The sequence below is a fragment of the Phyllobates terribilis genome, unplaced genomic scaffold (assembly GCF_046119375.1).
Source record: "Phyllobates terribilis strain yellow unplaced genomic scaffold, ASM4611937v1 Scaffold_7__3_contigs__length_470593459, whole genome shotgun sequence".
Taxonomy (NCBI): domain Eukaryota; kingdom Metazoa; phylum Chordata; class Amphibia; order Anura; family Dendrobatidae; genus Phyllobates; species Phyllobates terribilis.
This window is the reverse complement of record NW_027362767.1, coordinates 8,695,185-8,983,542: the sequence shown is the minus strand read 5'-3', so window position 1 is coordinate 8,983,542 and position 288,358 is coordinate 8,695,185. Positions and strand designations below refer to the sequence as shown.

Sequence of the window (288,358 nt, the reverse complement as noted above, 5' to 3'; positions counted from 1 at the left end):
GTGATCACTGTATTATCTCTACACTATATACTATGTACAGGGATCCTGGGCATAATGTCACTGGTGATCACTGTATTACCTGTACACAATATACAGAGCTCCTGTGTATGTCACTGGTGATCCCTGTATTACCTGTACACTGACACTATATACAGAGCTCCTGTGTATAATGGCACTGGTGATCACTGTATTACCTGTACACGGACCCTATATACAGAGCTCCTGAGTATAATATCACTGGTGATCCCTGTATTACCTGTACACTATACACTATATACAGAGCTCCTGTGTATAATGTCACTGGTGATCCCTGTATTACCTGTACACTATATACAGAGCTCCTGTGTATAATGTCACTGGTGATCACTGTATTACCTGTACACTATATACACAGCTCCTGTGTATAAGGTCACTGGTGATCCCTGTATTACCTGTACACTATACACTATATACAGAGTTCCTGTGTATAATGTCACTGGTGATCACTGTATTACCTGTATACTGACACTATATACAAAGCTCCTATGTATAATGTCACTGGTGATCCCTGTATTACCTGTACACTATACACTATATACAGAGCTCCTGTGTATGTCACTGGTGATCCCTGTATTACCTGTACACTGACACTATACACAGAGCTCCTGTGTATAATGTCACTGGTGATCACTTTATTACCTGAACACTGACACTATATACAGAGCTCCTGTGTATAATGTCACTGATGATCACTGTATGACCTCTACACTGACACTATATACAGAGCTCCTGTGTATAATGTCACTGGTGATCACTGTATTACCTGTACACTGACATTATATACAGAGCTCCTGTGTATAATGTCAGTGGTGATCACTGTATTACCTGTACACTGACACTATATACAGAGCTCCTGTATATAATGTCACTGGTGATCACTGTATTACCTCTACACTATATACAGAGCTCCTGTGTATAATGTCACTGGTGATCCCTGTATTACCTGTACACTATACACTATATACAGAGCTCCTGTGTATAATGTCGCTGGTGATCACTGTATTACCTCTACACTATATACAGAGCTCCTGTGTATAATGTCACTGGTGATCACTGTATTACCTGTACACTATATACAGGGCTCCTGTGTATAATGTTACTGGTGATCCCTGTATTACCTGTACACTGACACTATATACTGTATACCATGTACAGAGCTCCCGTGTATAATAGCACTTATGGTAATATTAGTATTAGTGTTAGTGTTTTGCGCGGGGGCCAGGTTCTGGGAGGAGAGGGCGGGAGTCGGGCTCCCCTTTCTCTCACCTTATCGTCTTCGCGGTAGTGTAAGGAGGCGCAGTGATGGCGCACACACAGCACAGTCAGCAGAAAGTATAGCAGTGCAAACACGCTGTGCAGCCACAGGAAGCGGTCCCTGAAGGACAGAGAGACGAGCAGTCAGTGGCCGCAGGGTCAGGACCCCCAACCTCCATATATCCAGCACTCACTGTGTGGGGACATTGACGATTGTTGTTCGTCCAAACTGGGCAGGACTGTCGCCTGCAGGAGGAGAGACACCCGGTTATAGTGATGGGATCACACAGGACGAGCATGAGACCAGGAACGGGTAACTCACCCAACAAATTCCCGGAGAAGTTCACTGGTAAGATGATGGAGACGGAGAGAACACAGACGAGGAGCAGCAGTACCAACAGGTGGCGCTGATAGGACAGATACAAGATGGCGTCCAGCCCACATTTGCTCTGGATTTCCTCATCCCTGCAATGATGAGAACAGGTGACCTACCACCCCCATCATCCTCCTCGCTGCGTCACTCGCTACCAACTCCATCATCCTCCTTGCTATGTCACCCCCATTATCCTCCTTGCTGCTTCACCCCCTACCACCCCCATCATCCTCCTCGCTACATCACCCTCTGCTGCACCCATCATCCTCCTCGCTACATCACCCTCTACCGCGCTCATCATCCTCCTCGCTACATCACCCCTACCACCCCCATCATCCTCCTCGCTACATCACTAATACCGCGCCCATCATCCTCCTCGCTACATCACCCTCCTCGCTACATCATCCCCTACCACCCCCATCATCCTCCTCACTACATCACCCCCTATCAACCCCCATCAACCTCCTCACTACATCAACCCCTACCACCCCCATCATCCTCCTCGCTACATCACCCCCTACTACCCCCATCATCCTCCTCACTACATCACCCCCTATCAACCCCCATCAACCTCCTCACTACATCAACCCCTACCACCCCCATCATCCTCCTCACTACATCACCCCCTACCACCCGCATCATCCTCTTCGCTACATCACCCCCTACCACCCCATCATCCTTTTCGCTACATCACCCCCTACTACCCCCATCAACCTCCTCACTACATCAACCCCTACCACCCCTATCATCCTCCTCGCTACATCACCCACTACCACCCCATCATCCTCCTCGCTACATCACCCGCTACCACCCCCATCATCCTCCTCGCTACATCACCCACTACCACCCCCATCATCCTCCTCGCTACTTCACCCCCTACTACCCCCATCATCCTCCTCACTACATCACCCCCTACCACCCGCATCATCCTTTTCGCTACATCACCCCCTACTACCCCCATCAACCTCCTCACTACATCAACCCCTACCACCCCTATCATCCTCCTCGCTACATCACCCACTACCACCCCATCATCCTCCTCGCTACATCACCCGCTACCACCCCCATCATCCTCCTCGCTACATCACCCACTACCACCCCCATCATCCTCCTCGCTACTTCACCCCCTACTACCCCCATTATCCTCCTCGCTACATCACCCCTTACTACCCCCATCATCCTCCTCGCTACATCACCCCCTACTACCCCCATCATCCTCCTCGCTACAACACCCCCTACTACCCCCATCATCCTCCTCGCTACATCACCCCCTACCAACCCCCATCAACCTCCTCACTACATCAACCCCCTACCACCCCCATCATCCTCCTCACTACATCACCCCCTACCAACCCCCATCAACCTCCTCACTACATCAACCCCTACCACCCCCATCATCCTCCTCGCTACATCACCCCCTACCACCCGCATCATCCTCCTCGGTTCATCACCCCCTACCACCCGCATCATCCTCTTCGCTACATCACCCCCTACTACCCCCATCATCCTCCTCGCTACATCACCCCCTACCACCCGCATCATCCTCCTCGGTTCATCACCCCCTACCACCCGCATCATCCTCTTCGCTACATCACCCCCTACTACCCCCATCATCCTCCTCGCTACAACACCCCCTACTACCCCCATCATCCTCCTCGCTACATCACCCCCTACCAACCCCCATCAACCTCCTCACTACATCAACCCCCTACCACCCCCATCATCCTCCTCACTACATCACCCCCTACCAACCCCCATCAACCTCCTCACTACATCAACCCCCTACCACCCCCATCATCCTCCTCACTACATCACCCCCTACCAACCCCCATCAACCTCCTCACTACATCAACCCCTACCACCCCCATCATCCTCCTCGCTACATCACCCCCTACCACCCGCATCATCCTCCTCGGTTCATCACCCCCTACCACCCGCATCATCCTCTTCGCTACATCACCCCCTACTACCCCCATCATCCTCCTCGCTACATCACCCCCTACCACCCGCATCATCCTCCTCGGTTCATCACCCCCTACCACCCGCATCATCCTCTTCGCTACATCACCCCCTACTACCCCCATCATCCTCCTCGCTACAACACCCCCTACTACCCCCATCATCCTCCTCGCTACATCACCCCCTACCACCCCCATCAACCTCCTCACTACATCAACCCCCTACCACCCCCATCATCCTCCTCACTACATCACCCCCTACCAACCCCCATCAACCTCCTCACTACATCAACCCCTACCACCCCCATCATCCTCCTCGCTACATCACCCCCTACCACCCGCATCATCCTCCTCGGTTCATCACCCCCTACCACCCGCATCATCCTCTTCGCTACATCACCCCCTACTACCCCCATCATCCTCCTCGCTACATCACCCCCTACCAACCCCATCAACCTCCTCACTACATCAACCCCTACCAACCCCATCATCCTCCTCACTACATCACCCACTACCACCCCATCATCCTCCTCGCTACATCACCCGCCACCACCCCCATTATCCTCCTCGCTACATCACCCCCTACTACCCCCATCATTCTCCTCGCTACATCACCCCCTACTACCCCCATCAACCTCCTCACTACATCAACCCCTACCACCCCCATCATCCTCCTCGTTACATCACCCACTACCACCCCATCATCCTCCTCGCTACATCACCCGCCACCACCCCCATTATCCTCCTCGCTACATCACCCCCTACTACCCCCATCATTCTCCTCGCTACATCACCCCCTACTACCCCCATCATCCTCCTCGCTACATCACCCCCTACTACCCCCATCATCCTCCTCGCTACATCACCCCCTACTACCCCCATCATCCTCCTCGCTACATCACCCCCTGCCAGCCCCTGATCCGGCGGCTCCTCTACCACATTACTCAAAAACATCCTGAACATTTCATTGGTCCAAACAACACTCATCACATCCCACTGTGCCCCCAATGTATGACCCATCACAGTGCCCCCGGAAACAGTCTGCTGCCCGCTAGACCAATATTACACCACCACCCCAATAACTACTCCACCCCCTCCCCAACAATCACCGCTCCTAGAGAAAGCGCCAAATATGAAAACCCGAAGCTCACAGACATCAGACATCACCGAGCTAAGACCCGTCCATGCACCGGAATCCCCACCCCGGACCCCAAATGAAAAAAAGCCCTTACTTCATCTGATAAATGGAAGTCAGCCAGGAACAGAAGCCCTGAAAGAGAGGAGAGGCGGCAATGAGCCCCAATCAGCCCACACCGATAATGTACAGGAATCACATCATACAGGAATCACCCCACACCGATAATGTACAGGAATCACATCATACAGGAATCCCCCCACACCGATAATGTACAGGAATCACATCATACAGGAATCACCCCACACCGATAATGTACAGGAATCACATCATACAGGAATCACCCCACACCGATAATGTACAGGAATCACATCATACAGGAATCCCCCCACACCGATAATGTACAGGAATCACATCATACAGGAATCAACCCACACCGATAATGTACAGGAATCACATCATACAGGAATCCCCCCACACCGATAATGTACAGGAATCACATCATACAGGAATCAACCCACACCGATAATGTACAGGAATCACATCATACAGGAATCCCCCCACACCGATAATGTACGGGAATCACATCATACAGGAATCAACCCACACCGATAATGTACAGGAATCACATCATACAGGAATCCCCCCACACCGATAATGTACGGGAATCACATCATACAGGAATCACCCCACACACCGATAATGTACAGGAATCACATCATATAGGAATCCCGACACACCGATAATGTACGGGAATCACATCATACAGGAATCCCCCCACACCGATAATGTACGGGAATCACATCATACAGGAATCACCACACACACCGATAATGTACAGGAATCACATCATATAGGAATCCCGACACACCGATAATGTACAGGAATCACATCATACAGGAATCAACCCACACCGATAATGTACGGGAATCACATCATACAGGAATCAACCCACACCGATAATGTACGGGAATCACATCATACAGGAATCAACCCACACCGATAATGTACAGGAATCACATCATACAGGAATCCCGCCACACCGATAATGTATGGGAATCACATCATACAGGAATCACCCCACACACCGATAATGTACAGGAAGCACATCACACCGATAATGTACGAGAAACACCCCACACCGATAATGTACAGGAAGCACATCATATATGAATCACCCCACACCGATAATGTACGGGAATCACATCATATAGGAATCACCCCATACCGATAATGTACGGGAATCACATCATACAGGAATTATCCCACAACGATAATGTATAGGAATCACATCATACAGGAATCACCCCACACCGATAATGTAGAGGAATCACCCCACACCGATAATGTACAGGAATCACATCACCATACAGGAATCATCCTACACCGATAATGTACAGGAATCACATCATACAGGAATCACCCCACACCGATAATGTAAAGGAATCACATCATACAGGAATCACCTCACACCGATAATGTACAGGAATCACATCACCATACAGGAATCATCCCACACCGATAATGTACAGGAATCACATCATACAGGAATCTCTCCACACAGATAATGTACAGGAATCACATCATACAGGAATCTTTCCACGCCGATAATGTACGGGAATCACATCATACAGGAATCTTTCCACGCCGATAATGTACGGGAATCACATCATACAGGAATCCCCCCACACCGATAATGTACGGGAATCACATCATACAGGAATCCCCCCACACCGATAATGTACAGGAATCACATCATACAGGAATCCCCCCACATCGATAATGTACAGGAAGCACATCATACAGGAATCTTTCCACTCCGATAATGTACAGGAAGCACATCATACAGGAATCACCCTACACCGATAATGTACGGGAATCACATCATACAGGAATCACCCCACACCGATAATGTACAGGAAGCACATCATACAGGAATCACCCCACACCGATAATGTACGGGAATCACATCATACAGGAATCATCCCAAACCGATAATGTACGGGAATCACATCATACAGGAATCACCACACACCGATAATGTACGGGAATCACATCATACAGGAATCACCACACACCGATAATGTACAGGAATCACATCATACAGGAATCCCCCCATAACGATAATGTACGGGAATCACATCATACAGGAATCATCCCACACCGATAATGTACGGGAATCACATCATACAGGAATCCCCCCACACCGATAATACACAGGAATCACATCATACAGGAATCACCCCACACCGATAATGTACAGGAATCACATCATATAGGAATCATCCCACACCGATAATGTACAGGAATCACATCATATAGGAATACCCCACACAGATAATATACAGGAATCACATCATATAGGAATCCCCCCACACCGCTAAGGTACCGATAATGTACAGGAAGCACATCACACCGATAATGTACGAGAAACACCCCACACCGATAATGTACAGGAAGCATATCATATATGAATCATCCCACACCGATAATGTATGGGAATCACCCCACACTGATAATGTACAGGAATCACATCATATAGGAATCACCCCACACTGATAATGTACAGGAATCACATCATACAGGAATCTTTCCACGCCGATAATGTACAGGAATCACATCACCATACAGGAATCATCCTACACCGATAATGTACAGGAATCACATCACCATACAGGAATCATCCTACACCGATAATGTACAGGAATCACATCATACAGGAATCACCCCACACCGATAATGTACAGGAATCACATCATACAGGAATCTTTCCACACCGATAATGTACGGGAATCACATCATACAGGAATCCCCCCACACCGATAATGTACGGGAATCACATCATACAGGAATCACCACACACCGATAATGTACGGGAATCACATCATGCAGGAATCCCCCCACACCGATAATGTACGGGAATCACATCATACAGGAATCACCCCACACCGATAATGTACAGGAATCACATCATACAGGAATCTCTCCACACAGATAATGTACAGAAATCACATCATACAGGAATCACCCCACACCGATAATGTAAAGGAATCACATCATAAAGGAATCACCTCACACCGATAATGTACAGGAATCACATCACCATACAGGAATCACCCCACACCGATAATGTACAGGAATCACATCATACAGGAATCTCTCCACACAGATAATGTACAGAAATCACATCATACAGGAATCACCACACACCGATAATGTACGGGAATCACATCATACAGGAATCAGCCCACACCGATAATGTACAGGAATCACATCATACAGGAATCAACCCACACCGATAATGTACGGGAATCACATCATACAGGAATCATCCCACACCGATAATGTACGGGAATCACATCATACAGGAATCACCCCACACAGATAATGAATGGGAATAACATCATACAGGAATCACCCCACACCGATAATACACAGGAATCACATCATACAGGAATCACCCTACACCGATAATGTACAGGAATCACATCATATAGGAATACCCCCACACCTCTAAGGTACCGATAATGTACAGGAAGCACATCACACCGATAATGTACAGGAAGCACATCATACAGGAATCACCCCACACCGATAATGTACAGGAATCACATCATACAGGAATCAACCCACACCGATAATGTACGGGAATCACATCATACAGGAATCAACCCACACCGATAATGTACGGGAATCACATCATACAGGAATCAACCCACACCGATAATGTACGGGAATCACATCATACAGGAATCACCCCACACCGATAATGTACGGGAATCACATCATACAGGAATCACCCCACACAGATAATGAATGGGAATAACATCATACAGGAATCACCCCACACCGATAATACACAGGAATCACATCATACAGGAATCACCCTACACCAATAATGTACAGGAATCACATCATATAGGAATACCCCCACACCTCTAAGGTACCGATAATGTACAGGAAGCACATCACACCGATAATGTACAGGAAGCACATCATACAGGAATCACCCCACACCGATAATGTACAGGAATCACATCATATAGGAATCACCCCACACTGATAATGTATGGGAATCACATCATACAGGAATCACCCCACACCGATAATGTACAGGAAGCACATCATACAGGAATCACCCCACACCGATAATGTACAGGAATCACATCATATAGGAATCACCCCACACCGATAATGTACAGGAATCACATCATATAGGAATCACCCCACACCGATAATGTACAGGAATCACATCATATAGGAATCACCCCACACCGATAACATACAGGAATCACATCATATAGGAATCACCCCACACCGATAATGTATGGGAATCACATCATACAGGAATCACCCCACACCGATAATGTACAGGAAGCACATCATACAGGAATCACCCCACACCGATAATGTATGGGAATCACATCATACAGGAATCACCCCACACCGATAATGTACAGGAATCATCCTACACCGATAATGTACAGGAATCACCCCACACCGATAATGTGCAGGAAGCACGTCATACAGGAATCACCCCACACCGATAATGTATGGGAATCACATCATATAGGAATCACATCATACAGGAATCATCCCACACCGATAATGTACAGGAAGCACACCATACAGGAATCACCCCACACCGATAATGTATGGCAATCACATCATATAGGAATCACACCATACAGGAATCACCCCACACCGATAATGTATGGGAATCACATCATACAGGAATCACCCCACACCGATAATGTATGGGAAACACATCACACAGGAACCATCCCACAAAGATAATGTACAGGAATCACATCATACAGGAATCATGCCACACCGATAATGTACAAGAATCACATCAAACAGGAATCACCCCACACCGATAATGTACAAGAATCACATCAAACAGGAATCATCCCACACCGATAATGTACAGGAATCACATCATATAGGAATCACCCCACACTGATAATGTACGGGAATCACATCATATAGGAATCACCCCACACCGATAATGTATGGGAATCACATCATACAGGAATCACCCCACACCGATAATGTACGGGAATCACATCATATAGGAATCACCCCATACCGATAATGTACGGGAATCACATCATATAGGAATCACCCCACACCGATAATGTACGGGAATCACATCATATAGGAATCACCCCACACCGATAATGTACGGGAATCACATCATACAGGAATCACCCCACACCGATAATGTATGGGAATCACATCATATAGGAATCACCCCACACCGATAATGTATGGGAATCACATCATACAGGAATCACCCCACACCGATAATGTACGGGAATCACATCATATAGGAATCACCCCATACCGATAATGTACGGGAATCACATCATATAGGAATCACCCCACACCGATAATGTACAGGAATCACATCATATAGGAATCACCCCACACTGATAATGTACGGGAATCACATCATATAGGAATCACCCCACACCGATAATGTACGGGAATCACATCATATAGGAATCACCCCACACCGATAATGTACGGGAATCACATCATATAGGAATCACCCCACACCGATAATGTACGGGAATCACATCATATAGGAATCACCCCACACCGATAATGTACGGGAATCACATCATATAGGAATCACCCCACACCGATAATGTACGGGAATCACATCATATAGGAATCACCCCACACCGATAATGTACGGGAATCACATCATACAGGAATCACCCCACACCGATAATGTAGAGGAATCACCCCACTCCGATAATGTACAGGAATCACATCATACAGGAATCACCCCACACCGATAATGTACAGGAATCACATCACCATACAGGAATCATGCCACACCGATAATGTACAGGAATCACATCATATAGGAATCACCCCATACCGATAATGTAGAGGAATCACCCCACTCCGATAATGTACAGGAATCACATCACCATACAGGAATCATCCCACACCGATAATGTACAGGAATCACATCATACAGGAATCACCCCACACCGATAATGTACAGGAATCACATCAAACAGGAATCACCCCACACCGATAATGTACAGGAATCACATCACCATACAGGAATCATCCCACACCGATAATGTACAGGAATCACATCATACAGGAATCTTCCCATATCGATAATGTACAGGAATCACATCATACAGGAATCTCTCCACGCCGATAATGTACAGGCATCACATCATACAGGAATCACCCTACACCGATAATGTACAGGAATCACATCATACAGGAATCATCCTACACCGATAATGTACAGGAATCACATCATACAGGAATCATCCCACACCGATAATGTACAGGAATCACATCATACAGGAATCTTTCCCCGCCGATAATGTACAGGAAGCACATCACACCGATAATGTACGAGAAACACCCCACACCGATAATGTATGGGAATCACATCATATAGGAATCACATCATACAGGAATCCCCCCATACCGATAATGTACGGGAATCACATCATACAGGAATCACCCCACACCGATAATGTATGGGAATAACATCATACAGGAATCACCCCACACCGATAATGTATGGGAATCACATCATATAGGAATCACATCATACAGGAATCCCCCCATACCGATAATGTACAGGAATCACATCATACAGGAATCCCCCCATACCGATAATGTACGGCAATCACATCATACAGGACATCCCACACCGATAATGTACGAGAAACACCCCACACCGATAATGTACAGGAAGCACATCATACAAGAATCACCCTACACAGATAATGTACAGGAATCATATCATACCGATAATGTACGGGAATTACATCATACAGGAATCACCCCACACCAATAATGTACAGGAATCACATCATACAGGAATCATCCCACACCGATAATGTACAGGAATCACATCATACAGGAATCATCCCACACCGATAATGTACAGGAATCACATCATACAGGAATCAACCCACACCGATAATGTATGGGAATCATATCATACAGGAATCACCCCACACAGGTAATGTACAGGACTCACAACATACAGGAATCACCCCACACAGGTAATGTACAGGACTCACAACATACAGGAATCACCCCACACCGATAATGTACAGGAATCACATCACATAATAATCACCCCACACCAATAATGTAGGGGAATCACGTCAAACTGGAATCACCTCACAAGGATAATTTGTGAGAATCACATAATAAATGAATCACCCCACAGTGATAAATTATGGGATTCACACCATACTGGAATCACCCCACATAGATAATGGGCGGAAATTACATCATACAGGAGTTACACTGCAAACAAGAAAAGAGACATGCTAAATAGCAGTGATCACCATAAAAAAATTCCAAATGTTATTTTGTAAATGCACAAAATGCTACATACAGATTGAAATCACTTACAAGCCAAATCTGCCCACCGTGGGTAGATGCCCAACCTATAACTCCATCCCACTAGAATTCTAATAGTCACAAACAAAATAAATTATGCCACACGGTTTCTAACGATCAGCACCACAAAGGACGGTCGATGAACCACTGCTTGTCCAAAATAAGACTGTGTGCAGACTGACTACTATTGATCGTGAACAGATGACAATGCTACATAATGAGAAGTCCACAGTGCAAAGGAAATATTAAATACACCAAAATATCAGAAAAACAAAAAAAGGGTCCTGAACCTAAGGCAGTGGTTGCAGCCTCAATAGATGTGAAAGCCCATAAAAACCTCTATGCGTTCGAACGTAGCACCTGCGTGCACTAATACATACATGAGTGCATTTGAGGAGCAATTTCTGTACATTAATGCCCTTTTCCAGCAACACACCACCGGCTACTACAGATATATCGATGATATTTCCAGCATTTGGCAGGGTAGTGTGGACTCACTCAACAAGTTTCACAACTATCTCAATTCCATTAGATCAGAGCTACAATTCACTTTGAATTTTGACAGTAAACAAATCTCATTCCTAGATACTACGGTAATGAAAACCCCGGACAGGACACTTTCCACTGACATCTTCTCTAAACCCACCGCCCGTAATAGCCTATTACATGACTCTAACTGTCATCCCAGGTCTACTAAAAACAGTCTCCAAACGGTCTCTCGAATTGTCACAGACACGGACCTTTTACACACTCGCCTGTCTGAGATGTCACTCAAGTTCAAGGAAAGAAACTATCCCACCAGACTACTAGAACAGGAAGAAGAGAGAATACAGACACCTCCTCCCCCTCTACCTATCAACAGAACGGAGAGAATTCCATAGTACATGTACACCGTCCTTTAATGCCTAAAATACATACCATTATCTAGAGACATTGGCCCCTCCTCGCCAGGGCATATCCCAATATTAAGTCCTTTTCAGCTCCAGCCCTCATGTGCTCCAGAAGAGCCCCAAGAATCAGGGACAGACTAGTAAAAGCGGACATCGGAGGTCCACTACCAACCACAACTCAGCGCTTCCTTGGCCCACGCAAATATGGCACATTTCCATGTTTGAGCTGAGCAGCTTGCTCCAACATAATCAAGTCTGACCGCACCACACACGCGAGAACGGGGAAACGTACCCTATCAGAGACTACTACACATGTGACTAACTTTGGGGTTATATGTTATCAAATGCCCCTGCGGACTGTTGTATGTAGGGAAACAACACAACACGTTAGAGATCGTATCGCCAGCCACAAATCTACCATCCGGTGCAGCAAAACATGGCTACCCTTACCCGACCACTTCACCCAAGCCAGACACTCCGTTACCCAGTTCCGGTTCCAATCAGTGAACAGGTGCACAGACCAAGGAGCGGTGGCAACCATATCCAACTGCTAAAACACAGACAGGCCTTTTGGATTCATACTTTGCAAACCCTAGCCCCGAAAGACCTGAACAGAGAAACTGATTGGTTAACCTAAATTTATCTTTGACCTGCACCCAACCACCAGGTGAGCTATTCAGTCTATTTTATTACCCCTTCCATAGTATGGATCTCCCCCAGCCACTTTAATACGTGTTCCTCTTGGCTCGATTTGTTTTACCTCCCCACCCATAGATAACTAGTTATGCCGTCCACCAGCTCCATTCTAACAGGTAGCCTAATGTTATTCTTTACAGCTCCTCTCCTGTCCCCATACCCTTCGCACATTCCTACACATTAGTTATGTTACCCTTCAGCTCCTCTCCTCTATAGGGCCAAATTCAGGACCCTACAGCCGCTCCCCTTCCACAAGTTCCCTCCACACTTCTCTTCCTATTCTCCCATATACAGGGCCTAGTACGATACCCCACAGACACTCTCCACTTGCAGGTTCCTCTCATGCTTATCTCCTTATCCTTCGGTCCAATCTCACATATAATCAGCCTTATTCTCACCTATAATCAGCCTTATTGTCTCGTGTCACCTTAAGGCCGCAAACGATTATCTGCAGCTTTTATTAATCTACATGCTTAACAATACCGCAGATACCCTGTTCCCTAAAGTTTCCATGGTTTACCATATCCCACACTTATAATCCACCTCCATACATTATATTTAACTTGCTCCCGCAGCGGCCTATTAGCGCTATATATCATATCATCCCGCACTGTCTGACTGGCGCAAGGTGATTGCGCATGTGCACTAAATTGGGAAGCGTCCCAGCTTCCATAGTTACAGCCACACTCATACAAGCGCCCATCTAACCCCGGCTACGATGACGCACTTCCGGTCCGGTGGTACAAGCCGGGTTCATAAACCATGTGCCCACACGTGGACAAGAGTAACAGGGCACGGGATCACCCTGACGCCATGATCTTAAGGCACCTGGCCAGCCCTGCTCCCCCTCTTACTGCCTCCAGCAGTAATCCCCCCCTTCCCACATGGATTCCAGACGTTACCGCATATTCCCATTGTCTCCTCCACAGCAACCTTCAGCTCCCCTGATCTACACTTAAGACCAGGTAGCTTGTAAGGTGTTAGTGGCACGCTCAGCTCTCAGGCCATGCATCCACATGAACCTCTCACCTTTACCTTGCAGTCCTTTACCTTGCAGTCCTTTACCTTGCAGTCCTTTACCTTGCAGCCCTTTACCTTGCAGCCCTTTACCTTGCAGCCCTTTACCTTGCAGCCCTTTACCTTGCAGCCCTTTACCTTGCAGCCCTTTACCTTGCAGCCCTTTACCTTGCAGTCCTTTACACAATGTCTCACCTTTGGACAAGATTCCATTGAATCCTTCTTTCTACGCTACAAACAAGTAAGATTTAGCTCTCATTTTCACAGTTGTGCCTGTTATACTTTCTCGTATCCTTACACTTAGTTGTTTGACTAGCTCATTGTGACATTAGACCACCCTCCTGGTGGTAGTCCATCGTATATTTCATAGCATTATATATATATATATATATATATATATATATATATATTGTAAATAATTTGTTGTATATAATTATGTTTTTTTGTTGTATTCTGATTTGTATTTATACCATTATACAGCACACTATCTAATGTATATACTATTACTGTCGTTTTATGGATCACTTGTTATTACATATTTTGGGACTTTATTCTTCCATTATTCTATTGTACCATGAATTCTCTCACAAGCTCATATGTCGTCTTTTCCTTACACTGACCCTTTGAAAAAGACCCACAAGGGGCGAAACGTTGTGTTTAAATCTGGTCAAATTCAAGCACAGTATTGTTTTTTGCATCTTTGAATTTTGCTTGTCACAGAGAATAAACTGTTCATCACCCAGTCCCAGAGTGTGCGGTGAATCTCTATTTTATTGATCGGTGGGTACCATACCCCATTCCACCAGCACCTCGCCCACTGATTGTGTGCACGCCAATCCTTATATATACCGGCCCACAAAAACAGCGCTAATACAAAAATGTAGCCAATACAGTCACCTGTGTCACAATGTCCCTATGGAGCCAGCTGTGCGATAGCAGCTGAGCAGCCGGTCCATGCACATAACACCTGCACCAGTGGTGTGCAGATATGAAAAAATATAAGGGAAAGCGGGGGATGGAGCGGTCGGGCATCAATAGCCCTACGCGTGTCGCCACCAAGTGGCTTCTTCAGGGGCCTGTGTAAAAGGTTTATTTATTAGCGCTGTTTTTATGGGCCTTCACATGTATTGAGGCTGCAACCACTGCCTTAGGTTCAGGACCCTTTTTTTGTTTTTCTGATATTTTGGTGTATTTAATATTTCCTTTGCACTGTGGACTTCTCATTATGTAGCATTGTCATCTGTTCACGATCAATAGTAGTCAGTCTGCACACAGTCTTATTTTGGACAAGCAGTGGTTCATCGACCGTCCTTTGTGGTGCTGATCGTTAGAAACCGTGTGGCATAATTTATTTTGTTTGTGACTATTAGAATTCTAGTGGGATGGAGTTATAGGTTGGGCATCTACCCACGGTGGGCAGATTTGGCTTGTAAGTGATTTCAATCTGTATGTAGCATTTTGTGCATTTACAAAATAACATTTGGATTTTCTATGGTGATCACTGCTAGTTAGCATGTCTCTTTTCTTGTTTGCAATTCAGTCCCTTTTGACATGCTGGAGGTAGATCCCATGTTCTTGATGGTGCCCTCCCCATGTTTGTTGTGTTTATCATACAGGAATTACCCCACATCAATAATATACAGGAATCACATCATGCAGGAATCCCCCCACACAGATAACATACAGGAATCCCCCCACACAGATAACATACACGAATCACATCATATAGGAATCCCCCCACACAGATAACATACAGGAATCCCCCCACACCGATAATGTACAGGAATTACCCCACATCAATAATATACAGGAATCACATCATGCAGGAATCACCCCACACAGATAGTGTACGGGAATCACATCATACAGGAATTTCCCCCACACCGATAACATACAGGAATCACATCATCCAGGAATTTCCCCCACACCGATAACATACAGGAATCACATCATACAGGAATTTCCCCCACACCGATAACATACAGGAATCACATCATCCAGGAATCCCCCCACATAGATAATGTACAGGAATCACATCATACAGGAATCTCCACACCAATAATGTACAGGAATCACATCATACAGGAATCACCTATATCTATAATATACAGGAATCACTTCATACAGGAATTCCCCCACATCAATAATGTACAGGAATCACCTCACACACCGATAATATACAGGAATCACATCATACAGGAATCACCCCACACTGATAATATTCAGGAATCACATCATACAGGAATCACCCCACACCGATAATGTACAGGAATCACCCCACACTGATAATATACAGGAATCACATCATATAGGAATCCCCCCACCCCGATAACATACAGGAATCACATCACACAGATAATGTACAGGAATCACATCATACAGGAATCTCTCCACACCAATAATGTACAGGAATCACATCATACAGGAATCACCCCACACACCGATATTATACAGGAATCACATCATACAGGAATCACCCCACACACCGATATTATACAGGAATCACATCATACAGGAATCACCCCACACACCGATATTATACAGGAATCACATCATATAGGAATCCCTCCATACCAATAATGTACAGGAATCACCCCACACCGATAATATACAGGAATCACATCATACAGGAATTCCCCCACACTAATAATGTACAGGAATCACCCCACACCGATAATATACAGGAATCACTTCATACAGGAATTCCCCCACACCAATAATGTACAGGAATTCCCCCACACCAATAATGTACAGGAATCACCCCACACCGATAATATACAGGAATCACTTCATACAGGAATTCCCCCACATCAATAATGTACAGGAATCACCTCACACACCGATAATATACAGGAATCACATCATATAGGAATCCCTCCACATCGATATTATACAGGAATCACATCATATAGGAATCACCCCACACTGATCAAGTACATGAATCACCCCACACCGATGATATACAGGAATCACCCCACACCGATAATATACAGGAATCACCCCACACTGATAATGTACATGAATCACATCATACAGGAATCACCCCACACTGATAATATGCGGCTATTCTATGTGTAGATTTGCACTTTGCTGTTAGGTAACCAATTTAGGGGAGTCTGATCCCGTTCTCTCACCAAATCTTTACTGTTCAGGTCTGAAGGGCTCGTCTCACAGGGTGACTTCTCCTTGTCACTCGGCTCTCCATAGAAAAGAGAGGTCAGGCTGAAAAATGGAGACAGACAAAATAAGGAGGCATTAAGTCACAGAACCGCCACCAGCAAGTCCCCTCTCTGAGCCGCCACTACCACGGATCTGCTCCAAGTCTACACCATCACCACCATGCCCCCACTCCGTGCCGCCAGTTTCACAACCACCATGGCCCTGCTCCAGACCACCACCACGCCTATGCTTCGAGCCACCACTATCATGGCCCTGCTCTAAGCAGTGATTAGTACAGCCTGCTCCCAGCCACCACCACCACAGCTCTGCTGAGAGCCACCACCATGGCTCTGCCGTGAGCCACCACCACGGCTCTGCTGAGAGCCACCACCACAGCTCTGCTGAGAGCCACCACCACAGCTCTGCTGAGAGCCACCACCATGGCTCTGCCGTGAGCCACCACCACGGCTCTGCTGAGAGCCACCACCACAGCTCTGGGCAGTCATCACAATAGAAGCTGAGATAAAGTGCATGCATCCTCATGATAACCCTGGTGCCACGTGTGAGGCGTCCATCCTCAGCACTGATGTGTTATCATTGCTCTCCACTGAATACAGACGAGGGGCCGGAGTCTACGTGGCGCGCTCATGAGGAGGTGCGGACTCACACGTGGTACATGCAGGAAGAGCCCCACCACCAGCCCTGACTATAGTGACCATTACTCATATGTTGTCCATCTGCGTCGCATGGCCGGGCTGCGGAGAAAGTGCAGAGGTGAGTGAGTGCACAACATGGGGAGGTCAGTCACCGAACGGCGCACACCACCATCTCACCTGTCATTGTCTATGAGCAGCGCTAGTCGTCCGTAGTCCCACGCCGCCTTCCTCAGACACGAGAAGACGAGAAGCAGCAGCTGGAATCAGAGATGAGAACGATCAGCTTCTCCCAGTGTCCGGCCCCAGGGCCATGTGCCCTCACATATAGCCCCGGACCAGCCTTACCAGCCACACCAGGAAGTTGATAGCCAGGACGGTTGGAACACCCCCGAATGGCAGTCCTTGCAGGACCGAACTATGTGAACGGGCGCTGTAACATTGATCGGTCACATTAGCCTGGGGGTCCTCAGGCATGAGGGGCTCCATGGAGGAGGAGGACTCCAGCACGATGTCCAGATCATAACCTGAAGAGACAAGAAATGATCAGGCCGGCTCTCTGGACTCAAGACGATGATAGAACGCGGGGTCATGATAGCCCCCCACAGCCAATGGTGCACAGTGGGCACGGACTGACACTTCCTCCTGCGATGACGAGGGTGGATGTTGGTTTGTAGAGACGTTTTGGTGGAAGTGAAGTACATGGGACAGGGATGAAGGCCGAACTCCAATGTCACTGATGTGTGGGGCGTCTCCACCAACCTCCAACCTTACTGATGTGGGGGGTGTCTCCACCGGCCTCCAACCTTACTGATGTGGGGGGTCTCCACCGACCTCCAACATTACTGATGTAGAGGGGGGGGGGGGGTGTCTTCACCGACCTTCAACCTTACTGATGTGGGGGAGGGGGTCTCCACCGACCTCCAAACTTACTGATGTGGGGGGGTCTCCACCGACCTCCAACATTACTGATGTGAGGGAGGGTCTCCGCAAATCTCCAACCTTACTGATGTGGTGGGGTCTCCAAGGCTCCCCAACCTTACTGATGTGGGGGGGTCTCCAACGCCCTCCAACCTTACTGATGTAGGGGTGTCTCCACCGACCTCTAACCTTACTGATGTGGGGGGGGGGGTCTCCACCGACCTCCAACCTTACTGATGTAGGGGTGTCTCCACCGACCTCCAACCTTACTGATGTAGGGGTGTCTCCACCAACCTCTAACCTTGCTGATGTGGGGGGGGGGGGGGTTTCCACCGACCTCCAACCTTACTGAAGTGGGGGGGGGGGGGGGAGGGTCTCCACCGACCTCTAACCTTACTGAATGACTGGCTTCCTACATCCCTGCTGATGAGGAGTTGGTTGGTACCTGGTTGGGATCTGCTGGGGATCTCTTGACCTTTGACCTCCAACTGCAAAAATCTGCTTAAGAAGAATGAACATTTACTCTCCAACCCCCATTAATCCTCCCATTCATCATCCTTGCTTTTACTTGCTATGTGGCCCCTACACCATGTGGCCCCTCTGTGGCCCGGCGCACACCCTGTGGCCCCTGTGTGACCGGCACACACCCTGTGGCCCCTGTGTGACCGGCACACACCCTGTGGCCCCTGTGTGACCGGCACACACCCTGTGGCCCCTGTGTGACCGGCACACACCCTGTGGCCCCTCTGTTCCCATCGCACACCCTGTGGCCCCTCTGTTCCCATCGCACACCCTGTGGCCCCTCTGTTCCCATCGCACACCCTGTGGCCCCTCTGTTCCCATCGCACACCCTGTGGCCCCTCTGTTCCCATCGCACACCCTGTGGCTCCTGCTCTTACACCCTGTGGCCCCTCTGTAACAGTCACACACCCTGTGGCCCCTCTGTAATAGTCAAACACCCTGTGGCCCCTCTGTAACAGTCACACACCCTGTGGCTCCTGCTCTTACACCTTGTGGCCCTTCAGTTCCCGGTGCACACCCTGTGGCTCCTGCTCTTACACCCTGTGGCCCCTCTGTTCCCGGTGCACACCCTGTGGCCCCTCTGCTCCCGCTCTCACGTGCTGTGGCCCCTCTGCTCCCGCTCTCACGTGCTGTGGCCCCTCTGCTCCTGCACCCTGTGGCCCCTCTGCTCCCGCTCTCACACCCTGTGGCCCCTCTGGTCCTGCTCTCACACGCTGTGGCCCCTCTGGTCCCGCTCTCACACCCTGTGGCCCCTCTGGTCCCGCTCTTACACCCTGTGGCCCCTCTGCTCCTGCTCTCACACCCTGTGGCCCCTCTGCTCCTGCTCTCACACCCTGTGGCCCCTCTGCTCCTGCTCTCACACCCTGTGGCCACTCTGCTCCCGCTCTCACACCCTGTGGCCCCTCTGCTCCCGCTCTTACACGCTGTGGCCCCTCTGCTCCCGCTCTCATACGCTGTGGCCCCTCTGCTCCTGCTCTCACACCCTGTGGCCCCTCTGCTCCTGCTCTCACACCCTGTGGCCCCTCTGCTCCCGCTCTCACACCCTGTGGCCCCTCTGCTCCCGCTCTCACACCCTGTGGCCCCTCTGCTCCCGCTCTCATACGCTGTGGCCCCTCTGCTCCCGCTCTCACACCCTGTGGCCCCTCTGCTCCCGCTCTCACACGCTGTGGCCCCTCTGCTCCCGCTCTCACACGCTGTGGCCCCTCTGCTCCCGCTCTCACACGCTGTGGCCCCTCTGCTCCCGCTCTCATACGCTGTGGCCCCTCTGCTCCCGCTCTCACACCCTGTGGCCCCTCTGCTCCAGCTCTCACACGCTGTGGCCCCTCTGCTCCTGCTCTCACACGCTGTGGCCTCTCTGCTCCCGCTCTCACACGCTGTGGCCCCTCTGCTCCCGCTCTCACACGCTGTGGCCCCTCTGCTCCCGCTCTCACACCCTGTGGCCCCTCTGCTCCCGCTCTCACACCCTGTGGCCCCTCTGCTCCTGCTCTCACACCCTGTGGCCCCTCTGCTCCCGCTCTCACACCCTGTGGCCCCTCTGCTCCCGCTCTCATACGCTGTGGCCCCTCTGCTCCCGCTCTCACACGCTGTGGCCCCTCTGCTCCCGCTCTCACACGCTGTGGCCCCTCTGCTCCCGCTCTCACACGCTGTGGCCCCTCTGCTCCCGCTCTCACACCCTGTGGCCCCTCTGCTCCAGCTCTCACACGCTGTGGCCCCTCTGCTCCCGCTCTCACACGCTGTGGCCCCTCTGCTCCCGCTCTCACACCCTGTGGCCCCTCTGCTCCCGCTCTCACACCCTGTGGCCCCTCTGCTCCCGCTCTCATACGCTGTGGCCCCTCTGCTCCCGCTCTCACACCCTGTGGCCCCTCTGCTCCCGCTCTCACACCCTGTGGCCCCTCTGCTCCCGCTCTCATACGCTGTGGCCCCTCTGCTCCCGCTCTCACACCCTGTGGCCCCTCTGCTCCCGCTCTCACACGCTGTGGCCCCTCTGCTCCCGCTCTCACACCCTGTGGCCCCTCTGCTCCCGCTCTCACACGCTGTGGCCCCTCTGCTCCCGCTCTCACACGCTGTGGCCCCTCTGCTCCCGCTCTCACACGCTGTGGCCCCTCTGCTCCCGCTCTCACACGCTGTGGCCCCTCTGCTCCTGCTCTCACACCCTGTGGCCCCTCTGCTCCCGCTCTCACACCCTGTGGCCCCTCTGCTCCCGCTCTCACACGCTGTGGCCCCTCTGCTCCCGCTCTCACACCCTGTGGCCCCTCTGCTCCCGCTCTCACACCCTGTGGCCCCTCTGCTCCCGCTCTTACACGCTGTGGCCCCTCTGCTCCCGCTCTCACACGCTGTGGCCCCTCTGCTCCCGCTCTCACACCCTGTGGCCCCTCTGCTCCCGCTCTCACACGCTGTGGGGCCCCGGTTCTTGCAGTCCGCCGGGCTAGGGCGCTCGTACTCCAGACATTACGGCAGGTGCAGCCGCTACGATGTATCACAGGCGGAACAAGACACAAAGCATCCGCCCGAAAAACAAACATCTGCCGCCCGCTCCGGAGAGGACGCCCCCTCACCTGCACACCCGCAGCATCCGACGGCGACCCCCAGCGATCCCGGCGCCGCCTCCTGACATCAGCAACGGGCTGCGGAGCGGGAGGGGCTCCATGGCCTCCCGGCTGTCACCTATATACGGGGGCTCCATGGCCTCCCGGCTGTCACCTATATACGGGGGCTCCATGGCCTCCCGGCTGTCACCTATATACGGGGGCTCCATGGCCTCCCGGCTGTCACCTATATACGGGGGCTCCATGGCCTCCCGGCTGTCACCTATATACGGGGGCTCCATGGCCTCCCGGCTGTCACCTATATACGGGGGCTCCATGGCCTCCCGGCTGTCACCTATATACGGGGGCTCCATGGCCTCCCGGCTGTCACCTATATACGGGGGCTCCATGGCCTCCCGGCTGTCACCTATATACCGTGGCTCCATGGCCTCCCGGCTGTCACCTATATACCGTGGCTCCATGGCTTCCCGGCTGTCACCTATATACGAGGGCTCCATGGCCTCCCGGCTGTCACCTATATACGGGGGGCTCAATGGCCTCCCGGCTGTCACCTATATACGGGGGCTCAATGGCCTCCCGGCTGTCACCTATATACGGGAGCTCCATGGCCTCCCGGCTGTCACCTATATACGGGAGCTCCATGGCCTCCCGGCTGTCACCTATATACGGGGGCTCAATGGCCTCCCGGCTGTCACCTATATACGGGAGCTCCATGGCCTCCCGGCTGTCACCTATATACGGGGGCTCCATGGCCTCCCGGCTGTCACCTATATACGGGGGCTCCATGGCCTCCCGGCTGTCAACCATATACAGGGGCTCCTTGTCCTCCCGGCTGTCACTTATATACAGGGGCTCCATGGCCTCCCGGCAGTCACCTATATACAGGGGCTCCATGTCCTCCTGGCTGTCACTTATATACAGGGGCTCCGTGTCCTCCCGGCTGTCACTTATATACAGGGGCTCCATGGCCTCCCGGCTGTCACCTATATACAGGGGCTCCGTGTCCTCCCGGCTGTCACTTATATACAGGGGCTCCATGGCCTCCCGGCAGTCACCTATATACAGGGGCTCCATGTCCTCCTGGCTGTCACTTATATACAGGGGCTCCGTGTCCTCCCGGCTGTCACTTATATACAGGGGCTCCATGGCCTCCCGGCAGTCACCTATATACAGGGGCTCCGTGTCCTCCCGGCTGTCACTTATATACAGGGGCTCCGTGTCCTCCCGGCTGTCACTTATATACAGGGGCTCCATGGCCTCCCGGCAGTCACCTATATACAGGGGCTCCGTGTCCTCCTGGCTGTCACTTATATACAGGGGCTCCATGGCCTCCCGGCTGTCACCTATATACAGGGGCTCCGTGTCCTCCCGGCTGTCACTTATATACAGGGGCTCCATGGCCTCCCGGCAGTCACCTATATACAGGGGCTCCATGTCCTCCTGGCTGTCACTTATATACAGGGGCTCCGTGTCCTCCCGGCTGTCACTTATATACAGGGGCTCCATGGCCTCCCGGCAGTCACCTATATACAGGGGCTCCGTGTCCTCCTGGCTGTCACTTATATACAGGGGCTCCGTGTCCTCCCGGCTGTCACTTATATACAGGGGCTCCATGGCCTCCCGGCAGTCACCTATATACAGGGGCTCCGTGTCCTCCTGGCTGTCACTTATATACAGGGGCTCCATGGCATCCTTGCTGTCATCTATATACGGGGGCTTCATGTACTCCCGACTTTCACCTATATACGGGGGCTCCTCTGCCTCCGACTGTAACTTATATACAGGGGCTCTGTGTCCTGGCTGTCACCTATATACAGAGTGTGAAGTTGCCACCAATATGTGAAGACCCGGGATCTCCCGTGTGCGTAACACTACTCAGAGAACCACAGGGTGAGGGTAAAACTGGCAATACTTTAATGAACCACAAATAGACAATAAACACATAGAACAGTCCCAGCAACTACCCAAGATGGTGTCAGTTAGAGTCCTCACCCTTCCGCTGGACCACCGGAAATAGAGTAGCTGTGATTTCGGGGTTTCCAGGGCCAACTACCCCCACCAGTGACACCCCACTTTTGCGGGCCCCCAAAGAGAGAAGGTAACAACAAGCTTAGGAAACTAGCCGTGACCAGTGAGGTCTGGGGCCAGGTGACCTGATTGTCCCAACTTGGATTCTTCAAGATGTCTCTGAGGGTTCAGCAATGGTCAATAGAGCCAATCTGTATTCCTCCAGCTGGGGCCAAAATCCCCTAAGCTGACATGCTGTAGAATAACCCGGAATTGAGGCAGAGACCCCTTTTTATATAATTCGCAGGTCACGGTGCAGAGATGAAGGTGGAAGGAGCTCATGACTCATTGTTTGAGCATTTAATCAACTTGTATAGTATTATCACAGTATTGCTCCATGTCTCTATCTTGCAAGATTTGCAGTCAATAAGTTGCAGTACATCTCAACTCAAGTGTCAACATTCAGGATTATTCAAACAATAGTCTGTGTTAATCAACCAAAGAAGAATACCAATGCAAAAGTCAACATGAAGATAAAAGCATATAGCTCCTGGCTTACTAAATTTGTCTGGCATAATTAAGAAGAAAAGCTGTGTAGTAACACAGGGGCTCAGTGGACTCCGAGCTGTCACTTATACTCAGGGGCTCAGTGGACTCCCAGCTGTCACTTATACTCAGAGGCTCAGTGGTCTCCCAGCTGTCACTTATACTCAGGGGCTCAGTGGTCTCCCAGCTGTCACTTATACTCAGAGGCTCAGTGGTCTCCCAGCTGTCACTTATACTCAGGGGCTCAGTGGTCTCCCAGCTGTCACTTATACTCAGGGGCTCAGTGGTCTCCCAGCTGTCACTTATACTCAGGGGCTCAGTGGTCTCCCAGCTGTCACTTATACTCAGGGGCTCAGTGGTCTCCCAGCTGTCACTTATACTCAGAGGCTCAGTGGTCTCCCAGCTGTCACTTATACTCAGAGGCTCAGTGGTCTCCCAGCTGTCACTTATACTCAGGGGCTCAGTGGTCTCCCAGCTGTCACTTATACTCAGGGGCTCAGTGGTCTCCCAGCTGTCACTTATACTCAGAGGCTCAGTGGTCTCCCAGCTGTCACTTATACTCAGGGGCTCAGTGGTCTCCCAGCTGTCACTTATACTCAGAGGCTCAGTGGTCTCCCAGCTGTCACTTATACTCAGAGGCTCAGTGGTCTCCCAGCTGTCACTTATACTCAGGGGCTCAGTGGTCTCCCAGCTGTCACTTATACTCAGGGGCTCAGTGGTCTCCCAGCTGTCACTTATACTCAGAGGCTCAGTGGTCTCCCAGCTGTCACTTATACTCAGGGGCTCAGAGGTCTCCCAGCTGTCACTTATACTCAGAGGCTCAGTGGTCTCCCAGCTGTCACTTATACTCAGGGGCTCAGAGGTCTCCCAGCTGTCACTTATACTCAGAGGCTCAGTGGTCTCCCAGCTGTCACTTATACTCAGGGGCTCAGAGGTCTCCCAGCTGTCACTTATACTCAGAGGCTCAGTGGTCTCCCAGCTGTCACTTATACTCAGAGGCTCAGTGGTCTCCCAGCTGTCACTTATACTCAGGGCTCAGTGGTCTCCCAGCTGTCACTTATACTCAGGGGCTCAGTGGTCTCCCAGCTGTCACTTATACTCAGAGGCTCAGTGGTCTCCCAGCTGTCACTTATACTCAGAGGCTCAGTGGACTCCCAGCTGTCACTTATACTCAGGGGCTCAGTGGTCTCCCAGCTGTCACTTATACTCAGAGGCTCAGTGGTCTCCCAGCTGTCACTTATACTCAGGGGCTCAGTGGTCTCCCAGCTGTCACTTATACTCAGGGCTCAGTGGTCTCCCAGCTGTCACTTATACTCAGGGGCTCAGTGGTCTCCCAGCTGTCACTTATACTCAGAGGCTCAGTGGTCTCCCAGCTGTCACTTATACTCAGGGGCTCAGTGGTCTCCCAGCTGTCACTTATACTCAGGGCTCAGTGGTCTCCCAGCTGTCACTTATACTCAGGGGCTCAGTGGTCTCCCAGCTGTCACTTATACTCAGAGGCTCAGTGGTCTCCCAGCTGTCACTTATACTCAGGGGCTCAGTGGTCTCCCAGCTGTCACTTATACTCAGAGGCTCAGTGGTCTCCCAGCTGTCACTTATACTCAGGGGCTCAGTGGTCTCCCAGCTGTCACTTATACTCAGAGGCTCAGTGGTCTCCCAGCTGTCACTTATACTCAGGGGCTCAGTGGTCTCCCAGCTGTCACTTATACTCAGAGGCTCAGTGGTCTCCCAGCTGTCACTTATACTGAGGGGCTCAGTGGTCTCCCAGCTGTCACTTATACTCAGAAGCTCAGTGGTCTCCCAGCTGTCACTTATACTCAGGGGCTCAGTGGTCTCCCAGCTGTCACTTATACTCAGGGGCTCAGTGGTCTCCCAGCTGTCACTTATACTCAGAAGCTCAGTGGTCTCCCAGCTGTCACTTATACTCAGAGGCTCAGTGGTCTCCCAGCTGTCACTTATACTCAGGGGCTCAGTGGTCTCCCAGCTGTCACTTATACTCAGAGGCTCAGTGGTCTCCCAGCTGTCACTTATACTCAGGGGCTCAGTGGTCTCCCAGCTGTCACTTATACTCAGAGGCTCAGTGGTCTCCCAGCTGTCACTTATACTCAGGGGCTCAGTGGTCTCCCAGCTGTCACTTATACTCAGAGGCTCAGTGGTCTCCCAGCTGTCACTTATACTCAGGGGCTCAGTGGTCTCCCAGCTGTCACTTATACTCAGAGGCTCAGTGGTCTCCCAGCTGTCACTTATACTCAGGGGCTCAGTGGTCTCCCAGCTGTCACTTATACTCAGAGGCTCAGTGGTCTCCCAGCTGTCACTTATACTCAGAGGCTCAGTGGTCTCCCAGCTGTCACTTATACTCAGGGGCTCAGTGGTCTCCCAGCTGTCACTTATACTCAGGGGCTCAGTGGTCTCCCAGCTGTCACTTATACTCAGAGGCTCAGTGGTCTCCCAGCTGTCACTTATACTCAGGGGCTCAGTGGTCTCCCAGCTGTCACTTATACTCAGAGGCTCAGTGGTCTCCCAGCTGTCACTTATACTCAGGGGCTCAGTGGTCTCCCAGCTGTCACTTATACTCAGGGGCTCAGTGGTCTCCCAGCTGTCACTTATACTCAGAGGCTCAGTGGTCTCCCAGCTGTCACTTATACTCAGGGGCTCAGTGGTCTCCCAGCTGTCACTTATACTCAGAGGCTCAGTGGTCTCCCAGCTGTCACCTATATTCAGAGGCTCAGTGGTCTCCCAGCTGTCACCTATATTCAGAGGCTCAGTGGTCTCCCAGCTGTCACTTATACTCAGGGGCTCAGTGGTCTCCCAGCTGTCACTTATACTCAGAGGCTCAGTGGTCTCCCAGCTGTCACTTATACTCAGAGGCTCAGTGGTCTCCCAGCTGTCACTTATACTCAGAGGCTCAGTGGTCTCCCAGCTGTCACTTATACTCAGAGGCTCAGTGGTCTCCCAGCTGTCACTTATACTCAGGGGCTCAGTGGTCTCCCAGCTGTCACTTATACTCAGAGGCTCAGTGGTCTCCCAGCTGTCACTTATACTCAGAGGCTCAGTGGTCTCCCAGCTGTCAATTATACTCAGAGGCTCAGTGGTCTCCCAGCTGTCACTTATACTCAGAGGCTCAGTGGTCTCCCAGCTGTCACCTATATTCAGGGGCTCAGTGGTCTCCCAGCTGTCAATTATACTCAGAGGCTCAGTGGTCTCCCAGCTGTCACTTATACTCAGGGGCTCAGTGGCCTCCCAGCTGTCACTTATACTCAGAGGCTCAGTGGTCTCCCAGCTGTCACTTATACTCAGGGGCTCAGTGGCCTCCCAGCTGTCACTTATACTCAGAGGCTCAGTGGTCTCCCAGCTGTTACTTATACTCAGGGGCTCAGTGGTCTCCCAGCTGTCACTTATACTCAGAGGCTCAGTGGTCTCCCAGCTGTCACTTATACTCAGAGGCTCAGTGGTCTCCCAGCTGTCACTTATACTCAGGGGCTCAGTGGTCTCCCAGCTGTCACTTATACTCAGGGGCTCAGTGGTCTCCCAGCTGTCACTTATACTCAGAGGCTCAGTGGTCTCCCAGCTGTCACTTACACTCAGGGGCTCAGTGGTCTCCCAGCTGTCACTTATACTCAGAGGCTCAGTGGTCTCCCAGCTGTCACTTATACTCAGGGGCTCAGTGGTCTCCCAGCTGTCACTTATACTCAGGGGCTCAGTGGTCTCCCAGCTGTCACTTATATTCAGAGGCTCAGTGGCCTCCCAGCTGTCACTTATACTCAGGGGCTCAGTGGTCTCCCAGCTGTCACTTATACTCAGAAGCTCAGTGGTCTCCCAGCTGTCACTTATACTCAGAAGCTCAGTGGTCTCCCAGCTGTCACTTATACTCAGAGGCTCAGTGGTCTCCCAGCTGTCACTTATACTCAGGGGCTCAGTGGTCTCCCAGCTGTCACTTATACTCAGAGGCTCAGTGGTCTCCCAGCTGTCACTTATACTCAGGGGCTCAGTGGTCTCCCAGCTGTCACTTATACTCAGGGGCTCAGTGGTCTCCCAGCTGTCACTTATACTCAGGGGCTCAGTGGTCTCCCAGCTGTCACTTATACTCAGAAGCTCAGTGGTCTCCCAGCTGTCACTTATACTCAGAAGCTCAGTGGTCTCCCAGCTGTCACTTATACTCAGAGGCTAAGTGGTCTCCCAGCTGTCACTTATACTCAGAAGCTCAGTGGTCTCCCAGCTGTCACTTATACTCAGGGGCTCAGTGGTCTCCCAGCTGTCACTTATACTCAGGGGCTCAGTGGTCTCCCAGCTGTCACTTATACTCAGAGGCTCAGTGGTCTCCCAGCTGTCACTTATACTCAGGGGCTCAGTGGTCTCCCAGCTGTCACTTATACTCAGGGGCTCAGTGGTCTCCCAGCTGTCACTTATACTCAGAAGCTCAGTGGTCTCCCAGCTGTCACTTATACTCAGGGGCTCAGTGGTCTCCCAGCTGTCACTTATACTCAGAAGCTCAGTGGTCTCCCAGCTGTCACTTATACTCAGAAGCTCAGTGGTCTCCCAGCTGTCACTTATACTCAGAAGCTCAGTGGTCTCCCAGCTGTAACTTATACTCAGAAGCTCAGTGGTCTCCCAGCTGTCACTTATACTCAGAAGCTCAGTGGTCTCCCAGCTGTCACTTATACTCAGAAGCTCAGTGGTCTCCCAGCTGTCACTTATACTCAGGGGCTCAATGGTCTCCCAGCTGTCACTTATACTCAGGGGCTCAGTGGTCTCCCAGCTGTCACTTATACTCAGAAGCTCAGTGGTCTCCCAGCTGTCACTTATACTCAGGGGCTCAGTGGTCTCCCAGCTGTCACCTATATTCAGAGGCTCAGTGGTCTCCCAGCTGTCACTTATACTCAGGGGCTCAGTGGTCTCCCAGCTGTCACTTATACTCAGGGGCTCAGTGGTCTCCCAGCTGTCACTTATATTCAGAGGCTCAGTGGCCTCCCAGCTGTCACTTATACTCAGGGGCTCAGTGGTCTCCCAGCTGTCACTTATACTCAGAAGCTCAGTGGTCTCCCAGCTGTCACTTATACTCAGAAGCTCAGTGGTCTCCCAGCTGTCACTTATACTCAGAGGCTCAGTGGCCTCCCAGCTGTCACTTATACTCAGGGGCTCAGTGGTCTCCCAGCTGTCACTTATACTCAGGGGCTCAGTGGTCTCCCAGCTGTCACTTATACTCAGAGGCTCAGTGGTCTCCCAGCTGTCACTTATACTCAGAGGCTCAGTGGTCTCCCAGCTGTCACTTATACTCAGAGGCTCAGTGGTCTCCCAGCTGTCACTTATACTCAGGGGCTCAGTGGTCTCCCAGCTGTCACTTATACTCAGGGGCTCAGTGGTCTCCCAGCTGTCACTTATATTCAGAGGCTCAGTGGCCTCCCAGCTGTCACTTATACTCAGGGGCTCAGTGGTCTCCCAGCTGTCACTTATACTCAGGGGCTCAGTGGTCTCCCAGCTGTCACTTATATTCAGAGGCTCAGTGGCCTCCCAGCTGTCACTTATACTCAGGGGCTCAGTGGTCTCCCAGCTGTCACTTATACTCAGAAGCTCAGTGGTCTCCCAGCTGTCACTTATACTCAGAAGCTCAGTGGTCTCCCAGCTGTCACTTATACTCAGAGGCTCAGTGGCCTCCCAGCTGTCACTTATACTCAGGGGCTCAGTGGTCTCCCAGCTGTCACTTATACTCAGAGGCTCAGTGGTCTCCCAGCTGTCACTTATACTCAGAGGCTCAGTGGTCTCCCAGCTGTCACTTATACTCAGGGGCTCAGTGGTCTCCCAGCTGTCACTTATACTCAGAGGCTCAGTGGTCTCCCAGCTGTCACTTATACTCAGGGGCTCAGTGGTCTCCCAGCTGTCACTTATACTCAGGGGCTCAGTGGTCTCCCAGCTGTCACTTATACTCAGGGGCTCAGTGGTCTCCCAGCTGTCACTTATACTCAGGGGCTCAGTGGTCTCCCAGCTCTCACTTATACTCAGAGGCTCAGTGGTCTCCCAGCTGTCACTTATACTCAGGGGCTCAGTGGTCTCCCAGCTGTCACTTATACTCAGAGGCTCAGTGGTCTCCCAGCTGTCACTTATACTCAGGGGCTCAGTGGTCTCCCAGCTGTCACTTATACTCAGAGGCTCAGTGGTCTCCCAGCTGTCACTTATACTCAGGGGCTCAGTGGTCTCCCAGCTGTCACTTATACTCAGGGGCTCAGTGGTCTCCCAGCTGTCACTTATACTCAGAGGCTCAGTGGTCTCCCAGCTGTCACTTATACTCAGAGGCTCAGTGGTCTCCCAGCTGTCACCTATATTCAGGGGCTCAGTGGTCTCCCAGCTGTCAATTATACTCAGAGGCTCAGTGGTCTCCCAGCTGTCACTTATACTCAGGGGCTCAGTGGCCTCCCAGCTGTCACTTATACTCAGAGGCTCAGTGGTCTCCCAGCTGTCACTTATACTCAGAGGCTCAGTGGTCTCCCAGCTGTCACTTATACTCAGAAGCTCAGTGGTCTCCCAGCTGTCACTTATACTCAGGGGCTTAGTGGTTTCCCAGCTGTCACTTATACTCAGAGGCTCAGTGGTCTCCCAGCTGTCACTTATACTCAGAAGCTCAGTGGTCTCCCAGCTGTCACTTATACTCAGAAGCTCAGTGGTCTCCCAGCTGTCACTTATACTCAGGGGCTCAGTGGTCTCCCAGCTGCCACTTATACTCAGGGGCTCAGTGGTCTCCCAGCTGTCACTTATACTCAGAAGCTCAGTGGTCTCCCAGCTGTCACTTATACTCAGGGGCTCAGTGGTCTCCCAGCTGTCACCTGCATTCAGAGGCTCAGTGGTCTCCCAGCTGTCACCTATATTCAGAGGCTCAGTGGACTCCCAGCTGTCACCTATATTCAGAGGATCAGTGGTCTCCCAGCTGTCTCTTATACTCAGAGGCTCAGTGGACTCCCAGCTGTCACTTATATTCAGAGACTCAGTGGTCTCCCAGCTGTCACTTATACTCAGGGGCTCAGTGGTCTCCCAGCTGTCACTTATACTCAGGGGCTCAGTGGTCTCCCAGCTGTCGCCTATATTCAGAGGCTCAGTGGTCTCCCAGCTGTCACCTATATTCAGAGACTCAGTGGTCTCTCAGCTGTCACTTATACTCAGAGGCTCAGTGGTCTCCCAGCTGTCACCTATATTCAGAGGCTCAGTGGTCTCCCAGCTGTCACCTGTATTCAGGGGCTCAGTGGTCTCCCAGCTGTCACTTATACTCAGGGGCTCAGTGGTCTCCCAGCTGTCACCTGTATTCAGAGGCTCAGTGGTCTCCCAGCTGTCACTTATACTCAGGGGCTCAGTGGTCTCCCAGCTGTCACCTATATTCAGACACTCAGTGGTCTCCCAGCTGTCACTTATACTCAGGGGCTCAGTGGTCTCCCAGCTGTCACCTGCATTCAGAGGCTCAGTGGACTCCCTGCTGTCACCTATATTCAGAGGCTCAGTGGACTCCCAGCTGTCACCTATATTCAGAGGCTCAGTGGTCTCCCAGCTGTCTCTTATACTCAGAGGCTCAGTGGACTCCCAGCTGTCACTTATACTCAGAGGCTCAGTGGTCTCCCAGCTGTCACTTATACTCAGGGGCTCAGTGGTCTCCCAGCTGTCACTTATACTCAGAGGCTCAGTGGTCTCCCAGCTGTCACTTATACTCAGGGGCTCAGTGGTCTCCCAGCTGTCACTTATACTCAGAGGCTCAGTGGTCTCACAGCTGTCACTTATACTCAGGGGCTCAGTGGTCTCCCAGCTGTCACTTATACTCAGGGGCTCAGTGGTCTCCCAGCTGTCACTTATACTCAGGGGCTCAGTGGTCTCCCAGCTGTCACTTATACTCAGGGGCTCAGTGGTCTCCCAGCTCTCACTTATACTCAGAGGCTCAGTGGTCTCCCAGCTGTCACTTATACTCAGGGGCTCAGTGGTCTCCCAGCTGTCACTTATACTCAGAGGCTCAGTGGTCTCCCAGCTGTCACTTATACCCAGGGGCTCAGTGGTCTCCCAGCTGTCACTTATACTCAGAGGCTCAGTGGTCTCCCAGCTGTCACTTATACTCAGGGGCTCAGTGGTCTCCCAGCTGTCACTTATACTCAGGGGCTCAGTGGTCTCCCAGCTGTCACTTATACTCAGAGGCTCAGTGGTCTCCCAGCTGTCACTTATACTCAGAGGCTCAGTGGTCTCCCAGCTGTCACCTATATTCAGGGGCTCAGTGGTCTCCCAGCTGTCAATTATACTCAGAGGCTCAGTGGTCTCCCAGCTGTCACTTATACTCAGGGGCTCAGTGGTCTCCCAGCTGTCACTTATACTCAGAGGCTCAGTGGTCTCCCAGCTGTCACTTATACTCAGAGGCTCAGTGGTCTCCCAGCTGTCACTTATACTCAGAGGCTCAGTGGTCTCCCAGCTGTCACTTATACTCAGAAGCTCAGTGGTCTCCCAGCTGTCACTTATACTCAGGGGCTTAGTGGTTTCCCAGCTGTCACTTATACTCAGAGGCTCAGTGGTCTCCCAGCTGTCACTTATACTCAGAGGCTCAGTGGTCTCCCAGCTGTCACTTATACTCAGAAGCTCAGTGGTCTCCCAGCTGTCACTTATACTCAGAAGCTCAGTGGTCTCCCAGCTGTCACTTATACTCAGGGGCTCAGTGGTCTCCCAGCTGCCACTTATACTCAGGGGCTCAGTGGTCTCCCAGCTGTCACTTATACTCAGAAGCTCAGTGGTCTCCCAGCTGTCACTTATACTCAGAAGCTCAGTGGTCTCCCAGCTGTCACTTATACTCAGGGGCTCAGTGGTCTCCCAGCTGTCACCTGCATTCAGAGGCTCAGTGGTCTCCCAGCTGTCACCTATATTCAGAGGCTCAGTGGTCTCCCAGCTGTCACTTATACTCAGAGGCTCAGTGGTCTCCCAGCTGTCACTTATACTCAGGGGCTCAGTGGTCTCCCAGCTGTCACTTATACTCAGAGGCTCAGTGGTCTCCCAGCTGTCACTTATACTCAGAGGCTCAGTGGTCTCCCAGCTGTCTCTTATACTCAGAGGCTCAGTGGACTCCCAGCTGTCACCTATATTCAGAGACTCAGTGGTCTCCCAGCTGTCACTTATACTCAGGGGCTCAGTGGTCTCCCAGCTGTCACTTATACTCAGGGGCTCAGTGGTCTCCCAGCTGTCGCCTATATTCAGAGGCTCAGTGGTCTCCCAGCTGTCACCTATATTCAGAGACTCAGTGGTCTCTCAGCTGTCACTTATACTCAGAGGCTCAGTGGTCTCCCAGCTGTCACCTATATTCAGAGGCTCAGTGGTCTCCCAGCTGTCACCTGTATTCAGGGGCTCAGTGGTCTCCCAGCTGTCACTTATACTCAGGGGCTCAGTGGTCTCCCAGCTGTCACCTGTATTCAGAGGCTCAGTGGTCTCCCAGCTGTCACTTATACTCAGGGGCTCAGTGGTCTCCCAGCTGTCACCTATATTCAGACACTCAGTGGTCTCCCAGCTGTCACTTATACTCAGGGGCTCAGTGGTCTCCCAGCTGTCACCTGCATTCAGAGGCTCAGTGGACTCCCTGCTGTCACCTATATTCAGAGGCTCAGTGGACTCCCAGCTGTCACCTATATTCAGAGGATCAGTGGTCTCCCAGCTGTCTCTTATACTCAGAGGCTCAGTGGACTCCCAGCTGTCACCTATATTCAGAGGCTCAGTGGTCTCCCAGCTGTCACTTATACTCAGGGGCTCAGTGGTCTCCCAGCTGTCACTTATACTCAGGGGCTCAGTGGTCTCCCAGCTGTCACCTATATTCAGAGGCTCAGTGGTCTCCCAGCTGTCACTTATACTCAGGGGCTCAGTGGTCTCCCAGCTGTCGCCTATATTCAGAGGCTCAGTGGTCTCCCAGCTGTCACCTATATTCAGAGACTCAGTGGTCTCTCAGCTGTCACTTATACTCAGAGGCTCAGTGGTCTCCCAGCTGTCACCTATATTCAGAGACTCAGTGGTCTCCCAGCTGTCACCTATATTCAGGGGCTCAGTGGTCTCCCAGCTGTCACTTATACTCAGGGGCTCAGTGGTCTCCCAGCTGTCACCTATATTCAGAGACTCAGTGGTCTCCCAGCTGTCTCTTATACTCAGAGGCTCAGTGGTCTCCCAGCAGTCACCTATAGTGAGAGGTTCAGTGGTCTCCCAGCTGTCACCTATATTCAGTGGCTCAGTGGTCTCCCAGCTGTCACCTATATTCAGAGGCTCAGTGGTCTCCCAGCTGTCACCTATATTCAGAGGATCATCCGGACGGTGCAGCACTGGGGCCGAGGAGAAGGCTTGCTTTAAGGAAAGGAAGGCCTCCTCAGCTTCGGGCGGCCATACCTTGGGATTTGCTCCTTTACGGGTGAGCGCAGGGATAGGGGCAGTCCGGGAAGAGAAGTGCGGGATGAAGAGACGGTAGTAGTTGGCGAAGCCCAGGAATCGCTGAATCGCCTTCAACCCCTCCGGACGGGGCCACTTTAAGACGGCAGAGAGCTTCTCGGGGTCCATTCGTAGACCTGTCTGGGAGATAATATAGCCCAGGAACGGAAGGGAAGTCTGCTCGAAGGGGCATTTTTCAAATTTGGCATAGAGGTGATTCCGCCTGAGCCTAAGCAGGACCTGACGAACATCCCTCCGGTGTGTGGGAAGGTCCGGAGAGAAGACCAAGATGTCGTCCAGGTATACCACCACGCAGGAATATAGAAGGTCACGGAAGATGTCATTGACTAATTCTTGGAAGACGGTGGGAGCATTGCAGAGACCGAAGGGCATCACACGGTATTCATAGTGATGGTCCCGGGTATTGAATGCCGTCTTCCACTCGTCTCCTTGACGGATCCAGACCAGGTTATACGCTCCACGTAGATCCAGCTTGGAAAAAATCCTGGCGCCCTTAAAGCGGTCAAACAACTCGGAGATGAGCGGCAGTGGGGTATTTGTTTTTGACCGTGATTTGATTGAGTCCTCTATAGTCAATACAGGGGCGTAGCGAGCCATCCTTCTTCTTGACGAAGAAGAATCCGGCTCCAGCCGGGGAGGTAGATTTCCGGATGAATCCCCTAGCCAGATTTTCCTCAATGTACTCCGAAATGGCCCGGGTTTCGGCCGACGACAACGGGTAAATACGCCCACGGGGTGGAGTGGCTCCGGGTACCAGGTCGATCGGGCAATCATATGGCCTATGAGGTGGCAGTGTCTCCCAGCTGTCACCTATATTCAGGGGCTCAGTGGTCTCCCAGCTGTCACCTATATTCAGGGGCTCAGTGGTCTCCCAGCTCTCACCTGTAGTCAGAAGCTCAGTGGTCTCCCAGCTGTCACCTATATTCAGAGGCTCAGTGGTCTCCCAGCTGTCACCTATATTCAGAGGCTCAGTGGTCTCCCAGCTGTCACCTATATTCAGAGGCTCAGTGGTCTCCCAGCTGGCACCTATATTCAGAGGCTCAGTGGACTCCCAGCTGTCACCTATATTCAGAGACTCAGTGGTCTCCCAGCTGTCACCTATAGTGAGAGGTTCAGTTGTCTCCCAGCTGTCACCTATATTCAGAGGCTCAGTGGTCTCCCAGCTGTCACCTATATTCAGAGACTCAGTGGTCTCCCAGCTGTCACCTATATTCAGAGACTCAGTGGTCTCCCAGCTGTCACCTATATTCAGAGACTCAGTGGTCTCCCAGCTGTCACCTATATTCAGAGACTCAGTGGTCTCCCAGCTGTCACCTATATTCAGAGACTCAGTGGTCTCCCAGCTGTCACCTATATTCAGAGGCTCAGTGGTCTCCCAGCTGGCACCTATATTCAGAGGCTCAGTGGTCTCCCAGCTGGCACCTATATTCAGAGGCTCAGTGGTCTCCCAGCTGTCACCTATATTCAGAGGCTCAGTGGACTCCCAGCTGTCACCTATATTCAGAGACTCAGTGGTCTCCCAGCTGTCACCTATAGTGAGAGGTTCAGTTGTCTCCCAGCTGTCACCTATATTCAGAGGCTCAGTGGTCTCCCAGCTGTCACCTATATTCAGAGACTCAGTGGACTCCCAGCTGTCACCTATATTCAGAGACTCAGTGGTCTCCCAGCTGTCACCTATAGTGAGAGGTTCAGTTGTCTCCCAGCTGTCACCTATATTCAGAGGCTCAGTGGTCTCCCAGCTGTCACCTATATTCAGAGACTCAGTGGTCTCCCAGCTGTCACCTATATTCAGAGACTCAGTGGACTCCCAGCTGTCACCTATATTCAGAGACTCAGTGGTCTCCCAGCTGTCACCTATATTCAGAGACTCAGTGGTCTCCCAGCTGTCACCTATATTCAGAGACTCAGTGGTCTCCCAGCTGTCACCTATAGTGAGAGGTTCAGTTGTCTCCCAGCTGTCACCTATATTCAGAGGCTCAGTGGTCTCCCAGCTGTCACCTATATTCAGAGGATCAGAGGTCTCCCAGCTGTCACCTATATTCAGAGGCTCAGTGGTCTCCCAGCTGTCACTTATACTCAGAGGCTCAGTGGTCTCCCAGCTGTCACCTATATTCAGAGGCTCAGTGGTCTCCCAGCTGTCACCTATATTCAGAGGATCAGTGGTCTCCCAGCTGTCACCTATATTCAGAGACTCAGTGGTCTCCCAGCTGTCACCTATATTCAGGGGCTCAGTGGTCTCCCAGCTGTCACCTATATTCAGAGACTCAGTGGTCTCCCAGCTGTCACCTATATTCAGAGGCTCAGTGGTCTCCCAGCTGTCACCTATATTCAGAGGCTCAGTGGTCTCCCAGCTGTCACCTATATTCAGAGGCTCAGTGGTCTCCCAGCTGTCACCTATATTCAGAGGCTCAGTGGTCTCCCAGCTGTCACCTACAATCAGAGGCTCAGTGGTCTCCCAGCTGTCACCTATATTCAGAGGCTCAGTGGTCTCCCAGCTGTCACCTATATTCAGAGGCTCAGTGGTCTCCCAGCTGTCACCTACAATCAGAGGCTCAGTGGTCTCCCAGCTGTCACCTATATTCAGAGGCTCAGTGGTCTCCCAGCTGTCACCTATATTCAGAGGCTCAGTGGTCTCCCAGCTGTCACCTATATTCAGGGGCTCAGTAGTCTCCCAGCTGTCACCTATATTCAGAGGCTCAGTCGTCTCCCAGCTGTCACTTATATTCAGAGGCTCAGTGGTCTCCCAGCTGTCACCTATATTCAGAGGCTCAGTGGTCTCCCAGCTGTCACCTATATTCAGGGGCTCAGTGGTCTCCCAGCTGTCACCTATATTCAGAGGCTCAGTGGTCTCCCAGCTGTCACCTATATTCAGAGACTCAGTGGTCTCCCAGCTGTCACCTATATTCAGGGGCTCAGTGGTCTCCCAGCTGTCACCTATATTCAGAGGCTCAGTGGTCTCCCTGCTGTCACCTATATTCAGAGGCTCAGTGGTCTCCCAGCTGTCACCTATATTCAGAGACTCAGTGGTCTCCCAGCTGTCACCTATATTCAGAGGCTCAGTGGTCTCCCTGCTGTCACCTATATTCAGAGACTCAGTGGTCTCCCAGCTGTCACCTATATTCAGGGGCTCAGTGGTCTCCCAGCTGTCACCTATATTCAGAGACTCAGTGGTCTCCCAGCTGTCACCTATATTCAGAGGCTCAGTGGTCTCCCAGCTGTCACCTATATTCAGAGGCTCAGTGGTCTCCCAGCTGTCACCTATATTCAGAGGCTCAGTGGTCTCCCAGCTGTCACCTATATTCAGAGGATCAGTGGTCTCCCAGCTGTCACCTATATTCAGAGGCTCAGTGGTCTCCCAGCTGTCACCTACAATCAGAGGCTCAGTGGTCTCCCAGCTGTCACCTTTATTCAGGGGCTCAGTAGTCTCCCAGCTGTCACCTATATTCAGAGGCTCAGTGGTCTCCCAGCTGTCACTTATATGCAGAGGATCAGAGGTCTCCCTGCTGTCACCTATATTCAGAGGCTCAGTGGTCTCCCAGCTGTCACCTACAATCAGAGGCTCAGTGGTCTCCCAGCTGTCACCTATATTCAGAGGCTCAGTGGTCTCCCAGCTGTCACCTATATTCAGAGGCTCAGTGGTCTCCCAGCTGTCACCTATATGCAGAGGATCAGAGGTCTCCCAGCTGTCACCTATATTCAGAGGCTCAGTGGTCTCCCAGCTGTCACCTATATTCAGAGGCTCAGTGGTCTCCCAGCTGTCACCTATATTCAGAGGCTCAGTGGTCTCCCAGCTGTCCCCTATATACTGGCGCTAAGTGTACTACCAGCTGTCACCTTCAGCAATTCTTGAAAATTTGTGAACACTTAAAAGATTTCAATATTTCTGCATCAATTTGGGCTAAAACTACATCAGATTTTCACAAGTCACAACAGTAGAGAAAGACGAGGCAAAAATATTAGACGGTAACATTTTTAAATAAGGAAAATGATCCAATATCACGTCCGTGAGTGGTAAAAGTATGTGACTGGGACTCGGCTGCTGCGGAACTTCTCCTTTATTCCTCTGAAGAAAGACTTCTGGCTTTGGGGCGTTTTCTTGCTGCAGGACCCTCTACACTTGAGATTTGACTCATGGACAGACATCCCGATATTTTACTTTAGAATTTGCTGGTATAATTCAGAATTCATTGTTCCATCAGTGACGGCAGCCGTCCTGCCCTGATGATAGCCATCACCTATACACAGGGACTCAAAGCAGTCCGGACTGTCACCTATATGCAGTGATTGCAAAATATATACAGGGGCTCAGTTTACAGGCAGCTGTCAACTATATATCGGGGTTCAGAATACTTCAGTTACCACCAAATATATAAAGGGGCTCAGAGTACATGTCTCTATACAAGGGCTCACATTATGGAGCTCTGTACTGTAAGAGCGGTCACACTATAGAGCTCTGTACTGTAAGAGCCGTCACACTATACAGCTCTGTACTGTAAGAGCGGTCACACTATAGAGCTCTGTACTGTAAGAGCGGTCACACTATAGAGCTCTGTACTGTAAGAGCGGTCACACTATACAGCTCTGTACTGTAAGAGTGGTCACACTATAGAGCTCTGTACTGTAAGAGCCGTCACACTATAGAGCTCTGTACTGTAACAGCGGTCACACTATAGAGCTCTGTACTGTAAGAGCGGTCACACTATAGAGCTCTGTACTGTAAGAGCGGTCACACTATAGAGCTCTGTACTGTAAGAGCGGTCACACTATAGAGCTCTGTACTGTAAGAGCCGTCACACTATAGAGCTCTGTACTGTAAGAGCCGTCACACTATACAGCTCTGTACTGTAAGAGCGGTCACACTATAGAGCTCTGTACTGTAAGAGCGGTCACACTATAGAGCTCTGTACTGTAAGAGCGGTCACACTATGGAGCTCTGTACTGTAAGAGCGGTCACACTATAGAGCTCTGTACTGTAAGAGCGGTCACATTATATAGCTCTGTACTGTAAGAGCGGTCACACTATGGAGCTCTGTACTGTAAGAGCGGTCACACTATAGAGCCCTGTACTGTAAGAGCGGTCACACTATAGAGCTCTGTACTGTAAGAGCGGTCACACTGTGGAGCTCTGTACTGTAAGAGCGGTCACACTATAGAGCTCTGTACTGTAAGAGCAGTCACACTATAGAGCTCTGTACTGTAACAGCGGTCACACTATAGAGCTCTGTACTGTAAGAACGCTCACACTATGGAGCTCTGTACTGTAAGAGCGTTCACACTATAGAGCTCTGTACTGTAAGAGCGGTCATACTATAGAGCTCTGTACTGTAAGAGCAGTCACACTATAGAGCTCTGTACTGTAAGAGCGGTCACACTGTGGAGCTCTGTACTATAAGAGCGGTCACACTATAGAGCTCTGTACTGTAAGAGCGGTCACACTATAGAGCTCTGTACTGTAAGAGCGGTCACACTATAGAGCTCTGTACTGTAAGAGCGGTCACACTATGGAGCTCTGTACTGTAAGAGCGGTCACACTATAGAGCTCTGTACTGTAAGAGCGGTCACACTATGGAGCTCTGTACTGTAAGAGCGGTCACACTATAGAGCTCTGTACTGTAAGAGAGGTCACACTATAGAGCTCTGTACTGTAAGAGCGGTCACACTATAGAGCTCTGTACTGTAAGAGCGGTCACACTATAGAGCTCTGTACTGTAAGAGCGGTCACACTATAGAGCTCTGTACTGTAAGATCGGTCACACTATATAGGTCTGTACTGTAAGAGCGGTCACACTATAGAGGTCTGTACTGTAAGAGCGGTCACACTATAGAGCTCTGTACTGTAAGAGCGGTCACACTGTGGAGCTCTGTACTGTAAGAGCGGTCACACTATAGAGCTCTGTACTGTAAGAGCGGTCACACTATAGAGCTCTGTACTGTAAGAGCGGTCACACTGTGGAGCTCTGTACTGTAAGAGCGGTCACACTATAGTGCTCTGTACTGTACAAGCGGTCACACTATAGAGCTCTGTACTGTACGAGCGGTCACACTATAGAGCTCTGTACTGTACGAGCGGTCACACTATAGAGCTGTGTACTGTAAGAGCGGTCACACTATAGAGCTCGGTACTGTAAGAGCGGTCACACTATGGAGGTCTGTACTGTAAGAGCGGTCACACTGTGGAGCTCTGTACTGTAAGAGCGGTCACACTATAGAGCTGTGTACTGTAAGAGCGGTCACACTATAGAGCTCTGTACTGTAAGAGCGGTCACACTATAGAGCTCTGTACTGTAAGAGCGGTCACACTATGGAGCTCTGTACTGTAAGAGCGGTCACACTATGGAGCTCTGTACTGTAAGAGCGGTCACACTATAGAGCTCTATACTGTAAGAGCGGTCACACTATAGAGCTCTATACTGTAAGAGCGGTCACACTATAGAGCTCTGTACTGTAAGAGCGGTCACACAATAGAGCTCTGTACTGTAAGAGCGTTCACACTATAGAGATCTGTACTGTAAGAGCGTTCACACTATAGAGATCTGTACTGTAAGAGCGGTCACACTATAGAGCTCTGTACTGTAACAGCTGTCACACTATCGAGCTCTATACTGTAAGAGCGGTCACACTATAGAGCTCTGTACTGTAAGAGCGGTCACACTATAGAGCTCTGTACTGTAAGAGCAGTCACACTATGGAGCTCTGTACTGTAAGAGCGGTCACACTATGGAGCTCTGTACTGTAAGAGCGGTCACACTATAGAGCTCTGTACTGTAAGAGCGGTCACACTATAGAGCTCTATACTGTAAGAGCGGTCACACTGTAGAGCTCTGTACTGTAAGAACGGTCACACTATAGAGCTCTGTACTGTAAGAGCGGTCACACTATAGAGCTCTGTACTGTAAGAGCGGTCACACTATAGAGCTCTGTACTGTAAGAGCGGTCACACTATGGAGCTCTGTACTGTAAGAGCGGTCACACTATAGAGCTCTGTACTGTAAGAGCGGTCACACTATAGAGCTCTGTACTGTAAGAGCGGTAACACTATAGAGCTCTATACTGTAAGAGCGGTCACACTATAGAGCTCTGTACTGTAAGAGCGGTCACACTATGGAGCTCTGTACTGTAAGAGCCGTCACACTATAGAGCTCTGTACTGTAAGAGCGTTCACACTATAGAGCTCTGTACTGTAAGAGTGGTCACACTATAGAGCTCTGTACTGTAAGAGCGGTCACACTATAGAGCTCTGTACTGTAAGAGAGGTCACACTATAGAGCTCTGTACTGTAAGAGCGGTCACACTATAGAGCTCTGTACTGTAAGAGCGGTCACACTATGGAGCTCTGTACTGTAACAGCGTTCACACTATAGAGCTCTGTACTGTATGAGCGGTCACACTATGGAGCACTGTACTGTAAGAGCGGTCACACTATAGAGCTGTGTACTGTAAGAGCGGTCACACTATAGAGCTGTGTACTGTAAGAGCGGGCACACTATAGAGCTCTGTACTGTAAGAGCGGTCACACTATAGAGCTCTGTACTGTAAGAGCGGTCACACTATAGAGCTCTGTACTGTAAGATCGGTCACACTATATAGGTCTGTACTGTAAGAGCGGTCACACTATAGAGGTCTGTACTGTAAGAGCGGTCACACTATAGAGCTCTGTACTGTAAGAGCGGTCACACTGTGGAGCTCTGTACTGTAAGAGCGGTCACACTATAGAGCTCTGTACTGTAAGAGCGGTCACACTATAGAGCTCTGTACTGTAAGAGCGGTCACACTGTGGAGCTCTGTACTGTAAGAGCGGTCACACTATAGAGCTCTGTACTGTAAGAGCGGTCACACTGTGGAGCTCTGTACTGTAAGAGCGGTCACACTATAGTGCTCTGTACTGTACAAGCGGTCACACTATAGAGCTCTGTACTGTACGAGCGGTCACACTATAGAGCTCTGTACTGTACGAGCGGTCACACTATAGAGCTCTGTACTGTACGAGCGGTCACACTATAGAGCTGTGTACTGTAAGAGCGGTCACACTATAGAGCTCGGTACTGTAAGAGCGGTCACACTATGGAGGTCTGTACTGTAAGAGCGGTCACACTGTGGAGCTCTGTACTGTAAGAGCGGTCACACTATAGAGCTGTGTACTGTAAGAGCGGTCACACTATAGAGCTCTGTACTGTAAGAGCAGTCACACTATAGAGCTGTGTACTGTAAGAGCGGTCACACTATAGAGCTCTGTACTGTAAGAGCGGTCACACTATGGAGCTCTGTACTGTAAGAGCGGTCACACTATGGAGCTCTGTACTGTAAGAGCGGTCACACTATAGAGCTCTATACTGTAAGAGCGGTCACACTATAGAGCTCTATACTGTAAGAGCGGTCACACTATAGAGCTCTGTACTGTAAGAGCGGTCACACAATAGAGCTCTGTACTGTAAGAGCGTTCACACTATAGAGATCTGTACTGTAAGAGCGGTCACACTATAGAGATCTGTACTGTAAGAGCGGTCACACTATAGAGCTCTGTACTGTAACAGCTGTCACACTATCGAGCTCTATACTGTAAGAGCGGTCACACTATAGAGCTCTGTACTGTAAGAGCGGTCACACTATAGAGCTCTGTACTGTAAGAGCAGTCACACTATGGAGCTCTGTACTGTAAGAGCGGTCACACTATGGAGCTCTGTACTGTAAGAGCGGTCACACTATAGAGCTCTGTACTGTAAGAGCGGTCACACTATAGAGCTCTATACTGTAAGAGCGGTCACACTGTAGAGCTCTGTACTGTAAGAACGGTCACACTATAGAGCTCTGTACTGTAAGAGCGGTCACACTATAGAGCTCTGTACTGTAAGAGCGGTCACACTATAGAGCTCTGTACTGTAAGAGCGGTCACACTATGGAGCTCTGTACTGTAAGAGCGGTCACACTATAGAGCTCTGTACTGTAAGAGCGGTCACACTATAGAGCTCTGTACTGTAAGAGCGGTAACACTATAGAGCTCTATACTGTAAGAGCGGTCACACTATAGAGCTCTGTACTGTAAGAGCGGTCACACTATAGAGCTCTGTACTGTAAGAGCGGTCACACTATAGAGCTCTGTACTGTAAGAGCGGGCACACTATAGAGCTCTGTACTGTAAGAGCGGTCACACTATACAGCTCTGTACTGTAAGAGCGGTCACACTATAGAGCTCAGTACTGTAAGAGCGGTCACACTATAGAGATCTGTACTGTAAGAGCGGTCACACTATAGAGCTCTGTACTGTAAGAGCGGTCACACTATAGAGCTCTGTATTTTAAGAGCGGTCACACTATAGAGCTCTGTACTGTAAGAGCGGTCACACTATAGAGATCTGTACTGTAAGAGCAGTCACACTATAGAGCTCTATACTGTAAGAGCAGTCACACTATAGAGCTCTGTACTGTAAGAGCGGTCACACTATAGAGCTCTGTACTGTAAGAGCGGTCACACTATACAGCTCTGTACTGTAAGAGTGGTCACACTATAGAGCCCTGTACTGTAAGAGCGGTCACACTATACAGCTCTGTACTGTAAGAGTGGTCACACTATAGAGCCCTGTACTGTAAGAGCGGTTACACTATAGAGCTCTGTATTTTAAGAGCGGTCACAGTGCGGATTTTCTACTGTAAGAGCGGTAAGGTAGTGTTTTCGGTCAGAGAGATTTGTCATGGTTTATTGAAAGGATTTTAATGGTATTTCTTGAAGAGATACGTTGCAGTGTAGATTGATTTGCTGTGGATTTTACGTTTGCAGTGCAGGTAAATGTTACACTGCAGTTTGTTTTCCTGCAGTGCGTGGATGTATTTTTTTGGGATATTTGCAGGGACGCTCTGTGCACGCCCCAAGTTCTCATAGACCACGTTTCTTTGAGGGTGTGTCGGTGAATTTCCCAATGTCACCTATAGCTCGGGGCAGCCACCATAGAAGCTGTCAGTGCACTTCGCCCATTCAGGATGCATCTATACAGAGGGTACAGTCAGTATCGTCACACACCCTCCATATACTCACCAAAAGGAGACATTAAAGTACTCTGACCCATTCAATCAATATCTGCTCAGTCTGGTTGGTCCACATATTTCTCATCTTACGCTGGTTACAGCAGCCAGTTTCTGCTCACGACATGCGCTGATGGTCGATAGAAGAGGTCCTCCTTCTATATGGGCCGATGGCAGCCATCCATACAGTCCGCAGACATTGCGCCTAATGGCCACATTGCTCGCGTGTTGGCAGACAGGCAGCTTATTTATGTCGGCCAGTGATCAATGATATTAACCCCCGCTCTGCCAATTATTGCTCCACATAACAGTGGAGGGGAGGTCAGCACAGGTTTTGGGACATTGACATTTTTGAGAAGAGGTTTCCCACCACCCCGCGCCCATTGTACCAGTGCCAGGCACTGGTAGAAGGCTGAGCCCACCTAATGCGGACTGGTCAATGGGCACGGCTGCTGTGTACTCCTGATCTGTAACATTGATAAGGGATCATCTCCATCAGGAAGGAGTGCACTGAGGGGCCGTCGTGCACCCCCTGAATGCAGCAGTCGCTCATGTAGACAACTGCGCCAGAAGAAGCAGCGGAGGGAAGGGGAGATGGAAGGGGAGATGGAAGGGGAGATGGAAGGGGAGATGGAAGGGGAGATGGAAGGGGAGATGGAAGGGGAGATGGAAGGGGAGATGGAAGGGGAGATGGAAGGGGAGATGGAAGGGAGATGAAAGAGAGATGAAAGGGAGATGAAAGGGAGATGAAAGGGAGATGGAAGGGGGATGGAAGGGGGATGGAAGGGGAGATGGAAGGGGAGATGGAAGGGGAGATGGAAGGGGAGATGGAAGGGGAGATGGAAGGGGAGATGGAAGGGGAGATGGAAGGGAAATGGAAGGGAAATGGAAGGGAAATGGAAGGGAGATGGAAGGGAGATGGAAGGGAGATGGAAGGGAGATGGAAGGGGAGATGAAAGGGAGATGAAGGGGAGATGGAAGGGGAGATGAAAGGGAGATGAAAGAGAGATGAAAGAGAGATGAAAGGGAGATGGAAGGGGGATGGAAGGGAGATGAAAGGGAGATGGAAGGGAGATGGAAGGGAGATGGAAGGGAGATGAAAGGGAGATGAAAGGGAGATGAAAGGGAGATGAAAGGGAGATGGAAGGGAGATGGAAGGGAGATGGAAGGGAGATGGAAGGGAAATGGAAGGGAAATGGAAGGGAAATGGAAGGGAGATGGAAGGGAGATGGAAGGGAGATGGAAGGGAGATGGAAGGGAGATGGAAGGGAGATGGAAGGGAAATGGAAGGGAGATGGAAGGGAGATGGAAGGGAGATGGAAGGGAGATGGAAGGGAAATGAAAGGGAGATGGAAGGGAGATGAAAGGGAGATGAAAGGGAGATGAAAGGGAGATGAAAGGGAGATGAAAGGGGGATGGAAGGGGGATGGAAGGGGGATGGAAGGGGGATGGAAGGGAGATGGAAGGGAGATGGAAGGGAGATGGAAGGGGGATGGAAGGGGGATGGAAAGGAGATGAAAGGGAGATGAAAGGGAAATGGAAGGGAGATGGAGGGGGGATGGAGGGGGGGTGAAGGGGGGGATGAAGGAGAGATGAAGGGATGGAAGGGGAGATGGAGGGGGGGTGGAGGGGAGATGGAGGGGGGGTGGAGGGGAGATGAAGGAGAGATGAAGAGGGGATGGAGGGGAGATGAAGGGGAGATGGAGGGGAGATGAAGGGGGGATGGACAGGGATGAAGGAGAGAAGAAGGAGAGATGGAGGGGAGATGGAAGGGAGATGGAGGGGAGATGGAAGGGGATGAAGGGGTGATGAAGGAGAGATGAAGGGGGGATGAAGGAGAGATGGAGGGGGGCTGAAGGAGAGATGGAGGGGGGCTGAAGGAGAGATGGAGGGGGGATGAAGGAGACATAAAGGAGAGATGAAGGATGGATGAAGGGGGGGATGAAGAGGGGATGAAGGGGAAATGAGGGTGGGATGGAAGGGAGATGGAGGGGAGATGAGGGTGGGATGGAAGGGAGATGGAGGGGAGATGAGGGTGGGATGGAAGGGAGATGGAGGGGAGATGAAGGTTAATCCTCAGCATCATCTGTGCACGGCAGCAGCGGCGGCACAGAGAGGTGCACCGTGCTGGCTGCGGAGAGGAGGGGCAGCTCTCCGGCTACAGGGGAGGAGTGTGGTCGCCGACTAGGATGTTACACAAGATGCCACCTCAGGATGAGAGGGGACCAGCATCGCAGACAGGCAGCAATCTCCAGCCCGGCCCAAGGTCAGTGGGACACAGACCTGTCTGCACACCTGGGGCCACATCATGGATCTGACATGACACGACGCTGCTCCTGACACTGCTAGTGCTGCAGAGACATCCAGAGAGACATCCAGAGAGACAGCCCAGTATGGAAGAAGTAAATGTGCGATACCGTAGGGACACAGCATGTAACACCGACTATAATACCGTGTGTAAGGGGAATACAGAGTATAACGTATGACGGGTGAGTGGAGGGCAGGGTGTAACGTATGACGGGTGAGTGGAGGGCAGGGTGTAACGTATGACGGGTGAGTGGAGGGCAGGGTATAACGTATGACGGGTGAATGGAGGGCAGGGTGTAACGTATGACGGGTGAATGGAGGGCAGGGTGTAACGTATGACGGGTGGGAGGAGGGCAGGGTGTAACGTATGACGGGTGAGTGGAGGGCAGGGTGTAACGTATGACGGGTGAATGGAGGGCAGGGTGTAACGTATGACGGGTGAATGGAGGGCAGGGTATAACGTATGACGGGTGAGTGGAGGGCAGGGTGTAACGTATGACGGGTGAGTGGAGGGCAGGGTGTAACGTATGACGGGTGAATGGAGGGCAGGGTGTAACGTATGACGGGTGAATGGAGGGCAGGGTATAACGTATGACGGGTGATTGGAGGGCAGGGTATAACGTATGACGGGTGAATGGAGGGCAGGGTGTAACGTATGACGGGTGAATGGAGGGCAGGGTGTAACGTATGACGGGTGAATGGAGGGCAGGGTGTAACGTATGACGGGTGAGTGGAGGGCAGGGTATAACGTATGACGGGTGAGTGGAGGGCAGGGTATAACGTATGACGGGTGAGTGGAGGGCAGGGTATAACGTATGACGGGTGAGTGGAGGGCAGGGTGTAACGTATGACGGGTGAGTGGAGGGCAGGGTATAACGTATGACGGGTGAGTGGAGGGCAGGGTATAACGTATGACGGGTGAGTGGAGGGCAGGGTGTAACGTATGACGGGTGAGTGGAGGGCAGGGTGTAACGTATGACGGGTGAGTGGAGGGCAGGGTGTAACGTATGACGGGTGAGTGGAGGGCAGGGTGTAACGTATGACGGGTGAGTGGAGGGCAGGGTATAATGTATGACGGGTGAATGGAGGGCAGGGTGTAACGTATGACGGGTGAGTGGAGGGCAGGGTGTAACGTATGACGGGTGAGTGGAGGGCAGGGTATAATGTATGACGGGTGAGTGGAGGGCAGGGTATAATGTATGACGGGTGAATGGAGGGCAGGGTGTAACGTATGACGGGTGAGTGGAGGGCAGGGTGTAACGTATGACGGGTGAGTGGAGGGCAGGGTGTAACGTATGACGGGTGAGTGGAGGGCAGGGTGTAACGTATGACGGGTGAGTGGAGGGCAGGGTGTAACGTATGACGGGTGAGTGGAGGGCAGGGTATAATGTATGACGGGTGAATGGAGGGCAGGGTGTAACGTATGACGGGTGAGTGGAGGGCAGGGTGTAACGTATGACGGGTGAGTGGAGGGCAGGGTATAATGTATGACGGGTGAGTGGAGGGCAGGGTATAATGTATGACGGGTGAATGGAGGGCAGGGTGTAACGTATGACGGGTGAGTGGAGGGCAGGGTGTAACGTATGACGGGTGAGTGGAGGGCAGGATATAACGTATGACGGGTGAGTGGAGGGCAGGGTGTAACGTATGACGGGTGAGTGGAGGGCAGGGTATAATGTATGACGGGTGAATGGAGGGCAGGGTGTAACGTATGACGGGTGAGTGGAGGGCAGGGTGTAACGTATGACGGGTGAGTGGAGGGCAGGGTATAATGTATGACGGGTGAGTGGAGGGCAGGGTATAATGTATGACGGGTGAGTGGAGGGCAGGGTGTAACATATAACGGGTGAGTGGAGGGCAGGGTCTAACATATAACGGGTGAGTGGAAGGCAGGGTATAATGTATGATCGGTGAGTGGAGGACATGGTCTAACATATAACGGGTGAGTGGAGCGCAGGGTATAATGTATGACGGGTGAGTGGAGGGCAGGGTGTAAAGTATGACGGGTGAGTGGAGGGCAGGCTGTACATATAACGGGTGAGTGGAGGGCAGGGTGTAATGTATGACGGGTGAGTGGAGGGAAGGGTATAATGTATGACGGGTGAGTGGAGGGAAGGGTATAACGTATGATGGGTGAGTGGAGGGCAGGGTATAATGTATGACGGGTGAGTGGAGGGCAGGGTGTAATGTATGACGGGTGAGTGGAGGGCAGGGTGTAATGTATGATGGGTGAGTGGAGGGCAGGGTCTAACATATAACGGGTGAGTGGAGGGCAGGGTATAATGTATGACGGGTGAGTGGAGGGCAGGGTGTAATGTATGACAGGTGAGTGGAGGGCAGGGTATAACGTATGACTAGTGAGTGGAGGGCAGGGTATAATGTATGACGGGTGAGTGGAGGACAGTGTGTAATGTATGACGGGTGAGTGGAGGGCAGGATATAACGTATGACGGGTGAGTGGAGGGCAGAGCATAACGTATGACGGGTGAGTGGAGGGCAGGGTGTAATGCGTGACGGGTGAGTGGAGGGCAGGGTATAACGTATGAAGGGTGAATGGAGGGCAGGGTATAACGTATGACGGGTGAGTGGAGGGCAGGGTGTAATGTATGACGGGTGAGTGGAGGGCAGGGTATAACGTATGAAGGGTGAATGGAGGGCAGGGTATAACGTATGACGGGTGAGTGGAGGGCAGGGTGTAATGCGTGACGGGTGAGTGGAGGGCAGGGTATAACGTATGAAGGGTGAATGGAGGGCAGGGTATAACGTATGACGGGTGAGTGGAGGGCAGGGTGTAATGTATGACGGGTGAGTGGAGGGCAGGGTATAACGTATGAAGGGTGAATGGAGGGCAGGGTGTAACGTATGACGGGTGAGTGGAGGGCGGGGTATAACGTATGAAGGGTGAATGGAGGGCAGGGTATAACGTATGACGGGTGAGTGGAGGGCAGGGTGTAATGTATGACGGGTGAGTGGAGGGCAGGGTATAACGTATGAAGGGTGAATGGAGGGCAGGGTATAACGTATGACGGGTGAGTGGAGGGCAGGGTGTAATGCGTGACGGGTGAGTGGAGGGCAGGGTATAACGTATGAAGGGTGAATGGAGGGCAGGGTATAACGTATGACGGGTGAGTGGAGGGCAGGGTGTAATGTATGACGGGTGAGTGGAGGGAAGGGTGTAATGTATGACGGGTGAGTGGAGGGCAGGGTGTAATGTATGACGGATGCGTGGAGGGCAGGGTATAACGTATGACGGATGGGTGGAGGGCAGGGTGTAACGTATGACGGGTGGGAGGAGGGCAGGGTGTAACGTATGACGGGTGAGTGGAGGGCAGGGTGTAATGTATGACGGATGAGTGGAGGGCAGGGTATAAGGTATGACGGGTGGGTGGAGGGCAGGGTGTAACGTATGACGGGTGAGTGGAGGGCAGGGTGTAATGTATGACGGATGAGTGGAGGGCAGGGTATAAGGTATGACGGGTGGGAGGAGGGCAGGGTGTAACGTATGATGGGTGAGTGGAGGGCAGGGTATAACGTATGACGGGTGAGTGAAGGGCAGGGTATAACGTATGACGGGTGAGTGGAGGGCAGGGTATAACGTATGACGGATGAGTGGAGGGCAGGGTGTAATGTATGACGGGAGAGTGGAGGGAAGGGTGTAATGTATGAAGGGTTAGTGGAGGGCAGGGTGTAATCTATGACGGATGAGTGGAGGGCAGGGTATAATGTATGACGGGTGAGTGGAGGGCAGGGTGTAATGTATGACGGGTGAGTGGAGGGCAGGGTATAACATATGACGGGTGGGTGGAGGGCAGGGTGTAATGTATGACGGATGCGTGGAGGGCAGGGTATAACGTATGACGGGTGAGTGGAGGGCAAGGAATAACGTATGACGGGTGAGTGGAGGGCAGGGTGTAACGTATGACGGGTGGGAGGAGGGCAGGGTGTAACGTATGACGGGTGGGAGGAGGGCAGGGTGTAACGTATGACGGGTGAGTGGAGGGCAGGGTGTAACGTATGACGGATGAGTGGAGGGCAGGGTGTAATGTATGACGGGAGAGTGGAGGGAAGGGTATAATGTATGACGGGTGGGAGGAGGGCAGGGTGTAATCTATGACGGATGAGTGGAGGGCAGGGTGTAATGTATGACGGGTGAGTGGAGGGCAGGGTGTAATGTATGACGGATGCGTGGAGGGCAGGGTGTAATGTATGACGGGTGAGTGGAGGGCAGGGTGTAACGTATGACGGGTGAGTGGAGGGCAGGGTGTAACGTATGATGGGTGGGAGGAGGGCAGGGTGTAACGTATGACGGGTGGGAGGAGGGCAGGGTGTAACGTATGACGGGTGAGTGGAGGGCAGGGTGTAATGTATGACGGATGAGTGGAGGGCAGGGTATAACGTATGACGGGTGAGTGGAGGGCAGGGTATAACGTATGACGGATGAGTGGAGGGCAGGGTGTAATGTATGACGGGTGAGTGGAGGGAAGGGTGTAATGTATGACGGGTGAGTGGAGGGCAGGGTATAACGTATGACGGGTGGGAGGAGGGCAGGGTGTAATCTATGACGGGTGGGAGGAGGGCAGGGTGTAACGTATGACGGGTGAGTGGAGGGCAGGGTGTAACGTATGACGGATGCGTGGAGGGCAGGGTATAACGTATGACGGATGGGTGGAGGGCAGGGTGTAACGTATGACGGGTGGGAGGAGGGCAGGGTGTAACGTATGACGGGTGAGTGAAGGGCAGGGTGTAATGTATGACGAATGAGTGGAGGGCAGGGTATAACGTATGACGGGTGAGTGGAGGGCAGGGTATAACGTATGACGGATGAGTGGAGGGCAGGGTGTAATGTATGACGGGTGAGTGGAGGGAAGGGTGTAATGTATGACGGGTGAGTGGAGGGCAGGGTATAACGTATGACGGATGGGTGGAGGGCAGGGTGTAATCTATGACGGGTGGGAGGAGGGCAGGGTGTAACGTATGACGGGTGAGTGGAGGGCAGGGTGTAATGTATGACGGATGCGTGGAGGGCAGGGTATAACGTATGACGGATGGGTGGAGGGCAGGGTGTAACGTATGACGGGTGGGAGGAGGGCAGGGTGTAACGTATGACGGGTGGGAGGAGGGCAGGGTGTAACGTATGACGGGTGAGTGGAGGGCAGGGTGTAACGTATGACGGATGAATGGAGGGCAGGGTATAACGTATGACGGGTGGGAGGAGGGCAGGGTGTAACGTATGACGGGTGAGTGGAGGGCAGGGTGTAACGTATGACGGGTGAGTGGAGGGCAGAGTGTAATGTATGACGGATGAGTGGAGGGCAGGGTATAACGTATGACGGGTGGGTGGAGGGCAGGGTATAACGTATGACGGGTGGGAGGAGGGCAGGGTGTAACGTATGACGGGTGGGAGGAGGGCAGGGTGTAACGTATGACGGGTGGGAGGAGGGCAGGGTGTAACGTATGACGGGTGAGTGGAGGGCAGGGTGTAACGTATGACGGATGAATGGAGGGCAGGGTGTAACGTATGACGGGTGGGAGGAGGGCAGGGTGTAACGTATGACGGGTGAGTGGAGGGCAGGGTATAACGTATGACGGGTGAGTGGAGGGCAGGGTATAACGTATGACGGGTGAGTGGAGGGCAGGGTATAACGTATGACGGGTGAGTGGAGGGCAGGGTATAACGTATGACGGGTGGGTGGAGGGCAGGGTGTAACGTATGACGGGTGAGTGGAGGGCAGGGTGTAATGTATGACGGATGCGTGGAGGGCAGGGTATAACGTATGACGGATGGGTGGAGGGCAGGGTGTAACGTATGACGGGTGGGAGGAGGGCAGGGTGTAACGTATGACGGGTGGGAGGAGGGCAGGGTGTAACGTATGACGGGTGAGTGGAGGGCAGGGTGTAACGTATGACGGATGAATGGAGGGCAGGGTATAACGTATGACGGGTGGGAGGAGGGCAGGGTGTAACGTATGACGGGTGAGTGGAGGGCAGGGTATAACGTATGACGGGTGAGTGGAGGGCAGAGTGTAATGTATGACGGATGAGTGGAGGGCAGGGTATAACGTATGACGGGTGGGTGGAGGGCAGGGTATAACGTATGACGGGTGGGAGGAGGGCAGGGTGTAACGTATGACGGGTGGGAGGAGGGCAGGGTGTAACGTATGACGGGTGGGAGGAGGGCAGGGTGTAACGTATGACGGGTGAGTGGAGGGCAGGGTGTAACGTATGACGGATGAATGGAGGGCAGGGTGTAACGTATGACGGGTGGGAGGAGGGCAGGGTGTAACGTATGACGGGTGAGTGGAGGGCAGGGTATAACGTATGACGGGTGAGTGGAGGGCAGGGTATAACGTATGACGGGTGAGTGGAGGGCAGGGTATAACGTATGACGGGTGAGTGGAGGGCAGGGTATAACGTATGACGGATGAGTGGAGGGCAGGGTATAACGTATGACGGGTGGGTGGAGGGCAGGGTGTAATGTATGACGGATGAGTGGAGGGCAGGGTATAACGTATGACGGATGAGTGGAGGGCAGGGTGTAACGTATGACGGGTGGGAGGAGGGCAGGGTGTAATGTATGACGGATGAGTGGAGGGCAGGGTATAACGTATGACGGGTGGGAGGAGGGCAGGGTGTAACGTATGACGGGTGGGAGGAGGGCAGGGTGTAACGTATGACGGGTGAGTGGAGGGCGGGGTATAACGTATGACGGGTGGGAGGAGGGCAGGGTGTAACGTATGACGGGTGAGTGGAGGGCAGGGTATAACGTATGACGGGTGGGAGGAGGGCAGGGTGTAACGTATGACGGGTGGGAGGAGGGCAGGGTGTAACGTATGACGGGTGAGTGGAGGGCAGGGTATAACGTATGACGGATGAGTGGAGGGCAGGGTATAATGTATGACGGGTGGGTGGAGGGCAGGGTGTAACGTATGACGGGTGAGTGGAGGGTAGCGTATAATGCATGACGGGTGAGTGGAGGGCAGGGTATAACGTATGACGGGTGAGTGGAGGGCAGGGTATAACGTATGAGGGGTGAGTGGAGGGCAAGGAATAACGTATGACGGGTGAGTGGAGGGCAGGGTATAACGTATGACGGGTGAGTGGAGGGCAGGGTATAACGTATGACGGGTGAGTGGAGGGCAGGGTATAACGTATGACGGGTGAGTGGAGGGCAGGGTATAACGTATGAGGGGTGAGTGGAGGGCAAGGAATAACGTATGACGGGTGAGTGGAGGGCAGGGTATAACGTATGAGGGGTGAGTGGAGGGCAAGGAATAACGTATGACGGGTGAGTGGAGGGCAGGGTGTAACGTATGACGGGTGGGTGGAGGGCAGGGTATAACGTATGACGTATGAGTGGAGGGCAGCGTATAATGCATGACGGGTGAGTGGAGGGCAGGGTATAACGTGTGACGGGTGGGTGGAGGGCAGGGTGTAACGTATGACGGGTGAGTGGAGGGCAGCGTATAATGCATGACGGGTGAGTGGAGGGCAGGGTATAACGTATGACGGGTGAGTGGAGGGTAGGGTGTAACGTATGAGGGGTGAGTGGAGGGCAAGGAATAACGTATGACAGGTGGGTGGAGGGCAGGGTGTAATGTATGATGGGTGGGTGGAGGGCAGGGTATGATGGGTGAGTGGAGGGCAGGGTGTAATGTATGACGGGTGATTGGAGGGCAGGGTATGACGGGTGAGTGGAGGGCAGGGTATGACGGGTGAGTGGAGGGCAGGGTGTAACGGGTGAGTGGAGAGCAGGGTATGACAGGTGAGTGGAGGGCAGTCCTGTACACACAGTACCGCGCCAGTATAGACCATTCCCCCAGCTGCCTTTACCCATGAAGTGCGGACAGGTGAGACTGAAGGGTCTGATTAGCTGTTGCTCTGGGCTTTGGTCTGGGGAGCGGTTAGTCACCGGCCCCGTGGGCCTCTTAATGCAGCACGGTGTCCGCAGACGCTCTGTGACAAGTCTGCTCGTGTCTGAAGACGGATAAAACATCATGATTTCTGACAATAAGAGGAGCCATGAAGGGAAGTCCCTCTGGGCTACCCTAAAGCTTCAGCTGCCAAGAGATTAGAGAAAGGGCTGCTGAAGGGTGATAACGACTCCCGGGACTTGTCGCCTTCACACTGGCTCCTGCGGAGAGTACCAGCTTTACTAATGATGGTTCTTGTTCTGTTTCTGTTCAGGATCAGCCATGCTCCTCTTCTGGCAGCAACTTTGGAGCTAAATCTTGCGACACTCCAGCTACACTTGTACATATTCTCCGCCATGTCAAAACTGCCCCGAGGACTAGGATGGTTCTCCTGCAGCTTCTGAACCTTATGGCACCCTGCTACTTTCTCTGCCTTCTTGCGGTGACTTTTAGCCTCCAGCTGTTCTTCTTTCTGCCTGGGATGTACGAGGGGCACTCGCTGACTCTTTCCGGTTTTCTTCACAGTTTCTTCTTTGTCTTTTTTCTGGTTAATGTCATAGGGAACTACTTCCTCGTCATTTGGAACAGCCCTGCATCTGGTGGGATGAGCGCTGATGCAGAGATGTCCGATAAGTTATTTTGCCGTATTTGTTCTAGGATGATCTGGGAGCAGGAACATCATTGCTTCTTCACTGGGACGTGCATCGGACGCAGCAACCTGCGCAGCTTTGTGTTATTCTGCCTGCACGCTTCCTGCAGCTGCTTCCATGCCATGGTTGCCGGACTGGGATACATTTCTCACAACTTCTCCCTGTCCTTCTCCAATCCTCTGACTTTCCTTAGGCTCCTGCCGCTCTCTGTCACGCGTTTCTTCTCAGGTCAGACCCTTTCCTTGTTGACTTGGGTCCAAGTATGGGCTCATTACTTACCCCTTTTACTTTCATGTGGTACCAATAGGGCAGGGTCTGCAAGCACGGGACGAGGGGTGTCTATTTTTCAATGTCTCATGCAGATTAGTTTCAGTGTTTAGCACACCGAGGTGGTGTCATGTGAGCATCAAAGATAAATGGATGCAGAAAGTGTTACCTGCAGTAATATATACAGTGGGGAAAATAAGTATTAGATCCACTGCCGATTTTGCAAGTTTTCCCACCTACACAGAATGGAGAGGTCTGTAATTTTTAACGTAGGTCACTTCACCTGTGAGAGACATAATCTCAAAAAAACTAGAAAATCACCTCATATGATTTTTACATAATTAAAGTTTATTGCATGAAAATAAGTATTTGATACAATAGAAACAAAAATGTAATACTTGGTCCAGAAACCTTTGTTACAATTCCAGAGGTCAGACGTTTCCTGTAGATCTTGACCCGGTTTGCACACACTGCAGCAGGGATTTTGGCCCCCTCCTCCATACAGATCTTCTCCAGATCTTTCAGGATTCGGGGCTGTCACTGGGTAACATTGAGTTTCAGCTCCATCCAAAGGTTTTCTATTGGGTTCAGGTCTGGAGACTGGCTAGGCCACTCCAGGACCTTGAAATGCTTCTTACGGAGCCACTCCTTAGTTGTCCTCACTGTGTGTTTTGGGTCATTTTCATGCTGGAAGACCCAGCCATGACCCATCTTCAATGCTCTTACTGAGGGAAGGAGGTTGTTGGCCAAAATCTCGCGATACATGACCCCATCCATCTTCCCTTCTATACGGTGCAGTCATCCTGTCCCCCTTTGCACAAAAGCACCCCCTAAATATGTTTCCCCCCACCATGCTTCATGGTTGGGACGGTGTTCTTAGAGTTGTACTCATGCTTTTTCTTCCTCTAAACACAGCGAGTGGAGTCGATACCAAAAAGTTCCATTTTGGTCTCATCTGACCACATGACCTTCCCCATGCCTCCTCTGGATCATCCAGATAGTTATTGGCAAACTTCAAACGGGCTTGGACATATGCTGGCGTGATCAGGGGAACCTGTGTGCCCTGCAGGATTTTAATCCATGACAGCATGGTGTGTTACTAACGGTAATGTTTGAGACTGTGGTCCCAGGTCTCTTCAGGTCATTGACCAGGTCCTCCTGTGTAGTTCTGGGCTGATTTCTGACCTTTCTCAGAATCATCCTTACCCCACGTGGCAAGATTTTGCTTTGAGCCCCAGACCGAAGAAGATTGACGTCATCTTGTATTTCTCCTATTTTTCTAATAATTGTGCCAACTGTTGTTGCCTTCTCACCAAGCTGCTTGCCTATTGTCCTGTAGCGCATCTCAGCCTTGTGTAAGTCTACAATTTTGTCCCTGATGTCCTTAGCCAGCTCTTTGGTCTTGGCCATGGTGGAGAGGTTGGAGTGTGATTGAGTGTGTGGACAGGTGTCTTTTATACAGGTAACGAGTTCAAACAGGTGCAATTAATACAGGTAATGAGCGCAGGGTAGGAGGGCTTCTTAAAGAAAAACTAATAGGGTTGTGAGAGCCAGAATTCTTGCTGGTTGTTAGGTGATCAAATACTTATTTCATGCAATAAAATGCAATTGAATTATGTAAAAATCATACAATGGGATTTTCTGATTTTTAGATTCTGTCTCTCACAGGTGAAGTGACCTATGATAAAAATTACAGATCTCTCCATTCTTTGTAGGTGGGAAAACTTGCAAAATCGGCAGTGGATCTAATACTTATTTTCCCCGCTGTAGATGTTGCCATGTCTGTGAGGAGGCAGCTTCTCTCCTGACAAGGAGTATGGGACCATACGACACAGATTCCAGTAGTTCTTTCCTATCCTATGCTGGCACGAGTTTGCAGTCAGACATGGCCGCTCTCAGCATTGTAAGTTTACGTAGATGCTCAAGGCTTGGACAGCCATACGTCCTACCATCTATTTAAATCCCATTCTTTATTATACGTTTGTGGGAATTGTGAAGGGAAATTCAGCCAAAATCCATGATCAGCCAGCATCTGTCCAGCATACAAGTCTCTGCAAATGTGCTGATGCTGCGGCTGCAAAGTGCGACACAGGGGCAGATGGTGAAAATATATCAGCATTTATCCACTTGATATAGATTGTGCAGCGTCCAGGCAGAGGTGAAGGGATAATAGGGGCTTCACAGCCCTTTCCATCATGTTACATGAGTAGGATACACGTAGCACACATCTCACACTGTAAGAGGTTAAGTTTTCTGGGCTCCGGTGACATTGATCAATGCTGCCCCAGTTTTGTGCCTTCTTATGACAATGACACATGGGGACCCTGCCAAAAGCCTGGCGCTATTTATAGACAGGGTGGGTGCGGATGGACCTGGCAATGAGAGCTGCCGTCTGTCATGTCTATCCCATATACCGCATGCTAAGCCCGAAGCTGTTTTTCTAGACATTATTTTGGCCCAACATCAGCAGCCTGATGGGGTTATTTCGTGACAACCTTCTCTGACTCGGTCCTTCCTCTCCACAGGTTCTCTTCTCAGTTCGGAGATGTTGGCCGTCTTGATGCTTTACCTCTGGTTCGGGGTCGGTTTAGCCTGTGGTGCCTTCTGTTGGCACCATCTGTTACTGATCTCCAAAAGACCAGGCTGTCACCAAATTCCCTCCGAAGACAGCAGCCCCATCACCTGGATGGACAACATCACAAGCGTCTTTGGGAAGCGGTGGCTCATGGCAATTCTTTTTCCTAGCACGAAGCAAAAATGAAGACAGGAAAAGTGGTGTGACCTATTAAAATGTCACCGTGGATTTGGTGGGACATGGAGTGCGGAGACATCATAGCCGTGTCCTTACAGTGGGGGACATTTTGCTTCAGTGGCCTCATGTAGTAGTTTATAGCAACTGCTGGATGCTCTCAGTGATTTGCACACACAGATAAACTTTGCTAATTTATTATCCTTCATAATGTTACAAGGAATACCAACGACTAGAACATCCAGATAAATAGAAGCTTTGCATCCTCAGCTACTGTGAGGCCTGTACCAATAACCACAGCGTCCTCCGTCACCCCAGATCGTGCCATGCATTCTTCCATATTAGCAGATAGTTCTGCACGTTTATTGGCCACTCATGACCCCACTAATCTAGACCATTAGATATATGGAAAACAAGAACTAATCAATCACAGACATGAGTAGCTTCTGGAGAAAGCTTTATGAAAATCACCAGACACTAGCAATAGCACAGGGCAACTCAGCTCTGATCGTAGCAGGGTATGCTTAGAATTAATCCAATGGACCCCAGTAGATAAACATCCCCTTAGGCTTGTGTGGATGGCAGGAACTAATAAGGCTGATGAAGTACTGTTTTGCCTGACTGCTGTGCTTCGTCATCTGCTATTCTTTCCTATGGGTTTCTGAAGTGTTCAAGTTCCTGACATCTGTGTGTAGAAAAATAGGCATAACCTGAGGTTGTCATATTTTGGTCCAAGTAAATAAGTAATTACCAGGACATTGATTTGCTCACCACCATGAGAAGAGAATCAATTTCACCCGTTGTTCTACGTCCCGGGAGCCGAGTTCATTCCTAGTTTTATGTTCCTGGTCCACTCGTCGTCCTAGGTCCCTGGAGCCGGGTCCACTCGTCGTCGTAGGTCCCTGGAGCCGGGTCCACTCGCCGTCCTACGTCCCGGGTCCACTCACCGTCCTACTTCCAGGGAGCCGGGTCCACCCGTCGATCTACGTCCCGGGAGCCGGATCCACCCGTCAATCTACGTCCCGGGAGCCGGATCCACCCGTCAATCTACGTCCCGGGAGCCGGGTCCACCCGTCGATCTATGTCCCGAAAGCCAGGTCCCGGGAGCTGGTCCACCTGTCGATCTACGTCCCGGGAGCCGGATTCACTAGTCGTTCTACGTCTAGGGAGAGGGTCCACTCGCCGTCCTAAGTCCCAGGAGCCGGGTCCACTCGCCGTCCTACGTCCCGGGAGCCGGATCCACTCGCCGTTCTACGTCTAGGGAGCGGGTCCACTCGCCGTCCTACGTCCCGGGAGCCGGGTCCACTCGCCGTTCTACGTCCCGGGAGCCGGGTCCACTCGCCGTCCTACGTCCCAGGAGCCGGGTCCACTCGCCGTCCTACGTCCCGGGAGCCGGGTCCACTCGCCGTCCTACGTCCCGGGAGCCGGGTCCACTTGCCGTCCTACGTCCCGGGAGCCGGGTCCACTCGCCGTCCTACGTCCCGGGAGCCGGGTCCACCTGTCGATCTACGTCACGGGAGCCGGATCCCTTCGCCGTTCTGCGTCTAGGGAGTGGGTCCACTCGCCGTCCTAAGTCCCGCGAGCCAGGTCCACTTGCCATCCTACGTCCCGGGAGCCGGGTTCACCCGTCGATCTACGTCCCGGGAGCCGGATCCACTCGCCGTTCTACGTCTAGGGAGCGGGTCCACTCGCCGTCCAAAGTCCTGGGAGCCGGGTCCACTCGTCGTACTACGTCCCGGGAGCCGGGTCCACACGTCGATCTACGTCCTGGGAGCCGGATCCCCTCGCCATTCTACGTCTAGGGAGTGGGTCCACTCGCCGTCCTAAGTCCAGGGAGCCAGGTCCACTTGCCATCCTACGTCCCGGGAGCCGGGTTCACCCGTCGATCTACGTCCCGGGAGCCGGATCCACTCGCCGTTCTACGTCTAGGGAGCGGGTCCACTCGCCGTCCTAAGTCCCGGGAGCTGGGTCCACCCGTCGATCTACGTCCCGGGAGCCGGGTCCACACGTCGATCTACGTCCTGGGAGCCGGGTCCACCCGTCGATCTACGTCCCGGGAGTCGGATCCACTTGCTGTTCTACGTCCCGGGAGCCGGATCCACTCGCCGTCCTAAGTCCCGGGAGCCGGGTCCTCGCCGTCCTTCGTCCCGGGAGCCAGGTCCACTCGCCGTCCTACGTCCCGGGAGCCGGGTCCACTCGCCGTCCTACGTCCCGGGAGCCGTGTCCACCCGCCGTCCTACGTCCCGGGAGCCGTGTCCACTCGCCGTCCTACGTCCCAGGAGTCGGGTCCACTTGCCGTCCTACGTCCCGGGAGCCGGGTCCACTCGCTGTCCTACGTCCCGGGTCCACTCGTCGTTCTACGTCCCGGTATACGGGTCCGCTCGTCGTTCTACGTCCTGGGAGACGGGTCGCCTCTTTATTCTACATCCCAGGAGCCAAAGTCACCTTGTTATTCTACGAACCGGGAGTGGGTTGACGCATTATTATACGTACCGTGAGCCGTCTTGACTCGTTATTATACCTTACGAGAACTTTGTTCGCGGCTTTATCTTTTGCTATACTGCACTAAATCAACTAAATCATGGAGAACATGTGGATGTGTGGGTTCCCTCACTCGAAGCAGAGTCTACTTTCTGTGCTCTCTCAGGTTATTTCGTCCTGATTTCTTGTCTGAACTTTGGTTTTGTGGAAAGAACTTGATTCCCCTGCTGATTTGTTCCGAGATCCAGGATCACTAATGATTTGAGTACCGGACTAAAAGTTCGGAGTGCCGGGAGAGAGAACTTTTTCCAGACCCAAAATTTTGGGTTTCCATTGTTTTCAATAGGCTTTTGGTTCTGGTTCAAGTTTGGGTACAGTTCTGGTACCCGAATCAAACTTTGGACTAAAGTTTGTGTCGGGTACCAGAAACTGAACTTCCACGGGTCCGCTCATCCCTACTAATGATGACTAAACTTAAACCCTCCAAGGTCTGGTGCTGGTGCACAGCCTCGAATGGGCCTAAGACTTGATCCATATGGAAGACCAGGGCTATGGTGTTTTAGGAATGAGTGATGGTCGCTGATCAGTGCACAGACTCCTAAAATATCCTTAGATTAAAAATCCATCATATAAAGCACCGTTCTTCTGCCTTGAGATTGTTTTAGCTAGTGCTCTGTGCATTAATTCTTCTGTCAGTTTACGCAGTCTTAACCACAGATCGGTTTAATACTGATCCAGCATTGTATTACTGTCACTAGATTATTTCCTCCTAGGATGAAATCTCATTTATTCTAGAATCCATAGTGTTAAATCAGTGATGGCATTTTCAGATGCACTATTATCAGGAGTCCTTACAGATGAGAAACCATGGTACCAGAAGGTTAGGTACAGACAGTATGTCCATGTCCACTCTTTTACTCCAAGGTTCAGTACAGTGCAAAAATCTTAAGCAGGTGTGATAAAAATGCTGCTTAGAAAAAGCTTTCAAAAATAGAAGTGTTAATAATTTAATTTTATCATCAGTATCTGGTGACCGCCTATCGACCCAATAATCAGTATCTGGTGACCGCCTGTCGACTCAATCATCAGACTCTGGTGACCGCTCGTCACCTCCATCATGTAAGTGACGAAAAGTGATGGAGGCAACAAGCGGTCATCAGACACGGACGACGGGCGGTCACCAGACACTGACGACGGATGGTCACCAGACACTGACGAGGAAGGCGATGGGCGGTCACCAGACACTGGCGACGGGCGGTCACCATATACTGACAATGGATGGTCACCAAATACTGATGGAGGCGACGGGCAGTCACCAGATACTGATGATGGAGGCGACAGGTGGTCACCAGATACTGATGATGGAGGCGACAGGAGGTTACTGGCCACTGATGATGGAGGCGACGGGCGGTCACGAGATACTGATGATGGAGGCGACGGGTGGTCACCAGATACTGATGATGGAGGCGACAGGAGGTTACTGGCCACTGATGATGGAGGCGACGGGCGGTCACCAGATACTGATGATGGAGGCGACGGGTGGTCACCAGTTACTGATGATGGAGACGACGAGCGGTCACCAGATACTGATGATGGAGGTGACAGGAGGTTACTGGCCACTGATGATGGAGGCGACGGGTGGTCACCAGTTACTGATGATGGAGGTGACGGGCAGTCACAAGATACTGATGATGGAGGTGACGGACAGTCACCAGATACTGATGATGGAGGCGACGAGCGGTCACCAGATACTGATGATGGAGGCGACGGTCACCAGATACTGATGATGGAGGCGACGGACGGTCAACAGATACTGATGATGGAGGCGAAGGGCGGTCACCAGATAATGATGATGGAGGCGACGGGCGGTCACCAGATACTGATGATGGAGGCGATGGGCGGTCACCAGATACTGATGATGGAGGAGACGGGCGGTCACCAGATACTGATGATGGAGGCGACAGGTGGTCACCAGATAGATTTACACTTCTCTTTTCTTCATTCACTTTGTATTAAGCTTCTTACTCTCCCACATTTATTTACACATCTGCCTAGAACTTTTGCACAATGCTGTGGACTGCTTTGGTCTTTCCATTAATACCCATAGCTGTTAGTGACGAGTCCTCACATGCAATTAGTCCAGAAAGTCAATAACGCTCAGTGTTATAAGATGCAATAAACACCATATATAAAGATCGTGTGAACTGTGTTGTGATACGGCCGCTGCCTCACAGGATCACTGATTCCTGTAGGACCATCATCGTCTCCGCAGTTCAAGCAGTGGCTGCAACTAATGAGGAGTCTAGTAACCAGCCTAATTCTGAGGTTAGGAACGGGGCATCATTACCTGCAGTTACATTACAGGCGGCTTTTACACATACAGGCTTGCTTTAGATCGATCCCTTAAACGTTTTCTCATGAGGAAAGATTGTAGCAGAGCAGCCCAGTATAAACGCAGTGCCCGTCACACTGAGATCTCATGGGAAGAAGAGCGGCAGACACAACAGGAGGGTCGGAAGCTACAAGATACTTATTAAGAGGGAAGAAGAGCGGCAGACACACCAGGAGGGTCGGAAGCTACAAGATACTTATTAAGAGGGAAGAAGAGCGGCAGAAACACCAGGAGGGTCGGAAGCTACAAGATACTTATTAAGAGGGAAGAAGAGCGGCAGACACACCAGGAGGGTCGGAAGCTACAAGATACCTATTAAGAGGGAAGAAGAGCGGCAGACACAACACGAGGGTCGGAAGCTACAAGATACTTATTAAGAGGGAAGAAGAGCGGCAGACACACCAGGAGGGTCGGAAGCTACAAGATACTTATTAAGAGGGAAGAAGAGCGGCAGACACACCAGGAGGGTCGGAAGCTACAAGATACTTATTAAGAGGGAAGAAGAGCGGCAGACACACCAGGAGGGTCGGAAGCTACAAGATACCTATTAAGAGGGAAGAAGAGCGGCAGACACAACACGAGGGTCGGAAGCTACAAGATACTTATTAAGAGGGAAGAAGAGCGGCAGACACAACACGAGGGTCGGAAGCTACAAGATACTTATTAAGAGGGAAGAAGAGCGGCAGACACACCAGGAGGGTCGGAAGCTACAAGATACTTATTAAGAGGGAAGAAGAGCGGCAGACACACCAGGAGGGTCGGAAGCTACAAGATACCTATTAAGAGGGAAGAAGAGCGGCAGACACAACACGAGGGTCGGAAGCTACAAGATACTTATTAAGAGGGAAGAAGAGCGGCAGACACAACACGAGGGTCGGAAGCTACAAGATACCTATTAAGAGGGAAGAAGAGCGGCAGACACAACACGAGGGTCGGAAGCTACAAGATACTTATTAAGAGGGAAGAAGAGCGGCAGACACACCAGGAGGGTCGGAAGCTACAAGATACTTATTAAGAGGGAAGAAGAGCGGCAGAAACACCAGGAGGGTCGGAAGCTACAAGATACTTATTAAGAGGGAAGAAGAGCGGCAGACGCACCAGGAGGGTCGGAAGCTACAAGATACCTATTAAGAGGGAAGAAGAGCGGCAGACACAACACGAGGGTCGGAAGCTACAAGATACTTATTAAGAGGGAAGAAGAGCGGCAGACACACCAGGAGGGTCGGAAGCTACAAGATACTTATTAAGAGGGAAGAAGAGCGGCAGACACACCAGGAGGGTCGGAAGCTACAAGATACTTATTAAGAGGGAAGAAGAGCGGCAGACACACCAGGAGGGTCGGAAGCTACAAGATACTTATTAAGAGGGAAGAAGAGCGGCAGACACACCAGGAAGGTCGGAAGCTACAAGATACCTATTAAGAGGGAAGAAGAGCGGCAGACACAACACGAGGGTGGGAAGCTACAAGATACTTATTAAGAGGGAAGAAGAGCGGCAGACACAACACGAGGGTCGGAAGCTACAAGATACTTATTAAGAGGGAAGAAGAGCGGCAGCCACACCAGGAGGGTCGGAAGCTACAAGATACTTATTAAGAGGGAAGAAGAGCGGCAGACACAACAGGAGGGTCGGAAGCTACAAGATACTTATTAAGACTAGGAGGACTCGGGGCAGATCTGAGTACTGGACAAAGGGGAAGCGCAGCACACCCATCATCTTCAGATCATATGCAGTCAGTGGAGCACAGTAAGCTTCACCAGCCGTCAAACAACACTTCAGTTTTCTCACAGGGGCCGATTTTCCATTGCCACACAATGAATATCTTGTGGCGGCTGGACTGGAGGCAGCATATGTGCGGCAGCAACATAGAGCCCACCGATATGAAGGTGCAGTAAACCTATTGTGACAGCTCACCTTTCCTCCCGGTCACCAGTGACTGAGAACGTTGTCCCTGAGGGTCTCGCTCTAGTCCTGGCACAGGCGGCCCGCACCTTCATCTTGGAATAGGCTGAATAATTGATGCAGCGCTCCGGCTGTGGGATTGGGCGGCTGTTATCTGTCTCATTCGATTAGTGCAGAACTGTCACACAGAATTATCTTGTAGATCATGACATTTAACTGGAGCAAAGCTCGGCTGCGGCAGTGACTCAGCTCCCTGCGGCTCCCGTCATTTCCACTGGTGGCCGGAGCTGGCAGCAGTGTGATTTTCCCAGCTCGACCTCCCTGGCTCCTGTGCGCGGAGAGTGGACACTCGGTGGCCCATACCGTCAGCGAGAAGCACAGGATCCATCATGTCACCATCTATGAGATGTGATGGCCTGTAGGAAGGATGCGTTTCAGATGCTTACTCAGCGAGCCCATGAGGCCTATCTGGATGACTAGTTAGTAATCTCTCCCTCAGGAAGTGCCAGCGAACATGTTCTCGTCTTTTCATACTCTGCCCCTTTACTTTCACAGTGAACCTCCAGAGATCCGAAACACCAGACGCCCCATGAGCGCGTCAGCTCCCTGCACGAACCTCCAGGAAGAGAAAAGGGGAGTGTAAAGCAGCGAATACGAGACCATGGTCTACCAGCGATGGCGGCGGCGGGGTGCACTGCGAGTTCAGGCTTATGCCCCTATAATGCTGGCCATATTGTGTGTGATTACAGTTACATTCACCATCTATCAGGACACGATGCAAAGGATCACACTTCACACGTCCAGGTTTTATTATTTTAGTAATCTGCAGCGGACAATCACCAGTTATTCCACCGAACCTCAATCCCTCTGTTGTGATCAGGGCTGTGGAGTCGGAGTCGGAGCCCATTTTGGTGGAGTCGGTATAAAATGGACTCCTAAAATATATAATAAATTGGGTACAGTAGTTCAATGCAGTTTGTGGGGAATATTTTTTCATAAGAATTTTGGAAAGTTATGAAATGTCCTATAAATGTCTGTCCTATTCCTGATCTCAGAGTCTGGACTTTTAGCTGAGATGAGTCTGTGCTACAGTAAATTTATCACTTACACATCAGCCGTGTATGAGGGAGTCGGAGTCGTGGAGATTGAGGAGTCGGAGGTTTGGCTTACTGACTCCACAGTCCTGACGTCCTCCACAGCCCCAACTCCAGAGCCCCGACGTCCTCCACAGCCCCGACGTCCTCCACAGCCCCGACGTCTTCCACAGCCCCGACGTCTTCCACAGCCCCGACGTCTTCCACAGCCCCGACGACCTCCACAGCCCCAACTCCAGAGCCCCGACGTCCTCCACAGCCCCGACGTCTTCCACAGCCCCGACGACCTCCACAGCCCTGGTTGTGATCTTCTCATTGACGTCCCCTCAGTCCCTGCAAATTTCCTAGAAAAGTACTGCTGGCTCATCAAACACCACTATGAACTTGGGTACTGCCATCTGAGCAGATTGTCTGCAGTGGTTTCTATGCAAGAACCCATAAATCATAGATATCGCCTGGTCTGGGAGGCCAACAGTCGGTACCAGGGTGTGCAGCACAAGTGCCATGTGGTTACCTACTGCCCGTACGCCACCTGGCCCCATCACCCACATGCCGCCTCGCAGGGCACTCAGTACATCAAAAAACATAACATTGCAGTATCCTGGTTATACACTGTGTTCCAAATTATTATGCAAATAATATTTTCTCAGATTTTCCCAAATTACCTATATGAATTGCAGTCATTGTAATTTTCCAGTCAAATAACTATTCGAGTACAATTGAAAGGTTTTTGTACAATCTGCCTATGATAACAGGATATTTTTAACCACTTCGCGCCAGAGCTTGTTTTTGCCTTCGTGACCGGGCCAATTTTTTCAATTCTGACCACTGTCACTTTATGAGGTAATTACTCTGGAACGCTTCAACGGATCCCCCTGATTCTGAGATTGTTTTTTCGTGACATATTGTACTTCATGATAGTGGTAAAATTTCTTTGATATCACTTGCGTTTGATTGTGAAAAAATCGGAAATTTGGCGAAAATTTTGAAAATTTTGCAATTTTCAAACTTTGAATTTTCATGCCCTTTAATCAGAGAGATATGTCACACAAAATAGTTAATAAATAACATTTCCCACATGTCTACTTCACATCAGCACAAATTTGTAACGAAAATTTTTTTTGTTAGGAAGCTATAAGGGTTAAAAGTTGACCAGCGATTTCTCATTTTTACAACAAAATTTACAAAAACATTTTTTTTAGGGACCACATCTTATTTGAAGTGACTTTGAGGAGCCTTTATGACAGAAAATACCCAAAAGTGACACCATTCTAAAAACGGCACCCCTCAAGGTGCTCAAAACCACATTCAAGAAGTTTATTAACCCTTCAGGTGCTTCACAGGAATTTTTGGAATGTGGAAGAAAACAATGAACATTTAACTTTTTTTCACAAAACTGCTACTTTAACCTCAAATTTTTAATTTTCACAAGGGCAGCCAGAAAAAATGGACCCCAAAATGTGTTGTGTAATTTCTCCTGAGCACGCTGATACCCCATATGTGGTGCAAAGCCACTGTTTGGGTGCACGGCATGGCTTGGAAGGTAAGGAGCGTCATTTGACTTTTGGAATGGAAATTTGACTGGAATGGATAGCGGACGCCATGTTGCATTTGGAGAGCCCCTGAGGTGTCTAAACAGAGGAAACCCCCAACAAGTGACCCCATTTTGGAAACTAGACCCCTCAAGGAACTTATCTAGATGTGTGGTGAGCACCTTGAACCCCCAGGGGCTTCACAGAATTTTATAATGTTGAAGTGTGAAAATAAAAAAACACATTTTTAACACAAAACTGCTACTTTAGCCTCAAATTTTTAATTTTCACAAGGGCAGCCAGAAAAAATGGACCCCAAAATGTGTTGTGCAATTTCTCCTGAGCACGCTGATACCCCATATGTGGTGCAAAGCCACTGTTTGGGCGCACAACATGGCTTGGAAGGTAAGGAGCGCCATTTGACTTTTGGAAAGGAAATTTGACTGGAATGGATAGCGGACGCCATGTTGCATTTGGAGAGCCCCTGAGGTGCCTAAACAGAGGAAACCCACAACAAGTGACCGAATTTTACAATCTACTCCTCTGTATAAATTAATCTAGTGGTGGGAAAATAAGTAGATAGGTAAATGGTCACTAAACCCATAGATGAATTTCCACAGAGGTGTCATTTCTATAATGGGGTCACTTCAGGGGGGATTATGCTGTTCTGGCACTTTTCAGAGTACCAGAGCTAAAGAATCCCCCCTGAAGTGACCCCATTTTGGAAATGAAACCCCTCTGGGAATTCATCTATGGGTTTAGTGACCATTTTAACTCAATGGATGATTTCCAGAAACAAGCACGCAATGGAAGGTTTAGATTCTGGAGAACCCCCCCCTGGAAATTAAGTGAGCTCTACTCGAATGTGTCATTCACTAAATGAACCAAATGTTTGAATGACAAATTGGGATACATTATTACAGTTTAAAAACGTGGTTCTGTGTGGAAGATTTTAAAGCAGTCAGTGACGTATAAGGCTGGCAATGATGGGCATTGTGGGCAATAGTAGTGGGTATCACGCCTCATTCCTCTCTTAGTACATACACGACATCTTTTCTGGGGGTTCCTTCTTGTTTCCGTTGCTGGAATAAGTGCAATAAAATGTCGCTCAGTGAGTCTTTTCACATCCTCAGATTCTAATGGATGAGCGGGGCTAACACTTTGAAAGACAAGATTTTCAATTACCTTTTCTTGATAATCAAGAAAAGGATCTGAATTTCCTGCTTTTTTGTACAACACAAAAGAATTGTATGTGGCCACCTGAAACAAATAGATAACCAACTTTTTATACCAGGTATAGGACTTTCTTGATACCTGGTATGGCTGTAGAACCTGGTCTGCAAGGTCCACACCCCCCATGTGTTTGTTGTAATCAATGACTGACACAGGTTTTTGCTTCGGAGTGGTGGATCTAAGTTCTACAATGGCCCTTGTGGCATCTGTGTGGATCGAGCTGAGGACAAAAATATCCCTCTTATCCCTATATTTCAGGGCAAGCAGCTCTCCGTTGCGTACAGCCCCTGACTGCCCCTTTTGAAACTTTTGGTTGACCAATGGTTGTGGAAACCCCTGACGGTTTTTACGGATGGTCCCACAAGCCCCGATGTTGTGTTCAACCAGACTTTTAAATAGGGGTATGCTGGTGTAATAATTGTCCACATATAGATTGTAGCCTTTTTGAAAAAATGGACTTATCAGCTCCCAAACAATTTTTGCAGATGTCCCCAGATAAGTAGGGCATCCTGGTGGGTTTAGTTGGCTATCTTTCCCCTCATATATGCGAAAAGCGGATGTGTATCCGGTTGAACTTTCGCACATTTTATAGAGCTTTATTCCAAACCTTGCCCTTTTAGATGGGATAAATTGCTTGAGGTGCCGTCTTCCTTTGAATTTTACAAGGCACTCGTCTATAGAAATATTTTGTGTTGGGGTGTAGAGGCTTAAGAATTTTTCTGACAAATTTTCAATGATGGGTCTAATTTTATATAACCTGTCATGTTCTGGGGCATTTCTGGGCAGGCATTGACTATTGTCGTTAAAATGCCAAAACCGCATGAGCATTTCATAACGGGTCCTTGGCAGAATGACTGAAAACATAGGGGTGGCTTGAACAGGGTGGTTGGACCAGTAGGATCGAATGCTCGGTTTTTTAACAAGCCCCATGGCAAATGTAAGTCCTAAAAATTTTTTTATTTCCGGGACATTAGTTGGTGTCCATAAATTTGCCCCTGCATAGTAAGATCGGGGATTCTGGCTTATGAATTGGGACGCGTAAAAATTTGTTTGCACGACAATATGCTCTAGCAAGCTGTCTGTAAAAAACAAATTAAAAAAATGAATTGGTCCAAAATCTTCCACCTCCACATTTATACCAGGAGTGGCGTTGAAATCAGGGCTGAATGGAGCAGCCGAATCCGAAGCCTCCCATCTGGGAAATGCTAGATCATGTGGCAAAGCCCCTTGTACACTGGCGTGCGCCAATTCACTAGCAGCAGGGACAGCGCTTGTACTGGGCAGTGGTCCCTGATTTGGAGACGTTTCTCCAGTAGCGCTATTTGCCCCTATTGTTGTACTGGTCATTGGGCTTGAGGATGGACCAGAATCACTGCTCATTTCTGAGCTCTCAGTGTCACCACTACTAAAGCCCTCAAAATCCACATCGCCATCTGAGATTGCACTGTCATCAGTGTCAGAACACAGCAGGGCATACACCTCCTCTGCGGTATAAGTCTGACGGGCCATTTTATTTTTAGATTTTTTGACTGGACTGAACGGACCGGACTGAAAGGACGGGACCGGACTGGACTGACCGGACTGATCTGACAGGACTGACTGACTGATGTGACAGGACTGACTGACTGATCTGACAGGACTGACTGACTGATCTGACAGGACTGACTTACTGACAGATCTGACAGGACTGACTGACTGATCTGACAGATCTGACAGGACTGACTGACTGACAGATCTGACAGGACTGACTGACTGACAGGACTGACTGACTGACCTGACAGGACTGACTGACTGACCTGACAGGACTGACTGACTGACAGATCTGACAGGACTGACAGATCTGACTGGACTGATCTGACAGGACTGACTGATCTGACAGACTCACTAACCCTAACTCTTACTTTCTTTTTTATTTTTTTACTTTCACAGTGGCAAGGCTGACAGCTCTTGTCACACTGTTTCTCCTCTGCTCTCTCACTGAGATCGGAGGAGAAACTGCATTTATCAGGCAGATCGCCCGGGAAAGTTTGTTGCTAAAACAAACTTCCCTGGTGATCTCTCTGATTGGCTGGTGTGACGCTGACATCATCGAGACCTGAGCCAATCAGGTCTCGATGATGTCAGAGGTCACAGCACCGGGATCCCCGCCGCTGACAGGTATGTGGGGGGTCCCGATCGCCGACTGTCCCTATCTTTTAAATGCCGCGATCGCTATGGATCGCGGCATCTAGAAGATAGGAACAGGTTAACATCATGGGGACCTGATCCAATCAGGTCCCCATGATGCCACAGGTCAGAGCTATCGCTCTGAACCGGTACCGCAGCGCTAGCAGGATCCTGGGGGTCCTGAGCGCTGCGGGACCACCCACCGTTTTTAAACGTCGGCGCTGCACAGAGCCCAGGCAGTGCCGACGTTTATGTACAGTGGGCGGTCCTGAACCGGTTAAAGAAATAAAACACTCAAACTGCACTCAAAATGCATGTTCCAAATTATTATGCACAGCAGAGTTTTCAACCTTTTCATTTTAATAAAGAACAAAAAAATGGTCATTTTTGAAATTCTAAGCATTAGCAGGTTATTACACACTGAAATCACACAGTTTTCAACTCAAAACTTTATTCTAGGTGATGTTACATTTGCACATAGGACCGCTTGTTCGAAAGGAGCTTCTGAACTCTCTCGTCCATTGAATTTGTCAGGTTTTGGATGGTTTCTGCTTCAATTGTTTTGCATGAGGACAGAATACCCTCCCAGAGCTGTTGTTAGATGTGAACTGCCTCCCGCCATCATAGACACTCCTTTTGATGATGCTCCAGAGGTTCTCAATGGGGTTGAGGTCAGGGGAGCATGGGGGCCACACCATAAGTTTGTCCCCTTTTATGCCCATAGCAGCCAGAGATGCAGATGTGTTATGTGCAGCATGAGACGGGGCATTATCATGCATGAAAATGATCTTGCTGCGGAATACACGGTTCTTCTTCTTGAACCGTGGAAGGAAGTGCTGTTTGAGAAACTCAACATACATTATGGAGTTCATCTTTACCCCTTCAGGGATCCTAAAAGGGCCGACAATCTCTCTCCCCATGATTCCAGCCCAAAACATTACTCCACCTCCTCCTTGTTAGCGCCGTAGCCGTGTTTGCATGGGGTGTCCATCAACCAGCCATCCTCCACTCCATCCATCTGGACCATCGAGATCATTTTCATGCATGATAATGCCCCGTCTCATGCTGCACATAACACATCTGCATCTCTGGCTGCTATGGGCATAAAAGGGGACAAACTTATGGTGTGGCCCCCATGCTCCTCTGACCTCAACCCCATTGAGAACCTCTGGAGCATCATCAAAAGGAGTGTCTATGATGGCGGGAGGCAGTTCACATCTAAGCAACAGCTCTGGGAGGGTATTCTGTCCTCATGCAAAACAATTGAAGCAGAAACCATCCAAAACCTGACAAATTCAATGGACGAGAGAGTTCAGAAGCTCCTTTCGAACAAGCGGTCCTATGTGCAAATGTAACATCACCTAGAATAAAATTTTGAGTTGAAAACTGTTTGATTTCAGTGTGTAATAACCTGCTAATGCTTATAATTTCACAAATCACCATTTTTTTGTTCTTTATTAAAATGAAAAGGTTGAAAACTCTGCTGTGCATAATAATTTTGTGGTTGAGGGCGATTGTTCATTAGCATTCTGCACCTGTGTTACCTCCTTCTAACAAAAGGGGGCCGGCCGTGTCCTGGTGTGCATTTTTTCTTGAAACCTTGGCTGGTGAGTACCATTGCCTTTTGCTATTTTCTAAAAATTCTGTCTATTGTTCTGGCTATGCTGTCTTTTTTTGCATAATAATTTGGAACATGCATTTTGAGTGCAGTTTGAGTGTTTTATTTTTTTAAAAATATCCTGTTATCATCGGCAGTTTGTACAAAAACCTTTCAATTGTACTCGAATAGTTATTTGACTGAAAAATTACAATGACTGCAATTCATATAGGTAATTTGGGAAAATCTGAGAAAATATTATTTGCATAATAATTTGGAACACAGTGTAATGCCGACATGAAGCTTTTCCCTCTGTGACCAAAATGGTGGAAGGACGCCTGTGGATTTCACATACAACTCTAGAATGAATTACTGCAAACAGGTTGCACACGGGGTGTACGGCCTGTATTTAACTTCTGTAGGTTGCACGCGGGGTGTACGGCCTGTATTTAGCTCCCGCAGGTTGCACGCGGGGTGTACGGTCTGTATTTAGCTCCAGCAGGTTGCACGCGGGGTGTACGGCCTGTATTTAGCTTCCGCAGGTTGCATGCGGGGTGAACGACCAGTATTTAGCTCCCGCAGGTTGCACGCGGGGTGTACGGCCTGTATTTAACTTCCGTAGGTTGCACGCGGGGTGTACGGCCTGTATTTAACTTCCGTAGGTTGCACGTGGGGTGTACGGTCTGTATTTAGCTTCCGCAGGTTGCACGCGGGGTGTACGGTCTGTATTTAGCTCCAGCAGGTTGCACGCGGGGTGTACGGCCTGTATTTAGCTTCCGCAGGTTGCATGCGGGGTGAACGACCAGTATTTAGCTCCCGCAGGTTGCACGCGGGGTGTACGACCAGTATTTAGCTCCCGCAGGTTGCACGCGGGGTGCACGGCCTGTATTTAACTTCTGTAGGTTGCACGCGGGGTGTACGGCCTGTATTTAACTTCCGTAGGTTGCACGTGGGGTGTACGGTCTGTATTTAGCTCCAGCAGGTTGCACGCGGGGTGTACGGTCTGTATTTAACTTCCGTAGGTTGCACGTGGGGTGTACGGCCTGTATTTAGCTTCCGCAGGTTGCACGCGGGGTGTACGACCAGTATTTAGCTTACGTAGGTTGCACGCGGGGTGTACGGCCTGTATTTAGCTCCCGCAGGTTGCACGCGGGGTGTACGGCCTGTATTTAGCTCCCGCAGGTTGCACGCGGGGTGTACGGCCTGTATTTAGCTTCCGCAGGTTGCACGCGGGGTGAACGACCAGTATTTAGCTCCCGCAGGTTGCACGCGGGGTGTACGACCAGTATTTAGCTCCCGCAGGTTGCACGCGGGGTGCACGGCCTGTATTTAGCTCCGGCAGGTTGCATGCGGGGTGTACGGCCTGTATTTAGCTCTCGCAGGTTGCACGCGGGGTGTACAGCCTGTATTTAGCTCCCACAGGTTGCACGCGGGGTGTACGGCCTGTATTTAGCTTCCGCAGGTTGCACGCGGGGTGTACGGCCTGTATTTAGCTTCCGCAGGTTGCAAACGGGGTGTACAACCAGTATTTAGCTCACGCAGGTTGCACGCGGGGTGTACGGCCAGAATTTAGCTCCCGCAGGTTGCACGCGGGGTGTACGGCCTGTATTTAGCTCCCGCAGGTTGCACGCGGGGTGTACGGCCTGTATTTAGCTCCCGCAGGTTGCACGCGGGGTGTACGGCCTGTATTTAGCTCCCGCAGGTTGCACGCGGGGTGTACGGCCTGCATTTAGCTCCCGTAGGTAGCACGCGGGGTGTACGGCCTGTATTTAGCTCCCGCAGGTTGCACGCGGGGTGTACGGCCTGTATTTAGCTTCCGTAGGTTGCACGGGGGTGTACGGCCTGTATTTAGCTCCCACACTCCGGGTGCAGCACAGGGTCACCCACTTGGATTCACTTTGTGATAACCTATAGCTCAAAGAGGAAGAGGTCTCATTCATACAGTGACAATGAGGCAACATACAACTAAATATGGGGTCTCTGAAAAACAAGCGCTGTCCCTCCATATCCATTACAGACAGGAGGCCTCCTACCGTGCTTGGCCCCGGTATCCATCCTGCAAACCTTAGTAAACAGGAGGGGCCACAGATGACTGTTCACAATGCACTACAATGATATAAAGGAGCCGTCTATGGCTACTCTGAAGTCACATCTGACAAGCGCTGCTAATGGTGAGGAAACCACGAAGAACAACAAAAATGGAGGTAGAGGATGGCTACATCAGCACCCAGCACACTGAAAGTAAGGGAGAGTATGACACCGGGTGACTGCACATCCCCAGGGTGAGGTTGTACAGTTAGGGTGTTACTGAGTGTAACCAGTTCTACAGTGTACACATGCACTTCAGCTGCCGCCTCTTCTGCCCTTGCACACGACACAGAAGAGTAAACTCTGCGGGTGGTCTGGATAAAGCTCATATATGAGTTGTTTCTATAGAGAATGTGCTTTCTTATGTTGCTACAGATGACCCGGGTGGCTGCTTGCTGTGCGGCCGCGTGCTGTGCCGCTGGGCGGCCGCTTGCTGTGCCGCTGGGAGGCTGCTTGCTGTGCCGCTGAGAGGCTGCTTGCTGTGCGGCTGGGTGGCTGCTTGCTGTGCGGCTGCTTGCTGTGCCGTTGTGCGGCTCTCTCTTCAGGCCTTCCTGTCATCTCAGCAGTAGCAGGGAGGCCTTACAGACCAGCGTGGCCTTACAGACCAGCGTGGCCTTACAGACCAGCGTGGCCTTACAGACCAGCGTGGCCTTACAGACCAGCGTGGTCTTACAGACCAGCGTGGTCTTATAGACCAGCGTGGCCTTACAGACCAGTGTATACTCTAGGAGACGCCCAAGAAGCTGATGTTAGTAAGAGATGAAGCCTCACATATCAATCTCTCCGACCATCACGTGCCTTCCCGCCAGCGAGTCGTGTAACATCTGCCAGTCGTCGGGGTCATTGCTGCAGACGGCCTTGGAGTAGATGCCCACCTGCGCCTGCAGTCTCTCCAGCTGCACCTGCGTGGCCTGGTTGAGTCGGGCCAGTTCTTTCGTTTTCAGGGCAATGCTCAACAGTCCGGAGCGGCGTAAAACATCCAGTGTGTTGTGAAATCGTTGGCTTTTGTTCTGTTGCTGGTGGGCAGGCGGCGTCCCCCCTTCACTACATGAGATACTGTGTGAGGACGCAGTACGGGGGTCTCCTCTGTCTGTGCTCACAGCATCATCGGTGTCTATTGGTGGGGTGGTCGGATCCAGCTCACAACACGACACTTCCTCTCTCAGCTCTACAGACTTCTGTACATGGATCTCGGGGACAGAGGACGATGCTTCTCCTTTAGCTGTGAAATGCTGTAATCCTGAGGCCAGCCTCTTGGCCTGGCGGTGGTGGGACGGATCAGCCGCCCTCTTGTTGGTGTTTGGACAGGTTACATTGGAGGAAAGCTGACATGGATGTGGGGCGATCTTGGTGTAAGAGTTCAGGATCGGCAGGTACTTAGTGGACTTTTTACAGGTAGGCTGAGGCTTGGCAGAAGGTATTGATGGAGGGAAAACCAGGATCTGTGAAGAAGTTGGGAGCAACTGAAAGGACGGATGGACGGACCAGGACTGCATATGAGGGTCAGGTCTGGATCCCTGGAAGAAAAAAATAAATAAATGAAACGCACCATCCTTCTGTACAATTGACACAAAAGCCGCTGCTGCCAGTGGGGTGTGTAAGACGATGAAGAGCGAGGCAACCGGTGGAGGCGACAAGAGGGCAGCGACCGGAGGAGGCGACAAGAGGGCAGCGACTGGAGGAGGCGACCGGAGGAGGCGACAAGAGGGCTGCGACCGGAGGAGGCGACAAGAGGGCTGCGACCGGAGGAGGCGACAAGAGGGCAGCGACCGGAGGAGGCGACAAGAGGGCAGCGACCGGAGGAGGCGACAAGAGGGCTGCGACCGGAGGAGGCGACAAGAGGGCTGCGACCGGAGGAGGCGACAAGAGGGCTGCGACCGGAGGAGGCGACAAGAGGGCTGCGACCGGAGGAGGCGACAAGAGGGCAGCGACCGGAGGAGGCGACAAGAGGGCAGCGACCGGAGGAGGCGACAAGAGGGCAGCGACCGGAGGAGGCGACAAGAGGGCAGCGACCGGAGGAGGCGACAAGAGGGCAGCGACCGGAGGAGGCGACAAGAGGGCTGCGACCGGAGGAGGCGACAAGAGGGCAGCGACCGGAGGAGGCGACAAGAGGGCAGCGACCGGAGGAGGCGACAAGAGGGCTGCGACCGGAGGAGGCGACAAGAGGGCAGCGACCGGAGGAGGCGACAAGAGGGCTGCGACCGGAGGAGGCGACAAGAGGGCTGCGACCGGAGGAGGCGACAAGAGGGCTGCGACCGGAGGAGGCGACAAGAGGGCAGCGACCGGAGGAGGCGACAAGAGGGCTGCGACCGGAGGAGGCGACAAGAGGGCTGCGACCGGAGGAGGCGACAAGAGGGCTGCGACCGGAGGAGGCGACAAGAGGGCTGCGACCGGAGGAGGCGACAAGAGGGCAGCGACCGGAGGAGGCGACAAGAGGGCAGCGACCGGAGGAGGCGACAAGAGGGCTGCGACCGGAGGAGGCGACAAGAGGGCTGCGACCGGAGGAGGCGACAAGAGGGCTGCGACCGGAGGAGGCGACAAGAGGGCAGCGACCGGAGGAGGCGACAAGAGGGCAGCGACCGGAGGAGGCGACAAGAGGGCTGCGACCGGAGGAGGCGACAAGAGGGCTGCGACCGGAGGAGGTGACAAGAGGGCAGCGACCGGAGGAGGCGACAAGAGGGCTGCGACCGGAGGAGGCGACAAGAGGGCAGCGACCGGAGGAGGCGACAAGAGGGCAGCGACCGGAGGAGGCGACAAGAGGGCTGCGACCGGAGGAGGCGACAAGAGGGCAGCGACCGGAGGAGGCGACAAGAGGGCTGCGACCGGAGGAGGCGACAAGAGGGCTGCGACCGGAGGAGGCGACAAGAGGGCTGCGACCGGAGGAGGCGACAAGAGGGCTGCGAACGGAGGAGGCGACAAGAGGGCTGCGACCGGAGGAGGCGACAAGAGGGCTGCGACCGGAGGAGGCGACAAGAGGGCAGCGACAGGAGGAGGCGACAAGAGGGCTGCGACCGGAGGAGGAAGGAGGCGATAGAGGCCTGTAAATGGAGGAGGAGGGTGATGACAGAGGAATCTGAATCAAAAGGACAACGGGGGAGTCTGGCTTACTATGCTCTCTTGGGGTTGATGCACATGGATATTAATTGTGTAAAAGGTGATAATAAATCAGCAGTAACATCCACATTTAACCTATCCTACCTGATCAACTAGCAAATTCTCCAGGACCAGCAGAGGGGGATGATGGGACAGAGGACACGTCGGGCTCCAGTGGGATGATGGTACACATTCCTCTGTGTCTGTCGGCTCCACGGAGCTCAGGCATTCAGATGTAAGATCTACAGAAAGCAAAACGTGTCAGACACAAGACACAGCAACAACCTGGCACAGACACAGCGGACAATGGGCTGTGACGTGGCACCGCTGCGCTCCTTCACAATGTGTCACCTTGGCACAATATGGCCACAATAACAAGGTGAGCGCTGTAAACGAGCAGGCAGAAGCCCAGCCGCCGATAATGGAGAAAGGGCATTGTACACATGATAGCCCCCAATAATGAAGAAACAGGACCCTCGTCACCTCTTATTTTTATACTGTGTGTCACCACAAGGTCAAGTATTCGCTGTATTGGGACAATGTGACAATGTCCAAGACCTGTGAGGATTTCAGCCAGGCTTCAGCAGCAACGGTCAGCTGTGGGAGATCAGGGGCTATGCCTTGTGGGAAGCGGCACCCATCTTGCTTTGCCCATCCTGTTATTTCCATCCTTTTCATTATCCTTCCCTTCCCCATCTTGTTATTTCCCCCTCACTATTTCCTTATTCATCCCAGTCCCCATACTTCCTCCCCCAAGTCACCGGCTGTCCCCCCCCCCCCCGTCGTTCCCCCCTCTTGCCCGTCCCTGGTCATTTCCCCTCCACCCGTTCCTGTCGGCCCCCCCCCTCCCCATTCCTGTCCCCCCCTCCCCGTTCCTGTCGTCCCCCTCCCCGTTCCTGTCGTCCCCCTCCTCCTGCCCGTTCCTGTCGTCCCCCCTCTTGCCCATTCCTGTCGCCCCACCCTACCCATTTCTGTCGTCACCCCCCTCCTGCCCGTTCCTGTCACCCCTCCCCCCTCCTGTCTGTTCCTATCGTCTCCCCCTGCCCATTTTTGTCGTTCCCCCCTCCTCCCCGTTCCTGTCGCCCCCTCCTCCCCGTTCCTGTCGCCCCCCCTCCTCCCGATTCCTGTCGTCCCCCCACCTCCCCGTTCCTGTCGTCCCCCTCCTCCTGCCCGTTCCTGTCGTCCCCCTCCTCCTACCCGTTCCTATCGCCCCACCCTAACCATTTCTGTCGTCACCCTCCTCCTGCCCATTCCTGCCCCCCCTCCTGCCCGTTCCTGTCGTCTCCCTCCTCCTACCCGTTCCTGTCGTCCCCCTTCTCCTGCCGCCCCCCCTCCCCATTCCTGTCGACCCCCTCCTCCCCGTTCCTGTCGCCCCCCCTCCTCCCCGTTCCTGTCGCCCTCCCTCCTTCCCGGTACTGTCGCCCCCTCCTCCCCATTCATGTCGCCCCCCTCCTCCTGCCCGTTCCTGCCGCCCCTCCTCCCTCCTGCCCGCTCCTGTCGTCCCCTCCTCCTGCCCGTTCCTGTCGTCCCCCCTCCTGCCCGTTTCTGTCATCACCCCCCTTCTGCCCATTACTGTCGCACCTCCCCCCTCCTGCCCGTTCCTATCGTCCCCCTCTCCCTGCCAGTTCCTGTCATCCCCCTCTTCCTGCCCGTTCCTGCCGCCCCCACTCCCCGTTCCTGTCGCCCCCCCCTCCTCCCCGTTCCTGTCGCCCCCCTCCTCCCCATTCATGTCGCCCCCCCTCCTCCTGCCCGTGTTCCTGCCGCTCCTCCTTCCTCCTGCCCGTTCCTGTCGTCCCCTCCTCCCGCCCGTTCCTGTCACCCCCCTCCTCCTGCCCGTTCCTGTCGCCCCCCTCCTCCCACCCGTTCCTGTAGACCCCATCCTCCCCATTGCTGTCGTCCCCCTCCTCCCGCCCGTTCCTGTCGCCCCCCCATTGCTGTCGTCCCCCTCCTGCACGTTCCTGTCGTCCCCTTCCTCCTGCCCGTTCCTGTCGTCCCCCTCCTCCTGCCCGTTCCTGTCGTCCCTCTTCTCCTGCCGCCCCCCCCTCCTCCTGCACGTTCCTGTCGCTCCTGCCCGTTCCTGTTGTCCCCCTCCTCCTGCACGTTCCTGTCAATCCTGCCCATTCCTGTCGTCACCCTCCTCCTGCCGTTCCTGTCGCCCGCCCTCCTCCCCGTTCCTGTCGCCCCCATCCTCCACGTTCCTGTCGTCCCCCTCCTCCAGCCCGTTCCTGTCGTCTCCCTCCTCCTGCCAGTTCCTGTCGTCCCCCTCCTCCTGCCCGTTCCTGTTGCCCCTCTCCTCCCCGTTCCTGTCGTCCCCCCTCCTCTCCGTTCCTGTCGTCCCTCTCCTCCCCATTCCTGTCGTCCCCCTCCTCCTGCCCGTTCCTGTCGTCCCCGTCCTCCTGCCGCCCCCCCTCCCCCTGCACGCTCCTGTCGCTCCTGTTGTCCCCCTCCTCCTGCACGTTCCTGTCGCGCCTGCCCATTCCTGTCGTCCCCCTCCTCCTGCCCGTTCCTGTCGTCCCCGTCCTCCTGCCGCCCCCCCTCCCCGTTCCTGTCGCCCCCCCTCCTCCTGCACGCTCCTGTCGCTCCTGCCCGTTCCTGTCGTCACCCTCCTCCTGCCCGTTCCTGTCGTCCCCCTCCTCCTGCCCGTTCCTGTCGTCCCCCTCCTCCTGCCTGTTTCTGTCGTCACCCCCCTCCTGCCCATTCCTGTCGCCCCTCCCCCCTCCTGCCCGTTCCTATCGCCCCCCCCCCGCCCGTTCCTGTCGCACTCCCCCTTCCTGTTTCTGTTGTCCCCCACTCCTCGTTCATGTCGCCCCCCGGCCTGTTTCTGTCGTCCCCCCCTCGTGACGTTCCTGTCGTCCCCCTCCTCCTGCCCCTTCCTGTCGCCCCTCCCTCCTCCTGCCCGTTCCTATTGTCCCCTCCTCCTGACCGTTCCTGTCACGTCCCCCTCCTCCTGCCCGTTCCTATCGTCCCCTCCTCCCGCCAGTTCCTGTGGCCCCCCTCCTCCTGCCCGTTCCTATCGTCCCCCTCCCTCCTGCCTTTTCCTGTCGTCCCAAGCCCATACCCATAGCTCACCCCCATCTTTCTTCTCCCTCCCAAGTAGAATGCTGTCTTTATATTAGAAGGATGCAGGAATGTGTGTATACCGTTATTATAATGTTATCTGTTGTGTTGCTTATAATCCTGCCCCAAGTCGTAGTACATTGTAAGTACAGTGGGGAAAATAAGTATTTGAAAAACTTGCAAAATCGACAGTTTCCCCACCTACACAGAATGGAGAGATCTGTCATTTTTATCGTAGGTCACTTCACCTGTGAGAGACAGAATGTAAAAATCAGAAAATCCCATTGTATGATTGTTACATAATTAATTTGCATTTTATTGCATGAAATAAGTATTTGATGCAATAGAAAAACAGAAGTTAATATTTGGTGCAGAAACCTTTGTTACAATTCCAGAGGTCAGACGTTTCCTGTAGTTCTTGACCCGGTTTGCACACACTGCAGCAGGGATTTTGGCCCCCTCCTCCATACAGATCTTCTCCAGATCTTTCAGGTTTCGGGGCTGTCGCTGGGCAACATTGAGTTTCAGCTCTCTCCAAAGATTTTCTATTGGGTTCATGTCTGGAGACTGGCTAGGCCACTCCAGGACCTTGAGATGCTTCTTATGGAGCCACTCCTTAGTGGCCCTGGCTGTGTGTTTCAGGTCATTTTGATGCTGGAAGACCCAGCCACGACCCATCTTCAATGCTCTTACTGAGGGAAGGAGGTTGTGGGCCAACATCTCGCAGTATATGACCCCATCCATCCTCCCTTCTATACGGTGCGGTCGTCCTGTCCCCTTTGCAGAAAAGTATCCCCTAAGTATGATGTTTCCCTCACCATGCTTCATGGTTGGGATGGAGTTCTTTGGGTTGTTCTCATCCTTCTTCTTCCTCCAAACACGGCGAGTGGAGTTAAAATCAAAAAGTTCTATTTTGGTTTCATCTGACCACATGACCTTCTCCCATGCCTCCATCATCCAGATGGTCATTGGTGAACTTCAAACGGGTCTGGACATGTGCTGGCGTGATCAGGGGAACCTTGCGTGCCCTGCAGGATTTTGATCCATGACGGAATAGTGTGTTACTAACGGTAATGTGTGACACTGTGGTCCCAGCTCTCTTCAGGTCATTGACCAGGTCCTCCCGTGTAATCATGGGCTGATTACTGACCTTTCTCAGAACCATCCTTACCCCACGAGGCGAGATTTTGCATGGAGCTCCAAACCGAGGAAGATTGACGTCATCTTGTGTTTCCTCCATTTTCTAATAATTGTGCCAACAGTTGTTGCTTTCTCACCCAGCTGTTTGTCTATTGTCCTGTAGTCCATCCCAGCCTTGTGCTGGGATGGTACAATTTTGTCCCTGGTGTCCTTAGACAGCTCTTTGGTCTTGGCCATGGTGGAGAGGTTGGAGTGTGATTGAGTGTGTGGTCAGGTGTCTTTTATACAGGTAATGAGTTCAAACAGGTGCAATTAATACAGGTAATGAGTGCAGAGTCGGAGGCTTCTTAAAGAAAAACTAACAGGTCTGTAAGAGGCAGAATTCTTGCAGGTTGGTCGGTGATCAAATACGTATTTCATGCAATTAAATGCAATTTAATTATGTAAAAATCATAGAATGGGATTTTCTGATTTTTTTTTAGATTGTGTCTCTCACCGGTGAAGTGACCTACGATAAAAATTACAGATCTCTCCATTCTGTGTAGGTGGGAAAATTTGCAAAATCGGCAGTGTATCAAATACTTATTACCCCCACTGTGTTTATATAATGACTGTAAAACTATTCTTATTAATTACATTTTTTATTAAAATATTTATTTTAGAAAAGTATCACAAGATTATTTAGCAAATTTATATAAAAAAAAAAAAGCAGAGATCCGAGAGATGGATCCCCCCAATAGGGCAAGACGTGGATGGTGTCACATAGTAAACTACGGGTGACAAACGCTCACAGGTGGGAGAGTCACATTTTCCTGCAACTGTCCTAAAAGTAAATCTCTGTGAATTACCTGAATTTCTGGATGAATCACTGATAAAATGTAATCTGATCTTACTGAAGTGACAGTATACAAGGTAACGCACCCAATAATGGGAGGCAGCTGTCCAGTTCAGGTATTGAGAGTATTGCGGAAAAAGACAAACTGCAGGGAGAAAAAGTAAGTGAACCTTTATGTTAAGGATTTGAACACTTTTGGTGATGGAAGGAGACCACAGGAAGACACTTTTGTACAAAAAAAACCCCAAAACTGAACATCTGTGAGTACAGACCATGCGTAAAGCCCAGTCCGACACATGAAGAGGACAACTGCTGACTGAGTGCAGATGCATTGAGTACAGTCGTCAATCAGACCAGAAAGCAGTAATATCCGCTGCCCGGAGGCGCGGGGAACAAACACTACGTGACTTAGTCATCTGCGTGTGGCACCTGAGTAACCCGAGTCCTTATCCGATTCTGGAGCTGCAGGAACGGCGTTTCTGGGCCGACCCCCTGGCGCTGTCCTACGGCACGGTCTTGGCTTCTCTTGACTGTCTGAACCTGGATCCAGCCTTTCCATATTAGAAAACTGAAACTAGAGTTAAAACGAGAATTGTGATGAGGAGTCTACAGATCTCAAGAATTAAGGCAGGGGTGGCAAACTCAAACACACAGAGGGACAAAATTAAAAACTTGGACAATTTTGTGGGCCAACCAGTATACAGTATAATGGTCTCACACAGTCCTCCATACAGAGTCATGGGCCCCACACAGTCATCCATACAGTATAATGGGCTCCATACAGTATAATGGGCCCCACACAGTCCTCCATACAGTATAATGGGCCCCACACAGTCATCCATAGAGTATAATGGGCCCCACACAGTCCTCCATGGAGTATAATGGGCCCCACACAGTCCTCCATGGAGTATAATGGGCCCCACACAGTCCTCCATACAGTATAATGGCCCCACATAGTCCTCCATGCAGTATAATGGGCCCCATACAGTCCTCCATACAGTATAATGGGCCCAACTGTTATGTTCTGCTACCAGAGCTAAGGAAAGAGAGGAGATCTGTCCCTACAATAGAACTCAGCTTGATCCCTACGATGTAACAGGGAACCTGATCCTGCGATCAGACCTGCTAAAGTCCTCAGCTAGTCTGTACGGAGACCTATAGATGTGGGGAAGGAATCCCTACAAGTACTAGGGACTGGGAGCAAAATGGACACCTCCTAACAGAAATAGTAGCAGACAGAGGAGCAAACAAAATATATAGAACACAGAGGTCCGAAGACCAAGCAAACTAACAGAGTTAGATACTGAGCACAGGCTAGCTAAAGAGTAGTAATACAATGAAGTCCAGCAAAGCCAGAAGGGCGGAGCAGGACTAAATAGGCCAACAAGGTCATGTGACCAGCAATAGAAAAAACCTAAGAGCAAGGTTCTAACAGTACCCCCCCTTCTAAGAGGATCCTCCGGATCCCCTAGGACCAGGCTTATCAGGAAATCTCCTGTGAAACGCTCTGATAAGTCTGGACGCGGAAACATCATCCGACCTCAGCCATGAGTTATCCTCGGGTCCGAAACCTTTCCAGGCCACGAGATACTGCAAACTACCTCTATACCGTCTAGAATTAAGGATGCGAGACATTTCATATTCCCCGTCCTCCACCACCGGAGGAACAGAGGCAGAGGCGTCACAATCCAACATAACAGCTTTTTTCAACAGAGAGACATGAAACACCGGATTAATTCTCCAGGAGGTAGGAACCTCCAACCTAACAGCAGATTGGTTGACAACCTGAAGCACCTTAAAGGGCCCTACAAACTTGGGACCCAATTTCTTAGAAGGAATCCTCAACCGCAGATTCCTAGAGGACAACCAAACCATGTCACCAACAGCGAACAAAACCTCCTGTCGTTTCCTATCAAAGTAGTCTTTAGATTTTCTGTTAGCTTCCTGAAGATTACCACGCACATCCGTCCAAACTCTCTCCAAATCGCCGGAAAAATTCTCCTCCTCAGGCACGGCAGATACCAACTTGGAGAACGACCCAAACGACGGATGTCTCCCAGAACAACAAAAAAAAGGCGAACAACCAGCAGAAGAAGATGTATGATTGTTCAGAGCAAATTCAGCAAGTGGCAGAAACTCAGACCACCCCTCTTGATTGTCTGCCACAAAACAACGTAAGAACTGCTCAACATCCTGGTTTTTCCTTTCTGTCTGGCCATTAGATTCAGGATGATATCCGGATGAGAACGACAAATGAACTCCCAACCTGTCACAAAAGGCGCGCCAAAAGCGAGCCACGAACTGAGGTCCCCTATCAGAAACAATGTCAGTAGGAACGCCATGAAGTCTGACAATTTCCTTGACAAAGGCCTTAGCGAGAGTCTTAGCGCAGGGCAGTTTGACGAAGGGAACCAAGTGACACATCTTGCTAAAACGGTCCACGACCACCCAGATGACAGTAAAACCCTCAGAGGGGGGAAGGTCAGTTATAAAGTCCATAGCCAAATGTGTCCAAGGAGCACTGGGAACCTCCAGAGGGCAAAGTAACCCCGCAGCAGGAGTATGTGAGGACTTAGATCTAGCACATATAGTACATTGACGCACCCACTTAATGACTTCCTTCTGCCATCCAGGCCACCAAAAACTGCGACCCACCAGTCTCTTGGTCTCAGAGATTCCGGGATGACCTGCCAACCGAGATTCGTGACACTCAACAAACAAATCTCTCCTAAAGGTCCCAGGCACAAACAACCTCCCATGGGGAGTGTTAGATGGGGCATTCTCCTGAGCTTTAAGAATCTCATCTTCCAAAACGGAGTCCAAAGCAGCTATCACAACACCTTCTTGTAAAATGTTCTCCTCTTTCTCAGCACCGACTATGGGAGAAAAACTGCGAGACAAGGCATCCGCCTTAACATTCTTAGTACCTGGGATGTAAGTAACAGAAAAATTAAACCGCGAGAAAAACAGTGCCCACCTAGCCTGACGGGCATTCAGGCGCTTGGCAGCATCAAGATATATCAGATTTTTAGGATCCGTAAAAACCTGAACGGGAAATTCCGCACCTTCCAAGAGGTGGCGCCAGTGTTCAAATGCGAGTTTAATAGCCAATAATTCCCGATTACCAATATCGTAATTCAGTTCAGTCTCCGAAAATTTTTTTGAAAAAAAGGCACAGGGATGTACTCCATCCCCGTTATCCTGAGACAATACTGCGCCAACCCCCACAGAGGAAGCATCAACCTCAACCAAAAACGGCTTAGTCACATCAGGCTGCATAAGGATGGGAGCAGAGGTGAACCTCTCCTTGAGATACACAAAAGCTTCAATGGCCTCAGTAGTCCACTGAACCGCATCAGCACCTTTCCTGGTGAGATCAGTCAGAGGTTTGACAATAATAGAAAAATTTTTAATGAATTTTCTATAATAATTGGCGAAACCCAAAAACCTCTGTATCGATTTCAAACCAATAGGCCTAGGCCATTCCTGCACAGCCTGAACCTTCACAGGGTCCATCTCAAAACCTTTGCTGGAGATAATGTAGCCCAAAAAACTAATTCTCTGTACAGCGAACTCACATTTCTCCAGCTTAGCAAAAAGCGAATTGTCCATTAATAACTGTAATACCTCACGTACGCTCCGCCAATGAGACTCCAGATCCGGCGAATAAATCAAAATGTCATCCAAATACACAACCACATTTTTGCCGATCAAAGGTCTAAGGATGTCATTAATCAGATTCTGAAAAAATGCAGGAGCATTAGTAAGACCAAAAGGCATCACCAGATTCTCAAAATGACCCACAGGAGTGTTAAAAGCAGTCTTCCATTCATCACCCTCCTTCATGCGCAACAGATTGTATGCCCCCCGAAGGTCAATTTTAGAGAACCACTTGGCCCCCACTAACTGGTTAAACAGATCAGGAATCAATGGCAGTGGGTAAGGATTGCGTACAGTAATTTTGTTAATCTCACGAAAATCCAGACAAGGACGTAAACCGCCGTCCTTTTTTTTTTACAAAAAAAAATCCAACCGCCACAGGAGACTTAGAGGGCCTAATGTGACCGGCGGCCAAACTTGTCTGTATGTATTCCTCCAAAGCCTTTCTCTCAGGAATAGTAAGGTTAAATAAACGACTTTTAGGAAGAGTCGATCCAGGGACAAATTCAATAGTACAATCATAGTCTCTATGGGGAGGCAAAACCTGCGATTCCTTCTCAGAAAAAACTCTCCAAAAATCCTGAATAGGAACAGGCAATTCCCCCCTATCCACAGCAGCAATACGCCCGTTACAACACTTGTCATAACATTTATGGCTCCAGGATTTAATTTCACTGGTAGACCAATCCAGTACAGGATTGTGAAATTTTAACCAGGGCAATCCCAACACCACCGGAGAAGGCAAGTTATTCAAAACTACCAAATCCAATTTCTCATGGTGAACACCATTAATAGTGAGAGGAAATTCACAGACCTTGAGAGTAATATTCTTCAAAGGGGAACCATCCACAGAAACCACAGCAATGGGGGATGATAAAGGTTCGGGTTTTAAATTGAGTCTTCCCAAGAATCCCCCATCAATTACATTCAGAGTAGACCCACAATCGACAAACACCCGAAATTCCATTAATTTTTCCTGAGCAATCGTGGAAGCAGCTAAAAATACACCCTTGGAATTTAAACAGGCAATACGGGCATGACTGACCATTTTTTTTTCTTTCTTCATACGAAGCTCACAGCTTTTAATGAAATGACCAGAATTTCCGCAATAGAAACACAAACCTTCAGAAAATCTGCGGTCCTTTTCTTGAGAGCGAGGTGCCATCGCTCCAATCTCCATCGGCTCTCCACTGTCAGTACACACATTCTCATGACCAGAAACTGACATAGCAGAGGATTTGCTCTCATTAACCCTTGCACGCAGTCCCCTATCCACCCGTATAGCTAATTGCATAGCCTGTTGCAAATCTTCAGGTGTGGGATAAGCAATTAGCAGGTCTTTAACCCTTTCACTAAGCCCAGCAAGAAACAGACTCTTCAGAGCAGAATCGTTCCACCCTATTTGAGTAGACCACCGACGGAAATGAGTACAATATTTTTCCACATTACCTGATCCCTGTCTCAAACGTCTCAACTCAGTCTCAGCAGATGAGACACGGTCAGGATCATCATATAATAGCCCCAAAGCAGAAAAAAAACTATCCACTGATCTAAAGCATGTATCACTAGGTTGCAAAGAAAAGGCCCACTCCTGAGGCTCTTTGCGCAAAAGTGACATTATGAACCCTATGCGCTGGGATTCATCCCCAGAGGACCTGGGTCTCAAACGAAAATACAATAAGCAAGCATTTTTAAATGAAAAAAATTCTTGGTGTTCACCAAAAAATAAATCAGGCAAACGTACCTTAGGCTCCAAGAAATGTGCTCCAGGACAGTTACTCACGTGCTGATGGAGCTCGGCCACCTCCAGAGAGAGTTCCTGCAGGCGTTTAGCCAAATCCAGAACCGACACCATGATGGAACAGAAAAATCTTTCCTTAGAGAATTTGCAGGCTGGACTTACTGTTATGTTCTGCTACCAGAGCTAAGGAAAGAGAGGAGATCTGTCCCTACAATAGAACTCAGCTTGATCCCTACGATGTAACAGGGAACCTGATCCTGCGATCAGACCTGCTAAAGTCCTCAGCTAGTCTGTACGGAGACCTATAGATGTGGGGAAGGAATCCCTACAAGTACTAGGGACTGGGAGCAAAATGGACACCTCCTAACAGAAATAGTAGCAGACAGACGAACAAACAAAATATATAGAACACAGAGGTCCGAAGACCAAGCAAACTAACAGAGTTAGATACTGAGCACAGGCTAGCTAAAGAGTAGTAATACAATGAAGTCCAGCAAAGCCAGAAGGGCGGAGCAGGACTAAATAGGCCAACAAGGTCATGTGACCAGCAATAGAAAAAACCTAAGAGCAAGGTTCTAACACAACACAGTCCTCCATACAGTATAATGGGCCCCACACAGTCCTCCATACAGTATAATGGGCCCCACACAGTCCTCCATACAGTATAATGGGCCCCACACAGTCCTCCATACAGTATAATGGGCCCCACACAGTCCTCCATGGAGTATAATGGGCCCCACACAGTCCTCCATGGAGTATAATGGGCCCCACACAGTCCTCCATGGAGTATAATGGGCCCCACACAGTCCTCCATGGAGTATAATGGGCCCCACACAGTCCTCCATGGAGTATAATGGGCCCCACACAGTCCTCCATGGAGTATAATGGGCCCCACACAGTCCTCCATGCAGTATAATGGGCCCCACACAGTCCTCCATGCAGTATAATGGCCCCACATAGTCCTCCATGCAGTATAATGGGCCCCATACAGTCCTCCATACAGTATAATGGGCCCCATACAGTCCTTCATACAGTATAATGGGCCCCACACAGTCCTCCATACAGTATAATGGGCCCCACACAGTCCTCCATACAGTATAATGGGCCCCACACAGTCCTCCATACAGTATAATGGGCCCCACACAGTCCTCCATACAGTATAATGGGCCCCACACAGTCCTCCATACAGTATAATGGGCCCCACACAGCCCTCCATACAGTATAATGGGCCCCACACAGCCCTCCATACAGTATAATGGGCCCCACACAGTCCTCCATACAGTATAATGAGCCCCACACAGTCCTCCATACAGTATAATGGGCCCCACACAGTCCTCCATACAGTATAATGGGCCCCACACAGTCCTCCATACAGTATAATGGGCCCCACATAGTCCTCCATACAGTATAATGGGCCAACATAGTCCTCCATACAGTATAATGGGCCAACATAGTCCTCCATACAGAATAATGGGCCCCACATAGTCCTCCATACAGAATAATGGGCCCCACATAGTGCTCCATACAGAATAATGGGCCCCACACAGTGCTCCATACAGAATAATGGGCCCCACATAGTCCTCCATACAGAATAATGGCCCCACATAGTCCTCCATACAGAATAATGGCCCCACATAGTCCTCCATACAGTATAATGGGCCCCACATAGTCCTCCATACAGTATAATGGGCCCCACATAGTCCTCCATACAGTATAATGGGCTCCATACAGTATAATGGGCCCCACACAGTCCTCCATACAGTATAATGGGCCCCACACAGTCATCCATAGAGTATAATGGGCCCCACACAGTCCTCCATGGAGTATAATGGGCCCCACACAGTCCTCCATGGAGTATAATGGGCCCCACACAGTCCTCCATACAGTATAATGGCCCCACATAGTCCTCCATGCAGTATAATGGGCCCCATACAGTCCTCCATACAGTATAATGGGCCCAACTGTTATGTTCTGCTACCAGAGCTAAGGAAAGAGAGGAGATCTGTCCCTACAATAGAACTCAGCTTGATCCCTACGATGTAACAGGGAACCTGATCCTGCGATCAGACCTGCTAAAGTCCTCAGCTAGTCTGTACGGAGACCTATAGATGTGGGGAAGGAATCCCTACAAGTACTAGGGACTGGGAGCAAAATGGACACCTCCTAACAGAAATAGTAGCAGACAGACGAACAAACAAAATATATAGAACACAGAGGTCCGAAGACCAAGCAAACTAACAGAGTTAGATACTGAGCACAGGCTAGCTAAAGAGTAGTAATACAATGAAGTCCAGCAAAGCCAGAAGGGCGGAGCAGGACTAAATAGGCCAACAAGGTCATGTGACCAGCAATAGAAAAAACCTAAGAGCAAGGTTCTAACAGTACCCCCCCTTCTAAGAGGATCCTCCGGATCCCCTAGGACCAGGCTTATCAGGAAATCTCCTGTGAAACGCTCTGATAAGTCTGGACGCGGAAACATCATCCGACCTCACCCATGAGTTATCCTCGGGTCCGAAACCTTTCCAGGCCACGAGATACTGCAAACTACCTCTATACCGTCTAGAATTAAGGATGCGAGACATTTCATATTCCCCGTCCTCCACCACCGGAGGAACAGAGGCAGAGGCGTCACAATCCGACATAACAGCTTTTTTCAACAGAGAGACATGAAACACCGGATTAATTCTCCAGGAGGTAGGAACCTCCAACCTAACAGCAGATTGGTTGACAACCTGAAGCACCTTAAAGGGCCCTACAAACTTGGGACCCAATTTCTTAGAAGGAATCCTCAACCGCAGATTCCTAGAGGACAACCAAACCATGTCACCAACAGCGAACAAAACCTCCTGTCGTTTCCTATCAAAGTAGTCTTTAGATTTTCTGTTAGCTTCCTGAAGATTACCACGCACATCCGTCCAAACTCTCTCCAAATCGCCGGAAAAATTCTCCTCCTCAGGCACGGCAGATACCAACTTGGAGAACGACCCAAACGACGGATGTCTCCCAGAACAACAAAAAAAAGGCGAACAACCAGCAGAAGAAGATGTATGATTGTTCAGAGCAAATTCAGCAAGTGGCAGAAACTCAGACCACCCCTCTTGATTGTCTGCCACAAAACAACGTAAGAACTGCTCAACATCCTGGTTTTTCCTTTCTGTCTGGCCATTAGATTCAGGATGATATCCGGATGAGAACGACAAATGAACTCCCAACCTGTCACAAAAGGCGCGCCAAAAGCGAGCCACGAACTGAGGTCCCCTATCAGAAACAATGTCAGTAGGAACGCCATGAAGTCTGACAATTTCCTTGACAAAGGCCTTAGCGAGAGTCTTAGCGCAGGGCAGTTTGACGAAGGGAACCAAGTGACACATCTTGCTAAAACGGTCCACGACCACCCAGATGACAGTAAAACCCTCAGAGGGGGGAAGGTCAGTTATAAAGTCCATAGCCAAATGTGTCCAAGGAGCACTGGGAACCTCCAGAGGGCAAAGTAACCCCGCAGCAGGAGTATGTGAGGACTTAGATCTAGCACATATAGTACATTGACGCACCCACTTAATGACTTCCTTCTGCCATCCAGGCCACCAAAAACTGCGACCCACCAGTCTCTTGGTCTCAGAGATTCCGGGATGACCTGCCAACCGAGATTCGTGACACTCAACAAACAAATCTCTCCTAAAGGTCCCAGGCACAAACAACCTCCCATGGGGAGTGTTAGATGGGGCATTCTCCTGAGCTTTAAGAATCTCATCTTCCAAAACGGAGTCCAAAGCAGCTATCACAACACCTTCTTGTAAAATGTTCTCCTCTTTCTCAGCACCGACTATGGGAGAAAAACTGCGAGACAAGGCATCCGCCTTAACATTCTTAGTACCTGGGATGTAAGTAACAGAAAAATTAAACCGCGAGAAAAACAGTGCCCACCTAGCCTGACGGGCATTCAGGCGCTTGGCAGCATCAAGATATATCAGATTTTTAGGATCCGTAAAAACCTGAACGGGAAATTCAGCACCTTCCAAGAGGTGGCGCCAGTGTTCAAATGCGAGTTTAATAGCCAATAATTCCCGATTACCAATATCGTAATTCAGTTCAGTCTCCGAAAATTTTTTTGAAAAAAAGGCACAGGGATGTACTCCATCCCCGTTATCCTGAGACAATACTGCGCCAACCCCCACAGAGGAAGCATCAACCTCAACCAAAAACGGCTTAGTCACATCAGGCTGCATAAGGATGGGAGCAGAGGTGAACCTCTCCTTGAGATACACAAAAGCTTCAATGGCCTCAGTAGTCCACTGAACCGCATCAGCACCTTTCCTGGTGAGATCAGTCAGAGGTTTGACAATAATAGAAAAATTTTTAATGAATTTTCTATAATAATTGGCGAAACCCAAAAACCTCTGTATCGATTTCAAACCAATAGGCCTAGGCCATTCCTGCACAGCCTGAACCTTCACAGGGTCCATCTCAAAACCTTTGCTGGAGATAATGTAGCCCAAAAAACTAATTCTCTGTACAGCGAACTCACATTTCTCCAGCTTAGCAAAAAGCGAATTGTCCATTAATAACTGTAATACCTCACGCACGCTCCGCCAATGAGACTCCAGATCCGGCGAATAAATCAAAATGTCATCCAAATACACAACCACATTTTTGCCGATCAAAGGTCTAAGGATGTCATTAATCAGATTCTGAAAAAATGCAGGAGCATTAGTAAGACCAAAAGGCATCACCAGATTCTCAAAATGACCCACAGGAGTGTTAAAAGCAGTCTTCTATTCATCACCCTCCTTCATGCGCAACAGATTGTATGCCCCCCGAAGGTCAATTTTAGAGAACCACTTGGCCCCCACAAACTGGTTAAACAGATCAGGAATCAATGGCAGTGGGTAAGGATTGCGTACAGTAATTTTGTTAATCTCACGAAAATCCAGACAAGGACGTAAACCGCCGTCCTTTTTTTTTTACAAAAAAAAATCCAACCGCCACAGGAGACTTAGAGGGCCTAATGTGACCGGCGGCCAAACTTGTCTGCATGTATTCCTCCAAAGCCTTTCTCTCAGGAATAGTAAGGTTAAATAAACGACTTTTAGGAAGAGTCGATCCAGGGACAAATTCAATAGTACAATCATAGTCTCTATGGGGAGGCAAAACCTGCGATTCCTTCTCAGAAAAAACTCTCCAAAAATCCTGAATAGGAACAGGCAATTCCCCCCTATCCACAGCAGCAATACGCCCGTTACAACACTTGTCATAACATTTATGGCTCCAGGATTTAATTTCACTGGTAGACCAATCCAGTACAGGATTGTGAAATTTTAACCAGGGCAATCCCAACACCACCGGAGAAGGCAAGTTATTCAAAACTACCAAATCCAATTTCTCATGGTGAACACCATTAATAGTGAGAGGAAATTCACAGACCTTGAGAGTAATATTCTTCAAAGGGGAACCATCCACAGAAACCACAGCAATGGGGGATGATAAAGGTTCGGGTTTTAAATTGAGTCTTCCCAAGAATCCCCCATCAATTACATTCAGAGTAGACCCACAATCGACAAACACCCGAAATTCCATTAATTTTTCCTGAGCAATCGTGGAAGCAGCTAAAAATACACCCTTGGAATTTAAACAGGCAATACGGGCATGACTGACCATTTTTTTTTCTTTCTTCATACGAAGCTCACAGCTTTTAATGAAATGACCAGAATTTCCGCAATAGAAACACAAACCTTCAGAAAATCTGCGGTCCTTTTCTTGAGAGCGAGGTGCCATCGCTCCAATCTCCATCGGCTCTCCACTGTCAGTACACACATTCTCATGACCAGAAACTGACATAGCAGAGGATTTGCTCTCATTAACCCTTGCACGCAGTCCCCTATCCACCCGTATAGCTAATTGCATAGCCTGTTGCAAACCTTCAGGTGTGGGATAAGCAATTAGCAGGTCTTTAACCCTTTCACTAAGCCCAGCAAGAAACAGACTCTTCAGAGCAGAATCGTTCCACCCTATTTGAGTAGACCACCGACGGAAATGAGTACAATATTTTTCCACATTACCTGATCCCTGTCTCAAACGTCTCAACTCAGTCTCAGCAGATGAGACACGGTCAGGATCATCATATAATAGCCCCAAAGCAGAAAAAAAACTATCCACTGATCTAAAGCATGTATCACTAGGTTGCAAAGAAAAGGCCCACTCCTGAGGCTCTTTGCGCAAAAGTGACATTATGAACCCTATGCGCTGGGATTCATCCCCAGAGGACCTGGGTCTCAAACGAAAATACAATAAGCAAGCATTTTTAAATGAAAAAAATTCCTGGTGTTCACCAAAAAATAAATCAGGCAAACGTACCTTAGGCTCCAAGAAATGTGCTCCAGGACAGTTACTCACGTGCTGATGGAGCTCGGCCACCTCCAGAGAGAGTTCCTGCAGGCGTTTAGCCAAATCCAGAACCGACACCATGATGGAACAGAAAAATCTTTCCTTAGAGAATTTGCAGGCTGGACTTACTGTTATGTTCTGCTACCAGAGCTAAGGAAAGAGAGGAGATCTGTCCCTACAATAGAACTCAGCTTGATCCCTACGATGTAACAGGGAACCTGATCCTGCGATCAGACCTGCTAAAGTCCTCAGCTAGTCTGTACGGAGACCTATAGATGTGGGGAAGGAATCCCTACAAGTACTAGGGACTGGGAGCAAAATGGACACCTCCTAACAGAAATAGTAGCAGACAGACGAACAAACAAAATATATAGAACACAGAGGTCCGAAGACCAAGCAAACTAACAGAGTTAGATACTGAGCACAGGCTAGCTAAAGAGTAGTAATACAATGAAGTCCAGCAAAGCCAGAAGGGCGGAGCAGGACTAAATAGGCCAACAAGGTCATGTGACCAGCAATAGAAAAAACCTAAGAGCAAGGTTCTAACACAACACAGTCCTCCATACAGTATAATGGGCCCCACACAGTCCTCCATACAGTATAATGGGCCCCACACAGTCCTCCATACAGTATAATGGGCCCCACACAGTCCTCCATACAGTATAATGGGCCCCACACAGTCCTCCATACAGTATAATGGGCCCCACACAGTCCTCCATGGAGTATAATGGGCCCCACACAGTCCTCCATGGAGTATAATGGGCCCCACACAGTCCTCCATGGAGTATAATGGGCCCCACACAGTCCTCCATGGAGTATAATGGGCCCCACACAGTCCTCCATGGAGTATAATGGGCCCCACACAGTCCTCCATGGAGTATAATGGGCCCCACACAGTCCTCCATGCAGTATAATGGGCCCCACACAGTCCTCCATGCAGTATAATGGCCCCACATAGTCCTCCATGCAGTATAATGGGCCCCATACAGTCCTCCATACAGTATAATGGGCCCCATACAGTCCTTCATACAGTATAATGGGCCCCACACAGTCCTCCATACAGTATAATGGGCCCCACACAGTCCTCCATACAGTATAATGGGCCCCACACAGTCCTCCATACAGTATAATGGGCCCCACACAGTCCTCCATACAGTATAATGGGCCCCACACAGTCCTCCATACAGTATAATGGGCCCCACACAGCCCTCCATACAGTATAATGGGCCCCACACAGCCCTCCATACAGTATAATGGGCCCCACACAGTCCTCCATACAGTATAATGAGCCCCAGACAGTCCTCCATACAGTATAATGGGCCCCACACAGTCCTCCATACAGTATAATGGGCCCCACACAGTCCTCCATACAGTATAATGGGCCCCACATAGTCCTCCATACAGTATAATGGGCCAACATAGTCCTCCATACAGTATAATGGGCCAACATAGTCCTCCATACAGAATAATGGGCCCCACATAGTCCTCCATACAGAATAATGGGCCCCACATAGTGCTCCATACAGAATAATGGGCCCCACACAGTGCTCCATACAGAATAATGGGCCCCACATAGTCCTCCATACAGAATAATGGCCCCACATAGTCCTCCATACAGAATAATGGCCCCACATAGTCCTCCATACAGTATAATGGGCCCCACATAGTCCTCCATACAGTATAATGGGCCCCACATAGTCCTCCATACAGTATAATGGGCTCCATACAGTATAATGGGCCCCACACAGTCCTCCATACAGTATAATGGGCCCCACACAGTCATCCATAGAGTATAATGGGCCCCACACAGTCCTCCATGGAGTATAATGGGCCCCACACAGTCCTCCATGGAGTATAATGGGCCCCACACAGTCCTCCATACAGTATAATGGCCCCACATAGTCCTCCATGCAGTATAATGGGCCCCATACAGTCCTCCATACAGTATAATGGGCCCAACTGTTATGTTCTGCTACCAGAGCTAAGGAAAGAGAGGAGATCTGTCCCTACAATAGAACTCAGCTTGATCCCTACGATGTAACAGGGAACCTGATCCTGCGATCAGACCTGCTAAAGTCCTCAGCTAGTCTGTACGGAGACCTATAGATGTGGGGAAGGAATCCCTACAAGCACTAGGGACTGGGAGCAAAATGGACACCTCCTAACAGAAATAGTAGCAGACAGACGAACAAACAAAATATATAGAACACAGAGGTCCGAAGACCAAGCAAACTAACAGAGTTAGATACTGAGCACAGGCTAGCTAAAGAGTAGTAATACAATGAAGTCCAGCAAAGCCAGAAGGGCGGAGCAGGACTAAATAGGCCAACAAGGTCATGTGACCAGCAATAGAAAAAACCTAAGAGCAAGGTTCTTACAGTACCCCCCCTTCTAAGAGGATCCTCCGGATCCCCTAGGACCAGGCTTATCAGGAAATCTCCTGTGAAACGCTCTGATAAGTCTGGACGCGGAAACATCATCCGACCTCACCCATGAGTTATCCTCGGGTCCGAAACCTTTCCAGGCCACGAGATACTGCAAACTACCTCTATACCGTCTAGAATTAAGGATGCGAGACATTTCATATTCCCCGTCCTCCACCACCGGAGGAACAGAGGCAGAGGCGTCACAATCCGACATAACAGCTTTTTTCAACAGAGAGACATGAAACACCGGATTAATTCTCCAGGAGGTAGGAACCTCCAACCTAACAGCAGATTGGTTGACAACCTGAAGCACCTTAAAGGGCCCTACAAACTTGGGACCCAATTTCTTAGAAGGAATCCTCAACCGCAGATTCCTAGAGGACAACCAAACCATGTCACCAACAGCGAACAAAACCTCCTGTCGTTTCCTATCAAAGTAGTCTTTAGATTTTCTGTTAGCTTCCTGAAGATTACCACGCACATCCGTCCAAACTCTCTCCAAATCGCCGGAAAAATTCTCCTCCTCAGGCACGGCAGATACCAACTTGGAGAACGACCCAAACGACGGATGTCTCCCAGAACAACAAAAAAAAGGCGAACAACCAGCAGAAGAAGATGTATGATTGTTCAGAGCAAATTCAGCAAGTGGCAGAAACTCAGACCACCCCTCTTGATTGTCTGCCACAAAACAACGTAAGAACTGCTCAACATCCTGGTTTTTCCTTTCTGTCTGGCCATTAGATTCAGGATGATATCCGGATGAGAACGACAAATGAACTCCCAACCTGTCACAAAAGGCGCGCCAAAAGCGAGCCACGAACTGAGGTCCCCTATCAGAAACAATGTCAGTAGGAACGCCATGAAGTCTGACAATTTCCTTGACAAAGGCCTTAGCGAGAGTCTTAGCGCAGGGCAGTTTGACGAAGGGAACCAAGTGACACATCTTGCTAAAACGGTCCACGACCACCCAGATGACAGTAAAACCCTCAGAGGGGGGAAGGTCAGTTATAAAGTCCATAGCCAAATGTGTCCAAGGAGCACTGGGAACCTCCAGAGGGCAAAGTAACCCCGCAGCAGGAGTATGTGAGGACTTAGATCTAGCACATATAGTACATTGACGCACCCACTTAATGACTTCCTTCTGCCATCCAGGCCACCAAAAACTGCGACCCACCAGTCTCTTGGTCTCAGAGATTCCGGGATGACCTGCCAACCGAGATTCGTGACACTCAACAAACAAATCTCTCCTAAAGGTCCCAGGCACAAACAACCTCCCATGGGGAGTGTTAGATGGGGCATTCTCCTGAGCTTTAAGAATCTCATCTTCCAAAACGGAGTCCAAAGCAGCTATCACAACACCTTCTTGTAAAATGTTCTCCTCTTTCTCAGCACCGACTATGGGAGAAAAACTGCGAGACAAGGCATCCGCCTTAACATTCTTAGTACCTGGGATGTAAGTAACAGAAAAATTAAACCGCGAGAAAAACAGTGCCCACCTAGCCTGACGGGCATTCAGGCGCTTGGCAGCATCAAGATATATCAGATTTTTAGGATCCGTAAAAACCTGAACGGGAAATTCAGCACCTTCCAAGAGGTGGCGCCAGTGTTCAAATGCGAGTTTAATAGCCAATAATTCCCGATTACCAATATCGTAATTCAGTTCAGTCTCCGAAAATTTTTTTGAAAAAAAGGCACAGGGATGTACTCCATCCCCGTTATCCTGAGACAATACTGCGCCAACCCCCACAGAGGAAGCATCAACCTCAACCAAAAACGGCTTAGTCACATCAGGCTGCATAAGGATGGGAGCAGAGGTGAACCTCTCCTTGAGATACACAAAAGCTTCAATGGCCTCAGTAGTCCACTGAACCGCATCAGCACCTTTCCTGGTGAGATCAGTCAGAGGTTTGACAATAATAGAAAAATTTTTAATGAATTTTCTATAATAATTGGCGAAACCCAAAAACCTCTGTATCGATTTCAAACCAATAGGCCTAGGCCATTCCTGCACAGCCTGAACCTTCACAGGGTCCATCTCAAAACCTTTGCTGGAGATAATGTAGCCCAAAAAACTAATTCTCTGTACAGCGAACTCACATTTCTCCAGCTTAGCAAAAAGCGAATTGTCCATTAATAACTGTAATACCTCACGTACGCTCCGCCAATGAGACTCCAGATCCGGCGAATAAATCAAAATGTCATCCAAATACACAACCACATTTTTGCCGATCAAAGGTCTAAGGATGTCATTAATCAGATTCTGAAAAAATGCAGGAGCATTAGTAAGACCAAAAGGCATCACCAGATTCTCAAAATGGCCCACAGGAGTGTTAAAAGCAGTCTTCCATTCATCACCCTCCTTCATGCGCAACAGATTGTATGCCCCCCGAAGGTCAATTTTAGAGAACCACTTGGCCCCCACTAACTGGTTAAACAGATCAGGAATCAATGGCAGTGGGTAAGGATTGCGTACAGTAATTTTGTTAATCTCACGAAAATCCAGACAAGGACGTAAACCGCCGTCCTTTTTTTTTTACAAAAAAAAATCCAACCGCCACAGGAGACTTAGAGGGCCTAATGTGACCGGCGGCCAAACTTGTCTGTATGTATTCCTCCAAAGCCTTCCTCTCAGGAATAGTAAGGTTAAATAAACGACTTTTAGGAAGAGTCGATCCAGGGACAAATTCAATAGTACAATCATATTCTCTATGGGGAGGCAAAACCTGCGATTCCTTCTCAGAAAAAACTCTCCAAAAATCCTGAATAGGAACAGGCAATTCCCCCCTATCCACAGCAGCAATACGCCCGTTACAACACTTGTCATAACATTTATGGCTCCAGGATTTAATTTCACTGGTAGACCAATCCAGTACAGGATTGTGAAATTTTAACCAGGGCAATCCCAACACCACCGGAGAAGGCAAGTTATTCAAAACTACCAAATCCAATTTCTCATGGTGAACACCATTAATAGTGAGAGGAAATTCACAGACCTTGAGAGTAATATTCTTCAAAGGGGAACCATCCACAGAAACCACAGCAATGGGGGATGATAAAGGTTCGGGTTTTAAATTGAGTCTTCCCAAGAATCCCCCATCAATTACATTCAGAGTAGACCCACAATCGACAAACACCCGAAATTCCATTAATTTTTCCTGAGCAATCGTGGAAGCAGCTAAAAATACACCCTTGGAATTTAAACAGGCAATACGGGCATGACTGACCATTTTTTTTTCTTTCTTCATACGAAGCTCACAGCTTTTAATGAAATGACCAGAATTTCCGCAATAGAAACACAAACCTTCAGAAAATCTGCGGTCCTTTTCTTGAGAGCGAGGTGCCATCGCTCCAATCTCCATCGGCTCTCCACTGTCAGTACACACATTCTCATGACCAGAAACTGACATAGCAGAGGATTTGCTCTCATTAACCCTTGCACGCAGTCCCCTATCCACCCGTATAGCTAATTGCATAGCCTGTTGCAAATCTTCAGGTGTGGGATAAGCAATTAGCAGGTCTTTAACCCTTTCACTAAGCCCAGCAAGAAACAGACTCTTCAGAGCAGAATCGTTCCACCCTATTTGAGTAGACCACCGACGGAAATGAGTACAATATTTTTCCACATTACCTGATCCCTGTCTCAAACGTCTCAACTCAGTCTCAGCAGATGAGACACGGTCAGGATCATCATATAATAGCCCCAAAGCAGAAAAAAAACTATCCACTGATCTAAAGCATGTATCACTAGGTTGCAAAGAAAAGGCCCACTCCTGAGGCTCTTTGCGCAAAAGTGACATTATGAACCCTATGCGCTGGGATTCATCCCCAGAGGACCTGGGTCTCAAACGAAAATACAATAAGCAAGCATTTTTAAATGAAAAAAATTCTTGGTGTTCACCAAAAAATAAATCAGGCAAACGTACCTTAGGCTCCAAGAAATGTGCTCCAGGACAGTTACTCACGTGCTGATGGAGCTCGGCCACCTCCAGAGAGAGTTCCTGCAGGCGTTTAGCCAAATCCAGAACCGACACCATGATGGAACAGAAAAATCTTTCCTTAGAGAATTTGCAGGCTGGACTTACTGTTATGTTCTGCTACCAGAGCTAAGGAAAGAGAGGAGATCTGTCCCTACAATAGAACTCAGCTTGATCCCTACGATGTAACAGGGAACCTGATCCTGCGATCAGACCTGCTAAAGTCCTCAGCTAGTCTGTACGGAGACCTATAGATGTGGGGAAGGAATCCCTACAAGTACTAGGGACTGGGAGCAAAATGGACACCTCCTAACAGAAATAGTAGCAGACAGACGAACAAACAAAATATATAGAACACAGAGGTCCGAAGACCAAGCAAACTAACAGAGTTAGATACTGAGCACAGGCTAGCTAAAGAGTAGTAATACAATGAAGTCCAGCAAAGCCAGAAGGGCGGAGCAGGACTAAATAGGCCAACAAGGTCATGTGACCAGCAATAGAAAAAACCTAAGAGCAAGGTTCTAACACAACACAGTCCTCCATACAGTATAATGGGCCCCACACAGTCCTCCATACAGTATAATGGGCCCCACACAGTCCTCCATACAGTATAATGGGCCCCACACAGTCCTCCATACAGTATAATGGGCCCCACACAGTCCTCCATGGAGTATAATGGGCCCCACACAGTCCTCCATGGAGTATAATGGGCCCCACACAGTCCTCCATGGAGTATAATGGGCCCCACACAGTCCTCCATGGAGTATAATGGGCCCCACACAGTCCTCCATGGAGTATAATGGGCCCCACACAGTCCTCCATGGAGTATAATGGGCCCCACACAGTCCTCCATGCAGTATAATGGGCCCCACACAGTCCTCCATGCAGTATAATGGCCCCACATAGTCCTCCATGCAGTATAATGGGCCCCATACAGTCCTCCATACAGTATAATGGGCCCCATACAGTCCTTCATACAGTATAATGGGCCCCACACAGTCCTCCATACAGTATAATGGGCCCCACACAGTCCTCCATACAGTATAATGGGCCCCACACAGTCCTCCATACAGTATAATGGGCCCCACACAGTCCTCCATACAGTATAATGGGCCCCACACAGTCCTCCATACAGTATAATGGGCCCCACACAGCCCTCCATACAGTATAATGGGCCCCACACAGCCCTCCATACAGTATAATGGGCCCCACACAGTCCTCCATACAGTATAATGAGCCCCACACAGTCCTCCATACAGTATAATGGGCCCCACACAGTCCTCCATACAGTATAATGGGCCCCACACAGTCCTCCATACAGTATAATGGGCCCCACATAGTCCTCCATACAGTATAATGGGCCAACATAGTCCTCCATACAGTATAATGGGCCAACATAGTCCTCCATACAGAATAATGGGCCCCACATAGTCCTCCATACAGAATAATGGGCCCCACATAGTGCTCCATACAGAATAATGGGCCCCACACAGTGCTCCATACAGAATAATGGGCCCCACATAGTCCTCCATACAGAATAATGGCCCCACATAGTCCTCCATACAGAATAATGGCCCCACATAGTCCTCCATACAGTATAATGGGCCCCACATAGTCCTCCATACAGTATAATGGGCCCCACATAGTCCTCCATACAGTATAATGGGCCCCACATAGTCCTCCATACAGTATAATGGGCCCCACATAGTCCTCCATACAGTATAATGGGCCCCACATAGTCCTCCATACAGTATAATGGGCCCCACATAGTCCTCCATACAGTATAATGGGCCCACATAGGGGTGGTGGTTCTGGTGTCGTGGGCCAAATAAAACCACTCCGTGGGCCAAAGTTTGAATTAAGGGCTCCAAAAAAGCGAGTAAAGGACATATAATATGCTAATAAACTATACAAGAAAAATATGTGACCCCCCAAAACCACAAGCTTTTCTGTCTTTCACCTACAGTTGTGCTCAAAAGTTTACATACCCCGGCAGAACTTTTCCTTGCTTGGCCTTGTTTCAGAGAATATGAATGATAACAAAAGTACTTTTTCTCCACTCATGGTTATTGGTTGGGTGAAGCCATTTATTGTCAAACTACTGTGTTTTCACATTTTAAGGCTATGTGCCCACGATGCAGAAATGAAGCAGAAAATTTCTGCAGCATTTCAGCATCTCCCTGGCAGAAAAAAAACATGCAGATTGTGCATGCGTTTTTCCTGCAGAATACATGCGGATTCACATGCGTTTCCGCATGCAGATTGACAAGAGCTTTCCAGGCGATAGCATCACTTGGAAAGTGCTTGACAACTAGGTCACACTATATAAATCCATGCAAACGGCATATATAGTGTGACTGTAAAAATAAAAAAATAAAGCTATACTCACCCCCGAGGCCCCGGCGTGGCTGCAGCGCTCGTTCCTGGCTGGTTCCTGGCTGCCGGCATATCGCGAGACAGAGCGGTGAAGGGCCTGCGGTCACATGACTGTGACGTCACCGAAGGTCCATCAGCGCTGCCGGCATGCAGAGAGGGCCTTCGGAAAGGTGAGTATAAACTTTATTTTTTATTTTATTCTTTTTTTACAGGTACAATGGTACCCAGGTCTGGATGAGAGTCTTCTCTCCTCCAGAACTGGGTACCATCCGCACATAGAGACGCATAGAAGTCGCTTGTACAAATGTACAGATGCGGATTCTATGCGTCTCAATGCAAGTCAATGGCGGGAGTTCCATTGCGCTTCCGCAAAATTAATGAACATGCTGCGGATTTTTGTACGCAGCATAAACGCTGCGGAAAAATCCGCAGCATGTGCATAGAACATGCGGAATCCCCTTGGGGACCATGGGGTGCGGATTACCTAGCGTTTCACAAGCGTTTATGCTGCGGAAATTCCGCAGCATAAACGCTTGAAAAACGCTACGTGGGCACGCAGCCTAAGTCTTAATGACAACCAAAAATATCCAAATGACCCTGATCAAAAGTTCACTTACCCCAGTTCTTAATACCGTGTATTGCCCCCTCTACCATCAATGACAGCTTGAAGTCTTTTGTGGTAGTTGTGGATGAGGGTCTTTGTTTTCTCAGATGGTAAAGCTGCCCATTCTTCTTGGCAAAAAGCCTCCAGCTCCTGTAAATTCCTGGGCTGTCTAGCATGAACTGCGCGCTTGAGATCTCCCCAGAGTGGCTCAATGATATTGAGGTCAGGAGACTGAGATGGCCACTCCAGAACATTCACTTTGTTCTGCTGTAGCCAATGACAGGTCGACTTGGCCTTGTGTTTTGGATCGTTGTCATGTTGGAACGTCCAAGTACGTCCCATGCGCATCTTCCGGGCTGATGAGTGCAAATTTGCCTCCAGTATTTGCTGATAACGTGCTGCATTCATCTTTCCTTCAACTTTTACCAATTTTCCTGTGTCTTTGTAGCTCACACATCTCCAAAACTTCAGCGATCTACCTCCGTGCTTTACTGTAGGAATGGTGTTCCTTTCATCATAGGCCTTGTTGACCTATCACCAAATGTAACGTTTATGGTTGTGGACAAAAAGTTAAATTTTGGTCTCATCACTCCACATTACCTTGTACCAGAAGTTTTGAGGCTTGTCTCTGTGCTGTTTGGCGTATTGTAGGGTAGATACTTTGTGGCATTATTGGCTTTCTTCTGGCGACTCGACCATGCAGCCCATTTTTCTTCAAGTGCCTCCTTATTGTGCATCTTGAAGCAGCTACACCGCTAGTTTTCAGAGAGTCCTGAATTTTAGCTGATGTTATTTGTGGGTTTTTCTTTGCATCCCAAACAATTTTCCTTGCAGTTGTAGCCAAAATTTTTGTTGGTCTACCTGACCGTGGTTTGGTTTTTACAGAGTCCCTGATTTTGCATTTGTTAATCACAGTTTGAACGCTGCTGACTGGCATTATCAATTCCTTGGATATCTTTTTGTATTCCTTTCCTGTGTTACACAGTTCAACTACCCTTTCCTGTAGATCCATTGACAATTCTTTTGCTTTCCTCATGACTCACAATCCAGAAACGTCAGTGGCTGGATGAAAGATACAAGAGTCTGTCTGGATCCCAGACACTCACTCAGCTTTTATGCACACACACTGATTACAAGCAAAAAGGTCTCAGGTGAGGATGTTACCTTTAGTAGCCATTCAAACCCATTTGTGTCAAATTCTGTGCATGTTATCAGGACAAAATCACCAGGGTATGTGAACTTTTGATCAGGGTCATTTGGATGTTTTTGGTTGTCATTAAGATTTAAAAAGAGAAAACACAGTAGTTTGACAATAAATGGCTTCACCCAACCAATAACCATGAGGAGAGGAAAAGTTTTATGTTATCATTCATATTCTCTGAAACAAGGCCAAGGAAGGAAAAATTCTGCCGGGGTATGTAAACTTTTGAGCACAACTGTATAGATGTAATATCCCCATATTATACCGCAGTCACATGTATAGATGTAATATCCCCATATTATACCGCAGTCACATCTATAGCTGTAATATCCCCATATTATACCGCAGTCACATCTATAGATGTAATATCCCCATATTATACCGCAGTCAAATCTATAGCTGTAATATCCCCATATTATACCGCAGCCACATCTATAGATGTAATATCCCCATATTATACCGCAGTCACATCTATAGCTGTAATATCCCCATATTATACCGCAGTCACATCTATAGCTGTAATATCTCCATATTATACCGCAGTTACATCTATAGATGTAATATCCCCATATTATACCGCAGTCAAATCTATAGCTGTAATATCCCCATATTATACCGCAGCCACATCTATAGATGTAATATCCCCATATTATACCGCAGTCACATCTATAGCTGTAATATCTCCATATTATACCGCAGCCACATTTATAGATGTAATATCTCCATATTATACCGCAGTCACATCTATAGATGGAATATCCCCATATTATACCGCAGTCACATCTATAGATGTAATATCCCCATATTATACCGCAGTCACATCTATAGATATAATATCCCCATATTATACCGCAGTCACATCTATAGCTGTAATATCTCCATATTATACCGCAGTTACATCTATAGATGTAATATCCCCATATTATACCGCAGTCACATCTATAGCTGTAATATCCCCATATTATACCGCAGTCAATTCTATAGCTGTAATATCCCCATATTATACCGCAGTCACATCTATAGCTGTAATATCCCCATATTATACCGCAGGTGACATCTATAGATGTAATATCCCCATATTATACCGCAGTCACATCTATAGATGTAATATCCCCATATTATACCGCAGCCGCATCTATAGATGTAATATCCCCATATTATACCGCAGTCACATCTATAGCTGTAATATCTCCATATTATACCGCAGTCACATCTATAGCTGTAATATCCCCATATTATACCGCAGTCACATCTATAGATGTAATATCCCCATATTATACCGCAGTCACATCTATAGATGTAATATCCCCATATTATACCGCAGTCACATCTATAGATGTAATATCCCCATATTATACCGCAGTCACATCTATAGATGTAATATCCCCATATTATACCGCAGTCACATCTATAGATGTAATATCCCCATATTATACCGCAGTCACATCTATAGATGTAATATCCCCATATTATACCGCAGTCACATCTATAGATGTAATATCCCCATATTATACCACAGTCACATCTATAGATGTAATATCCCCATATTATACCACAGTCACATCTATAGATGTAATATCCCCATATTATACCGCAGTCACATCTATAGATGTAATATCCCCATATTATACCGCAGTCACATCTATAGATGTAATATCCCCATATTAAACCGCAGTCACATCTATAGATGTAATATCCCCATATTATACCGAAGTCACATCTATAGATGTAATATCCCCATATTATACCGAAGTCACATATATAGATGTAATATCTCCATATTATACCGCAGTCACATCTATAGATGTAATATCCCCATATTATACCGCAGTCACATCTATAGGTGTAATATCTCCATATTATACCACAGTCACATCTATAGATGTAATATCCCCATATTATACCGCAGTCACATCTATAGATGTAATATCCCCATATTATACCACAGTCACATCTATAGATGTAATATCCCCATATTATACCGCAGTCACATCTATAGATGTAATATCCCCATATTATACCGCAGTCACATCTATAGATGTAATATCCCCATATTATACCGAAGTCACATCTATAGATGTAATATCTCCATATTATACCACAGTCACATCTATAGATGTAATATCCCCATATTATACCGCAGTCACATCTATAGGTGTAATATCTCCATATTATACCACAGTCACATCTATAGATGTAATATCCCCATATTATACCGCAGTCACATCTATAGATGTAATATCCCCATATTATACCGAAGTCACATCTATAGATGTAATATCCCCATATTATACCGAAGTCACATCTATAGATGTAATATCCCCATATTATACCGCAGTCACATCTATAGATGTAATATCCCCATATTATACCGCAGTCACATCTATAGATGTAATATCTCCACATTATACCGCAGTCACATCTATAGATGTAATATCCCCATATTATACCGCAGTCACATCTATAGATGTAATATCTCCATATTATACCGCAGTCACATCTATAGATGTAATATCCCCATATTATACCGAAGTCACATCTATAGATGTAATATCCCCATATTATACCGCAGTCACATCTATAGATGTAATATCCCCATATTATACCGCAGTCACATCTATAGATGTAATATCCCCATATTATACCGAAGTCACATCTATAGATGTAATATCTCCATATTATACCGCAGTCACCTCTATAGATGTAATATCTCCATATTATACCGCAGTCACCTCTATAGATGTAATATCCCCATATTATACCGCAGTCACCTCTATAGATGTAATATCCCCATATTATACCTCAGTCACATCTATAGCTGTAATATCCCCATATTATACCGCAGTCACATCTATAGATGGAATATCCCCATATTATACCGCAGTCACATCTATAGATGGAATATCCCCATATTATACCGCAGTCACATCTATAGATGGAATATCCCCATATTATACCGCAGTCACATCTATAGATGGAATATCCCCATATTATACCGCAGTCACATCTATAGATGGAATATCCCCATATTATACCGCAGTCACATCTATAGCTGTAATGTCCCCATATTATACCGCAGTCACATCTATAGCTGGAATGTCCCCATATTATACCGCAGTCACATCTATAGCTGTAATATCCCCATATTATACCGCAGTCACATCTATAGCTGGAATGTCCCCATATTATACCGCAGTCACATCTATAGCTGGAATGTCCCCATATTATACCGCAGTCACATCTATAGATGTAATATCCCCATATTATACCGCAGTCACATCTATAGATGTAATATCCCCATATTATACCGCAGTCACATCTATAGATGTAATATCCCCATATTATACCGCAGTCACATCTATAGCTGTAATATCCCCATATTATACCGCAGCCACATCTATAGATGTAATATCCCCATATTATACCGCAGTCACATCTATAGATGTAATATCCCCATATTATACCGCAGTCACATCTATAGCTGTAATATCCCCATATTACACGGCAGGTGACATCTATAGATGTAATATCTCCATATTACACGGCAGGTGACATCTATAGATGTAATATCTCCATATTATACAGCAGGTGACATCTATAGATGTAATATCTCCATATTACACCGCAGTCACATCTATAGCTGTAATATCTCCATATTACACCGCAGTCACATCTATAGCTGTAATATCCCCATATTACACCACAGGTGACATCTATAGCTGTAATATCCCCATATTACACTGCAGGTGACATCTATAGATGTAATATCTCCATATTACACTGCAGGTGACATCTATAGATGTAATATCTCCATATTATACAGCAGGTGACATCTATAGATGTAATATCTCCATATTATACAGCAGGTGACATCTATAGATGTAATATCTCCATATTATACCGTAGTCACATCTATAGATGTAATATCCCCATATTATACCGAAGTCACATCTATAGATGTAATATCTCCATATTATACCACAGTCACATCTATAGATGTAATATCCCCATATTATACCGCAGTCACATCTATAGGTGTAATATCTCCATATTATACCACAGTCACATCTATAGATGTAATATCCCCATATTATACCGCAGTCACATCTATAGATGTAATATCCCCATATTATACCGAAGTCACATCTATAGATGTAATATCCCCATATTATACCGAAGTCACATCTATAGATGTAATATCCCCATATTATACCGCAGTCACATCTATAGATGTAATATCCCCATATTATACCGCAGTCACATCTATAGATGTAATATCTCCATATTATACCGCAGTCACATCTATAGATGTAATATCCCCATATTATACCGCAGTCACATCTATAGATGTAATATCTCCATATTATACCGCAGTCACATCTATAGATGTAATATCCCCATATTATACCGAAGTCACATCTATAGATGTAATATCCCCATATTATACCGAAGTCACATCTATAGATGTAATATCCCCATATTATACCGCAGTCACATCTATAGATGTAATATCCCCATATTATACCGAAGTCACATCTATAGATGTAATATCTCCATATTATACCGCAGTCACCTCTATAGATGTAATATCTCCATATTATACCGCAGTCACCTCTATAGATGTAATATCCCCATATTATACCGCAGTCACCTCTATAGATGTAATATCCCCATATTATACCTCAGTCACATCTATAGCTGTAATATCCCCATATTATACCGCAGTCACATCTATAGATGGAATATCCCCATATTATACCGCAGTCACATCTATAGATGGAATATCCCCATATTATACCGCAGTCACATCTATAGATGGAATATCCCCATATTATACCGCAGTCACATCTATAGATGGAATATCCCCATATTATACCGCAGTCACATCTATAGATGGAATATCCCCATATTATACCGCAGTCACATCTATAGCTGTAATGTCCCCATATTATACCGCAGTCACATCTATAGCTGGAATGTCCCCATATTATACCGCAGTCACATCTATAGCTGTAATATCCCCATATTATACCGCAGTCACATCTATAGCTGGAATGTCCCCATATTATACCGCAGTCACATCTATAGCTGGAATGTCCCCATATTATACCGCAGTCACATCTATAGCTGTAATATCCCCATATTATACCGCAGTCACATCTATAGCTGGAATGTCCCCATATTATACCGCAGTCACATCTATAGCTGGAATGTCCCCATATTATACCGCAGTCACATCTATAGATGTAATATCCCCATATTATACCGCAGTCACATCTATAGATGTAATATCCCCATATTATACCGCAGTCACATCTATAGATGTAATATCCCCATATTATACCGCAGTCACATCTATAGCTGTAATATCCCCATATTATACCGCAGCCACATCTATAGATGTAATATCCCCATATTATACCGCAGTCACATCTATAGATGTAATATCCCCATATTATACCGCAGTCACATCTATAGCTGTAATATCCCCATATTACACGGCAGGTGACATCTATAGATGTAATATCTCCATATTACACGGCAGGTGACATCTATAGATGTAATATCTCCATATTATACAGCAGGTGACATCTATAGATGTAATATCTCCATATTACACCGCAGTCACATCTATAGCTGTAATATCTCCATATTACACCGCAGTCACATCTATAGCTGTAATATCCCCATATTACACTGCAGGTGACATCTATAGCTGTAATATCCCCATATTACACTGCAGGTGACATCTATAGATGTAATATCTCCATATTACACTGCAGGTGACATCTATAGATGTAATATCTCCATATTATACAGCAGGTGACATCTATAGATGTAATATCTCCATATTATACAGCAGGTGACATCTATAGATGTAATATCTCCATATTATACCGTAGTCACATCTATAGATGTAATATCCCCATATTATACCGCAGTCACATCTATAGCTGTAATATCCCCATATTATACCGCAGTCAATTCTATAGCTGTAATATCCCCATATTATACCGCAGTCACATCTATAGCTGTAATATCCCCATATTATACCGCAGGTGACATCTATAGATGTAATATCCCCATATTATACCGCAGTCACATCTATAGATGTAATATCCCCATATTATACCGCAGCCGCATCTATAGATGTAATATCCCCATATTATACCGCAGTCACATCTATAGCTGTAATATCTCCATATTATACCGCAGTCACATCTATAGCTGTAATATCCCCATATTATACCGCAGCCACATCTATAGCTGTAATATCCCCATGTTATACCGCAGTCACATCTATAGCTGTAATATCCCCATATTATACCGCAGTCACATCTATAGATGTAATATCCCCATATTATACCGCAGTCACATCTATAGATGTAATATCCCCATATTATACCGCAGTCACATCTATAGATGTAATATCCCCATATTATACCGCAGTCACATCTATAGATGTAATATCCCCATATTATACCGCAGTCACATCTATAGATGTAATATCCCCATATTATACCGCAGTCACATCTATAGATGTAATATCCCCATATTATACCGCAGTCACATCTATAGATGTAATATCTCCATATTATACCGCAGTCACATCTATAGATGTAATATCTCCATATTATACCGCAGTCACATGTATACACTGTGTTCCAAATTATTATGCAAATAATATTTTCTCAGATTTTCCCAAATTCCCTATATGAATTGCAGTCATTGTAATTTTCCAGTCAAATAACTATTCGAGTACAATTGAAAGGTTTTTGTATAATCTGCCTATGATAACAGGATATTTAAAAAAAAAAAAACTCAAACTGCACTCAAAATGCATGTTCCAAATTATTATGCACAGCAGAGTTTTCAACCTTTTCATTTTAATAAAGAACAAAAAAATGGTGATTTGTGAAATTATAAGCATTAGCAGGTTATTACACACTGAAATCAAACAGTTTTCAACTCAAAACTTTATTCTAGGTGATGTTACATTTGCACATAGGACCGCTTGTTCGAAAGGAGCTTCTGAACTCTCTCGTCCATTGAATTTGTCAGGTTTTGGATGGTTTCTGCTTCAATTGTTTTGCATGAGGACAGAATACCCTCCCAGAGCTGTTGTTAGATGTGAACTGCCTCCCGCCATCATAGACACTCCTTTTGATGATGCTCCAGAGGTTCTCAATGGGGTTGAGGTCAGGGGAGCATGGGGGCCACACCATAAGTTTGTCCCCTTTTATGCCCATAGCAGCCAGAGATGCAGATGTGTTATGTGCAGCATGAGACGGGGCATTATCATGCATGAAAATGATCTTGCTGCGGAATACACGGTTCTTCTTCTTGAACCATGGAAGGAAGTGCTGTTTGAGAAACTCAACATACATTATGGAGTTCATCTTTACCCCTTCAGGGATCCTAAAAGGGCCGACAATCTCTCTCCCCATGATTCCAGCCCAAAACATTACTCCACCTCCTCCTTGTTAGCGCCGTAGCCGTGTTTGCATGGGGTGTCCATCAACCAGCCATCCTCCACTCCATCCATCTGGACCATCGAGATCATTTTCATGCATGATAATGCCCCGTCTCATGCTGCACATAACACATCTGCATCTCTGGCTGCTATGGGCATAAAAGGGGACAAACTTATGGTGTGGCCCCCATGCTCCTCTGACCTCAACCCCATTGAGAACCTCTGGAGCATCATCAAAAGGAGTGTCTATGATGGCGGGAGGCAGTTCACATCTAAGCAACAGCTCTGGGAGGGTATTCTGTCCTCATGCAAAACAATTGAAGCAGAAACCATCCAAAACCTGACAAATTCAATGGACGAGAGAGTTCAGAAGCTCCTTTCGAACAAGCGGTCCTATGTGCAAATGTAACATCACCTAGAATAAAGTTTTGAGTTGAAAACTGTTTGATTTCAGTGTGTAATAACCTGCTAATGCTTATAATTTCACAAATCACCATTTTTTTGTTCTTTATTAAAATGAAAAGGTTGAAAACTCTGCTGTGCATAATAATTTGGAACATGCATTTTGAGTGCAGTTTGAGTTTTTTTTTTTTTTTTTTTTAAATATCCTGTTATCATAGGCAGATTATACAAAAACCTTTCAATTGTACTCGAATAGTTATTTGACTGGAAAATTACAATGACTGCAATTCATATAGGGAATTTGGGAAAATCTGAGAAAATATTATTTGCATAATAATTTGGAACACAGTGTAGATGTAATATCCCCATATTATACCGCAGTCACATCTATAGATGTAATATCCCCATATTATACCGCAGTCACATCTATAGATGGAATATCCCCATATTATACCGCAGTCACATCTATAGATGGAATATCCCCATATTATACCGCAGTCACATCTATAGCTGGAATGTCCCCATATTATACCGCAGTCACATCTATAGCTGTAATATCCCCATATTATACCGCAGTCACATCTATAGCTGGAATGTCCCCATATTATACCGCAGTCACATCTATAGCTGAAATGTCCCCATATTATACCGCAGTCACCTCTATAGATGTAATATCCCCATATTATATAGCAGTCACATCTATAGATGGAATATCCCCATATTATACAGCAGTCGCATCTATAGATGGAATATCCCCATATTATACCGCAGTCACATCTATAGCTGTAATATCCCCATATTATACCGCAGTCACATCTATAGCTGTAATATCCCCATATTATTCCGCAGTCACATCTATAGCTGTAATATCCCCATATTATACCGCAGTCACATCTATTGCTGTAATGTCCCCATATTATACCGCAGTCACATCTATAGCTGTAATATCCCCATATTATACCGCAGTCACATCTATAGCTGTAATATCCCCATATTATACCGCAGTCACATCTATAGCTGTAATATCCCCATATTATACCGCAGTCACCTCTATAGCTGTAATATCCCCATATTATACCGCAGTCACCTCTATAGCTGTAATATCCCCATATTATAGAGCAGTCACATCTATAGATGGAATATCCCCATATTATACCGCAGTCACCTCTATAGATGTAATATCCCCATATTATACCGCAGTCACATCTATTGATGTAATATCCCCATATTATACCGAAGTCACATCTATAGCTGTAATATCTCCATATTATACCGCAGTCACATCTATAGCTGTAATATCCCCATATTATACCGCAGTCACCTCTATAGCTGTAATATCCCCATATTATACCGCAGTCACCTCTATAGATGTAATATCCCCATATTATACCGCAGTCACATCTATAGATGTAATATCCCCATATTATACCGAAGTCACATCTATAGCTGTAATATCTCCATATTATACCGCAGTCACATCTATAGATGTAATATCTCCATATTATACCGCAGTCACATCTATAGATGTAATATCTCCATATTATACCGCAGTCACATCTATAGATGTAATATTCCCATATTATACCGCAGCCACATCTATAGATGTAATATCTCCATATTATACCGCAGTCACATCTATAGATGGAATATCTCCATATTATACCGAAGTCACATCTATAGATGGAATATCTCCATATTATACCGCAGTCACATCTATAGATGTAATATCTCCATATTATACCGCAGTCACATCTATAGATGTAATATCTCCATATTATACCGCAGTCACATCTATAGATGTAATATCTCCATATTATACCGCAGTCATATCTATAGATGTAATATCCCCATATTATACCGCAGCCACATCTATAGATGTAATATCCCCATATTATACCGCAGTCACATCTATAGATGTAATATCCCCATATTATACCGCAGCCACATCTATAGATGTAATATCCCCATATTATACCGCAGTCACATCTATAGATGTAATATCCCCATATTATATCGCAGCCACATCTATAGATGTAATATCCCCATATTATACCGCAGTCACATCTATAGATGTAATATCCCCATAATATACCGCAGGTGACATCTATAGATGTAATATCTCCATATTATACCGCAGTCACATCTATAGATGTAATATCCCCATATTATACCGAAGTCACATCTATAGCTGTAATATCTCCATATTATACCGCAGTCACATCTATAGCTGTAATATCCCCATATTATACCGCAGTCACATATATAGATGTAATATCCCCATATTATACCGCAGGTGACATCTATAGCTGTAATATCTCCATATTATACCGCAGTCACATCTATAGATGTAATATCCCCATATTATACCGAAGTCACATCTATAGCTGTAATATCTCCATATTATACCGCAGTCACATCTATAGATGTAATATCCCCATATTATACCGCAGTCACATCTATAGATGTAATATCCCCATATTATACCGCAGTCACATCTATAGCTGTAATATCTCCATATTATACCGCAGTCACATCTATAGATGTAATATCCCCATATTATACCGAAGTCACCTCTATAGATGGAATATCCCCATATTATATAGCAGTCACCTCTATAGATGTAATATCCCCATATTATACCGCAGTCACATCTATAGATGTAATATCCCCATATTATACCGCAGTCACATCTATAGATGTAATATCCCCATATTATACCGCAGTCACATCTATAGATGTAATATCCCTATATTATACCGAAGTCACATCTATAGATGTAATATCCCCATATTATACCGCAGTCACATCTATAGATGTAATATCCCCATATTATACCGCAGTCACATCTATAGCTGTAATATCTCCATATTATACCGCAGTCACCTCTATAGATGTAATATCCCCATATTATACCGCAGTCACCTCTATAGATGTAATATCCCCATATTATACCGCAGTCACCTCTATAGATGGAATATCCCCATATTATACCGCAGTCACATCTATAGATGTAATATCCCCATATTATACCGCAGTCACATCTATAGATGTAATATCCCCATATTACACCGCAGTCACATCTATAGATGTAATATCCCCATATTATACCGCAGTCACATCTATAGATGTAATATCCCCATATTACACCGCAGTCACATCTATAGATGTAATATCCCCATATTATACCGCAGTCACATCTATAGATGGAATATCCCCATATTATACCGCAGTCACATCTATAGATGTAATATCCCCATATTACACCGCAGTCACATCTATAGATGTAATATCCCCATATTATACCGCAGTCACATCTATAGATGTAATATCCCCATATTATACCGCAGTCACATCTATAGATGGAATATCCCCATATTATACCGCAGTCACCTCTATAGATGGAATATCCCCATATTATACCGCAGTCACCTCTATAGATGGAATATCCCCATATTATACCGCAGTCACCTCTATAGATGGAATATCCCCATATTATACCGCAGTCACCTCTATAGCTGTAATATCCCCATATTATAGAGCAGTCACATCTATAGATGGAATATCCCCATATTATACCGCAGTCACCTCTATAGATGTAATATCCCCATATTATACCGCAGTCACATCTATAGATGTAATATCCCCATATTATACCGAAGTCACATCTATAGCTGTAATATCTCCATATTATACCGCAGTCACATCTATAGCTGTAATATCCCCATATTATACCGCAGTCACCTCTATAGCTGTAATATATCCATATTATACCGCAGTCACCTCTATAGATGTAATATCCCCATATTATACCGCAGTCACATCTATAGATGTAATATCCCCATATTATACCGAAGTCACATCTATAGCTGTAATATCTCCATATTATACCGCAGTCACATCTATAGATGTAATATCTCCATATTATACCGCAGTCACATCTATAGATGTAATATCTCCATATTATACCGCAGTCACATCTATAGATGTAATATTCCCATATTATACCGCAGCCACATCTATAGATGTAATATCTCCATATTATACCGCAGTCACATCTATAGATGGAATATCTCCATATTATACCGAAGTCACATCTATAGATGGAATATCTCCATATTATACCGCAGTCACATCTATAGATGTAATATCTCCATATTATACCGCAGTCACATCTATAGATGTAATATCTCCATATTATACCGCAGTCACATCTATAGATGTAATATCTCCATATTATACCGCAGTCACATCTATAGATGTAATATCCCCATATTATACCGCAGCCACATCTATAGATGTAATATCCCCATATTATACCGCAGTCACATCTATAGATGTAATATCCCCATATTATACCGCAGCCACATTTATAGATGTAATATCCCCATATTATACCGCAGTCACATCTATAGATGTAATATCCCCATATTATATCGCAGCCACATCTATAGATGTAATATCCCCATATTATACCGCAGTCACATCTATAGATGTAATATCCCCATAATATACCGCAGGTGACATCTATAGATGTAATATCTCCATATTATACCGCAGTCACATCTATAGCTGTAATATCCCCATATTATACCGCAGTCACATCTATAGATGTAATATCCCCATATTATACCGAAGTCACATCTATAGCTGTAATATCTCCATATTATACCGCAGTCACATCTATAGCTGTAATATCCCCATATTATACCGCAGTCACATATATAGATGTAATATCCCCATATTATACCGCAGGTGACATCTATAGCTGTAATATCTCCATATTATACCGCAGTCACATCTATAGATGTAATATCCCCATATTATACCGAAGTCACATCTATAGCTGTAATATCTCCATATTACACTGCAGGTGACATCTATAGATGTAATATCTCCATATTACACTGCAGGTGACATCTATAGATGTAATATCTCCATATTATACAGCAGGTGACATCTATAGATGTAATATCTCCATATTATACAGCAGGTGACATCTATAGATGTAATATCTCCATATTATACCGTAGTCACATCTATAGATGTAATATCCCCATATTATACCGAAGTCACATCTATAGATGTAATATCTCCATATTATACCACAGTCACATCTATAGATGTAATATCCCCATATTATACCGCAGTCACATCTATAGGTGTAATATCTCCATATTATACCACAGTCACATCTATAGATGTAATATCCCCATATTATACCGCAGTCACATCTATAGATGTAATATCCCCATATTATACCGAAGTCACATCTATAGATGTAATATCCCCATATTATACCGAAGTCACATCTATAGATGTAATATCCCCATATTATACCGCAGTCACATCTATAGATGTAATATCCCCATATTATACCGCAGTCACATCTATAGATGTAATATCTCCATATTATACCGCAGTCACATCTATAGATGTAATATCCCCATATTATACCGCAGTCACATCTATAGATGTAATATCTCCATATTATACCGCAGTCACATCTATAGATGTAATATCCCCATATTATACCGAAGTCACATCTATAGATGTAATATCCCCATATTATACCGAAGTCACATCTATAGATGTAATATCCCCATATTATACCGCAGTCACATCTATAGATGTAATATCCCCATATTATACCGAAGTCACATCTATAGATGTAATATCTCCATATTATACCGCAGTCACCTCTATAGATGTAATATCTCCATATTATACCGCAGTCACCTCTATAGATGTAATATCCCCATATTATACCGCAGTCACCTCTATAGATGTAATATCCCCATATTATACCTCAGTCACATCTATAGCTGTAATATCCCCATATTATACCGCAGTCACATCTATAGATGGAATATCCCCATATTATACCGCAGTCACATCTATAGATGGAATATCCCCATATTATACCGCAGTCACATCTATAGATGGAATATCCCCATATTATACCGCAGTCACATCTATAGATGGAATATCCCCATATTATACCGCAGTCACATCTATAGATGGAATATCCCCATATTATACCGCAGTCACATCTATAGCTGTAATGTCCCCATATTATACCGCAGTCACATCTATAGCTGGAATGTCCCCATATTATACCGCAGTCACATCTATAGCTGGAATGTCCCCATATTATACCGCAGTCACATCTATAGCTGGAATGTCCCCATATTATACCGCAGTCACATCTATAGCTGTAATATCCCCATATTATACCGCAGTCACATCTATAGCTGGAATGTCCCCATATTATACCGCAGTCACATCTATAGCTGGAATGTCCCCATATTATACCGCAGTCACATCTATAGATGTAATATCCCCATATTATACCGCAGTCACATCTATAGATGTAATATCCCCATATTATACCGCAGTCACATCTATAGATGTAATATCCCCATATTATACCGCAGTCACATCTATAGCTGTAATATCCCCATATTATACCGCAGCCACATCTATAGATGTAATATCCCCATATTATACCGCAGTCACATCTATAGATGTAATATCCCCATATTATACCGCAGTCACATCTATAGCTGTAATATCCCCATATTACACGGCAGGTGACATCTATAGATGTAATATCTCCATATTACACGGCAGGTGACATCTATAGATGTAATATCTCCATATTATACAGCAGGTGACATCTATAGATGTAATATCTCCATATTACACCGCAGTCACATCTATAGCTGTAATATCTCCATATTACACCGCAGTCACATCTATAGCTGTAATATCCCCATATTACACCACAGGTGACATCTATAGCTGTAATATCCCCATATTACACTGCAGGTGACATCTATAGATGTAATATCTCCATATTACACTGCAGGTGACATCTATAGATGTAATATCTCCATATTATACAGCAGGTGACATCTATAGATGTAATATCTCCATATTATACCGTAGTCACATCTATAGATGTAATATCCCCATATTATACCGCAGTCACATCTATAGCTGTAATATCCCCATATTATACCGCAGTCAATTCTATAGCTGTAATATCCCCATATTATACCGCAGTCACATCTATAGCTGTAATATCCCCATATTATACCGCAGGTGACATCTATAGATGTAATATCCCCATATTATACCGCAGTCACATCTATAGATGTAATATCCCCATATTATACCGCAGCCGCATCTATAGATGTAATATCCCCATATTATACCGCAGTCACATCTATAGCTGTAATATCTCCATATTATACCGCAGTCACATCTATAGCTGTAATATCCCCATATTATACCGCAGCCACATCTATAGCTGTAATATCCCCATGTTATACCGCAGTCACATCTATAGCTGTAATATCCCCATATTATACCGCAGTCACATCTATAGATGTAATATCCCCATATTATACCGCAGTCACATCTATAGATGTAATATCCCCATATTATACCGCAGTCACATCTATAGATGTAATATCCCCATATTATACCGCAGTCACATCTATAGATGTAATATCCCCATATTATACCGCAGTCACATCTATAGATGTAATATCCCCATATTATACCGCAGTCACATCTATAGATGTAATATCCCCATATTATACCGCAGTCACATCTATAGATGTAATATCTCCATATTATACCGCAGTCACATCTATAGATGTAATATCCCCATATTATACCGCAGTCACATCTATAGATGTAATATCTCCATATTATACCGCAGTCACATCTATAGATGTAATATCCCCATATTATACCGAAGTCACATCTATAGATGTAATATCCCCATATTATACCGAAGTCACATCTATAGATGTAATATCCCCATATTATACCGCAGTCACATCTATAGATGTAATATCCCCATATTATACCGAAGTCACATCTATAGATGTAATATCTCCATATTATACCGCAGTCACCTCTATAGATGTAATATCTCCATATTATACCGCAGTCACCTCTATAGATGTAATATCCCCATATTATACCGCAGTCACCTCTATAGATGTAATATCCCCATATTATACCTCAGTCACATCTATAGCTGTAATATCCCCATATTATACCGCAGTCACATCTATAGATGGAATATCCCCATATTATACCGCAGTCACATCTATAGATGGAATATCCCCATATTATACCGCAGTCACATCTATAGATGGAATATCCCCATATTATACCGCAGTCACATCTATAGATGGAATATCCCCATATTATACCGCAGTCACATCTATAGATGGAATATCCCCATATTATACCGCAGTCACATCTATAGCTGTAATGTCCCCATATTATACCGCAGTCACATCTATAGCTGGAATGTCCCCATATTATACCGCAGTCACATCTATAGCTGGAATGTCCCCATATTATACCGCAGTCACATCTATAGCTGGAATGTCCCCATATTATACCGCAGTCACATCTATAGCTGTAATATCCCCATATTATACCGCAGTCACATCTATAGCTGGAATGTCCCCATATTATACCGCAGTCACATCTATAGCTGGAATGTCCCCATATTATACCGCAGTCACATCTATAGATGTAATATCCCCATATTATACCGCAGTCACATCTATAGATGTAATATCCCCATATTATACCGCAGTCACATCTATAGATGTAATATCCCCATATTATACCGCAGTCACATCTATAGCTGTAATATCCCCATATTATACCGCAGCCACATCTATAGATGTAATATCCCCATATTATACCGCAGTCACATCTATAGATGTAATATCCCCATATTATACCGCAGTCACATCTATAGCTGTAATATCCCCATATTACACGGCAGGTGACATCTATAGATGTAATATCTCCATATTACACGGCAGGTGACATCTATAGATGTAATATCTCCATATTATACAGCAGGTGACATCTATAGATGTAATATCTCCATATTACACCGCAGTCACATCTATAGCTGTAATATCTCCATATTACACCGCAGTCACATCTATAGCTGTAATATCCCCATATTACACCACAGGTGACATCTATAGCTGTAATATCCCCATATTACACTGCAGGTGACATCTATAGATGTAATATCTCCATATTACACTGCAGGTGACATCTATAGATGTAATATCTCCATATTATACAGCAGGTGACATCTATAGATGTAATATCTCCATATTATACCGTAGTCACATCTATAGATGTAATATCCCCATATTATACCGCAGTCACATCTATAGCTGTAATATCCCCATATTATACCGCAGTCAATTCTATAGCTGTAATATCCCCATATTATACCGCAGTCACATCTATAGCTGTAATATCCCCATATTATACCGCAGGTGACATCTATAGATGTAATATCCCCATATTATACCGCAGTCACATCTATAGATGTAATATCCCCATATTATACCGCAGCCGCATCTATAGATGTAATATCCCCATATTATACCGCAGTCACATCTATAGCTGTAATATCTCCATATTATACCGCAGTCACATCTATAGCTGTAATATCCCCATATTATACCGCAGCCACATCTATAGCTGTAATATCCCCATGTTATACCGCAGTCACATCTATAGCTGTAATATCCCCATATTATACCGCAGTCACATCTATAGATGTAATATCCCCATATTATACCGCAGTCACATCTATAGATGTAATATCCCCATATTATACCGCAGTCACATCTATAGATGTAATATCCCCATATTATACCGCAGTCACATCTATAGATGTAATATCCCCATATTATACCGCAGTCACATCTATAGATGTAATATCCCCATATTATACCGCAGTCACATCTATAGATGTAATATCCCCATATTATACCGCAGTCACATCTATAGATGTAATATCTCCATATTATACCGCAGTCACATCTATAGATGTAATATCTCCATATTATACCGCAGTCACATGTATACACTGTGTTCCAAATTATTATGCAAATAATATTTTCTCAGATTTTCCCAAATTCCCTATATGAATTGCAGTCATTGTAATTTTCCAGTCAAATAACTATTCGAGTACAATTGAAAGGTTTTTGTATAATCTGCCTATGATAACAGGAGATTTAAAAAAAAAAAAAAAAAAAACTCAAACTGCACTCAAAATGCATGTTCCAAATTATTATGCACAGCAGAGTTTTCAACCTTTTCATTTTAATAAAGAACAAAAAAATGGTGATTTGTGAAATTATAAGCATTAGCAGGTTATTACACACTGAAATCAAACAGTTTTCAACTCAAAACTTTATTCTAGGTGATGTTACATTTGCACATAGGACCGCTTGTTCGAAAGGAGCTTCTGAACTCTCTCGTCCATTGAATTTGTCAGGTTTTGGATGGTTTCTGCTTCAATTGTTTTGCATGAGGACAGAATACCCTCCCAGAGCTGTTGTTAGATGTGAACTGCCTCCCGCCATCATAGACACTCCTTTTGATGATGCTCCAGAGGTTCTCAATGGGGTTGAGGTCAGGGGAGCATGGGGGCCACACCATAAGTTTGTCCCCTTTTATGCCCATAGCAGCCAGAGATGCAGATGTGTTATGTGCAGCATGAGACGGGGCATTATCATGCATGAAAATGATCTTGCTGCGGAATACACGGTTCTTCTTCTTGAACCATGGAAGGAAGTGCTGTTTGAGAAACTCAACATACATTATGGAGTTCATCTTTACCCCTTCAGGGATCCTAAAAGGGCCGACAATCTCTCTCCCCATGATTCCAGCCCAAAACATTACTCCACCTCCTCCTTGTTAGCGCCGTAGCCGTGTTTGCATGGGGTGTCCATCAACCAGCCATCCTCCACTCCATCCATCTGGACCATCGAGATCATTTTCATGCATGATAATGCCCCGTCTCATGCTGCACATAACACATCTGCATCTCTGGCTGCTATGGGCATAAAAGGGGACAAACTTATGGTGTGGCCCCCATGCTCCTCTGACCTCAACCCCATTGAGAACCTCTGGAGCATCATCAAAAGGAGTGTCTATGATGGCGGGAGGCAGTTCACATCTAAGCAACAGCTCTGGGAGGGTATTCTGTCCTCATGCAAAACAATTGAAGCAGAAACCATCCAAAACCTGACAAATTCAATGGACGAGAGAGTTCAGAAGCTCCTTTCGAACAAGCGGTCCTATGTGCAAATGTAACATCACCTAGAATAAAGTTTTGAGTTGAAAACTGTTTGATTTCAGTGTGTAATAACCTGCTAATGCTTATAATTTCACAAATCACCATTTTTTTGTTCTTTATTAAAATGAAAAGGTTGAAAACTCTGCTGTGCATAATAATTTGGAACATGCATTTTGAGTGCAGTTTGAGTTTTTTTTTTTTTTTTTTTTTAAATATCCTGTTATCATAGGCAGATTATACAAAAACCTTTCAATTGTACTCGAATAGTTATTTGACTGGAAAATTACAATGACTGCAATTCATATAGGGAATTTGGGAAAATCTGAGAAAATATTATTTGCATAATAATTTGGAACACAGTGTAGATGTAATATCCCCATATTATACCGCAGTCACATCTATAGATGTAATATCCCCATATTATACCGCAGTCACATCTATAGATGGAATATCCCCATATTATACCGCAGTCACATCTATAGCTGGAATGTCCCCATATTATACCGCAGTCACATCTATAGCTGTAATATCCCCATATTATACCGCAGTCACATCTATAGCTGGAATGTCCCCATATTATACCGCAGTCACATCTATAGCTGAAATGTCCCCATATTATACCGCAGTCACCTCTATAGATGTAATATCCCCATATTATATAGCAGTCACATCTATAGATGGAATATCCCCATATTATACAGCAGTCGCATCTATAGATGGAATATCCCCATATTATACCGCAGTCACATCTATAGCTGTAATATCCCCATATTATACCGCAGTCACATCTATAGCTGTAATATCCCCATATTATTCCGCAGTCACATCTATAGCTGTAATATCCCCATATTATACCGCAGTCACATCTATTGCTGTAATGTCCCCATATTATACCGCAGTCACATCTATAGCTGTAATATCCCCATATTATACCGCAGTCACATCTATAGCTGTAATATCCCCATATTATACCGCAGTCACATCTATAGCTGTAATATCCCCATATTATACCGCAGTCACATCTATAGCTGTAATATCCCCATATTATACCGCAGTCACCTCTATAGCTGTAATATCCCCATATTATACCGCAGTCACCTCTATAGCTGTAATATCCCCATATTATAGAGCAGTCACATCTATAGATGGAATATCCCCATATTATACCGCAGTCACCTCTATAGATGTAATATCCCCATATTATACCGCAGTCACATCTATAGATGTAATATCCCCATATTATACCGAAGTCACATCTATAGCTGTAATATCTCCATATTATACCGCAGTCACATCTATAGCTGTAATATCCCCATATTATACCGCAGTCACCTCTATAGCTGTAATATCCCCATATTATACCGCAGTCACCTCTATAGATGTAATATCCCCATATTATACCGCAGTCACATCTATAGATGTAATATCCCCATATTATACCGAAGTCACATCTATAGCTGTAATATCTCCATATTATACCGCAGTCACATCTATAGATGTAATATCTCCATATTATACCGCAGTCACATCTATAGATGTAATATCTCCATATTATACCGCAGTCACATCTATAGATGTAATATTCCCATATTATACCGCAGCCACATCTATAGATGTAATATCTCCATATTATACCGCAGTCACATCTATAGATGGAATATCTCCATATTATACCGAAGTCACATCTATAGATGGAATATCTCCATATTATACCGCAGTCACATCTATAGATGTAATATCTCCATATTATACCGCAGTCACATCTATAGATGTAATATCTCCATATTATACCGCAGTCACATCTATAGATGTAATATCTCCATATTATACCGCAGTCATATCTATAGATGTAATATCCCCATATTATACCGCAGCCACATCTATAGATGTAATATCCCCATATTATACCGCAGTCACATCTATAGATGTAATATCCCCATATTATACCGCAGCCACATCTATAGATGTAATATCCCCATATTATACCGCAGTCACATCTATAGATGTAATATCCCCATATTATATCGCAGCCACATCTATAGATGTAATATCCCCATATTATACCGCAGTCACATCTATAGATGTAATATCCCCATAATATACCGCAGGTGACATCTATAGATGTAATATCTCCATATTATACCGCAGTCACATCTATAGATGTAATATCCCCATATTATACCGAAGTCACATCTATAGCTGTAATATCTCCATATTATACCGCAGTCACATCTATAGCTGTAATATCCCCATATTATACCGCAGTCACATATATAGATGTAATATCCCCATATTATACCGCAGGTGACATCTATAGCTGTAATATCTCCATATTATACCGCAGTCACATCTATAGATGTAATATCCCCATATTATACCGAAGTCACATCTATAGCTGTAATATCTCCATATTATACCGCAGTCACATCTATAGATGTAATATCCCCATATTATACCGCAGTCACATCTATAGATGTAATATCCCCATATTATACCGCAGTCACATCTATAGCTGTAATATCTCCATATTATACCGCAGTCACATCTATAGATGTAATATCCCCATATTATACCGAAGTCACCTCTATAGATGGAATATCCCCATATTATATAGCAGTCACCTCTATAGATGTAATATCCCCATATTATACCGCAGTCACATCTATAGATGTAATATCCCCATATTATACCGCAGTCACATCTATAGATGTAATATCCCCATATTATACCGCAGTCACATCTATAGATGTAATATCCCTATATTATACCGAAGTCACATCTATAGATGTAATATCCCCATATTATACCGCAGTCACATCTATAGATGTAATATCCCCATATTATACCGCAGTCACATCTATAGCTGTAATATCTCCATATTATACCGCAGTCACCTCTATAGATGTAATATCCCCATATTATACCGCAGTCACCTCTATAGATGTAATATCCCCATATTATACCGCAGTCACCTCTATAGATGGAATATCCCCATATTATACCGCAGTCACATCTATAGATGTAATATCCCCATATTATACCGCAGTCACATCTATAGATGTAATATCCCCATATTACACCGCAGTCACATCTATAGATGTAATATCCCCATATTATACCGCAGTCACATCTATAGATGTAATATTCCCATATTACACCGCAGTCACATCTATAGATGTAATATCCCCATATTATACCGCAGTCACATCTATAGATGGAATATCCCCATATTATACCGCAGTCACATCTATAGATGTAATATCCCCATATTACACCGCAGTCACATCTATAGATGTAATATCCCCATATTATACCGCAGTCACATCTATAGATGTAATATCCCCATATTATACCGCAGTCACATCTATAGATGGAATATCCCCATATTATACCGCAGTCACCTCTATAGATGGAATATCCCCATATTATACCGCAGTCACCTCTATAGATGGAATATCCCCATATTATACCGCAGTCACCTCTATAGATGGAATATCCCCATATTATACCGCAGTCACCTCTATAGCTGTAATATCCCCATATTATAGAGCAGTCACATCTATAGATGGAATATCCCCATATTATACCGCAGTCACCTCTATAGATGTAATATCCCCATATTATACCGCAGTCACATCTATAGATGTAATATCCCCATATTATACCGAAGTCACATCTATAGCTGTAATATCTCCATATTATACCGCAGTCACATCTATAGCTGTAATATCCCCATATTATACCGCAGTCACCTCTATAGCTGTAATATATCCATATTATACCGCAGTCACCTCTATAGATGTAATATCCCCATATTATACCGCAGTCACATCTATAGATGTAATATCCCCATATTATACCGAAGTCACATCTATAGCTGTAATATCTCCATATTATACCGCAGTCACATCTATAGATGTAATATCTCCATATTATACCGCAGTCACATCTATAGATGTAATATCTCCATATTATACCGCAGTCACATCTATAGATGTAATATTCCCATATTATACCGCAGCCACATCTATAGATGTAATATCTCCATATTATACCGCAGTCACATCTATAGATGGAATATCTCCATATTATACCGAAGTCACATCTATAGATGGAATATCTCCATATTATACCGCAGTCACATCTATAGATGTAATATCTCCATATTATACCGCAGTCACATCTATAGATGTAATATCTCCATATTATACCGCAGTCACATCTATAGATGTAATATCTCCATATTATACCGCAGTCACATCTATAGATGTAATATCCCCATATTATACCGCAGCCACATCTATAGATGTAATATCCCCATATTATACCGCAGTCACATCTATAGATGTAATATCCCCATATTATACCGCAGCCACATTTATAGATGTAATATCCCCATATTATACCGCAGTCACATCTATAGATGTAATATCCCCATATTATATCGCAGCCACATCTATAGATGTAATATCCCCATATTATACCGCAGTCACATCTATAGATGTAATATCCCCATAATATACCGCAGGTGACATCTATAGATGTAATATCTCCATATTATACCGCAGTCACATCTATAGATGTAATATCCCCATATTATACCGAAGTCACATCTATAGCTGTAATATCTCCATATTATACCGCAGTCACATCTATAGCTGTAATATCCCCATATTATACCGCAGTCACATATATAGATGTAATATCCCCATATTATACCGCAGGTGACATCTATAGCTGTAATATCTCCATATTATACCGCAGTCACATCTATAGATGTAATATCCCCATATTATACCGAAGTCACATCTATAGCTGTAATATCTCCATATTACACTGCAGGTGACATCTATAGATGTAATATCTCCATATTACACTGCAGGTGACATCTATAGATGTAATATCTCCATATTATACAGCAGGTGACATCTATAGATGTAATATCTCCATATTATACAGCAGGTGACATCTATAGATGTAATATCTCCATATTATACCGTAGTCACATCTATAGATGTAATATCCCCATATTATACCGAAGTCACATCTATAGATGTAATATCTCCATATTATACCACAGTCACATCTATAGATGTAATATCCCCATATTATACCGCAGTCACATCTATAGGTGTAATATCTCCATATTATACCACAGTCACATCTATAGGTGTAATATCTCCATATTATACCACAGTCACATCTATAGATGTAATATCCCCATATTATACCGCAGTCACATCTATAGATGTAATATCCCCATATTATACCGAAGTCACATCTATAGATGTAATATCCCCATATTATACCGAAGTCACATCTATAGATGTAATATCCCCATATTATACCGCAGTCACATCTATAGATGTAATATCCCCATATTATACCGCAGTCACATCTATAGATGTAATATCTCCATATTATACCGCAGTCACATCTATAGATGTAATATCCCCATATTATACCGCAGTCACATCTATAGATGTAATATCTCCATATTATACCGCAGTCACATCTATAGATGTAATATCCCCATATTATACCGAAGTCACATCTATAGATGTAATATCCCCATATTATACCGAAGTCACATCTATAGATGTAATATCCCCATATTATACCGCAGTCACATCTATAGATGTAATATCCCCATATTATACCGAAGTCACATCTATAGATGTAATATCTCCATATTATACCGCAGTCACCTCTATAGATGTAATATCTCCATATTATACCGCAGTCACCTCTATAGATGTAATATCCCCATATTATACCGCAGTCACCTCTATAGATGTAATATCCCCATATTATACCTCAGTCACATCTATAGCTGTAATATCCCCATATTATACCGCAGTCACATCTATAGATGGAATATCCCCATATTATACCGCAGTCACATCTATAGATGGAATATCCCCATATTATACCGCAGTCACATCTATAGATGGAATATCCCCATATTATACCGCAGTCACATCTATAGATGGAATATCCCCATATTATACCGCAGTCACATCTATAGATGGAATATCCCCATATTATACCGCAGTCACATCTATAGCTGTAATGTCCCCATATTATACCGCAGTCACATCTATAGCTGGAATGTCCCCATATTATACCGCAGTCACATCTATAGCTGGAATGTCCCCATATTATACCGCAGTCACATCTATAGCTGGAATGTCCCCATATTATACCGCAGTCACATCTATAGCTGTAATATCCCCATATTATACCGCAGTCACATCTATAGCTGGAATGTCCCCATATTATACCGCAGTCACATCTATAGCTGGAATGTCCCCATATTATACCGCAGTCACATCTATAGATGTAATATCCCCATATTATACCGCAGTCACATCTATAGATGTAATATCCCCATATTATACCGCAGTCACATCTATAGATGTAATATCCCCATATTATACCGCAGTCACATCTATAGCTGTAATATCCCCATATTATACCGCAGCCACATCTATAGATGTAATATCCCCATATTATACCGCAGTCACATCTATAGATGTAATATCCCCATATTATACCGCAGTCACATCTATAGCTGTAATATCCCCATATTACACGGCAGGTGACATCTATAGATGTAATATCTCCATATTACACGGCAGGTGACATCTATAGATGTAATATCTCCATATTATACAGCAGGTGACATCTATAGATGTAATATCTCCATATTACACCGCAGTCACATCTATAGCTGTAATATCTCCATATTACACCGCAGTCACATCTATAGCTGTAATATCCCCATATTACACCACAGGTGACATCTATAGCTGTAATATCCCCATATTACACTGCAGGTGACATCTATAGATGTAATATCTCCATATTACACTGCAGGTGACATCTATAGATGTAATATCTCCATATTATACAGCAGGTGACATCTATAGATGTAATATCTCCATATTATACCGTAGTCACATCTATAGATGTAATATCCCCATATTATACCGCAGTCACATCTATAGCTGTAATATCCCCATATTATACCGCAGTCAATTCTATAGCTGTAATATCCCCATATTATACCGCAGTCACATCTATAGCTGTAATATCCCCATATTATACCGCAGGTGACATCTATAGATGTAATATCCCCATATTATACCGCAGTCACATCTATAGATGTAATATCCCCATATTATACCGCAGCCGCATCTATAGATGTAATATCCCCATATTATACCGCAGTCACATCTATAGCTGTAATATCTCCATATTATACCGCAGTCACATCTATAGCTGTAATATCCCCATATTATACCGCAGCCACATCTATAGCTGTAATATCCCCATGTTATACCGCAGTCACATCTATAGCTGTAATATCCCCATATTATACCGCAGTCACATCTATAGATGTAATATCCCCATATTATACCGCAGTCACATCTATAGATGTAATATCCCCATATTATACCGCAGTCACATCTATAGATGTAATATCCCCATATTATACCGCAGTCACATCTATAGATGTAATATCCCCATATTATACCGCAGTCACATCTATAGATGTAATATCCCCATATTATACCGCAGTCACATCTATAGATGTAATATCCCCATATTATACCGCAGTCACATCTATAGATGTAATATCTCCATATTATACCGCAGTCACATCTATAGATGTAATATCCCCATATTATACCGCAGTCACATGTATACACTGTGTTCCAAATTATTATGCAAATAATATTTTCTCAGATTTTCCCAAATTCCCTATATGAATTGCAGTCATTGTAATTTTCCAGTCAAATAACTATTCGAGTACAATTGAAAGGTTTTTGTATAATCTGCCTATGATAACAGGAGATTTAAAAAAAAAAAAAAAAAAAACTCAAACTGCACTCAAAATGCATGTTCCAAATTATTATGCACAGCAGAGTTTTCAACCTTTTCATTTTAATAAAGAACAAAAAAATGGTGATTTGTGAAATTATAAGCATTAGCAGGTTATTACACACTGAAATCAAACAGTTTTCAACTCAAAACTTTATTCTAGGTGATGTTACATTTGCACATAGGACCGCTTGTTCGAAAGGAGCTTCTGAACTCTCTCGTCCATTGAATTTGTCAGGTTTTGGATGGTTTCTGCTTCAATTGTTTTGCATGAGGACAGAATACCCTCCCAGAGCTGTTGTTAGATGTGAACTGCCTCCCGCCATCATAGACACTCCTTTTGATGATGCTCCAGAGGTTCTCAATGGGGTTGAGGTCAGGGGAGCATGGGGGCCACACCATAAGTTTGTCCCCTTTTATGCCCATAGCAGCCAGAGATGCAGATGTGTTATGTGCAGCATGAGACGGGGCATTATCATGCATGAAAATGATCTTGCTGCGGAATACACGGTTCTTCTTCTTGAACCATGGAAGGAAGTGCTGTTTGAGAAACTCAACATACATTATGGAGTTCATCTTTACCCCTTCAGGGATCCTAAAAGGGCCGACAATCTCTCTCCCCATGATTCCAGCCCAAAACATTACTCCACCTCCTCCTTGTTAGCGCCGTAGCCGTGTTTGCATGGGGTGTCCATCAACCAGCCATCCTCCACTCCATCCATCTGGACCATCGAGATCATTTTCATGCATGATAATGCCCCGTCTCATGCTGCACATAACACATCTGCATCTCTGGCTGCTATGGGCATAAAAGGGGACAAACTTATGGTGTGGCCCCCATGCTCCTCTGACCTCAACCCCATTGAGAACCTCTGGAGCATCATCAAAAGGAGTGTCTATGATGGCGGGAGGCAGTTCACATCTAACAACAGCTCTGGGAGGGTATTCTGTCCTCATGCAAAACAATTGAAGCAGAAACCATCCAAAACCTGACAAATTCAATGGACGAGAGAGTTCAGAAGCTCCTTTCGAACAAGCGGTCCTATGTGCAAATGTAACATCACCTAGAATAAAGTTTTGAGTTGAAAACTGTTTGATTTCAGTGTGTAATAACCTGCTAATGCTTATAATTTCACAAATCACCATTTTTTTGTTCTTTATTAAAATGAAAAGGTTGAAAACTCTGCTGTGCATAATAATTTGGAACATGCATTTTGAGTGCAGTTTGAGTTTTTTTTTTTTTTTTTTTTTAAATATCCTGTTATCATAGGCAGATTATACAAAAACCTTTCAATTGTACTCGAATAGTTATTTGACTGGAAAATTACAATGACTGCAATTCATATAGGGAATTTGGGAAAATCTGAGAAAATATTATTTGCATAATAATTTGGAACACAGTGTAGATGTAATATCCCCATATTATACCGCAGTCACATCTATAGATGTAATATCCCCATATTATACCGCAGTCACATCTATAGATGGAATATCCCCATATTATACCGCAGTCACATCTATAGCTGGAATGTCCCCATATTATACCGCAGTCACATCTATAGCTGTAATATCCCCATATTATACCGCAGTCACATCTATAGCTGGAATGTCCCCATATTATACCGCAGTCACATCTATAGCTGAAATGTCCCCATATTATACCGCAGTCACCTCTATAGATGTAATATCCCCATATTATATAGCAGTCACATCTATAGATGGAATATCCCCATATTATACAGCAGTCGCATCTATAGATGGAATATCCCCATATTATACCGCAGTCACATCTATAGCTGTAATATCCCCATATTATACCGCAGTCACATCTATAGCTGTAATATCCCCATATTATTCCGCAGTCACATCTATAGCTGTAATATCCCCATATTATACCGCAGTCACATCTATTGCTGTAATGTCCCCATATTATACCGCAGTCACATCTATAGCTGTAATATCCCCATATTATACCGCAGTCACATCTATAGCTGTAATATCCCCATATTATACCGCAGTCACATCTATAGCTGTAATATCCCCATATTATACCGCAGTCACCTCTATAGCTGTAATATCCCCATATTATACCGCAGTCACCTCTATAGCTGTAATATCCCCATATTATAGAGCAGTCACCTCTATAGATGGAATATCCCCATATTATACCGCAGTCACCTCTATAGATGTAATATCCCCATATTATACCGCAGTCACATCTATAGATGTAATATCCCCATATTATACCGAAGTCACATCTATAGCTGTAATATCTCCATATTATACCGCAGTCACATCTATAGCTGTAATATCCCCATATTATACCGCAGTCACCTCTATAGCTGTAATATCCCCATATTATACCGCAGTCACCTCTATAGATGTAATATCCCCATATTATACCGCAGTCACATCTATAGATGTAATATCCCCATATTATACCGAAGTCACATCTATAGCTGTAATATCTCCATATTATACCGCAGTCACATCTATAGATGTAATATCTCCATATTATACCGCAGTCACATCTATAGATGTAATATCTCCATATTATACCGCAGTCACATCTATAGATGTAATATTCCCATATTATACCGCAGCCACATCTATAGATGTAATATCTCCATATTATACCGCAGTCACATCTATAGATGGAATATCTCCATATTATACCGAAGTCACATCTATAGATGGAATATCTCCATATTATACCGCAGTCACATCTATAGATGTAATATCTCCATATTATACCGCAGTCACATCTATAGATGTAATATCTCCATATTATACCGCAGTCACATCTATAGATGTAATATCTCCATATTATACCGCAGTCATATCTATAAATGTAATATCCCCATATTATACCGCAGCCACATCTATAGATGTAATATCCCCATATTATACCGCAGTCACATCTATAGATGTAATATCCCCATATTATACCGCAGCCACATCTATAGATGTAATATCCCCATATTATACCGCAGTCACATCTATAGATGTAATATCCCCATATTATATCGCAGCCACATCTATAGATGTAATATCCCCATATTATACCGCAGTCACATCTATAGATGTAATATCCCCATAATATACCGCAGGTGACATCTATAGATGTAATATCTCCATATTATACCGCAGTCACATCTATAGATGTAATATCCCCATATTATACCGAAGTCACATCTATAGCTGTAATATCTCCATATTATACCGCAGTCACATCTATAGCTGTAATATCCCCATATTATACCGCAGTCACATATATAGATGTAATATCCCCATATTATACCGCAGGTGACATCTATAGCTGTAATATCTCCATATTATACCGCAGTCACATCTATAGATGTAATATCCCCATATTATACCGAAGTCACATCTATAGCTGTAATATCTCCATATTATACCGCAGTCACATCTATAGATGTAATATCCCCATATTATACCGCAGTCACATCTATAGATGTAATATCCCCATATTATACCGCAGTCACATCTATAGCTGTAATATCTCCATATTATACCGCAGTCACATCTATAGCTGTAATATCCCCATATTATACCGCAGTCACCTCTATAGCTGTAATATCCCCATATTATACCGCAGTCACCTCTATAGATGTAATATCCCCATATTATACCGCAGTCACATCTATAGATGTAATATCCCCATATTATACCGAAGTCACATCTATAGCTGTAATATCTCCATATTATACCGCAGTCACATCTATAGATGTAATATCTCCATATTATACCGCAGTCACATCTATAGATGTAATATCTCCATATTATACCGCAGTCACATCTATAGATGTAATATTCCCATATTATACCGCAGCCACATCTATAGATGTAATATCTCCATATTATACCGCAGTCACATCTATAGATGGAATATCTCCATATTATACCGAAGTCACATCTATAGATGGAATATCTCCATATTATACCGCAGTCACATCTATAGATGTAATATCTCCATATTATACCGCAGTCACATCTATAGATGTAATATCTCCATATTATACCGCAGTCACATCTATAGATGTAATATCTCCATATTATACCGCAGTCATATCTATAGATGTAATATCCCCATATTATACCGCAGCCACATCTATAGATGTAATATCCCCATATTATACCGCAGTCACATCTATAGATGTAATATCCCCATATTATACCGCAGCCACATCTATAGATGTAATATCCCCATATTATACCGCAGTCACATCTATAGATGTAATATCCCCATATTATATCGCAGCCACATCTATAGATGTAATATCCCCATATTATACCGCAGTCACATCTATAGATGTAATATCCCCATAATATACCGCAGGTGACATCTATAGATGTAATATCTCCATATTATACCGCAGTCACATCTATAGATGTAATATCCCCATATTATACCGAAGTCACATCTATAGCTGTAATATCTCCATATTATACCGCAGTCACATCTATAGCTGTAATATCCCCATATTATACCGCAGTCACATATATAGATGTAATATCCCCATATTATACCGCAGGTGACATCTATAGCTGTAATATCTCCATATTATACCGCAGTCACATCTATAGATGTAATATCCCCATATTATACCGAAGTCACATCTATAGCTGTAATATCTCCATATTATACCGCAGTCACATCTATAGATGTAATATCCCCATATTATACCGCAGTCACATCTATAGATGTAATATCCCCATATTATACCGCAGTCACATCTATAGCTGTAATATCTCCATATTATACCGCAGTCACATCTATAGATGTAATATCCCCATATTATACCGAAGTCACCTCTATAGATGGAATATCCCCATATTATATAGCAGTCACCTCTATAGATGTAATATCCCCATATTATACCGCAGTCACATCTATAGATGTAATATCCCCATATTATACCGCAGTCACATCTATAGATGTAATATCCCCATATTATACCGCAGTCACATCTATAGATGTAATATCCCTATATTATACCGAAGTCACATCTATAGATGTAATATCCCCATATTATACCGCAGTCACATCTATAGATGTAATATCCCCATATTATACCGCAGTCACATCTATAGCTGTAATATCTCCATATTATACCGCAGTCACCTCTATAGATGTAATATCCCCATATTATACCGCAGTCACCTCTATAGATGTAATATCCCCATATTATACCGCAGTCACCTCTATAGATGGAATATCCCCATATTATACCGCAGTCACATCTATAGATGTAATATCCCCATATTATACCGCAGTCACATCTATAGATGTAATATCCCCATATTACACCGCAGTCACATCTATAGATGTAATATCCCCATATTATACCGCAGTCACATCTATAGATGTAATATCCCCATATTACACCGCAGTCACATCTATAGATGTAATATCCCCATATTATACCGCAGTCACATCTATAGATGGAATATCCCCATATTATACCGCAGTCACATCTATAGATGTAATATCCCCATATTACACCGCAGTCACATCTATAGATGTAATATCCCCATATTATACCGCAGTCACATCTATAGATGTAATATCCCCATATTATACCGCAGTCACATCTATAGATGGAATATCCCCATATTATACCGCAGTCACCTCTATAGATGGAATATCCCCATATTATACCGCAGTCACCTCTATAGATGGAATATCCCCATATTATACCGCAGTCACCTCTATAGATGGAATATCCCCATATTATACCGCAGTCACCTCTATAGCTGTAATATCCCCATATTATAGAGCAGTCACATCTATAGATGGAATATCCCCATATTATACCGCAGTCACCTCTATAGATGTAATATCCCCATATTATACCGCAGTCACATCTATAGATGTAATATCCCCATATTATACCGAAGTCACATCTATAGCTGTAATATCTCCATATTATACCGCAGTCACATCTATAGCTGTAATATCCCCATATTATACCGCAGTCACCTCTATAGCTGTAATATCCCCATATTATACCGCAGTCACCTCTATAGATGTAATATCCCCATATTATACCGCAGTCACATCTATAGATGTAATATCCCCATATTATACCGAAGTCACATCTATAGCTGTAATATCTCCATATTATACCGCAGTCACATCTATAGATGTAATATCTCCATATTATACCGCAGTCACATCTATAGATGTAATATCTCCATATTATACCGCAGTCACATCTATAGATGTAATATTCCCATATTATACCGCAGCCACATCTATAGATGTAATATCTCCATATTATACCGCAGTCACATCTATAGATGGAATATCTCCATATTATACCGCAGTCACATCTATAGATGTAATATCTCCATATTATACCGCAGTCACATCTATAGATGTAATATCCCCATATTATACCGCAGCCACATCTATAGATGTAATATCCCCATATTATACCGCAGTCACATCTATAGATGTAATATCCCCATATTATACCGCAGCCACATTTATAGATGTAATATCCCCATATTATACCGCAGTCACATCTATAGATGTAATATCCCCATATTATATCGCAGCCACATCTATAGATGTAATATCCCCATATTATACCGCAGTCACATCTATAGATGTAATATCCCCATAATATACCGCAGGTGACATCTATAGATGTAATATCTCCATATTATACCGCAGTCACATCTATAGATGTAATATCCCCATATTATACCGAAGTCACATCTATAGCTGTAATATCTCCATATTATACCGCAGTCACATCTATAGCTGTAATATCCCCATATTATACCGCAGTCACATATATAGATGTAATATCCCCATATTATACCGCAGGTGACATCTATAGCTGTAATATCTCCATATTATACCGCAGTCACATCTATAGATGTAATATCCCCATATTATACCGAAGTCACATCTATAGCTGTAATATCTCCATATTATACCGCAGTCACATCTATAGATGTAATATCCCCATATTATACCGCAGTCACATCTATAGATGTAATATCCCCATATTATACCGCAGTCACATCTATAGCTGTAATATCTCCATATTATACCGCAGTCACATCTATAGATGTAATATCCCCATATTATACCGAAGTCACCTCTATAGATGGAATATCCCCATATTATATAGCAGTCACCTCTATAGATGTAATATCCCCATATTATACCGCAGTCACATCTATAGATGTAATATCCCCATATTATACCGCAGTCACATCTATAGATGTAATATCCCCATATTATACCGCAGTCACATCTATAGATGTAATATCCCTATATTATACCGAAGTCACATCTATAGATGTAATATCCCCATATTATACCGCAGTCACATCTATAGATGTAATATCCCCATATTATACCGCAGTCACATCTATAGCTGTAATATCTCCATATTATACCGCAGTCACCTCTATAGATGTAATATCCCCATATTATACCGCAGTCACCTCTATAGATGTAATATCCCCATATTATACCGCAGTCACCTCTATAGATGGAATATCCCCATATTATACCGCAGTCACATCTATAGATGGAATATCCCCATATTATACCGCAGTCACATCTATAGATGTAATATCCCCATATTACACCGCAGTCACATCTATAGATGTAATATCCCCATATTATACCGCAGTCACATCTATAGATGTAATATCCCCATATTATACCGCAGTCACATCTATAGATGGAATATCCCCATATTATACCGCAGTCACATCTATAGATGGAATATCCCCATATTATACCGCAGTCACCTCTATAGATGGAATATCCCCATATTATACCGCAGTCACCTCTATAGATGGAATATCCCCATATTATACCGCAGTCACATCTATAGATGTAATATCTCCATATTATACCGCAGTCACATCTATAGATGGAATATCCCCATATTATACCGCAGTCACATCTATAGATGTAATATCCCTATATTATACCGCAGTCACATCTATAGATGTAATATCCCCATATTATACCGCAGTCACCTCTATAGATGGAATATCCCCATATTATACCGCAGTCACATCTATAGATGTAATATCCCCATATTATACCGCAGTCACATCTATAGATGTAATATCCCCATATTATACCGCAGTCACATCTATAGCTGTAATATCCCCATATTATACCGCAGTCACATCTATAGATGTAATATCCCCATATTATACCGCAGTCACCTCTATAGATGGAATATCCCCATATTATACCGCAGTCACCTCTATAGATGTAATATCTCCAAATTATACCGCAGTCACCTCTATAGATGGAATATCCCCATATTATACCGCAGTCACATCTATAGATGTTATATCCCCATATTATACCGCAGTCACATCTATAGATGGAATATCCCCATATTATACCGCAGTCACATCTATAGATGTAATATCCCCATATTATACCGCAGGTGACATCTATAGATGTAATATCCCCATATTATACCGCAGTCACATCTATAGATGTAATATCCCCATATTATACCGCAGTCACATCTATAGATGTAATATCTCCATATTATACCGCAGTCACCTCTATAGATGTAATATCCCCATATTATACCGCAGTCACATCTATAGATGTAATATCCCCATATTATACCGAAGTCACATCTATAGATGTAATATCCCCATATTATACCGAAGTCACATCTATAGATGTAATATCTCCATATTATACCGCAGTCACATCTATAGATGTAATATCTCCATATTATACCGCAGTCACCTCTATAGATGTAATATCCCCATATTATACCGCAGTCACATCTATAGATGTAATATCTCCATATTATACCGCAGTCACCTCTATAGATGTAATATCCCCATATTATACCGCAGTCACATCTATAGATGTAATATCCCCATATTATACCGAAGTCACATCTATAGATGTAATATCCCCATATTATACCGCAGTCACATATATAGATGTAATATCTCCATATTATACCGCAGTCACATCTATAGATGTAATATCTCCATATTATACCGCAGTCACCTCTATAGATGTAATATCTCCATATTATACCGCAGTCACATCTATAGCTGTAATATCCCCATATTATACCGCAGTCACATCTATAGATGTAATATCCCCATATTATACCGCAGTCACATCTATAGCTGTAATATCTCCATATTATACCGCAGTCACCTCTATAGATGTAATATCCCCATATTAAACCGCAGTCACCTCTATAGATGGAATATCCCCATATTATACCGCAGTCACATCTATAGATGTAATATCCCCATATTATACCGCAGTCACATCTATAGATGTAATATCCCCATATTATACCGCAGTCACATCTATAGCTGTAATATCTCCATATTATACCGCAGTCACCTCTATAGATGTAATATCCCCATATTATACCGCAGTCACCTCTATAGATGTAATATCCCCATATTATACCGCAGTCACCTCTATAGATGGAATATCCCCATATTATACCGCAGTCACATCTATAGATGGAATATCCCCATATTATACCGCAGTCACATCTATAGATGTAATATCCCCATATTACACCGCAGTCACATCTATAGATGTAATATCCCCATATTATACCGCAGTCACATCTATAGATGTAATATCCCCATATTATACCGCAGTCACATCTATAGATGGAATATCCCCATATTATACCGCAGTCACATCTATAGATGGAATATCCCCATATTATACCGCAGTCACCTCTATAGATGGAATATCCCCATATTATACCGCAGTCACCTCTATAGATGGAATATCCCCATATTATACCGCAGTCACATCTATAGATGTAATATCTCCATATTATACCGCAGTCACATCTATAGATGGAATATCCCCATATTATACCGCAGTCACATCTATAGATGTAATATCCCTATATTATACCGCAGTCACATCTATAGATGTAATATCCCCATATTATACCGCAGTCACCTCTATAGATGGAATATCCCCATATTATACCGCAGTCACATCTATAGATGTAATATCCCCATATTATACCGCAGTCACATCTATAGATGTAATATCCCCATATTATACCGCAGTCACATCTATAGCTGTAATATCCCCATATTATACCGCAGTCACATCTATAGATGTAATATCCCCATATTATACCGCAGTCACCTCTATAGATGGAATATCCCCATATTATACCGCAGTCACCTCTATAGATGTAATATCTCCAAATTATACCGCAGTCACCTCTATAGATGGAATATCCCCATATTATACCGCAGTCACATCTATAGATGTTATATCCCCATATTATACCGCAGTCACATCTATAGATGGAATATCCCCATATTATACCGCAGTCACATCTATAGATGTAATATCCCCATATTATACCGCAGGTGACATCTATAGATGTAATATCCCCATATTATACCGCAGTCACATCTATAGATGTAATATCCCCATATTATACCGCAGTCACATCTATAGATGTAATATCTCCATATTATACCGCAGTCACCTCTATAGATGTAATATCCCCATATTATACCGCAGTCACATCTATAGATGTAATATCCCCATATTATACCGAAGTCACATCTATAGATGTAATATCCCCATATTATACCGAAGTCACATCTATAGATGTAATATCTCCATATTATACCGCAGTCACATCTATAGATGTAATATCTCCATATTATACCGCAGTCACCTCTATAGATGTAATATCCCCATATTATACCGCAGTCACATCTATAGATGTAATATCTCCATATTATACCGCAGTCACCTCTATAGATGTAATATCCCCATATTATACCGCAGTCACATCTATAGATGTAATATCCCCATATTATACCGAAGTCACATCTATAGATGTAATATCCCCATATTATACCGCAGTCACATATATAGATGTAATATCTCCATATTATACCGCAGTCACATCTATAGATGTAATATCTCCATATTATACCGCAGTCACCTCTATAGATGTAATATCTCCATATTATACCGCAGTCACATCTATAGCTGTAATATCCCCATATTATACCGCAGTCACATCTATAGATGTAATATCCCCATATTATACCGCAGTCACATCTATAGCTGTAATATCTCCATATTATACCGCAGTCACCTCTATAGATGTAATATCCCCATATTAAACCGCAGTCACCTCTATAGATGGAATATCCCCATATTATACCGCAGTCACATCTATAGATGGAATATCCCCATATTATACCGCAGTCACATCTATAGCTGTAATATCCCCATATTATACCGCAGTCACCTCTATAGATGTAATATCCCCATATTAAACCGCAGTCACCTCTATAGATGGAATATCCCCATATTATACCGCAGCTCATCCCTCCCGTTGCTCCTCCTGGCACCTCAGGCTACAGGGAGTCTCCGCCTTCTCACCCGCGGGTCACACCGGGGACCTGCCTCCAGCTGCTCCCGTCCAGGCTCCGGTGCTCCTCAGGCCTCACTGCCGACTCTCGGTCACTATGACAACGCTGTGGTGACGGCTGACGCCGTGCTGACGTCACGGATGTCACCTGACCGCCATGTGTGACTGACAGGAGCCCTGTGCGTCCGCTGCTTCTGCGTCTCTGGGGCTGAGGAGGCCGAGTCTCCGCCTCGTGCAGCAGCTTACTGTAATCATGGCTGCTCCTGTCAGAGCGACACACACGACATGGACGACACTTCCCGCCAACTCCTAGCCGGTTTATGTGAGGTAGTAGAGAGGGCTCCAGAACCCGAGACCTGGTTGAGAGAGCCCCAGAGGTGGGAGAGAGAGCCCCAGAGGTGGGAGAGATAGGGAGAGAGACCCCCAGAGGTGGGAGAGATAGGGAGAGAGACCCCCAGAGGTGGGAGAGATAGGGAGAGAGACCCCTAGAAGTGGGAGAGATGTGGAGAGACCCCCAGAGGTGGGAGAGAGACCCCTGGAAGTGAGAGAGATGGGGGAGAGAGACCACCAGAAGTGGGTGAGATGGGGAGAGAGACCACCAGAAGTGGGAGCGATGAGGAGAGAGACCCCTGGAAGTGAGAGAGATAGGGAGAGAGATCCCCAGAGGTGAGAGAGATAGGGAGAGAGACCCCTAGAAGTGGGAGAGAGACCCCTGAAAGTGAGAGAGATGTGGAGAGACCCCCCAGAGGTAGGAGAGAGACCCCCAGAGGTGGGAGAGATAGGGAGAGAGACCCCTGGAAGTGAGAGAGATGGGGAGAGAGACCACCAGAAGTGGGAGAGATGTGGAGAGAGACCCCTGAAAGTGAGAGAGATGTGGAGAGAGACCCCTGGACGTGAGAGAGATGGGGAGAGAGACCCCCAGAGGTGGGAGAGATAGGGAGAGAGACCCCTGGAAGTGAGAGAGATGGGGAGAGAGACCACCAGAAGTGGGAGATATAGGGAGAGAGACCCCTGAAAGTGAGAGAGATGTGGAGAGACCCCCAGAGGTGGGAGAGAGACCCCTGAAAGTGAGAGAGATGTGGAGAGACCCCCAGAGGTGGGAGAGAGACCCCCAGAGGTGGGAGAGATAGGGAGAGAGACCCCCTGGAAGTGAGAGAGATGGGGAGAGAGACCCCCTGGAAGTGAGAGAGATGGGGAGAGAGACCCCTGGAAGTGAGAGAGATGGGGAGAGAGACCACCAGAAGTGGGAGAGAGACCACCAGAAGTGGGAGCGATGGGGAGAGAGACCCCTGGAAGTGAGAGAGATAGGGACAGAGACCCCCAGAAGTGGGAGAGAGATCCCAAGGTATTGTGGCCATCCGTGGGGTCCTGCTCATGATCAGACCTGTTGGACGGTGCCGCGTATCTTAGGCTTTCTGGGGGCATTGGCGTCTGTGGTGCTCTCTGCTACGTTATCCCGTGATGAAGGTGGGGCGCTCCTGGGTGCACACTGTATATGCTGATTTCTGGGGTCTCATCCAAATATGACATGTGACTTCCCAGCCCTCCACCACTGATGGTGATGGCTGGGAAGGGTCCAAGCTGCTTGGTCCGTTCCCATGGTCCACTACATTGTATGATGCCCCCATCGATTTACCCTTTTTAACTAAGCATTTTGTAAATACCTTCTGCTGCCATATGTGCCTGTGAGTGGCGCTATCGCTGCTCGCTCAGTCCGCATCACGTGACCCCGACTGCCGCCGCCTCTGACATCCGCTGATGTCACGTCAACTTCCGGATTTCCAGTATTCCCCTAGGTGTGAGCCAGTTGCATCCCCCCGATCCCCCCGTCACAGCCCAGTATCCAGCGCGCACTTTGCCTCTCTCCTCTGCTTTCATTGACTGCAGCCAGAGTCACATGATGCGGACTGAGCGAGCAGCAATAGCGCCACTCACAGGCACATATGGGAACAAGAGGTATTTACAAAAATACTTAGTTAAAAGGTGTAAATCGATGGGGGCAGTATACAATGTAGTGGACCTCCTCTTTAACGAAAGCGCTGCTCCAAAATTCGTCTCTAAATAATAATGTTATATAGTGCCGACATATTCAGCAGCGCTGTACAATAAGCAGGGACATGTACAGACAATAAAGACATCACAGGGTAACACACAATTCACTAGTTACAGGTGGAGCGAGGGTCCGGCTCGCAATCTGCAGTCTATAAAGAAATAGGGGGAACACAAGAAAACGAGCTCATCGTGTACAGTCCGGCCAGTATTACAATAATGGTTTTCAAATAAAGCTGGGGTAGTGTGTTTCAAACAACTGGCGCAGCATGAGAGAAGTGTTGGAAACTTTACAATTAAGCGTCTGTGTGAGGTTCGGATTATGAAGGATGTTAGTCTTCGATCAGTTGCAAAAAGGAGTGCACGCATAGGGTAGTAGATAGATGAGATGTAGGGCGGTGCAGCACTTTGGAGAGGACGGGTAGGTGGTAGACAAATGAGGAGATGTAGTGCCGTGCAGCACTGTGGGGAGGATAGGTAGGGTGGTAGACAGAGATGAGGAGATGTAGAATGGTGCAGCACTGTGGAGAGGACGGGTAGGTGGTAGACAGATGAGGAGATGTAGTGCGGTGCAGCACTGTGGAGATGGCGAGTAGGGTAGGAGATAGATGAGGAAATGTAGGGCGGTGCTGCACTGGGGAGAGGATGGGTAGGTGGTAGAGATGAGGAGATGTAGGGTGGTGCAGCACTGTGGAGAGGACGGGTATGTGGTAGACAGAGATGAGGAGGAGATGTAGTGCGGTGCAGCACTGTGGAGAGGACGAGTAGGGTAGTAGACAGATGAGGAAATGTAGGGCGGTGCAGCACTGTGGAGAGGACGAGTAGGTGGTAGACAGAGATGAGGAGATGTAGGGCGGTGCAGCACTGTGGAGAGGATAGGTAGGGTGGTAGACAGAGATGAGGAGGAGATGTAGGGCGGTGCAGCACTGTGGAGAGGATAGGTAGGGAGGTAGACAGAGATGAGGAGGAGATGTAGGGTGGTGCAGCACTGTGGAGAGGACAGATAGGTGGTAGACTGAGATGAGGAGGAGATGTAAGGCGGTGCTGTACTGTGAGAGTACCGGTAGGGTGATAGAGATGAGGAGGAGATGTAGGGTGGTGCAGCACTGTGGAGACGACGAGAAGGGTGGTAGACAGATGAGGAGAAGTAGTGCGGTGCAGCACTATGGAGAGGATGGGTAGGTAGTAGATAGATGAGGAGGAGATGTAGGGTGGTGCAGAACTGTGGAGAGGACGAGTAGGGTAGTAGACAGATGAGATGTAGGGCGGTGCAGCACTGTGGAGAGGACGGGTAGGTGGTAGACAGATGAGGAGATGTAGGGTGGTGCAGCACTGTGGAAAGGATAGGTAGGGTGGTAGACAGAGATGAGGAGAAGATGTAGGGCGGTGCAGCACTGTGGAGAGGACGGATAGGTGGTAGACAGAGATGAGGAGGAGATGTAAGGTGGTGCAGTACTGTGAGAGTACCGGTAGGGTGATAGAGATGAGGAGGAGATGTAGGGCGGTGCAGCACTGTGGAGAGGATGGGTAGGTGGTAGACAGTGATGAGGAGATGTAAGGTGGTGCAGTACTGTGAGAGTACCGGTAGGGTGAGAGATGAGGAGATGTAGGGTTGTGCAGCACTGTGGAGAGGACGGATAGGTGGTAGACAGAGATGAGGAGGAGATGTAAGGCGGTGCAGTACTGTGAGAGTACCGGTAGGGTGATAGAGATGAGGAGATGTAGGGCGGTGCAGCATTGTGGAGACGAAGAGTAGGGTGGTAGACATTTGATGATATGTAGGGTGGTGCAGCACTGAGGAGAGGACGGGTAGGGTGGTAGACAGATGAGGAGGAGATGTAGGGTAGTGCAGCACTGTGGAGAGGACGAGTAGGGTAGTAGACAGATGAGATGTAGGGTGGGGCAGCACTGTGGAAAGGATAGGTAGGGTGGTAGACAGAGATGAGGAGGAGATGTAAGGCGGTGCAGTACTGTGAGAGTACCGGTAGGGTGATAGAGATGAGGAGGAGATGTAGGGCGGTGCAGCACTGTGGAGACGAAGAGTATGGTGGTAGACAGATGAGGATATGTAGGGTGGTGCAGCACTGTGGAGAGGATGGGTAGGGTGATAGAGATGAGGAGGAGATGTAGGGCGGTGCAGCACTGTGGAGACGACGAGTAGGATGGTAGACAGATGAGGAGATGTAGTGAGGTGCAGCACTGTGGAGAGGATGGGTAGGTGGTAGACAGATTGGGAGGAGATGTAGGGTGGTGCAGCACTGTGGAGAGGACGAGTAGGGTAGTAGACAGATGAGGAGATGTAGGGAGGTGCAGCACTGTGGAGAGGATGGGTAGGTGGTAGAGATTAGGAGGAGATGTAGGGTGGTGCAGCACTGTGGAGAGGATAGGTAGGGAGGTAGATCAGGAGAAGATGTAGGGCGGTGCAGCACTGTGGAGAGGACAGATAGGTGGTAGACAGATGAGGAGGAGATGTAGGGCGGTGCAGCACTGTGAGAGTAACGGTAGGGTGATAGAGATGAGGAGGAGATGTAGGGCCGTGCGGCACTGTGGAGAAGACGAGTAGGGTAGTAGACAGATGAGATATAGGGCGGTGCAGCACTGTGGAGAGGACGTGTAGGGTGGTAGACAGAGATAAGGTGGAGATGTAGGACAGTGTGTGGAGAGGATGGAAGGTGGAAGGGTGGTAGATGACACATGAGGAGGAGATGTAGGGGATGCAGAACTGTGGACAGCTTTGTGGGTGAGAGTGATACGTTTATAATGTATTCTGTGGTGGATGGTAACCAGTGCAGTGACTGGCACAAGGTGGGGGCATCAGTGTACCGTGGCTTGCAAAAGTATTCACCCCCTTGACATTTTTCATGTTTTGCTACCTCACAACCTGAAGTTTCACTGTTTTTTTGAGGGTTTGCATCAGTTCATGTAGAGAACATGCCGACAACTGTGAACATTTGGTTTTCTTTTTTTTGTGAAGAAAACAACAAATAAGACAAAGTATCTGAAAACTTCAGTGTGCATAACTATTCACCCCCCTAAAGTCAGTACTTTGTAGAGCTTCTTTTTGCTGCAATTACAGCAGCAAGTCGCTATGGATAAGTCTCTATGAGCTTTCCACATCTGGCCACTGGGATTTTTGCTGATTCCTCAAGGCAAAACTGCTCCATCCAGTTAGATGTTTCCTCGGGTGAACAGCTATCGTCAAGTCTGACCACAGATTCTCCATTGGATTAAGGTCTGGGCTGTGACTCGACCACTCCAGAATATTTACACATTTCCCCTTACACCACTCAAATGTTGCTTTGGGTCATTGTCTTGTTGGAAGCTGAACCTCCGTCCCAGTCTCAAATCATTGACAGACTGAAACAGGTTTTGCTCAAGAATATCCATGTATTTCGCACCATACATCTTACCCTTGACTCGGACCATTTTCCCTGTCACTGGTCCCGAAAAACCTCAAAGTATGATGCTGCTGCCACCACCATGTTTCACTGCGGGGATGTTGTTCTTGGGGTGTTGAATTGTATTGGTTTCGCGACAGACATAATGTTTACCTTGGTGGCCAAAAAGTTAAATTTTGGTCTAATCTGACCACAGCACCTTCCTCCATACATTTGGGGAGTCTCCCACATGTCTTTTGGCAAACTCAAAATGCGCCTTACAATTTTTTTGTGTAAGTAAAGGCTTTTTTTTCTGCCCACTCTTCCATAAAGGCCTCCTCTATGGAGGGTACAGCTCATTGTGGTCGTATGGACAGATACTCCAGTCTCTGCTTGGGAACTACGCAGCTCCTTCAGGGTTACCTTTGGTCTCTGTGCTGACTCTCTGATTAATACCCTCCTTGCCCGGGCTGAGAGTTTTTGTGGGCGTCCTCTCTTGGAATGTTTGTTGTGGTACCATGCTCTTTCCATTTGACGATAATGGATTTGATGGTGCTCCGGGGGATCCTCAGAGAATGGGAGATTTATTTATAACTCAACCCTGACTTGTTCTTCCCAACAACTTTGTCCCTGACTTATTTGGAGATCCCCTGGTCTTCATGGTGTTGTTTGGAGATCCCCTTGGTCTTCATGGTGTTGTTTGGAGATTCCCTTGGTCTTTATGGTGTTGTTTGGAGATCCCCTTGGTCTTCATGGTGTTGTTTGGAGATCCCCATGGTCTTCATGGTGTTGTTTGGAGATCCCCGTGGTCTTCATGGTGTTGTTTGGAGATCCCCTTGGTCTTCATGGTGTTGTTTGGAGATCTCCTTGGTCTTCATGTTGTTGTTTGGTTAGTGGTGTCTCTTGTTAATGATGTTGCTGCCTCTGTGGCCTTTCAGAAGAGGTAAAGTGTATATACTGACAGACACTTGACTTTAGATTGCACAATGGTGACGTCCTGTCACTAAGCATGGGACTTATGAAGGGAATTGCTTGCACCAGAAATTTTTAGGGGCTTCATAGCAAAATGGTTTTTTTAGTTATTTTATCCCATAAATTAAATTTATGTTTATATTTTTCTCACTTCACCAACTTAGACTATTTAGTGCTGATGCATCACACACAAATAATATTTACACACAGGTTGTAATATAACTAAATGGGGAAAAAGCCAAGAGGGTGAATACTTTTGCAAGCCACTGTAGCTTCTGGACAGAAATACGATCCTGGCTGCCGCATTTAAGTGTGCTATATACCTTGGTTTCCATGTGATAGTTCCCCAGGTGCGGGGGATTCACTCGTCTTCCCCTGATCTAGGCCTGGTGTATACAATTCTGCACTGTGATACAGCGGTGTGTGACACTCCGGACCACCTTTCCCGTATGCCAGCTAGTCTAGCTGATCATGGGGCACTGATATTACATCGGGGGTGCGATGCTGCTGGATGTTGGACACCCTGGATGCGATGCGGCTGGATGTTGGACACCCTGGGTGTGATGCGGCTGGATGTTGTGCATCCTGAGTGCGATGCGGCTGGATGTTGTACACCGGGGGTGCGATGCGGCTGGATGTTGTGCATCCTGAGTGCGATGCGGCTGGATGTTGTACACCGGGGGTGCGATGCGGCTGGATGTTGTGCATCCTGGGTGCGATGCAGCTGGATGTTGTACACCGGGGGTGCGATGCGGCTGGATGTTGTGCATCCTGAGTGCGATGCGGCTGGATGTTGGACACCCTGGGTACAATGCGTCTGGATGTTGGACACCCTGGGTGCGATGCGGCTGGATGTTGCACACCCTGGGTGCGATGCGGCTGGATGTTGGACACCCTGGGTGCGATGCGGCTGGATGTCGGACACCATGGGTGCGATGCGGCTGGATGTTGGACACCCTGGGTGCGATGCGGCTGGATGTTGTACACCGGGGGTGCGATGCGGCTGGATGTTGGACACCCTGGGTGCGATGCGGCTGGATGTTGGGCATCCTGAGTGCGATGCGGCTGGATGTTGTACACCGGGGGTGCGATGCGGCTGGATGTTGGACACCCTGGGTGCGATGCGGCTGGATGTTGGGCATCCTGAGTGCGATGCGGCTGGATGTTGTACACCATGGTGCGATGCGGCTGGATGTTGTGCATCCTGAGTGCGATGCGGCTGGATGTTGTACACCGGGGGTGGCGATGCGGCTGGATGTTGTGCATCCTGAGTGCGATGCGGCTGGATGTTGGACACCCTGGGTGCGATGCGGCTGGATGTTGGACTCCTTGGGTGCGATGCGGCTGGATGTTGGACTCCCTGGGTGCGATGCGGCTGGATGTCGGACACCCTGGGTGCGATGCGGCTGGATGTCGGACACCCTGGGTGCGATGCGGCTGGATGTCGGACACCCTGGGTGCGATGCGGCTGGATGTCGGACACCCTGGGTGCGATGCGGCTGGATGTCGGACACCCTGGGTGCGATGCGGCTGGATGTCGGACACCCTGGGTGCGATGCGGCTGGATGTCGGACACCCTGGGTGCGATGCGGCTGGATGTCGGACACCCTGGGTGCGATGCGGCTGGATGTCGGACACCCTGGGTGCGATGCGGCTGGATGTCGGACAACCTGGGTGCGATGCGGCTGGATGTCGGACACCCTGGGTGCGATGCGGCTGGATGTCGGACACCCTGGGTGCGATGCGGCTGGATGTCGGACACCCTGGGTGCGATGCGGCTGGATGTCGTACACCCTGGGTGCGATGCGGCTGGATGTCGGACACCCTGGGTGCGATACGGCTGGATGTCGGACACCCTGGGTGCGATGCGGCTGGATGTCGGACACCCTGGGTGCGATGCGGCTGGATGTCGGACACCCTGGGTGCGATGCGGCTGGATGTTGGACACCCTGGGTGCGATGCGGCTGGATGTTGGACACCCTGGGTGTGATGCGGCTGGATGTTGTACACCCTGAGTGCGATGCAGCTGGATGTCGGACACCCTGGGTGCGATGCGGCTGGATGTGAAGCCTGATCTCAGTGATCCGGAGGTGGCCGATACCTCTCTCCATGTAGTGTGTGCTCATGGTGCTACCCTAGGACATGACGACAGTGTGGTGATGCTGGGCTCGGCTGTCCTCACCCTTGGTCATCACTGTACAGTCCCCGTGTGCCGTCTGCGGCTGGTGATGTTTGTTAGGTCACTATATTGCTGTGTGTGTCGTGTACTAATCTGCCTGACGAGCATTGTTTGCCCCCTCTCTGTAGTCCAGCAGACCCTCTCACCTGGAACGTGGAGGAATGGATAATCTCGTAGACATTTCCCCTGGCAAGCTCCAGACAGCTCCATGTAGAGGCGCCGTGTGCACCCGTCAGGTCAGTGACAGCGGAGGCCAAGGCCACACAGAGGGGAAGGATACAGCCGTCACTATAAAATTTAATATTGTCTTTCCATTGAGTTTTAAAATGCCGCCACCCCGTCCACAGGCCACGTCTGGTATTGCAGACAATTCCCAGTAATCTAATTGGAGCGCAGAAGCAGTAGGAGACGCAGCCAGGTTTTTCTATTCCTGGACTATTTCTTTAAGAAGGTCCACCCTGCTGTGAATTTCAGTGTGGATTTGAGGTGGGCTTTGTGTCACTTTCTGAATGTTTCTTGCGTGGCCCTCGTCCATTGAATTATTGTGACTTTAGTATGTGCACCGCAGGCCAATTTCCATGTCCACTGTTCATGGCGCGAATGGATGAGATAAGTGTCCTTCCCCAGGAGCCGCAGCATGTCTGCCTGGTGTGGACGCCATAAGGAGCTATGAATTCATAAATGCTGTATAGGGAAAATATATATTCTTGTATCGTGTTAGCCAGTAGATAGAAAAATATTTAGATTTGAGAGTCCTCAGTGGTTGATACCTTTTAATGGCTAACTGAAAAGATGGTAACAAATTGCAAGCTTTCGAGACTACGCAGGTCTGCTAATACTAGCCTGATGAAGAGACCTGCATAGTCTCGAAAGCTTGCAATTTGTTACCATCTTTTCAGTTAGCCATTAAAAGGTATCAACCACTGAGGACTCTCAAATCTAAATATTTTTAAATGCTGTATGAAGTGAAGTGGAAGAGTAAATTCTACTCATCCACCACAGGGGGGAGCCAGTGACACGCTCACAATCGGGGAGACATTGTAGTTTCCAGCTAATGTCACCTGTGTCATTGAACAGATCTGGGCAGAGAGGCCTCCGGGCTTCACAACCTAATGTGGCAATAGGAGACAGCCGGCGGCTAGTGTCCAGGGCCGAGCTGATCTCAGGTTCTTGTGTCTGAGAGCAGAACGATCTGTCACTCAGTATGCAGTTATATATTAGGGGAAGGACTGTAGGGGTGCATCGGACACCTACATAGACTGCAGAGGCCAGCCGTCCGTCTGCGGCCTGGAAATGAGCGATTCATGCCGAGGTTATGCGGCCAGCTTCCACTTGTTTGTACCTTACCTAGAACCTGCTGACGGTCCTGCATTAATTCTGCCTATTGGGGGAGTGTTCGCCCGGCTCCAGCCCAGAGCGCCTCAGTCACGATCACACAGCATAACGGTGCACGAATAATGAGCCCCTGGCCGTCTACATAGGGAAACTGTCAGATATCTCGCAGGACAGTCAGACAGTTAGAAGCAAGAGTGGATTAAGGGTAGCCAAGGCCCCGGGCAGTTTAAGGTGCATGGGCCCCTAGCACCCGATGTATCACATGACATGCCACATGATATTTTTGGGAGGTCGTGTGACAGGTCACATGATGAACTCACAGGTGCTCTGGTGCACATCTGTAGACGCCAATTTTTTTCCTTTATGTTCAGCGCTAAACATAACAATAGAGGATACCATGTAATAAGGGATGGGGCTATACATAACAAGAGGGGATGCTATGTAATAAGGACGGGGCTATACATATCAAGAGGGGATGCTATGTAATAAGGGACGGAGCTATACATAACAAGAGGGGATGCTATGTAATAAAGGACGGAGCTATACATAACAAGAGGGGATGCTATGTAATAAGGGACGGGGCTATACATAACAAGAGGGGATGCTATGTAATAAGGGACGGGGCTATACATATCAAGAGGGGATGCTATGTAATAAGGGACGGAGCTATACATAACAAGAGGGGATGCTATGTAATAAGGGACGGAGATATACATAACAAGAGGGGATGCTATGTAATAAGGGACGGGGCTATACATAACAAGAGGGGATGCTATGTAATAAGGGACGGAGCTATACATAACAAGAGGGGATGCTATGTAATAAGTGACGGAGCTATACTTAACAAGAGGGGATGCTATGTAATAAGGGACGGAGCTATACATAACAAGAGGGGATGCTATGTAATAAGGGACGTGGCTATACATAACAAGAGGGTATGCTATGTAATAAGGGACGGGGCTATACATAACAAGAGGGGATGCTATGTAATAAGGGACGGGGCTATACATAACAAGAGGGGATGCTATGTAATAAGGGACGGAGCTATACATAACAAGAGGGGATGCTATGTAATAAGGACGGGGCTATACATAACAAGAGGGGATGCTGTGTAATAAGGGACGGGGCTATACATAACAAGAGGGGATGCTGTGTAATAAGGGACGGGGCTATACATAACAAGAGGGGATGCTATGTAATAAGGGACGGGGCTATACATAACAAGAGGGGATGCTGTGTAATAAGGGACGGGGCTATACATAACAAGAGGGGATGCTATGTAATAAGGGACGGGGCTATACATAAGAGGGGATGCTATGTAATAAGGACGGGGCTATACATAACAAGAGGGGATGCTATGTAATAAGGACGGGGCTATACATAGCAAGAGGGGATGCTATGTAATAAGGACGTGGTTATACATAACAAGAGGGGATGCTATGTAATAAGGGACGGGGCTATACATAACAAGAGGGGATGCTATGTAATAAGGGACGGAGATATACATAACAACTTTTCAGGTTTCTCATCCATCTTCCCTCCCCAATTCATTATCACATACTGTGCAGTGCTCTCATCCATCTTCCCACCCCAAATCATTATTATTATTATTATTATTTATTATAGCGCCATTTATTCCATGACTCTTTACATGTGAAAAAGGGGTATACATACAAGAACAATTACAATGATCTTTAACAAAACGTGATGATGACTGGTACAGGAGGAGCGAGGACGCTCAGTCTATATTATCACATACTGTGCAGTGCTCTCACCCATCTTCCCACCCCAATTCATTATCACATACTGTGCAGCGCTCTCACCCATCTTCCCTCCCCAATTCATTATCACATACTGTGCAGAGCTCTCACCCATCTTCCCACCCCAATTCATTATCACATATTGTGCAGAGGTCTCACCCATCTTCCCACCCCAATTCATTATCACATACTGTGCAGAGCTCTCACCCATCTTCCCACCCCAATTCATTATCACATACTGTGCAGAGCTCTCACCCATCTTCCCACCCCAATTCATTATCACATACTGTGCAGAGCTCTCACCCATCTTCCCACCCCAATTCATTATCACATATTGTGCAGAGCTCTCACCCATCTTCCCACCCCAATTCACTATCACATACTGTGCAGAGCTCTCACCCATCTTCCCACCCCAATTCATTATCACATACTGTGCAGAGCTCTCACCCATCTTCCCTCCCCAATTCATTATCACATACTGTGCAGAGCTCTCACCCATCTTCCCGCCCCAATTCATTATCACATATTGTGCAGAGCTCTCACCCATCTTCCCGCCCCAATTCATTATCACATACTGTGCAGAGCTCTCACCCATCTTCCCACCCCAATTCATTATCACATACTGTGCAGAGCTCTCACCCATCTTCACACCCCAATTCATTATCACATACTGTGCAGAGCTCTCACCCATCTTCCCTCCCCAATTCATTATCACATACTGTGCAGAGCTCTCACCCATCTTCCCGCCCCAATTCATTATCACATACTGTGCAGAGCTCTCACCCATCTTCCCGCCTCAATTCATTATCACATATTGTGCAGAGCTCTCACCCATCTTCCCGCCTCAATTCATTATCACATACTGTGCAGAGCTCTCACCCATCTTCCCACCCCAATTCATTATCACATACTGTGCAGAGCTCTCACCCATCTTCCCGCCCCAATTCATTATCACATATTGTGCAGAGCTCTCACCCATCTTCCCGCCCCAATTCATTATCACATACTGTGCAGAGCTCTCACCCATCTTCCCTCCCCAATTCATTATCACATATTGTGCAGAGCTCTCACCCATCTTCCCTCCCCAATTCATTATCACATATTGTGCAGAGCTCTCACCCATCTTCCCGCCCCAATTCATTATCACATATTGTGCAGAGCTCTCACCCATCTTCCCGCCCCAATTCATTATCACATACTGTGCAGAGCTCTCACCCATCTTCCCACCCCAATTCATTATCACATACTGTGCAGAGCTCTCACCCATCTTCACACCGCAATTCATTATCACATACTGTGCAGAGCTCTCACCCATCTTCACACCGCAATTCATTATCACATACTGTGCAGAGCTCTCACCCATCTTCCCACCCCAATTCATTATACCATACTGTGCAGAGCTCTCACCCATCTTCCCACCCCAATTCATTATCACATACTGTGCAGAGCTCTCACCCATCTTCCCTCCCCAATTCATTATCACATACTGTGCAGAGCTCTCACCCATCTTCCCTCCCCAATTCATTATCACATACTGTGCAGAGCTCTCACCCATCTTCCCTCCCCAATTCATTATCACATACTGTGCAGAGCTCTCACCCATCTTCCCTCCCCAATTCATTATCACATACTGTGCAGAGCTCTCACCCATCTTCCCTCCCCAATTCATTATCACATACTGTGCAGAGCTCTCACCCATCTTCCCTCCCCAATTCATTTTCACATACTGTGCAGAGCTCTCTCCCATCTTCCCACCCCAATTCATTATCACATACTGTGCAGAGCTCTCACCCATCTTCCCACCCCAATTCATTATCACATACTGTGCAGAGCTCTCACCCATCTTCACACCCCAATTCATTATCACATACTGTGCAGAGCTCTCACCCATCTTCCCTCCCCAATTCATTATCACATACTGTGCAGAGCTCTCACCCATCTTCACACCCCAATTCATTATCACATACTGTGCAGAGCTCTCACCCATCTTCCCACCCCAATTCATTATCACATACTGTGCAGCGCTCTCACCCATCTTCACACCCCAATTCATTATCACATACTGTGCAGAGCTCTCACCCATCTTCACACCCCAATTCATTGTCACATACTGTGCAGAGCTCTCACCCATCTTCACACCCCAATTCATTATCACATACTGTGCAGAGCTCTCACCCATCTTCCCTCCCCAATTCATTATCACATACTGTGCAGAGCTCTCACCCATCTTCCCACCCCAATTCATTATCACATACTGTGCAGAGCTCTCACCCATCTTCCCTCCCCAATTCATTATAACATACTGTGCAGAGCTCTCACCCATCTTCCCTCCCCAATTCATTATCACATACTGTGCAGAGCTCTCACCCATCTTCACACCCCAATTCATTATCACATACTGTGCAGAGCTCTCACCCATCTTCACACCCCAATTCATTATCACATACTGTGCAGAGCTCTCACCCATCTTCACACCCCAATTCATTATCACATACTGTGCAGAGCTCTCACCCATCTTCACACCCCAATTCATTATCACATATTGTGCAGAGCTCTCACCCATCTTCCCGCCCCAATTCATTATCACATACTGTGCAGAGCTCTCACCCATCTTCCCACCCCAATTCATTATACCATACTGTGCAGAGCTCTCACCCATCTTCACACCGCAATTCATTATCACATACTGTGCAGAGCTCTCACCCATCTTCACACCGCAATTCATTATCACATACTGTGCAGAGCTCTCACCCATCCTCCCTCCCCAATTCATTATCACATACTGTGCAGAGCTCTCACCCATCTTCCCACCCCAATTCATTATCACATACTGTGCAGAGCTCTCACCCATCTTCCCACCCCAATTCATTATCACATACTGTGCAGAGCTCTCACCCATCTTCCCTCCCCAATTCATTATCACATACTGTGCAGAGCTCTCACCCATCTTCCCTCCCCAATTCATTATCACATACTGTGCAGAGCTCTCACCCATCTTCCCTCCCCAATTCATTATCACATACTGTGCAGAGCTCTCACCCATCTTCCCACCCCAATTCATTATCACATACTGTGCAGCGCTCTCACCCATCTTCACACCCCAATTCATTATCACATACTGTGCAGAGCTCTCACCCATCTTCACACCCCAATTCATTATCACATACTGTGCAGAGCTCTCACCCATCTTCCCTCCCCAATTCATTATCACATACTGTGCAGAGCTCTCACCCATCTTCCCTCCCCAATTCATTATCACATACTGTGCAGAGCTCTCACCCATCTTCCCACCCCAATTCATTATCACATACTGTGCAGAGCTCTCACCCATCTTCCCTCCCCAATTCATTATAACATACTGTGCAGAGCTCTCACCCATCTTCCCTCCCCAATTCATTATCACATACTGTGCAGAGCTCTCACCCATCTTCACACCCCAATTCATTATCACATACTGTGCAGAGCTCTCACCCATCTTCACACCCCAATTCATTATCACATACTGTGCAGAGCTCTCACCCATCTTCACACCCCAATTCATTATCACATACTGTGCAGAGCTCTCACCCATCTTCACACCCCAATTCATTATCACATACTGTGCAGAGCTCTCACCCATCTTCCCAGCCCAATTCATTATCACATACTGTGCAGAGCTCTCACCCATCTTCACACCCCAATTCATTATGACATACTGTGCAGAGCTCTCACCCATCTTCACACCGCAATTCATTATCACATACTGTGCAGAGCTCTCACCCATCTTCCCTCCCCAATTCATTATCACATACTGTGCAGAGCTCTCACCCATCTTCACACCCCAATTCATTATCACATACTGTGCAGAGCTCTCACCCATCTTCACACCCCAATTCATTATCACATACTGTGCAGAGCTCTCACCCATCTTCCCTCCCCAATTCATTATCACATACTGTGCAGAGCTCTCACCCATCTTCACACCCCAATTCATTATCACATACTGTGCAGAGCTCTCACCCATCTTCACACCCCAATTCATTATCACATACTGTGCAGAGCTCTCACCCATCTTCCCAGCCCAATTCATTATCACATACTGTGCAGAGCTCTCACCCATCTTCACACCCCAATTCATTATCACATACTGTGCAGAGCTCTCACCCATCTTCACACCCCAATTCATTATCACATACTGTGCAGAGCTCTCACCCATCTTCCCAGCCCAATTCATTATCACATACTGTGCAGAGCTCTCACCCATCTTCACACCCCAATTCATTATCACATACTGTGCAGTGCTCTCACCCATCTTCACACCCCAATTCATTATCACATACTGTGCAGAGCTCTCACCCATCTTCCCTCCCCAATTCATTATCACATACTGTGCAGTGCTCTCACCCATCTTCCCTCCCCAATTCATTATCACATACTGTGCAGAGCTCTCACCCATCTTCACACCCCAATTCATTATCACATACTGTGCAGAGCTCTCACCCATCTTCACACCCCAATTCATTATCACATATTGTGCAGAGCTCTCACCCATCTTCCCATCCCAATTCATTATCACATACTGTGCAGTGCTCTCACCCATCTTCCCTCCCCAATTCATTATCACATACTGTGCAGAGCTCTCACCCATCTTCCCTCCCCAATTCATTATCACATATTGTGCAGAGCTCTCACCCATCTTCCCATCCCAATTCATTATCACATACTGTGCAGAGCTCTCACCCATCTTCACACCCCAATTCATTATCACATACTGTGCAGAGCTCTCACCCATCTTCCCTCCCCAATTCATTATCACATACTGTGCAGTGCTCTCACCCATCTTCCCTCCCCAATTCATTATCACATATTGTGCAGAGCTCTCACCCATCTTCCCACCCCAATTCACTATCACATACTGTGCAGAGCTCTCACCCATCTTCCCACCCCAATTCACTATCACATACTGTGCAGAGCTCTCACCCATCTTCCCGCCCCAATTCATTATCACATACTGTGCAGAGCTCTCACCCATCTTCCCTCCCCAATTCATTATCACATACTGTGCAGCGCTCTCACCCATCTTCCCACCCCAATTCATTATCACATACTGTGCAGAGCTCTCACCCATCTTCCCTCCCCAATTCATTATCACATATTGTGCAGCGCTCTCACCCATCTTCCCACCCCAATTCATTATACCATACTGTGCAGAGCTCTCACCCATCTTCCCGCCCCAATTCATTATCACATATTGTGCAGAGCTCTCACCCATCTTCCCTCCCCAATTCATTATCACATACTGTGCAGAGCTCTCACCCATCTTCCCTCCCAAATTCATTATCACATATTGTGCAGCGCTCTCACCCATCTTCCCACCCCAATTCATTATACCATACTGTGCAGAGCTCTCACCCATCTTCCCGCCCCAATTCATTATCACATATTGTGCAGAGCTCTCACCCATCTTCCCTCCCCAATTCATTATCACATACTGTGCAGAGCTCTCATCCATCTTCCCTCCCAAATTCATTATCACATACTGTGCAGAGCTCTCACCCATCTTCCCGCCCCAATTCATTATCACATATTGTGCAGAGCTCTCACCCATCTTCCCTCCCCAATTCATTATCACATACTGTGCAGAGCTCTCACCCATCTTCCCGCCCCAATTCATTATCACATACTGTGCAGAGCTCTCACCCATCTTCCCACCCCAATTCATTATCACATACTGTGCAGAGCTCTCACCCATCTTCCCAGCCCAATTCATTATCACATACTGTGCAGAGCTCTCACCCATCTTCCCACCCCAATTCACTATCACATACTGTGCAGAGCTCTCACCCATCTTCCCTCCCCAATTCATTATCACATACTGTGCAGAGCTCTCACCCATCTTCCCTCCCCAATTCATTATCACATATTGTGCAGCGCTCTCACCCATCTTCCCACCCCAATTCATTATACCATACTGTGCAGAGCTCTCACCCATCTTCCCGCCCCAATTCATTATCACATATTGTGCAGAGCTCTCACCCATCTTCCCTCCCCAATTCATTATCACATACTGTGCAGTGCTCTCACCCATCCTCCCTCCCCAATTCATTATCACATACTGTGCAGAGCTCTCACCCATCTTCCCTCCCAAATTCATTATCACATACTGTGCAGAGCTCTCACCCATCATCCCTCCCCAATTCATTATACCATACTGTGCAGAGCTCTCACCCATCTTCCCTCCCCAATTCATTATCACATATTGTGCAGCGCTCTCACCCATCTTCCCACCCCAATTCATTATACCATACTGTGCAGAGCTCTCACCCATCTTCCCGCCCCAATTCATTATCACATATTGTGCAGAGCTCTCACCCATCTTCCCTCCCCAATTCATTATCACATACTGTGCAGTGCTCTCACCCATCTTCCCTCCCAAATTCATTATCACATACTGTGCAGAGCTCTCACCCATCTTCCCGCCCCAATTCATTATCACATACTGTGCAGAGCTCTCACCCATCTTCCCGCCCCAATTCATTATCACATATTGTGCAGAGCTCTCACCCATCTTCCCTCCCCAATTCATTATCACATACTGTGCAGAGCTCTCACCCATCTTCCCGCCCCAATTCATTATCACATACTGTGCAGAGCTCTCACCCATCTTCCCACCCCAATTCATTATCACATACTGTGCAGAGCTCTCACCCATCTTCCCAGCCCAATTCATTATCACATACTGTGCAGAGCTCTCACCCATCTTCCCACCCCAATTCACTATCACATACTGTGCAGAGCTCTCACCCATCTTCCCTCCCCAATTCATTATCACATACTGTGCAGAGCTCTCACCCATCTTCCCTCCCCAATTCATTATCACATATTGTGCAGCGCTCTCACCCATCTTCCCACCCCAATTCATTATACCATACTGTGCAGAGCTCTCACCCATCTTCCCGCCCCAATTCATTATCACATATTGTGCAGAGCTCTCACCCATCTTCCCTCCCCAATTCATTATCACATACTGTGCAGTGCTCTCACCCATCCTCCCTCCCCAATTCATTATCACATACTGTGCAGAGCTCTCACCCATCTTCCCTCCCAAATTCATTATCACATACTGTGCAGAGCTCTCACCCATCTTCCCTCCCCAATTCATTATACCATACTGTGCAGAGCTCTCACCCATCTTCCCTCCCCAATTCATTATCACATATTGTGCAGCGCTCTCACCCATCTTCCCACCCCAATTCATTATACCATACTGTGCAGAGCTCTCACCCATCTTCCCGCCCCAATTCATTATCACATATTGTGCAGAGCTCTCACCCATCTTCCCTCCCCAATTCATTATCACATACTGTGCAGTGCTCTCACCCATCCTCCCTCCCCAATTCATTATCACATACTGTGCAGTGCTCTCACCCATCTTCCCTCCCAAATTCATTATCACATACTGTGCAGAGCTCTCACCCATCTTCCCTCCCAAATTCATTATCACATACTGTGCAGAGCTCTCACCCATCTTCCCGCCCCAATTCATTATCACATATTGTGCAGAGCTCTCACCCATCTTCCCTCCCCAATTCATTATCACATACTGTGCAGAGCTCTCACCCATCTTCCCGCCCCAATTCATTATCACATACTGTGCAGAGCTCTCACCCATCTTCCCTCCCCAATTCATTATCACATACTGTGCAGAGCTCTCACCCATCTTCCCACCCCAATTCATTATCACATACTGTGCAGAGCTCTCACCCATCTTCCCAGCCCAATTCATTATCACATACTGTGCAGAGCTCTCACCCATCTTCCCACCCCAATTCACTATCACATACTGTGTAGAGTTCTCACCCATCTTCCCTCCCCAATTCATTATCACATACTGTGCAGAGCTCTCACCCATCTTCCCTCCCCAATTCATTATCACATACTGTGCAGAGCTCTCACCCATCTTCCCTCCCCAATTCATTATCACATACTGTGCAGAGCTCTCACCCATCTTCCCTCCCCAATTCACTATCACATACTGTGCAGAGCTCTCACCCATCTTCCCTCCCCAATTCATTATCACATACTGTGCAGAGCTCTCACCCATCTTCCCTCCCCAATTCATTATCACATACTGTGCAGAGCTCTCACCCATCTTCCCTCCCCAATTCATTATCACATACTGTGCAGAGCTCTCACCCATCTTCCCACCCCAATTCACTATCACATACTGTGCAGAGCTCTCACCCATCTTCCCTCCCCAATTCATTATCACATACTGTGCAGAGCTCTCACCCATCCTCCCACCCCAATTCATTATCACATACTGTGCAGAGCTCTCACCCATCTTCCCACCCCAATTCACTATCACATACTGTGCAGAGCTCTCACCCATCTTCCCTCCCCAATTCACTATCACATACTGTGCAGAGCTCTCACCCATCTTCCCTCCCCAATTCATTATCACATATTGTGCAGAGCTCTCACCCATCCTCCCTCCCCAATTCATTATCACATACTGTGCAGAGCTCTCACCCATCTTCCCGCCCCGATTCATTATCACATACTGTGCAGAGCTCTCACCCATCTTCCCTCCCCAATTCACTATCACATACTGTGCAGAGCTCTCACCCATCTTCCCTCCCCAATTCATTATCACATATTGTGCAGAGCTCTCACCCATCTTCCCTCCCCAATTCATTATCACATACTGTGCAGAGCTCTCACCCATCTTCCCTCCCCAATTCATTATCACATATTGTGCAGACCTCTCACCCATCTTCCCTCCCCAATTCATTATCACATATTGTGCAGAGCTCTCACCCATCTTCCCAGCCCAATTCATTATCACATATTGTGCAGAGCTCTCACCCATCTTCCCTCCCCAATTCATTATCACATATTGTGCACAGCTCTCACCCATCTTCCCTCCCCAATTCACTATCACATACTGTGCAGAGCTCTCACCCATCTTCCCTCCCCAATTCATTATCACATATTGTGCAGAGCTCTCACCCATCTTCCCACCCCAATTCATTATCACATACTGTGCAGAGCTCTCACCCATCTTCCCACCCCAATTCATTATACCATACTGTGCAGAGCTCTCACCCATCTTCCCTCCCCAATTCATTATCACATACTGTGCAGAGCTCTCACCCATCTTCCCTCCCCAATTCACTATCACATACTGTGCAGAGCTCTCACCCATCTTCCCTCCCCAATTCACTATCACATACTGTGCAGAGCTCTCACCCATCTTCCCACCCCAATTCATTATCACATACTGTGCAGAGCTCTCACCCATCTTCCCTCCCCAATTCATTATCACATACTGTGCAGAGCTCTCACCCATCTTCCCACCCCAATTCATTATCACATACTGTGCAGCGCTCTCACCCATCTTCCCACCCCAATTCATTATACCATACTGTGCAGAGCTCTCACCCATCTTCCCTCCCCAATTCATTATCACATACTGTGCAGAGCTCTCACCCATCTTCCCACCCCAATTCATTATCACATACTGTGCAGCGCTCTCACCTATCTTCCCTCCCCAATTCATTATCATATACTGTGCAGAGCTCTCACCCATCCTCCCTCCCCAATTCATTATCACATATTGTGCAGAGCTCTCACCCATCTTCCCTCCCCAATTCATTATCATATACTGAGCAGAGCTCTCACCCATCCTCCCTCCCCAATTCATTATCACATATTGTGCAGAGCTCTCACCCATCTTCCCTCCCCAATTCATTATCACATACTGTGCAGAGCTCTCACCCATCCTCCCTCCCCAATTCATTATCACATACTGTGCAGAGCTCTCACCCATCCTCCCTCCCCAATTCATTATCACATACTGTGCAGAGCTCTCACCCATCTTCCCACCCCAATTCATTATCACATACTGTGCAGAGCTCTCACCCATCCTCCCTCCCCAATTCATTATCACATACTGTGCAGAGCTCTCACCCATCTTCCCTCCCCAATTCATTATCACATACTGTGCAGAGCTCTCACCCATCTTCCCTCCCCAATTCATTATCACATACTGTGCAGAGCTCTCACCCATCTTCCCTCCCCAATTCATTATCACATACTGTGCAGAGCTCTCACCCATCTTCCCTCCCCAATTCATTATCACATACTGTGCAGAGCTCTCACCCATCTTCCCTCCCCAATTCATTATCACATATTGTGCAGAGCTCTCACCCATCTTCCCACCCCAATTCATTATACCATACTGTGCAGAGCTCTCACCCATCTTCCCACCCCAATTCATTATCACATATTGTGCAGAGCTCTCACCCATCTTCCCTCCCCAATTCATTATCACATACTGTGCAGAGCTCTCACCCATCTTCCCACCCCAATTCATTATCACATACTGTGCAGAGCTCTCACCCATCTTCCCACCCCAATTCATTATACCATACTGTGCAGAGCTCTCCCCCATCTTCCCACCCCAATTCATTATCACATATTGTGCAGAGCTCTCACCCATCTTCCCTCCCCAATTCATTATCACATACTGTGCAGAGCTCTCAACCATCTTCCCTCCCCAATTCATTATCACATACTGTGCAGAGCTCTCACCCATCTTCCCTCCCCAATTCATTATCACATACTGTGCAGAGCTCTCACCCATCTTCCCACCCCAATTCATTATCACATACTGTGCAGAGCTCTCACCCATCTTCCCACCCAATTCATTATCACATACTGTGCAGAGCTCTCACCCATCTTCCCACCCCAATTCATTATACCATACTGTGCAGAGCTCTCACCCATCTTCCCTCCCCAATTCATTATACCATACTGTGCAGAGCTCTCACCCATCTTCCCTCCCCAATTCATTATACCATACTGTGCAGAGCTCTCACCCATCTTCCCTCCCCAATTCATTATCACATACTGTGCAGAGCTCTCAACCATCTTCCCTCCCCAATTCACTATCACATACTGTGCAGAGCTCTCACCCATCTTCCCTCCCCAATTCATTATCACATACTGTGCAGAGCTCTCACCCATCCTCCCACCCCAATTCATTATCACATACTGTGCAGAGCTCTCACCCATCTTCCCACCCCAATTCACTATCACATACTGTGCAGAGCTCTCACCCATCTTCCCTCCCCAATTCACTATCACATACTGTGCAGAGCTCTCACCCATCTTCCCTCCCCAATTCATTATCACATATTGTGCAGAGCTCTCACCCATCCTCCCTCCCCAATTCATTATCACATACTGTGCAGAGCTCTCACCCATCTTCCCGCCCCGATTCATTATCACATACTGTGCAGAGCTCTCACCCATCTTCCCTCCCCAATTCACTATCACATACTGTGCAGAGCTCTCACCCATCTTCCCTCCCCAATTCATTATCACATATTGTGCAGAGCTCTCACCCATCTTCCCTCCCCAATTCATTATCACATACTGTGCAGAGCTCTCACCCATCTTCCCTCCCCAATTCATTATCACATATTGTGCAGACCTCTCACCCATCTTCCCTCCCCAATTCATTATCACATATTGTGCAGAGCTCTCACCCATCTTCCCAGCCCAATTCATTATCACATATTGTGCAGAGCTCTCACCCATCTTCCCTCCCCAATTCATTATCACATATTGTGCACAGCTCTCACCCATCTTCCCTCCCCAATTCACTATCACATACTGTGCAGAGCTCTCACCCATCTTCCCTCCCCAATTCATTATCACATATTGTGCAGAGCTCTCACCCATCTTCCCACCCCAATTCATTATCACATACTGTGCAGAGCTCTCACCCATCTTCCCACCCCAATTCATTATACCATACTGTGCAGAGCTCTCACCCATCTTCCCTCCCCAATTCATTATCACATACTGTGCAGAGCTCTCACCCATCTTCCCTCCCCAATTCACTATCACATACTGTGCAGAGCTCTCACCCATCTTCCCTCCCCAATTCACTATCACATACTGTGCAGAGCTCTCACCCATCTTCCCACCCCAATTCATTATCACATACTGTGCAGAGCTCTCACCCATCTTCCCTCCCCAATTCATTATCACATACTGTGCAGAGCTCTCACCCATCTTCCCTCCCCAATTCATTATCATATACTGTGCAGAGCTCTCACCCATCCTCCCTCCCCAATTCATTATCACATATTGTGCAGAGCTCTCACCCATCTTCCCTCCCCAATTCATTATCATATACTGAGCAGAGCTCTCACCCATCCTCCCTCCCCAATTCATTATCACATATTGTGCAGAGCTCTCACCCATCTTCCCTCCCCAATTCATTATCACATACTGTGCAGAGCTCTCACCCATCCTCCCTCCCCAATTCATTATCACATACTGTGCAGAGCTCTCACCCATCCTCCCTCCCCAATTCATTATCACATACTGTGCAGAGCTCTCACCCATCTTCCCACCCCAATTCATTATCACATACTGTGCAGAGCTCTCACCCATCCTCCCTCCCCAATTCATTATCACATACTGTGCAGAGCTCTCACCCATCTTCCCTCCCCAATTCATTATCACATACTGTGCAGAGCTCTCACCCATCTTCCCTCCCCAATTCATTATCACATACTGTGCAGAGCTCTCACCCATCTTCCCTCCCCAATTCATTATCACATACTGTGCAGAGCTCTCACCCATCTTCCCTCCCCAATTCATTATCACATACTGTGCAGAGCTCTCACCCATCTTCCCTCCCCAATTCATTATCACATATTGTGCAGAGCTCTCACCCATCTTCCCACCCCAATTCATTATACCATACTGTGCAGAGCTCTCACCCATCTTCCCACCCCAATTCATTATCACATATTGTGCAGAGCTCTCACCCATCTTCCCTCCCCAATTCATTATCACATACTGTGCAGAGCTCTCACCCATCTTCCCACCCCAATTCATTATCACATACTGTGCAGAGCTCTCACCCATCTTCCCACCCCAATTCATTATACCATACTGTGCAGAGCTCTCCCCCATCTTCCCACCCCAATTCATTATCACATATTGTGCAGAGCTCTCACCCATCTTCCCTCCCCAATTCATTATCACATACTGTGCAGAGCTCTCAACCATCTTCCCTCCCCAATTCATTATCACATACTGTGCAGAGCTCTCACCCATCTTCCCTCCCCAATTCATTATCACATACTGTGCAGAGCTCTCACCCATCTTCCCACCCCAATTCATTATCACATACTGTGCAGAGCTCTCACCCATCTTCCCACCCAATTCATTATCACATACTGTGCAGAGCTCTCACCCATCTTCCCACCCCAATTCATTATACCATACTGTGCAGAGCTCTCACCCATCTTCCCTCCCCAATTCATTATACCATACTGTGCAGAGCTCTCACCCATCTTCCCTCCCCAATTCATTATACCATACTGTGCAGAGCTCTCACCCATCTTCCCTCCCCAATTCATTATCACATACTGTGCAGAGCTCTCACCCATCTTCCCTCCCCAATTCATTATCACATACTGTGCAGAGCTCTCACCCATCTTCCCACCCCAATTCATTATCACATACTGTGCAGAGCTCTCACCCATCTTCCCACCCCAATTCATTATCACATACTGTGCAGAGCTCTCACCCATCTTCCCTCCCCAATTCATTATCACATATTGTGCAGAACTCTCACCCATCTTCCCACCCCAATTCATTATCACATACTGTGCAGAGCTCTCACCCATCTTCCCACCCCAATTCATTATCACATACTGTGCAGAGCTCTCACCCATCTTCCCACCCCAATTCATTATACCATACTGTGCAGAGCTCTCACCCATCTTCCCTCCCCAATTCATTATCACATACTGTGCAGAGCTCTCGCCCATCTTTCCTCCCCAATTCATTATCACATACTGTGCAGAGCTCTCACCCATCTTCCCTCCCCAATTCATTATCACATACTGTGCAGAGCTCTCACCCATCTTCCCTCCCCAATTCATTATCACATACTGTGCAGAGCTCTCACCCATCTTCCCACCCCAATTCATTATCACATACTGTGCAGAGCTCTCACCCATCTTCCCACTCCAATTCATTATCACATACTGTGCAGAGCTCTCACCCATCTTCACACCCCAATTCATTATCACATACTGTGCAGTGCTCTCACCCATCTTCCCTCCCCAATTCATTATCACATACTGTGCAGTGCTCTCACCCATCTTCCCTCCCCAATTCATTATCACATATTGTGCAGAGCTCTCACCCATCTTCACACCCCAATTCATTATCACATACTGTGCAGAGCTCTCACCCATCTTCCCTCCCCAATTCATTATCACATACTGTGCAGAGCTCTCACCCATCTTCCCTCCCCAATTCATTATCACATACTGTGCAGAGCTCTCACCCATCTTCCCACCCCAATTCATTATCACATACTGTGCAGAGCTCTCAACCATTCTCCCTCCCCAATTCATTATCACATACTGTGCAGAGCTCTCACCCATCTTCCCACCCCAATTCATTATCACATACTGTGCAGAGCTCTCACCCATCTTCCCACCCCAATTCATTATCACATACTGTGCAGAGCTCTCACCCATCTTCCCTCCCCAATTCATTATCACATATTGTGCAGAGCTCTCACCCATCTTCCCGCCCCAATTCATTATCACATACTGTGCAGAGCTCTCACCCATCTTCCCGCCCCAATTCATTATACCATACTGTGCAGAGCTCTCACCCATCTTCACATCCCAATTCATTATCACATACTGTGCAGAGCTCTCACCCATCTTCCCTCCCCAATTCATTATCACATACTGTGCAGAGCTCTCACCCATCTTCCCTCCCCAATTCGTTATACCATACTGTGCAGTGCTCTCACCCATCTTCCACCCCAATTCATTATCACATACTGTGCAGAGCTCTCACCCATCTTCCCACCCCAATTCATTATCACATACTGTGCAGAGCTCTCACCCATCTTCCCACCCCAATTCATTATCACATACTGTGCAGAGCTCTCACCCATCTTCCCACCCCAATTCATTATCGCATACTGTGCAGAGCTCTCACCCATCTTCCCGCCCCAATTCATTATCGCATACTGTGCAGAGCTCTCACCCATCTTCCCGCCCCAATTCATTATCGCATACTGTGCAGAGCTCTCACCCATCTTCTCTCCCCAATTCATTATCACATACTGTGCAGAGCTCTCACCCATCTTCCCTCCTCAATTCATTATCACATACTGTGCAGAGCTCTCACCCATCTTCCCACCCCAATTCATTATCACATACTGTGCAGAGCTCTCACCCATCTTCCCTCCCCAACTCATTATCACATACTGTGCAGAGCTCTCACCCATCTTCACACCCCAATTCATTATCACATACTGTGCAGAGCTCTCACCCATCTTCCCTCCCCAATTCATTATCACATACTGTGCAGAGCTCTCACCCATCTTCCCTCCCCAATTCATTATCACATACTGTGCAGAGCTCTCACCCATCTTCCCACCCCAATTCATTATCACATACTGTGCAGAGCTCTCAGCCATCTTCACACCCCAATTCATTATCACATACTGTGCAGAGCTCTCACCCATCTTCCCTCCCCAATTCATTATCACATACTGTGCAGAGCTCTCACCCATCTTCCCTCCCCAATTCATTATCACATACTGTGCAGAGCTCTCACCCATCTTCCCTCCCCAATTCATTATCACATACTGTGCAGAGCTCTCACCCATCTTCCCTCCCCAACTCATTATCACATACTGTGCAGAGCTCTCAGCCATCTTCACACCCCAATTCATTATCACATACTGTGCAGAGCTCTCACCCATCTTCCCTCCCCAATTCATTATCACATACTGTGCAGAGCTCTCACCCATCTTCCCTCCCCAATTCATTATCACATACTGTGCAGAGCTCTCACCCATCTTCCCACCCCAATTCATTATCACATACTGTGCAGAGCTCTCAGCCATCTTCACACCCCAATTCATTATCACATACTGTGCAGAGCTCTCACCCATCTTCCCACCCCAATTCATTATCACATACTGTGCAGTGCTCTCACCCATCTTCCCACCCCAATTCATTATCACATACTGTGCAGAGCTCTCACCCATCTTCCCACCCCAATTCATTATCACATACTGTGCAGCGCTCTCACCCATCTTCCCATCCCAATTCATTATCACATACTGTGCAGTGCTCTCACCCATCTTCCCTCCCCAATTCATTATCACATACTGTGCAGAGCTCTTACCCATCTTCCCACCCCAATTCATTATCACATACTGTGCAGAGCTCTCACCCATCTTCCCACCCCAATTCATTATCACATACTGTGCAGAGCTCTCACCCATCTTCCCACCCCAATTCACTATCACATACTGTGCAGAGCTCTCACCCATCTTCCCTCCCCAATTCATTATCACATACTGTGCAGAGCTCTCACCCATCTTCCCTCCCCAATTCATTATCACATACTGTGCAGAGCTCTCACCCATCTTCCCTCCCCAATTCATTATCACATACTGTGCAGAGCTCTCACCCATCTTCCCAGCCCAATTCATTATCACATACTGTGCAGAGCTCTCACCCATCTTCACACCCCAATTCATTATCACATACTGTGCAGAGCTCTCACCCATCTTCCCTCCCCAATTCATTATCACATACTGTGCAGTGCTCTCACCCATCTTCCCTCCCCAATTCATTATCACATATTGTGCAGAGCTCTCACCCATCTTCCCACCCCAATTCACTATCATATATTGTGCAGAGCTCTCACCCATCTTCCCACCCCAATTCACTATCACATACTGTGCAGAGCTCTCACCCATCTTCCCGCCCCAATTCATTATCACATACTGTGCAGAGCTCTCACCCATCTTCCCTCCCCAATTCATTATCACATACTGTGCAGCGCTCTCACCCATCTTCCCACCCCAATTCATTATACCATACTGTGCAGAGCTCTCACCCATCTTCCCGCCCCAATTCATTATACCATACTGTGCAGAGCTCTCACCCATCTTCCCTCCCCAATTCATTATCACATACTGTGCAGAGCTCTCACCCATCTTCCCTCCCAAATTCATTATCACATATTGTGCAGCGCTCTCACCCATCTTCCCACCCCAATTCATTATACCATACTGTGCAGAGCTCTCACCCATCTTCCCGCCCCAATTCATTATCACATATTGTGCAGAGCTCTCACCCATCTTCCCTCCCCAATTCATTATCACATACTGTGCAGTGCTCTCACCCATCCTCCCTCCCCAATTCATTATCACATACTGTGCAGAGCTCTCACCCATCTTCCCTCCCAAATTCATTATCACATACTGTGCAGAGCTCTCACCCATCTTCCCGCCCCAATTCATTATCACATACTGTGCAGAGCTCTCACCCATCTTCCCTCCCCAATTCATTATACCATACTGTGCAGAGCTCTCACCCATCTTCCCAGCCCAATTCATTATCACATATTGTGCAGAGCTCTCACCCATCTTCCCTCCCCAATTCATTATCACATACTGTGCAGAGCTCTCACCCATCTTCCCGCCCCAATTCATTATCACATACTGTGCAGAGCTCTCACCCATCTTCCCACCCCAATTCATTATCACATACTGTGCAGAGCTCTCACCCATCTTCCCAGCCCAATTCATTATCACATACTGTGCAGAGCTCTCACCCATCTTCCCACCCCAATTCACTATCACATACTGTGCAGAGCTCTCACCCATCTTCCCTCCCCAATTCATTATCACATACTGTGCAGAGCTCTCACCCATCTTCCCTCCCCAATTCATTATCACATATTGTGCAGCGCTCTCACCCATCTTCCCACCCCAATTCATTATACCATACTGTGCAGAGCTCTCACCCATCTTCCCGCCCCAATTCATTATCACATATTGTGCAGAGCTCTCCCCCATCTTCCCTCCCCAATTCATTATCACATACTGTGCAGAGCTCTCACCCATCTTCCCTCCCCAATTCATTATCACATACTGTGCAGTGCTCTCACCCATCCTCCCTCCCCAATTCATTATCACATACTGTGCAGAGCTCTCACCCATCTTCCCTCCCAAATTCATTATCACATACTGTGCAGAGCTCTCACCCATCTTCCCTCCCCAATTCATTATACCATACTGTGCAGAGCTCTCACCCATCTTCCCTCCCCAATTCATTATCACATATTGTGCAGCGCTCTCACCCATCTTCCCACCCCAATTCATTATACCATACTGTGCAGAGCTCTCACCCATCTTCCCGCCCCAATTCATTATCACATACTGTGCAGAACTCTCACCCATCTTCCCTCGCCAATTCATTATCACATACTGTGCAGAGCTCTCACCCATCCTCCCTCCCCAATTCATTATCACATACTGTGCAGAGCTCTCACCCATCTTCCCACCCCAATTCATTATCACATACTGTGCAGAGCTCTCACCCATCCTCCCTCCCCAATTCATTATCACATACTGTGCAGAGCTCTCACCCATCTTCCCTCCCCAATTCATTATCACATACTGTGCAGAGCTCTCACCCATCTTCCCTCCCCAATTCATTATCACATACTGTGCAGAGCTCTCACCCATCTTCCCTCCCCAATTCATTATCACATACTGTGCAGAGCTCTCACCCATCTTCCCTCCCCAATTCATTATCACATACTGTGCAGAGCTCTCACCCATCTTCCCTCCCCAATTCATTAAAACATATTGTGCAGAGCTCTCACCCATCTTCCCACCCCAATTCATTATACCATACTGTGCAGAGCTCTCACCCATCTTCCCACCCCAATTCATTATCACATATTGTGCAGAGCTCTCACCCATCTTCCCTCCCCAATTCATTATCACATACTGTGCAGAGCTCTCACCCATCTTCCCACCCCAATTCATTATCACATACTGTGCAGAGCTCTCACCCATCTTCCCACCCCAATTCATTATACCATACTGTGCAGAGCTCTCCCCCATCTTCCCACCCCAATTCATTATCACATATTGTGCAGAGCTCTCACCCATCTTCCCTCCCCAATTCATTATCACATACTGTGCAGAGCTCTCAACCATCTTCCCTCCCCAATTCATTATCACATACTGTGCAGAGCTCTCAACCATCTTCCCTCCCCAATTCACTATCACATACTGTGCAGAGCTCTCACCCATCTTCCCACCCCAATTCATTATCACATATTGTGCAGAGCTCTCACCCATCTTCCCACCCCAATTCATTATACCATACTGTGCAGAGCTCTCACCCATCTTCCCACCCCAATTCATTATACCATACTGTGCAGAGCTCTCACCCATCTTCCCTCCCCAATTCATTATCACATACTGTGCAGAGCTCTCACCCATCTTCCCTCCCCAATTCATTATCACATACTGTGCAGAGCTCTCACCCATCTTCCCACCCCAATTCATTATACCATACTGTGCAGAGCTCTCACCCATCTTCCCTCCCCAATTCATTATCACATACTGTGCAGAGCTCTCACCCATCTTCCCACCCCAATTCATTATCACATACTGTGCAGAGCTCTCACCCATCTTCCCACCCAATTCATTATCACATACTGTGCAGAGCTCTCACCCATCTTCCCACCCCAATTCATTATACCATACTGTGCAGAGCTCTCACCCATCTTGCCTCCCCAATTCATTATACCATACTGTGCAGAGCTCTCACCCATCTTCCCTCCCCAATTCATTATACCATACTGTGCAGAGCTCTCACCCATCTTCCCTCCCCAATTCATTATCACATACTGTGCAGAGCTCTCACCCATCTTCCCTCCCCAATTCATTATCACATACTGTGCAGAGCTCTCACCCATCTTCCCACCCCAATTCATTATCACATACTGTGCAGAGCTCTCACCCATCTTCCCACCCCAATTCATTATCACATACTGTGCAGAGCTCTCACCCATCTTCCCTCCCCAATTCATTATCACATATTGTGCAGAACTCTCACCCATCTTCCCACCCCAATTCATTATCACATACTGTGCAGAGCTCTCACCCATCTTCCCACCCCAATTCATTATCACATACTGTGCAGAGCTCTCACCCATCTTCCCACCCCAATTCATTATACCATACTGTGCAGAGCTCTCACCCATCTTCCCTCCCCAATTCATTATCACATACTGTGCAGAGCTCTCGCCCATCTTTCCTCCCCAATTCATTATCACATACTGTGCAGAGCTCTCACCCATCTTCCCTCCCCAATTCATTATCACATACTGTGCAGAGCTCTCACCCATCTTCCCTCCCCAATTCATTATCACATACTGTGCAGAGCTCTCACCCATCTTCCCACCCCAATTCATTATCACATACTGTGCAGAGCTCTCACCCATCTTCCCACTCCAATTCATTATCACATACTGTGCAGAGCTCTCACCCATCTTCACACCCCAATTCATTATCACATACTGTGCAGTGCTCTCACCCATCTTCCCTCCCCAATTCATTATCACATACTGTGCAGTGCTCTCACCCATCTTCCCTCCCCAATTCATTATCACATATTGTGCAGAGCTCTCACCCATCTTCACACCCCAATTCATTATCACATACTGTGCAGAGCTCTCACCCATCTTCCCTCCCCAATTCATTATCACATACTGTGCAGAGCTCTCACCCATCTTCCCTCCCCAATTCATTATCACATACTGTGCAGAGCTCTCACCCATCTTCCCACCCCAATTCATTATCACATACTGTGCAGAGCTCTCAACCATCCTCCCTCCCCAATTCATTATCACATACTGTGCAGAGCTCTCACCCATCTTCCCACCCCAATTCACTATCACATACTGTGCAGAGCTCTCACCCATCTTCCCTCCCCAATTCATTATCACATACTGTGCAGAGCTCTCACCCATCTTCCCTCCCCAATTCATTATCACATACTGTGCAGAGCTCTCACCCATCTTCCCTCCCCAATTCATTATCACATACTGTGCAGAGCTCTCACCCATCTTCCCAGCCCAATTCATTATCACATACTGTGCAGAGCTCTCACCCATCTTCACACCCCAATTCATTATCACATACTGTGCAGAGCTCTCACCCATCTTCCCTCCCCAATTCATTATCACATACTGTGCAGTGCTCTCACCCATCTTCCCTCCCCAATTCATTATCACATATTGTGCAGAGCTCTCACCCATCTTCCCACCCCAATTCACTATCATATATTGTGCAGAGCTCTCACCCATCTTCCCACCCCAATTCACTATCACATACTGTGCAGAGCTCTCACCCATCTTCCCGCCCCAATTCATTATCACATACTGTGCAGAGCTCTCACCCATCTTCCCTCCCCAATTCATTATCACATACTGTGCAGCGCTCTCACCCATCTTCCCACCCCAATTCATTATACCATACTGTGCAGAGCTCTCACCCATCTTCCCGCCCCAATTCATTATACCATACTGTGCAGAGCTCTCACCCATCTTCCCTCCCCAATTCATTATCACATACTGTGCAGAGCTCTCACCCATCTTCCCTCCCAAATTCATTATCACATATTGTGCAGCGCTCTCACCCATCTTCCCACCCCAATTCATTATACCATACTGTGCAGAGCTCTCACCCATCTTCCCGCCCCAATTCATTATCACATATTGTGCAGAGCTCTCACCCATCTTCCCTCCCCAATTCATTATCACATACTGTGCAGTGCTCTCACCCATCCTCCCTCCCCAATTCATTATCACATACTGTGCAGAGCTCTCACCCATCTTCCCTCCCAAATTCATTATCACATACTGTGCAGAGCTCTCACCCATCTTCCCGCCCCAATTCATTATCACATACTGTGCAGAGCTCTCACCCATCTTCCCTCCCCAATTCATTATACCATACTGTGCAGAGCTCTCACCCATCTTCCCAGCCCAATTCATTATCACATATTGTGCAGAGCTCTCACCCATCTTCCCTCCCCAATTCATTATCACATACTGTGCAGAGCTCTCACCCATCTTCCCGCCCCAATTCATTATCACATACTGTGCAGAGCTCTCACCCATCTTCCCACCCCAATTCATTATCACATACTGTGCAGAGCTCTCACCCATCTTCCCAGCCCAATTCATTATCACATACTGTGCAGAGCTCTCACCCATCTTCCCACCCCAATTCACTATCACATACTGTGCAGAGCTCTCACCCATCTTCCCTCCCCAATTCATTATCACATACTGTGCAGAGCTCTCACCCATCTTCCCTCCCCAATTCATTATCACATATTGTGCAGCGCTCTCACCCATCTTCCCACCCCAATTCATTATACCATACTGTGCAGAGCTCTCACCCATCTTCCCGCCCCAATTCATTATCACATATTGTGCAGAGCTCTCACCCATCTTCCCTCCCCAATTCATTATCACATACTGTGCAGTGCTCTCACCCATCCTCCCTCCCCAATTCATTATCACATACTGTGCAGAGCTCTCACCCATCTTCCCTCCCAAATTCATTATCACATACTGTGCAGAGCTCTCACCCATCTTCCCTCCCCAATTCATTATACCATACTGTGCAGAGCTCTCACCCATCTTCCCTCCCCAATTCATTATCACATATTGTGCAGCGCTCTCACCCATCTTCCCACCCCAATTCATTATACCATACTGTGCAGAGCTCTCACCCATCTTCCCGCCCCAATTCATTATCACATACTGTGCAGAACTCTCACCCATCTTCCCTCGCCAATTCATTATCACATACTGTGCAGAGCTCTCACCCATCCTCCCTCCCCAATTCATTATCACATACTGTGCAGAGCTCTCACCCATCTTCCCACCCCAATTCATTATCACATACTGTGCAGAGCTCTCACCCATCCTCCCTCCCCAATTCATTATCACATACTGTGCAGAGCTCTCACCCATCTTCCCTCCCCAATTCATTATCACATACTGTGCAGAGCTCTCACCCATCTTCCCTCCCCAATTCATTATCACATACTGTGCAGAGCTCTCACCCATCTTCCCTCCCCAATTCATTATCACATACTGTGCAGAGCTCTCACCCATCTTCCCTCCCCAATTCATTATCACATACTGTGCAGAGCTCTCACCCATCTTCCCTCCCCAATTCATTAAAACATATTGTGCAGAGCTCTCACCCATCTTCCCACCCCAATTCATTATACCATACTGTGCAGAGCTCTCACCCATCTTCCCACCCCAATTCATTATCACATATTGTGCAGAGCTCTCACCCATCTTCCCTCCCCAATTCATTATCACATACTGTGCAGAGCTCTCACCCATCTTCCCACCCCAATTCATTATCACATACTGTGCAGAGCTCTCACCCATCTTCCCACCCCAATTCATTATACCATACTGTGCAGAGCTCTCCCCCATCTTCCCACCCCAATTCATTATCACATATTGTGCAGAGCTCTCACCCATCTTCCCTCCCCAATTCATTATCACATACTGTGCAGAGCTCTCAACCATCTTCCCTCCCCAATTCATTATCACATACTGTGCAGAGCTCTCAACCATCTTCCCTCCCCAATTCACTATCACATACTGTGCAGAGCTCTCACCCATCTTCCCACCCCAATTCATTATCACATATTGTGCAGAGCTCTCACCCATCTTCCCACCCCAATTCATTATACCATACTGTGCAGAGCTCTCACCCATCTTCCCACCCCAATTCATTATACCATACTGTGCAGAGCTCTCACCCATCTTCCCTCCCCAATTCATTATCACATACTGTGCAGAGCTCTCACCCATCTTCCCTCCCCAATTCATTATCACATACTGTGCAGAGCTCTCACCCATCTTCCCACCCCAATTCATTATACCATACTGTGCAGAGCTCTCACCCATCTTCCCTCCCCAATTCATTATCACATACTGTGCAGAGCTCTCACCCATCTTCCCACCCCAATTCATTATCACATACTGTGCAGAGCTCTCACCCATCTTCCCACCCAATTCATTATCACATACTGTGCAGAGCTCTCACCCATCTTCCCACCCCAATTCATTATACCATACTGTGCAGAGCTCTCACCCATCTTGCCTCCCCAATTCATTATACCATACTGTGCAGAGCTCTCACCCATCTTCCCTCCCCAATTCATTATACCATACTGTGCAGAGCTCTCACCCATCTTCCCTCCCCAATTCATTATCACATACTGTGCAGAGCTCTCACCCATCTTCCCTCCCCAATTCATTATCACATACTGTGCAGAGCTCTCACCCATCTTCCCACCCCAATTCATTATCACATACTGTGCAGAGCTCTCACCCATCTTCCCACCCCAATTCATTATCACATACTGTGCAGAGCTCTCACCCATCTTCCCTCCCCAATTCATTATCACATATTGTGCAGAACTCTCACCCATCTTCCCACCCCAATTCATTATCACATACTGTGCAGAGCTCTCACCCATCTTCCCACCCCAATTCATTATCACATACTGTGCAGAGCTCTCACCCATCTTCCCACCCCAATTCATTATACCATACTGTGCAGAGCTCTCACCCATCTTCCCTCCCCAATTCATTATCACATACTGTGCAGAGCTCTCGCCCATCTTTCCTCCCCAATTCATTATCACATACTGTGCAGAGCTCTCACCCATCTTCCCTCCCCAATTCATTATCACATACTGTGCAGAGCTCTCACCCATCTTCCCTCCCCAATTCATTATCACATACTGTGCAGAGCTCTCACCCATCTTCCCACCCCAATTCATTATCACATACTGTGCAGAGCTCTCACCCATCTTCCCACTCCAATTCATTATCACATACTGTGCAGAGCTCTCACCCATCTTCACACCCCAATTCATTATCACATACTGTGCAGTGCTCTCACCCATCTTCCCTCCCCAATTCATTATCACATACTGTGCAGTGCTCTCACCCATCTTCCCTCCCCAATTCATTATCACATATTGTGCAGAGCTCTCACCCATCTTCACACCCCAATTCATTATCACATACTGTGCAGAGCTCTCACCCATCTTCCCTCCCCAATTCATTATCACATACTGTGCAGAGCTCTCACCCATCTTCCCTCCCCAATTCATTATCACATACTGTGCAGAGCTCTCACCCATCTTCCCACCCCAATTCATTATCACATACTGTGCAGAGCTCTCAACCATCCTCCCTCCCCAATTCATTATCACATACTGTGCAGAGCTCTCACCCATCTTCCCACCCCAATTCATTATCACATACTGTGCAGAGCTCTCACCCATCTTCCCACCCCAATTCATTATCACATACTGTGCAGAGCTCTCACCCATCTTCCCTCCCCAATTCATTATCACATATTGTGCAGAGCTCTCACCCATCTTCCCGCCCCAATTCATTATCACATACTGTGCAGAGCTCTCACCCATCTTCCCTCCCCAATTCATTATCACATACTGTGCAGAGCTCTCACCCATCTTCCCTCCCCAATTCGTTATACCATACTGTGCAGTGCTCTCACCCATCTTCCACCCCAATTCATTATCACATACTGTGCAGAGCTCTCACCCATCTTCCCACCCCAATTCATTATCACATACTGTGCAGAGCTCTCACCCATCTTCCCACCCCAATTCATTATCACATACTGTGCAGAGCTCTCACCCATCTTCCCACCCCAATTCATTATCGCATACTGTGCAGAGCTCTCACCCATCTTCCCGCCCCAATTCATTATCGCATACTGTGCAGAGCTCTCACCCATCTTCCCGCCCCAATTCATTATCGCATACTGTGCAGAGCTCTCACCCATCTTCTCTCCCCAATTCATTATCACATACTGTGCAGAGCTCTCACCCATCTTCCCTCCTCAATTCATTATCACATACTGTGCAGAGCTCTCACCCATCTTCCCACCCCAATTCATTATCACATACTGTGCAGAGCTCTCACCCATCTTCCCTCCCCAACTCATTATCACATACTGTGCAGAGCTCTCACCCATCTTCACACCCCAATTCATTATCACATACTGTGCAGAGCTCTCACCCATCTTCCCTCCCCAATTCATTATCACATACTGTGCAGAGCTCTCACCCATCTTCCCTCCCCAATTCATTATCACATACTGTGCAGAGCTCTCACCCATCTTCCCACCCCAATTCATTATCACATACTGTGCAGAGCTCTCAGCCATCTTCACACCCCAATTCATTATCACATACTGTGCAGAGCTCTCACCCATCTTCCCTCCCCAATTCATTATCACATACTGTGCAGAGCTCTCACCCATCTTCCCACCCCAATTCATTATCACATACTGTGCAGAGCTCTCACCCATCTTCCCTCCCCAATTCATTATCACATACTGTGCAGAGCTCTCACCCATCTTCCCTCCCCAATTCATTATCACATACTGTGCAGAGCTCTCACCCATCTTCCCTCCCCAATTCATTATCACATACTGTGCAGAGCTCTCACCCATCTTCCCTCCCCAACTCATTATCACATACTGTGCAGAGCTCTCAGCCATCTTCACACCCCAATTCATTATCACATACTGTGCAGAGCTCTCACCCATCTTCCCTCCCCAATTCATTATCACATACTGTGCAGAGCTCTCACCCATCTTCCCTCCCCAATTCATTATCACATACTGTGCAGAGCTCTCACCCATCTTCCCAGCCCAATTCATTATCACATACTGTGTAGAGCTCTCACCCATCTTCACACCCCAATTCATTATCACATACTGTGCAGAGCTCTCAGCCATCTTCACACCCCAATTCATTATCACATACTGTGCAGAGCTCTCACCCATCTTCCCACCCCAATTCATTATCACATACTGTGCAGTGCTCTCACCCATCTTCCCACCCCAATTCATTATCACATACTGTGCAGAGCTCTCACCCATCTTCCCACCCCAATTCATTATCACATACTGTGCAGCGCTCTCACCCATCTTCCCATCCCAATTCATTATCACATACTGTGCAGTGCTCTCACCCATCTTCCCTCCCCAATTCATTATCACATACTGTGCAGAGCTCTTACCCATCTTCCCACCCCAATTCATTATCACATACTGTGCAGAGCTCTCACCCATCTTCCCACCCCAATTCATTATCACATACTGTGCAGAGCTCTCACCCATCTTCCCACCCCAATTCATTATCACATACTGTGCAGAGCTCTCACCCATCTTCCCACCCAATTCATTATCACATACTGTGCAGAGCTCTCACCCATCCTCCCACCCCAATTCATTATCACATACTGTGCAGAGCTCTCACCCATCTTCCCTCCCCAATTCATTATCGCATACTGTGCAGAGCTCTCACCCATCTTCCCACCCCAATTCATTATCACATACTGTGCAGAGCTCTCACCCATCTTCCCACCCAATTCATTATCACATACTGTGCAGAGCTCTCACCCATCTTCCCACCCCAATTCATTATCAGATACTGTGCAGAGCTCTCACCCATCTTCCCACCCCAATTCATTATCACATACTGTGCAGTGCTCTCACCCATCTTCCCACCCCAATTCATTATCACATACTGTGCAGAGCTCTCACCCATCTTCCCACCCAATTCATTATCACATACTGTGCAGAGCTCTCACCCATCTTCCCACCCCAATTCATTATCACATACTGTGCAGAGCTCTCACCCATCTTCCCACCCCAATTCATTATCACATACTGTGCAGAGCTCTCACCCATCCTCCCACCCAATTCATTATCACATACTGTGCAGAGCTCTCACCCATCCTCCCACCCAATTCATTATCACATACTGTGCAGAGCTCTCACCCATCTTCCCACCCAATTCATTATCACATACTGTGCAGAGCTCTCACCCATCTTCCCACCCCAATTCATTATCACATACTGTGCAGAGCTCTCACCCATCTTCCCACCCAATTCATTATCACATACTGTGCAGAGCTCTCACCCATCTTCCCACCCAATTCATTATCACATACTGTGCAGAGCTCTCACCCATCTTCCCACCCCAATTCATTATCACATACTGTGCAGAGCTCTCACCCATCTTCCCACCCAATTCATTATCACATACTGTGCAGAGCTCTCACCCATCTTCCCACCCCAATTCATTATCACATACTGTGCAGCGCTCTCACCCATCTTCGCATCCCAATTCATTATCACATACTGTGCAGTGCTCTCACCCATCTTCCCTCCCCAATTCATTATCACATACTGTGCAGAGCTCTTACCCATCTTCCCACCCCAATTCATTATCACATACTGTGCAGTGCTCTCACCCATCTTCCCTCCCCAATTCATTATCACATACTGTGCAGAGCTCTTACCCATCTTCCCTCCCCAATTCATTATCACATACTGTGCAGAGCTCTCACCCATCTTCCCGCCCCAATTCATTATCACATATTGTGCAGAGCTCTCACCCATCTTCCCACCCCAATTCATTATCGCATACTGTGCAGAGCTCTCACCCATCTTCCCTCCCCAATTCATTATCACATACTGTGCAGAGCTCTCACCCATCTTCCCTCCCCAATTCATTATCACATACTGTGCAGAGCTCTCACCCATCTTCCCTCCCCAATTCATTATCACATACTGTGCAGAGCTCTCACCCATCTTCCCTCCCCAATTCATTATCACATACTGTGCAGCGCTCTCACCCATCTTCCCACCCCAATTCATTATACCATACTGTGCAGAGCTCTCACCCATCTTCCCACCCCAATTCATTATAACATATTGTGCAGAGCTCTCACCCATCTTCCCACCCCAATTCATTATCACATACTGTGCAGAGCTCTCACCCATCTTCCCTCCCCAATTCATTATCACATACTGTGCAGAGCTCTCACCCATCTTCCCACCCCAATTCATTATCACATACTGTGCAGAGCTCTCACCCATTTTCCCACCCCAATTCATTATACCATACTGTGCAGAGCTCTCACCCATCTTTCCTCCCCAATTCATTATCACATACTGTGCAGAGGTCTCACCCATCTTCCCTCCCCAATTCATTATCACATACTGTGCAGAGCTCTCACCCATCTTCCCACCCCAATTCATTATCACATACTGTGCAGAGCTCTCACCCATCCTCCCACCCCAATTCACTATCACATACTGTGTAGAGCTCTCACCCATCTTCCCACCCCAATTCATTATCACATACTGTGCAGAGCTCTCACCCATCTTCCCACCCCAATTCATTACACCATACTGTGCAGAGCTCTCACCCATCTTCCCTCCCCAATTCATTATCACATACTGTGCAGAGCTCTCACCCATCCTCCCACCCCAATTCACTATCACATACTGTGCAGAGCTCTCACCCATCTTCCCTCCCCAATTCATTATCACATACTGTGCAGAGCTCTCACCCATCTTCCCACCCCAATTCATTATACCGTACTGTGCAGAGCTCTCACCCATCTTCCCTCCCCAATTCATTATCACATACTGTGCAGAGGTCTCACCCATCCTCCCTCCCCAATTCACTATCACATACTGTGCAGAGCTCTCACCCATCCTCCCACCCCAATTCACTATCACATACTGTGCAGAGCTCTCACCCATCCTCCCACCCCAATTCACTATCACATACTGTGCAGAGCTCTCACCCATCCTCCCACCCCAATTCACTATCACATACTGTGCAGAGCTCTCACCCATCCTCCCACCCCAATTCACTATCACATACTGTGCAGAGCTCTCACCCATCTTCCCACCCCAATTCACTATCACATACTGTGCAGAGCTCTCACCCATCTTCCCACCCCAATTCATTATACCATACTGTGCAGAGCTCTCACCCATCTTCCCTCCCCAATTCATTATCACATACTGTGCAGAGGTCTCACCCATCTTCCCTCCCCAATTCATTATCACATACTGTGCAGCGCTCTCACCCATCTTCCCATCCCAATTCATTATCACATACTGTGCAGTGCTCTCACCCATCTTCCCTCCCCAATTCATTATCACATACTGTGCAGAGCTCTTACCCATCTTCCCACCCCAATTCATTATCACATACTGTGCAGAGCTCTCACCCATCTTCCCACCCCAATTCATTATCACATACTGTGCAGAGCTCTCACCCATCTTCACACCCCAATTCATTATCACATACTGTGCAGAGCTCTCACCCATCTTCCCACCCAATTCATTATCACATACTGTGCAGAGCTCTCACCCATCTTCCCACCCAATTCATTATCACATACTGTGCAGAGCTCTCACCCATCCTCCCACCCCAATTCATTATCACATACTGTGCAGAGCTCTCACCCATCTTCCCTCCCCAATTCATTATCGCATACTGTGCAGATCTCTCACCCATCTTCCCACCCCAATTCATTATCGCATACTGTGCAGAGCTCTCACCCATCTTCCCACCCCAATTCATTATCACATACCTGTGCAGAGCTCTCACCCATCTTCCCGCCCCAATTCATTATCACATACTGTGCAGAGCTCTCACCCATCTTCCCTCCCCAATTCATTATCACATACTGTGCAGAGCTCTCACCCATCTTCCCTCCCCAATTCATTATCACATACTGTGCAGAGCTCTCACCCATCTTCCCTCCCCAATTCATTATCACATACTGTGCAGAGCTCTCACCCATCTTCCCACCCCAATTCATTATCACATACTGTGCAGAGCTCTCAGCCATCTTCACACCCCAATTCATTATCACATACTGTGCAGAGCTCTCACCCATCTTCCCACCCCAATTCATTATCACATACTGTGCAGAGCTCTCAGCCATCTTCCCACCCCAATTCATTATCACATACTGTGCAGAGCTCTCACCCATCTTCCCACCCCAATTCATTATCACATACTGTGCAGAGCTCTCACCCATCTTCCCTGCCCAATTCATTATCACATACTGTGCAGAGCTCTCACCCATCTTCCCGCCCCAATTCATTATCACATACTGTGCAGAGCTCTCACCCATCTTCCCACCCCAATTCATTATCACATACTGTGCAGAGCTCTCACCCATCTTCCCACCCCAATTCATTATCACATACTGTGCAGAGCTCTCACCCATCTTCCCACCCCAATTCATTATCACATACTGTGCAGAGCTCTCACCCATCTTCCCACCCCAATTCATTATCACATACTGTGCAGAGCTCTCACCCATCTTCCCACCCCAATTCATTATCACATACTGTGCAGAGCTCTCACCCTCCTTCCCACCCCAATTCATTATCACATACTGTGCAGAGCTCTCACCCATCTTCCCTCCCCAATTCATTATCACATACTGTGCAGAGCTCTCACCCATCTTCCCACCCCAATTCATTATCACATACTGTGCAGAGCTCTCACCCATCTTCCCACCCCAATTCATTATCACATACTGTGCAGAGCTCTCACCCATCTTCACACCCCAATTCATTATCGCATACTGTGCAGATCTCTCACCCATCTTCCCACCCCAATTCATTATCGCATACTGTGCAGAGCTCTCACCCATCTTCCCACCCCAATTCATTATCACATACCTGTGCAGAGCTCTCACCCATCTTCCCGCCCCAATTCATTATCACATACTGTGCAGAGCTCTCACCCATCTTCCCTCCCCAATTCATTATCACATACTGTGCAGAGCTCTCACCCATCTTCCCTCCCCAATTCATTATCACATACTGTGCAGAGCTCTCACCCATCTTCCCTGCCCAATTCATTATCACATACTGTGCAGAGCTCTCACCCATCTTCCCACCCCAATTCATTATCACATACTGTGCAGAGCTCTCAGCCATCTTCCCACCCCAATTCATTATCACATACTGTGCAGAGCTCTCACCCATCTTCCCTCCCCAATTCATTATCACATACTGTGCAGAGCTCTCACCCATCTTCCCTTCCCAATTCATTATAACATACTGTGCAGAGCTCTCACCCATCTTCCCTCCCCAATTCATTATCACATACTGTGCAGAGCTCTCACCCATCTTCCCACCCCAATTCATTATCACATACTGTGCAGAGCTCTCAACCATCTTCCCACCCCAATTCATTATCACATACTGTGCAGAGCTCTCATCCATCTTCCCACCCCAATTCATTATACCATATTGTGCAGCGCTCTCACCCATCTTCCCTCCCCAATTCATTATCACATACTGTGCAGAGCTCTTACCCATCTTCCCGCCCCAATTCATTATACCATATTGTGCAGCGCTCTCACCCATCTTCCCTCCCCAATTCATTATCACATACTGTGCAGAGCTCTCACCCATCTTCCCGCCCCAATTCATTATCACATACTGTGCAGAGCTCTCACCCATCTTCCCGCCCCAATTCATTATCACATACTGTGCAGCGCTCTCACCCATCTTCCCACCCCAATTCATTATCACATACTGTGCAGCGCTCTCATCCATCTTCCCACCGCAATTCATTATACCATACTGTGCAGAGCTCTCACCCATCTTCCCTCCCCAATTCATTATCACATACTGTGCAGAGCTCTCACCCATCTTCCCACCCCAATTCATTATCACATACTGTGCAGAGCCCTCACCCATCTTCCCACCCCAATTCATTATACCATACTGTGCAGAGGTCTCACCCATCTTCCCACCCCAATTCATTATCACATATTGTGCAGAGCTCTCACCCATCTTCCCTCCCCAATTCATTATCACATACTGTGCAGAGCTCTCACCCATCTTCCCACCCCAATTCATTATCACATACTGTGCAGAGCCCTCACCCATCTTCCCACCCCAATTCATTATACCATACTGTGCAGAGGTCTCACCCATCTTCCCACCCCAATTCATTATCACATATTGTGCAGAGCTCTCACCCATCTTCCCTCCCCAATTCATTATCACATACTGTGCAGAGCTCTAACCCATCTTCCCACCCCAATTCATTATCACATATTGTGCAGAGCTCTCACCCATCTTCCCTCCCCAATTCATTATCACATACTGTGCAGAGCTCTCACCCATCTTCCCGCCCCAATTCATTATCACATACTGTACAGAGCTCTCACCCATCTTCACACCGCAATTAATTATCACATACTGTGCAGAGCTCTCACCCATCCTCCCTCCCCAATTCATTATCACATACTGTGCAGAGCTCTCACCCATCTTCCCGCCCCAATTCATTATCACATACTGTGCAGAGCTCTTACCCATCTTCCCTCCCCAATTCATTATCACATACTGTGCAGAGCTCTCACCCATCTTCCCGCCCCAATTCATTATCACATATTGTGCAGAGCTCTCACCCATCTTCCCACCCCAATTCATTATCGCATACTGTGCAGAGCTCTCACCCATCTTCCCTCCCCAATTCATTATCACATACTGTGCAGAGCTCTCACCCATCTTCCCTCCCCAATTCATTATCACATACTGTGCAGAGCTCTCACCCATCTTCCCTCCCCAATTCATTAACACATACTGTGCAGCGCTCTCACCCATCTTCCCACCCCAATTCATTATACCATACTGTGCAGAGCTCTCACCCATCTTCCCACCCCAATTCATTATCACATACTGTGCAGAGCTCTCACCCATCTTCCCACCCCAATTCATTATCACATACTGTGCAGAGCTCTCACCCATTTTCCCACCCCAATTCATTATACCATACTGTGCAGAGCTCTCACCCATCTTTCCTCCCCAATTCATTATCACATACTGTGCAGAGGTCTCACCCATCTTCCCTCCCCAATTCATTATCACATACTGTGCAGAGCTCTCACCCATCTTCCCACCCCAATTCATTATCACATACTGTGCAGAGCTCTCACCCATCCTCCCACCCCAATTCACTATCACATACTGTGTAGAGCTCTCACCCATCTTCCCACCCCAATTCATTATCACATACTGTGCAGAGCTCTCACCCATCTTCCCACCCCAATTCATTATACCATACTGTGCACAGCTCTCACCCATCTTCCCTCCCCAATTCATTATCACATACTGTGCAGAGCTCTCACCCATCCTCCCACCCCAATTCACTATCACATACTGTGCAGAGCTCTCACCCATCTTCCCACCCCAATTCACTATCACATACTGTGCAGAGCTCTCACCCATCTTCCCACCCCAATTCATTATACCATACTGTGCAGAGCTCTCACCCATCTTCCCTCCCCAATTCATTATCACATACTGTGCAGAGGTCTCACCCATCCTCCCTCCCCAATTCACTATCACATACTGTGCAGAGCTCTCACCCATCCTCCCACCCCAATTCATTATCACATACTGTGCAGAGCTCTCACCCATCCTCCCACCCCAATTCACTATCACATACTGTGCAGAGCTCTCACCCATCCTCCCACCCCAATTCATTATCACATACTGTGCAGAGCTCTCACCCATCCTCCCACCCCAATTCACTATCACATACTGTGCAGAGCTCTCACCCATCTTCCCACCCCAATTCACTATCACATACTGTGCAGAGCTCTCACCCATCTTCCCACCCCAATTCATTATACCATACTGTGCAGAGCTCTCACCCATCTTCCCTCCCCAATTCATTATCACATACTGTGCAGAGGTCTCACCCATCTTCCCTCCCCAATTCATTATCACATACTGTGCAGAGCTCTCACCCATCTTCCCACCCCAATTCATTATCACATACTGTGCAGAGCTCTCACCCATCTTCCCTCCCCAATTCATTATCACATACTGTGCATTGCTCTCACCCATCTTCCCACCCCAATTCATTATCACATACTGTGCAGAGCTCTCACCCATCTTCCCTCCCCAATTCATTATCACATACTGTGCAGAGCTCTCACCCATCTTCCCTCCCCAATTCATTATCACATACTGTGCAGAGCTCTCACCCATCTTCCCACCCCAATTCATTATCACATACTGTGCATTGCTCTCACTCATCTTCCCTCCCCAATTCATTATCACATACTGTGCAGAGCTCTCACCCATCTTCCCTCCCCAATTCATTATCACATACTGTGCAGAGCTCTCACCCATCTTCCCTCCCCAATTCATTATCACATACTGTGCATTGCTCTCACTCATCTTCCCACCCCAATTCATTATCACATACTGTGCAGAGCTCTCACCCATCTTCCCTCCCCAATTCATTATAACATACTGTGCAGAGCTCTCACCCATCTTCCCTCCCCAATTCATTATCACATACTGTGCAGAGCTCTCACCCATCTTCCCTCCCCAATTCATTATCACATACTGTGCAGAGCTCTCACCCATCTTCCCTCCCCAATTCATTATCACATACTGTGCAGTGCTCTCACCCATCTTCCCACCCCAATTCATTATCACATACTGTGCAGAGCTCTCACCCATCTTCCCTCCCCAATTCATTATCACATACTGTGCAGAGCTCTCACCCATCTTCCCTCCCCAATTCATTATCACATACTGTGCAGAGCTCTCACCCATCTTCCCTCCCCAATTCATTATCACATACTGTGCAGAGCTCTCACCCATCTTCCCACCCCAATTCATTATCACATACTGTGCAGAGCTCTCACCCATCTTCCCACCCCAATTCATTATCACATACTGTGCAGAGCTCTCACCCATCTTCCCTCCCCAATTCATTATCACATACTGTGCAGAGCTCTCACCCATCTTCCCACCCTATTCATTATCACATACTGTGCAGAGCTCTCACCCATCTTCCCTCCCCAATTCATTATCACATACTGTGCAGAGCTCTCACCCATCTTCCCTCCCCAATTCATTATCACATACTGTGCAGAGCTCTCACCCATCTTCCCTCCCCAATTCATTATCACATACTGTGCAGAGCTCTCACCCATCTTCCCTCCCCAATTCATTATCACATACTGTGCAGAGCTCTCACCCATCTTCCCTCCCCAATTCATTATCACATACTGTGCAGAGCTCTCACCCATCTTCCCACCCTATTCATTATCACATACTGTGCAGAGCTCTCACCCATCTTCCCTCCCCAATTCATTATCACATACTGTGCAGAGCTCTCACCCATCTTCACACCCCAATTCATTATCACATACTGTGCAGAGCTCTCACCCATCTTCCCTCCCCAATTCATTATCACATACTGTGCAGAGCTCTCACCCATCTTCCCTCCCCAATTCATTATCACATACTGTGCAGAGCTCTCACCCATCTTCACACCCCAATTCATTATCACATACTGTGCAGAGCTCTCACCCATCTTCACACCCCAATTCACTATCACATACTGTGCAGAGCTCTCACCCATCTTCCCACCCCAATTCATTATCACATACTGTGCAGAGCTCTCACCCATCCTCCCACCCCAATTCACTATCACATACTGTGCAGAGCTCTCACCCATCTTCCCACCCCAATTCACTATCACATACTGTGCAGAGCTCTCACCCATCTTCAAACCCCAATTCACTATCACATACTGTGCAGAGCTCTCACCCATCCTCCACCCCAATTCATTATCACATACTGTGCAGAGCTCTCACCCATCCTCCCTCCCCAATTCACTATCACATACTGTGCAGAGCTCTCACCCATCTTCCCTCTCCAATTCATTATCACATACTGTGCAGCGCTCTCACCCATCCTCCCACCCCAATTCACTATCACATACTGTGCAGAGCTCTCACCCATCTTCAAACCCCAATTCACTATCACATACTCTGCAGTGCTCTCACCCATCCTCCCTCCCCAATTCATTATCACATACTGTGCAGATCTCTCACCCATCTTCAAACCCCAATTCACTATCACATACTCTGCAGTGCTCTCACCCATCCTCCCACCCCAATTCACTATCACATACTGTGCAGAGCTCTCACCCATCTTCAAACCCCAATTCACTATCACATACTGTGCAGAGCTCTCACCCATCCTCCACCCCAATTCATTATCACATACTGTGCAGAGCTCTCACCCATCCTCCCTCCCCAATTCACTATCACATACTGTGCAGAGCTCTCACCCATCCTCCCTCCCCAATTCATTATCACATACTGTGCAGAGCTCTCACCCATCTTCAAACCCCAATTCACTATCACATACTGTGCAGAGCTCTCACCCATCTTCCCACCCCAATTCACTATCACATACTGTGCAGAGCTCTCACCCATCTTCAAACCCCAATTCACTATCACATACTGTGCAGAGCTCTCACCCATCCTCCCTCCCCAATTCACTATCACATACTGTGCAGTGCTCTCACCCATCTTCCCACCCCAATTCACTATCACATACTGTGCAGAGCTCTCACCCATCTTCAAACCCCAATTCACTATCACATACTGTGCAGAGCTCTCACCCATCTTCCCTCCCCAATTCATTATCACATACTGTGCAGCGCTCTCACCCATCTTCAAACCCCAATTCACTATCATATACTCTGCAGTGCTCTCACCCATCCTCCCTCCCCAATTCACTATCACATACTGTGCAGAGCTCTCACCCATCCTCCCACCCCAATTCACTATCACATACTGTGCAGAGCTCTCACCCATCTTCCCACCCCAATTCACTATCACATACTGTGCAGAGCTCTCACCCATCTTCAAACCCCAATTCACTATCACATACTGTGCAGAGCTCTCACCCATCTTCCCTCCCCAATTCATTATCACATACTGTGCAGCGCTCTCACCCATCTTCAAACCCCAATTCACTATCATATACTCTGCAGTGCTCTCACCCATCCTCCCTCCCCAATTCACTATCACATACTGTGCAGAGCTCTCACCCATCCTCCCACCCCAATTCACTATCACATACTGTGCAGAGCTCTCACCCATCTTCAAACCCCAATTCACTATCACATACTCTGCAGTGCTCTCACCCATCCTCCCTCCCCAATTCACTATCACATACTGTGCAGAGCTCTCACCCATCTTCCCTCCCCAATTCATTATCACATACTGTGCAGAGCTCTGACCCATCTTCCCACCCCAATTCATTATCACATACTGTGCAGAGCTCTCACCCATCTTCACACCCCAATTCATTATCACATACTGTGCAGAGCTCTCACCCATCTTCCCTCCCCAATTCATTATCACATACTGTGCAGAGCTCTCACCCATCTTCCCTCCCCAATTCATTATCACATACTGTGCAGAGCTCTCACCCATCTTCCCTCCCCAATTCATTATCTCATACTGTGCAGAGCTCTCACCCATCTTCAATCCCCAATTCACTATCACATACTGTGCAGAGCTCTCACCCATCCTCCCTCCCCAATTCACTATCACATACTGTGCAGAGCTCTCACCCATCCTCCCACCCCAATTCACTATCACATACTGTGCAGAGCTCTCACCCATCTTCAATCCCCAATTCACTATCACATACTGTGCAGAGCTCTCACCCATCTTCCCACCCCAATTCACTATCACATACTGTGCAGAGCTCTCACCCATCTTCAAACCCCAATTCACTATCACATACTGTGCAGAGCTCTCACCCATCCTCCCTCCCCAATTCACTATCACATACTGTGCAGTGCTCTCACCCATCTTCCCACCCCAATTCATTATCACATACTGTGCAGAGCTCTCACCCATCTTCCCTCCCCAATTCATTATCACATACTGTGCAGAGCTCTCACCCATCTTCCCTCCCTAATTCATTATCACATACTGTGCAGAGCTCTCACCCATCTTCAAACCCCAATTCACTATCACATACTGTGCAGAGCTCTCACCCATCCTCCCTCCCCAATTCACTATCACATACTGTGCAGAGCTCTCACCCATCTTCCCACATCAATTCATTATCACATACTGTGCAGAGCTCTCACCCATCTTCCCTCCCCAATTCGTTATACCATACTGTGCAGTGCTCTCACCCATCTTCCCACCCCAATTCATTATCACATACTGTGCAGAGCTCTCACCCATCTTCCCACCCCAATTCATTATCACATACTGTGCAGAGCTCTCACCCATCTTCCCTCCCCAATTCATTATCACATACTGTGCAGAGCTCTCACCCATCTTCCCACCCAATTCATTATCATATACTGTGCAGAGCTCTCACCCATCTTCCCTCCCCAATTCATTATCACATACTGTGCAGAGCTCTCACCCATCTTCCCACCCCAATTCATTATCACATACTGTGCAGAGCTCTCACCCATCTTCCCTCCCCAATTCATTATCACATACTGTGCAGAACTCTCACCCATCTTCCCTCCCCAATTCATTATCACATACTGTGCAGAGCTCTCACCCATCTTCACACCCCAATTCATTATCACATACTGTGCAGAGCTCTCACCCATCTTCACACCCCAATTCATTATCACATACTGTGCAGAGCTCTCACCCATCTTCCCTCCCCAATTCATTATCACATACTGTGCAGAGCTCTCACCCATCTTCCCTCCCCAATTCATTATCACATACTGTGCAGAGCTCTCACCCATCTTCACACCCCAATTCATTATCACATACTGTGCAGAACTCTCACCCATCTTCCCTCCCCAATTCATTATCACATACTGTGCAGAGCTCTCACCCATCTTCACACCCCAATTCATTATCACATACTGTGCAGAGCTCTCACCCATCTTCACACCCCAATTCATTATCACATACTGTGCAGAGCTCTCACCCATCTTCACACCCCAATTCACTATCACATACTGTGCAGAGCTCTCACCCATCTTCCCACCCCAATTCATTATCACATACTGTGCAGAGCTCTCACCCATCCTCCCACCCCAATTCACTATCACATACTGTGCAGAGCTCTCACCCATCTTCCCACCCCAATTCACTATCACATACTGTGCAGAGCTCTCACCCATCTTCAAACCCCAATTCACTATCACATACTGTGCAGAGCTCTCACCCATCTTCCCACCCCAATTCACTATCACATACTGTGCAGAGCTCTCACCCATCTTCAAACCCCAATTCACTATCACATACTGTGCAGAGCTCTCACCCATCCTCCACCCCAATTCATTATCACATACTGTGCAGAGCTCTCACCCATCCTCCCTCCCCAATTCACTATCACATACTGTGCAGAGCTCTCACCCATCTTCCCACCCCAATTCACTATCACATACTGTGCAGAGCTCTCATCCATCTTCCCACCCCAATTCACTATCACATACTGTGCAGAGCTCTCACCCATCTTCAAACCCCAATTCACTATCACATACTGTGCAGAGCTCTCACCCATCTTCCCTCTCCAATTCATTATCACATACTGTGCAGCGCTCTCACCCATCCTCCCACCCCAATTCACTATCACATACTGTGCAGAGCTCTCACCCATCCTCCACCCCAATTCATTATCACATACTGTGCAGAGCTCTCACCCATCCTCCCTCCCCAATTCACTATCACATACTGTGCAGAGCTCTCACCCATCTTCCCACCCCAATTCACTATCACATACTGTGCAGAGCTCTCACCCATCTTCCCACCCCAATTCACTATCACATACTGTGCAGAGCTCTCACCCATCTTCAAACCCCAATTCACTATCACATACTGTGCAGAGCTCTCACCCATCTTCCCTCTCCAATTCATTATCACATACTGTGCAGCGCTCTCACCCATCCTCCCACCCCAATTCACTATCACATACTGTGCAGTGCTCTCACCCATCTTCAAACCCCAATTCACTATCACATACTCTGCAGTGCTCTCACCCATCCTCCCTCCCCAATTCATTATCACATACTGTGCAGAGCTCTCACCCATCTTCAAACCCCAATTCACTATCACATACTGTGCAGAGCTCTCACCCATCTTCCCTCTCCAATTCATTATCACATACTGTGCAGCGCTCTCACCCATCCTCCCACCCCAATTCACTATCACATACTGTGCAGATCTCTCACCCATCTTCAAACCCCAATTCACTATCACATACTGTGCAGAGCTCTCACCCATCCTCCCTCCCCAATTCATTATCACATACTGTGCAGATCTCTCACCCATCTTCAAACCCCAATTCACTATCACATACTCTGCAGTGCTCTCACCCATCCTCCCTCCCCAATTCATTATCACATACTGTGCAGAGCTCTCACCCATCTTCCCACCCCAATTCACTATCACATACTGTGCAGAGCTCTCACCCATCTTCAAACCCCAATTCACTATCACATACTGTGCAGAGCTCTCACCCATCTTCCCTCTCCAATTCATTATCACATACTGTGCAGCGCTCTCACCCATCCTCCCACCCCAATTCACTATCACATACTGTGCAGAGCTCTCACCCATCTTCAAACCCCAATTCACTATCACATACTGTGCAGAGCTCTCACCCATCCTCCACCCCAATTCATTATCACATACTGTGCAGAGCTCTCACCCATCCTCCCTCCCCAATTCACTATCACATACTGTGCAGAGCTCTCACCCATCCTCCCTCCCCAATTCATTATCACATACTGTGCAGAGCTCTCACCCATCTTCCCACCCCAATTCACTATCACATACTGTGCAGAGCTCTCACCCATCTTCAAACCCCAATTCACTATCACATACTGTGCAGAGCTCTCACCCATCCTCCCTCCCCAATTCACTATCACATACTGTGCAGAGCTCTCACCCATCTTCCCACCCCAATTCACTATCACATACTGTGCAGAGCTCTCACCCATCTTCAAACCCCAATTCACTATCACATACTGTGCAGAGCTCTCACCCATCCTCCACCCCAATTCATTATCACATACTGTGCAGAGCTCTCACCCATCCTCCCTCCCCAATTCACTATCACATACTGTGCAGAGCTCTCACCCATCTTCCCACCCCAATTCACTATCACATACTGTGCAGAGCTCTCACCCATCTTCAAACCCCAATTCACTATCACATACTGTGCAGAGCTCTCACCCATCTTCCCTCCCCAATTCATTATCACATACTGTGCAGCGCTCTCACCCATCTTCAAACCCCAATTCACTATCATATACTCTGCAGTGCTCTCACCCATCCTCCCTCCCCAATTCACTATCACATACTGTGCAGAGCTCTCACCCATCCTCCCACCCCAATTCACTATCACATACTGTGCAGAGCTCTCACCCATCTTCAAACCCCAATTCACTATCACATACTCTGCAGTGCTCTCACCCATCCTCCCTCCCCAATTCACTATCACATACTGTGCAGAGCTCTCACCCATCTTCCCTCCCCAATTCATTATCACATACTGTGCAGAGCTCTGACCCATCTTCCCACCCCAATTCATTATCACATACTGTGCAGAGCTCTCACCCATCTTCCCTCCCCAATTCATTATCACATACTGTGCAGAGCTCTCACCCATCTTCCCTCCCCAATTCATTATCACATACTGTGCAGAGCTCTCACCCATCTTCCCACCCTATTCATTATCACATACTGTGCAGAGCTCTCACCCATCTTCCCTCCCCAATTCATTATCACATACTGTGCAGAGCTCTCACCCATCCTCCCACCCCAATTCACTATCACATACTGTGCAGAGCTCTCACCCATCTTCAATCCCCAATTCACTATCACATACTGTGCAGAGCTCTCACCCATCCTCCCTCCCCAATTCACTATCACATACTGTGCAGAGCTCTCACCCATCCTCCCACCCCAATTCACTATCACATACTGTGCAGAGCTCTCACCCATCTTCAATCCCCAATTCACTATCACATACTGTGCAGAGCTCTCACCCATCTTCCCTCCCCAATTCACTATCACATACTGTGCAGAGCTCTCACCCATCTTCAAACCCCAATTCACTATCACATACTGTGCAGAGCTCTCACCCATCCTCCCTCCCCAATTCACTATCACATACTGTGCAGAGCTCTCACCCATCTTCCCTCCCCAATTCATTATCACATACTGTGCAGAGCTCTCACCCATCTTCCCACCCAATTCATTATCACATACTGTGCAGAGCTCTCACCCATCTTCCCACCCCAATTCATTATCGCATACTGTGCAGAGCTCTCACCCATCTTCACGCCCCAATTCATTATCACATACTGTGCAGAGCTCTCACCCATCTTCCCTCCCCAATTCACTATCACATACTGTGCAGAGCTCTCACCCATCTTCAATCCCCAATTCACTATCACATACTGTGCAGAGCTCTCACCCATCTTCCCTCCCCAATTCACTATCACATACTGTGCAGAGCTCTCACCCATCTTCAAACCCCAATTCACTATCACATACTGTGCAGAGCTCTCACCCATCCTCCCTCCCCAATTCACTATCACATACTGTGCAGAGCTCTCACCCATCTTCCCTCCCCAATTCATTATCACATACTGTGCAGAGCTCTCACCCATCTTCCCACCCAATTCATTATCACATACTGTGCAGAGCTCTCACCCATCTTCCCTCCCCAATTCACTATCACATACTGTGCAGAGCTCTCACCCATCTTCCCACCCCAATTCACTATCACATACTGTGCAGAGCTCTCACCCATCTTCAAACCCCAATTCACTATCACATACTGTGCAGAGCTCTCACCCATCCTCCCTCCCCAATTCACTATCACATACTGTGCAGAGCTCTCACCCGTCTTCCCTCCCCAATTCATTATCACATACTGTGCAGAGCTCTCACCCATCTTCCCTCCCCAATTCATTATCACATACTGTGCAGAGCTCTCACCCATCTTCCCTCCCTAATTCATTATCACATACTGTGCAGAGCTCTCACCCATCTTCAAACCCCAATTCACTATCACATACTGTGCAGAGCTCTCACCCATCCTCCCTCCCCAATTCACTATCACATACTGTGCAGAGCTCTCACCCATCTTCCCACCCCAATTCATTATCACATACTGTGCAGAGCTCTCACCCATCTTCCCTCCCCAATTCGTTATACCATACTGTGCAGTGCTCTCACCCATCTTCCCACCCCAATTCATTATCACATACTGTGCAGAGCTCTCACCCATCTTCCCACCCCAATTCATTATCACATACTGTGCAGAGCTCTCACCCATCTTCCCTCCCCAATTCATTATCACATACTGTGCAGAGCTCTCACCCATCTTCCCACCCAATTCATTATCATATACTGTGCAGAGCTCTCACCCATCTTCCCACCCCAATTCATTATCACATACTGTGCAGAGCTCTCACCCATCTTCACACCCCAATTCATTATCACATACTGTGCAGAGCTCTCACCCATCTTCCCTCCCCAATTCATTATCACATACTGTGCAGAGCTCTCACCCATCTTCACACCCCAATTCATTATCACATACTGTGCAGAGCTCTCACCCATCTTCACACCCCAATTCATTATCACATACTGTGCAGAGCTCTCACCCATCTTCCCTCCCCAATTCACTATCACATACTGTGCAGAGCTCTCACCCATCTTCCCACCCCAATTCATTATCGCATACTGTGCAGAGCTCTCACCCATCTTCCCTCCCCAATTCATTATCACATACTGTGCAGAGCTCTCACCCATCTTCCCTCCCCAATTCATTATCACATACTGTGCAGAGCTCTCACCCATCTTCCCACCCTATTCATTATCACATACTGTGCAGAGCTCTCACCCATCTTCCCACCCAATTCATTATCATATACTGTGCAGAGCTCTCACCCATCTTCCCACCCCAATTCATTATCACATACTGTGCAGAGCTCTCACCCATCTTCACACCCCAATTCATTATCACATACTGTGCAGAACTCTCACCCATCTTCCCTCCCCAATTCATTATCACATACTGTGCAGAGCTCTCACCCATCTTCACACCCCAATTCATTATCACATACTGTGCAGAGCTCTCACCCATCTTCACACCCCAATTCATTATCACATACTGTGCAGAGCTCTCACCCATCTTCCCTCCCCAATTCACTATCACATACTGTGCAGAGCTCTCACCCATCTTCCCACCCCAATTCATTATCGCATACTGTGCAGAGCTCTCACCCATCTTCCCTCCCCAATTCATTATCACATACTGTGCAGAGCTCTCACCCATCTTCCCTCCCCAATTCATTATCACATACTGTGCAGAGCTCTCACCCATCTTCCCACCCTATTCATTATCACATACTGTGCAGAGCTCTCACCCATCTTCCCACCCCAATTCATTGTCACATACTGTGCAGAACTCTCACCCATCTTCCCACCCAATTCATTATCACATACTGTGCAGTGCTCTCGCCCATCTTCCCACCTCAATTCATTATCACATACTGTGCAGAGCTCTCACCCATCCTCCCTCCCCAATTCATTATCACATACTGTGCAGAGCTCTCACCCATCTTCCCACCCCAATTCATTATCACATACTGTGCAGAGCTCTCACCCATCTTCCCACCCCAATTCATTATCACATACTGTGCAGAGCTCTCACCCAACTTCCCTCCCCAATTCACTATCACATACTGTGCAGAGCTCTCACCCATCTTCCCACCCCAATTCATTATCACATACTGTGCAGAGCTCTCACCCAACTTCCCTCCCCAATTCACTATCACATACTGTGCAGAGCTCTCACCCATCTTCCCACCCCAATTCATTATCACATAGTGTGCAGAGCTCTCACCCATCTTCCCACCCCAATTCATTATCACATACTGTGCAGAGCTCTCACCCATCTTCCCACCCCAATTCATTATCACATACTGTGCAGAGCTCTCACCCATCTTCCCACCCCAATTCATTATCACATACTGTGCAGAGCTCTCACCCATCTTCCCACCCCAATTCATTATCACATACTGTGCAGAGCTCTCACCCAACTTCCCTCCCCAATTCACTATCACATACTGTGCAGAGCTCTCACCCATCTTCCCACCCCAATTCATTATCACATACTGTGCAGAGCTCTCACCCATCTTCCCACCCCAATTCATTATCACATACTGTGCAGAGCTCTCACCCAACTTCCCTCCCCAATTCACTATCACATACTGTGCAGAGCTCTCACCCATCTTCCCACCCCAATTCATTATCACATACTGTGCAGAGCTCTCACCCAACTTCCCTCCCCAATTCACTATCACATACTGTGCAGAGCTCTCACCCATCTTCCCACCCCAATTCATTATCACATACTGTGCAGAGCTCTCACCCATCTTCCCACCCCAATTCATTATCACATACTGTGCAGAGCTCTCACCCATCTTCCCACCCCAATTCATTATCACATACTGTGCAGAGCTCTCACCCATCTTCCCACCCCAATTCATTATCACATACTGTGCAGAGCTCTCACCTATCTTCCCACCCCAATTCATTATCACATACTGTACAGAGCTCTCACCCATCTTCCCACCCCAATTCATTATCACATACTGTGCAGAGCTCTCATCCATCTTCCCACCCCAATTCATTATCACATACTGTGCAGAGCTCTCACCCATCTTCCCACCCCAATTCATTATCACATACTGTACAGAGCTCTCACCCATCTTCCCTCCCCAATTCATTATCACATACTGTGCAGCGCTCTCACCCATCTTCCCACCCCAATTCATTATCACATACTGTGCAGAGCTCTCACCCATCTTCCCACCCCAATTCACTATCACATACTGTGCAGAGCTCTCACCCATCTTCCCACCCAATTCATTATCACATACTGTGCAGAGCTCTCACCCATCTTCCCACCCAATTCATTATCACATACTGTGCAGAGCTCTCACCCATCTTCCCACCCCAATTAATTATCACATACTGTGCAGAGCTCTCACCCATCTTCCCACCCAATTCATTATCCCATACTGTGCAGCGCTCTCACCCATCTTCCCTCCCCAATTCATTATCACATACTGTGCAGAGCTCTAACCCATCTTCCCACCCAATTCATTATCCCATACTGTGCAGCGCTCTCACCCATCTTCCCTCCCCAATTCATTATCACATACTGTGCAGTGCTCTCACCCATCTTCACACCCCAATTCATTATCCCATACTGTGCAGCGCTCTCACCCATCTTCCCTCCCCAATTCATTATCACATACTGTGCAGAGCTCTCACCCATCTTCCCACCCAAATTCATTATCACATACTGTGCAGAGCTCTCACCCATCTTCCCACCCCAATTCATTATCACATACTGTGCAGAGCTCTCACCCATCTTCCCACCCCAATTCATTATCACATACTGTGCAGCGCTCTCACCCATCCTCCCACCCCAATTCATTATCACATACTGTGCAGAGCTCTCACCCATCTTCCCACCCCAATTCATTATCACATACTGTGCAGAGCTCTCACCCATCTTCCCTCCCCAATTCATTATCACATACTGTGCAGCGCTCTCACCCATCTTCCCACCCCAATTCATTATCACATACTGTGCAGCGCTCTCACCCATCTTCCCACCCCAATTCATTATCACATACTGTGCAGAGCTCTCACCCATCTTCCCACCCCAATTCACTATCACATACTGTGCAGAGCTCTCACCCATCTTCCCACCCAATTCATTATCACATACTGTGCAGAGCTCTCACCCATCTTCCCACCCCAATTCACTATCACATACTGTGCAGAGCTCTCACCCATCTTCCCACCCAATTCATTATCACATACTGTGCAGAGCTCTCACCCATCTTCCCTCCCCAATTCATTATCACATACTGTGCAGAGCTCTCACCCATCTTCCCACCCAAATTCATTATCACATACTGTGCAGAGCTCTCACCCATCTTCCCACCCCAATTCATTATCACATACTGTGCAGAGCTCTCACCCATCTTCCCACCCCAATTCATTATCACATACTGTGCAGAGCTCTCACCCATCTTCCCACCCAATTCATTATCCCATACTGTGCAGCGCTCTCACCCATCTTCCCTCCCCAATTCACTATCACATACTGTGCAGAGCTCTCACCCATCTTCCCACCCAATTCATTATCACATACTGTGCAGAGCTCTCACCCATCTTCCCACCCAATTCATTATCCCATACTGTGCAGCGCTCTCACCCATCTTCCCACCCCAATTCACTATCACATACTGTGCAGAGCTCTCACCCATCTTCCCACCCAATTCATTATCACATACTGTGCAGAGCTCTCACCCATCTTCCCACCCCAATTCATTATCACATACTGTGCAGAGCTCTCACCCATCTTCCCACCCAATTCATTATCACATACTGTGCAGAGCTCTCACCCATCTTCCCTCCTCAATTCATTATCACATACTGTGCAGAGCTCTCACCCATCTTCCCACCCAATTCATTATCACATACTGTGCAGAGCTCTCACCCATCTTCCCACCCCAATTCATTATCACATACTGTGCAGAGCTCTCACCCATCTTCCCTCCCCAATTCATTATCACATACTGTGCAGAGCTCTCACCCATCTTCCCACCCCAATTCATTATCATATACTGTGCAGAGCTCTCACGCATCTTCACACCCCAATTCATTATCACATACTGTGCAGAGCTCTCACCCATCTTCCCTCCCCAATTCATTATCACATACTGTGCAGTGCTCTCACCCATCTTCCCTCCCCAATTCATTATCACATACTGTGCAGAGCTCTCACGCATCTTCACACCCCAATTCATTATCACATACTGTGCAGAGCTCTCACCCATCTTCACACCCCAATTCACTATACCATTCTGTGCAGAGCTCTCACCCATCTTCCCTCCCCAATTCATTATCACATACTGTGCAGAGCTCTCACCCATCTTCCCTCCCCAATTCATTATCACATACTGTGCAGAGCTCTCACCCATCTTCCCTCCCCAATTCATTATCACATACTGTGCAGAGCTCTCACCCATCTTCCCTCCCCAATTCATTATCACATACTGTGCAGAGCTCTCACCCATCTTCCCTCCCCAATTCATTATCACATACTGTGCAGAGCTCTCACCCATCTTCCCACCCCAATTCATTATCACTTACTGTGCAGAGCTCTCACCCATCTTCCCTCCCCAATTCATTATCACATACTGTGCAGAGCTCTCACCCATCTTCCCACCCCAATTCATTATCACATACTGTGCAGAGCTCTCACCCATCTTCCCACCCCAATTCATTATCACTTACTGTGCAGAGCTCTCACCCATCTTCCCTCCCCAATTCATTATCACATACTGTGCAGAGCTCTCACCCATCTTCCCTCCCCAATTCATTATCACATACTGTGCAGAGCTCTCACCCATCTTCCCACCCCAATTCATTATCACTTACTGTGCAGAGCTCTCACCCATCTTCCCACCCCAATTCATTATCACATACTGTGCAGAGCTCTCACCCATCTTCCCTCCCCAATTCATTATCACATACTGTGCAGTGCTCTCACCCATCTTCCCATCCCAATTCATTATCACATACTGTGCAGAGCTCTCACCCATCTTCCCACCCAATTCATTATCACATACTGTGCAGAGCTCTCACCCATCTTCCCACCCCAATTCATTATCACATACTGTGCAGAGCTCTCACCCATCTTCCCACCCAATTCATTATCCCATACTGTGCAGCGCTCTCACCCATCTTCCCTCCCCAATTCATTATCACATACTGTGCAGAGCTCTAACCCATCTTCCCACCCAATTCATTATCCCATACTGTGCAGCGCTCTCACCCATCTTCCCTCCCCAATTCATTATCACATACTGTGCAGAGCTCTCACCCATCTTCCCTCCCCAATTCATTATCACATACTGTGCAGAGCTCTCACCCATCTTCCCACCCAATTCATTATCACATACTGTGCAGAGCTCTCACGCATCTTCACACCCCAATTCATTATCACATACTGTGCAGAGCTCTCACCCATCTTCCCACCCAATTCATTATCACATACTGTGTAGAGCTCTCACCCATCTTCCCTCCCCAATTCATTATCACATACTGTGCAGTGCTCTCACCCATCTTCCCTCCCCAATTCATTATCACATACTGTGCAGAGCTCTCACGCATCTTCACACCCCAATTCATTATCACATACTGTGCAGAGCTCTCACCCATCTTCACACCCCAATTCATTATCACATACTGTGCAGTGCTTTCACCCATCTCCCCACCCCAATTTATTATCACATACTGTGCAGAGCTCTCACCCATCTTCCCACCCCAATTCATTATCATATACTGTGCAGAGCTCTCACCCATCTTCCCACCCCAATTCATTATCACATACTGTGCAGTGCTCTCACTCATCTTCCCTCCCCAATTCATTATCACATACTGTGCAGAGCTCTCACCCATCTTCACACCCCAATTCATTATCACATACTGTGCAGTGCTTTCACCCATCTCCCCACCCCAATTCATTATCACATACTGTGCAGTGCTCTCACCCATCTTCCCTCTCCAATTCACTATACCATACTGTGCAGAGCTCTCACCCATCTTCCCACCCCAATTCATTATCATATACTGTGCAGAGCTCTCACCCATCTTCCCTCCCCAATTCATTATCACATACTGTGCAGTGCTCTCACCCATCTTCACACCCCAATTCATTATCACATACTGTGCAGAGCTCTCACCCATCTTCCCTCCCCAATTCACTATACCATACTGTGCAGAACTCTCACCCATCTTCCCTCCCCAATTCATTATCACATACCGTGCAGAGCTCTCACCCATCTTCCCTCCCCAATTCACTATCACATACTGTGCAGAACTCTCACCCATCTTCCCTCCCCAATTCATTATCACATACCGTGCAGAGCTCTCACCCATCCTCCCTCCCCAATTCATTATCACATACTGTGCAGAGCTCTCACCCATCTTCCCACCCCAATTCATTATCACATACTGTGCAGAGCTCTCACCCATCTTCACACCCCAATTCATTATCACATACTGTGCAGTGCTCTCACCCATCTTCTCACCCCAATTCATTATCACATACTGTGCAGAGCTCTCACCCATCTTCCCTCCCCAATTCATTATCACATACTGTGCAGAGCTCTCACCCATCTTCACACCCCAATTCATTATCACATACTGTGCAGAGCTCTCACCCATCTTCCCTCCCCAATTCATTATCACATACTGTGCAGAGCTCTCACCCATCTTCCCTCCCCAATTCATTATCACATACTGTGCAGAGCTCTCACCCATCTTCCCTCCCCAATTCATTATCACATACTGTGCAGAGCTCTCACCCATCTTCCCACCCAATTCATTATCACATACTGTGCAGAGCTCTCACCCATCTTCCCACCCCAATTCATTATCACATACTGTGCAGTGCTCTCACCCATCTTCCCACCCCAATTCATTATCACATACTGTGCAGAGCTCTCACCCATCTTCCCACCCCAATTCATTATCACATACTGTGCAGAGCTCTCACCCATCTTCCCACCCCAATTCATTATCACATACTGTGCAGAGCTCTCACCCATCTTAACACCCCAGTTCATTATCACATACTGTGCAGAGCTCTCACCCATCTTCCCTCCCCAATTCATTATACCATACTGTGCAGAGCTCTCACCCATCTTCCCACCCCAATTCATTATACCATACTGTGCAGAGCTCTCACCCATCTTCCCACCCCAATTCACTATACCATTCTGTGCAGAGCTCTCACCCATCTTCCCTCCCCAATTCATTATCACATACTGTGCAGAGCTCTCACCCATCTTCCCTCCCCAATTCATTATCACATACTGTGCAGAGCTCTCACCCATCTTCCCTCCCCAATTCATTATACCATACTGTGCAGAGCTCTCACCCATCTTCCCTCCCCAATTCATTATCACATACTGTGCAGAGCTCTCACCCATATTCCCTCCCCAATTCATTATCACATACTGTGCAGAGCTCTCACCCATCTTCCCACCCCAATTCATTATCACTTACTGTGCAGAGCTCTCACCCATCTTCCCACCCCAATTCATTATCACATACTGTGCAGAGCTCTCACCCATCTTCCCTCCCCAATTCATTATCACATACTGTGCAGTGCTCTCACCCATCTTCCCATCCCAGTTCATTATCACATACTGTGCAGAGCTCTCACCTATCTTCCCATCCCAATTCATTATCACATACTGTGCAGAGCTCTCACCCATCTTCCCACCCAATTCATTATCACATACTGTGCAGAGCTCTCACCCATCTTCCCACCCCAATTCATTATCACTTACTGTGCAGAGCTCTCACCCATCTTCCCACCCAATTCATTATCACATACTGTGCAGTGCTCTCACCCATCTTCCCATCCCAGTTCATTATCACATACTGTGCAGAGCTCTCACCCATCTTCCCATCCCAATTCATTATCACATACTGTGCAGAGCTCTCACCCATCTTCCCACCCAATTCATTATCACATACTGTGCAGAGCTCTCACCCATCTTCCCACCCCAATTCATTATCACATACTGTGCAGAGCTCTCACCCATCTTCCCACCCAATTCATTATCCCATACTGTGCAGAGCTCTCACCCATCTTCCCTCCCCAATTCATTATCACATACTGTGCAGAGCTCTCACCCATCTTCCCTCCTCAATTCATTATCACATACTGTGCAGAGCTCTCAACCATCTTCCCACCCAATTCATTATCACATACTGTGCAGAGCTCTCACCCATCTTCCCACCCCAATTCATTATCACATACTGTGCAGAGCTCTCACCCATCTTCCCACCCAATTCATTATCACATACTGTGCAGAGCTCTCACCCATCTTCCCTCCTCAATTCATTATCACATACTGTGCAGAGCTCTCACCCATCTTCCCACCCAATTCATTATCACATACTGTGCAGAGCTCTCACCCATCTTCCCACCCAATTCATTATCACATACTGTGCAGTGCTCTCACCCATCTTCCCTCCCCAATTCATTATCACATATTGTGCAGAGCTCTCACCCATCTTCCCTCCCCAATTCATTATACCATACTGTGCAGAGCTCTCACCCATCTTCCCTCCCCAATTCATTATCACATACTGTGCAGTGCTCTCACCCATCTTCCCTCCCCAATTCATTATCACATACTGTGCAGAGCTCTCACCCATCTTCCCTCCCCAATTCATTATCACATACTGTGCAGAGCTCTCACCCATCTTCCCACCCAATTCATTATCACATAAAGTGCAGAGCTCTCAGCCATCTTCCCTCCCCAATTCATTATCACATACTGTGCAGAGCTCTCACCCATCTTCCCTCCCCAATTCATTATCACATACTGTGCAGAGCTCTCACCCATCTTCCCTCCCCAATTCATTATCACATACTGTGCAGAGCTCTCACCCATCTTCCCACCCAATTCATTATCACATACTGTGCAGAGCTCTCACCCATCTTCCCACCCAATTCATTATCACATACTGTGCAGAGCTCTCACCCATCTTCCCTCCCCAATTCATTATCACATACTGTGCAGAGCTCTCACCCATCTTCCCTCCCCAATTCATTATACCATACTGTGCAGAGCTCTCACCCATCTTCCCACCCCAATTCATTATACCATACTGTGCAGAGCTCTCACCCATCTTCCCACCCCAATTCACTATACCATTCTGTGCAGAGCTCTCACCCATCTTCCCTCCCCAATTCATTATCACATACTGTGCAGAGCTCTCACCCATCTTCCCTCCCCAATTCATTATCACATACTGTGCAGAGCTCTCACCCATCTTCCCTCCCCAATTCATTATACCATACTGTGCAGAGCTCTCACCCATCTTCCCACCCCAATTCATTATCACTTACTGTGCAGAGCTCTCACCCATCTTCCCTCCCCAATTCATTATCACATACTGTGCAGTGCTCTCACCCATCTTCCCATCCCAGTTCATTATCACATACTGTGCAGAGCTCTCACCCATCTTCCCATCCCAATTCATTATCACATACTGTGCAGAGCTCTCACCCATCTTCCCACCCAATTCATTATCACATACTGTGCAGAGCTCTCACCCATCTTCCCACCCCAATTCATTATCACATACTGTGCAGAGCTCTCACCCATCTTCCCACCCAATTCATTATCCCATACTGTGCAGCGCTCTCACCCATCTTCCCTCCCCAATTCATTATCACATACTGTGCAGAGCTCTCACCCATCTTCCCTCCTCAATTCATTATCACATACTGTGCAGAGCTCTCACCCATCTTCCCACCCAATTCATTATCACATACTGTGCAGAGCTCTCACCCATCTTCCCACCCCAATTCATTATCACATACTGTGCAGAGCTCTCACCCATCTTCCCACCCAATTCATTATCACATACTGTGCAGAGCTCTCACCCATCTTCCCTCCTCAATTCATTATCACATACTGTGCAGAGCTCTCACCCATCTTCCCACCCAATTCATTATCACATACTGTGCAGAGCTCTCACCCATCTTCCCACCCAATTCATTATCACATACTGTGCAGTGCTCTCACCCATCTTCCCTCCCCAATTCATTATCACATATTGTGCAGAGCTCTCACCCATCTTCCCTCCCCAATTCATTATACCATACTGTGCAGAGCTCTCACCCATCTTCCCTCCCCAATTCATTATCACATACTGTGCAGTGCTCTCACCCATCTTCCCTCCCCAATTCATTATCACATACTGTGCAGAGCTCTCACCCATCTTCCCTCCCCAATTCATTATCACATACTGTGCAGAGCTCTCACCCATCTTCCCACCCAATTCATTATCACATAAAGTGCAGAGCTCTCAGCCATCTTCCCTCCCCAATTCATTATCACATACTGTGCAGAGCTCTCACCCATCTTCCCTCCCCAATTCATTATCACATACTGTGCAGAGCTCTCACCCATCTTCCCTCCCCAATTCATTATCACATACTGTGCAGAGCTCTCACCCATCTTCCCACCCAATTCATTATCACATACTGTGCAGAGCTCTCACCCATCTTCCCACCCAATTCATTATCACATACTGTGCAGAGCTCTCACCCATCTTCCCTCCCCAATTCATTATCACATACTGTGCAGAGCTCTCACCCATCTTCCCTCCCCAATTCATTATCACATACTGTGCAGAGCTCTCACCCATCTTCCCTCCCCAATTCATTATCACATACTGTGCAGAGCTCTCACCCATCTTCCCTCCCCAATTCATTATCACATACTGTGCAGAGCTCTCACCCATCTTCCCTCCCCAATTCATTATCACATACTGTGCAGAGCTCTCACCCATCTTCCCTCCCCAATTCATTATCACATACTGTGCAGAGCTCTCACCCATCTTCCCTCCCCAATTCATTATCACATACTGTGCAGCGCTCTCACCCATCTTCCCTCCCCAATTCATTATCACATACTGTGCAGAGCTCTCACCCATCTTCACACCCCAATTCATTATCACATACTGTGCAGCGCTCTCACCCATCTTCACACCCCAATTCATTATCACATACTGTGCAGAGCTCTCACCCATCTTCCCTCCCCAATTCATTATCACATACTGTGCAGAGCTCTCACCCATCTTCACACCCCAATTCATTATCACATACTGTGCAGTTCTCTCACCCATCTTCCCTCCCCAATTCATTATCACATACTGTGCAGAGCTCTCACCCATCTTCACACCCCAATTCATTATCACATACTGTGCAGTGCTCTCACCCATCTTCCCTCCCCAATTAATTATCACATACTGTGCAGAGCTCTCACCCATCTTCCCTCCCCAATTCATTATCACATACTGTGCAGAGCTCTCACCCATCTTCACACCCCAATTCATTATCACATACTGTGCAGCGCTCTCACCCATCTTCACACCCCAATTCATTATCACATACTGTGCAGAGCTCTCACCCATCTTCCCTCCCCAATTCATTATCACATACTGTGCAGCGCTCTCACCCATCTTCCCTCCCCAATTCATTATCACATACTGTGCAGAGCTCTCACCCATCTTCCCTCCCCAATTCATTATCACATACTGTGCAGCGCTCTCACCCATCTTCACACCCCAATTCATTATCACATACGGTGCAGCGCTCTCACCCATCTTCCCTCCCCAATTCATTATCACATATTCTGCAGTGCTCTCACCCATCTTCCCTCCCCAATTCATTATCACATACTGTGCAGAGCTCTCACCCATCTTCACACCCCAATTCATTATACCATACTGTGCAGAGCTCTCACCCATCTTCCCTCCCCAATTCATTATCACATATTCTGCAGTGCTCTCACCCATCTTCCCACCCAATTCATTATCACATACTGTGCAGAGCTCTCACCCATCTTCCCTCCCCAATTCATTATCACATACTGTGCAGAGCTCTCACCCATCTTCCCTCCCCAATTCATTATCACATACTGTGCAGAGCTCTCACCCATCTTCCCTCCCCAATTCATTATCACATACTGTGCAGTGCTCTCACCCATCTTCCCTCCCCAATTCATTATCACATACTGTGCAGTGCTCTCACCCATCTTCCCTCTCCAATTCATTATCACATACTGTGCAGAGCTCTCACCCATCTTCCCTCCCCAATTCATTATCACATACTGTGCAGAGCTCTCACCCATCTTCCCTCCCCAATTCATTATCACATACTGTGCAGTGCTCTCACCCATCTTCCCTCCCCAATTCATTATCACATACTGTGCAGAGCTCTCACCCATCTTCCCTCTCCAATTCATTATCACATACTGTGCAGTGCTCTCACCCATCTTCCCTCTCCAATTCATTATCACATACTGTGCAGAGCTCTCACCCATCTTCCCTCCCCAATTCATTATCACATACTGTGCACAGCTCTCACCCATCTTCCCTCCCCAATTCATTATCACATACTGTGCAGTGCTCTCACCCATCTTCCCTCTCCAATTCATTATCACATACTGTGCAGAGCTCTCACCCATCTTCCCTCCCCAATTCATTATCACATACTGTGCAGAGCTCTCACCCATCTTCCCTCCCCAATTCATTATCACATACTGTGCAGAGCTCTCACCCATCTTCCCTCCCCAATTCATTATCACATACTGTGCAGAGCTCTCACCCATCTTCCCTCCCCAATTCATTATCACATACTGTGCAGAGCTCTCACCCATCTTCCCACCCCAATTCATTATCACATACTGTGCAGAGCTCTCACCCATCTTCCCACCCCAATTCATTATACCATACTGTGCAGAGCTCTCACCCATCTTCCCTCCCCAATTCATTATCACATACTGTGCAGAGCTCTCACCCATCTTCACATCCCAATTCATTATACCATACTGTGCAGAGCTCTCACCCATCTTCCCTCCCCAATTCATTATCACATACTGTGCAGAGCTCTCACCCATCTTCCCTCCCCAATTCATTATCACATACTGTGCAGAGCTCTCACCAATCTTCCCACCCCAATTCATTATCACTTACTGTGCAGAGCTCTCACCCATCTTCCCACCCCAATTCATTATCACATACTGTGCAGAGCTCTCACCCATCTTCCCTCCCCAATTCATTATCACATACTGTGCAGAGCTCTCACCCATCTTCCCACCCCAATTCATTATCACATACTGTGCAGAGCTCTCACCCATCTTCCCTCCCCAATTCATTATCACATACTGTGCAGAGCTCTCACCCATCTTCCCACCCAATTCATTATCCCATACTGTGCAGCGCTCTCACCCATCTTTCCTCCCCAATTCATTATCACATACTGTGCAGAGCTCTCACCCATCTTCCCTCCTCAATTCATTATCACATACTGTGCAGAGCTCTCACCCATCTTCCCACCCAATTCATTATCACATACTGTGCAGAGCTCTCACCCATCTTCCCACCCCAATTCATTATCACATACTATGCAGTGCTCTCACCCATCTTCCCACCCCAATTCATTATCACATACTGTGCAGAGCTCTCACCCATCTTCCCTCCCCAATTCATTATCACATACTGTGCAGAGCTCTCACCCATCTTCACATCCCAATTCATTATACCATACTGTGCAGAGCTCTCACCCATCTTCCCTCCCCAATTCATTATCACATACTGTGCAGCACTCTCACCCATCTTCCCTCCCCAATTCATTATCACATACTGTGCAGAGCTCTCACCCATCTTCCCACCCCAATTCATTATCACATACTGTGCAGAGCTCTCACCCATCTTCCCTCCCCAATTCATTATCACATACTGTGCAGAGCTCTCACCCATCTTCACATCCCAATTCATTATACCATACTGTGCAGAGCTCTCACCCATCTTCCCACCCAATTCATTATCACATACTGTGCAGAGCTCTCACCCATCTTCCCACCCCAATTCATTATCACATACTGTGCAGTGCTCTCACCCATCTTCCCATCCCAATTCATTATCACATACTGTGCAGTGCTCTCACCCATCTTCCCACCCAATTCATTATCACATACTGTGCAGAGCTCTCACCCATCTTCCCACCCCAATTCATTATCACATACTGTGCAGAGCTCTCACCCATCTTCCCACCCAATTCATTATCCCATACTGTGCAGCGCTCTCACCCATCTTCCCTCCCCAATTCATTATCACATACTGTGCAGAGCTCTCACCCATCTTCCCTCCTCAATTCATTATCACATACTGTGCAGAGCTCTCACCCATCTTCCCACCCAATTCATTATCACATACTGTGCAGAGCTCTCACCCATCTTCCCACCCCAATTCATTATCACATACTGTGCAGAGCTCTCACCCATCTTCCCACCCAATTCATTATCACATACTGTGCAGAGCTCTCACCCATCTTCCCTCCTCAATTCATTATCACATACTGTGCAGAGCTCTCACCCATCTTCCCACCCAATTCATTATCACATACTGTGCAGAGCTCTCACCCATCTTCCCACCCAATTCATTATCACATACTGTGCAGTGCTCTCACCCATCTTCCCTCCCCAATTCATTATCACATACTGTGCAGTGCTCTCACCCATCTTCCCTCCCCAATTCATTATCACATACTGTGCAGAGCTCTCACCCATCTTCCCTCCCCAATTCATTATCACATACTGTGCAGAGCTCTCACCCATCTTCCCACCCAATTCATTATCACATAAAGTGCAGAGCTCTCAGCCATCTTCCCTCCCCAATTCATTATCACATACTGTGCAGAGCTCTCACCCATCTTCCCTCCCCAATTCATTATCACATACTGTGCAGAGCTCTCACCCATCTTCCCTCCCCAATTCATTATCACATACTGTGCAGAGCTCTCACCCATCTTCCCACCCAATTCATTATCACATACTGTGCAGAGCTCTCACCCATCTTCCCACCCAATTCATTATCACATACTGTGCAGAGCTCTCACCCATCTTCCCTCCCCAATTCATTATCACATACTGTGCAGAGCTCTCACCCATCTTCCCTCCCCAATTCATTTTCACATACTGTGCAGTACTCTCACCCATCTTCCCTCCCCAATTCATTATCACATACTGTGCAGAGCTCTCACCCATCTTCCCTCCCCAATTCATTATCACATACTGTGCAGAGCTCTCACCCATCTTCCCTCCCCAATTCATTATCACATACTGTGCAGAGCTCTCACCCATCTTCCCTCCCCAATTCATTATCACATACTGTGCAGAGCTCTCACCCATCTTCCCTCCCCAATTCATTATCACATACTGTGCAGAGCTCTCACCCATCTTCCCTCCCCAATTCATTATCACATACTGTGCAGCGCTCTCACCCATCTTCCCTCCCCAATTCATTATCACATACTGTGCAGAGCTCTCACCCATCTTCACACCCCAATTCATTATCACATACTGTGCAGCGCTCTCACCCATCTTCACACCCCAATTCATTATCACATACTGTGCAGAGCTCTCACCCATCTTCCCTCCCCAATTCATTATCACATACTGTGCAGAGCTCTCACCCATCTTCACACCCCAATTCATTATCACATACTGTGCAGTTCTCTCACCCATCTTCCCTCCCCAATTCATTATCACATACTGTGCAGAGCTCTCACCCATCTTCACACCCCAATTCATTATCACATACTGTGCAGTGCTCTCACCCATCTTCCCTCCCCAATTAATTATCACATACTGTGCAGAGCTCTCACCCATCTTCCCTCCCCAATTCATTATCACATACTGTGCAGAGCTCTCACCCATCTTCACACCCCAATTCATTATCACATACTGTGCAGCGCTCTCACCCATCTTCACACCCCAATTCATTATCACATACGGTGCAGTGCTCTCACCCATCTTCCCTCCCCAATTCATTATCACATACTGTGCAGAGCTCTCACCCATCTTCCCTCCCCAATTCATTATCACATACTGTGCAGCGCTCTCACCCATCTTCACACCCCAATTCATTATCACATACGGTGCAGCGCTCTCACCCATCTTCCCTCCCCAATTCATTATCACATATTCTGCAGTGCTCTCACCCATCTTCCCTCCCCAATTCATTATCACATACTGTGCAGAGCTCTCACCCATCTTCACACCCCAATTCATTATACCATACTGTGCAGTGCTCTCACCCATCTTCCCTCCCCAATTCATTATCACATACTGTGCAGAGCTCTCACCCATCTTCACACCCCAATTCATTATACCATACTGTGCAGAGCTCTCACCCATCTTCACACCCCAATTCATTATACCATACTGTGCAGAGCTCTCACCCATCTTCCCACCCAATTCATTATCACATACTGTGCAGAGCTCTCACCCATCTTCCCTCCCCAATTCATTATCACATACTGTGCAGAGCTCTCACCCATCTTCCCTCCCCAATTCATTATCACATACTGTGCAGAGCTCTCACCCATCTTCCCTCCCCAATTCATTATCACATACTGTGCAGTGCTCTCACCCATCTTCCCTCCCCAATTCATTATCACATACTGTGCAGTGCTCTCACCCATCTTCCCTCTCCAATTCATTATCACATACTGTGCAGAGCTCTCACCCATCTTCCCTCCCCAATTCATTATCACATACTGTGCAGAGCTCTCACCCATCTTCCCTCCCCAATTCATTATCACATACTGTGCAGTGCTCTCACCCATCTTCCCTCCCCAATTCATTATCACATACTGTGCAGAGCTCTCACCCATCTTCCCTCTCCAATTCATTATCACATACTGTGCAGTGCTCTCACCCATCTTCCCTCTCCAATTCATTATCACATACTGTGCAGAGCTCTCACCCATCTTCCCTCCCCAATTCATTATCACATACTGTGCACAGCTCTCACCCATCTTCCCTCCCCAATTCATTATCACATACTGTGCAGTGCTCTCACCCATCTTCCCTCTCCAATTCATTATCACATACTGTGCAGAGCTCTCACCCATCTTCCCTCCCCAATTCATTATCACATACTGTGCAGAGCTCTCACCCATCTTCCCTCCCCAATTCATTATCACATACTGTGCAGAGCTCTCACCCATCTTCCCTCCCCAATTCATTATCACATACTGTGCAGAGCTCTCACCCATCTTCCCTCCCCAATTCATTATCACATACTGTGCAGAGCTCTCACCCATCTTCCCACCCCAATTCATTATCACATACTGTGCAGAGCTCTCACCCATCTTCCCACCCCAATTCATTATCACATACTGTGCAGAGCTCTCACCCATCTTCCCACCCCAATTCATTATACCATACTGTGCAGAGCTCTCACCCATCTTCCCTCCCCAATTCATTATCACATACTGTGCAGAGCTCTCACCCATCTTCACATCCCAATTCATTATACCATACTGTGCAGAGCTCTCACCCATCTTCCCTCCCCAATTCATTATCACATACTGTGCAGAGCTCTCACCCATCTTCCCTCCCCAATTCATTATCACATACTGTGCAGAGCTCTCACCAATCTTCCCACCCCAATTCATTATCACTTACTGTGCAGAGCTCTCACCCATCTTCCCACCCCAATTCATTATCACATACTGTGCAGAGCTCTCACCCATCTTCCCTCCCCAATTCATTATCACATACTGTGCAGAGCTCTCACCCATCTTCCCACCCCAATTCATTATCACATACTGTGCAGAGCTCTCACCCATCTTCCCTCCCCAATTCATTATCACATACTGTGCAGAGCTCTCACCCATCTTCCCACCCAATTCATTATCCCATACTGTGCAGCGCTCTCACCCATCTTTCCTCCCCAATTCATTATCACATACTGTGCAGAGCTCTCACCCATCTTCCCTCCTCAATTCATTATCACATACTGTGCAGAGCTCTCACCCATCTTCCCACCCAATTCATTATCACATACTGTGCAGAGCTCTCACCCATCTTCCCACCCCAATTCATTATCACATACTATGCAGTGCTCTCACCCATCTTCCCACCCCAATTCATTATCACATACTGTGCAGAGCTCTCACCCATCTTCCCTCCCCAATTCATTATCACATACTGTGCAGAGCTCTCACCCATCTTCACATCCCAATTCATTATACCATACTGTGCAGAGCTCTCACCCATCTTCCCTCCCCAATTCATTATCACATACTGTGCAGCACTCTCACCCATCTTCCCTCCCCAATTCATTATCACATACTGTGCAGAGCTCTCACCCATCTTCCCACCCCAATTCATTATCACATACTGTGCAGAGCTCTCACCCATCTTCCCTCCCCAATTCATTATCACATACTGTGCAGAGCTCTCACCCATCTTCACATCCCAGTTCATTATACCATACTGTGCAGAGCTCTCACCCATCTTCCCACCCAATTCATTATCACATACTGTGCAGAGCTCTCACCCATCTTCCCACCCCAATTCATTATCACATACTGTGCAGTGCTCTCACCCATCTTCCCACCCCAATTCATTATCACATACTGTGCAGTGCTCTCACCCATCATCCCACCCCAATTCATTATCACATACTGTGCAGTGCTCTCACCCATCTTCCCACCCCAATTCATTATCACATACTGTGCTGAGCTCTCACCCATCTTCCCACCCAATTCATTATCACATACTGTGCAGAGCTCTCACCCATCTTCCCTCCCCAATTCATTATCACATACTGTGCAGAGCTCTCACCCATCTTCCCTCCCCAATTCATTATCACATACTGTGCAGTGCTCTCACCCATCTTCCCTCCCCAATTCATTATCACATACTGTGCAGAGCTCTCACCCATCTTCCCTCCCCAATTCATTATCACATACTGTGCAGAGCTCTCACCCATCTTCTCACCCAATTCATTATCACATAATGTGCAGAGCTCTCAGCCATCTTCCCTCCCCAATTCATTATCACATACTGTGCAGAGCTCTCACCCATCTTCCCTCCCCAATTCATTATCACATACTGTGCAGAGCTCTCACCCATCTTCCCTCCCCAATTCATTATCACATACTGTGCAGAGCTCTCACCCATCTTCCCACCCAATTCATTATCACATACTGTGCAGAGCTCTCACCCATCTTCCCTCCCCAATTCATTATCACATACTGTGCAGAGCTCTCACCCATCTTCCCTCCCCAATTCATTATCACATACTGTGCAGAGCTCTCACCCATCTTCCCTCCCCAATTCATTATCACATACTGTGCAGAGCTCTCACCCATCTTCCCTCCCCAATTCATTATCACATACTGTGCAGAGCTCTCACCCATCTTCCCTCCCCAATTCATTTTCACATACTGTGCAGTGCTCTCACCCATCTTCCCTCCCCAATTCATTATCACATACTGTGCAGAGCTCTCACCCATCTTCCCTCCCCAATTCATTATCACATACTGTGCAGCGCTCTCACCCATCTTCCCTCCCCAATTCATTATCACATACTGTGCAGAGCTCTCACCCATCTTCACACCCCAATTCATTATCACATACTGTGCAGCGCTCTCACCCATCTTCACACCCCAATTCATTATCACATACTGTGCAGAGCTCTCACCCATCTTCACACCCCAATTCATTATCACATACTGTGCAGAGCTCTCACCCATCTTCCCTCCCCAATTCATTATCACATACTGTGCAGAGCTCTCACCCATCTTCACACCCCAATTCATTATCACATACGGTGCAGTGCTCTCACCCATCTTCCCTCCCCAATTCATTATCACATACTGTGCAGAGCTCTCACCCATCTTCACACCCCAATTCATTATCACATACTGTGCAGTGCTCTCACCCATCTTCCCTCCCCAATTAATTATCACATACTGTGCAGAGCTCTCACCCATCTTCACACCCCAATTCATTATCACATACGGTGCAGTGCTCTCACCCATCTTCCCTCCCCAATTCATTATCACATACTGTGCAGAGCTCTCACCCATCTTCACACCCCAATTCATTATCACATACTGTGCAGCGCTCTCACCCATCTTCACACCCCAATTCATTATCACATACGGTGCAGTGCTCTCACCCATCTTCCCTCCCCAATTCATTATCACATACTGTGCAGAGCTCTCACCCATCTTCCCTCCCCAATTCATTATCACATACTGTGCAGAGCTCTCACCCATCTTCCCACCCTAATTCATTATCACATATTCTGCAGTGCTCTCACCCATCTTCCCTCCCCAATTCATTATCACATACTGTGCAGAGCTCTCACCCATCTTCACACCCCAATTCATTATACCATACTGTGCAGAGCTCTCACCCATCTTCCCACCCCAATTCATTATCACATATTCTGCAGTGCTCTCACCCATCTTCCCTCCCCAATTCATTATCACATACTGTGCAGAGCTCTCACCCATCTTCCCACCCTAATTCATTATCACATATTCTGCAGTGCTCTCACCCATCTTCCCTCCCCAATTCATTATCACATACTGTGCAGAGCTCTCACCCATCTTCACACCCCAATTCATTTTACCATACTGTGCAGAGCTCTCACCCATCTTCCCACCCCAATTCATTATCACATATTCTGCAGTGCTCTCACCCATCTTCCCTCCCCAATTCATTATCACATACTGTGCAGAGCTCTCACCCATCTTCACACCCCAATTCATTATACCATACTGTGCAGAGCTCTCACCCATCTTCCCACCCCAATTCATTATACCATACTGTGCAGTGCTCTCACCCATCTTCCCACCCAATTCATTATCACATACTGTGCAGAGCTCTCACCCATCTTCCCTCCCCAATTCATTATCACATACTGTGCAGAGCTCTCACCCATCTTCCCTCCCCAATTCATTATCACATACTGTGCAGAGCTCTCACCCATCTTCCCTCTCCAATTCATTATCACATACTGTGCAGAGCTCTCACCCATCTTCCCTCCCCAATTCATTATCACATACTGTGCAGCGCTCTCACCCATCTTCACACCCCAATTCATTATCACATACTGTGCAGAGCTCTCACCCATCTTCCCTCCCCAATTCATTATCACATACTGTGCAGAGCTCTCACCCATCTTCACACCCCAATTCATTATCACATACGGTGCAGTGCTCTCACCCATCTTCACACCCCAATTCATTATCACATACTGTGCAGTGCTCTCACCCATCTTCCCTCCCCAATTAATTATCACATACTGTGCAGAGCTCTCACCCATCTTCCCTCCCCAATTCATTATCACATACTGTGCAGAGCTCTCACCCATCTTCACACCCCAATTCATTATCACATACTGTGCAGCGCTCTCACCCATCTTCACACCCCAATTCATTATCACATACGGTGCAGTGCTCTCACCCATCTTCCCTCCCCAATTCATTATCACATACTGTGCAGAGCTCTCACCCATCTTCCCTCCCCAATTCATTATCACATACTGTGCAGAGCTCTCACCCATCTTCCCTCCCCAGTTCATTATACCATACTGTGCAGAGCTCTCACCCATCTTCCCACCCCAATTCATTATCACATATTCTGCAGTGCTCTCACCCATCTTCCCTCCCCAATTCATTATCACATACTGTGCAGAGCTCTCACCCATCTTCACACCCCAATTCATTATACCATACTGTGCAGAGCTCTCACCCATCTTCCCACCCCAATTCATTATACCATACTGTGCAGTGCTCTCACCCATCTTCCCACCCCAATTCATTATACCATACTGTGCAGAGCTCTCACCCATCTTCCCACCCAATTCATTATCACATACTGTGCAGAGCTCTCACCCATCTTCCCTCCCCAATTCATTATCACATACTGTGCAGAGCTCTCACCCATCTTCCCTCCCCAATTCATTATCACATACTGTGCAGAGCTCTCACCCATCTTCCCTCTCCAATTCATTATCACATACTGTGCAGAGCTCTCACCCATCTTCCCTCCCCAATTCATTATCACATACTGTGCAGAGCTCTCACCCATCTTCCCTCCCCAATTCATTATCACATACTGTGCAGTGCTCTCACCCATCTTCCCTCCCCAATTCATTATCACATACTGTGCAGAGCTCTCACCCATCTTCCCTCCCCAATTCATTATCACATACTGTGCAGAGCTCTCACCCATCTTCCCTCCCCAATTCATTATCACATACTGTGCAGAGCTCTCACCCATCTTCCCTCCCCAATTCATTATCACATACTGTGCAGAGCTCTCACCCATCTTCCCTCCCCAATTCATTATCACATACTGTGCAGAGCTCTCACCCATCTTCACACCCCAATTCATTATCACATATTCTGCAGTGCTCTCACCCATCTTCCCTCCCCAATTCATTATCACATACTGTGCAGAGCTCTCACCCATCTTCACACCCCAATTCATTATCACATACTGTGCAGTGCTCTCACCCATCTTCCCTCCCCAATTCATTATCACATACTGTGCAGAGCTCTCACCCATCTTCCCTCCCCAATTCATTATCACATACTGTGCAGAGCTCTCACCCATCTTCCCTCCCCAATTCATTATCATATACTGTGCAGAGCTCTCACCCATCTTCCCTCCCCAATTCATTATCACATACTGTGCAGAGCTCTCACCCATCTTCCCTCCCCAATTCATTATCACATACTGTGAAGAGCTCTCACCCATCTTCCCACCCCAATTCATTATCACATACTGTGCAGAGCTCTCACCCATCTTCCCTCCCCAATTCATTATCACATACTGTGCAGCGCTCTCACCCATCTTCCCTCCCCAATTCATTATCACATACTGTGCAGAGCTCTCACCCATCTTCACACCCCAATTCATTATCACATACCTTGCAGTGCTCTCACCCATCTTCCCTCCCCAATTCATTATCACATACTGTGCAGAGCTCTCACCCATCTTCCCTCCCCAATTCATTATCACATACTGTGCAGAGCTCTCACCCATCTTCACACCCCAATTCATTATCACATACTGTGCAGTGCTCTCACCCATCTTCCCTCCCCAATTCATTATCACATACTGTGCAGAGCTCTCACCCATCTTCACACCCCAATTCATTATCACATACGGTGCAGTGCTCTCACCCATCTTCACACCCCAATTCATTATCACATACGGTGCAGTGCTCTCACCCATCTTCCCTCCCCAATTCATTATCACATACTGTGCAGAGCTCTCACCCATCTTCCCTCCCCAATTCATTATCACATACTGTGCAGAGCTCTCACCCAACTTCCCTCCAGAATTCATTATCACATACTGTACAGAGCTCTCACCCATCTTCCCACCCCAATTCATTATCACATACTGTGCAGTGCTCTCACCCATCTTCCCACCCCAATTCATTATCACATACTGTGCAGAGCTCTCACCCATCTTCCCTCCCCAATTCATTATCACAAACTGTGCAGTGCTCTCACCCATCTTCCCTCCCCAATTCATTATCACATACTGTGCAGAGCTCTCACCCATCTACCCTCCCCAATTCATTATCACATACTGTGCAGTGCTCTCACCCATCTTCCCACCCCAATTCATTATCACATACTGTGCAGAGCTCTCACCCATCTTCCCTCCCCAATTCATCATCACATACTGTGCAGAGCTCTCACCCATCTTCCCACCCCAATTCATTATCACATACTGTGCAGAGCTCTCACCCATCTTCCCACCCCAATTCATTATCACATACTGTGCAGAGCTCTCACCCATCTTCCCTCCCCAATTCATCATCACATACTGTGCAGTGCTCTCACCCATCTTCCCACCCCAATTCATTATCACATACTGTGCAGAGCTCTCACCCATCTTCCCTCCCCAATTCATTATCACATACTGTGCAGAGCTCTCACCCATCTTCCCACCCCAATTCATTATCACATACTGTGCAGAGCTCTCACCCATCTTCCCACCCCAATTCATTATCACACACTGTGCAGAGCTCTCACCCATCTTCCCACCCCAATTCATTATCACATACTGTGCAGAGCTCTCACCCATCTTCCCACCCCAATTCATTATCACATACTGTGCAGAGCTCTCACCCATCTTCCCACCCCAATTCATTATCACATACTGTGCAGAGCTCTCACCCATCTTCCCACCCCAATTCATTATCACATACTGTGCAGAGCTCTCACCCATCTTCCCACCCCAATTCATCATCACATACTGTGCAGTGCTCTCACCCATCTTCCCTCCCCAATTCATCATCACATACTGTGCAGAGCTCTCACCCATCTTCCCTCCCTAATTCATCATCACATACTGTGCAGAGCTCTCACCCATCTTCCCACCCCAATTCATTATCACATACTGTGCAGAGCTCTCACCCATCTTCCCACCCCAATTCATCATCACATACTGTGCAGTGCTCTCACCCATCTTCCCTCCCCAATTCATCATCACATACTGTGTAGTGCTCTCACCCATCTTCCCACCCCAATTCATTATCACATACTGTGCAGAGCTCTCACCCATCTTCCCACCCCAATTCATTATCACATACTGTGCAGAGCTCTCACCCATCTTCCCTCCCCAATTCATTATCACATACTGTGCAGAGCTCTCACCCATCTTCCCACCCCAATTCATTATCACATACTATGCAGAGCTCTCACCCATCTTCCCACCCCAATTCATTATCACATACTGTGCAGAGCTCTCACCCATCTTACCACCCCAATTCATTATCACATACTGTGCAGAGCTCTCACCCATCTTCCCTCCCCAATTCATTATCACATACTGTGCAGAGCTCTCACCCATCTTCCCACCCCAATTCATTATCACATACTGTGCAGAGCTCTCACCCATCTTCCCTCCCCAATTCATCATCACATACTGTGCAGAGCTCTCACCCATCTTCCCTCCCCAATTCATCATCACATACTGTGCAGAGCTCTCACCCATCTTCCCACCCCAATTCATTATCACATACTGTGCAGAGCTCTCACCCATCTTCCCTCCCCAATTCATTATCACATACTGTGCAGAGCTCTCACCCATCTTCCCACCCCAATTCATTATCACATACTGTGCAGAGCTCTCACCCATCTTCCCTCCCCAATTCATCATCACATACTGTGCAGAGCTCTCACCCATCTTCCCTCCCCAATTCATCATCACATACTGTGCAGTGCTCTCACCCATCTTCCCACCCCAATTCATTATCACATACTGTGCAGAGCTCTCACCCATCTTCCCACCCCAATTCATTATCACATACTGTGCAGAGCTCTCACCCATCTTCCCTCCCCAATTCATCATCACATACTGTGCAGTGCTCTCACCCATCTTCCCACCCCAATTCATTATCACATACTGTGCAGAGCTCTCACCCATCTTCCCACCCCAATTCATTATCACATACTGTGCAGAGCTCTCACCCATCTTCCCTCCCCAATTCATTATCACATACTGTGCAGAGCTCTCACCCATCTTCCCTCCCCAATTCATTATCACATACTGTGCAGAGCTCTCACCCATCTTCCCACCCCAATTCATTATCACATACTGTGCAGAGCTCTCACCCATCTTCCCACCCCAATTCATTATCACATACTGTGCAGAGCTCTCACCCATCTTCCCTCCCCAATTCATTATCACATACTGTGCAGAGCTCTCACCCATCTTCCCTCCCCAATTCATTATCACATACTGTGCAGAGCTCTCACCCATCTTCCCACCCCAATTCATTATCACATACTGTGCAGAGCTCTCACCCATCTTCCCACCCCAATTCATCATCACATACTGTGCAGTGCTCTCACCCATCTTCCCACCCCAATTCATTATCACATACTGTACAGAGCTCTCACCCATCTTCCCACCCCAATTCATTATCACATACTGTGCAGAGCTCTCACCCATCTTCCCACCCCAATTCATTATCACATACTGTGCAGAGCTCTCACCCATCTTCCCACCCCAATTCATCATCACATACTGTGCAGTGCTCTCACCCATCTTCCCACCCCAATTCATTATCACATACTGTACAGAGCTCTCACCCATCTTCCCACCCCAATTCATTATCACATACTGTGCAGAGCTCTCACCCATCTTCCCACCCCAATTCATTATCACATACTGTACAGAGCTCTCACCCATCTTCCCACCCCAATTCATTATCACATACTGTGCAGTGCTCTCACCCATCTTCCCACCCCAATTCATTATCATATACTGTGCAGAGCTCTCACCCATCTTCCCACCCCAATTCATTATCATATACTGTGCAGAGCTCTCACCCATCTTCCCTCTCCAATTCATTATCACATACTGTGCAGAGCTCTCACCCATCTTCACACCCCAATTCATTATCACATACTGTGCAGAGCTCTCACCCATCTTCCCTCCCCAATTCATTATCACATACTGTGCAGTGCTCTCACCCATCTTCCCACCCCAATTCATTATCACATACTGTGCAGTGCTCTCACCCATCTTCCCACCCCAATTCATTATCATATACTGTGCAGAGCTCTCACCCATCTTCCCTCTCCAATTCATTATCACATACTGTGCAGAGCTCTCACCCATCTTCACACCCCAATTCATTATCACATACTGTGCAGAGCTCTCACCCATCTTCCCTCCCCAATTCATTATCACATACTGTGCAGTGCTCTCACCCATCTTCCCACCCCAATTCATTATCATATACTGTGCAGAGCTCTCACCCATCTTCCCACCCCAATTCATTATCATATACTGTGCAGAGCTCTCACCCATCTTCCCTCTCCAATTCATTATCACATACTGTGCAGAGCTCTCACCCATCTTCCCACCCCAATTCATTATCACATACTGTGCAGAGCTCTCACCCATCTTCCCTCTCCAATTCATTATCACATACTGTGCAGAGCTCTCACCCATCTTCCCTCTCCAATTCATTATCACATACTGTGCAGAGCTCTCACCCATCTTCACACCCCAATTCATTATCACATACTGTGCAGAGCTCTCACCCATCTTCCCTCCCCAATTCATTATCACATACTGTGCAGAGCTCTCACCCATCTTCCCACCCCAATTCATTATCACATACTGTGCAGAGCTCTCACCCATCTTCCCTCCCCAATTCATTATCACATACTGTGCAGAGCTCTCACCCATCTTCACACCCCAATTCATTATCACATACGGTGCAGCGCTCTCACCCATCTTCCCTCCCCAATTCATTATCACATACTGTGCAGAGCTCTCACCCATCTTCCCACCCCAATTCATTATCACATACTGTGCAGAGCTCTCACCCATCTTCCCTCCCCAATTCATTATCACATACTGTGCAGTGCTCTCACCCATCTTCCCAGCCCAATTCATTATCACATACTGTGCAGAGCTCTCACCCATCTTCCCACCCCAATTCATTATCACATACTGTGCAGAGCTCTCACCCATCTTCCCACCCCAATTCATTATCACATACTGTGCAGAGCTCTCACCCATCTTCCCAGCCCAATTCATTATCACATACTGTGCAGATCTCTCACCCATCTTCCCATCCCAATTCATTATCACATACTGTGCAGAGCTCTCACCCATCTTCCCTCCCCAATTCATTATCACATACTGTGCAGAGCTCTCACCCATCTTCACACCCCAATTCATTATCACATACTGTGCAGTGCTCTCACCCATCTTCCCTCCCCAATTCATTATCACATACTGTGCAGAGCTCTCACCCATCTTCCCACCCCAATTCATTATCACATACTGTGCAGAGCTCTCACCCATCTTCCCTCCCCAATTCATTATCACATACTGTGCAGCGCTCTCACCCATCTTCCCTCCCCAATTCATTATCACATACTGTGCAGAGCTCTCACCCATCTTCACACCCCAATTCATTATCACATACTGTGCAGCGCTCTGACCCATCTTCACACCCCAATTCATTATCACATACTGTGCAGAGCTCTCACCCATCTTCCCACCCCAATTTATTATCACATACTGTGCAGAGCTCTCACCCATCTTCCCTCCCCAATTCATTATCACAAATTGTGCAGAGCTCTCACCCATCTTCACACCCCAATTCATTATCACATACTGTGCAGTGCTCTCACCCATCTTCACACCCCAATTCATTATCACATACGGTGCAGTGCTCTCACCCATCTTCCCTCCCCAATTCATTATCACATACTGTGCAGAGCTCTCACCCATCTTCCCTCCCCAATTCATTATCACATACTGTGCAGAGCTCTCACCCATCTTCACACCCCAATTCATTATCACATACTGTGCAGAGCTCTCACCCATCTTCACACCCCAATTCATTATCACATACTGTGCAGCGCTCTCACCCATCTTCCCTCCCCAATTCATTATCACATACTGTGCAGAGCTCTCACCCATCTTCCCTCCCCAATTCATTATCACATACTGTGCAGAGCTCTCACCCATCTTCCCACCCCAATTCATTATCACATACGGTGCAGTGCTCTCACCCATCTTCCCTCCCCAATTCATTATCACATACTGTGCAGAGCTCTCACCCATCTTCCCTCCCCAATTCATTATCACATACTGTGCAGAGCTCTCACCCATCTTCCCTCCCCAATTCATTATCACATACTGTGCAGAGCTCTCACCCATCTTCCCTCCCCAATTCATTATCACATACTGTGCAGAGCTCTCACCCATCTTCACACCCCAATTCATTATCACATACGGTGCAGGGCTCTCACCCATCTTCCCTCCCCAATTCATTATCACATACTGTGCAGAGCTCTCACCCATCTTCCCACCCCAATTCATTATCACATACTGTGCAGAGCACTCACCCATCTTCCCTCTCCAATTCATTATCACATACTGTGCAGCGCTCTGACCCATCTTCACACCCCAATTCATTATCACATACTGTGCAGTGCTCTCACCCATCTTCCCACCCTAATTCATTATCACATACTGTGCAGTGCTCTCACCCATCTTCCCACCCTAATTCATTATCACATACTGTGCAGAGCTCTCACCCATCTTCACACCCTAATTCATTATCACATACTGTGCAGAGCTCTCACCCATCTTCCCTCCCCAATTAATTATCACATACTGTGCAGAGCTCTCACCCATCTTCCCTCCCCAATTCATTATCACATACTGTGCAGAGCTCTCACCCATCTTCCCACCCCAATTCATTATCACATACTGTGCAGAGCTCTCACCCATCTTCACACCCCAATTCATTATCACATACTGTGCAGTGCTCTCACCCATCTTCCCTCCCCAATTCATTATCACATACTGTGCAGAGCTCTCACCCATCTTCCCACCCCAATTCATTATCACATACTGTGCAGAGCTCTCACCCATCTTCACACCCCAATTCATTATCACATACTGTGCAGTGCTCTCACCCATCTTCCCTCCCCAATTCATTATCACATACTGTGCAGAGCTCTCACCCATCTTCCCTCCCCAATTCATTATCACATACTGTGCAGCGCTCTCACCCATCTTCCCTCCCCAATTCATTATCACATACTGTGCATCGCTCTGACCCATCTTCACACCCCAATTCATTATCACATACTGTGCAGTGCTCTCACCCATCTTCCCACCCTAATTCATTATCACATACTGTGCAGTGCTCTCACCCATCTTCACACCCCAATTCATTATACCATACTGTGCAGAGCTCTCACCCATCTTCCCTCCCCAATTAATTATCACATACTGTGCAGAGCTCTCGCCCATCTTCCCTCCCCAATTCATTATCACATACTGTGCAGAGCTCTCACCCATCTTCACACCCCAATTCATTATCACATACTGTGCAGCGCTCTCACCCATCTTCACACCCCAATTCATTATCACATACGGTGCAGCGCTCTCACCTATCTTCCCACCCCAATTCATTATCACATACTGTGCAGAGCTCTCACCCATCTTCACACCCCAATTCATTATCACATACTGTGCAGAGCTCTCACCCATCTTCACACCCCAATTCATTATCACATACTGTGCAGAGCTCTCACCCATCTTCCCACCCCAATTCATTATCACATATTCTGCAGTGCTCTCACCCATCTTCCCTCCCCAATTCATTATCACATACTGTGCAGAGCTCTCACCCATCTTCCCTCCCCAATTCATTATCACATACTGTGCAGAGCTCTCACCCATCTTCCCTCCCCAATTCATTATCACATACTGTGCAGAGCTCTCACCCATCTTCACACCCCAATTCATTATCACATACTGTGCAGAGCTCTCACCCATCTTCCCACCCCAATTCATTATCACATATTCTGCAGTGCTCTCACCCATCTTCCCTCCCCAATTCATTATCACATACTGTGCAGAGCTCTCACCCATCTTCCCTCCCCAATTCATTATCACATACTGTGCAGAGCTCTCACCCATCTTCCCTCCCCAATTCATTATCACATACTGTGCAGAGCTCTCACCCATCTTCCCTCCCCAATTCATTATCACATACTGTACAGAGCTCTCACCCATCTTCCCACCCCAATTCATTATCACATACTGTGCAGTGCTCTCACCCATCTTCCCACCCCAATTCATTATCACATACTGTGCAGAGCTCTCACCCATCTTCCCTCTCCAATTCATTATCACATACTGTGCAGCGCTCTCACCCATCTTCTCACCCCAATTCATTATCACATACTGTGCAGAGCTCTCACCCATCTTCACACCGCAATTCATTATCACATACTGTGCAGAGCTCTCACCCATCTTCCCTCCCCAATTCATTATCACATACTGTGCAGAGCTCTCACCCATCTTCCCACCCCAATTCATTATCACATACTGTGCAGAGCTCTCACCCATCTTCCCACCCCAATTCATTATCACATACTGTGCAGAGCTCTCACCCATCTTCCCTCCCCAATTCATTATCACATACTGTGCAGAGCTCTCACCTATCTTCCCTCCCCAATTCATTATCACATACTGTGCAGAGCTCTCACCTATCTTCCCTCCCCAATTCATTATCACATATTCTGCAGTGCTCTCACCCATCTTCCCATCCCAATTCATTATCACATACTGTGCAGAGCTCTCACCTATCTTCCCTCCCCAATTCATTATCACATACTGTGCAGAGCTCTCACCTATCTTCCCACCCCAATTCATTATCACATATTCTGCAGTGCTCTCACCCATCTTCCCATCCCAATTCATTATCACATACTGTGCAGTGCTCTCACCCATCTTCCCACCCCAATTCATTATCACATACTGTGCAGAGCTCTCACCCATCTTCCCACCCCAATTCATTATCACATACTGTGCAGCGCTCTCACCCATCTTCACACCGCAATTCATTATCACATATTGTGCAGAGCTCTCACCCATCTTCACACCGCCAATCATTATCACATACTGTGCAGAGCTCTCACCCATCTTCCCACCCCAATTCATTATCACATACTGTGCAGAGCTCTCACCCATCTTCCCACCCCAATTCATTATCACATACTGTGCAGAGCTCTCACCCATCTTCCCTCCCCAATTCATTATCACATACTGTGCAACGCTCTCACCCATCTTCCCACCCCAATTCATTATCACATACTGTGCAGTGCTCTCACCCATCTTCCCACCCCAATTCATTATCACATACTGTGCAGAGCTCTCACCCATCTTCCCTCCCCAATTCATTATCACATACTGTGCAGAGCTCTCACCCATCTTCACACCCCAATTCATTATCACATACTGTGCAGAGCTCTCACCCATCTTCACACCCCAATTCATTATCACATACTGTGCAGCGCTCTCAACCATCTTCACACCCCAATTCATTATCACATACTGTGCAGTGGTCTCACCCATCCTCCCACCCCAATTCATTATCACATACTGTGCAGTGGTCTCACCCATCCTCCCACCCCAATTCATTATCACATACTGTGCAGAGCTCTCACCCATCTTCACACCGCAATTCATTATCACATACTGTGCAGAGCTCTCACCCATCTTCCCACCCCAATTCATTATCACATACTGTGCAGAGCCCTCACCCATCTTCCCACCCCAATTCATTATCACATACTGTGCAGAGCTCTCACCCATCTTCCCACCCCAATTCATTATCACATACTGTGCAGAGCCCTCACACATCTTCCCACCCCAATTCATTATCACATACTGTGCAGAGCTCTCACCCATCTTCCCACCCCAATTCATTATCACATACTGTGCAGAGCTCTCACCCATCTTCCCACCCCAATTCATTATCACATACTGTGCAGAGCTCTCACCCATCTTCACACCGCAATTCATTATCACATACTGTGCAGAGCTCTCACCCATCTTCCCACCCCAATTCATTATCACATACTGTGCAGAGCTCTCACCCATCTTCCCATCCCAATTCATTATCACATACTGTGCAGAGCTCTCACCCATCTTCCCTCCCCAATTCATTATCATATACTGTGCAGAGCTCTCACCCATCTTCCCACCCCAATTCATTATCACATACTGTGCAGAGCTCTCACCCATCTTCCCACCCCAATTCATTATCACATACTGTGCAGAGCTCTCACCCATCTTCTCACCCCAATTCATTATCACATACTGTGCAGCGCTCTCACCCATCTTCCCAGCCCAATTCATTATCACATATTGTGCAGAGCTCTCACCCATCTTCCCTCCCCAATTCATTATCACATACTGTGCAGAGCTCTCACCCATCTTCCCTCCCCAATTCATTATCACATACTGTGCAGAGCTCTCACCCATCTTCACACCCCAATTCATTATCACATACTGTGCAGAGCTCTCACCCATCTTCACACCCCAATTCATTATCACATACTGTGCAGTGCTCTCACCCATCTTCCCACCCCAATTCATTATCACATACTGTGCAGAGCTCTCACCCATCTTCCCTCCCCAATTCATTATCACATACTGTGCAGAGCTCTCACCCATCTTCCCTCCCCAATTCATTATCACATACTGTGCAGAGCTCTCACCTGTCTTCCCTCCCCAATTCATTATCACATACTGTGCAGTGCTCTCACCCATCTTCCCACCCCAATTCATTATCACATACTGTGCAGAGCTCTCACCCATCTTCCCACCCCAATTCATTATCACATACTGTGCAGAGCTCTCACCCATCTTCCCTCCCCAATTCATTATCACATACTGTGCAGAGCTCTCACCCATCTTCCCTCCCCAATTCATTATCACATACTGTGCAGAGCTCTCACCCATCTTCCCACCCCAATTCATTATCACATACTGTGCAGAGCTCTCACCCATCTTCCCACCCCAATTCATCATCACATACTGTGCAGTGCTCTCACCCATCTTCCCACCCCAATTCATTATCACATACTGTACAGAGCTCTCACCCATCTTCCCACCCCAATTCATTATCACATACTGTGCAGAGCTCTCACCCATCTTCCCACCCCAATTCATTATCACATACTGTGCAGAGCTCTCACCCATCTTCCCTCCCCAATTCATTATCACATACTGTACAGAGCTCTCACCCATCTTCCCACCCCAATTCATTATCACATACTGTGCAGAGCTCTCACCCATCTTCCCACCCCAATTCATTATCATATATTGTGCAGTGCTCTCACCCATCTTCCCTCTCCAATTCATTATCACATACTGTGCAGAGCTCTCACCCATCTTCCCACCCCAATTCATTATCATATATTGTGCAGTGCTCTCACCCATCTTCCCTCTCCAATTCATTATCACATACTGTGCAGAGCTCTCACCCATCTTCCCTCCCCAATTCATTATCACATACTGTACAGTGCTCTCACCCATCTTCCCACCCCAATTCATTATCATATATTGTGCAGTGCTCTCACCCATCTTCCCTCTCCAATTCATTATCACATACTGTGCAGAGCTCTCACCCATCTTCCCTCCCCAATTTATTATCACATACTGTACAGAGCTCTCACCCATATTCCCACCCCAATTCATTATCACATACTGTGCAGTGCTCTCACCCATCTTCCCACCCCAATTCATTATCATATATTGTGCAGTGCTCTCACCCATCTTCCCACCCCAATTCATTATCATATATTGTGCAGTGCTCTCACCCATCTTCCCACCCCAATTCATTATCACATACTGTGCTGAGCTCTCACCCATCTTCCCTCTCCAATTCATTATCACATACTGTGCAGAGCTCTCACCCATCTTCCCACCCCAATTCATTATCACATACTGTGCAGAGCTCTCACCCATCTTCCCTCCCCAATTCATTATCACATACTGTGCAGTGCTCTCACCCATCTTCCCACCCCAATTCATTATCATATACTGTGCAGAGCTCTCACCCATCTTCCCTCTCCAATTCATTATCACATACTGTGCAGTGCTCTCACCCATCTTCCCTCTCCAATTCATTATCACATACTGTGCAGAGCTCTCACCCATCTTCCCTCTCCAATTCATTATCACATACTGTGCAGTGCTCTCACCCATCTTCCCTCCCCAATTCATTATCACATACTGTGCAGAGCTCTCACCCATCTTCCCTCCCCAATTCATTATCACATACTGTGCAGAGCTCTCACCCATCTTCACACCCCAATTCATTATCACATACGGTGCAGCGCTCTCACCCATCTTCCCTCCCCAATTCATTATCACATACTGTGCATAGCTCTCACCCATCTTCCCACCCCAATTCATTATCACATACTGTGCAGAGCTCTCACCCATCTTCCCTCCCCAATTCATTATCACATACTGTGCAGCGCTCTCACCCATCTTCCCACCCCAATTCATTATCACATACTGTGCAGAGCTCTCACCCATCTTCCCAGCCCAATTCATTATCACATACTGTGCAGATCTCTCACCCATCTTCCCTCCCCAATTCATTATCACATACTGTGCAGAGCTCTCACCCATCTTCCCTCCCCAATTCATTATCACATACTGTGCAGCGCTCTCACCCATCTTCACACCCCAATTCATTATCACATACTGTGCAGTGCTCTCACCCATCTTCACACCCCAATTCATTATAACATACTGTGCAGAGCTCTCACCCATCTTCCCTCCCCAATTCATTATCACATACTGTGCAGCGCTCTCACCCATCTTCCCTCCCCAATTCATTATCACATACTGTGCAGAGCTCTCACCCATCTTCACACCCCAATTCATTATCACATACTGTGCAGCGCTCTGACCCATCTTCACACCCCAATTCATTATCACATACTGTGCAGAGCTCTCACCCATCTTCCCACCCCAATTCATTATCACATACTGTGCAGAGCTCTCACCCATCTTCCCACCCCAATTCATTATCACATACTGTGCAGAGCTCTCACCCATCTTCCCACCCCAATTCATTATCACATACGGTGCAGTGCTCTCACCCATCTTCCCTCCCCAATTCATTATCACATACTGTGCAGAGCTCTCACCCAACTTCCCTCCAGAATTCATTATCACATACTGTACAGAGCTATCACCCATCTTCCCACCCCAATTCATTATCACATACTGTGCAGTGCTCTCACCCATCTTCCCACCCCAATTCATTATCACATACTGTGCAGTGCTCTCACCCATCTTCCCACCCCAATTCATTATCACATACTGTGCAGAGCTCTCACCCATCTTCCCTCCCCAATTCATTATCACATACTGTGCAGAGCTCTCACCCATCTTCCCACCCAATTCATTATCACATACTGTGCAGAGCTCTCACCCATCTTCACACCCCAATTCATTATCACATACTGTGCAGAGCTCTCACCCATCTGCACACCCCAATTCATTATCACATACTGTGCAGAGCTCTCACCCATCTTCCCTCCCCAATTCATTATCACATACTGTGCAGAGCTCTCACCCATCTTCCCTCCCCAATTCATTATCACATACTGTGCAGTGCTCCCACCCATCTTCCCACCCAATTCATTATCACATACTGTGCAGAGCTCTCACCCATCTTCCCTCCCCAATTCATTATCACATACTGTGCAGAGCTCTCACCCATCTTCCCTCCCCAATTCATTATCACATACTGTGCAGAGCTCTCACCCATCTTCCCTCCCCAATTCATTATCACATACTGTGCAGAGCTCTCACCCATCTTCCCTCCCCAATTCATTATCACATACTGTACAGAGCTCTCACCCATCTTCCCTCCCCAATTCATTATCACATACTGTGCAGTGCTCTCACCCATCTTCCCTCCCCAATTCATTATCACATACTGTGCAGAGCTCTCACCCATCTTCCCTCCCCAATTCATTATCACATACTGTGCAGAGCTCTCACCCATCTTCCCTCCCCAATTCATTATCACATACTGTGCAGAGCTCTCACCCATCTTCCCTCCCCAATTCATTATCACATACTGTGCAGAGCTCTCACCCATCTTCCCACCCTAATTCATTATCACATACTGTGCAGAGCTCTCACCCATCTTCCCTCCCCAATTCATTATCACATACTGTGCAGAGCTCTCACCCATCTTCCCTCCCCAATTCATTATCACATACTGTGCAGAGCTCTCACCCATCTTCCCTCCCCAATTCATTATCACATACTGTGCAGAGCTCTCACCCATCTTCCCTCCCCAATTCATTATCACATACTGTGCAGCGCTCTCACCCATCTTCCCTCCCCAATTCATTATCACATACTGTGCAGAGCTCTCACCCATCTTCCCACCCTAATTCATTATCACATACTGTGCAGAGCTCTCACCCATCTTCCCACCCTAATTCATTATCACATACTGTGCAGAGCTCTCACCCATCTTCACACCCTAATTCATTATCACATACTGTGCAGAGCTCTCACCCATCTTCCCTCCCCAATTAATTATCACATACTGTGCAGAGCTCTCACCCATCTTCCCTCCCCAATTCATTATCACATACTGTGCAGCGCTCTCACCCATCTTACCTCCCCAATTCATTATCACATACTGTGCAGCGCTCTGACCCATCTTCACACCCCAATTCATTATCACATACTGTGCAGTGCTCTCACCCATCTTCCCACCCTTATTCATTATCACATACTGTGCAGCGCTCTCACCCATCTTCACACCCCAATTCATTATACCATACTGTGCAGAGCTCTCACCCATCTTCCCTCCCCAATTAATTATCACATACTGTGCAGAGCTCTCACCCATCTTCCCTCCCCAATTCATTATCACATACTGTGCAGAGCTCTCACCCATCTTCACACCCCAATTCATTATCACATACTGTGCAGCGCTCTCACCCATCTTCACACCCCAATTCATTATCACATACGGTGCAGTGCTCTCACCTATCTTCCCACCCCAATTCATTATCACATACTGTGCAGAGCTCTCACCCATCTTCACACCCCAATTCATTATCACATACTGTGCAGTGCTCTCACCCATCTTCCCACCCTAATTCATTATCACATACTGTGCAGCGCTCTCACCCATCTTCACACCCCAATTCATTATACCATACTGTGCAGAGCTCTCACCCATCTTCCCTCCCCAATTAATTATCACATACTGTGCAGAGCTCTCACCCATCTTCCCTCCCCAATTCATTATCACATACTGTGCAGAGCTCTCACCCATCTTCACACCCCAATTCATTATCACATACTGTGCAGCGCTCTCACCCATCTTCACACCCCAATTCATTATCACATACGGTGCAGTGCTCTCACCTATCTTCCCACCCCAATTCATTATCACATACTGTGCAGAGCTCTCACCCATCTTCACACCCCAATTCATTATCACATACTGTGCAGAGCTCTCACCCATCTTCACACCCCAATTCATTATCACATACTGTGCAGCGCTCTCACCCATCTTACCTCCCCAATTCATTATCACATACTGTGCAGCGCTCTGACCCATCTTCACACCCCAATTCATTATCACATACTGTGCAGTGCTCTCACCCATCTTCCCACCCTAATTCATTATCACATACTGTGCAGTGCTCTCACCCATCTTCACACCCCAATTCATTATACCATACTGTGCAGAGCTCTCACCCATCTTCCCTCCCCAATTAATTATCACATACTGTGCAGAGCTCTCACCCATCTTCCCTCCCCAATTCATTATCACATACTGTGCAGAGCTCTCACCCATCTTCCCTCCCCAATTCATTATCACATACTGTGCAGAGCTCTCACCCATCTTCACACCCCAATTCATTATCACATACTGTGCAGCGCTCTCACCCATCTTCACACCCCAATTCATTATCACATACGGTGCAGAGCTCTCACCCATCTTCCCACCCCAATTCATTATCACATACTGTGCAGAGCTCTCACCTATCTTCCCACCCCAATTCATTATCACATACTGTGCAGAGCTCTCACCCATCTTCACACCCCAATTCATTATCACATACTGTGCAGAGCTCTCACCCATCTTCACACCCCAATTCATTATCACATACTGTGCAGAGCTCTCACCCATCTTCCCACCCCAATTCATTATCACATACTGTGCAGAGCTCTCACCCATCTTCCCGCCCCAATTCATTATCACATACTGTGCAGAGCTCTCACCCATCTTCCCTCCCCAATTCATTATCACATACTGTACAGAGCTCTCACCCATCTTCCCACCCCAATTCATTATCACATACTGTGCAGTGCTCTCACCCATCTTCCCACCCCAATTCATTATCACATACTGTGCAGAGCTCTCACCCATCTTCCCTCTCCAATTCATTATCACATACTGTGCAGTGCTCTCACCCATCTTCTCACCCCAATTCATTATCACATACTGTGCAGTGCTCTCACCCATCTTCTCACCCCAATTCATTATCACATACTGTGCAGTGCTCTCACCCATCTTCTCACCCCAATTCATTATCACATACTGTGCAGTGCTCTCACCCATCTTCCCACCCCAGTTCATTATCACATACTGTGCAGAGCTCTCACCCATCTTCCCTCCCCAATTCATTATCACATACTGTGCAGAGCTCTCACCCATCTTCCCTCCCCAATTCATTATCACATACTGTGCAGAGCTCTCACCCATCTTCCCTCCCCAATTCATTATCACATACTGTACAGAGCTCTCACCCATCTTCCCACCCCAATTCATTATCACATACTGTGCAGTGCTCTCACCCATCTTCCCACCCCAATTCATTATCACATACTGTGCAGAGCTCTCACCCATCTTCCCTCTCCAATTCATTATCACATACTGTGCAGTGCTCTCACCCATCTTCTCACCCCAATTCATTATCACATACTGTGCAGAGCTCTCACCCATCTTCACACCGCAATTCATTATCACATACTGTGCAGAGCTCTCACCCATCTTCCCTCCCCAATTCATTATCACATACTGTGCAGAGCTCTCACCCATCTTCCCACCCCAATTCATTATCACATACTGTGCAGAGCTCTCACCCATCTTCCCACCCCAATTCATTATCACATACTGTGCAGAGCTCTCACCCATCTTCCCTCCCCAATTCATTATCACATACTGTGCAGAGCTCTCACCTATCTTCCCTCCCCAATTCATTATCACATACTGTGCAGAGCTCTCACCTATCTTCCCTCCCCAATTCATTATCACATATTCTGCAGTGCTCTCACCCATCTTCCCATCCCAATTCATTATCACATACTGTGCAGAGCTCTCACCTATCTTCCCTCCCCAATTCATTATCACATACTGTGCAGAGCTCTCACCTATCTTCCCACCCCAATTCATTATCACATATTCTGCAGTGCTCTCACCCATCTTCCCATCCCAATTCATTATCACATACTGTGCAGAGCTCTCACCTATCTTCCCTCCCCAATTCATTATCACATACTGTGCAGAGCTCTCACCCATCTTCCCACCCCAATTCATTATCACATACTGTGCAGAGCTCTCACCCATCTTCCCTCCCCAATTCATTATCACATACTGTGCAACGCTCTCACCCATCTTCCCACCCCAATTCATTATCACATACTGTGCAGTGCTCTCACCCATCTTCCCTCCCCAATTCATTATCACATACTGTGCAGAGCTCTCACCCATCTTCCCTCCCCAATTCATTATCACATACTGTGCAGAGCTCTCACCCATCTTCACACCCCAATTCATTATCACATACTGTGCAGAGCTCTCACCCATCTTCACACCCCAATTCATTATCACATACTGTGCAGTGCTCTCACCCATCTTCCCTCCCCAATTCATTATCACATACTGTGCAGTGGTCTCACCCATCTTCCCTCCCCAATTCATTATCACATACTGTGCAGAGCTCTCACCCATCTTCCCTCCCCAATTCATTATCACATACTGTGCAGAGCTCTCACCCATCTTCCCTCCCCAATTCATTATCACATACTGTGCAGAGCTCTCACCTATCTTCCCTCCCCAATTCATTATCACATACTGTGCAGAGCTCTCACCTATCTTCCCTCCCCAATTCATTATCACATATTCTGCAGTGCTCTCACCCATCTTCCCATCCCAATTCATTATCACATACTGTGCAGAGCTCTCACCTATCTTCCCTCCCCAATTCATTATCACATACTGTGCAGAGCTCTCACCTATCTTCCCACCCCAATTCATTATCACATATTCTGCAGTGCTCTCACCCATCTTCCCATCCCAATTCATTATCACATACTGTGCAGTGCTCTCACCCATCTTCCCACCCCAATTCATTATCACATACTGTGCAGAGCTCTCACCCATCTTCCCACCCCAATTCATTATCACATACTGTGCAGAGCTCTCACCCATCTTCCCTCCCCAATTCATTATCACATACTGTGCAACGCTCTCACCCATCTTCCCACCCCAATTCATTATCACATACTGTGCAGTGCTCTCACCCATCTTCCCTCCCCAATTCATTATCACATACTGTGCAGAGCTCTCACCCATCTTCCCTCCCCAATTCATTATCACATACTGTGCAGAGCTCTCACCCATCTTCACACCCCAATTCATTATCACATACTGTGCAGAGCTCTCACCCATCTTCACACCCCAATTCATTATCACATACTGTGCAGTGCTCTCACCCATCTTCCCTCCCCAATTCATTATCACATACTGTGCAGTGGTCTCACCCATCCTCCCACCCCAATTCATTATCACATACTGTGCAGTGGTCTCACCCATCCTCCCACCCCAATTCATTATCACATACTGTGCAGAGCTCTCACCCATCTTCACACCGCAATTCATTATCACATATTGTGCAGAGCTCTCACCCATCTTCACACCGCCAATCATTATCACATACTGTGCAGAGCTCTCACCCATCTTCCCACCCCAATTCATTATCACATACTGTGCAGAGCTCTCACCCATCTTCCCACCCCAATTCATTATCACATACTGTGCAGAGCTCTCACCCATCTTCCCTCCCCAATTCATTATCACATACTGTGCAACGCTCTCACCCATCTTCCCACCCCAATTCATTATCACATACTGTGCAGTGCTCTCACCCATCTTCCCTCCCCAATTCATTATCACATACTGTGCAGAGCTCTCACCCATCTTCCCTCCCCAATTCATTATCACATACTGTGCAGAGCTCTCACCCATCTTCACACCCCAATTCATTATCACATACTGTGCAGAGCTCTCACCCATCTTCACACCCCAATTCATTATCACATACTGTGCAGTGCTCTCACCCATCTTCCCTCCCCAATTCATTATCACATACTGTGCAGTGGTCTCACCCATCCTCCCACCCCAATTCATTATCACATACTGTGCAGTGGTCTCACCCATCCTCCCACCCCAATTCATTATCACATACTGTGCAGAGCTCTCACCCATCTTCACACCGCAATTCATTATCACATACTGTGCAGAGCTCTCACCCATCTTCCCACCCCAATTCATTATCACATACTGTGCAGAGCCCTCACCCATCTTCCCACCCCAATTCATTATCACATACTGTGCAGTGCTCTCACCCATCTTCCCTCCCCAATTCATTATCACATACTGTGCAGAGCTCTCACCCATCTTCACACCCCAATTCATTATCACATACTGTGCAGCGCTCTCACCCATCTTCACACCCCAATTCATTATCACATACTGTGCAGAGCTCTCACCCATCTTCACACCGCAATTCATTATCACATACTGTGCAGTGCTCTCACCCATCTTCCCACCCCAATTCATTATCACATACTGTGCAGAGCTCTCACCCATCTTCCCATCCCAATTCATTATCACATACTGTGCAGAGCTCTCACCCATCTTCCCTCCCCAATTCATTATCATATACTGTGCAGAGCTCTCACCCATCTTCCCTCCCCAATTCATTATCACATACTGTGCAGTGCTCTCACCCATCTTCCCACCCCAATTCATTATCACATACTGTGCAGTGGTCTCACCCATCCTCCCACCCCAATTCATTATCACATACTGTGCAGAGCTCTCACCCATCTTCACACCGCAATTCATTATCACATACTGTGCAGAGCTCTCACCCATCTTCCCACCCCAATTCATTATCACATACTGTGCAGAGCCCTCACCCATCTTCCCACCCCAATTCATTATCACATACTGTGCAGAGCTCTCACCCATCTTCCCACCCCAATTCATTATCACATACTGTGCAGAGCCCTCACCCATCTTCCCACCCCAATTCATTATCACATACTGTGCAGTGCTCTCACCCATCTTCCCTCCCCAATTCATTATCACATACTGTGCAGCGCTCTCACCCATCTTCCCACCCCAATTCATTATCACATACTGTGCAGAGCTCTCACCCATCTTCCCATCCCAATTCATTATCACATACTGTGCAGAGCTCTCACCCATCTTCACACCCCAATTCATTATCACATACTGTGCAGCGCTCTCACCCATCTTCACACCCCAATTCATTATCACATACTGTGCAGAGCTCTCACCCATCTTCACACCGCAATTCATTATCACATACTGTGCAGTGCTCTCACCCATCTTCCCACCCCAATTCATTATCACATACTGTGCAGAGTTCTCACCCATCTTCCCATCCCAATTCATTATCACATACTGTGCAGAGCTCTCACCCATCTTCCCTCCCCAATTCATTATTACATACTGTGCAGAGCTCTCACCCATCTTCCCACCCCAATTCATTATCACATACTGTGCAGAGCTCTCACCCATCTTCCCACCCCAATTCATTATCACATACTGTGCAGAGCTCTCACCCATCTTCTCACCCCAATTCATTATCACATACTGTGCAGCGCTCTCACCCATCTTCCCAGCCCAATTCATTATCACATATTGTGCAGAGCTCTCACCCATCTTCCCTCCCCAATTCATTATCACATACTGTGCAGAGCTCTCACCCATCTTCCCTCCCCAATTCATTATCACATACTGTGCAGTGCTCTCACCCATCTTCCCACCCAATTCATTATCACATACTGTGCAGAGCTCTCACCCATCTTCCCTCCCCAATTCATTATCACATACTGTGCAGAGCTCTCACCCATCTTCACACCCCAATTCATTATCACATACTGTGCAGTGCTCTCACCCATCTTCCCACCCAATTCATTATCACATACTGTGCAGAGCTCTCACCTGTCTTCCCTCCCCAATTCATTATCACATACTGTGCAGAGCTCTCACCCATCTTCCCACCCCAATTCATTATCACATACTGTGCAGAGCTCTCACCCATCTTCCCTCCCCAATTCATTATCACATACTGTGCAGAGCTCTCACCCATCTTCCCTCCCCAATTCATTATCACATACTGTGCAGAGCTCTCACCTGTCTTCCCTCCCCAATTCATTATCACATACTGTGCAGTGCTCTCACCCATCTTCCCACCCCAATTCATTATCACATACTGTGCAGAGCTCTCACCCATCTTCCCACCCCAATTCATTATCACATACTGTGCAGAGCTCTCACCCATCTTCCCTCCCCAATTCATTATCACATACTGTGCAGAGCTCTCACCCATCTTCCCACCCCAATTCATTATCACATACTGTGCAGAGCTCTCACCCATCTTCCCACCCCAATTCATTATCACATACTGTGCAGAGCTCTCACCCATCTTCCCACCCCAATTCATTATCACATACTGTGCAGAGCTCTCACCCATCTGCACACCCCAATTCATTATCACATACTGTGCAGAGCTCTCACCCATCTTCCCTCCCCAATTCATTATCACATACTGTGCAGAGCTCTCACCCATCTTCCCTCCCCAATTCATTATCACATACTGTGCAGAGCTCTCACCCATCTGCACACCCCAATTCATTATCACATACTGTGCAGAGCTCTCACCCATCTTCCCTCCCCAATTCATTATCACATACTGTGCAGAGCTCTCACCCATCTTCCCACCCCAATTCATTATCACATACTGTGCAGAGCTCTCACCCATCTTCCCACCCCAATTCATTATCACATACTGTGCAGAGCTCTCACCCATCTTCCCTCCCCAATTCATTATCACATACTGTGCAGAGCTCTCACCCATCTTCCCACCCCAATTCATTATCACATACTGTGCAGAGCTCTCACCCATCTTCCCACCCCAATTCATTATCACATACTGTGCAGAGCTCTCACCCATCTTCCCACCCCAATTCATTATCACATACTGTGCAGAGCTCTCACCCATCTGCACACCCCAATTCATTATCACATACTGTGCAGAGCTCTCACCCATCTTCCCTCCCCAATTCATTATCACATACTGTGCAGAGCTCTCACCCATCTTCCCTCCCCAATTCATTATCACATACTGTGCAGTGCTCTCACCCATCTTCCCACCCAATTCATTATCACATACTGTGCAGAGCTCTCACCCAACTTCCCTCCAGAATTCATTATCACATACTGTACAGAGCTATCACCCATCTTCCCACCCCAATTCATTATCACATACTGTGCAGTGCTCTCACCCATCTTCCCACCCCAATTCATTATCACATACTGTGCAGAGCTCTCACCCATCTTCCCACCCCAATTCATTATCACATACTGTGCAGAGCTCTCACCCATCTTCCCTCCCCAATTCATTATCACATACTGTGCAGTGCTCTCACCCATCTTCCCACCCCAATTCATTATCACATACTGTGCAGAGCTCTCACCCATCTTCCCACCCAATTCATTATCACATACTGTGCAGAGCTCTCACCCATCTTCACACCCCAATTCATTATCACATACTGTGCAGAGCTCTCACCCATCTGCACACCCCAATTCATTATCACATACTGTGCAGAGCTCTCACCCATCTTCCCTCCCCAATTCATTATCACATACTGTGCAGAGCTCTCACCCATCTTCCCTCCCCAATTCATTATCACATACTGTGCAGTGCTACCACCCATCTTCCCACCCAATTCATTATCACATACTGTGCAGAGCTCTCACCCATCTTCCCTCCCCAATTCATTATCACATACTGTGCAGAGCTCTCACCCATCTTCCCTCCCCAATTCATTATCACATACTGTGCAGAGCTCTCACCCATCTTCCCTCCCCAATTCATTATCACATACTGTGCAGAGCTCTCACCCATCTTCCCTCCCCAATTCATTATCACATACTGTACAGAGCTCTCACCCATCTTCCCTCCCCAATTCATTATCACATACTGTGCAGTGCTCTCACCCATCTTCCCTCCCCAATTCATTATCACATACTGTGCAGAGCTCTCACCCATCTTCCCTCCCCAATTCATTATCACATACTGTGCAGAGCTCTCACCCATCTTCCCTCCCCAATTCATTATCACATACTGTGCAGAGCACTCACCCATCTTCCCTCCCCAATTCATTATCACATACTGTGCAGAGCTCTCACCCATCTTCACACCCCAATTCATTATCACATACTGTGCAGAGCTCTCACCCATCTTCCCTCCCCAATTCATTATCACATACTGTGCAGCGCTCTGACCCATCTTCACACCCCAATTCATTATCACATACTGTGCAGAGCTCTCACCCATCTTCCCACCCTAATTCATTATCACATACTGTGCAGTGCTCTCACCCATCTTCCCACCCTAATTCATTATCACATACTGTGCAGAGCTCTCACCCATCTTCACACCCTAATTCATTATCACATACTGTGCAGAGCTCTCACCCATCTTCCCTCCCCAATTAATTATCACATACTGTGCAGAGCTCTCACCCATCTTCCCTCCCCAATTCATTATCACATACTGTGCAGAGCTCTCACCCATCTTCCCTCCCCAATTCATTATCACATACTGTGCAGAGCTCTCACCCATCTTCACACCCCAATTCATTATCACATACTGTGCAGAGCTCTCACCCATCTTCCCACCCCAATTCATTATCACATACTGTGCAGAGCTCTCACCCATCTTCACACCCCAATTCATTATCACATACTGTGCAGTGCTCTCACCCATCTTCCCTCCCCAATTCATTATCACATACTGTGCAGAGCTCTCACCCATCTTCCCTCCCCAATTCATTATCACATACTGTGCAGTGCTCTCACCCATCTTCCCTCCCCTATTCATTATCACATACTGTGCAGAGCTCTCACCCATCTTCCCTCCCCAATTCATTATCACATACTGTGCAGAGCTCTCACCCATCTTCCCTCCCCAATTCATTATCACATACTGTGCAGAGCTCTCACCCATCTTCCCTCCCCAATTCATTATCACATACTGTGCAGAGCTCTCACCCATCTTCACACCCCAATTCATTATCACATACGGTGCAGCGCTCTCACCCATCTTCCCTCCCCAATTCATTATCACATACTGTGCAGAGCTCTCACCCATCTTCCCACCCCAATTCATTATCACATACTGTGCAGAGCTCTCACCCATCTTCCCTCCCCAATTCATTATCACATACTGTGCAGCGCTCTCACCCATCTTCCCTCCCCAATTCATTATCACATACTGTGCAGAGCTCTGACCCATCTTCACACCCCAATTCATTATCACATACTGTGCAGTGCTCTCACCCATCTTCCCACCCTAATTCATTATCACATACTGTGCAGTGCTCTCACCCATCTTCCCACCCTAATTCATTATCACATACTGTGCAGTGCTCTCACCCATCTTCACACCCCAATTCATTATACCATACTGTGCAGAGCTCTCACCCATCTTCCCTCCCCAATTAATTATCACATACTGTGCAGAGCTCTCACCCATCTTCCCTCCCCAATTAATTATCACATACTGTGCAGAGCTCTCACCCATCTACCCTCCCCAATTCATTATCACATACTGTACAGAGCTCTCACCCATCTTCCCACCCCAATTCATTATCACATACTGTGCAGAGCTCTCAGCCATCTTCCCTCCCCAATTCATTATCACATACTGTACAGAGCTCTCACCCATCTTCCCACCCCAATTCATTATCACATACTGTGCAGTGCTCTCACCCATCTTCCCACCCCAATTCATTACCACATACTGTGCAGAGCTCTCACCCATCTTCCCTCTCCAATTCATTATCACATACTGTGCAGAGCTCTCACCCATCTTCCCACCCCAATTCATTATCACATACTGTGCAGAGCTCTCACCCATCTTCCCACCCCAATTCATTACCACATACTGTGCAGTGCTCTCACCCATCTTCTCACCCCAATTCATTATCACATACTGTGCAGAGCTCTCACCCATCTTCCCACCCCAATTCATTATCACATACTGTGCAGAGCTCTCACCCATCTTCCCACCCCAATTCATTACCACATACTGTGCAGTGCTCTCACCCATCTTCTCACCCCAATTCATTGTCACATACTGTGCAGAGCTCTCACCCATCTTCACACCGCAATTCATTATCACATACTGTGCAGAGCTCTCACCCATCTTCCCTCCCCAATTCATTATCACATACTGTGCAGAGCTCTCACCCATCTTCCCACCCCAATTCATTATCACATACTGTGCAGAGCTCTCACCCATCTTCCCACCCCAATTCATTATCACATACTGTGCAGAGCTCTCACCCATCTTCCCTCCCCAATTCATTATCACATACTGTGCAGAGCTCTCACCTATCTTCCCTCCCCAATTCATTATCACATACTGTGCAGAGCTCTCACCTATCTTCCCTCCCCAATTCATTATCACATATTCTGCAGTGCTCTCACCCATCTTCCCATCCCAATTCATTATCACATACTGTGCAGTGCTCTCACCCATCTTCCCACCCCAATTCATTATCACATAATGTGCAGAGCTCTCACCTATCTTCCCACCCCAATTCATTATCACATACTGTGCAGAGCTCTTACCCATCTTCCCTCCCCAATTCATTATCACATACTGTGCAGCGCTCTCACCCATCTTCCCTCCCCAATTCATTATCACATACTGTGCAGAGCTCTGACCCATCTTCACACCCCAATTCATTATCACATACTGTGCAGTGCTCTCACCCATCTTCCCACCCTAATTCATTATCACATACTGTGCAGTGCTCTCACCCATCTTCACACCCCAATTCATTATACCATACTGTGCAGAGCTCTCACCCATCTTCCCTCCCCAATTAATTATCACATACTGTGCAGAGCTCTCACCCATCTTCCCACCCCAATTCATTATCACATACTGTGCAGTGCTCTCACCCATCTTCCCACCCCAATTCATTACCACATACTGTGCAGAGCTCTCACCCATCTTCCCTCTCCAATTCATTATCACATACTGTGCAGTGCTCTCACCCATCTTCTCACCCCAATTCATTATCACATACTGTGCAGAGCTCTCACCCATCTTCACACCGCAATTCATTATCACATACTGTGCAGTGCTCTCACCCATCTTCCCTCCCCAATTCATTATCACATACTGTGCAGAGCTCTCACCCATCTTCCCACCCCAATTCATTATCACATACTGTGCAGAGCTCTCACCCATCTTCCCACCCCAATTCATTATCACATACTGTGCAGAGCTCTCACCCATCTTCCCTCCCCAATTCATTATCACATACTGTGCAGAGCTCTCACCTATCTTCCCTCCCCAATTCATTATCACATACTGTGCAGAGCTCTCACCTATCTTCCCTCCCCAATTCATTATCACATATTCTGCAGTGCTCTCACCCATCTTCCCATCCCAATTCATTATCACATACTGTGCAGTGCTCTCACCCATCTTCCCACCCCAATTCATTATCACATACTGTGCAGAGCTCTCACCTATCTTCCCACCCCAATTCATTATCACATATTCTGCAGTGCTCTCACCCATCTTCCCTCCCCAATTCATTATCACATACTGTGCAGTGCTCTCACCCATCTTCCCACCCCAATTCATTATCACATACTGTGCAGAGCTCTCACCCATCTTCCCATCCCAATTCATTATCACATACTGTGCAGAGCTCTCACCCATCTTCCCATCCCAATTCATTATCACATACTGTGCAGAGCTCTCACCTATCTTCCCTCCCCAATTCATTATCACATATTCTGCAGTGCTCTCACCCATCTTCACACCGCAATTCATTATCACATACTGTGCAGAGCTCTCACCCATCTTCCCACCCCAATTCATTATCACATACTGTGCAGCGCTCTCACCCATCTTCCCACCCCAATTCATTATCACATACTGTGCAGAGCTCTCACCCATCTTCCCTCCCCAATTCATTATCACATACTGTGCAACGCTCTCACCCATCTTCCCACCCCAATTCATTATCACATACTGTGCAGTGCTCTCACCCATCTTCCCTCCCCAATTCATTATCACATACTGTGCAGAGCTCTCACCCATCTTCCCACCCCAATTCATTATCACATACTGTGCAGAGCTCTCACCCATCTTCCCACCCCAATTCATTATCACATACTGTGCAGAGCCCTCACCCATCTTCCCACCCCAATTCATTATCACATACTGTGCAGAGCCCTCACCCATCTTCCCACCCCAATTCATTATCACATACTGTGCAGAGCCCTCACCCATCTTCCCACCCCAATTCATTATCACATACTGTGCAGTGCTCTCACCCATCTTCACACCCCAATTCATTATCACATACTGTGCAGTGGTCTCACCCATCTTCCCACCCCAATTCATTATCACATACTGTGCAGAGCTCTCACCCATCTTCCCACCCCAATTCATTATCACATACTGTGCAGAGCCCTCACCCATCTTCCCACCCCAATTCATTATCACATACTGTGCAGAGCTCTTACCCATCTTCCCACCCCAATTCATTATCACATACTGTGCAGAGCCCTCACCCATCTTCCCACCCCAATTCATTATCACATACTGTGCAGTGCTCTCACCCATCTTCCCTCCCCAATTCATTATCACATACTGTGCAGTGCTCTCACCCATCTTCCCTCCCCAATTCATTATCACATACTGTGCAGAGCTCTCACCCATCTTCACACCCCAATTCATTATCACATACTGTGCAGCGCTCTCACCCATCTTCACACCCCAATTCATTATCACATACTGTGCAGAGCTCTCACCCATCTTCACACCGCAATTCATTATCACATACTGTGCAGTGCTCTCACCCATCTTCCCACCCCAATTCATTATCACATACTGTGCAGAGCTCTCACCCATCTTCCCATCCCAATTCATTATCACATACTGTGCAGAGCTCTCACCCATCTTCCCTCCCCAATTCATTATCATATACTGTGCAGAGCTCTCACCCATCTTCCCACCCCAATTCATTATCACATACTGTGCAGAGCTCTCACCCATCTTCCCACCCCAATTCATTATCACATACTGTGCAGAGCTCTCACCCATCTTCTCACCCCAATTCATTATCACATACTGTGCAGCGCTCTCACCCATCTTCCCAGCCCAATTCATTATCACATATTGTGCAGAGCTCTCACCCATCTTCCCTCCCCAATTCATTATCACATACTGTGCAGAGCTCTCACCCATCTTCCCTCCCCAATTCATTATCACATACTGTGCAGAGCTCTCACCCATCTTCACACCCCAATTCATTATCACATACTGTGCAGTGCTCTCACCCATCTTCCCACCCAATTCATTATCACATACTGTGCAGAGCTCTCACCTGTCTTCCCTCCCCAATTCATTATCACATACTGTGCAGTGCTCTCACCCATCTTCCCTCCCCAATTCATTATCACATACTGTGCAGAGCTCTCACCCATCTTCACACCCCAATTCATTATCACATACTGTGCAGTGCTCTCACCCATCTTCCCACCCAATTCATTATCACATACTGTGCAGAGCTCTCACCCATCTTCCCTCCCCAATTCATTATCACATGCTGTGCAGAGCTCTCACCCATCTTCCCTCCCCAATTCATTATCACATACTGTGCAGAGCTCTCACCCATCTTCCCTCCCCAATTCATTATCACATACTGTGCAGAGCTCTCACCCATCTTCACACCCCAATTCATTATCACATACGATGCAGCGCTCTCACCCATCTTCCCTCCCCAATTCATTATCACATACTGTGCAGAGCTCTCACCCATCTTCCCTCCCCAATTCATTATCACATACTGTGCAGAGCTCTCACCCATCTTCACACCCCAATTCATTATCACATACTGTGCAGCGCTCTGACCCATCTTCACACCCCAATTCATTATCACATACGGTGCAGTGCTCTCACCCATCTTCCCTCCCCAATTCATTATCACATACTGTGCAGAGCTCTCACCCATCTTCACACCCCAATTCATTATCACATACTGTGCAGAGCTCTCACCCATCTTCACACCCCAATTCATTATCACATACTGTGCAGAGCTCTCACCCATCTTCCCTCCCCAATTCATTATCACATACTGTGCAGAGCTCTCACCCATCTTCCCTCCCCAATTCATTATCACATACTGTACAGAGTTCTCACCCATCTTCCCACCCCAATTCATTATCACATACTGTGCAGTGCTCTCACCCATCTTCCCACCCCAATTCATTATCACATACTGTGCAGAGCTCTCACCCATCTTCCCTCCCCAATTCATTATCACATACTGTGCAGAGCTCTCACCCATCTTCCCACCCCAATTCATTTTCACATACTGTACAGAGCTCTCACCCATCTTCCCACCCCAATTCATTATCACATACTGTGCAGAGCTCTCACCCATCTTCCCTCCCCAATTCATTATCACATACTGTGCAGAGCTCTCACCCATCTTCCCACCCCAATTCATTATCACATACTGTGCAGAGCTCTCACCCATCTTCCCTCCCCAATTCATTATCACATACTGTACAGAGCTCTCACCCATCTTCCCACCCCAATTCATTTTCACATACTGTGCAGTGCTCTCACCCATCTTCCCACCCCAATTCATTATCACATACTGTGCAGAGCTCTCACCCATCTTCTCACCCCAATTCATTATCACATACTGTGCAGAGCTCTCACCCATCTTCCCTCCCCAATTCATTATCACATACTGTGCAGAGCTCTCACCCATCTTCCCACCCCAATTCATTATCACATACTGTACAGAGCTCTCACCCATCTTCCCTCCCCAATACATTATCACATACTGTGCAGTGCTCTCACCCATCTTCCCTCCCCAATTCATTATCACATACTGTACAGAGCTCTCACCCATCTTCACACCCCAATTCATTATCACATACTGTGCAGAGCTCTCACCCATCTTCCCTCCCCAATTCATTATCACATACTGTGCAGTGCTCTCACCCATCTTCCCACCCAATTCATTATCACATACTGTGCAGAGCTCTCACCCAACTTCCCTCCAGAATTCATTATCACATACTGTACAGAGCTATCACCCATCTTCCCACCCCAATTCATTATCACATACTGTGCAGTGCTCTCACCCATCTTCCCACCCCAATTCATTATCACATACTGTGCAGAGCTCTCACCCATCTTCCCTCCCCAATTCATTATCACATACTGTGCAGTGCTCTCACCCATCTTCCCACCCCAATTCATTATCACATACTGTGCAGAGCTCTCACCCATCTTCCCACCCAATTCATTATCACATACTGTGCAGAGCTCTCACCCATCTTCACACCCCAATTCATTATCACATACTGTGCAGAGCTCTCACCCATCTGCACACCCCAATTCATTATCACATACTGTGCAGAGCTCTCACCCATCTTCCCTCCCCAATTCATTATCACATACTGTGCAGAGCTCTCACCCATCTTCCCTCCCCAATTCATTATCACATACTGTGCAGTGCTCCCACCCATCTTCCCACCCAATTCATTATCACATACTGTGCAGAGCTCTCACCCATCTTCCCTCCCCAATTCATTATCACATACTGTGCAGAGCTCTCACCCATCTTCCCTCCCCAATTCATTATCACATACTGTGCAGAGCTCTCACCCATCTTCCCTCCCCAATTCATTATCACATACTGTGCAGAGCTCTCACCCATCTTCCCTCCCCAATTCATTATCACATACTGTACAGAGCTCTCACCCATCTTCCCTCCCCAATTCATTATCACATACTGTGCAGTGCTCTCACCCATCTTCCCTCCCCAATTCATTATCACATACTGTGCAGAGCTCTCACCCATCTTCCCTCCCCAATTCATTATCACATACTGTGCAGAGCTCTCACCCATCTTCCCTCCCCAATTCATTATCACATACTGTGCAGAGCACTCACCCATCTTCCCTCCCCAATTCATTATCACATACTGTGCAGAGCTCTCACCCATCTTCACACCCCAATTCATTATCACATACTGTGCAGAGCTCTCACCCATCTTCCCTCCCCAATTCATTATCACATACTGTGCAGCGCTCTGACCCATCTTCACACCCCAATTCATTATCACATACTGTGCAGAGCTCTCACCCATCTTCCCACCCTAATTCATTATCACATACTGTGCAGTGCTCTCACCCATCTTCCCACCCTAATTCATTATCACATACTGTGCAGAGCTCTCACCCATCTTCACACCCTAATTCATTATCACATACTGTGCAGAGCTCTCACCCATCTTCCCTCCCCAATTAATTATCACATACTGTGCAGAGCTCTCACCCATCTTCCCTCCCCAATTCATTATCACATACTGTGCAGAGCTCTCACCCATCTTCCCTCCCCAATTCATTATCACATACTGTGCAGAGCTCTCACCCATCTTCACACCCCAATTCATTATCACATACTGTGCAGAGCTCTCACCCATCTTCCCACCCCAATTCATTATCACATACTGTGCAGAGCTCTCACCCATCTTCACACCCCAATTCATTATCACATACTGTGCAGTGCTCTCACCCATCTTCCCTCCCCAATTCATTATCACATACTGTGCAGAGCTCTCACCCATCTTCCCTCCCCAATTCATTATCACATACTGTGCAGTGCTCTCACCCATCTTCCCTCCCCTATTCATTATCACATACTGTGCAGAGCTCTCACCCATCTTCCCTCCCCAATTCATTATCACATACTGTGCAGAGCTCTCACCCATCTTCCCTCCCCAATTCATTATCACATACTGTGCAGAGCTCTCACCCATCTTCCCTCCCCAATTCATTATCACATACTGTGCAGAGCTCTCACCCATCTTCACACCCCAATTCATTATCACATACGGTGCAGCGCTCTCACCCATCTTCCCTCCCCAATTCATTATCACATACTGTGCAGAGCTCTCACCCATCTTCCCACCCCAATTCATTATCACATACTGTGCAGAGCTCTCACCCATCTTCCCTCCCCAATTCATTATCACATACTGTGCAGAGCTCTCACCCATCTTCCCACCCCAATTCATTATCACATACTGTGCAGAGCTCTCACCCATCTTCCCTCCCCAATTCATTATCACATACTGTGCAGCGCTCTCACCCATCTTCCCTCCCCAATTCATTATCACATACTGTGCAGAGCTCTGACCCATCTTCACACCCCAATTCATTATCACATACTGTGCAGTGCTCTCACCCATCTTCCCACCCTAATTCATTATCACATACTGTGCAGTGCTCTCACCCATCTTCCCACCCTAATTCATTATCACATACTGTGCAGTGCTCTCACCCATCTTCACACCCCAATTCATTATACCATACTGTGCAGAGCTCTCACCCATCTTCCCTCCCCAATTAATTATCACATACTGTGCAGAGCTCTCACCCATCTTCCCTCCCCAATTAATTATCACATACTGTGCAGAGCTCTCACCCATCTACCCTCCCCAATTCATTATCACATACTGTACAGAGCTCTCACCCATCTTCCCACCCCAATTCATCATCACATACTGTGCAGTGCTCTCACCCATCTTCCCACCCCAATTCATTATCACATACTGTGCAGAGCTCTCAGCCATCTTCCCTCCCCAATTCATTATCACATACTGTACAGAGCTCTCACCCATCTTCCCACCCCAATTCATTATCACATACTGTGCAGTGCTCTCACCCATCTTCCCACCCCAATTCATTACCACATACTGTGCAGAGCTCTCACCCATCTTCCCTCTCCAATTCATTATCACATACTGTGCAGTGCTCTCACCCATCTTCTCACCCCAATTCATTATCACATACTGTGCAGAGCTCTCACCCATCTTCACACCGCAATTCATTATCACATACTGTGCAGAGCTCTCACCCATCTTCCCTCCCCAATTCATTATCACATACTGTGCAGAGCTCTCACCCATCTTCCCACCCCAATTCATTATCACATACTGTGCAGAGCTCTCACCCATCTTCCCACCCCAATTCATTATCACATACTGTGCAGAGCTCTCACCCATCTTCCCTCCCCAATTCATTATCACATACTGTGCAGAGCTCTCACCTATCTTCCCTCCCCAATTCATTATCACATACTGTGCAGAGCTCTCACCTATCTTCCCTCCCCAATTCATTATCACATATTCTGCAGTGCTCTCACCCATCTTCCCATCCCAATTCATTATCACATACTGTGCAGTGCTCTCACCCATCTTCCCACCCCAATTCATTATCACATACTGTGCAGAGCTCTCACCTATCTTCCCACCCCAATTCATTATCACATACTGTGCAGAGCTCTTACCCATCTTCCCTCCCCAATTCATTATCACATACTGTGCAGCGCTCTCACCCATCTTCCCTCCCCAATTCATTATCACATACTGTGCAGAGCTCTGACCCATCTTCACACCCCAATTCATTATCACATACTGTGCAGTGCTCTCACCCATCTTCCCACCCTAATTCATTATCACATACTGTGCAGTGCTCTCACCCATCTTCACACCCCAATTCATTATACCATACTGTGCAGAGCTCTCACCCATCTTCCCTCCCCAATTAATTATCACATACTGTGCAGTGCTCTCACCCATCTTCCCACCCCAATTCATTATCACATACTGTGCAGAGCTCTCACCCATCTTCCCTCCCCAATTCATTATCACATACTGTACAGAGCTCTCACCCATCTTCCCACCCCAATTCATTATCACATACTGTGCAGTGCTCTCACCCATCTTCCCACCCCAATTCATTATCACATACTGTGCAGAGCTCTCACCCATCTTCCCTCCCCAATTCATTATCACATACTGTGCAGTGCTCTCACCCATCTTCCCACCCCAATTCATTACCACATACTGTACAGAGCTCTCACCCATCTTCCCACCCCAATTCATTATCACATACTGTGCAGTGCTCTCACCCATCTTCCCACCCCAATTCATTATCACATACTGTGCAGAGCTCTCACCCATCTTCCCTCTCCAATTCATTATCACATACTGTGCAGTGCTCTCACCCATCTTCTCACCCCAATTCATTATCACATACTGTGCAGAGCTCTCACCCATCTTCACACCGCAATTCATTATCACATACTGTGCAGTGCTCTCACCCATCTTCCCTCCCCAATTCATTATCACATACTGTGCAGAGCTCTCACCCATCTTCCCACCCCAATTCATTATCACATACTGTGCAGAGCTCTCACCCATCTTCCCACCCCAATTCATTATCACATACTGTGCAGAGCTCTCACCCATCTTCCCTCCCCAATTCATTATCACATACTGTGCAGAGCTCTCACCTATCTTCCCTCCCCAATTCATTATCACATACTGTGCAGAGCTCTCACCTATCTTCCCTCCCCAATTCATTATCACATATTCTGCAGTGCTCTCACCCATCTTCCCATCCCAATTCATTATCACATACTGTGCAGTGCTCTCACCCATCTTCCCACCCCAATTCATTATCACATACTGTGCAGAGCTCTCACCTATCTTCCCACCCCAATTCATTATCACATATTCTGCAGTGCTCTCACCCATCTTCCCTCCCCAATTCATTATCACATACTGTGCAGTGCTCTCACCCATCTTCCCACCCCAATTCATTATCACATACTGTGCAGAGCTCTCACCCATCTTCCCATCCCAATTCATTATCACATACTGTGCAGAGCTCTCACCCATCTTCCCATCCCAATTCATTATCACATACTGTGCAGAGCTCTCACCTATCTTCCCTCCCCAATTCATTATCACATATTCTGCAGTGCTCTCACCCATCTTCCCTCCCCAATTCATTATCACATACTGTGCAGAGCTCTCACCCATCTTCCCACCCCAATTCATTATCACATACTGTGCAGAGCTCTCACCCATCTTCCCACCCCAATTCATTATCACATACTGTGCAGAGCTCTCACCCATCTTCACACCGCAATTCATTATCACATATTGTGCAGAGCTCTCACCCATCTTCACACCGCCAATCATTATCACATACTGTGCAGAGCTCTCACCCATCTTCCCACCCCAATTCATTATCACATACTGTGCAGAGCTCTCACCCATCTTCCCACCCCAATTCATTATCACATACTGTGCAACGCTCTCACCCATCTTCCCACCCCAATTCATTATCACATACTGTGCAGTGCTCTCACCCATCTTCCCTCCCCAATTCATTATCACATACTGTGCAGAGCTCTCACCCATCTTCCCACCCCAATTCATTATCACATACTGTGCAGAGCTCTCACCCATCTTCCCACCCCAATTCATTATCACATACTGTGCAGAGCCCTCACCCATCTTCCCACCCCAATTCATTATCACATACTGTGCAGAGCCCTCACCCATCTTCCCACCCCAATTCATTATCACATACTGTGCAGAGCCCTCACCCATCTTCCCACCCCAATTCATTATCACATACTGTGCAGTGCTCTCACCCATCTTCACACCCCAATTCATTATCACATACTGTGCAGTGGTCTCACCCATCTTCACACCGCAATTCATTATCACATACTGTGCAGAGCTCTCACCCATCTTCCCACCCCAATTCATTATCACATACTGTGCAGAGCCCTCACCCATCTTCCCACCCCAATTCATTATCACATACTGTGCAGAGCTCTTACCCATCTTCCCACCCCAATTCATTATCACATACTGTGCAGAGCCCTCACCCATCTTCCCACCCCAATTCATTATCACATACTGTGCAGTGCTCTCACCCATCTTCCCTCCCCAATTCATTATCACATACTGTGCAGTGCTCTCACCCATCTTCCCTCCCCAATTCATTATCACATACTGTGCAGAGCTCTCACCCATCTTCACACCCCAATTCATTATCACATACTGTGCAGCGCTCTCACCCATCTTCACACCCCAATTCATTATCACATACTGTGCAGAGCTCTCACCCATCTTCACACCGCAATTCATTATCACATACTGTGCAGTGCTCTCACCCATCTTCCCACCCCAATTCATTATCACATACTGTGCAGAGCTCTCACCCATCTTCCCATCCCAATTCATTATCACATACTGTGCAGAGCTCTCACCCATCTTCCCTCCCCAATTCATTATCATATACTGTGCAGAGCTCTCACCCATCTTCCCACCCCAATTCATTATCACATACTGTGCAGAGCTCTCACCCATCTTCCCACCCCAATTCATTATCACATACTGTGCAGAGCTCTCACCCATCTTCTCACCCCAATTCATTATCACATACTGTGCAGCGCTCTCACCCATCTTCCCAGCCCAATTCATTATCACATATTGTGCAGAGCTCTCACCCATCTTCCCTCCCCAATTCATTATCACATACTGTGCAGAGCTCTCACCCATCTTCCCTCCCCAATTCATTATCACATACTGTGCAGAGCTCTCACCCATCTTCACACCCCAATTCATTATCACATACTGTGCAGTGCTCTCACCCATCTTCCCACCCAATTCATTATCACATACTGTGCAGAGCTCTCACCTGTCTTCCCTCCCCAATTCATTATCACATACTGTGCAGTGCTCTCACCCATCTTCCCTCCCCAATTCATTATCACATACTGTGCAGAGCTCTCACCCATCTTCACACCCCAATTCATTATCACATACTGTGCAGTGCTCTCACCCATCTTCCCACCCAATTCATTATCACATACTGTGCAGAGCTCTCACCCATCTTCCCTCCCCAATTCATTATCACATGCTGTGCAGAGCTCTCACCCATCTTCCCTCCCCAATTCATTATCACATACTGTGCAGAGCTCTCACCCATCTTCCCTCCCCAATTCATTATCACATACTGTGCAGAGCTCTCACCCATCTTCACACCCCAATTCATTATCACATACGATGCAGCGCTCTCACCCATCTTCCCTCCCCAATTCATTATCACATACTGTGCAGAGCTCTCACCCATCTTCCCTCCCCAATTCATTATCACATACTGTGCAGAGCTCTCACCCATCTTCACACCCCAATTCATTATCACATACTGTGCAGCGCTCTGACCCATCTTCACACCCCAATTCATTATCACATACGGTGCAGTGCTCTCACCCATCTTCCCTCCCCAATTCATTATCACATACTGTGCAGAGCTCTCACCCATCTTCACACCCCAATTCATTATCACATACTGTGCAGAGCTCTCACCCATCTTCACACCCCAATTCATTATCACATACTGTGCAGAGCTCTCACCCATCTTCCCTCCCCAATTCATTATCACATACTGTGCAGAGCTCTCACCCATCTTCCCTCCCCAATTCATTATCACATACTGTACAGAGTTCTCACCCATCTTCCCACCCCAATTCATTATCACATACTGTGCAGTGCTCTCACCCATCTTCCCACCCCAATTCATTATCACATACTGTGCAGAGCTCTCACCCATCTTCCCTCCCCAATTCATTATCACATACTGTGCAGAGCTCTCACCCATCTTCCCACCCCAATTCATTTTCACATACTGTACAGAGCTCTCACCCATCTTCCCACCCCAATTCATTATCACATACTGTGCAGAGCTCTCACCCATCTTCCCTCCCCAATTCATTATCACATACTGTGCAGAGCTCTCACCCATCTTCCCACCCCAATTCATTATCACATACTGTGCAGAGCTCTCACCCATCTTCCCTCCCCAATTCATTATCACATACTGTGCAGAGCTCTCACCCATCTTCCCTCCCCAATTCATTATCACATACTGTGCAGAGCTCTCACCCATCTTCCCACCCCAATTCATTATCACATACTGTGCAGAGCTCTCACCCATCTTCCCTCCCCAATACATTATCACATACTGTGCAGTGCTCTCACCCATCTTCCCTCCCCAATTCATTATCACATACTGTACAGAGCTCTCACCCATCTTCTCACCCCAATTCATTATCACATACTGTGCAGAGCTCTCACCCATCTTCACACCCCAATTCATTATCACATACTGTGCAGAGCTCTCACCCATCTTCCCTCCCCAATTCATTATCACATACTGTGCAGAGCTCTCACCCATCTTCCCAGCCCAATTCACTATCACATACTGTGCAGAGCTCTCACCCATCTTCCCAGCCCAATTCATTATCACATACTGTGCAGAGCTCTCACCCATCTTCACACCCCAATTCATTATCACATACTGTGCAGAGCTCTCACCCATCTTCACACCCCAATTCATTATCACATACTGTGCAGAGCTCTCACCCATCTTCCCTCCCCAATTCATTATCACATACTGTGCATTGCTCTCACCCATCTTCCCACCCCAATTCATTATCACATACTGTGCAGAGCTCTCACCCATCTTCCCTCCCCAATTCATTATCACATACTGTGCAGAGCTCTCACCCATCCTCCCACCCCAATTCATTATCACATACTGTGCAGCGCTCTCACCCATCTTCCCTCCCCAATTCATTATCACATACTGTGCGGTGGTCTCACCCATCCTCCCACCCCAATTCATTATCACTTACTGTGCAGCGCTCTCACCCATCTTCACACCCCAATTCATTATCACATACTGTGCAGAGCTCTCACCCATCTTCCCTCCCCATTTCATTATCACATACTGTGCAGAGCTCTCACCCATCTTCACACCCCAATTCATTATCACATACTGTGCAGAGCTCTCACCCATCTTCACACCCCAATTCATTATCACATACTGTGCAGCGCTCTCACCCATCTTCACACCCCAATTCATTATCACATACTGTGCAGCGCTCTCACCCATCTTCACACCTCAATTCATTATCACATACTGTGCAGAGCTCTCACCCATCTTCCCACCCCAATTCATTATCACATACTGTGCAGAGCTCTCACCCATCTTCCCACCCCAATTCATTATCACATACTGTGCAGTGGTCTCACCCATCCTCCCAACCCAATTCATTATCACATACTGTGCAGAGCTCTCACCCATCTTCCCTCCCCAATTCATTATCACATACTGTGCAGTGCTCTCACCCATCTTCCCTCCCCAATTCATTATCACATACTGTGCAGAGCTCTCACCCATCTTCACACCCCAATTCATTATCACATACTGTGCAGTGGTCTCACCCATCCTCCCACCCCAATTCATTATCACATACTGTGCAGCGCTCTCACCCATCTTCCCTCCCCAATTCATTATCACATACTGTGCAGAGCTCTCACCCATCTTCCCTCCCCAATTCATTATCACATACTGTGCAGAGCTCTCACCCATCTTCCCTCCCCAATTCATTATCACATACTGTGCAGCGCTCTCACCCATCTTCCCACCCCAATTCATTATCACATACTGTGCAGTGCTCTCACCCATCTTCACACCCCAATTCATTATCACATACTGTGCAGTGGTCTCACCCATCCTCCCACCCCAATTCATTATCACATACTGTGCAGAGCTCTCACCCATCTTCACACCGCAATTCATTATCACATACTGTGCAGAGCTCTCACCCATCTTCCCACCCCAATTCATTATCACATACTGTGCAGCGCTCTCACCCATCTTCCCACCCCAATTCATTATCACATACTGTGCAGCGCTCTCACCCATCTTCCCACCCCAATTCATTATCACATACTGTGCAGTGGTCTCACCCATCTTCCCTCCCCAATTCATTATCACATACTGTGCAGAGCTCTCACCCATCTTCCCACCCCAATTCATTATCACATACTGTGCAGAGCTCTCACCCATCTTCCCTCCCCAATTCATTATCACATACTGTGCAGCGCTCTCACCCATCTTCCCACCCCAATTCATTATCACATACTGTGCAGTGCTCTCACCCATCTTCCCTCCCCAATTCATTATCACATACTGTGCAGAGCTCTCACCCATCTTCACACCCCAATTCATTATCACATACTGTGCAGCGCTCTCACCCATATTCACACCCCAATTCATTATCACATACTGTGCAGAGCTCTCACCCATCTTCCCATCCCAATTCATTATCACATACTGTGCAGTGCTCTCACCCATCTTCCCTCCCCAATTCATTATCATATACTGTGCAGAGCTCTCACCCATCTTCCCACCCCAATTCATTATCACATACTGTGCAGAGCTCTCACCCATCTTCCCACCCCAATTCATTATCACATACTGTGCAGAGCTCTCACCCATCTTCCCACCCCAATTCATTATCACATACTGTGCAGTGCTCTCACCCATCTTCCCAGCCCAATTCATTTTCACATACTGTGCAGAGCTCTCACCCATCTTCCCAGCCCAATTCATTATCACATACTGTGCAGAGCTCTCGCCCATCTTCCCACCCCAATTCATTATCACATACTGTGCAGAGCTCTCACCCATCTTCCCAGCCCAATTCATTATCACATACTGTGCAGAGCTCTCACCCATCTTCCCACCCCAATTCATTATCATATACTGTGCAGAGCTCTCACCCATCTTCCCAGCCCAATTCATTATCACATACTGTGCAGAGCTCTCACCCATCTTCCCAGCCCAATTCATTATCACATACTGTGCAGAGCTCTCACCCATCTTCCCACCCCAATTCATTATCACATACTGTGCAGAGCTCTCACCCATCTTCCCACCCCAATTCATTATCACATACTGTGCAGAGCTCTCACCCATCTTCCCAGCCCAATTCATTATCACACACTGTGCAGAGCTCTCACCCATCTTCCCACCCCAATTCATTATCACATACTGTGCAGAGCTCTCACCCATCTTCCCAGCCCAATTCACTATCACATACTGTGCAGAGCTCTCACCCATCTTCACACCCCAATTCATTATCATATACTGTGCAGTGCTCTCACCCATCTTCCCAGCCCAATTCATTATCACATACTGTGCAGAGCTCTCACCTATCTTCCCACCCCAGTTCATTATCACATACTGTGCAGAGCTCTCACCCATTTTCCCAGCCCAATTCATTATCACATACTGTGCAGAGCTCTCACCTATCTTCCCACCCCAGTTCATTATCACATACTGTGCAGAGCTCTCACCCATCTTCCCACCCCAATTCATTATCATATACTGTGCAGTGCTCTCACCCATCTTCCCAGCCCAATTCATTATCACATACTGTGCAGAGCTCTCACCTATCTTCCCACCCCAGTTCATTATCACATACTGTGCAGAGCTCTCACCCATCTTCCCACCCCAGTTCATTATCATATACTGTGCAGTGCTCTCACCCATCTTCCCAGCCCAATTCATTATCACATACTGTGCAGAGCTCTCACCCATCTTCCCAGCCCAATTCACTATCACATACTGTGCAGAGCTCTCACCCATCTTCCCAGCCCAATTCACTATCACATACTGTGCAGAGCTCTCACCTATCTTCCCACCCCAGTTCATTATCACATACTGTGCAGAGCTCTCACCCATCTTCCCACCCCAATTCATTATCATATACTGTGCAGTGCTCTCACCCATCTTCCCAGCCCAATTCATTATCACATACTGTGCAGAGCTCTCACCCATCTTCCCACCCCAATTCATTATCACATACTGTGCAGAGCTCTCACCCATCTTCCCATCCCAATTCATTATCACATACTGTGCAGAGCTCTCACCCATCTTCCCACCCCAATTCATTATCATATACTGTGCAGAGCTCTCACCTATCTTCCCACCCCAATTCATTATCACATATTCTGCAGTGCTCTCACCCATCTTCCCATCCCAATTCATTATCACATACTGTGCAGTGCTCTCACCCATCTTCCCATCCCAATTCATTATCACATACTGTGCAGAGCTCTCACCCATCTTCCCATCCCAATTCATTATCACATACTGTGCAGAGCTCTCACCCATCTTCCCACCCCAATTCATTATCACATACTGTGCAGTGCTCTCACCCATCTTCCCTCCCCAATTCATTATCACATACTGTGCAGAGCTCTCACCCATCTTCCCATCCCAATTCATTATCACATACTGTGCAGTGCTCTCACCCATCTTCCCTCCCCAATTCATTATCACATACTGTGCAGAGCTCTCACCCATCTTCCCATCCCAATTCATTATCACATACTGTGCAGAGCTCTCACCCATCTTCCCACCCCAATTCATTATCACATACTGTACAGAGCTCTCACCCATCTTCTCACCCCAATTCATTATCACATACTGTGCAGAGCTCTCACCCATCTTCCCTCCCCAATTCATTATCACATACTGTGCAGAGCTCTCACCCATCTTCCCACCCCAATTCATTATCACATACTGTGCGGAGCTCTCACCCATCTTCCCTCCCCAATTCATTATCACATACTGTGCAGAGCTCTCACCCATCTTCCCAGCCCAATTCACTATCACATACTGTGCAGCGCTCTCACCCATCTTCACACCCCAATTCATTATCACATACTGTGCAGAGCTCTCACCCATCTTCCCTCCCCAATTCATTATCACATACTGTGCAGAGCTCTCACCCATCTTCCCACCCCAATTCATTATCACATACTGTGCGGAGCTCTCACCCATCTTCCCTCCCCAATTCATTATCACATACTGTGCAGAGCTCTCACCCATCTTCCCAGCCCAATTCACTATCACATACTGTGGAGAGCTCTCACCCATCTTCACACCCCAATTCATTATCACATACTGTGCAGAGCTCTCACCCATCTTCCCTCCCCAATTCATTATCACATACTGTGCAGAGCTCTCACCTATCTTCCCACCCCAGTTCATTATCACATATTCTGCAGTGCTCTCACCCATCTTCCCATCCCAATTCATTATCACATACTGTGCAGAGCTCTCACCCATCTTCCCTCCCCAATTCATTATCACATACTGTGCAGAGCTCTCACCCATCTTCCCTCCCCAATTCATTATCACATACTGTGCAGAGCTCTCACCCATCTTCCCTCCCCAATTCATTATCACATACTGTGCAGCGCTCTCACGCATCTTCCCTCCCCAATTCATTATCACATACTGTGCAGCGCTCTCACCCGTCTTCACACCGCAATTCATTATCACATACTGTGCAGAGCTCTCACCCATCTTCCCACCCCAATTCATTATCACATACTGTGCAGAGCTCTCACCCATCTTCCCTCCCCAATTCATTATCACATACTGTGCAGCGCTCTCACCCATCTTCCCTCCCCAATTCATTATCACATACTGTGCAGAGCTCTCACCCATCTTCCCTCCCCAATTCATTATCACATACTGTGCAGCACTCTCACCCATCTTCACACCCCAATTCATTATCACATACTGTGCAGAGCTCTCACCCATCTTCCCACCCCAATTCATTATCACATACTGTGCAGAGCTCTCACCCATCTTCCCTCCCCAATTCATTATCACATACTGTGCAGATCTCTCACCTATCTTCACACCCCAATTCATTATCACATATTCTGCAGTGCTCTCACCCATCTTCCCACCCCAATTCATTATCACATACTGTGCAGAGCTCTCACCCATCTTCCCTCCCCAATTCATTATACCATACTGTGCAGAGCTCTCACCCATCTTCACACCCCAATTCATTATCACATACTGTGCAGAGCTCTCACCCATCTTCACACCCCAATTCATTATCACATACTGTGCAGCGCTCTCACCCATCTTCACACCCCAATTCATTATCACATACTGTGCAGTGGTCTCACCCTTCCTCCCACCCCAATTCATTATCACATATTCTGCAGTGCTCTCACCCATCTTCCCATCCCAATTCATTATCACATACTGTGCAGAGCTCTCACCCATCTTCCCTCCCCAATTCATTATCACATACTGTGCAGCGCTCTCACCCATCTTCACACCCCAATTCATTATCACATACTGTGCAGTGCTCTCACCCATCTTCCCATCCCAATTCATTATCACATACTGTGCAGAGCTCTCACCCATCTTCCCACCCCAATTCATTATCACATACTGTGCAGAGCTCTCACCCATCTTCCCTCCCCAATTCATTATCACATACTGTGCAGAGCTCTCACCTATCTTCACACCCCAATTCATTATCACATATTCTGCAGTGCTCTCACCCATCTTCCCACCCCAATTCATTATCACATACTGTGCAGAGCTCTCACCCATCTTCCCTCCCCAATTCATTATCACATACTGTGCAGCGCTCTCACCCATCTTCACACCCCAATTCATTATCACATACTGTGCAGTGCTCTCACCCATCTTCCCATCCCAATTCATTATCACATACTGTGCAGAGCTCTCACCCATCTTCCCACCCCAATTCATTATCACATACTGTGCAGAGCTCTCACCCATCTTCCCTCCCCAATTCATTATCACATACTGTGCAGAGCTCTCACCTATCTTCACACCCCAATTCATTATCACATATTCTGCAGTGCTCTCACCCATCTTCCCACCCCAATTCATTATCACATACTGTGCAGAGCTCTCACCCATCTTCCCTCCCCAATTCATTATACCATACTGTGCAGAGCTCTCACCCATCTTCACACCCCAATTCATTATCACATACTGTGCAGAGCTCTCACCCATCTTCACACCCCAATTCATTATCACATACTGTGCAGCGCTCTCACCCATCTTCACACCCCAATTCATTATCACATACTGTGCAGTGGTCTCACCCATCCTCCCACCCCAATTCATTATCACATATTCTGCAGTGCTCTCACCCATCTTCCCATCCCAATTCATTATCACATACTGTGCAGAGCTCTCACCTATCTTCCCACCCCAATTCATTATCACATATTCTGCAGTGCTCTCACCCATCTTCCCATCCCAATTCATTATCACATACTGTGCAGAGCTCTCACCCATCTTCCCACCCCAATTCATTATCACATACTGTGCAGAGCTCTCACCCATCTTCCCACCCCAGTTCATTATCACATATTCTGCAGTGCTCTCACCCATCTTCCCATCCCAATTCATTATCACATACTGTGCAGAGCTCTCACCCATCTTCCCACCCCAATTCATTATCACATACTGTGCAGAGCTCTCACCCATCTTCCCACCCCAATTCATTATCACATATTCTGCAGTGCTCTCACCCATCTTCCCATCCCAATGCATTATCACATACTGTGCAGAGCTCTCACCCATCTTCCCACCCCAATTCATTATCACATACTGTGCAGAGCTCTCACCCATCTTCCCACCCCAGTTCATTATCACATATTCTGCAGTGCTCTCACCCATCTTCCCATCCCAATTCATTATCACATACTGTGCAGAGCTCTCACCCATCTTCCCATCCCAATTCATTATCACATACTGTGCAAAGCTCTCACCCATCTTCCCTCCCCAATTCATTATCACATACTGTGCAGAGCTCTCACCTATCTTCCCACCCCAGTTCATTATCACATATTCTGCAGTGCTCTCACCCATCTTCCCATCCCAATTCATTATCACATACTGTGCAGAGCTCTCACCCATCTTCCCTCCCCAATTCATTATCACATACTGTGCAGAGCTCTCACCTATCTTCCCACCCCAATTCATTATCACATATTCTGCAGTGCTCTCACCCATCTTCCCATCCCAATTCATTATCACATACTGTGCAGAGCTCTCACCCATCTTCCCTCCCCAATTCATTATCACATACTGTGCAGAGCTCTCACCCATCTTCCCACCCCAATTCATTATCACATACTGTGCAGAGCTCTCACCCATCTTCCCTCCCCAATTCATTATCACATACTGTGCAGTGCTCTCACCCATCTTCACACCGCAATTCATTATCACATACTGTGCAGAGCTCTCACCCATCTTCCCACCCCAATTCATTATCACATACTGTGCAGAGCTCTCACCCATCTTCCCTCCCCAATTCATTATCACATACTGTGCAGCGCTCTCACCCATCTTCCCTCCCCAATTCATTATCACATACTGTGCAGAGCTCTCACCCATCTTCCCTCCCCAATTCATTATCACATACTGTGCAGAGCTCTCACCCATCTTCCCTCCCCAATTCATTATCACATACTGTGCAGAGCTCTCACCCATCTTCCCTCCCCAATTCATTATCACATACTGTGCAGAGCTCTCACCCATCTTCACACCCCAATTCATTATCACATACTGTGCAGTGGTCTCACCCATCTTCACACCCCAATTCATTATCACATACTGTACAGAGCTCTCACCCATCTTCACACCGCAATTCATTATCACATACTGTGCAGAGCTCTCACCCATCTTCCCACCCCAATTCATTATCACATACTGTGCAGAGCTCTCACCCATCTTCACACCCCAATTCATTATCACATACTGTGCAGTGGTCTCACCCATCTTCACACCCCAATTCATTATCACATACTGTACAGAGCTCTCACCCATCTTCACACCGCAATTCATTATCACATATTGTGCAGAGCTCTCACCCATCTTCCCTCCCCAATTCATTATCACATACTGTGCAGAGCTCTCACCCATCTTCCCTCCCCAATTCATTATCACATACTGTGCAGAGCTCTCACCCATCTTCACACCCCAATTCATTATCACATACTGTGCAGAGCTCTCACCCATCTTCCCTCCCCAATTCATTATCACATACTGTGCAGAGCTCTCACCCATCTTCCCTCCCCAATTCATTATCACATACTGTGCAGAGCTCTCACCCATCTTCCCTCCCCAATTCATTATCACATACTGTGCAGAGCTCTCACCCATCTTCCCACCCCAATTCATTATCACATACTGTGCAGAGCTCTCACCCATCTTCCCTCCCCAATTCATTATCACATACTGTGCAGAGCTCTCACCCATCTTCACACCCCAATTCATTATCACATACTGTGCAGTGGTCTCACCCATCTTCACACCCCAATTCATTATCACATACTGTACAGAGCTCTCACCCATCTTCACACCGCAATTCATTATCACATACTGTGCAGAGCTCTCACCCATCTTCCCACCCCAATTCATTATCACATACTGTGCAGAGCTCTCACCCATCTTCACACCCCAATTCATTATCACATACTGTGCAGCGCTCTCACCCATCTTCACACCCCAATTCATTATCACATACTGTGCAGTGGTCTCACCCATCCTCCCACCCCAATTCATTATCACATACTGTGCAGCGGTCTCACCCATCCTCCCACCCCAATTCATTATCACATACTGTGCAGCGGTCTCACCCATCCTCCCACCCCAATCCATTATCACATACTGTGCAGCGCTCTCACCCATCTTCACACCCCAATTCATTATCACATACTGTGCAGCGCTCTCACCCATCTTCCCATCCCAATTCATTATCACATACTGTGCAGAGCTCTCACCCATCTTCACACCCCAATTCATTATCACATACTGTGCAGAGCTCTCACCCATCTTCACACCCCAATTCATTATCACATACTGTGCAGAGCTCTCACCCATCTTCCCTCCCCAATTCATTATCACATACTGTGCAGAGCTCTCACCCATCTTCCCTCCCCAATTCATTATCACATACTGTGCAGTGCTCTCACCCATCTTCACACCGCAATTCATTATCACATACTGTGCAGAGCTCTCACCCATCTTCCCACCCCAATTCATTATCACATACTGTGCAGAGCTCTCACCCATCTTCACACCCCAATTCATTATCACATACTGTGCAGCGTTCTCACCCATCTTCACACCCCAATTCATTATCACATACTGTGCAGTGGTCTCACCCATCCTCCCACCCCAATTCATTATCACATATTGTGCAGTGGTCTCACCCATCCTCCCACCCCAATTCATTATCACATACTGTGCAGCGGTCTCACCCATCCTCCCACCCCAATTCATTATCACATACTGTGCAGTGGTCTCACCCATCCTCCCACCCCAATTCATAATCACATACTGTGCAGCGGTCTCACCCATCTTCACACCCCAATTCATTATCACATACTGTGCAGAGCTCTCACCCATCTTCCCACCCCAATTCATTATCACATACTGTGCAGCGCTCTCACCCATCTTCACACCCCAATTCATTATCACATACTGTGCAGTGGTCTCACCCATCCTCCCACCCCAATTCATTATCACATATTGTGCAGTGGTCTCACCCATCCTCCCACCCCAATTCATTATCACATACTGTGCAGCGGTCTCACCCATCCTCCCACCCCAATTCATTATCACATACTGTGCAGTGGTCTCACCCATCCTCCCACCCCAATTCATTATCACATACTGTGCAGCGGTCTCACCCATCTTCACACCCCAATTCATTATCACATACTGTGCAGAGCTCTCACCCATCTTCCCACCCCAATTCATTATCACATACTGTGCAGCGCTCTCACCCATCTTCCCTCCCCAATTCATTATCACATACTGTGCAGAGCTCTCACCCATCTTCCCACCCCAATTCATTATCACATACTGTGCAGAGCTCTCACCCATCTTCCCACCCCAATTCATTATCACATACTGTGCAGAGCTCTCACCCATCTTCCCACCCCAATTCATTATCACATACTGTGCAGAGCTCTCACCCATCCTCTCACCCCAATTCATTATCGCATAATGTGCAGAGCTCTCACCCATCTTCCCACCCCAATTCATTATCACATACTGTGCAGAGCTCTCACCCATCTTCCCACCCCAATTCATTATAACATACTGTGCAGAGCTCTCACCCATCTTCACACCCCAATTCAATATCACATACTGTGCAGAGCTCTCACCCATCTTCCCTCCCCAATTCATTATAACATATTGTGCAGAGCTCTCACCCATCTTCCCTCCCCAATTCATTATCACATACTGTGCAGCGCTCTCACCCATCTTCCCACCCCAATTCATTATCACATACTGTGCAGAGCTCTCACCCATCTTCCCACCCCAATTCATTATCACATACTGTGCAGAGCTCTCACCCATCTTCCCTCCCCAATTCATTATAACATATTGTGCAGAGCTCTCACCCATCTTCACACCCCAATTCAATATCACATACTGTGCAGAGCTCTCACCCATCTTCCCTCCCCAATTTATTATAACATATTGTGCAGAGCTCTCACCCATCTTCCCACCCCAATTCATTATCACATACTGTGCAGAGCTCTCACCCATCTTCCCTCCCCAATTCATTATAACATATTGTGCAGAGCTCTCACCCATCTTCACACCCCAATTCAATATCACATACTGTGCAGAGCTCTCACCCATCTTCCCTCCCCAATTCATTATAACATACTGTGCAGAGCTCTCACCCATCTTCCCACCCCAATTCATTATCACATACTGTGCAGAGCTCTCACCCATCTTCACACCCCAATTCAATATCACATACTGTGCAGAGCTCTCACCCATCTTCCCTCCCCAATTCATTATAACATATTGTGCAGAGCTCTCACCCATCTTCCCTCCCCAATTCATTATAACATATTGTGCAGAGCTCTCACCCATCTTCCCTCCCCAATTCATTATCACATACTGTGCAGCGCTCTCACCCATCTTCCCACCCCAATTCATTATCACATACTGTGCAGAGCTCTCACCCATCTTCCCACCCCAATTCATTATAACATACTGTGCAGAGCTCTCACCCATCTTCACACCCCAATTCAATATCACATACTGTGCAGAGCTCTCACCCATCTTCCCTCCCCAATTCATTATAACATATTGTGCAGAGCTCTCACCCATCTTCCCTCCCCAATTCATTATCACATACTGTGCAGCGCTCTCACCCATCTTCCCACCCCAATTCATTATCACATACTGTGCAGCGCTCTCACCCATCTTCCCACCCCAATTCATTATCACATATTGTGCAGAGCTCTCACCCATCTTCCCTCCCCAATTCATTATCACATACTGTGCAGAGCTCTCACCTATCTTCCCTCCCCAATTCATTATCACATACTGTGCAGAGCTCTCACCCATCTTCCCTCCCCAATTCATTATACCATACTGTGCAGAGCTCTCACCCATCTTCACACCCCAATTCATTATCACATACTGTGCAGAGCTCTCACCCATCTTCACACCCCAATTCATTATCACATACTGTGCAGAGCTCTCACCCATCTTCCCAGCCCAATTCATTATCACATACTGTGCAGCGCTCTCACCCATCTTCCCACCCCAATTCATTATCACATACTGTGCAGAGCTCTCACCCATCTTCCCACCCCAATTCATTATCACATACTGTGCAGAGCTCTCACCCATCTTCACACCCCAATTCATTATCACATACTGTGCAGAGCTCTCACCCATCTTCCCACCCCAATTCATTATCACATACTGTGCAGAGCTCTCACCCATCTTCCCACCCCAATTCATTATCACATACTGTGCAGAGCTCTCACCCATCTTCACACCCCAATTCATTATCACATACTGTGCAGAGCTCTCACCCATCTTCACACCCCAATTCATTATCACATACTGTGCAGAGCTCTCACCCATCTTCACACCCCAATTCATTATCACATACTGTGCAGAGCTCTCACCCATCTTCACACCCCAATTCATTATCACATACTGTGCAGAGCTCTCACCCATCTTCCCACCCCAATTCACTATCACATACTGTGCAGAGCTCTCACCCATCTTCCCACCCCAATTCATTATCGCATACTGTGCAGAGCTCTCACCCATCTTCACACTGCAATTCATTATCACATACTGTGCAGAGCTCTCACCCATCTTCCCACCCCAATTCACTATCACATACTGTGCAGAGCTCTCACCCATCTTCCCACCCCAATTCATTATAACATATTGTGCAGTGCTCTCACCCATCTTCCCACCCCAATTCATTATCGCATACTGTACAGAGCTCTCACCCATCTTCACACTGCAATTCATTATCGCATACTGTGCAGAGCTCTCACCCATCTTCACACTGCAATTCATTATCACACACTGTGCAGAGCTCTCACCCATCTTCCCACCCCAATTCACTATCACATACTGTGCAGAGCTCTCACCCATCTTCACACTGCAATTCATTATCACACACTGTGCAGAGCTCTCACCCATCTTCACACCCCAATTCATTATCACATACTGTGCAGAGCTCTCACCCATCCTCCCTCCCCAATTCATTATCACATACTGTGCAGAGCTCTCACCCATCTTCCCATCCCAATTCATTATCACATACTGTGCAGAGCTCTCACCCATCTTCCCTCCCCAATTCATTATCACATACTGTGCAGAGCTCTCACCCATCTTCCCTCCCCAATTCATTATCACATACTGTGCAGTGCTCTCACCCATCTTCCCTCCCCAATTCATTATCACATACTGTGCAGCGCTCTCACCCATCTTCCCTCCCCAATTCATTATCACATACTGTGCAGCGCTCTCACCCATCTTCCCTCCCCAATTCATTATCACATACTGTGCAGAGCTCTCACCCATCTTCCCTCCCCAATTCATTATCACATACTGTGCAGCGCTCTCACCCATCTTCCCACCCCAATTCATTATCACATACTGTGCAGAGCTCTCACCCATCTTCCCATCCCAATTCATTATCACATACTGTGCAGAGCTCTCACCCATCTTCCCTCCCCAATTCATTATCACATACTGTGCAGAGCTCTCACCCATCTTCCCACCCCAATTCATTATCACATACTGTGCAGAGCTCTCACCCATCTTCACACCGCAATTCATTATCACATACTGTGCAGCGCTCTCACCCATCTTCCCTCCCCAATTCATTATCACATACTGTGCAGTGCTCTCACCCATCTTCCCAGCCCAATTCATTATCACATACTGTGCAGAGCTCTCACCCATCTTCACACCCCAATTCATTATCACATACTGTGCAGAGCTCTCACCCATCTTCACACCGCAATTCATTATCACATGCTGTGCAGTGCTGTCACCCATCTTCCCTCCCCAATTCATTATCACATACTGTGCAGAGCTCTCACCCATCTTCCCAGCCCAATTCATTATCACATACTGTGCAGAGCTCTCACCCATCTTCCCTCCCCAATTCATTATACCATACTGTGCAGAGCTCTCACCCATCTTCACACCCCAATTCATTATCACATACTGTGCAGAGCTCTCACCCATCTTCCCAGCCCAATTCATTATCACATACTGTGCAGCGCTCTCACCCATCATCCCACCCCAATTCACTATCACATACTGTGCAGAGCTCTCACCCATCTTCCCTCCCCAATTCATTATCACATACTGTGCAGAGCTCTCACCCATCTTCACACTGCAATTCATTATCACATACTGTGCAGAGCTCTCACCCATCTTCCCACCCCAATTCATTATAACATATTGTGCAGTGCTCTCACCCATCTTCCCACCCCAATTCATTATCGCATACTGTACAGAGCTCTCACCCATCTTCACACTGCAATTCATTATCGCATACTGTGCCGAGCTCTCACCCATCTTCACACTGCAATTCATTATCACACACTGTGCAGAGCTCTCACCCATCTTCCCACCCCAATTCATTATCACATACTGTGCAGAGCTCTCACCCATCTTCACACCCCAATTCATTATCACATACTGTGCAGAGCTCTCACCCATCCTCCCTCCCCAATTCATTATCACATACTGTGCAGAGCTCTCACCCATCTTCCCATCCCAATTCATTATCACATACTGTGCAGAGCTCTCACCCATCTTCCCTCCCCAATTCATTATCACATACTGTGCAGAGCTCTCACCCATCTTCCCTCCCCAATTCATTATCACATACTGTGCAGAGCTCTCACCCATCTTCCCTCCCCAATTCATTATCACATACTGTGCAGAGCTCTCACCCATCTTCCCTCCCCAATTCATTATCACATACTGTGCAGCGCTCTCACCCATCTTCCCTCCCCAATTCATTATCACATACTGTGCAGTGTTCTCACCCATCTTCCCACCCCAATTCATTATCACATACTGTGCAGAGCTCTCACCCATCTTCCCATCCCAATTCATTATCACATACTGTGCAGCGCTCTCACCCATCTTCCCACCCCAATTCATTATCACATACTGTGCAGTGGTCTCACCCATCTTCACACCCCAATTCATTATCACATACTGTACAGAGCTCTCACCCATCTTCACACCGCAATTCATTATCACATACTGTGCAGAGCTCTCACCCATCTTCCCACCCCAATTCATTATCACATACTGTGCAGAGCTCTCACCCATCTTCACACCCCAATTCATTATCACATACTGTGCAGCGCTCTCACCCATCTTCACACCCCAATTCATTATCACATACTGTGCAGTGGTCTCACCCATCCTCCCACCCCAATTCATTATCACATACTGTGCAGCGGTCTCACCCATCCTCCCACCCCAATTCATTATCACATACTGTGCAGCGGTCTCACCCATCCTCCCACCCCAATCCATTATCACATACTGTGCAGCGCTCTCACCCATCTTCACACCCCAATTCATTATCACATACTGTGCAGCGCTCTCACCCATCTTCCCATCCCAATTCATTATCACATACTGTGCAGAGCTCTCACCCATCTTCACACCCCAATTCATTATCACATACTGTGCAGAGCTCTCACCCATCTTCACACCCCAATTCATTATCACATACTGTGCAGAGCTCTCACCCATCTTCCCTCCCCAATTCATTATCACATACTGTGCAGAGCTCTCACCCATCTTCCCTCCCCAATTCATTATCACATACTGTGCAGTGCTCTCACCCATCTTCACACCGCAATTCATTATCACATACTGTGCAGAGCTCTCACCCATCTTCCCACCCCAATTCATTATCACATACTGTGCAGAGCTCTCACCCATCTTCACACCCCAATTCATTATCACATACTGTGCAGCGTTCTCACCCATCTTCACACCCCAATTCATTATCACATACTGTGCAGTGGTCTCACCCATCCTCCCACCCCAATTCATTATCACATATTGTGCAGTGGTCTCACCCATCCTCCCACCCCAATTCATTATCACATACTGTGCAGCGGTCTCACCCATCCTCCCACCCCAATTCATTATCACATACTGTGCAGTGGTCTCACCCATCCTCCCACCCCAATTCATAATCACATACTGTGCAGCGGTCTCACCCATCTTCACACCCCAATTCATTATCACATACTGTGCAGAGCTCTCACCCATCTTCCCACCCCAATTCATTATCACATACTGTGCAGCGCTCTCACCCATCTTCACACCCCAATTCATTATCACATACTGTGCAGTGGTCTCACCCATCCTCCCACCCCAATTCATTATCACATATTGTGCAGTGGTCTCACCCATCCTCCCACCCCAATTCATTATCACATACTGTGCAGCGGTCTCACCCATCCTCCCACCCCAATTCATTATCACATACTGTGCAGTGGTCTCACCCATCCTCCCACCCCAATTCATTATCACATACTGTGCAGCGGTCTCACCCATCTTCACACCCCAATTCATTATCACATACTGTGCAGAGCTCTCACCCATCTTCCCACCCCAATTCATTATCACATACTGTGCAGCGCTCTCACCCATCTTCCCTCCCCAATTCATTATCACATACTGTGCAGAGCTCTCACCCATCTTCCCACCCCAATTCATTATCACATACTGTGCAGAGCTCTCACCCATCTTCCCACCCCAATTCATTATCACATACTGTGCAGAGCTCTCACCCATCTTCCCACCCCAATTCATTATCACATACTGTGCAGAGCTCTCACCCATCTTCCCACCCCAATTCATTATCGCATAATGTGCAGAGCTCTCACCCATCTTCCCACCCCAATTCATTATCACATACTGTGCAGAGCTCTCACCCATCTTCCCACCCCAATTCATTATAACATACTGTGCAGAGCTCTCACCCATCTTCACACCCCAATTCAATATCACATACTGTGCAGAGCTCTCACCCATCTTCCCTCCCCAATTCATTATAACATATTGTGCAGAGCTCTCACCCATCTTCCCTCCCCAATTCATTATCACATACTGTGCAGCGCTCTCACCCATCTTCCCACCCCAATTCATTATCACATACTGTGCAGAGCTCTCACCCATCTTCCCACCCCAATTCATTATCACATACTGTGCAGAGCTCTCACCCATCTTCCCTCCCCAATTCATTATAACATATTGTGCAGAGCTCTCACCCATCTTCACACCCCAATTCAATATCACATACTGTGCAGAGCTCTCACCCATCTTCCCTCCCCAATTTATTATAACATATTGTGCAGAGCTCTCACCCATCTTCCCACCCCAATTCATTATCACATACTGTGCAGAGCTCTCACCCATCTTCCCTCCCCAATTCATTATAACATATTGTGCAGAGCTCTCACCCATCTTCACACCCCAATTCAATATCACATACTGTGCAGAGCTCTCACCCATCTTCCCTCCCCAATTCATTATAACATACTGTGCAGAGCTCTCACCCATCTTCCCACCCCAATTCATTATCACATACTGTGCAGAGCTCTCACCCATCTTCACACCCCAATTCAATATCACATACTGTGCAGAGCTCTCACCCATCTTCCCTCCCCAATTCATTATAACATATTGTGCAGAGCTCTCACCCATCTTCCCTCCCCAATTCATTATCACATACTGTGCAGCGCTCTCACCCATCTTCCCACCCCAATTCATTATCACATACTGTGCAGAGCTCTCACCCATCTTCCCACCCCAATTCATTATAACATACTGTGCAGAGCTCTCACCCATCTTCACACCCCAATTCAATATCACATACTGTGCAGAGCTCTCACCCATCTTCCCTCCCCAATTCATTATAACATATTGTGCAGAGCTCTCACCCATCTTCCCTCCCCAATTCATTATCACATACTGTGCAGCGCTCTCACCCATCTTCCCACCCCAATTCATTATCACATACTGTGCAGCGCTCTCACCCATCTTCCCACCCCAATTCATTATCACATATTGTGCAGAGCTCTCACCTATCTTCCCTCCCCAATTCATTATCACATACTGTGCAGAGCTCTCACCCATCTTCCCTCCCCAATTCATTATCACATACTGTGCAGCGCTCTCACCCATCTTCCCACCCCAATTCATTATCACATACTGTGCAGCGCTCTCACCCATCTTCCCTCCCCAATTCATTATCACATACTGTGCAGAGCTCTCACCTATCTTCCCTCCCCAATTCATTATCACATACTGTGCAGAGCTCTCACCCATCTTCCCTCCCCAATTCATTATACCATACTGTGCAGAGCTCTCACCCATCTTCACACCCCAATTCATTATCACATACTGTGCAGAGCTCTCACCCATCTTCACACCCCAATTCATTATCACATACTGTGCAGAGCTCTCACCCATCTTCCCAGCCCAATTCATTATCACATACTGTGCAGCGCTCTCACCCATCTTCCCACCCCAATTCATTATCACATACTGTGCAGAGCTCTCACCCATCTTCCCACCCCAATTCATTATCACATACTGTGCAGAGCTCTCACCCATCTTCACACCCCAATTCATTATCACATACTGTGCAGAGCTCTCACCCATCTTCCCACCCCAATTCATTATCACATACTGTGCAGAGCTCTCACCCATCTTCCCACCCCAATTCATTATCACATACTGTGCAGAGCTCTCACCCATCTTCACACCCCAATTCATTATCACATACTGTGCAGAGCTCTCACCCATCTTCACACCCCAATTCATTATCACATACTGTGCAGAGCTCTCACCCATCTTCACACCCCAATTCATTATCACATACTGTGCAGAGCTCTCACCCATCTTCACACCCCAATTCATTATCACATACTGTGCAGAGCTCTCACCCATCTTCCCACCCCAATTCACTATCACATACTGTGCAGAGCTCTCACCCATCTTCCCACCCCAATTCATTATCGCATACTGTGCAGAGCTCTCACCCATCTTCACACTGCAATTCATTATCACATACTGTGCAGAGCTCTCACCCATCTTCCCACCCCAATTCACTATCACATACTGTGCAGAGCTCTCACCCATCTTCCCACCCCAATTCATTATAACATATTGTGCAGTGCTCTCACCCATCTTCCCACCCCAATTCATTATCGCATACTGTACAGAGCTCTCACCCATCTTCACACTGCAATTCATTATCGCATACTGTGCAGAGCTCTCACCCATCTTCACACTGCAATTCATTATCACACACTGTGCAGAGCTCTCACCCATCTTCCCACCCCAATTCACTATCACATACTGTGCAGAGCTCTCACCCATCTTCACACTGCAATTCATTATCACACACTGTGCAGAGCTCTCACCCATCTTCACACCCCAATTCATTATCACATACTGTGCAGAGCTCTCACCCATCCTCCCTCCCCAATTCATTATCACATACTGTGCAGAGCTCTCACCCATCTTCCCATCCCAATTCATTATCACATACTGTGCAGAGCTCTCACCCATCTTCCCTCCCCAATTCATTATCACATACTGTGCAGAGCTCTCACCCATCTTCCCTCCCCAATTCATTATCACATACTGTGCAGTGCTCTCACCCATCTTCCCTCCCCAATTCATTATCACATACTGTGCAGCGCTCTCACCCATCTTCCCTCCCCAATTCATTATCACATACTGTGCAGCGCTCTCACCCATCTTCCCTCCCCAATTCATTATCACATACTGTGCAGAGCTCTCACCCATCTTCCCTCCCCAATTCATTATCACATACTGTGCAGCGCTCTCACCCATCTTCCCACCCCAATTCATTATCACATACTGTGCAGAGCTCTCACCCATCTTCCCATCCCAATTCATTATCACATACTGTGCAGAGCTCTCACCCATCTTCCCTCCCCAATTCATTATCACATACTGTGCAGAGCTCTCACCCATCTTCCCACCCCAATTCATTATCACATACTGTGCAGAGCTCTCACCCATCTTCACACCGCAATTCATTATCACATACTGTGCAGCGCTCTCACCCATCTTCCCTCCCCAATTCATTATCACATACTGTGCAGAGCTCTCACCCATCTTCCCACCCCAATTCATTATCACATACTGTGCAGAGCTCTCACCCATCTTCACACCGCAATTCATTATCACATGCTGTGCAGAGCTCTCACCCATCTTCCCAGCCCAATTCATTATCACATACTGTGCAGTGCTCTCACCCATCTTCCCAGCCCAATTCATTATCACATACTGTGCAGAGCTCTCACCCATCTTCACACCCCAATTCATTATCACATACTGTGCAGAGCTCTCACCCATCTTCACACCGCAATTCATTATCACATGCTGTGCAGTGCTGTCACCCATCTTCCCTCCCCAATTCATTATCACATACTGTGCAGAGCTCTCACCCATCTTCCCAGCCCAATTCATTATCACATACTGTGCAGAGCTCTCACCCATCTTCCCTCCCCAATTCATTATACCATACTGTGCAGAGCTCTCACCCATCTTCACACCCCAATTCATTATCACATACTGTGCAGAGCTCTCACCCATCTTCCCAGCCCAATTCATTATCACATACTGTGCAGCGCTCTCACCCATCATCCCACCCCAATTCACTATCACATACTGTGCAGAGCTCTCACCCATCTTCCCTCCCCAATTCATTATCACATACTGTGCAGAGCTCTCACCCATCTTGACACTGCAATTCATTATCACATACTGTGCAGAGCTCTCACCCATCTTCCCACCCCAATTCATTATAACATATTGTGCAGTGCTCTCACCCATCTTCCCACCCCAATTCATTATCGCATACTGTACAGAGCTCTCACCCATCTTCACACTGCAATTCATTATCGCATACTGTGCCGAGCTCTCACCCATCTTCACACTGCAATTCATTATCACACACTGTGCAGAGCTCTCACCCATCTTCCCACCCCAATTCATTATCACATACTGTGCAGAGCTCTCACCCATCTTCACACCCCAATTCATTATCACATACTGTGCAGAGCTCTCACCCATCCTCCCTCCCCAATTCATTATCACATACTGTGCAGAGCTCTCACCCATCTTCCCATCCCAATTCATTATCACATACTGTGCAGAGCTCTCACCCATCTTCCCTCCCCAATTCATTATCACATACTGTGCAGAGCTCTCACCCATCTTCCCTCCCCAATTCATTATCACATACTGTGCAGAGCTCTCACCCATCTTCCCTCCCCAATTCATTATCACATACTGTGCAGAGCTCTCACCCATCTTCCCTCCCCAATTCATTATCACATACTGTGCAGCGCTCTCACCCATCTTCCCTCCCCAATTCATTATCACATACTGTGCAGTGTTCTCACCCATCTTCCCACCCCAATTCATTATCACATACTGTGCAGTGCTCTCACCCATCTTCCCACCCCAATTCATTATCACATACTGTGCAGAGCTCTCACCCATCTTCCCATCCCAATTCATTATCACATACTGTGCAGCGCTCTCACCCATCTTCCCACCCCAATTCATTATCACATACTGTGCAGCGCTCTCACCCATCTTCCCACCCCAATTCATTATCACATACTGTGCAGAGCTCTCACCCATCTTCCCATCCCAATTCATTATCACATACTGTGCAGAGCTCTCACCCATCTTCCCTCCCCAATTCATTATCACATACTGTGCAGAGCTCTCACCCATCTTCCCACCCCAATTCATTATCACATACTGTGCAGAGCTCTCACCCATCTTCCCACCCCAATTCATTATCACATACTGTGCAGAGCTCTCACCCATCTTCACACCGCAATTCATTATCACATACTGTGCAGAGCTCTCACCCATCTTCCCTCCCCAATTCATTATCACATACTGTGCAGAGCTCTCACCCATCTTCACACCGCAATTCATTATCACATGCTGTGCAGTGCTGTCACCCATCTTCCCTCCCCAATTCATTATCACATACTGTGCAGAGCTCTCACCCATCTTCCCAGCCCAATTCATTATCACATACTGTGCAGAGCTCTCACCCATCTTCACACCCCAATTCATTATCACATACTGTGCAGAGCTCTCACCCATCTTCACACCCCAATTCATTATCACATACGGTGCAGTGCTCTCACCCATCTTCCCACCCCAATTCATTATCACATACTGTGCAGAGCTCTCACCCATCTTCACACCGCAATTCATTATCACATGCTGTGCAGTGCTCTCACCCATCTTCCCTCCCCAATTCATTATCACATACTGTGCAGAGCTCTCACCCATCTTCCCAGCCCAATTCATTATCACATACTGTGCAGTGCTCTCACCCATCTTCCCACCCCAATTCATTATCACATACTGTGCAGAGCTCTCACCCATCTTCCCACCCCAATTCATTGTCACATACTGTGCAGAGCTCTCACCCATCTTCCCTCCCCAATTCATTATCACATACTGTGCAGCGCTCTCACCCATCTTCACACCCCAATTCATTATCACATACTGTGCAGAGCTCTCACCCATCTTCCCACCCCAATTCATTATCACATACTGTGCAGAGCTCTCACCCATCTTCCCACCCCAATTCATTATCACATACTGTGCAGAGCTCTCACCCATCTTCCCACCCCAATTCATTGTCACATACTGTGCAGTGCTCTCACCCGTCTTCCCATCCCAATTCATTATCACATACTGTGCAGAGCTCTCACCCATCTTCCCATCCCAATTCATTATCACATACTGTGCAGAGCTCTCACCCATCTTCCCATCCCAATTCATTATCACATACTGTGCAGTGCTCTCACCCATCTTCCCTCCCCAATTCATTATCACATACTGTGCAGAGCTCTCACCCATCTTCCCTCCCCAATTCATTATCACATACTGTGCAGAGCTCTCACCCATCTTCACACCCCAATTCATTATCACATACTGTGCAGAGCTCTCACCCATCTTCCCACCCCAATTCATTATCACATACTGTGCAGAGCTCTCACCCATCTTCCCACCCCAATTCATTATCACATACTGTGCAGAGCTCTCACCCATCTTCCCATCCCAATTCATTATCACATACTGTGCAGAGCTCTCACCCATCTTCACACCGCAATTCATTATCACATACTGTGCAGAGCTCTCACCCATCTTCCCACCCCAATTCATTATCACATACTGTGCAGAGCTGTCACCCATCTTCCCATCCCAATTCATTATCACATACTGTGCAGAGCTGTCACCCATCTTCCCATCCCAATTCATTATCACATACTGTGCAGAGCTCTCACCCATCTTCCCTCCCCAATTCATTATCACATACTGTGCAGAGCTCTCACCCATCTTCCCATCCCAATTCATTATCACATACTGTGCAGAGCTCTCACCCATCTTCCCATCCCAATTCATTATCACATACTGTGCAGAGCTCTCACCCATCTTCCCTCCCCAATTCATTATCACATACTGTGCAGAGCTCTCACCCATCTTCCCATCCCAATTCATTATCACATACTGTGCAGAGCTCTCACCCATCTTCCCTCCCCAATTCATTATCACATACTGTACAGAGCTCTCACCCATCTTCCCATCCCAATTCATTATCACATACTGTGCAGAGCTCTCACCCATCTTCCCATCCCAATTCATTATCACATACTGTGCAGAGCTCTCACCCATCTTCTCATCCCAATTCATTATCACATACTGTGCAGAGCTCTCACCCATCTTCCCATCCCAATTCATTATCACATACTGTACAGAGCTCTCACCCATCTTCCCTCCCCAATTCATTATCACATACTGTGCAGAGCTCTCACCCATCTTCCCACCCCAATTCATTATCACATACTGTGCAGAGCTCTCACCCATCTTCCTCCCAATTCATTATCACATACTGTGCAGAGCTCTCACCCATCTTCCCTCCCCAATTCATTATCACATACTGTGCAGCGCTCTCACCCATCTTCCCACCCCAATTCATTATCACATACTGTGCAGAGCTCTCACCCATCTTCACACCCCAATTCATTATCACATACTGTGCAGAGCTCTCACCCATCTTCCCTCCCCAATTCATTATCACATACTGTGCAGAGCTCTCACCCATCTTCCCACCCCAATTCATTATCACATACTGTACAGTGCTCTCACCCATCTTCACACCCCAATTCATTATCACATACTGTGCAGAGCTCTCACCCATCTTCCCTCCCCAATTCATTATCACATACTGTGCAGAGCTCTCACCCATCTTCCCTCCCCAATTCATTATCACATACTGTGCAGAGCTCTCACCCATCTTCCCACCCCAATTCATTATCACATACTGTACAGTGCTCTCACCCATCTTCACACCCCAATTCATTATCACATACTGTGCAGAGCTCTCACCCATCTTCCCTCCCCAATTCATTATCACATACTGTGCAGAGCTCTCACCCATCTTCACACCCCAATTCATTATCACATACTGTGCAGAGCTCTCACCCATCTTTCCTCCCCAATTCATTATCACATACTGTGCAGAGCTCTCACCCATCTTCCCACCCCAATTCATTATCACATACTGTGCAGAGCTCTCACCCATCTTCTCTCCCCAATTCATTATCACATACTGTGCAGAGCTCTCACCCATCTTCCCTCCCCAATTCATTATCACATACTGTGCAGCGCTCTCACCCATCTTCCCTCCCCAATTCATTATCACATACTGTGCAGAGCTCTCACCCATCTTCCCTCCCCAATTCATTATCACATACTGTGCAGAGCTCTCACCCATCTTCACACCCCAATTCATTATCACATACTGTGCAGAGCTCTCACCCATCTTCACACCCCAATTCATTATGACATACTGTGCAGAGCTCTCACCGATCTTCCCACCCCAATTCATTATCACATACTGTGCAGCGCTCTCACCCATCTTCCCTCCCCAATTCATTATCATATACTGTGCAGAGCTCTCACCCATCTTCCCTACCCAATTCATTATCACATACTGTGCAGAGCTCTCACCCATCTTCCCTCCCCAATTCATTATCACATACTGTGCAGCGCTCTCACCCATCTTCCCTCCCCAATTCATTATCACATACTGTGCAGCGCTCTCACCCATCTTCCCTCCCCAATTCATTATCATATACTGTGCAGAGCTCTCACCCATCTTCCCTACCCAATTCATTATCACATACTGTGCAGAGCTCTCACCCATCTTCCCTCCCCAATTCATTATCACATACTGTGCAGCGCTCTCACCCATCTTCCCTCCCCAATTCATTATCATATACTGTGCAGAGCTCTCACCCATCTTCCCTCTCCAATTCATTATCACATACTGTGCAGCGCTCTCACCCATCTTCCCTCCCCAATTCATTATCACATACTGTGCAGCGCTCTCACCCATCTTCCCTCCCCAATTCATTATGATATACTGTGCAGAGCTCTCACCCATCTTCCCTACCCAATTCATTATCATATACTGTGCAGAGCTCTCACCCATCTTCCCACCTCAATTCATTATCACATACTGTGCAGAGCTCTCACCCATCTTCCCACCCCAATTCATTATCACATACTGTGCAGAGCTCTCACCCATCCTCCCACCCCAATTCATTATCACATACTGTGCAGAGCTCTCACCCATCTTCCCACCCCAATTCATTATCACATACTGTGCAGAGCTCTCACCCATCTTCCCATCCCAATTCATTATCACATACTGTGCAGAGCTCTCACCCATCTTCACACCCCAATTCATTATCACATACTGTGCAGAGCTCTCACCCATCCTCCCACCCCAATTCATTATCACATACTGTGCAGAGCTCTCACCCATCTTCCCTCCCCAATTCATTATCACATACTGTGCAGAGCTCTCACCCATCTTCCCTCCCCAATTCATTATCACATACTGTGCAGAGCTCTCACCCATCTTCCCTCCCCAATTCATTATCACATACTGTGCAGAGCTCTCACCCATCTTCCCACCCCAATTCATTATCACATACTGTGCAGAGCTCTCACCCATCTTCCCTCCCCAATTCATTATCACATACTGTGCAGAGCTCTCACCCATCTTCCCTCCCCAATTCATTATCACATACTGTGCAGAGCTCTCACCCATCTTCCCTCCCCAATTCATTATCACATACTGTGCAGCGCTCTTGATAGGAAAATTAGTATACCATATCAATTAATCCCTTTTAATATAACCCTTTAACACTCCTATAAACCAATATAGTAAAATATGCTGCTTAAACAACTAAATTATAATAAGATTAATCAATAATCTCTAAGCAAAGATGTAAAGTTTACCCAAGCCTCTGTGGAATTTGCAGGGGTTGCTTATCTTAGTCAAAATGCCCTTTTGAGGTCAGGTTGATCTAGGGAAAGCGCATTTACCAACAAAACAGGTACATTGCATCAAGTAATTATATAAGTACATAGGTAAGCATTTTATGTAATCGCCTGATTAGTAATGATTGGATGCTAGTTGTTTATATTATAAGATGATTGGTTATGTTATAATCTTCCTATGTCCCACCTACTATGTACAACCCACAATTTATCCTATAAGAATTGTGCCCCAATACAATGGAGGCAGTTCTGTTCTAACATTGATCAGAGCTCTTGTGGCTACAATAAAACTTTCTTTAATCTACAGAGAAAGTGTGTGAACTCATCCTTTGGGAGACTGAGACGTTATTCCATAACAGTTGGTGCCGAAACCATCCGGGACCTCACGCCGCTACTTTGGACGGGAGAATTGCAAGCTGTATGCTGGCTGGACAGGTGGATCACTACTACAAAAGCGCGCTGCAGGTGAGATTTCCCTGTTGTTTGGGTGGTCATCCACTTTGGTCTGTCAGTAACTTCTTGTTCCTGTCCAGTAGCGTCTGAGGTATTTATTTTAGCCTTTATTTTATCCACTCTCCCAAAGGGTATATAGTAAATGTACGTAAGGTATTAGAGTTTATTTCAATGTTATAAAGTTTTACT

General features: G+C 47.3%; 3 protein-coding genes across 16 annotated transcripts in view; 1 reads left to right on the top strand and 2 right to left on the bottom strand.

Moving 5' to 3' along the window:
• The window catches only part of TMEM63C (transmembrane protein 63C), a 228,213-nt gene extending 205,507 nt beyond the window's left edge, over positions 1-22,706 (bottom strand). Inside the window, exons 1-10 of one of the 7 annotated variants that reach the window (XM_073638117.1) lie at positions 22,412-22,494; positions 19,945-19,997; positions 18,927-19,105; positions 18,759-18,838; positions 18,648-18,680; positions 17,901-17,988; positions 4,857-4,894; positions 1,616-1,758; positions 1,488-1,539; positions 1,306-1,414 (exon numbers count right to left, since the gene is read on the bottom strand). In XM_073638117.1, the coding sequence (XP_073494218.1) occupies positions 1,306-1,414; positions 1,488-1,539; positions 1,616-1,758; positions 4,857-4,894; positions 17,901-17,988; positions 18,648-18,680; positions 18,759-18,838; positions 18,927-19,067 (684 nt within the window). In that variant the 5' untranslated portion in view covers positions 19,068-19,105; positions 19,945-19,997; positions 22,412-22,494. Of the gene's footprint in view, positions 1-1,305; positions 1,415-1,487; positions 1,540-1,615; positions 1,759-4,856; positions 4,895-17,900; positions 17,989-18,592; positions 18,681-18,758; positions 18,839-18,926; positions 19,106-19,944; positions 19,998-21,181; positions 21,201-22,381; positions 22,539-22,576 lie in introns of those variants that run through there. The other 6 variants (XM_073638120.1, XM_073638119.1, XM_073638118.1 and 3 more) reach the window with 6 other exon arrangements.
• A 24,871-nt stretch (positions 22,707-47,577) lies between these two features.
• ZDHHC22 (zDHHC palmitoyltransferase 22) lies at positions 47,578-63,093 on the top strand. Of its 2 annotated transcripts, XR_012247295.1 has the most exons (4): positions 47,578-47,827; positions 56,053-56,656; positions 59,221-61,572; positions 61,603-63,093. XR_012247295.1 is itself a non-coding variant. In XM_073638115.1 (3 exons), the coding sequence occupies exons 2-3, from the start codon at positions 56,161-56,163 to the stop codon at positions 59,454-59,456; spliced, it is 732 nt and encodes a 243-aa protein (XP_073494216.1). In that variant the 5' UTR covers positions 47,578-47,827; positions 56,053-56,160; the 3' UTR covers positions 59,457-63,093. The 2 variants fall into 2 exon arrangements, 1 of the variants encoding a protein (XP_073494216.1); XM_073638115.1 differs by having other exon boundaries at positions 59,221-63,093.
• A 10,588-nt stretch (positions 63,094-73,681) lies between these two features.
• CIPC (CLOCK interacting pacemaker) lies at positions 73,682-287,770 on the bottom strand. Of its 7 annotated transcripts, XR_012247294.1 has the most exons (5): positions 144,776-145,036; positions 84,484-84,628; positions 79,128-79,264; positions 76,634-77,446; positions 73,682-76,579 (listed from the first exon to the last, which is right to left on the bottom strand). XR_012247294.1 is itself a non-coding variant. In XM_073638111.1 (4 exons), the coding sequence occupies exons 2-4, from the start codon at positions 84,611-84,613 to the stop codon at positions 76,697-76,699; spliced, it is 1,017 nt and encodes a 338-aa protein (XP_073494212.1). In that variant the 5' UTR covers positions 84,614-84,628; positions 287,675-287,770; the 3' UTR covers positions 73,682-76,696. The 7 variants fall into 7 exon arrangements, 6 of the variants coding, with proteins under 6 accessions (XP_073494212.1, XP_073494215.1, XP_073494213.1 ...); XM_073638111.1 differs by lacking the exon at positions 144,776-145,036 and adding an exon at positions 287,675-287,770 and having other exon boundaries at positions 73,682-77,446; XM_073638114.1 differs by lacking the exon at positions 144,776-145,036 and adding an exon at positions 153,488-153,607 and having other exon boundaries at positions 73,682-77,446.
• Between the last annotated feature and the right edge of the window lie 588 nt (positions 287,771-288,358).

What these genes read in the sequence shown, in the direction of transcription:
- ZDHHC22 (XM_073638115.1), top strand. Translation starts at nt 56,161, where the DNA reads ATGGTTCTCCTGCAGCTTCTGAACCTTATGGCACCCTGCTACTTTCTC. An exon ending in TGTCACGCGTTTCTTCTCAG is followed by an intron (nt 56,657 to 59,220) that starts GTCAGACCCTTT and finishes TCCTCTCCACAG; the next exon opens with GTTCTCTTCTCAGTTCGGAG.
- CIPC (XM_073638111.1), bottom strand. Translation starts at nt 84,613, where the DNA reads ATGGAAAGGCTGGATCCAGGTTCAGACAGTCAAGAGAAGCCAAGACCG. An exon ending in TAAGGACTCGGGTTACTCAG is followed by an intron (nt 79,265 to 84,483) that starts GTGCCACACGCA and finishes TGCTTTCTGTAG; the next exon opens with ATCTTACATCTGAATGCCTG. An exon ending in AGAATTTGCTAGTTGATCAG is followed by an intron (nt 77,447 to 79,127) that starts GTAGGATAGGTT and finishes TTTTTCTTCCAG; the next exon opens with GGATCCAGACCTGACCCTCA.